This window comes from Elephas maximus, chromosome 4 (genome assembly GCF_024166365.1).
Source record: "Elephas maximus indicus isolate mEleMax1 chromosome 4, mEleMax1 primary haplotype, whole genome shotgun sequence".
Taxonomy (NCBI): domain Eukaryota; kingdom Metazoa; phylum Chordata; class Mammalia; order Proboscidea; family Elephantidae; genus Elephas; species Elephas maximus.
The window spans coordinates 129,602,454-129,890,811 of NC_064822.1; the positions used below are offsets into that span (position 1 = coordinate 129,602,454).

At 40.0% G+C, this 288,358-nt stretch overlaps 2 protein-coding genes across 27 annotated transcripts; one reads left to right on the top strand and one right to left on the bottom strand.

Annotated features, from left to right (window-relative positions):
* Positions 1–14,494: 14,494 nt before the first annotated feature.
* On the top strand, positions 14,495–140,956 carry MDM2 (MDM2 proto-oncogene). 23 transcript variants are annotated; one of them, XR_007517264.1, is made up of 21 exons: positions 14,506–14,595; positions 15,307–15,397; positions 18,809–18,883; positions 21,371–21,504; positions 23,524–23,573; positions 26,921–26,988; positions 27,126–27,222; positions 35,262–35,422; positions 39,697–39,852; positions 40,497–40,574; positions 71,084–71,176; positions 85,465–85,573; positions 86,224–86,353; positions 94,480–94,545; positions 102,787–102,856; positions 111,313–111,410; positions 113,355–113,398; positions 114,074–114,231; positions 120,466–120,557; positions 121,932–122,014; positions 140,610–140,956. XR_007517264.1 is itself a non-coding variant. In XM_049883838.1 (13 exons), exons 2-12 carry the CDS (start codon positions 15,311–15,313, stop codon positions 85,567–85,569), a joined length of 1,104 nt encoding a protein of 367 aa, XP_049739795.1. In that variant the 5' UTR covers positions 14,506–14,595; positions 15,307–15,310; the 3' UTR covers positions 85,570–85,573; positions 86,224–86,579. The 23 variants fall into 23 exon arrangements, 12 of the variants coding, with proteins under 12 accessions (XP_049739790.1, XP_049739795.1, XP_049739796.1 ...); XR_007517265.1 differs by lacking the exon at positions 121,932–122,014 and having other exon boundaries at positions 140,610–140,955; XR_007517266.1 differs by lacking the exons at positions 121,932–122,014; positions 140,610–140,956 and adding an exon at positions 118,638–118,754 and having other exon boundaries at positions 120,466–121,505.
* On the bottom strand, positions 71,159–184,524 carry CPM (carboxypeptidase M). 4 transcript variants are annotated; one of them, XM_049883843.1, is made up of 10 exons: positions 184,486–184,524; positions 150,095–150,125; positions 148,360–148,522; positions 105,331–105,428; positions 94,371–94,543; positions 92,595–92,779; positions 91,028–91,198; positions 86,516–86,668; positions 76,022–76,170; positions 71,159–73,376 (listed from the first exon to the last, which is right to left on the bottom strand). In XM_049883843.1, exons 3-10 carry the CDS (start codon positions 148,517–148,519, stop codon positions 73,134–73,136), a joined length of 1,332 nt encoding a protein of 443 aa, XP_049739800.1. In that variant the 5' UTR covers positions 148,520–148,522; positions 150,095–150,125; positions 184,486–184,524; the 3' UTR covers positions 71,159–73,133. The 4 variants fall into 4 exon arrangements, with proteins under 4 accessions (XP_049739800.1, XP_049739803.1, XP_049739802.1 ...); XM_049883846.1 differs by lacking the exons at positions 150,095–150,125; positions 184,486–184,524 and adding an exon at positions 149,014–149,057; XM_049883845.1 differs by lacking the exons at positions 150,095–150,125; positions 184,486–184,524 and adding an exon at positions 148,820–148,843.
* Between the last annotated feature and the right edge of the window lie 103,834 nt (positions 184,525–288,358).

A 288,358-nucleotide genomic window follows, 5' to 3' on the forward strand; every position in this document is an offset into this window, starting at 1 on the left:
GGACAAGGAATAAGGAAGACTGAAGAACCGATGCACTTGAATTACAGTGTTGGCGAAGAACATACCATGGACTGCTAGAAGAAGGAACAAATCTGTCTTGGAAGAAGTACAGACAGAACGCTCCTTAGAAGCGAGGATGGTGAGACTTTGGACATGAAATCAGGAGGATACAGTTCCTGGAGAAGAACATCACACCTGGTAAAATAGAGGGCCAGTGAAAAAGAAGACCCTTAACAAGATGGATTGACACAGTGGCTGCAACAATGGGCTCCAACATAGCAGCGATTGTGAGGATGGCGCAGGAGCCGGCAGTGTTTCATTTTGTTGTACATAGGGTTGCTGTGAGTCAGAACTAACTCAAAGGCACCTAGCAACAGATGGAAAACTCTAAAAAGGGAGGAACTATGTATGTTTTGATCAGGCAACATGTCAAATGTCTTGCATTGTGCCAATAAGTATTTGTTAAATATATAAACTAGTGGTCAGAGTCAAATTCCTGCTTAAAATCTTTTGATACCTGGCCTACAAGACTGTAGTCATGATTGATGAATCTGATTGATGGTATCCTCCCCAGCATGTCTGGTCACACAGGATTTACCTTTCCTCGCTGAATTAAATGATTCTTTTCACCTACGCTGGACAAATCTCTGGTCTAGACTCTAGTTTACTTTTAAAAAATAGACAATGACTTACTTTTAAAAATTACTTTATTAATATTTATGTTTTTATGTGATGGACTTGGATTTATACCTTTAAGTAACTTAAAAGGATGAGAACACTTTTAAGTAAGGTGATGAGAGATATCAAACATCTTGCCTTATGGAGATTTTTAAAGCAGATGACAGCCTCTAAGTTTGAAAACAAAACCACTGTTAGACTGCGTCAGTTTCTGGTCGTTAGGTGGAGCCATTGCTGCTGGAGGTTTTTTAAATCTAGATCTATTTCTAGAGAAACTTCCTTTTCAGTCAGCTTAAAATCAAAGCCTCTTAGAAGTATTAACATTAAATTTTAACTCAGTGACTCCCCTTAAATAGGAAAGGTCCTGAGAGGAAAAAGATAAAATACTTAGCCAATTCATACACATTTTAACCATTAGAAATGCTGCTTATTACAATATGCATTCATTTTCAGAATCTTTAAATAGGCTTGAAGGGCCCTGCTGTGTTTATTAACAACATGCGTATGAGTTAAAAAAAAAAAAAAAAAAAAAAAAACTAGGCAGGCAACTGTTCAAAAGGAAGGAATGACTAATGTCTGAAGGTCAGAACATTAAAATCCTGATGTCCTTGCAAGTTGCGACACATGGGTTTTTCCTTTAAAAAACAAAACAAAAAGAAGACAGTGCTGATTTCTCATTTTGGCCCCAGTAATTACTCCTCAGTTTATAATTGTACTTACTCTTTCATTTCCTCCTCTAATGAGAAAGGAAGCTGCAGTTGCTAAATATTTGAACCCAAAACATCAGACAGGGCAGTTAACCAAGGAAATGAGCAAGAACAGGCAGAGCAGGAGGAGTCTGGGCCCTCTCTGGCCTCCATCATTCTCCTTTCTCCCTCATTTCCTTTTCTTCTTCATGTTTTTTTTTTTTTCTTATCCCTTTCCACTTTTCTTTTTTCCTCCTATCACCTCTATCTGAAGCCCACCAGTTAAAGCATTGGTGACCAATTCTACTTTGACTCAGGAGTATCAATACAAACAAACCAAACCCTGGTGGCCATACCAATATAATGGAAAATGAATTCACTTTTCTATAAACTTAATATATAATAGGTCTGAAATGAAAAATTAAATGGAATTTCTAAACACATGATATTGGCACACATTTTATTTTAATTTTCAATAGAAAAAAAAATTATCTTTCCAAATGTAATATAGCCAAGGATGCAGGAAAGCAAATACTCTCCTACATTGATTGTGGGATTATAAACTGGCATAGCCATTCTGGACAGCATTTTTGCAAAAGCAGCAAAAATGCTCATGAGAATCTACTTGGCCCAGAGAATCTACTTGCAGGAGTTTATCCTCAGGAAGTAAAGATGTACACAAGGATTTTTGCACAGAAATTTTATCACAGCATTATTGATAACAGTAAAAATTTGGAAAACACCTAAATGTCCAACAGTTCTTAGTCCACTGATCTTTGGGGTTCCCCAGTTCCCTGGAAAGACCTGGGGTTTTTACCTTGCACTTGTCACCTGAACCTCAGCTGGATGAGTAGGACCCTGGGTGTCCATGGACCTCCCCAGTTGATAACTTCCAGTCTTTTCTGACTTCTGAGTACAAACAGCCTGGTTTTCTCACTGTGTTTTCAACCCATTGCTGAGAACTTCCAACAACTTTCAATCGCAACCCTTTCTACCTTCAACTTGGGTTAACTATAAGAACTGTCTCTCTCTCTCTCCCTTCCTTCCTTTCTTTTTTAAGTGATTGTATTCCCTGTAGCTTAGCATCATGGAGCCCTGCTGGAGCAACATGGTTAAGTGCTCGGCTGCTAACCAAAAGGCTGGCAGTTCAAACCCATCCAGTGGCTCCATGGGAGAAAGGCCTGGCAATCTGCTCCCTTAAAGATTACAGTCTTAAAAACCCTATAGGGCAGGTCTACTGTATCACATGGAGTCACTATGAGTTGGAATCAACTTGATGACACCCAACAAAAATAACACTACAGGGAAAAAAAATCACTATGATTTATAGCATTTGAAATTTTAACCTAGCAAAAAACAATGTTGTCTTGGCCACTCATTCTTTCAACAAATTGTACTGAGTACCTTCTATGTACCAAGTACTGTGCAAACAAGTCCTGGAGATTGAACCGCAGAATTAGAAATTAAGAAAATGTGTAAGGCTCGAGATGCTTAAACTAAAATATTAAAAGTCCAGCGATTTACACACTGGAATATTAGTTTCTTGATTCAGAAAGGTGGATATGCCTAGAATGCTCATTTCCCCTCTGTTGGGTATCTCTTTTTGTATCCAGGTATCTGTAAAACCGGATAGGTTAGCATAGTTTTTAAGTGGGTATATAATCAGAGGTAAGGGAGTAGACTAATGTAGAATGCTATTTTTCTCAAGCCATGGAAAGGCCTGGAAATTTTTATATGTGTCCGTAGTGAATTGATTACTCTCATCTGCCCATACTAGAGAAAGATGTGGCAAATATGCTTCCCTAAAGACCACAGCCTTGAAAACCCTATGGGGCAATTCTAATCTGCCTTACTGGGTCACTATGAGTCAAAATTCACTCAACAGCAATGGGTTTCATTTGGTTTACCCATGCTAGACAATCATGATCAAATTTTACTATTTAATTTTCCTTTTCATATATTTCCTGTATATAAACACAACACTCCTGTTACTATATATTATTTCAGACAGGGTCTAAAATAATTAAGCTACAATTTTCATCTTAAGGACACATCATAGAGTAGTTGCCTAATTGTAGTAGCATATTTGTAAGCCTTTCTTTAAAGTGGGTTTTTCCTGCAGATGGTTAAGTTTACCCACTTTAGGTTGCTATGTACAATAAAGATGGCATTTTTGTCTTTGGGGAAGTACAATGATTCAGTAAACGGCACTGAAACAATTGCTCATTTGTTTTGATAAAGTAAAGTTAGATGTGCTATTTCACACCATTCTGAAAAATAAATTCCAGGGAGAATTAAAAACCCAAACATAAAAAGAAAACTATAAATACATCAGAAAAAAATGTAAGAGAATATGTTTATGACTTTGAGAAACCAGAAATCATTCTGAGCCAGACTCCAAATGCAAAAGACTTAAAGGAAGAGACTGATAAATTTGACTTCATCAAGATTGATAAATTTGGACAGTAGGTAAGAGTTCTGCACAACAAAACATATCCTAAGCAAGGTTAAAAGACAAGTATCAGATTGGGAGAAAATATTTGCCACAGATATAACACACAAAGGATTAGCATTTAGATTTATAAAGCACTCAGAACACAAAACAAACAAAAAGCCCTCAAACAAACCAATAGGAACATGGACAAATAATAGTATAGGTAATATAGAAAAGGAAATACAATTGGCCAACGAACATAAAAACAGAAGCTGAACCCCACCAATTATCAGAAAAAACTGATTATATTTAGAACATTGAGATAATTTTCAATCATCATACTGTCAAAAATTAAACAATTTAATGTGTTGATAAAGGTATGGGAAAACAGGTGCATGTATACACTGCAAATGGGAGTATAAAACTGATAAACAGCTGTTTTGAAGGGCAATTTAGCAATATTGACCAAAACAAAAACATGTGTGCTATGACTCAGCAATTCTAGATCTTGGTGTCTTCCTTTGAGGAGCCCTAGCACTTACACACAAGAAAACATGTTTGAGCATGTTCGTTGCAGAGTTCCTTATGGGGAAAAACTAGAAACATCGAAAAAGTCCTAAGCTAGACGAATGATTAATAAAATGTTGTAGACTCATACTATGTATACAGTGCTATGAGGCAGTTAAAAGAATGGGGTAGGTCTGTGCTAGCCTAGAGGGGTCCCCACAGCATCCTGTTGGGTAAAAAAACAGGTTACAGATATAGCACTATGATATTTTCTATGTAAAAAAAATTTTTTTAATTACGTAGAGTGAAATGACATATTTTCTAAGGGACATATGAAAATGTATGAAAACAGGCCTGAGGGAGCAAGCCTAATTGATAATGCATGTTGTCTTTGGGATGATGAGGGACAGGGATTTTGGTAGGGTTTAAAGGGGGCTTTGGCCTTCTCTATAACGTTCCCCCTTTTTTTTAACATGGAAAATTTGTGTATTACTTGTTTACTTCAATTGTATTTGTAAAAATTGAGTCAGTTTTCTTGTTAATAACTGATGTAGGAGAAATATGCATATTCCCCTTTACATATAGAAATGCTGCAGAAAATATCAAATAAAAAATCTACTATATTTGGTAAAGTAGAGGGCTAATGAAAAAGGAAACCCTCAATGAGATGGCTTGACACAGTGTCCACAACAATGGATTCAAACGTACCAACGATCATGAAGATGGCACAGGACCACACATATCTCATCCTCTTATACAAAAGCTTGCCGTGAGTCTGAGCCCAATCCACAGCAGCTGACAACAACATAGCCTAACTTGAAATCAAGAAAGCTATATTTTCCTTTTTTTTTTTTTTTTTTACCAAGAATGAAAAACCGGTTCTGGCTCCCATTGAGTTGATTCCAACTCATAACGAACCTACAGGGCAGAGTAGAAGTGCCCCATAGGGTTTCCAAGGCTGTAATCTTTACTGAAGCAGACTTCCACATCTTTCTTCCGAGAAATGAAAGGGGAGCCCCAAAATCTAAGCAGTGAGCAGGTGCTAAGGCCCAGGCGCTCACAGAGCAATTGGAAACAGATCAGTGTTCATTAGCTGGGGATGGGCTTGAAGCTCCATGTGGCAGCATTAGAGGCTAATGGAGTGTGGAGGGAGCAAGGGGACAGGGATGTCAGGCTGGAAGTCAGTGGACATGAGAAGAATTGACAGCACAGCACAAGGCCAGGTGCATCCCCCTTTTCCTCCCCCATACTAGGATTCCTACCTAGGGAAAAAGCAGGGGGTGAGGGAAACCTAAGAGAAAGACTAAGCATTTCTATTTAAGAAAGACTGGACATTGCCTAAATAGGTGTTTAAATTATCAGATCCAGCCAGGATTTAAAGATCAGACATTTAATTAGTTTTCATATTAAACCATAGGTGCAGAATCAGGAATAATTGCAGGCAAAGTAAAAGTGTTATTTTTTATCTGCATGTCTGAGCGGTAGCGAGTTATATGTACAACCGCACTGCTTATATAATAATCCATTACAAAATTTTGTTTATAAAGAGAGTTTTCTCAAGGATTCAGTGCCACTTATGGCTAAAGCCAATTAGAGCTGGTAAGGCAGCTATATTGTTTGCGCCAGCCAATGAGAGTAAGTGTACTATGCTACCAAGACTCTCAGCCAATGCGTGCTCTCCTGAGCGCCCCTGAGTTAATCTTGTACTGCAAGGTGGGCTGTTTATGCTTTTTCAGCGTATCTGTGTTTATTTTGGCTTCTGGGGAACAGTTTGACCCATGGCTGGCGTAAGTTATGAAAGTGATAGTATTGACTGCAATAAAGAAACAAAGACTATCATGACATTTTTTAAAAAGCAAACGTTATGGTGACCTGAATTGGGTGACTGCTAAACAGAGCGCCGGCTGTCCTTTCTAGGCCTAGTCACATTAGAGAAAACCGAAGAGTCATTTGTCTATGACCCAGCTCCTCATCACTGAGAAGGCACGGTGTCTTTTTAACCACTTTGAAGAACCATGTGATGGATCAACAGCGGAAATATCTTTGGCTGGTTGCAGCGCTTAGTTCCAAACGTCACAACAACCAGCACAGTATAAAACTGGTCAGGCAGAGACAGCTGACCTCCAGGGCGTGGGTTCTCTGACTCACTCAGGGCACCCACTGAGCATGGCAACAACCACGGCAGTTTGCCTTTGCGTGTCCTTCCTCCAAAGGCAAGTGGGATTATTGCTGGCTTGAAGATGGTGGGGGCTGTATGCCAAGGAATATGAGTAGCATTTAGGAGCTTAGAGTAGACCCTGATAGCCATTAAGGAAACAACCATAAGTATAAAGAACTGAATTTGGCCAACAATCTGAATGAGCTAGAAAGAGGATTCTTTCCTAGAGCCTCTAGGTAAGAGCCCAAGCTGGCCAACACATTGATTTCAGTTTTGTGAGACCCGGAGCAGAGGAACCAGTCAAGCCCACCTAGACTTCTGACATGCAGAACTCTGAGAAAATCAGTTTATGTTGCTTTAAGTCACTACATTTGTGGTAATTTGTTATGCAGCAACAGAAAAGGAATATATTACTCCTCTGGCATGGGGTGGGAAGGAGGCAGGAGGAAAAAATGACATTTCCTTACATGACTGACCCTGAAGAGTTTGTCGTTCTCTTATTAGTTGGTCATGGCAATAATAAAAAAAAAAAATTAGTTTCCTTATATTAACTACCCCAGCGAGAAGATGGAGACATTTTTGTCCCCTTTTTGTTGGTTATCCGGGTTTCTCTGCTTAATACCAATTGGCTGTCTGTTATGGATTGAATTGTCCCCCAAAAGTATATGTTGTAAATCCTAGCCTCTATGCCTGTGGTTATAATTCTATTTGGGAATGGGTTGTCTTTGTTTTATTAATGAGGCAGGATTGGTGTAGGGTGTATCTTGACTCAATCTCTTTTGAGATATAAAAAAGATTAAACAAGCGAGAGAAGTAGAGATGGGGAGAGATGCCACGCACATGAAGATTACCCAGAAGCAGAAGCTCAGAAGAGATAAGGACCTTCCTCCAGAGCTGACAGAGAGAAAGCCTTCCCCTAGAGTCAGTGTTCTGAATTTGAACTTCTAGCCTCCTAAACTATGAGAAAATAAATTTGTTTGTTAAAGCCATCCACTTGTGGTATTTCTTTTATAGCAGCACTAGATGACTAAGGCACCATCAGTTCCCTCCAGGTGGCTGGTGACCAAATGATAGTTCTCCAAAGGGTCCTATGGCATGGTCTTGGTGGGAAGTTGGGCAGGGGAAATCTAAATGAAGCTCAACTTCCTTCTCCCCAACTCAGCACATTCTACCAGTAGACATCCTATAGTCTCTTGCTGTCAGGGTTCTATTACCCAGATAATGGTCATCTTAGGAGCTACCAGCAAAACTGCTTTACACCTCTGCCATCTTCTTCAGGGACCACTTAACCTGTGGGAAACTCCAACAACCTTTCCCCATTAAGGAGTGGAGATGCTGTTCAACCTCAGCATGCCTCTTCTGCCAGTTCAGTGGCTAAGCAACTTTCAGAGAAGATATGATCACAAGTCTCAGATTTAGTTGGGGAGGGTGGAAGGTTATACACTTTTCAGTCCTCCAAAATGTGGCCTCTTTTTTTGCTAGTCCTGGCTTAAGACTCTTAATGGTAAAAGCCATCAAGCCAGTTCAGGCTCTATTGCCCCTGTGGGAACCAGAGTCTCAGGCCAAGACTTGGGCCTTATTTGAACTTACCTTGGCAAATTGAGTAACTTTGTTCTCAAAATGGCAATGTCTTCACTGAAATCCCTGAAATACTTGGTAAGGGCAGGAGAAAATGTCAGTTATGCCCCATATCATCCTGTTACACTATTCCTGTTATAAATTCAATTCATCGGTGTCTTAAAAAAAAACAAAACAAAAAGGACTCAAACAAGTAAAGTTTATCTTTGTTGTGCTTGAGGCTTTCCTGGGAGCAACCTTATGTTTAATTTCTGGTTCACTACTAGAAAACTTATCATCTTAATCTCACTACATTAACAGATTAAAGGAGAAAACCCCATGCCATCTTTAGATGCATAAAAAAGCACTAGATAAAACTGAACACTCATTCATGTTAAAAACCAAAACCAAAAAACAGGAATAGAAGGAAACTTTTATAATGTGATAAAGGGAACCTTCCTAAAGCTTACAGCAAACATCAAACTTTAAAAGCAGTTTTAGTAAAATCAGGAATAAGGTAAGGATGCCCACTATCATTACTACTATTTCATAAAGTAATAATTGGTCAAATGGCTATACGGCAAGAAAATGAAATAAGAGGTGTAAGAAAGGAAGTGACAGACTGATCAGTTTTGCAAACGATATTAGTATCTACATAGAAAATTCAAGAGAATCTACTACTGAAAAACTGATATTTATAACAGAAAATGCAGCAGTATTGCTGGCTATAAGATCAAAATACTAAAATCAGTAATTATTCCGTACGTCAGTGTCTTAGTTATCTAGTGCTGCTGTAATAGAAATACCACAAATGGATGGCTTTAACAAACAGAAATTTATTTTCTCACAGCATAAGAGGCTAGAAGTCCAAATTCAGGGCACTGCTGGCCCTAGGGGAAGAAAGGCTTTCTCTCTCTGTTGTCTCTGGAGGAAGGTCCTTGTCTCTTTTAGCTTCTGCTCCTGGGTGGTCTTCATGTGGCTTGGCATCTCTCTTCCCCCCTTTCTACTTGCTAGCTTGCATTTATTTTAAATTAAAAAAGAGACTGATTCAAGATACACCCTACACAAATCCTGCCTCATTCATAGAACAAAGACAACCCATTCCCAAAGGGGATTATAACCACAGGCATCAAACAAAAAACCAAACCTGTTGCTGTTGGGTCCATTCTGACTCACAGCAACCCTATATGACACCAATCACTGCACCACGAGGGCTCCAACCCCAGGCGTGAAGGTTAGGATTTACAACATATGTTTTTGGGGACAGGGTTTAATCCATAATATTTCAATAACCAAATAGAAAATTAAGTAGAAAAAAAGATATAAAATAGCAATACTGTCAAAACTTTGACTCATTTACTTTAGATGCATCATCAGGAGAGACGGCTCATTGGAGAAAGCCATCATGTTTGGTAAAGTAGAGGGCCGTAGCAGGTGAGGGTAACCCTCAGTGACACGATGGCCGTAACAATGGACTCAAACACATCAACAATTATAAAGATGGGGCAGGATTGAGCAAAGTTTTGTTCTGTTATGCATGGGGTTGCGATGAGTTGGAGCCAACTCAATGCAACTAACAACATTCACCTGCAGATGTTTGGAAAGATATATGGAATGGGAACTAATAGTACAATCTCATATGGTCTTATAAATACTGTGAAACTTCCAGCATTCTAAAAACATTCTAAACATCATGTTTGAGATAAATCTTGTTTCTCTTCCACCATTCTTTAAAGACTGCTCAGTTGTCATTAATAAATACAAGTATGAAGTCACCCTTGGATGAGAATAAAAGTCCACTGTGGACATGTTTGCAGACTTTAGGTCCCAAAGAATATAATGGTTCTCAAGGTATTTCTTGGAACAAAGGAGAGTGCCAAGAACAATGCTACTAGAAATTAAGCATCAGCTTGCTCCCAGAAAAGCTTCAAGTGCGCACAACAAAGGGCGAAGTGAAATAGGTTAACTGTGGAATGCAGGGAAACAACCGCAGCTGGTCTGCATTTTTTTTTTTTAAGTGATAAGGTCACAAACAATAGGAACTGCTTTTAGAGTGAACAGATCCAGCTGCCTTTCTCCTTCCTCATCTTCTTTGATGTCTGCAGTTCTCAATATCACTGAGCCCTCTGGTTTTTCAGACACCATTATACGGTCTTGTGTTGGTTGGCCTTCTAATCACTTCTCTCATTTCTTTGCTGTTTCTACCTCTGCTGACATATCCCAGTTCAGCCTCTTCCCTCCCTTGAGGAACTAATCAATTCTTAAGTGTTGGGCCAACCATCAAAGCTGTTTTCAGCCCTGAGCTTCGGTTTTTCATTACTGAACTTTCCATTATGTGGTGCATCACCCCAAACTCAATAACAACCCAACTTTTTATCCCCTCCAGACTTTATTTCTCGTCAGAGTATCATCATTCTCTTTGGCTAGAAATTGCGAATCATCCTGTCTAATGTGGTAGTGTTGGAAGGCCTCTAACTTCAGAGGAGAGATGAAAATCAAGACCAGCACAAAGCTGATTCCTATGAGTTGGAGGTCAGACATACTGCCACTCTCCAACCTTTTTACCAATTCTGACACCAGCCATTCTCCCCACAGCACTCTGTACCTCTCTCGTGGGTTCAATAATTTGTTGCAATGGCCACATAGAACTCATAGGCCATACTCATGATTATGGGGTTTACTAGGGAGCAATAGGTTACTAGTAACCCTAGTAATAGGATGAGGATCAACTTGGAAGTAACGGGAACAACTCAGGAGACAGGATACAGTTCATCAATCGGGATGGCTTACAATCAAAAATGCTTTCAGCTCCTGCTGCTGCTGGGCTTCCTTGGGCCCACTGCCCTGCTCAGGCAAGTGTTACAACACTTTAACTCCATAGATAAGTGCCTGGAGCCACCCTACTCTGCCAGGAAGCCTCCTGCCCGTAGGCGCTCAGCTCTCTCACTCCATGGGTCAACAAGTCCACTACAGCTGCCTCTCTCATGGGCCAGGAAGCCTACTGCAGCTATCGTGTGCCAGTCTCCTGGCTCTTGTACTGTCTTGCACCATCTCATGATGCCTCATACCATCCCCAGTGTTACAGCTGTCTCCTGGGTCTAGGAGGTTCTCAGCACAGGAACCCTGGGTCTAAAGGATGTGCTGCACTCCTGGCTCTTCTTGTTTGTGGTATTGAGGTTCCCCCCTCCCCAATTAGCCTCTGTCTGTTGACACTTTTAAGCCTAGCAGGATGGTAAAACTGACCAATCTCCTTGGTAGGGCACACCATAGTGATTAACCAATCCCTGCAGGGGTTTTACGTACCTGATTTGCACAGTAGACTAATCAATCTCTTTGCAAGATTGTAGTCTAGCAAATCATCAGAACTACAAACCCAGAGCCAGAAAGGCCATATATAGAGAAACTCATTGCCCTGAACCCATCTAGTTTCCATGATGACAGGGAGTATATGTTGTTCACCATGTGGGGCTAGGGTAGTCCTTGGTACACACAGTAAGTGTTCAACAATCCCTTCAAAGATTGAATCTTTGCTTCATCTCTCTCCCCCTGGGGGAAAAAAAATAATAAAACCCCAAATTCCATCACTTCTTTCTTCATTTCTGCCCTTCCTTTTCAGGTTCCACTAGAAAAAGACTAATCCTATTAGTTCTGCCCTTTGTTTCTGCTCCAATAATTCCCAGAGCCAACGGGAAGGGTTCTGAACAATAAGAGTTATCACAGAAGGGGCTGGCTCAACTATTCAGAGCTTGAGTTGGCTTTTGGTGGTCCTGGTAAGATACAGTTTAAAGCAAATCACCTGTTTACATGCTTCTGGTGTCTGTGCCTTGCCTACTCTAAGGCCCAGATTTCCTTTTTTTTTTTTCCCTGACTTTCATGCAAGTCAAAATGATTTATTTGTTTTTCAAACAGCCCTCATATTTTCACTTCTGCACTTTTTAAAAAACGTATTTTTCTTGCACATGAAATTGTTGTTGCGTGCCACTAAGTCGATTTCGACTCATAACGACCCCATATGACATAGACCTATCCCATAGGATTTTCTTGGCAGATCACCAGGTCTTTCTCCTGTCCAGCAGCTGGGTGTATCCGAATGCTTTAGTCTTTTGTTTTTAAATCTTACCATCCTTAAAGGCACAAAAGGTGTAATACGCTCTCTGAGGCCTTTGTGCACTGTCCCAATATTCACTGATCAATCCTGTCTTTACACTCTTAGTGCACACAGGTGTTCATTCATTTGGCATTTAACAAATGCCAACCTGTATCATTTCTTTTTATGCTCAGATTTTTTCCATCTCTGGAGTTACCTTCATTCAGTTTCAAATATCAGGTTTCACAACCAGAAATCTCATATATTTGATCTGATAAAGATGAGACTTTTAAAAAGCCACACCAAATTCCTCAAATTAATATTAACAGTTAAATTAATTGAATGAACACCAAAGGGGAGTTCCTTTCTAGTAGGTTAGGGAGGGAGAGAAGAGGATACAATTTTATAAAAAAGGTGGTTTTTGCTCACAAGGAACTAATCACTTACTGCCCAGAGAAGCAGCTCTTTGTAGTGACTGTACTTTTTGAGTCAACTCTTGTGTTCTTGTTCATTTTTGAGATAACATCAAAAACATGTGCCATGGATGTGTGCCAAAAGTGAAAATTAGATCTTTCAGTATATCCGAGATGTGAGCACCTAATATAAACCAACTAACCAACCAACCAAGAAGTCCTGGTGGCGCAGTGGTTAAGCGCTTGGCTGCTAACCAAAGGGTTGGTGGTTTGAACCTATCACCTGTTCCACGGGAGAAAGATGTGGCTTCCCTAAAGATTACAGCCTTAGAAACCCATACGGGCGGTGGCATCACTAGGGTTGGTATCACCCAGTGAGGTAACTCATGGTGTCTCCCCCCATGCTAATTACAATATTGCAGCTAAAACACCAAAAATTTGACAAAATCAGTGACTACAAAAACACCAGCCGAAATGAAAACAGTGTGCGCTCATAGCGCCAGCAGACGAACTCATGTGACTCGAAACGTCATTGTAATTAGGTGATAATGACAGCTCTGACAGGTGCGCGTTAGAAGGTTCAAGAAGTAAATCAGGACAGAGTTTTAGCCTTATAGGTATATTGATACAGGTAAGCTGGGCTTTTGAAAAATATTTTTATTACAACTACAGGGATTTAAAAAAAAAAATTTCTGCTGGGAACACTGCACAAAAATTTTATAAACAGTCATTCCGGTGTCATCCCCTCTGAGAGTGTTAGCCTGTATGGCTCACATCCCCCACATCCTCCTAGTGATGCCACTGCCTATGGGTACTTTTACTCTCTCCTAATTTTTTTTTTATACTGGTGGGTAGCAGTTAAGAGCTAGGCTGCTAACCAAAAGGCAGGCAGTTCAAATCCACCAGGCGCTCTTTGGAAACCCTATGGGGCAGTTCTACCCTGTCCTATAGGATCGCTATGAGTCGGAATCCACTCTGATGCCAAGAAGGCAAGGGGTAACCAACCAACAAATACAAACATTCTAAAAATAAAGCGAAGAGTAACTATCTTCCTTACCCCCCCCCCCATTCTCCAACGGTATCCAATATTGTCTTTACTTCCCAACCACATTTCTGCGCACCAGTGCCCAGAAAACCCAGTGCCATCGAATCAATTCCGCACCTGTATACAAGCGTATATTGTGTGCTATTTTAAATCTTAAAAAAAAAAGCTTGAAATAATTCCGATTTGTATAAAACTCCAGAAGTCTTCGGTGTGGGCTTAAAATACCAGAGCTGTTAATTTTGGTTTCTCTTTCGGCAGCTGCGGGACTTCGGTTTGTATTTGCCTGCAGTTTCCACCGCAGTCGGGAGGCGTCAACACACGAAATACAAAAACAGCACAACGATTAAAGAAGTCCCAAGCGTTGCCCGGCAAGCGAGGCGGGCAGCGGGCGGGGCCCGCCGAGCACCTCAGAGTGAAACTGCGGCCGAAACCCGGGCAGCAAGTCGCGCGCGCCGAGCACCGCCTCTCCCCACCTGCAGAGGCCGCTGGGCCCCCGCCACGCGCGCCAACACCCCTCCCCCAATTGGCGGAGGCGAGGGGCCTAGGGGCGCGGTGTGGAACCCCCGAACCTCCATTCGCGCAGGCGGCAGTAGCCTGCACACGCGACGCTGAGACCCCTTCCCCAATTGGCGGAGGCGGCGGGCCTTGGGCGCGCGCGCGCAAACGTCCGGATGGGCCGCAGCTTCCGGCGCGCTCCCCTCCGGCGGTAGGAGGCGCGCATGGGGGGGAACCTCAGCGAGCTCGGTTCCTTTCGGGGCCTGTACCGCCCTGTGTGACTGGAAGGAGAATGGCGCAAGAAGCTGAGCCTGAGGGGCAGCCCTGACCCCTCTGAGCGAGGTCCCGCCGCCTTCGCTGTCGGGAGCCTCCTTCGGACCTACCGCGTGCGAGCGCCCCAGCGGCGTGGGCCTGCGAGTGAAATGGTCGCCGAGGCCCAGGACGTCGGGCCTCCGCGCGCTCCGTGAAGGGTAGTGGGGAGCCTCGAGGGATCCCCCAGCTCCTGGCGCAGAATACCACGTACGGTGAGAAGCAGGTATTGGCCCGGAAGCGCACGGTCAGTCCTGTTTCTGATCTGTGATTTAGGTGCTCTAGCTCGCTCTGGTCTCGCCGCTTCTCCGCACGCTCCGCGGCGCAGTCTTTGTCATTTGTGGTAGGGGTCGCAGGGCACGTGGGTTGAGGTTTTGTTGGAAGGAGGGGAGGTTGTCACAGCCCGAGAGGAGGGCGGGGTTTCGGGCCCGCGCTCCCGGTAGGGCGAGGGCGGGGTGGGGGTCTTCCTGGAGGCGGGGGTAAAGGTCACGTGGGCGGGGGGCTGCGGGTCGCCGTCGCCTCCTGGCAGGGGGTCGAATGATGACAGGTGCCTGTTCGGTAGCCTGCCTGAACAGGGCTCCCTCCCTGGGCGAGATTGGGCTAGTTCAGTGGACAGGTTGACTCAGCTTTTCCTCTTGGGCTGGTCAAGTTCGGACAAGTTCTGAGTCTGCAGTAAGAGGAGCTAAGCCCGGACTTGTCTCCAGCTGAGGCTATTTAAAAACCATGCCTTTCCCCAGCTGTGTTCATTGGCGCTCACTGACGCACAGCACCTTTTTGTATACTGCTCCAGGTAAGGACCGACTTGCTAATGGCTTTAGTTTTAATAAAAGCATCTTTTACCTCCTTTATGTATGATTTTGTCGTTTTCTCAGATGTTTCCCTATTTCAAGTTTTCCTCATATGTGTGTGTGTGTGTGTTTTTTCCCCACACTTGTAGGCAGATGTGCAACACCAACATGTCTGTGTCTACAACCGATGGTGCTGCTGCAAGCACCTCACAGATTCCTGCTTCAGAACAAGAGACCCTGGTTGGTATTTTTGTCTCAAGTGTAACATCGCTCTTTAAATGAAATTTTAGGTACATTGCTTGAATTCTGACATCTGCCTCAGGCATGAACGGCTTGGAATAAAAGTTTACTTGAGGAGTCAGTCGATATATTTTGTTAGCCCTTTACCCCAAGAGGCTTTAAAAATGAATTTCTTTATATTCTGGAGCGCAGATGCTGAAGTTAAGTGTATTATGTGACTGGTTTTTTTCTTTCCCTCTTTTTTGAACTGTCAAATGGTTTTTAAAAATACGGAAGTAATTCGTACTTGTAAAGATTTTAGGCATTACAGAAATGTATAAAGTAAAAACTGAAAATTCCAGTCTTCTCTGCCCCATGTATCCTTTTAAATCTTCTGTGTGTATACCCATGTATATAGTCCCAAGTGTGTTTAAATCGGTTATAGCCCTCTTTTGTTTTACTGAAATAGGATTAAATGAGAGGATCTGCAATTTGCATTTTTCACTTACTGTGTTATGTGGACCTCCACCCACGTCAACAAATAAAACCTGCTGTGTTCTTTTTAACAGCTGCGTAGTATTTGGTAACAGGAGTATACCCCCAAAAAAGGTCTTTGCCCTAGAGTGGATTCTGACTCACAGGAACCCTATAGGACAGAGTAGAACTGCCCCATAGGGTTTCCCAGGAGCGGCTGGTGGAGTTGAACTGCTGATCTTTTTTGGTTAGCAGCCAAGCTCTTAACCATTGTGCCACCATTTTTTATTATTTATGCTTTTACTGATAGATTTTTAAATTGTCTAGTTTTTGAGTATTACCAGCTGTGGCCTTGTACATGTCCCCCTTTTTTTTTTTTTTTTTTTTAAGTGTTATATGTATATTTCTGTAAGAAAGATTGACTCCTAGGTCCTTTGGGTACTGGCAGATTGCTCACCAAAAGTGTTGTAAGTTTTCACTCCTTAACAATCTCATTATGATTGACTATTATCAATCTTTTTTTGGCCATTTGTTTTGGAGAGAAGGTACTGTTTAAATTTGTATTTCCCTAATTTCTGGTGGGGCTGGGCATCTTTACATTTAAGTCACTTGTGCTTCTTCTGGGATTTGCCTGGTTGTCTGTTTTTCTTTAGGCTTATCGTATTTTTCGGAACAATTTGTAGTAGTTTTCCGTAAATGAAGTGCATTTAACTTTTGTCTTACAAATGTTTTATTTAACTTCGTTGCCTTTTCACCATTGAGAAGTTATGAATTTTCCTGAAGTCAAAATTTGTTGGTCTTTTCCTTTTTGAATTTCATATGCTTCGAAGACCTCTCCACTTCTAAGATTATGCAAATGAAGTCCCATATTTCTAGTATTTTTGGTTTTTGTCTGTATCTTCAAGTGGAATTTGTCTTTTTTTCCTTAAATGTAAAATTAAGAGTGATGTCTTTTATCATACTTTTTTAATTAATGCATGTGTCTTGTGTGCGTGTGTTGTGTGATGCTGAGTCACTTCTGACTCATAGCAACCCTATATGACAGAGTACAACTGGCCCGTTGGGTTTCCTAGGCAGTAATCTTCACAGAAGCAGATCCCCAGGTCTTTTCTCCCTCAGAGCAGCTGGTAGGTTCAAACCACCAACCTTTTGGTTGGTTAGCAGCCGAGCATTTAAACATGGTGCCACCAGGGCTCCTTGCATGTGTTTTAAGTCTTAATAAAAGACTGATGGCTTTTTGTTGCAGATTTTTACTTTGGAATTATTTCACATAACTTGGTGTTAGCATAGCATATATAAAAAGTTAGGAGAAAAAAAGTAATTTTTATCTTTTATGTGGAGTTCATTCTTACATAGCCTGAAAAGTAAAATGACATGCGAGTACATAATAAGAAATTTGTGTGATCAAATAATGAATGATTCAATCCTATATTTAGTGTGTATTTTAAGTGTCTCAGTGATTAAATAATGTTTTTCTGTTGATTAGCTGAAAATAGGCAGTATTCTTAAGTCTGGTTTTGGGAGTTAGATCCCAAACTGAAATGCTGTCAGATCTCAAGGTTAAACAAAGGATAGGGGCATATTGAAGAGAGGTGTGAGGCAGTCTGTGGGACTGGCAAGCTGTGAAGATACTTGGGTTTTGCAGATTTTAACGTAGCAACATGTAGGGAGAGAACGTAAGCACATTATATCCCTTTCCCCTTGCCATTTATTTTCTCAATACCACTTGAAAGGCCTCTTGATCAGGATCAGGCAGACTAGTAGCCTGTTAGCCAGATTTGGCCCACTGCCTGTTCTTGTAAATAAAGTTTTATTGGAATTCAGCCATGCCCATTAGTCTACATGTTTATAGAAAACTCATTGCCGTAGAGTTGATTCTGACTCATAGCGACCCTATAGGACAGAATAGAACTGCCCCATGGGATTTCTAGGGAGCAGATGGTGGATTCAAATCGATGACCTTTTGGTTAGCAGCCATAGCTCTTAAACTTTGCTGCTATAATGGCAGACTTGAGTAGTTGTGACATACCATCTGTCACATAGAGCTTGAAATATTTGCCATCTGGCCCTTTACAGAAAAAGTTTCCTGACCCTGATCTGGTTGGTAGGCTTGAGTGCAGGTTATTTGTCTTTTGGCAATACTTGACATTGTCCGGTGCATACTGAAGCTCCATAAATGTTTGTCAAGTAGGTATTTAAATTGTAGAACAGTTGAGAGGCAGCATTATATAGTAAGAAAGAAATTTGGGTTGTAGTTGAGGTATGTGACATGTGTCAGCTTGGGTTAGTTATTTAAGCTCTTTAGCCTTTAGGAACCTTATCTGCAGAAAGTTAAGTTTGGTGAAATAACCGACCGAACTCTAAAACATTATTCTTTCTTGGATTCTGTAACAGTTTAAACTCATTTGAGTATTCTGTTTATAGTTGAGTTTATAAAGCAGCAACAGGTGATAGCAGTAGTCAAGGAAGAGAATAATGTTGCCTTGAGATGGGTACTGTTTTCGATAGTAACTAATGATACTTCAGGAGCCCTGGTGGCGAAGTGGCTAAGAGCTCAGGCTGCTAACCAAAAGGTTGGCTGTTCGAATCTATCAGCCGCTCCTTGGAAACCCCATGGGGCAGTTCTGCTCTGTCCTACAAGGGTCATTATGAGTTGGAATTGACTTGATGGCACACAGCAACAATGATACTTTAGTCCCCCATGATATTTGCAAAGTACTAAATCCTCCCCAGCTTTTTTTCCAAATCCCCGTGACAGTCTATGGTATATAGTTTATATAGGCTAACTAGTATAGTTTTTAAAAAATACTATGACTACTTTTTTGAGGTCTGACCCTATGAGACTGTTAAACGTAGTGTCTGCTCCCTTAATTGAATTTCTATCACATGTGTTTGCTGAGAGGCTTATAGCTCTGGACTAATTTTGGAAGTATAATAGCAATTCCTTGTTTTTTATAGGTTAGACCAAAGCCATTGCTTTTGAAGTTGTTGAAGTCTGTTGGTGCCCAAAAAGACACTTACACTATGAAAGAGGTAAGCTGAACTTAGAAATAATTAATGTCTTGCTATTATATGTAACCATACTTAATGGTGCCTAAGACCATGGGGATAATTGGCTAGATAAAGGAATTTTCAATAAGCAGCAATATTATGTAGTACATGAGTCGAAATCAACTTGACAGCGTGGGTTTGGTTTTTTGGGTTTATGGTAATTTGGTCTATACTTTGAAGCCGAAGACTATTGTATTTAGTTTCATTTCTCAGCTGGGAACTCAGAGACCAGTGGAAGCAGGGATTCTTAACATTTTTGCGCTATGGATCCATCTGGCAAACTGGTAAAGCTTATGAATCCATTCTCAAAATTATGTTTTTAAATTTGTGGAATAAAATACATAGCATCACAAAGGAAACATTGTGTTAAAATACAGTTATCAAAATAGTAAATAATACGGTTTCCGATGCGTGCTTTTTTATTAACACATTAAATACGATTTAGCAGCAGATCTAATAAATGTAATCTTGGAGTAGTGAGGAGCATAAGTGATATTTTGAGGTGTTTGTGATAAGCATAGCATGAAATGAAACACAGATGTGGCTAATACCATTGTGGTTTGCTGCCTACATTCATAATTGAAGAAAAGCTAAATTTCAGTTAATGAAAGTAAGGATAGAAACATTTTTTTTCCTCATCCAAATTAATGGACCCCCCGAATTCTATCCATGCCCCTCTTGGGAGTCCCTGGCCCCCAGGTTAACAAGCTCTGCACTAGAGATACATGAATACAGTATACCATTCTTTCTAGGGTAGAGGTGAGCTGATTCGTGCACATGTTCTATTTACATGAATGCAATATTTCAATGTGTTTAATACTGAATGTTAAATTCTTGCACAGAACGTGACTTAACAGTGAGAGTGTGGGCTATCCTAGGCAGAATTTCAACATGAATGAACTGTATCTGTTCACATTTCTCCTATGTAGTTTATGGGGACCAGGTTGCTTAAAACGCTGAAGTATCCTACTTCTGTCAGAATACTGGGGCAGGAAGAAGTTCCAGGTCCTTTCCTTTTCAGCCACATTTTTATAGGCTTCTTTAATGGGTGAGTGGTAGCAGGAGTCTAGGTTCTTTTCCTTCTTCCTTTTTGCTGCTGGGCAACCATCTCTTCAGTCCATAGTCATGTAGGAATATTCCTTTTAGTCTGAAGTCTGCTTAATTAAACAGTTAAATCTGTAGTACTTGTAGGGAAATGTTGGGTTAAATGATGTTTTTAGGGCTGTTAACTTGGATTTTTGGAGCCCTGGTGGCACAGTGGGTAAGAGCTATGGCTCAGCAGTTCGAGTCCACCACCTGCTCCTTGAAAACCCTATGGGGAAGTTCTACTCTGTCCTTTAGGGTCACTATGAGTCGGAATCAACTCGATGGGCAACAGGTTTGGCTTTTTTTAAAACTTGAATTCGACTTTTTATCGATATATAATCAGTTAAGGAAACAAAGTATGGATTTGGTAGTAGATAGAAATGAGGTGATCAAGACCATCCTGAAGACTTAGAAGGCTTATACTATAAATTATGTAACAATAATATGTATGCTGTATGATGCAGTTTTAGGTTCCAGGATCTTTGTTCTGGGACATAAGGGAGAGTGATGAAAGCTAGTATGGGGTAATAGAGCATTGGACTAGGAGTCAGAAGACTTGAGGTCAAGTCTTAACTCATACTGGTTAGTTCTCTGTCCTCAGCGAACTATTTAACCTTTCTTAGCTTTTATTTTCTCATTTCTAATATGGTGATGATAATTCTGTGAAGTATCAGAATGATGTTGAGCTAATATTAGTACGTTGCAAACTGTAAAATGCCATTCAAATTTAGGTGGTTGTTATTAGGTTTGCATATGGATGCCTTAAAATGTATTGCTTACTTCTTTGTATTAGTGGAGCTCATGGAATGGAATGTAACTTTATAGTAACAATTCAGGGTCATTATTTTGATTATTGTAGTATAGATTGGGATGATATCTGAGGGCTCATTTAATTCACCGAATTCTCCCAAACTGTCACACAGTTGTAATTGATCATTTTCCTGTCTTCCTCTGTGATAGCACAGACCATTGAGGTGTATAGTGTTCATGATTATTTTCTAAATAACACCAGTCACTGCCACATTTTAGTTGGTGTATTTTGAAATTTATTTGGTGCTGCAACTTTATTGCTATCAGTGGTTTTGTATTTTGCTGCCTATCCGCTTCTTCCTAACATGGTTGGGCAGAGCTAAAGTCTGCAAGGAAAAAAAACCCACACGTTTTAAGGTTTAGTTAAGTAAATCAGAGAAGCGGTAGCTACTTGCATTATATTAAAATGAAAAGGTTTTAAAAGCAGTTGTATTTATAGAATGGTTGTTACTCTACATGGTTATGTGGTTGCTGGTTGCTTAACTCTCTCCAGGTAAGTAGGATATTATTGAATGTATTAGAAACTAACATTTAGTTTTCTTTAATGCTTAGAAATTGTATTTCTTATTTCAGGTTATATTTTATCTTGGCCAATATATTATGGCTAAACGATTATATGATGAGAAACAACAACATATGGTATATTGTTCAAATGATCTTCTAGGGGATTTGTTTGGTGAGCCAAGCTTCTCTGTGAAAGACCACAGGTAAATTCTTCAGCTTAGTTCATTGTAAAAATACAGCTGGGAAACATTTCAGTTCATATCTATTCCCACTCCCTTTTGTCAGAGAAAAGTTGTTACTACATATGTAAAAGATGTGGAAATGTAGTTTCTTAGCGATATGGCACACTGCTTGAAAATTTGGGTTTGAGATCTAGCTTAGTCATGCGCTAGCAGTGTGACAGGTAAATCGACTTAACCTCTAAACCTTAGTTTCTGCCTTTGTAGATAAGCATAATATAAATAAATGCCTCACTGGGAGGTTATGAAGGGACAGTGTGTAGAAAGCATAGCGTTTAGCAAACAAAGTATTCAAGTATTAGATAGAGTTATATATTATAAATTATTGCATTAATTTCCAAAGACAATATTTATACCACAGGCTTAAATTTGGTCTTTAGTTACTTTGGAGATCTTTTTTTTTGGTAATAAGCTATTATGATACTTATTCAGCTGAGTTTGACCCAGGTGACATTTCCACAGTTATTCCACTGGGAACTGAAGACTGAGTATTTTAGTCATTCTTACCTTAAATCTGAAATGCCTTGTCTCATTTGATTTAGCATGGTGTTAAACGTAAGATGTATATTTTAATAAATAGGATTGATACTTTTCCTTGGAGTAGTTAACTGGATTCTAAATGGTATATAATGCTCAAAAACAAGTAAAAAGAAGGTAAAGATATTTTACAACTTTATTACTATAAATGTACTATATATTCATTATTTAACATTAGGAAAAGACAGTGCTAAAGAGAAAATGATCTGTAGCTTATCACCAAAAAAGTATTTTTGTCAGTCATTTTTTATATAATGGCATGTTTTAACCTAAATTGTGAACATACTATATTTAATTTTATATTCTTCTTAATATTACATAAGCATCTTTCCATTGACAAAGCACTTCTGGTTAATATTCATTTACGTTACCATTTTCTACTTGGCCTTGAGATTTTTTCATGTAAGCTTTAATTTTATAAATTGAAGAAATAGTTATATAGGTGATTTTGTACCATTTGAATATTACATTTTAATGATATCGTTTGAATGTTTCTGATATTGAAAGCATGATCTTAAACCTGTCTTTGACTTAAATTCTAATATGTTGAGAGATTGAACACTGGGGAAATTACAGACTTGAAAAGGGATATGAACAGGAATATTGTTTTTCTGAACTTAAGGAATTCTGTCACCAATCCCAAGGGTGAAGGGAGATAGTTGGGAGTTGGCAGTTTCCTCTCACCCTTGAGAATTAATGAGAATTAGAAATGATACCTGTGACTAACAAACAGTCTCTAAAAATCATTAGTTTAAAAAAGAAAGAAAAATATACCAGGCGTATAATGGATATTAGAATAAGAAAATTGTCTTGCTAGGACATAAGCTCCAGGAGGCAGAGATTTTTTTCTGCTATTACTTGTTTTCCCCAATGTCCAGATCAGTGCCTGGGACAGGGTGGGTGCTTAGTCTGTATTTTACTGAATGAATACTGCTTGTTTTTTTTTTTGTTTTTAAAATATAAGACCAAGAAAAAAATGAGATGATTGGTCCAAGGTTGATAAAAGTCAAGATTATAATGAAATTCTTGTAATAGAGGGTTTTGCATAACCCACTACTTTTTTTAGACAGTCTGTGTTTAAGCACAGTGCTAGACAATTTGTTTGAAAGTGAGCATGCTAATTTGTCTTCAGTGTGCACACACACCCCCAGAGATTTTTGGTAAAGTCCAAATGAAGCACATTTCAGGAAATGGAGATGTGAAATCTTTGCGCTAGAGAGACCTTAGTGATTACGTTAGAAGTAGCTGTGTGTAGTTATTGTGCTACTAATTACTTTGGTAGGGCCTAGGATCTTCCAGTGATACAATTTGAATGCAATAATTTAAAATGTGGTTTTGAGTGTGTGTAGTAGTTCATAGTAATGGGCATTTAAATGTCTGGTTGAATCCAGTTTAATAAATTTTTATTTTAAAATACACATTTTTTGATCTTTTTCTTCCAACAAGGAAAATATATACAATGATCTACAGAAACTTGGTGGTAGTTAATCAGCAGGGTAAGTAATTTTGAATATCATAAACACATTTCAAAGAAATTTTTTGTACATACAGTCATTTTATAATGGTGCTTTGAAAAGTTGCTTTAGCTATTTATTTAATAATAATAGTAATAAAAAAGCCAAACTCGTTGCCTTTGAGCTGATTCCGACTCATAGTGACCCCATAGGACATAGGAGAACTGCCCCATAGGGTTTCCAAGGCTGTAAATTTTTATGGAAGCAGATTGCCACGTCTTTGTCCTGTGGAGTAGCTGGTGGGTTCAAGCTGCTGACCTTTTGGTTAGCAGCTGAGCTGCTTAACCACTGCTCAACCAGAGCACCAGAGAAGGGGAATAGAAGGGCAGAAAGAAGGGAAGTTCATGGTTATGTAAAACCCATTAAAAAAACCGTTGCCGTTGAGTTGATTCCGACTCACAGAGTAGAACTTGCCCCGTAGGGTTTCCAAAGAGCGGCTTTAGGTTAGCAGCCGAGCTCTTAACCACTGTGCCACCAGGGCTCCAATAATAATAAATTAATTTAACAGGAAGAAACACATGTGAACTAAAATAGCATACTGAGGTTCTAATGCAGATTTATGATATTTAAATATCCTGTTATATTAATGGGGTATGTTTAAGAAGGTAAATATTTGAAAAGTTGCTGCTTAGTAGAGGTGTGATCAAACCTTGAAAATATATTGAAAAGCTTTGGTGGAAAGTATAGATACCAGGTGGGACCATTTGAAAGATGTTTTTTTTTAATTTTTTGATAGTAGACAAAATGTTGTGTACCAATTTATGTAAGTAAGTGGCGTTTAGCTCCCCTACCTTTAGATTTGTAGTTCTAAGCTGGTTATTTTTAGGTCACATATCCCTTTGATAATCTGATAATCTGGTTACTCTTCCCAGAAAGAAGTACCTGTGTATGCTGTTCTAGTTCATACATATACACACACCACCCACCCACACACACGGTAAATGTTTTACAGCTCTCCGGGGGAAAAGCCCCAGTTTGTAGCGGTTGCTGATTTTCATGGGTAAGTACGACACCATGGCCAATTTCAGGCTACGAACATGGAGTTCAGAAAAGATGCACTCCGTTTGCAAGTGCCTATGGAAACGGGCTCCACCACACCACAGCCTTCTTAAAGCCTTTCCTTAAGAAAAATTCAGAACTGCTCTCAAAGGCTTATTTAGTTCCAAGAATAAATTTAATTGACTACTCCTCTGTGCCCCCGGTATTCCATATTCAGATTTTATTGTTATAATTCTTTTTTACGGTTGTTTATATTTTCTGTGTCCTATTCTGGTTTGCATTCTGCATCACACAGTGTAGTGTCTTACTAATATGATATTTAGTTAATTGGATTGACTACTCACTCTTCCAAGGTTAAGATTTAAGACCCAGGAAAGGAGATCACCATCTTATTCCAGAATAAAAGTAACTATTGGGCTGGTTACTTAACATGTTATTGTTTTAATGCTCTTTATTTATGAAATCAGATAACAGCAAATGAAGTAGAAAACTGTAGTATCTGTAGTACTATGTTGAGTTTTTTCATGTATGTATAGAAGTTTATTTGTTTAAATAAACATGGTAATTTGCTAGGAAAATTACATTAATGAGATGGTAACCTGTAGATTACTTAGCTGCTTTTATTCAGTTTATGTTTCAGATTGGTAGAATTAACTTCAAAATTCTTATGTTAGTGTTTTCAACCTTGTCACATCTTAGTGGTTCCTTTTTATTACATGTATTTTGTGACATCTCTGTTATACTAAAATGGGATTTCTGGATAATATAGTTTATTTGTATGTACAAGAAAATCAATATAATACCTTAACCATAATATGAAGAAAAAATAAACTAACTTATGATAATATAGATTTCAAAATGTTAGTGCTCATACATGATTTCATTATTAAGATGAAAATGTTCCCAAGGGGGTAGTATTGCCCTTTGAGAACCATTGCTCTATATGTAGAAGAAAACAGGAAATCAGTTTATTATTAGTTGAAGAAATATTAATACCTTATATTGGAAACCCCGGTGGCCTAGTGGTTAAGTGCTACGGCTGCTAACCAAAGGGACGGCAGTTCAAATCCACCAGGCGCTCCTTGGAAACTCTATGGGGCATATCGGGTCTCTATGAGTTGGAATCGACTCGACAACACTGGGTTTGGTTTTGGTTTATATTGTAAAGGTTTGCAGCCACATTTGATTATGCTCTCGGGTAATTGCATGTATTTTATATGTAAAGCTTTGACTTTTGAGCTGAGTTCATATATCCATCTACAAACTAAACCTGTTTGACTGAATGACTGTCAGCTACCTTAGTTCATTATCTTTCCATCCAAATCTGTTCACCTTCCTGAAGTTTCTCTCTTGGTGAATGGTACCACCCATTTATTCCACTCAAAGTAGAATCTTGGACTCCTTCTTGACTCCTTTCTCCCTTACCTTGTATATCATATTCCAGGTCTTACTGATTTTCACCTTTTTAATTTTTCTGGACTTGATCTTTTTTTCCATGCCATAGTTTAGACTTTAATACTTTTTTACTTGTATTATTGCAGTTACTAATACTGGTTACCCTGCCTCTGCTCTCTCTATTTCGTGAGAGTCAGTTGTCACTTCTTAAAATTACTATTTAAGGGTTCTGTATTGCTCTTTAGATAAAATGTTTGCTAAGAGCTAGCAAATAAGATTTATCTCCTGACCAAACGTTTTGTATGATAAGTGGCTGCAACAGTGTTAGGGAGGATTCTGTAGTATCAGCAGGGAAGATCGCAGTGATGTGGGAATAACAGCATGAATGACATCATGAGCACTGCTTGTTGACATTCTTGTGCTGTTTAGCAAGACACACAGAATCCTTTATGATTTGACTTTGCTTATATTCCAGCAATAATGAACTACTTGTAGTTCCTGCAACAGGCCACTGTTAGGTCCCTTCTGGTTGCTTTTTCACCTGCATTTCTTCCATCTGGAATGGCTTTCCCAGCCCTGCCTCCCATGTATTTCCTATGAAACTTTTCTTGATTCTTATTCCTCATACCCTGCCCTCTCTCTACCAATAATCATTGCTCTCTCATCTCCACTACTTACAAATTTCATAATACTTCTTTTAAGGTGTTTACTACACTTTTTTAATTACTCTTTTATGTATTTTTCTTCTCTATTAAGATTGAATTACACATTCATATCTCAATATCTGGCACGGGGACTGGCACCCGGGGGACACATATTTAATGGTTGTTGGAAGGTTAAATTATGTAAGGGGTTTGTCTTGTGTCCTGGGCTGGTGTCTGTTAACTACTGCTTTCTTTCCTAGTTTGTGATTCTGTGCTTTGCTTTTCTATCAGAACCATTGGATTCTGGCACATCTGTGAGTGAAAATAGGCGTCAACTTGAGGATGGGAAAGGTCAAAAGGTAATCTTTAAACTTTCTCATTCTAGCATAATGTTTCTTGAAAGTTGGAAAGGTTTACTTAAAACAAAATTTTTAGCTTCCTGGTGGTATAGGTTTAGTTTTTCTATGGTCTTTTTTTTCTCCCCTTGAATGCTTAGGATTCTGTGCAAGAGTTACAGGAAGAGAAACCTTCATCTTCAAATTTGATTTCTAGACCAACTACCTCATCTAGAAGGAGAGCAATCAGTGAGACAGGTATGTGTGTATTGAATTGGCACATTCAGACAGCCTTCTGGTGTTCTCTTCTAATGAAGTTGTTCGTGTTTTTAGGTGTAATGAAATTGTTTAGATGAATGCATTTCTGATTTTTTTCTTTCTTGTTTTTATATGATTTTGTTTGATTTCAAATTGCTCTTTAGCAACCTTTTTTTTTCTGGTAGACTATAGCAGGCATAGTTAGTTTACTGTGCCCTACTGGAGTTTATAATAAGCCAGTTCACAATTATTCTGTATAATGGGGACAAGAATATGAACTCTACTGTAGCCACTATTCTTAGATACCTTAGCACTTAAAAATTTGAATTGTTTCTATTAAAAGATAAAACATACCCATCAGTATAAACAGAGAAAATAGCATCTTAGAAATGAAGAAATGGTAAAGAAAGTAGTTTAAAACATTTTTACAAAGAATATAAAAGTGGTAGGAGGCTGTTGCCTGATCAGAAGCTACAATAAATTATAACTAAGACTGTATGATTCAGGAAAAAGAAAAGTTCAGCAGATCAGCAAAACAGAATAGGTAAACCCAGAATAGAATCTTACAGGTAAGGGCAGAGGGCGTTTAGGGCAGACTGGAATAAATGGTTAGTTATTTGGAGGGAAAAAAATCAATCATATCTGTACCTTGTGCCAAAATTAATTCTAAATAAATTTAAAAGATAAAAGACTACAACATATTTAAGAGACACTTTAAATTTGAAAATCGGTAAGAAAACATTAAAATCCAAATAACAAAAAGATCCAAAAAAAAAAAAGTGACGTTCTCACAGTAAGTACAAATGACTTATAAATATGGGGGAAGAGGTGGATTTTAGCTTTATAGGTATTAAAAAATGCAAAAAAGGTGTCTTGGTGTATCAGGTTAGCAAAGATGAATTTTTGACTTATTTTTCTTAACTTACGTTGTTGTTGTGTCCAGTCAAGTCAATTCTGACTCAGTAATCCTGTAAGGACTGAGTAGAACTGCGCCATAGAATTTCCTAGTCGTAATCTTTATGGGAGCAGATTGCCAGCTCTTTTCTTTCACAGAGTGGCTGGTGAGTTAGCACCCAAGTGCTTAACCATTGCACCACCAGGGCTCCTTACTGTTACATTATTGGTATATGTTGTTGTTTTTGTTCGGTGCCATGTAGTCGGTTCCGACTCATAGTGACCCTGTGTACAACCGGACAAAACACTGCCCAGTTCTGTACCGTCCTCACAATCGTTATACTTGAGCCCATTGTTGCAGCCACTGTGTCAGTCCATTTTGGTGAGGATTTTCCTCTTTTTTGCTGTCCCTCTGCTTTACCAAGCATGATGTCCTTCTCCAGGGACTAATCGCTGTTGATAACATGTCCAGTATGTGAGACGTAGTCTCGCCATCTTTGCTTCTAAGGAGCATTCTGGTTGTACTTCTTCTGAGACAGATTTATTCGTTCTTTTGGCAGTCCATGGTATATTCAGTATTCTTCACCAGCACCACAATTCAAAGTCATCAGTTCTTCTTGGGGCTTCCTTATTCATCTTCTGAGACAGATTTATTCGTTCTTTTGGCAGTCCATGGTTTATTCAGTATTCTTTGCCAGCACCACAATTCAAAGGCATCGGTTCTTCTTGGGGGTTCCTTATCCATCGTCCAGATTTTGTGTGCATATGAGGTGATTGAAAACACCATGGCTTGGTTTAAGCGCACCATAGTCTTCACGGTGATATCTTTGCTTTTCAACACTTTAAAGAGGTCGTTTGCAACAGATTTGCCCAATGCAGTGTATCTTTTGATATCTTTACTGCTGCTTCCATGGGTGTTGATTGTGAATCCAAGTAAAATGAAATCCTTGACAACTTCATTCTTTTCTCCGTTTATCATGATGTTGCTTATCGGTCCAGTTGTGAGGACTTCTGTTTTCTTTATGTTGAGGTATAATCCATACTGAAGGCTGTAGTCTTTGATCTTCATCAGTAAGTGCTTCAAGTCTTCTTCACTTTGAGCACCCCTTCACTTGGATATCACAGGTTATTAATGAGCCTTCCTATAGTCCGGATGCCCTGTTCTTCTTCATATAGTCCAGCTTCTTGGATTATTTGTTCAGGATACAGATTGAGTAAGCATGGTGAAAGGATACAACCCTGACACACACCTCTCCTGACTTTAAACCATACAGTATTCCCTTGTTCTGTTTGAATGACTGCCTCTTGATCTGTGTACAGGTTCCTCATGAGCACAATTAAGTGTTCTGGAATTCCCATTGCTCACAATGTTATCCGTAATTTGTTACAATTCACACAGTTGAATATCTTTGCATAGTCAATAAAACAGAGGTGAACATTTTTCTGGTATTCTCTGCTTTCAGCCAGGATCCATCTGACATCAGCAGTGATATCCCTGGTTCCAGGTCCTCTTCTGAATCTGGCTTGAATTTCTGGCATCTCCCTGTCAATATACTGCTGCAGCTACTTTTGAATGATCTTCAGCAAAATTTTAGTTGCATGGGATATTAATGATATTGTTTGATAATTTCTGCACTCGGTTGGATCACCTTTCTTGGGAATAGACATAAATATGGATCTCTTCCAGTCAGTTGGCCAGGTAGCTGTCTTCCATATTTCTTAGCATAGATGAGTGAGCACTTCCAGTGCTGCATCTGTTTGTTGAAACATCTCAATTGGTATTCTGTATTCTGTCAATTCCTGGAGCCTTGTTTTTTGCCAGTGCCTTCAGTGCTGCTTGGACTTCTTCCTTTAGTACCATCGGTTCCTGATAATATGCTACCTCCTGAAATGGTTGAGTGTCGACCAATTCTTTTTGATATAGTGACTTTGTGTATTCCTTCTGTCTTCTCTGATGCTTCATGTGTCATTTAATATTTTCCCCCTAGAATCCTTCAATACTGAAACTCGAGGCTTGAATTTTTCCTTCAGTTCTTTCAGCTTGATAAATGTCAAGGGTGTTCCTGCCTTTTGGTTTTCTACCTCTAGGTCTTTGTGCATGTCATTATAATACTTTATCTTCTCGAGCCACCCTTGGAAATCTGCTCTTCACCTCTTTTACTTCATCATTTCTTCCTTTCACTTCAGTTACTTGTTGTTCAAGAGCAAGTTTCAGAGTCCCTTCTGACATCCCTTTTGCTCTTTTCTTTCTTTCCTCTTTTTTTAGTGACCTCTTGCTTTCTTCATGTGTGATATCCTTGATATCATTCCATAAGTCATCTGGTCTTTGGTCATTAGTGTTCAACATGTCAAATCTGTTCTTGAGATGGTCTCTAAATTCAGGTGGGATATGCTGAAGGTAGTACTTTGGCTCTTGTGGACCTGTTTTAATTTTCTTTAGTTTCAACTTGAACTTGCGTAGGAGCAGTTGATGGTCTGTTCCACAGTTGGCCCCTGGCCTTGTTCTGACTGTCCATAGTGTCTTTGCACGGAAATGTAGTCAATTTGATTCCTGTGTATTCCATCTGGTGAGGTCCACGTGTGTAGTCACTGTTTATGTTGGTGAAAAAAGGTATTTGCAATGAAAAAGTCGTTGGCCTTGCAAACTTGTATCATGTGAACTCCAGCATAGTTTCTATCACCAAGGCCCTATTTTCCAACTACCCATCTTTCTTTGTCTCCAACTTTTGCTTTCCAATCACCAGTAATTATCAGTGCTTCCTGATTGCATGTTTGATCAATTTCAGACTCAGAAGTTGTAAAAATCTTTAATTTCATCTTTGACCTTAGTGGTTGGTACATTAATTTGAATAATAGTCATATTAACTGGTCTTCCTTGTGGGTGTATGGATATTATCGCATCACTGACAATCTTGTACTTCAGAATAGATCTTGAAGGACATGTCCTTTTTGATGATGAATTCAATGCCATTCCTCTTCAAGTTGTCATTCCCGGCATAGTAGACCATATGATTGTCTGATTCAGGATGACCAACATCAGTCCATTTCAGCTTGCTAATGTCTAGGATATCAATGCTTATGCATTCCAGTTCATTTCTGATGATTTCCAATTTTCCTAGAACCATACTTCATACATTCCAGGTTCCGATTATTAATGGATGTTTGCAGCTGTTTCTTCTCATTTTGAGTTGTGGCACATCAGCAAATGAAGGTCTCAAAAGCTTAATTCCATCCATGTCATTAAGGTTGACTCTACTTTGAGATGGTAGCTCTTCCGCAATTGTATTTTGAGTGCCTTCCAACCTGGGGGGCTCATCTTCCAGCACAGTGTTCCTCTGCTATTTATAAGGTTTTCACTGGCTAATTCTTTTCAGAAGTAGACAACTGGGTCATTCTTCCTAGCCTGTCTTAGTCTCGAAGCTCAGCTGAAACCTGTCCGCCAATGGTGATCCTGCTGGTATCTGAATACCAGTGGCATAGGTTCCAGCATCACAACAACACGCAAGCCCCCAGAGTATGACAGACTGACAGACACATGGGGGATTGGTGTATAAATTGCTTAAATCTTTATGAATTATAAAAAAAGGCTTAGAGTTCTTGCCATTAATCCAGAATCTCCACTTCTAGGAATCTATCCTAGTTACACAGTCAGAAATTCAAAGATTTATATGTAGAGATATTTGTTGTACCATCATTTGTAATAAAGAACATGCCATATATGATAGTCGAGAATGCTGTCTGTGACTCTAGTCCAGGTCTTTATCTTCTCTTGCCCTGACCACTGTAACAGGCTTCTGATTTTCTCTTTGTTTCTACGCCTGCTCTTTTTCTCTACACAGTACCAGACGGGATCCTAGAAGGTAAATTGGATTGTGTCATTCCTCCACTTAGCTGTTTTGGTGACTTACCATTGGCTTTCAAATACAATCCGTATTGACCCACAATTGACCCACAAGGCTCTGGTCTATCTTTAACCTGGCTTCTTGCCTATTTCCCTTCCTTTAATTGTTTTTCACCCTCACTGATTGTTTGGTTCTTCAGCCAAGTCAAGCTTTTTCCTGCTTTAAGGCCTTTATGTGCAGTTTTTTTCCTGCCTGGAGCTCTTCTGCCTCCACCTTGCAAGGCTAGTTCCTCACTTTTCTGTTTTTGCTTAAATGTGACCTCAGAGAGGCTGTTCCTAGCTACCCAGAAAAATAGGTCCCTCTTGTTTTTCTTTACCTTTGTGCTTTGTTTCCTTCATAGCACTCATTTCAGCTTGTGAATAATTATTTCCGTTGCCTAGATGTTTAAAGATAAACTCCCTCAGGAGATAGAGGAGGCAGGGATGGCTGACTTCTCATCTCTGTTGTGTATCTACTACCTCGAACTGTCAGAAAGGAGCAGGTGCTGAAATGTGTGTGTTAAGTATTTTGGTTATGCTAAACAGTATATAAATATTTGATGGACACTATGTTCTGCAGCCATTAAAAATAATGTAAAAGAATATTTAATGGCATGGGAAAAGACTCATGATTTTAAGTGAGAAAAACAACTCCATAGTTGTATGTATCAAAAAAAACCCCTGTCACCATGAAGTTGATTCTGACTCATGATGACACTGTGTGTTACAGGGTAGAACTGCTCCATGGGGTTCTCTTGGCTGTAATTTTTTTTTTTTTTAATAATTTTTATTGTGCTTTAAGTGAAAGTTTACAAATCAAGTCAGTCTCTCACATATAAACTACTCCCACTTACCCTCCCTGTAATGTGTCAGCCTGCTCTCTCCTTTCGTGACCATTTTGCCAGTTTCTAACCCCCTCTACCCTCCCATCTCCCCTTTAGACAGGAGATGCCAACACAGTCTCAACTGTCCACCTGATAGAAGTAGCTCAATCCTCATCAGCATCTCTCTCCAACCCATTGTCCAGTCCATGTCAGATGAGTTGTCTTTGGGAATGGTTCCTGCCCTGGGCCAACAGAAGGTTTGGGGACCATGACTGCTGGGATTCTTCTAGTCTTAGTCAGACCGTTAAGTCTGGTCTTTCTATGAGAATTTGGGGTCTGCATCCCACTGTTGTCCTGCTCCCTCAGGGGTTCTCTCTTGGCTGTAACTGTTATAGAAACATCACCAGGCATTTCTTCTGTGACACCGCTGGGTGGGTTTGAACCACCAACCTTTAAGTCTGTAGTCGAGCACAAACTGTTTGCACCACCTGGGGACCTAGTTGTACGTACCTTCTTTTCAGGTGCTGTCAAGTCATTTTCGACTCATAATGACCCCGTGTGATAGAGTAGTAGACCTGTTCCCTCCGGAGCAGATCGCCAGATCTTTGTCCTGCAGAGCCACTGGGGGGTTCAAACTGTCAGTCTTTCAGTTTAGCAGCTAGATTAACGTTGTGCCACTAGTGCTCCTTAGTTGTACATATAGTACTAAAAAAAAAAAAAAAATTTTAAAGGAAAGTAAATAGTCCAAAAATTAAAATTGAGAAGTTATTGTACTGAAATGTTCATAGTGGTTATCTCAATGGTAGCATTACAGGGGATTTACATTTAGTTCTTTTTATCTTTTTTTCTATTTTATTTAGATTTTCATAATGAGTAATATTTAATAATCAGGGAAAAAAGCCCCACATCATTATCATTTTTTACCTTGACTACCAAATTATTCATCAGTAACATGATTTAGACCTCCAGCCCGTATCATTCAACCAGGATCACCTTTTCTAATACGGAGTGATTAAGAACTTATATCCAGAACTTGTGATCTAGTTGCAGAGATGAACACAAAAATACAGTATAAGGTATAAGTGTTTTGGGAATTCAGAGGAAAAAAAGAGATGACTTTTGACTAGGTCGAGAGGGAAATGGAGTGAGCAAAGGTATGAGAGCTGTATAACAATCCAGGCATATGGATTATATTTCATTTACTCTCATAACCCTATTAGACTCATATAAGGCTGCAGTGAACATCCTTGTACCTATATTCTTCAATAATTATGCAGATATTTCTCTAGGATAGAGAAAGAACCCTTAAAATGTTGAATTATTGTTGACTCCTACTACCAGTATATAAAAACGTCCGTTCTCTCAAGTTCTCATGGATGCTGGATGATAATCACATTTTAATTTTTGTTATTCTCGTGGGTGAAAAATGCTATCTCATTTGTTTGCATTTCCTTGATCATTAGGAGGTTGGGGATCTTTTTATATGTTAGTAATTTATTTTTCTTCTGTGAGTTGGCTTATCTTTGACCTTACTTTAAAAGTAAAGTTTATTTTTCTCTTGATTTTTATAGAAGGACTTAGAATAATACGAATATTCAGCATTTTCTATTATATATATTGCAAAGAGTTTGGTCTGACCTTTGTCTAGTCATGTCATTTTGCCATGTAAATCTTAACAGTCTAATGTTGATAGTCTCTTGAAGGCTTTGTGGTGGTATGCCCTCCTTCACATCTCTACCCCCGTATTATAAGAGTATTCTCTTACGCGTACTTGAATGGCTCTGTTCTTTGTTTAGTCCACTTGGAATTTCTTTTTATCTCTATGTACTAGTTTTTAAGGTAGAGCTCTATATTATGTTCCTAACAGATTTTGGTAACATTCTGACTTCTTTTTGCCTTTTTATTTTTTTAATTATGGTTTAAAAAAATATATATAGCAAAATATTTGCCGGTTCAACAATTTTTACATGTACAGTTCAGTGACATTAACATCGTAACTTTTACAGTCATATGTAGTTATTTAAAATGGGCGATTTGAACTGGTTTTAATTCCTGTTGAAAATAATAAGGTACTGAAGAAATTGAAGCATTTGGAATATTGTCTAAATAAACATTTTTGATTCTTTTCAGAAAAGTAAAAGTTTGGTCTTGATAGAAAAATTATAAATTGGTTAAAAACTCTAGATTTAATTATTGTGACTTACAGAGGTAAAGTTCTGAAAGATTAAAATGCTTTTTACAGTGTTCTGCTATAGCGCGCTCAGTTGGACAAATCCAATAAAAGTTAAGTTTTGGAATATTAGTAGTAATTCACTATTTTTTTCTTTAATTTTACAGAAATTAAATTTCAGTTCAAATAGTAGGTACACAAGACAGCTAAAATTTCTAAATAAATTAGAGTACAGCAAATTGAGTAGCTTTTTTCTTTTCTTTCTCTGCAGAAGAAAATTCAGATGAACTAGCCAGTGAAGGACAAAGAAAGCGCCACAGATCTGATAGTGTTTCCCTTTCCTTTGATGAGAGCGTTGCACTGTGTGTAATAAGGGAGATCTGTTGTGAAAGAAGCAGTAGCAGTGACTCAACAGAAACCCCATCAAATCCGGTAATCTTCTTATTTTATGTAAAACAATCTAGTTCTGGTGATATTAGTAAGCGTACAGATGGAACACACATGTATGGTGTGAGATTGCTGCTAAACATAATGATAAATTTTCCTCCCTTCCAGATTTGGGGAGGATGGTGGAAGGTAGCCAAGCTGCACTGGGATGTGTTGGTAAAATTGGTACCAATATTAAATTATTAATATCAACCTATATGGTAGAGAATCTTTGTGGGTCACTGCACCAATAGTAAAGTAACTTGGAGTATAAAATTGTCAGAATTTGGAAGTTGACTTCTTAAAAATTAAGAGAACAAAAATAAAAATTTGGTTTAACTAGACATCTTTGGATTCTAAGGCAAATATGTTTTAAATCTTTAGACTAAAAATATCTTTTTTATTACAGCCATCAGCAGATAAGTCTGAGCTTAACATTTACATACATTGGGCTAGACATCAGGGAAAGTCTATTTACTAAGACTGAAATATGGGTGTGGCTGTTGCTTGGATGATGGGAGATTATTCATACTTTCTGATTACTAACAGAATTCTAAACTGTTAGGAGTAAAATTTCTAATAGATATTATTGAAAGAAGTTTGGTAAAGAAGTTTTTGCTAACAACAGTGCTTGACAGCAGAATGTTTTCTTATCATTAAACATTTGTCTTTAAAATGTTATTAAATTTGGAATCTTTCTTTGTGGCTAGGCAGTGTCTTATAGTCATTATTCTGGATATTAGTGATCATTTTATTGTTCTCTAGAAGATACAAGAGACTGAACCAATTGCATTAGTGGCTCCATTCCTACTACATTTGCATTCTTGTTACTTGGAGCATTATCAGTGAATGAACGAGTACAGACATGCCCTCTAGAGTTAGCATTTAATAGAGCTGTTACTTATGTACGCCACTAGATGGCATGGTGAACTCCCCAGCCTGAGAGCAAGTTCTTCGGTAAATATTTGTCTTTTCTATGCCTGGCTTCGTATTTGGCACACAAGGTACAGTGGTGATCAGGGGAGACATGATCCCTGCCCTCATGGGGAGAAAGACTATAAACAATTAAACATAATTAAAATATTTAATAAATGATATGAAAAAAATCAGGTTATTCAGAGTGAATAATGGTAGGGTTAGGGAGTGAAGGGGCAGATGCTAGAGTGACCAACATCAGACAGGGTGGTCATGGAAGGCTTTTCTGAGGAGCAAACTTGTAAAATGAGAGAGAAATGTCTGAAGGATGAAAAGGAGGTATCATATAAAGAGTGGAGGGCAAGTTTTTTAGATAGAACAAATAGCATATGCAAAGACTCTTAGGTGGGAAAAGCTTAGTTGGGTAATTAGATGACATTTGTCCATTATCCAAACTTGTGCGTTTAGTGTTAGCACTATTCGCTCATTGTTTCATCTCCCTAACCTTAGGCTTCTGACCAGAAGCTGGGCACATGAAAGAATAAAATATTCTTTTTCAGACTAGTTTATACTATGGTCAGCAAAACATAGAGCTTATGAGTATGTGTGATCCTGAAAATTGAATCCAATTAAGGAAAACTTGACATGTATACATACGTACTTCATGTTTGGTTAATTTTATTCCTTATAAATGAATTAAAAAATAGAACTACTATGCCCCATTGAGCTTACTGTCTTTGTTAAAGTTGTATCAGAATTCTAGTTAAAAGGTATTTAGAGGCTTCTTTTCTTGCTTTGTAACTGGGACAATGCCTTATCAAAACAATGTAGAAGGTATTTCTTTTTTTGCATATTGTTAGTCTTATTCTACTCTCATAAAAATCCTGCCTATTAAAATTCTGCTGTTTTTAAGGCTAAGTTCTTGGTTGTGAAAGCTTTTGGCAGGGCCAGTTTTTTTTCCCCATTTTAGTTTACATCATGAGCATATTAAAGTCGTCATTTGGTATCATCATCCACTGATTTGTGAAGGGAGAACATCCTCTTGGTGTTTTAGTACAGTTAAAAGAAGTGTATTCCTGTCTGATCTTTTCTTTTAGGTTTAATACATTGGGGAATTAAGGCTGTATTCTAAGCTATATGCTGGGCACTGTACGTCATGATATCTTCTTAATTGTCTCAGTAGCCTCAGACTCCATTTTATACATTAGACAACTGAGACTTGGGAATTTTTAGTAACTCATCTAAGGTTCCCACAATTCATAATGGTCACAAATGGAATTCAGATACAAGCTAAGGATTTCTGACTACAAAGTCCAAATCTTTCCAAATTAGACATGCCTGATGCTTTTTAAAAGTACACTATTTAAAAGTTTTTAGGTCATTCTTTTTTGAACATCAGTCACAACTTTTATAAACAACTTAATATTGCTTTCTTCGTGGTACCTAGAAACTTGCTGTAAAGGGCCATGGAGTAAATATTTTGGACTTTGTGGCTCATATGGTTGTGGCTGCAGCAACTAAACTTTACTGTTGTAACATGAGAGTAGCCATAAACTGTAGATATATGAATGGGCATGGCTGTGTGCAAATAAAAGTTTATTTGCAAAAATAGACTGCTGCTAGGCCACAGCTTGCTGACCCCTGCCATAGAAGATGCTTCTTGAGACTTAATTTTTCTTGTGCTTTACTTCCTTAATCTAAAATTAGTATACTAAAGAACCCCCCCCCCCAAAAAAAAAAACCAAACCCATTGCCATCAAGTTGATTCTGACTCATAGTGACCCTGTAGGACAGAGGGAACTGCCCCATAGGCTTTCCAAGGAGCAGCTGGTGAATTCATACTGCTGATCTTTTGGTTAGCAGCTGAGCTCTTAACCAGTGTGCCACCAGGGATCCAGTACACTAAAGACTTTAATTAATTCCAGTATCTAGCTAGTTAGGTTATCTTACTAGAGATCTTATTGTATTCTAGCTTGACTTGTGATTCTAACCTGATTGTTAATTAGAGCCCTCCTCAGAACTGCAACCTTGTGAATGGTGCTTTTAGTATTTACTTTCTTAACATACTCTAAAAACCAGTCTTTTGAGTGTCAAGGGCTCTCAGTGGTTGTAAAATAATATGTATTTTATTTTTATAGATGATTGAGATGTTAGAGATCATTTAACCTAAACTCATAGAAGAAATAGCTGTGGTCTTTCAAGGTTAAATGATATGTCCAGTTTAAATAGCTACTTGCTGGCAAATCTAGAATAAGATTGTCTGTATCCTTACTTCTAGACCGATGTACTTTCTCCAGTTCTAGCTGTTTTAGGCTCCTCTTGCTTTGAATGGAAACCCTGGTGATGTAGTAGTTAAGTGCTGCGGCTGCTAACCAAGAGGTCGGCAGTTTGAATCCACCAGGCACTTCTTGGAAACTCTGTGGGGCAGTTCTGCTCTGTCCTATAGGGTTGCTATGAGTCAGAATTGACTCGACAGCAGTGGGTTTTGGTTTTTTTGGTTCTGCTTTGAATATCACCCTAACCTTAGCCAGTGATAGCAAAGATTATGGGACTGAAGGTCTTCCTAAGTTCTTGTACTATTAACAAAAGCCCTAAGATTAGGAATCAGATGAAAAGATAGAGAATTTTAAAAATAAAATATAAAAAATTAAGTCTGAAAGCTCTTCAAAAGAAATTATTCTCAAAATTCACTTAAAAAAAATGAATCCCATAATAATTGTGTGTCTTGTGGTTAGCATTCTGCTAATCTGTACGAAGTAAAGATGATTAGGACATGGTGTTAGCATTCACAGTGTCTATAATTCAGGTGGGAAACATGCGTGCAAAATTGTATTTTGTACAATTTATGCATAAGAATATATAATAATTATGTAATATCTCAATTATAAAGATAATTAAAGAATGAAGAGCTCTTTCAGTTATGGTATTCACAGAGGCTTTGCCAAAAAGGATGAGTTGGATTTGGAAACTGTCAAGTTATTCTAGTTAGGGAAGAAAGTGTGATGGTTAAAGTACCAAGATTGGTTTAGGAAACCATTTAGATCTAGCTGGATTGTCCATATTTAGTAGAGGGTGTGTGTCTAGTTGGAGATAACATGAAAATGTTAATACAGTCAAATCGTATGTACCTTGAATGCCAAGGGACTTAGGCCTTTTTCCTTTATGTAATGGGGTTTGAATGGAGAAATAATATTAATACATAATATTATTAATATATAATAATAATATTAATGCAGTAATAACCCAGAATCTTAATCTAGTGCGAGTTGGATTTGAGGAGGAAGTAGAGGCAAGTGGATGAGTTAGGAACCGTTAGAGTTCAAGAGGTAATGTGTATTAAGTTACTTATTTCTCTTTTTTTCTAGGATCTTGATGCTGGTGTAAGTGAACATTCTGGTGATTGGTTGGACCAGGATTCAGTTTCAGATCAATTTAGTGTAGAATTTGAAGTTGAATCTCTTGATTCCGAAGATTATAACCTTAGTGAAGAAGGACAAGAACTCTCAGATGAAGATGATGAGGTAGATTTTTCATCTAATTATATTAGAAAGTTGTTAATTAACTTTCCATGTTCATTAAATTTGATAAAATGGAAATACTAGTATATTCAGGTTCCACGTGAAATCCTTGTCATTTAGTTTGTTCAAACTAGAGTATTGGTTGTGTACTTGAGTATTTGCAGTTCCTTATTGTCTGATACATAGTCTCTTCATTAATGCCAAGAAGTCAGTAGGCCCTGATGAGCATTCTTATATAATGGCCTATTCAGTTTTTTAAATACTTACTTGAATTCCCCACTTTTAAAATAATTTGCTTTTTATGGAAGTAAAACATGCACACAGATCTGTTTTCTGGAGGTGACTACCTTCAACATTTCCCACTGTTTCACTGACACTTAATACTTCCATATGTATAAAATAAAAATGCTTGTACTGAATTGTTTGCTTTATTCATTTAAAATAGTCTATTGACTTTTTACCATGGTAGGTGAGATTTCACTCTCCTTTAATTCTCCCTTTTTATACTTAACTCCGTTTTGACCCTTGTCTCAGGATTTCTCATATATAGTAGTAGGTGTTATTTGCTTAGGGCTTACCGCTAAGAAGCCTTTCTGGTTGAGGAGAAAACGGTGATGAATTGATGCTAATGAATTTTGTCTTATTAGGTATATCGAGTTACTGTCTATCAGGCAGAGGAGAGTGATACAGATTCATTTGAAGATGACCCTGAAATTTCCTTAGCTGTAAGTGTACATCTCGTTTTTTAAAGAATCAAAACATGACACTCAGGTCAAGATTAGAAAAATAATGTCTAGTCTAAGCTGAAATGAGGGAATTTTTATGAAGTTAAAATATTAGACTTATGGCATTATTGTTCCTTATTTGTTCTGTTAGACTCTGTTGCTGTATTTTTTAGTTTCATGTCCTGGAATTTGAACTTTTTAAAGAACTTTATTATAGAAAATTTCAAGTATGTACAGTGTACTATGCTGTATCTCCAGTGTACTCATAACACAGCTTTAACAGTTACCAACATTTTGCCAGTCTTACTGAATATCAACATTTTTTAATATTGACTTACATTAGAGAATGTGGTAGGATTTGCTGTTAAAGAAATTAGGACTTAAATGTTCACATCTCATGCTTCACTGGGTTCCCGAGGTATTGGAAATGCTTATTTATTTTTCTTTAAGCTGAGTATTATTGCTTTTGTTCTTAATATTGTCTTTGATTATATTTGAATAGGAAGTAAGTCTCATTTTTTTTTCTGAGTTGGAAACATACTAATTATCCAAATCCAAAAAAAGTGAAATTGCAAATCTCAAATTTTTGCTATATTGGAAAATAACAACTAGCTGGTTCAGTTGAAGGCAAGTTGAGTGAAATGTTTCAGACCCAGATCTTGTGACATAGGCTCTTTGAAGCACCTTTTTTCCTTATATTGCACAACGGTTGTCTTTGGTTTTATCAGCTAGTAGAAACCTACTTTTTGATAACTTTGAAGAACCAGTGTTGGAGAATGAAGTCTCCACCCTTATTGCTACTGTCTTGTCAGGAAGGACATCTTAATGGCAAACTTCACATGTGCGGTATCCTCAGGCAAGAACCATGCTTCAGTTAAGGCAAGGAGATGTGGATATGCTCAGTAAAGAGGCTGGTGATAATATGGGGAGTTTGTTTTCTAAATTTCATGGTTGAGAGGTTTGGGAGAGAAGTTGGGATAAAGAAGAAGCATGGAGTAGTTACAGAGATAAGAACACAGAAAAGACAAATACGAGAAAAACATTTTCGATAGTGGCCAGGGTTTTAGCTGGCAAACATGAATGTTTTAGCATTTCCCTGTGGATGGAGTTAGGGAACACCCATTTGAGCCCTAGCTTTAGAGCACAGTTCAGGCAATCCTATCTATGGAGGTTTTGGTCTTTCTGTAGGAGGCAAGTGTCCTCTAGATTGGTGGACTCTAGGTACAGAGTTGAGAGTTCAACCTCTCAGAGAGTGGGTACAGGCCCTATTACAGACAAAAAGATCCCATAGCACGTAGCTCAACAAACAACTCCATTATCTGTGTTCCTGAACAGATAACTTATCAGTTGTCGTGATTAATATTACAGTGAATATATTTTTAGTTTTAGGGTTCTCCGTCATGGTATGGCTGAAGAAAAAAAAATGTACTTAAAATACTGTATTTGAGGAGAGACCATTGCACATTGGATGTTTTATATAAAGCATAAATGCTGAAAATTGTGCTGCGTGATACGTCTTACCTTAGACGTACCAGAGCTGTTAGCATTGCTATGACTAGTTATTAAAGGGTTACAGAAGTTAACTCTCTTATTTCATTGAAGGACTATTGGAAGTGTACTTCATGCAATGAAATGAACCCTCCTCTTCCACCACATTGTAACAGATGTTGGACACTTCGTGAGAATTGGCTTCCTGAAGATAAAAGAAAAGATAAAGAGAAAATGCCTGAGAGTGCTAAACAAGAAAACACAACGCAGGTAGAAGAGGGCTTTGATGTTCCTGATTGTAAAAAAACAACAATGAATGACTGCAAAGAGTCATGTGTTGAGGAAAATGATGATAAAATAAAACAAGCCTCCCATTCTCAAGAAGGTGAGGACTATTCTCAGCCATCAACTTCCAGTAGCATCATTTATAGCAGCCAAGATGCTAGAGAGTCTGAGAGGGAAGAAACTCAAGGCAAAGATGAAAGTGTGGAATCTAGATATCGCCCCATTGCCACTGAACCATGTGTGATTTGCCAAGATCGACCTAAAAATGGTTGCATCGTCCACGGCAAAACAGGACATCTTATGGCATGCTTTACATGTGCAAAGAAGCTAAAAAAAAGAAATAAGCCCTGTCCAGTATGTAGACAACCAATTCAAATGATTGTGTTAACTTATTTCCTCTAGTTGACCTGTCTGTGAAAGTAGAATTATATATTTCTATCTATATAAACCTAAAAATTTAGACAGTTATTTTGGCAACATGAAATTTATTTTTTTAAATACATAAAGCGAGAAAGTGTCTTGGTCCATACCAATTTCTTCTCTTTAGTGTAATTTTCCTACTTTTGTGGGGGGGGAGGGTAAGTGAACATTCACTTTCTTTTAGGAAAATTTCACTTCTGTTTATATTGGGGTTTTAATACAATTTGAATTGGATTTATAGCTCATACTTTACCCCTCCCCCTCATGTTTTAAGTCATTTCCATTTTATCTTAAAGGAGAAGTATAAGTTTTTTTTCCTCATATAAGTAGAACATTTAGATGTAATTTATTTAGTGTCTTTCCTGTGAGGAGATAGTTTCTCTGAAGGATTTAATATTTAAATTTTAGATACTCTTAAACCTTCTAGTCCTTGGTTTCTCTGGTCTCCCAGAACCCCCTAAAGTATTCTTGTCAATAAAAAAGAAATTGTAGCAATATTTGGTGCTGAGTAAAAATGTACTACTTATTCTCCAGTTTGTTTCACATAGGAAAGGATATAGATGGTAATTAAGGGAGTGATGTTGTCAATTAAGAAGTCTTTGTACACCTGTATTCGTAGCAGCACTATTGACAACAGCAAAAAGGTAGAAACAATCTACGTGTTCGTCAACAAATGAATGGATAAACAAAATGGTGCATACATATGATGGAATACTATTCAGCTTTAAAAAAAAAAAAGTCCTGATGCATGCTACAACATGGATGAACCTCGAAGACATTATGCTGAACAAAGTAAAAAAGGACAAATACTGTGTGGCCTTACTGGTGCTTACCTCTGGTGGGAGGAAGGAGGGAGTGAGGGAATCATTCTCTAGGAAGTAGTTTATGTTTATGGTGATGGGAAAATTAGTAACAATTAGGGATAGTAGTTGCACAACTTGGCTAAAGTAACTGATACCACTAAGTTTTACACCAGAAGAAGGCAAAATGGCAAATGTTGTGTTAAAATTTATAACACACACACACAAAAAGGATGCAATTGCTGATACTACTTTGGTACAACCAAACACATGGGGTTAGCCTTCTTGGTTCAAAGGCTTAGGGTCATGGCTTTGTGGTACTGTCTAGCCAACTGGCTTTAACATTGTTTTAGAGTTTCCGATTTCCCCCCAGGTCTGTGACTAGTGCCTGGGGTCTTAAAAACTTGAGAGCTGCCATCCCAGATACAGCAACAGTTGGTCTCTATTTGCCTATAGCGGCAGAGGAAGGAGACGTAGGACTCTGAGAAGGAACTGGACTGCAGGTCTAGTTGCCTGTATGAACTATTGCCTCCTTTGCCATGAGACCAGAACTGGATGGTGCCTGGTAAACATTACTCAACTTTTTGATCAAGGACTCAGTAGATGAGCCCTGATCAAAAAGGGAAAAATATGGAACAGAATTTCTAATTTCTTACAGAATCTGAACTGTCGTTATAGAATCAAATTTCTTACAGCATTCACTGAAACTAGAGGAACCCCTGAATCTTCCATTGAGGAAATTTTTGAACCTTGAACCAAAACCATCCCTGAAGCCACCTTCAAACTAAACAACAGTGTAGCTGAATTAGTAAAGAATGTTCACCTCGAGCATTGCACTTTTCTAAAGAATTATCTGGATCGGAAACTCTAAAGCATAGATGAGTAAATTTATGGGGCAGTGAGTCTGTGTCGGTGGTGAAATATATGGGTAGAGATAGTGAGAATGGTGAGACAATGTGAAGAATGTAGCCATTGTCATTGAACTGTACGTGCAGAAATTGTTGAATGGGGGTATGATCTGTGTATATTTTCACAAAAAGTGAAGTCTTAGCTGTCATTTACCCACAACACAAAACGTTTTTAAGGCTACTTACTAGAATGTGGAGTTGTCCTGACGGAGGTGGGTTGAGGGGAAGGGTCCAACCTGGCATACCAGGGTCTTTCAACATCTCATTTCAGGATTTATTGGGAATTGGTTGTTTCCCTTATGTGAAAAACAGTAAGACCATTTGGAAGTACCTTCTTCGGCCTGGGCCCCTGATCCCCATATTTGCCTAGGTTTCAAATCTTTGACTAAGGCCAGTTTTAAAAACCAGTGAATTCATGAATATAGTAATACAGAAATGAGGTAAACAGAATTGTTCGTTGTCAAACTAGAAGGAAAGGTTATAGCTTTGTCTAAATTACCCATAAATTATGCATCACTTTCCTTCAAGAATGACAGGTCAGAATATAAGATTCTAAAATATTGCTCAATTGTGTAGGTTAACTTCTTGATTTATATATAAATGTGAGTCTTCAAAATGGTGTGAATAACCAAAGCTTTATGCAAGTGATAACTGTCGCTATGAGCTGGAATGAATGGCAGTGGGTTTGGTTTGGGTATGCAAGTGAAGTTGGGTTTTGATTTAAAAGTCCAGTATTTTTCTCCTGTGTATGACTCGATGGCACTGGGTATGACAAGTTGTCCATCCTCAAGATGAGGATGGTAAAATTTTAAGTGTGGAATAGAACTGAAGGGTAATCTGTACACAGCCATTTTGTATGCAAGTTACTAGCAGTAGATTGTTACAGCTCAACCCCCCTCCACATGACTTACCCATATATGTGTTAGTAGGAAACAAATGGCTGAGGGCATCGGTACTTTAGCCAAAGAACTGTTTTTCAAATACAGTATAGCTGTATTAATTTTGGATTTTATACTTCAACTAGAACTAAACAATTAATTCTTATCAGGGTGAGCTGGTGGTAGCATAAATGAAATGTACAGAGTATATCTTCGTATGGAGCGATAATTCTGTGTACAAAACATTCAAGTCTTTGTGCAGATAGGGACTTATTCTGCATATGTATGAATTACTAACGAGTGTCTAAATTTTTAGGTCTAAGTATGCATCCATTATTTATTAATTCACAAATACTTTATTAAATGTTTGATTTAAAATGTTTCAGGATGTGATTATTGGATCTTATGAATCGACTCGATGGCACTGGGTTTGGGTATACCTGATATTTTCATATTAATGAACATTTTGTTAAAATAAAAATTCTACTTGAGTATTATCTATTTGGGTAATTGGAATATGTTTGCCATACCCATCCTTGTCCACTCTGGAAGTATACATATCACTGGGCAGCTCATTTGCAGTTGGGAGCCTCCAAGACATTGAATAACTTGAGAGCATGCTGTAGCTAAGTAGGGCTAGGAAATGCCATTTTCTCTCAGTTCTGCTCACTTGTCCCACCACATGGCAGACTGGCTTAAGTGTGTTCTCAACAATTGACTGTGAACAGTCCAGAAGGGATGTAGCTGGGGGAGAGAGGGGAGCTGGGCTAGCCACCCTGCGATGACGTGAAAAGCCCTGAAGTAACTGCCTATCACATGTGAGACTAGATTCTGTGAGGCTAAGAACTTTGTTTGTCATGCACGTGTGCAGGTGCTCAGTAAGAATTTACTGAATGAATGGAAGCATTGGAACCTCTAAAGCTGGTTTTAAGGCAAGAATCTGTGGGCCCCAAAGCCAGCCCAGGATTAGCTGTTTGCATCATCTTCTGGGGGTTTTAAAGATACTAATTAGTGTGTAGGTCTGGAGACTCATGATTATAAATAATGAAAATTGTCATAGCATTGTATCATGAAGGGTTTGTAGTTGCACTTTCTGGTTTGTGTTCTGAGCTGAGTGTTAATATTTACAGAACATTTCTTCCACTTAGAATACCAGTAGTTTTGTGGCCATATCGCCTACCAATTATATATAAGGATTTTTTGACATTTACAAATGTTTTAAAAGATACTTGAACCCAGAAATGTTGAATATGTTAATGAACCATGAAATTGACTGCTAGCAGAGTAGAACTAATAAAACAGAAAATGGTCAAAAAAAGAGTAGTGAATGATAAGCTGTCACGTATTTTGGAATGTATTATAGGTAATGCATTTGAAATGATAAATTACTGTTAGAGTAATATTTTAGATAAAACCATTATTGTTTTTATGAGGGGGTGATATTAAAACATTATTGAAATTTTCCTGTCATCCATTTTTCAGTCTCAGATTTCTGCTTCCTGGAAAATAGGACTTTTTTTTTAACAAAGCCTTGCCAGCAGCTTAAAGATAACTTACCAAAATAAAATAGTCTTTCACATTTCTAATTTCAGAACTTAAGCTTTTTCTATTTACCAATTAATTTGAAGTTAGATGAATTTCATTTGTCTCTCAAGATTAGGTTTTAGTACTTTTGTATTTTGCTTCACACCTTCCTAGACCACCACCATTTATTAGACCTTTCTCCTAGATTAGAGTGACATCCTCCTAAACAAACTTACTGCCATTTATCTCCCCCATTTTTGGTTCATGTATAGATAATTTATAGATTTCTTCTTCTATTGTGCTTTAAGTGAAAGTTTACAATTCAAGTCAGTTTCTCATACAAAAACTTATACACATTTTGTTATGTGAACCTAGATGTTCTTCCTATAATGTGACAGCACACTTCTCTCCACCCTGTATTTCCTGTGTCCATTCATTATTCATTAGCTCCTGTCTTCTGCCTCCTCGCCTCTGGACAGGAGCTGCCCACGTACTCTCGTGTCTACTTGGACTAGGAAGCACACTCCTTACCAGTATCATTTTATATCTTATAGTCCAGTCTAATCTTTGAAGAGTTGGCTTCGGGAATGGTTTTAGTTTTGGGCTGACAAAGAGTCAGGGGGCCATGTCCTCTGCGATCCCTCCAGTCTCAGACCATTAAGTCTGGTCTTTTTACTAGAATTTGAGTTCTGCATCCACGCTTCTCCTGCTCCATGAGGGATTCTCCGTTGTGTTCCCTGTCAGGGCAGTCATTGGTAGTAGCCGGGCACCATCTAATTCTTCCGGTCTCAAGCTGATAAAGTCTGGTTTATGTGGCCCTTTCTGTCTCTTGGGCTAATATTTTCCTCGTGTCTTTGGTGTTCTTCATTCTCCTTTGATCCAGGTGGGTTGAGACCAATTGATGCATTTTATATGGCCTTGATAGCTTTTAAGACCACAGATGCCACTCACCAAACTGGAATGCAGAACGTTTTCTTTTTTAATTTTTATTGTGCTTTAAGTGAAAGTTTTCAAATCAAGTCAGTCTCTCATACAAAATTTATATACACCTTGGTGTAAACTCCTAGTTGCTGTCCCCCCAGTAAGACATCACGCTCCTTCTCTCCACTTTCTATTTTCGTGTCCATTCAGCCAGCCCCTGACGCCCGCCCCCCCCCCGCCCTCTCATCTCCCGTCCAGACAGGAGCTGCCCACATTGTCTCATGTGTCTACTTGATCCAAGAAGCTCACTCCTCACCAGTATCATTTTCTATCCTATAGTCAAGTCCAATCCCTGTCTGAAGAGATGGCTTTGGGAATGGTTCCTGTCTTGGGCTAACAGAAGGTCTGGGAACCATGACCTCCGGGGTCCTTCTAGTCTCAGTCAGACCGTTAAGTCTGGTCTTTTTACGAGAATTTGAGGTCTGCATCCCACTGCTCTCCTGCTCCCTCAGGGATTCTCTGTTGTGTCCCTTGTCAGGACAGTCATTAGTTATAGCCGGGCACCATCTAGTTCTGGTCTCAGGCTGATGTAGTCTCTGGTTTATGTGGCCCTTTCTGTCTCTTGGGCTAGTTACCTTATGTCTTTGGTGTTCTTCATTCTCCTTTGCTCCAGGTTGGTTGAGACCAATTGATGCATCTTAGACGGCTGCTTGCTAGCATTTAAGACCCCAGACACCACACTCCAAAGTGGGATGCAGAATGTTTTCTTAACAGAGTTTATTATGCCAATTGACTTGAGATGTCCCCTGAAACCATAGCCCCCAAACCCCCTCCCCTGCTACACTGGCCTTTGAAGCTTTCAGTTTATTCAGGAAACGTCTTTGCTTTTGGTTTAGTCCAGTTGTGCTGACCTCTCCTGTATTGTGTGTTGTCTTTCCCTTCACCTAAAATAGTTCTTGTCTTCTATCTAATTAGTGAATACTCCTCTCCCTTCTTCCCTCCCCCTCTTGTAACCATCAAAATATTTTCTTCTCTGTTTGAACTATTTCTTGAGTTCTTATAATAGCGGTCTCATACAATATTTGTCCTTTTGCAACTGACTAATTTCACTCAGCATAATGCCTTCCAGATTCCTCCATGTTATGAAATGTTTCACAGATTCATCACTGTTCTTTATCAATGCGTAATATTCCATTGTGTGAATATACCATAATTTATCCATTCATCCATTGATGGGCACCTTGATTGATTCCGTCTTTTTCCTATTGTAAACAGTGCTGCAGTGAAGATGGGTGTGCATGTATCTGTTCGTGTAAAGGCTCTTATTTCTCTAGGATATATTCCAAGGAGTGGGATTGCTGGATTGTATGGTAGTTCTATTTCTAGCTTTTTAAGGAAGCACCGAATCGATTTCCAAAGTGGTTGTACCATTTTACGTTGCCACCAGCAGTGTATAAGTGTTCCACTTCCCACAACCTCTCCAACATTTATTATTTTGTGTTTTTTGGATTAATGCCAGCCTTGTTGGAGTGAGATGGAATCTCATTGTTTTGATATGCATTTCTCTAATGGCTAATGATCGTAAGCATTTCCTCATGTATCTGTTAGCTACCTGAATGTCCTCTTTAGTGAAGTGCCTGTTCATATCCTTTGCCCATTTTTTTATTGGGTTATTTATCTTTTTGTAGTTGAGTTTTTGCGGAATCATGTAGATTTTAGACAGCAGACACTGTTCGGAAATGTCATAGCTAAAAACTTTTTCGCAGTCTGTAGGTAGTCTTTTTACTCTTGGTGAAGTCTTTGGGTGAGCGTAGGTGTTTTATTTTTAGGAGCTCCCAGTTATCTAGTTTCTCTTCTGCATTGTTAATAATGTTTTGTATACTGTTTATGCCATGTATTAGGACTCCTAACATCCCTATTTTTTCTTCAGTGATCTTTATCATTTTAGAGTTTATATTCAAGTCTTTGCTGCATTTTGAGTTCATTTTTGTGCATGTTGTAAGGTATGGGCCTTGTTTCATTTTTTTGCGATGGATATCTAGTTATGCCAGCACCATTTGCTAAAGAGATTGTCTTTTCTCCATTTAACTGACTTTGGGCCTTTGTCAAGTATCAGCTGCTCATATGTGGATGGATTTATGTCTGAATTTTCAATTCTGTTTCATTAGTCTATGTATCTGTTGTTGTACCAGTACCAGGCTGTTTTGACTACTATGGCAGTGTAATAGGTTCTAAAATCAGGTAGAGTGGGGCCTCCCACTTTGTTCTTCTTTTTCAGTAATGCTTTACTTATCTGCGGCCTCTTTCTCTTCCATATGAAGTTGGTGATTTGCTTCTCCATCTCATTAAAAAATGTCATTGGCATTTGGATCGGGATTGCATTGTATCTATAGATGGCTTTTGGTAGATTAGACATTTTTACAATGTTAAGTCTTCCTGTCCATCAGGAAGGTATGTTTTTCCACTTACGTAAGTCTCTTTTGGTTTCTTGCAGTGGTGTCTTGTAGTTCCTTTGTATAGGTCTTTTATGTCTCTGGTAAGATTTATTCCTAAGTATTTTATCTTCCTGGGGGCTACTGTGAATGGTATTGATTTGGTGATTTCCTTTTTGTTCGTATAGAGGAATCCAACTGATTTTTGTATGTTTATCTTGTCTCCTGATTCTCTGCTGAACTGTTAGTAGTCTTCTTGAAGATTCTTTAGGGTTTTCTGTGTATAAGATCATGTCATCTTTAAACAGAGATACTTTTACTTCTTCCTTACCAATCTGGATGCCCTTTATTTCCTTATCTAGGCTAATTGCTCTGGCTGGCTAAGACCTCCAGCATAATGTTAAATAAGAGTGGTGATAAAGGGCATCCTTGTCTGGTTCCTGATGTCAAGGGGAATGCTTTCAGACTCTCTCCATTTAGGATGATACTGGCTGTTGGGTTTGTATAAATGCCCTTCATTATGTTGAGGAATTTTCCTTCTATTCCTATTTTGCTGAGAGTTTTTTATCATGAATGGGTGTTGAACTTTGTCAAATGCCCTTTCTTCATCAGTTGATAAGATCATGTGGTTCTTGTCTTTTGTTTTATTTATATGATGGATTACATTAATTGTTTTTCTAATGTTGAACGATCCCTGCATACCTGGTATGAATCCCACTTGGTCATGGTGAATTATTTTTTGATATGTTGTTGAATTCCATTGGCTACAGTTTAGTTGAGGGTTTTTGTGTCTAAGTTTACGAGGGATATAGGTCTGTAATTTTCTTTTTTTGTGGTGTCTGGTTTCGGTATCAGGGATATGCTGGCTTCATAGAATGAGTTTGGGAGTATTCCGTCCTTTTCTATGACTGAAATACCTTTAGTAGTAGTGGTGTTAACTCTTCTCTGAAAGTTTGGTAGAACTCTACAGTGAAGCCGTCCGAGCCAGGGCTTTTTTTTTGTTGGGAATTTTTAAATTACCTTTTCTATCTCTTCTTTTGTTATGGGTTTATTTAGTTGTTCTACCTCTGTTTTTGTTAGTTTAGGTAGTTAGTGTGTTTCTAGAAATTCATCCATTTCTTCTAGGTTTTCAAATGTGTTAGAGCCCAATTTTTATAGTATCTGATATGATTCTTTTAATTTCAGTTGGGTCTGTTGTAGTATCATCCATCTCATTTCTTGTTTTGGTTATTTGCTTCCTCTCCTGTATTTCTTTTGTCAGTTTGGCCAATGGTTTATCAATTTTGTTAATTTTTTCAAAGAACCATCTTTTGGTCTTGTTAACTTGTTTGTTTTTCTGTTTTCTATTTTATATCATTAATATCACACGCAAGCAAAATTTTGCTGAAGATCATTCAAAAACAGCTGCAGCAGTATATCAACAGGGAACACCCAGAAATTCAGGGCAGTTTCAGAAGAGGACGTGGAACCAGGGATATCATTGCTGCAGTCAGGTGGATCCTGGCTGAAAGCAGAGAATACCAGAAGGATGTTTACCTGTGTTTTATTGACTATGCAAAGGCATTTGACTGTGTGGATCACAACAAACTATGGATAACACTGGAAAGAATGAGAATTCCGGAACACTTAATTGTGCTCATGAGGAAACTTTACATAGATCAAGAGGCAGTTGTTCAGGGAGAACAAGGGGTTACTGATTGGTTTAAAGTCAGGAAAGGTGTGCGTCAGGGTTGTATTCTTTCACCATACCTATTTCATCTGTATGCTGAACAAATAATCTGAGAAGCTGGACTATATGAAGAAGAACGGGGCATCGGGATTGGAGGAAGACTCATTAACAACCTGCGGTATGCAGATGACACAACCTTCCTTGCTGAAAGTGAAGAGGACTTGAAGCACTTACTAATGAAGATCAGAGACCACAGCCTTCAGTATGGATTGCACCTCAACATAAAGAAAACAAAAATCCTCACAACTGGACCAATGAGCAACATCATGATAAACGGAGAAAAGATTGAAGTTGTCAAGGATTTCATTTTACTTGGATCCACAATCAACAGCCATGGAAGCAGCAGTCAAGAAATCAAAAGATGCATTGCATTGGGCAAATCTGCTTCAAAGGACCTCTTCAAAGTGTTGAAGAGCAAAGATGTCACCCTGAAGACTAAGGTGCGCCTGACCCAAGCCATGGTATTTTCAGTAGCATCATATCCATGTGAAAGCTGGAAAATGAATAAGGAAGACCGGAGAAGAGTTGATGCCTTTGAATTGTGTTGGTGGAGAATATTGACTATACCATGGACTGCCAAAAGAACGAACAAATCTGTCTTGGAAGAAGTGCAGCCAGAATGCTCCTTAGAGGCAAGGATGGCGAGACTGCATCTTATATACTTTGGATGTGTTGTCAGGAGGGATCAGTCCCTGGAGAAGGACATCATTCTTGGTAGAGTACAGGGTCAGCTGAGAAGAGGAAGACCCTCAACGAGGTGGATTGACACAGTGGCTGCAACAATGAGCTCAAGCATAACAACAATTATAAGGATGGCACAGGACCGGGCCGTGTTTCGTTCTGTTGTGCATAGGGTCACTATGAGTCGGAACCGACTCGATGGCACCTAAAAACAATTTCATTTAATTCTGCGCTAATTTTTATTATTTGCTTTCTTCTGGTGCCTGAGGGTTTCTTTTGTTGCTCTCTTTCTGTTCTTTGATTTTGCCCCTTCTTTTTGTATGTGTGCATTTATTGATATAAATTGAACTCTTGAGCACTGCTTTAGATGTTTCCCAAAGGCTCTGTTAGGAAGTGTATTCATTCTCATTGGATTCCATGAATTTCTTTGTTCCATCCTTAATGTCCTCTATAACCCAGTTGTTTTTGAGCAGGGTATTGTTTAGTTTCCAAGTATTTGATTTCTTTTCCCTGCTTTTTCTTTTACTGATTTCTAGTTTTATGTCCCTATGGTCAGAGAAGATGCTTTGTAATATTTTGATGTATTGAATTCTACTAAGGCTTGATTTATGACTTAATATGTTGTCTATTCTAGAGAATTTTCCATGTGTGCTAGAAAGGAAAGTATACTTGGCTGCTGTTGAGTGGAGTGCTCTGTATATATCTATGAGGTCAAGTTGGTTGATTGTGGTATTTAGATATTCTTTGTCTTTATTGAGCTTCTTTCTGGATGTCCTGTCCTTCACTGAAAGTGGTGTGTTGAAGACTTCTGCTACTATTGTGGAGCTGTGTGTCTCACTTTTCAATGCTGTTAGAGTTTATATATCTTGCAGCCCTGTCATTGGGTGCATAGATATTTAATATGATTATATCCTCCTGGTATATTGTCCCTTTAATCATTATATAGTGTCCTTCCTTATCCTTTGTGGTGGACTTAACTATAAAGTCTATTTTGTCAGAAATTAATATTGCCACTCCTGATGTTTTTGACTGTTGTTTGCTTGATATATTTTTTTCCATCCTTTGAGTTTTAGTTTGTGTCTCTAAGTCTACAGAGTGTCTCTTGTAGGCAGCATATATATGGAATGAGTTTTTTAAATCCATTCTGCCACTCTCTGTCTCTTTATTGGTGCATTTAGTCCATTTACTTCAGCATAATTATGGATAGGTATGAGTTTAGTGCTGTCACTTTGATGTCTTTTTTTGCGTGTTGTTAAGTTTCTTTTTCCCACTTAATTTTTTGTGATGAGTAGTTTATATATTGTCTTTTCCTCTTATTGTTGTTGATTTTGTTTCTGCTGAGTCTCTATTTTTGCCTTGTATTTTGCTTTGATGATTAGGGTAGTCAGTCTCCTCTGTGGTTACCTTAATATTTACCCCTATTTTTCTAAGTTTAAATCTAACTTTTATTTCTTTATATTGCCTTCTCTTCCTCTCCATATGAAAGACCTATGACTACAATTCTTAGTCCCTCTTTAGTGTTTTAATGTTGTCTCTTACATAATGACATTGCTGTTTCCCTGTTTTGAGCATTTTTTTATCTTGATTTATTTTTGCGATTTCCCTATCTGGGTTCACATCTGGTTGCTCTGTCCTGTGTTCTAGTCTTGGGTTGATATCTGATATTACTGATTTTCTAACCACAGAATTTTCTTTAGTATTTCTTGTAGTTTTGGTTTGGTTATTACAGATGCCCCAAACTTCTATCGGAAAATGTTCTAATTTCGCCTTCAAATTTGAGAGACTGTTTTGCTGGATCTGTGATTCTTTGCTGGCAATCTTTTTCCTTCAGTGCTTTATATAAGTCATCCCTTTGCCTTCCTGCCTGCATGGTTTCTGCTGAGTAGTCTGAGCTTATTCTTATTGTCTCTACTTTGTAGGTGACTTTTCGTTTATCCCTAGCTGCTCTTAAAATTGTCTCTTTATCTTTGGTTTTGGCAAGTTTGATTATAAAATGTCTTGGTGACTTTCTTTTAAGGTCTACCTTTTGTGGAGTTGGATGAATATCTTCGATAGATATCTTCTCATCTTTCCTGATATCAGGAAAGTTTTCTGCCAACAGATCTTGAACAGTTCTCTCTGTATTTTCTGTTATCCCTCCCTGTTCTGGTACTCCAATCACTCGTAGGTTATTTCTCTTGATAGAGTCCCACATAATTCTTAGGGTTTCTTCATTTAAAAAAAAATTCTTTTATCTCATTTTTCTTCATAAGTATTGGTGCCAAGTGTTTTATCTTCGATCTCACAAATTCTGCTTTCCACTTCCACAATTTTGCTCCTCTGACTTTCTATCGAGTTGTCCAATTCTGTAATTTTATTGTTAATGATCTGAAATTCTTATTGCTGTCTTTTTGTGGATTCTTGGAGCTTATTAAACTTTTCATTATGTTCTTGAATAACCTTTTTAATTTGTTCCACTACTTTATCTGTGTGTTCCTTGGCTTGTTCTGTGTATTGCCTGATCTCCTTCCTGATGTCTTGAAGAGTTCTGTGTATTAATCTTTTGTATTCTGCATCTGGTAATTCCAGGAAGGCACCTTCATCCAGAAGATTCCTAGATTCTTTGTTTGAGAGCTCGTTGAAGCGATCATGATCTGGTTCTTTATATGATTTGATATTGACTGTTATCTCCGAGCCATCTATAAGTTATTGTATTAATTTATTTTCTGTTTGCTTACTGCATCCTAGCTTCTTGCTTTGTTTTGTTTTGATATGCCCAAATAGGCTGCTTGAGTGAGGTAGCTTGATTATTTTTGCCTTTGAAGCTCTAACGTCCTGTCACCAGATGGCTACAGCTGTTATCAGGTATATGAGCTTATGAGTCCATTGACTTTTCTTGTGTGAATTCAGCTCAGGTATCCAGGTAGTTGGTCATCGAGTGTGTGGTGTAGGCTCTGTCCTACAGTCTTAGAGGGGCAGGGGTGATTGGCGTAGGTACAGGTATCTGGTTACAGCAGGGGGGTCATGCTCTGAACAAGGCAGGGGACTGACAACCATCCCCCCACTGAGGGTCTGTGAGGAAAGTGCATCCCTGTTCCCTAGAGCGCACAGGTGGGTGGGTTCTGCAGACAGACCATGGGCACTCCATGGTTTTGGTTTTAAGGACTGGGAAGTACCAGTTATCCTTGGACCCCTGTTGCAGGTGGCTGGGTGATGTGGGTGGAGCCACCAGTCCTTAGGCCTCTGATGTGGGTAGGTAAGGACCCTGTTTAATGGGTAAAGCAGTGTCAGACACCAAACACCCGCCTCTTCACCACACAGCTGAAACAGTTGCAGTCTTCCAACAAGGGCCTATTCTCCCGAAATAGGCCCACACATGTCCATGCAGGGGGGAAAGTTATTCAAAGTCCATGGACCATTTATGCCTGGACAGGAGCTGCTCTGTCCTGAGCTCCTCAGGTTAGTGGAGCTGGCAGATTATCCTTTCCTCCAATTGTGAATTTATTCATTCTCCAAGGTTCAGGGTGCTCAGCAGGGCCTATCTGAGGCCCAGGGAAATCGACAGCCACTGAAGCTGGCTTGAGGGCTGGGTGCATGGTAATATATTCTCAAGTACTTAGCTTTTGCTGAGAGCGCCATTCTTTTCTGGTTCCAGAGGTGGGAGTAGGCTGTGTGGCTGGCTGTTTCTCCCTGAGGAAACTGTGTCTGAAGCCCCACTGCAGTCAATCCTGGGAATGGTGCCTGAGGGTTCCCAGCGATTCGGGTCTGGCAACTCCTCTCTGCTTCTGAATCTTCTCTCCCTCCCCCTGATGCTCAATCTGTTTTCTGACTTTGTGTTCGATGCTCAGGGCTCCTAAAAAACGGGCTCCTAGCTTGTCATAAATATAATCGTTTCACTTGTCTTTTCAGGTCTTTGTTGTAAGAGGGATCACCGGAAGCATCTGACTACTCCCCCATCTTGGCCCTGCCTCCCAGATAGTTTTCTTAATAGACTTTGTTGGGGCAGTTGACCTAGATGTCCCCGAAACTGTGGTACCCATACCCCCAGCTGTGCTACTCTGTCACTCGAAGTGTTTGATTGTATTCAGGAAACTTCTTAGCTTTTGGTTTAGTCCATTTGTCCTGACTTCCCCTGTCTTGTGTGTTGTCCTTCCCTTCACCTAAAATAATTCTGTCTACTATCTACTTAGTGAATACCCCCCTCTCTCTCTCTCCCCGCCCTTGTAACCATCAAAGAAAGTTTTCTTCTGTATTTACATCTTTTCTTGTGTTCTTATAATAGTGGTCTCATACAATATTTGTCCTTTTGTGACTGACAAATTTCACGCAGCGTAACGCCTTCCAGATTCCACCATGTTATGAGACATTTCACAGATTCATCTTTGTTCTTTATTGTTGCGTAGTATTCTGTTGTGTCAATATACCATTATTTGTTTATCCATTTATCCTTTGATGGGCACCTTGGTCATTTCAATCTTTTTGCTATGGTAAACAGTGCTGCAGTGAACGTGAGTGTGCATATATCTGTGTGAGGGCTCTTATTTCTCTAGAATATATTCCAAGAAGTTGGATTGCTAGGTCATATGGTAGTTCTATTCCTAGCTTTTTAAGGGAGCACCAAATTGATTTCCAAAGTGGTTGTATCATTTTACATTCCCACCGGCAGTGTTAAGTGTTTAAGTCTCTCCACACCCTCTCCAGCGTTTATTATTTGTGTTTTTTGGATTAAAACTACCCTTGCTGGGGTGAGATGGTATGTCATTGTAGTTTTGATTTGCATTTCTCTAATGGCTAATGATCCTGAGCATTCTTCATGTGTCTGTTAGCTGTCCGAATGTCTTCTTTGGTGAAGTGCCTGTTCATATCCTTTGCCCATTTTTTAATTGGATCATTTGTCTTTTTGTTGTTGAGGTTTTGCAGTACCTTGTAGATTTTAGAGATTAGATGCTGATTGGATTTGTTGTAGCCAAAATTTTTTTCCCAGTCTGCAGGTTGTCTTTTTACTCTTTTGGTTAAGTCTTTTGATGAGCATAAGTGTTTGGATTTTAGGAGCTCCCAGTTATCTAATTTCTCTTCTGGTGTTTGTGCATTGTTAGTAATGTTTTGTGTACTGTTTATGCCAGATATTAGGGCTCCTGGTGTTATCCCTATTTTTTTTTCCATGATCTTTATCATTTTAGATTTTATATTTAGGTCCTTGATCCATTTTGAGTTCGTTTTTGTGCATGGTGTGAGGTATGGGTCTTGTTTCATTTTTTGCAGATGGGTATCCAGTTATGCCAGCACCATTTGTTAAAGAGACTGTCTTTTCCCCAGTTCACGGCCTTTGTCAAATACCATCTGCTCCTAAGTCGATTAATTTATGTCTGGATTCTCAATTCTGTTCTATTGGTCTATGTATCTGTTGTTGTACCAGTACCAGGCTGTTTTGATTACCTTGGTGGTATAATAAGTTCTAAAATCAGGTAGCGTGAGGCCTCCTGCTTTGTTCTTGTTTTTCAGTAATGCTTTACTTATCTGGGGCCTCTTCCCTTTCCATATGAAGTTGGTGATTTGTTTCTCCACCTCATTAAAAAATGCCATTGGAATTTGGATCAGGATTGCATCGTATCTATAGATCACTTTTGGTAGGATAGACATTTTCACAATGTTGAGTCTTCCTATCCATGAGCAAAGTATGTTTTTCCATTTATGTAGGTCTCTTAGTTTCTTGCAGTAGTGTATTGTAGTTTTCTTTGTATAGGTTTTTTACATCTGTGGTTAGATTTATTCCGAAGTATTTTATCTTCTTGGGGGCAATTGTGAGTGGTATTGATTTGGTGATTTCTTCTTTGACATTCTTTGTTGGTGTGGAGGATTCCACCTGATTTTTGTATATTTATCTTGTGTCCTGATGCTTTGCTGAAATCTTGTATTAGTTCCAGTAGTTTTCTTGAGGATTCTTTAGGGTTTCTGCATATAAGATCATATCATCTGCAAGAAGAGATACTTTTACTTCTTCCTTACCAATCAGGATGCCCTTTATTTCTTTTTCTAACCTAGTTGCTCTGGCTAGGACCTCCAGCACAATGCTGAATAAGAGTGGTGATAAAGGGCATCCTTGTCTGGTTCCCGATCTCAAGGGTAATGTTTTCAGACTCTCTCCATTTTAGGATGATGTTGGCTATTGGCTTTGTATAAATGGCCTTTATTATGTTGACAAGTTTTCCTTCTATTCCTTATTTTGGTGAGAGTTTTTATCATGAATGGGTGTTGGACTTTGTCAAATGCTTTTTCTGATAAGATCATGTGGTTCTTATCTTTTGTTTTATTTATGTGTTGGATTACATTGATTTTTTTTCTCAAGTTAAACCATCCTTGCATACCTGGTATGAATCCCACTTGCTCATGGTGAATTATATTTTTGATATGTTGTTGAATTCTATTGGCTATGATTTTGTTGAGGATTTTTGCATCTAAATTCATGAAGGATATAGGTCTGTAATTTTCTTTTTTTGTGGTGTCTTTACCTAGTTTTTATATGAGGGTTATGCTGGCTTCATAGAGTGAGCATGGGAGTATTCTATCCTTTTTATGCTCTGAAACACCTTTAGTAGTAGTGGTGTTAACTCTTCTTGAAATGTTGGTAGAATTCTCCAATGAAGCCATCAGGGCCAGGGCTTTTTTTTATTGTTGTTGGTAGTTTTTAAATTACTTTTTCAATCACTTCTTTTGTTACAGATTTAGTTGTTCTACCTCTGTTTGTGTTAATTTAGTTAGTTAGTGTGTGTCTAGAAATTCGTCCATTTCCTCTAGGTTTTCAAATTTGTTAGAGTACAGTTTTTCGTAGTATTCTGTTATGATTCTTTTCATTTCAGTTGTGTCTGTTGTGATATTGCCCATCTCATTTCTTATTCAGTTTACTTGCTTTGTCTCCTATTTTCCTTTTTGCAATCTGGCCAGTGGTTTATCAATTTTGTTGATCTTTTCAAAGAACCAGCTTTTGGTGTTGTTAACTCTTTCAGTTGCTTTTCTGTTCTCTATTTCATTTTATTCTGTTCTTATTTTTATTATTTGCTTTCTTCTGGTGCCTGAGGGCTTCTTTTGCTGCTGTCTTTCTATTTGTTCAAGTTGTAGGGTTAATGCTTTGATTTTGGCCCTTCTTTTTAGATGTGTGCATTTATTGCTATAAATTGACCTCTGTGCACTGCTTTTGCTGTGTTCCAGAGGTTCTGGTAGGAAGTGTTTTCATTCTTATTTGATTCTATGAATTCCTCTATTTGTCCTTAATTTTTCTATAACCGAGTAGTTTTTGAGCAAGGTGTTCAGTTTCCATGTGTTTGATTTTTTTCCTTGCTTTTTCCGTTACTGATTTCTACTTTTGTGTCTTTATGGTCAGAAAAGATACTTTGTAATATTTTGATGTTTTAGATTTTGTTAAGCCTTGCTTTATGGCCTAATAATGTGGTCTATTCTGGATAATGTTCCATGTGTGTTGGAAAAGAAAGTATACTTGGCTGCTGTTGGGTGGAGTGTTCTGTATATGTCTTTGAGGTCAAGTTGGCCAGTTGTGGCATTTAGATATTCCGTGTCTGTTGAGCTTCTTTCTGGATGTTCTGTCCTTCACCGAAAGTGGTATGTTGAAGTCTCCTACTATTATTGTAGAGCTATTTCTCTTTTCAATGGTGTTAGAATTTGTTTTATGTATTTTGGAGCTCTGTTGTTGGGTGCATAAATATTTAATATGGTTATATCCTCTGGTTTATTGACCCTTTAATCATTATGTAGTGTCCTTCCTTATTCTTTGTGGTGGATTTAACTTTAAAGTCTGTTTTGTCAAAAATTAATATTGCCACTGCCGTTTTTTTTTTTGATTGTTGTTTGATATATTTTTTTCCATCCTTTGAGTTTTTTTTTTGAGTTTTAGTTTGTGTCTTTAAGTCTAGGGTGTGCCTCTTACAGGCAGCATATAGGCGGATCATGTTTTTTAATCCATTCTGCCACTCTCTGTCTCTTTATTGGTGCATTTAGTCCATTTACATTCAGCATAATTATTGATAAGTGTGAGTTTAGTGCTGTCATTTTGATGTCTTTTTTATTGTGTTGTTGCCAGTTTCTTTTTTCCATTTAATTTTCTGTGCTGAGTTTTTTTTCTTCATATATTTTCTTGTTGTTGCTTTTGTATTTGCTGAGTCTTTATGTTTTTCTTGTTTTTTATTTTGATGTGTAGGATTGTTAGTTTCCTTTGTGGTTACCTCAATATTTACCTCTGTTTTCTAAGTTGAAAGCAATCTTTTATTTCTTTATATCGCCTTGACTTCCTCTCTGTTTGAAAGATCTATGACTACATTTTTTATTCCCTGTTTTTTGTTTTAGTGTTAACTTATTTTACATAATGACATCTCTGTTTCTCTGTTTTTAGCATTTTAGCTTTTATTTATTTTTGCAATTTCCCTATCTGGGTTGATATCTAGTTGCTCTGTCCTGTGTTCTAGTCTTGGGTTGTTATCTGATGCTATTGATTTTCTAACTGGAGGACTCCCTTTAGTATTTCTTGCAATTTTGGTTTGGTTTTTGCAAATTCCCTAAACTTATGTTTATCTGGAAATGTCCTAATTTTCCTTCATATTTGAGAGACAGTTTTGCTGGATATATAATTCTTGGCTGGCAGTTTTTTTCCTTCAAGGCTTTATAAATGTCATCTCATTGCTTTCTTGCCTGAATGATTTCTGCTGAGTAGTCCGAGCTTAGTCTTATTGACTCTCCTTTGTAGGTGACTTTGTTTTTATCCCTAGCCGCTCTTAAAATTCTCTATCTTTGGTTTTGGCAAGTTGGATTATAATCTGTCTTGATGACTTTCTTTTGGGATCTACCTTTTTTGGGGTTCTATGAGCATCTTGGATAGATATCTTCTCATCTTTCACAATATCAGGGATGTTTTCTGACAACAAATCTTCAACAATTCTATTTTCTTTTATCCCCGTTCTGGTACTCCAGTCACTCGTCGGTTATCCCTCTTGATATAATCCCACATAATTCTTAGGGTTTCTTCATGTTTAAAAATTCTTTTATCTGATTTTTCCTCAAATATATTGGTGTCAAGTGCTTTATCTTCAATCTCACTAATTCTTACTTCTGTTTCCTTAATTCTGTTCCTGTGACTTTCTATTGAGATGTCTAATTCTGAAATTTTATTATTAATCTTCTGGATTTTTGTTTGCGACTCTCTGTGAATTCTTGCAGCCTATTAAATATGTCGTTATGCTCTTCTCTAATCTTCTTAAGTGCCTGTGTTGTTTGGTCTGTGCATTCCTTGGCTTGTTCTGCATTTCGCATGATCTACTTCTTGATCTCTTGAAGAGTTCTGTGTGTTAATCTTTTTATTCTACCTCTGATAATTCCAGGAAGTTATCTTCATCTGCATGATTTCTTGATTCTTTGTTTTGGGAGCTTGCTGAAGCCATCATGGTCTGCCTTTTTATGTGATTCGATATTGTTTTCTCTGAGCCATCAATAAGTTATTGTATTTATTTATGTTTGCTTACTGTGTCCCAGCTTCTTGTTCTGTTTTGATATGCCCAAATAGGCTGCTCGAGTGAGCTAGTTTGAGTATTGGCACCTTTGAAGCTCTAACATCCTGTCATCAGGTGGTTAGAGCTGTTACTAGGTATGTGAGCCTAGAGTCCATTTACTCTTCTTGTATGGATTCAGTTCAGGCGTCCAGGTAGTTGGTCACCAAGTGTGTGGTGAAGGCGCTCACCTACAGTCTTAGACGAGCAGGGGTGACTGGTGTAGGCACAGGTATTTGGCTGCAGAAGGGGCTCACATGCTGAGCAAGGCAGGGGGCTGACAACTGCCCCTGAGTGTCTGTGAGGAAAGCGTTTTGCTGCTCCCTAGAGTGCATAGGTGGGTGGGTTTTGCAGCTGGACTACAGGCACCTAATGCCATTGGCTGTAAGGACTGGGAGGGACCACTTATCCTTGGACCACTGTGGTGGGTGGCTAGGTGGCATGGGTGGAGCCACCAGTCCTCAGGCCCCTGATGTGGGTAGGTGAGATCACTGTTTAACAGGCAAATAAGTGTCAAATGTCATGAAACTGCCTCTCTACCATGTAGCTGAAACAGCTGAAGTTAGACTTCAGGTATATACACTGTTGTACTGTGCTAATGAGGACCTATGCTGTTGAAATGGGCCCACACAGATCTATGCAGGGGTGAAAGGCATGCAAAGTCCGTGGGCCCCTTATGCCTGGGCCTAGGAAAAGGAGCTGTTTCTGCCCTGAGTTCCCAGTTTACGGGAGCAGAAGATTATTATTTGTTAATTTGTTTCCTCTGCCAGGCTGGGAGAATTACTCAGAGTGCACAACAGGTGCTACTACCAGCCTAGGAAAAGTGGCTATCACTGAAGCCAGCTTGGGACCCAGTGCAGAGTGGGGAGGGGTCAGGTAAATGGGAGAGGGTTTTTTCCTAAAGGAGTGTTTTTGATCCGCTCGGCAGATTAGATGCATGTACTTACCTTTTGCCAATTGAGCACTGCTTTTCGCTGATTCTGGAGGCGTGAGTGGACTCTTTGCTGCTTGGTTTCTCCGAATGTGGAAAATACATGCCGAATGCCCTGCTTTCCTCACCATGTTCGCGCTAGCGGATCTGGCCTGTAAGGTGTAGGTTCCTGCTGGGTCAGGTCTGGCAACTCCTCATTGCTTCTGAACTGTCTTTCCCTCCCCCTGCTCTTCAGTCTGAAAACTCATCTTTGCCTTTGATGTTCAGGGGGCCTAGGTTGTCACTTGTTTTTTCAGGTCTTTGTTGTAAGAGGGACCACCGGATGCATTTGACTACTCCGCCATCTTCTATAGATCTCTTTGTGTCACTTCTCTGATTTAAATATTGAAAAAAAAAAACCTTTAATGATTCTATTGCTTGTTGGATAATATGTCAGATGTTCTGCCTGTTTAGACCTGGAGCTCTTTTAGAAATGGTTGCCATTCTCTTCACAAACACTTTTCGCTGCACCAATATTATCAGCTCCTGACTCTCAGATGGCTTGATTTTATTTTCATTCTATGATAGTGAGAAGAGATAAATTCAAATCATAAATCTGGTACCTACTTGGTTAGTGACCTCAGAATTAGACATGAAAGTATAGAGCCTTGGATGGGATCTGGCAGGTATTAAGCACTTTTATAAGGAGGCTTTGTAGCACAGCGGTTAAGTGCTCAGGTGCTAAACAAAAGATTGGCAGTTTGAGCCCACCAGCCAGTCCATGGTAGAGAGTTGTGGCAGTCTGCTTCCCTAAAGATTAGAGGTTTAGAAACCCTATGGGACAATTCTACTCCATCCTATAGGATTGCTATGAGTAAGAATTGACTCGATGGCACACATCAAGCAGCACTTTTATTAAATGGCTATTGTTTAATAGTTTTCTTACATCCGTTTATAACCATAACCTCTTCCAAAACTTAGTTTAGGTAGCCTTTCTTAAATTAACCCTGTCTTTTCTACTACATTGTCTCAACACCAAGGTACTCTGTTCATGTTTATATTCCCCAACTTGTTGCTTTGTATCTTCTCTTCACAAGCAGATTGTAATCTCCTTCTTCCCCCCCGTGCCTGATATATTGCATTGTGTACACAGTAGGCATTCAGTAAAGGATATTAATTGATAATTAAAGTAGTTATGCAGTTTCTTCTAGAAAAGGAAAGAACAATTCTTTTCCACTTTTTTTTATTGTGGTAAAATATATGTACAAAAACATTTGCCAATTCAATGTATCAAATGTCATCAATGTAATAAAATTCATTGATTACATTCTTCATATTGTACAACCATTATCACTATCCTTTTCTGAGTTATTCCACCACCAGAACATAAACTCCATGCCTCCTAAGGAAAAATCCACACTTTCCCCCTCCCTCCTCCACCCTTGGTAGCCACTCACAATCTTTGGTTTTTATCCATACATCTCTTGATGGGCATTTTGGTTGTTTCCACCTTTTGGCTATTGTGAAAAGTACTGCTCTGAACATTGGTGTACAGTTTCTGTTTGTGTTCCTGCTTTCAATTCCATTGGGTATATACCATCCAGTTCTTCTGGTCGCATGGAAAAGGAGGCAGTTGTTCATGGAGGCAATTAGCCACACATTGCATATCCTCCACTTATTTCTGACTCTTCTTCTTCCTCTGTTGCTCCAGGTGAATAAAGACCAATCGTTATGTCTTGCAAGCTTTTAGGACCCCAGGCACTATGCAACAAACTAGGAGGTAGAACAGAAACACTAAACACAATACTAGGCCAGTTAACGGGAATGTTCCATGAAATCATTGCCCTAAACCTCCAAACCAAGGAACCAAGTCCCATGAGGTGTTTGGTTGTACGTAAGCAGCTTCAGCAGGTACTCTTTTTTTTTTTTTTTTGTCATTGTTTTAATGACAATATGTCTATCACACAACTTTTAAATATATCTGTCACACAACATTTGCCGACTCAAATTTTTACAGGTGTACAACTTATTGACTGCAATTACAGTAACCAGATGTGCAACCCCACTGACCTCCTTACCACCCCTGGTAACCACTAAGAAACTGGTCTCTATACATTTCCCGTTTCTTGTCTTTTTATATAAGTGATGCCATCCAATATCTGTCCTTTTGTGATTGGCTTAGTTCGTTCAGCATAATGTCTTCAAGCTCTATCCATACTGTAGCATGTACCAAGACTTCATTTCTCCTACTGGCTGAGTAGTTAGTATTCCATTGTATGTATGTACCACATTTTGTTTATCCATTCATTTGTTGATGGGAATTTAGGTTGTTTCTACTTCTTGGCTATTGTCAATAGTGCTGGAATGAACATTGGTGTATAAATCTCTGCTTTCAAGTGTTTTGGGTATATACCTAGTAGTGGAATGGCTGGGTCATATGGTAGTTCTAGTTTTAGTTTTTTGAGGGACCACTACATTGTTTTTCACAACGGCTGTACCATTTTGCATCCCCACCAGCAATGGGTAAGGGCTCCGATTTCCCCACATCCTCACCAACATTTGTTATTTATTTTGTCTTAGCCATCCTGGTGGGATTGAAATGGTATCTCATTGTGGTTTTGATTTACTTCTGTCTGATGGCTAATGTCACTGAGCATCTTTTTGTGTGTTTGGTGGCCATTTGAATGTCATCTTTAGTGAAATGTTTATTCAAGTTTTTTGCCCATTGTATGATTGGGTTATTTGTCCCTTTGTTGCTAAGTTGTCAGAGTTTTACATACATTGTGGTAATTAGATCCTTGTTGGATATATGGTTTCTAAAGATATTCTTCCAGTCAGTAACTTGTCTTTTCCCTTTTTTGGTAAAGTCTTTTGATGAACAAATTTTTAATTTTTATGAGGTCCCATTTAATTTTGTCTTTTGCTGTTTGTGCTTTTGTTATAGTAAATAATCCATTGTTGAAAGCTAGGCCTGACAGTGTTGCCCTTGCTTATTCTTCTAAGAATTTTATGGTGTTAGTTTGCACATTTAGGTCCTTAATCCAGTTTAAATTTGTTTTGTGTATAATGTGAGGCATGGATCCTGTTTCATTTTTCTCCATGTGGAAATCCAGTTTTCCCAGCATCATGTATTGAAGAGACTCTTCTTTCCCCATCAAATGGACTTAGCACCCTTGTTAAAAATCAGTTGATCATAGATGTGTGAGTTTATTTCTGGACTCTTAATTCTATTCCATTGGTCTTTGTGTCTGTTGTTATACCAGTACCATGCTGTTTTGATTACTGTAGCTATATAGTATGTTTTAAAATCAGGAAGTGTGAGTCCTCCTACTTTGTTCTCCTTCAAAATTGCTTTAGCTATTTGGGGCCTCTTGCCATTCCATATAAAGTTGAGGATTGGTTTTTCTGTAAAGAAGGCCGTTGGAATTTTGTTTGGGATGGCATTGAATCAAAGATCGCTTTGGGTAGTAGTGACATCTTAACAATATTAAGTCTTCCAATCCATGAACATGGAACATCTTTCCATTTATTTAAGTCTTCTTTAATCTCTGCATCAGTGTTTTACAGTTTTCATTGTATAAGTCCTTCACATCCCTGGTTAGATTTATACCTAGGTATTTATTCTCTTTGATGCTGTTGTAAATGGAATTGTTTCCTGAATTTTCCTTTATGATTTCTCATTGCTGGTGTATAGAAGCCCAACTGATTTTTGTTTGTTGACCTTGTACCCTGCAACTTTGCTAAATTCCTCTATTAGCTCTAGAAGTATTCTGTGGGCTTTTTGAGATTTTGTATATACAGGATCATATCATCCATAAATAGATATAATTTTACTTCTTTTCCAATCTGGATACCTTTTATTTCTTTTTCTTGTCTTATTGCCCTGGCTAGAACTTCTAATACAATATTGAAGAGAAGTGGTGAGAGGGGCCACCCTTGTCTTGCTCCCAGTTTCAAGGGGAAAGCTCTGTCCTTCTCCATTAAGTATAATGTTGGCTGTTGGCTTTTCATATATGCCCTGAATTATATGGAAAAATTTATCTTCTATTCCAATCTTCTTTAGGGTTTTCCTCAAGAAAGTGTGTTGGACTTTGTCAAATTCTTTTTCTGCATCCAGAGATGATCATATGGTTCTTTTCCTTTATTCTATTAATTGGTGTATTGTGTTGATTTTCTAATGTTGAACCATCCCTGCATTCCTGGAATAAATCCCACTTGGTCATGGTGTATGACTCGTAATATGCTGTTGGATTCTGTTCACTAGTATTTTGGTGAGGATTTTTGCATCTATATTCAAAGGAGATATTGGCCTGTTATTTTCTTTTCTTGTGGTGTCTTTGTCTGGTTTGGCTATTAGGGTTGTGTTCTCAGAGCCTTAACATTAACTATGAATTTTCCAAAATCCTTTTGACCAGTAAGTACACTTTTCATCCAGCATCTTGTCCATGGAGCACACTGCCTCATGGTACAAATTAATTTGGAATATATCATATAAAGTGTTCTGAAAGGCATATCTGGGTTTTGAAGAGCTGTTGCAATAGTATTGCCTCATACACCAAAAAAGCAAACAAACTCATTGCCATCAAGTCAGTTCTGACTCATATTGACCATTTAGGACAGAGTAGAACTGCCCCAAAGGGTTTCCAAGCTGTAAATCTTTACAGAAGCAGATTTCCACATTTTTCTCCTGTGGAGTGGCTGGTGGGTTGAAATCATCAACCTATCAGTTAGCAGTTGAGTGCCTAACCACTATGCCACCAGGGCTCCTCATAATGACCTCATAAACCATCATCAATTTGGCATTCCTCAGGTTTTATTTGATGGTAATCAGTTCTAACATATGCACTTTGTTACACATAAGTGTTTTTTCAAGATAATGGAATTGAAAGAGACAGCATTCATCATTTACATGAATATTAATTCTTTATTGATAATAAGAAATATTATAGATTTACTAAACTCAGAGGTAGTTAAGTCCCCTACCCAATATGCTTTACAGTCTTTGACAAATTGTGCATTTTAATATGTTCTTAATTATAGTACAAACGAAAGTCACTGAGAAAACTTGAAAAATCAGGTATAAAACATCTGTAAGGCTGGAGTAGTTCATATGCAACAGTGGGATATAATGGTTTGTGAGCAATACAGTGCAGTATTTGCTTACTAGCGATAAAATCTAAGTTTCTGTAATGAAATTGGATTCTTTCCCCAAACTTCTTTTTTAGGCATTTTGAATTTTCAGCGCTCTTTAAGCAACCTGGTTGTCATTTCTCCCCTCTTCCCCACTGAAAGTCATGAGAAAAATAAGAGGGATCTGCCACACAAAATAAATATCAATTGTATTATCAGTATACAGTAGAAGAACCAAACTTCTCAATAAGCACATTTTCCTGTAGCAGTAAGACAGTATGCTATGTTCATTTTTCTGGATCCCCTAGGAAAGAAAAGATACTTCCAACCCAGCATCAGATCTTTTCACTTTTTAAAGGTAGAGTTCACTTCTTATACCATTTTTAGAAACAAATGGATTACAAATGCAAATTTGCTTCTGGAACAAAATGCAACGTTGATTTCTTAGAAAGACTTCAGAAATGTTAAGAGGATTTTAACATTTCTGATATATCCAACAGCTCAAGTCTGAATGTGATAAATTAAGCACCAAAATCAACACTGCAGAGACTTAACATTTCTTAAGATACTCACCATTTAGATTCATTCACGAGAGGATATCCAACTATTGAGCTACTGAAGTCAAATTTACACGCGGGTGATTTTATTACTGAGTAACAAACTTGGCTTATTGGCAGGTAATATTTGTTAACATCATTATTTGAGGAGGTACATGAGAAAAAGCTATGTTATCTCATGAAAATTTCTTCAAATATTGTTAAATGATCATTTTAACTAATGTTTCAGGCCAATTCTGTTTATATCTGAGGCAAAGAATTTGGGCTTTACTAAGGTATAATACACTGCCTTCAAAATATTTAAGCCACCTGAGTGTTAATTATGCTCCTCCACCTGGGCAAGCACCAGAAATGGCACCAAACTGTGGCATCTTACACCACTGCTTCTAAGAGTCGCAGAATCGCAGTCAAACGGGGACCTTCACTTTATAGATAAGGAAACTGAACGTGTGGAGCGCCTGACCCCAGGGCTCCTGACTTCTAATTACCATTTTATTCCATCATTGCTATCTCCGTTTCTCCCATCTTAAAAACTTTTATCATGTTGGTTTCTCTATAAAAGTATTTATGCCTGAACTTAAGAGTCTGAGGAACACAAAGCACCAGTTTGAGAGGGTGAGACATAGTAGGAAGGTGTTCTGCAGGGAGGTCTGGGGACCTGATCTGACTACAGTCAGAATTCCGGGGTTCTTACTGCTCTTGGACACCTCACTTGGTTAGTGGAGCGCGTAACCGGGATTCCCCCATACTAAACCCTCACGGTGAACTGCAAATCCGAGCACAGAGCACAGCATTAGTATGTACCCATACCTACTCCAAATGAAATGCAAGTTCAGCTTAGATTTGGCTTGAAGATTTTTTTAATTGCTTTTTCTTTAAATGATTTTAAGTCTGATTTTGATACAAATTTCTGATTTTTAAAACACAATTTCAGTAAAAAAAATTTGCAGTAAGGCTCATGAACCAATTCAGATTTTGATTCATGTCCTTTCAAGATTACTATCTTAGAAAAGGAAAAGTTAGAGCAGTTGAAAAATCTGTTTAGGGCTTAATGGTAAATCTAGTATGATACACTTTCATATGTAATACATCAAAATCATTTTCTGCAATATATTAATACATACTTTCAAGTACATAATAAATTACTGCTTATTTAAATAAAAAAAGATCAAAATACTCATGTCGTTACCAGATTTTATAAGAAGTGGCTAAAAAAAGACTACAAATTTCGTTTATAGAAAAATGTCTGATTTTGGCGATGTAGAAGAAGCTTGGCACAGGAGTGGCTCCTCAGTGCCCATTTATCCCTCGACTCCTTGGTGCTTCTCCAGCATTCACCATGTACCAAGCCCAGTATGGTGTGGTCTCCAGATCCTACAGAACTTTCAATTTAAAACAAGAACTGAGATGACTCATTTTCCATGAGTGATGCTCTGCATTTGGAAATCTGCTTACAAAAGTCACTATCGCTTTTTTCTGTTTGATGCTTTTCCTCCTTAATTCTTATATATAATTTTTTCTAATGTATACTGCTTTAAGATAGGTTAACTCTTATTATAGTGGATAACCGTTGCTTCAAGCTGAGTACTAACAGTAAAATTTAGTTTTCCAATAAAAAAAGTATAGCCTGTAGTGCTATTAACAGGTGATAATAATACCTTTACGGTGAACCTTAGGCTACATACAAAGTCCCATAAAAGGACTGTATTGGCTTATCTCTTGATACATATATGAAAACACACTTCAGGGTTACTAGTGAGCTGGAGATTGACAATGCATAATACCTCGTGTCATAAAATGACTCAAAGCCCTACACGGTTTCTGGGAGGGACTGAGAATAGCAGGTTGCTGAACCATTTGTTAATCCACTCACTCATTCATTCAGTACTATGTGCTAGACTCTGAGGATATAAAAATGAAATTTTCAAACAAATTAAATAGACCCTGGTCTTCTATGAGTCAGAATCGACTCAATGAAACAGTTTTTTTTTTTAAACGGGTCTCAAAAAGCTCAAACTGTACTAGAGAAGGCACACCTGCAAGTAGCTGATCATCATTCAGTGTCATAAACTCAATAATAATATTTGGGGAAGCAGAGAGGAAGAGCCCTAACCCCAGATTGACTGGGAGGGGTTGGGGTGTAATGGAATGGCAGTCAGCAAAGTTTTCCTGGAGGAGGTGATGCCTGGACTGAGTTTTAAAGGAGGGGGAAAGAAAATGTAGCGGTCAGCATGGCATTTCAGAGGGGGCACAAACAGCATGTTATGTGTGGAGGAACTGCACACAGCTGATTGTTGATTTTTGTTTTGTTTTAAGTAGACCCCCTTTCCTCAGTGCTGCATGGAGGATGGGCTTGAAGAAGACAAAAGTGGGAGCAAGAGACCAACCAGTAAGGTTGTTGCAGTGGTACAGGTAAGACATGATGGCCTAAACCTGGCAGTGTTAATAGCCATGGAGAAGAAAGGCTAGAATCAACCAATATAATTAACATCAGCCTTTAATGACTGACTACATATATGGAGTGAAGGAGGGAGTATCAAGGATGGTTCCCAGGTGCCATGGATTGAATTGTGTCCCCCCAAAATATGTGTCAACTTGGCTAGGTCATGGTTCCCAGTATTGAATAACTGTCCTCCATTTTATGATTTAATGTAACTGCCCTCCATTTTGTGGTATTGTGTAATTGTCTTCCATTTTATGTGTTGTAAATCCTAAACCTCTATGTTAATGAGGCAGGATTAGGGTAGGGTGTATCTTGAGTCTCACCCTTACTAAATGGTGTGACTTGAGTCACAGCCGTTAAGTCACATCCTTACTCAAGTCATACCCTTGCTCGAGTCACATCTTTTATCTTACAATAGATAAAAGGAGAGAGAAATGAGCAGAGAGGGGAGGGACCACACTACCTTCAAGGAGGAAGAGCCAGGAGCGGAGTGCGTCCTTTGGACCCGTGGTCCCTGTCCTCAGAACCTCCTTGACCCAGGGGAATATTGATGCCAACACACATGGTGATCTCCAAGGAATGCTGGTCCCACAGATGTTGAAAGGAGACAAGGACTTTCCCCTAGAGCCAACAGAGAGAGCTGGTGGCCTGAATTCGGACTTCTAGACCCCTAATGTGTGAGGGAATAAATTTCTTTTTGTTAAAACCATCCACTTATATTTCTGTTATAGCAGCACTAGATAACTAAGCCACCAGGTTTTTAGCTGGGTGACAACACTAATTGAGATAGAGAATACAGGAGGAAGAGCAGCTCTAGGGAGAAAAGTATGTTCCATTTTTGACATGATGCATTTGAGATGCCTATGAATGCAGTGTTGGTTCAGTGGTAGAATTCTCCCCTTCCATGTAGAAGATCTGGATTTGGTTCCTGGCCAATGCACCTCACCGGCAGTCACCACCCATCTGTCAGTGGAAGCTTGCATGTTGCTATGATGTGGAACAGATTTCAGCGGAACTTCCAGACTCAGACAGACTCAGAAGAAAGGCCTGGCGATCTCCTGAAAATGAGCCAATGAGAACTCTGTGGATCACAACTGTCAGATCTCATTGCACATGGGGTTGCCATGAGTCAGGGGCCAACTCGACGGCCGCTAACAACAACAACAAAATGGATCACATCCAGGTGGATATGTCCAGTGGTCAGTCAGATATGAGGCTGAAGTTCAGGCAAGAGGCTAGAGTTACACATTTGGAAGTCATCAGTCCAACAGATGACTATGGCATCCAGGTGCAGAAAGGCACGACAACTGCCTCTGGAGGGAGGCTTACTTAATTGGCTGATTGATTTGCAGCTCTGTAGATATGACCTTGTCATCCCACCAGGCCCATATTTTCTCGTACCACTAAGACATGATTGCCATTTTCTCTCACATTTCCTTAGATCATTTGCAAAACTAAATATTCCCAGCCCTATAATTTCTTACTGCTCTGAGAACTAATTATATATGGTACTTCCTCTTCATATAACTAGCACACAGCAAGGTCTTGTATATATCGTAGGTGATAGATAAATGTTCACCTTTATTGCTTATGTTCATCTGGCACTCTGGTTCTTTTCTTTTTCTTGTAGGAACTTCTTTTTGCTTCTTAAGATTAACTTCTGACAATCTTCATGATTAATGTAAATGTAAGTGGGCAGTACTTGATAGACAGGTTATCTTTCATTCATCATCAAGGCTGAATCATTCCTTTCATTATCACCATACATTGCTTGTTGCAGGATTTGGAAACAGCCATTTCTCATCTTAGGGAAGCCCGTGGAATTTATCCAGTAGAGGTCCCACAGAGGAAATTAGAGATGCAGTAACCTGGCTTGAGTAATCCCCGATTTCAGGTGGTGACAAGGGTCGAGTTTCACGTTTTGCTTTATTTGAAAAATATGTGCAAAACAGTCACTAAAAGTAAGAACAAACTAGGCTTTGTTGCAGCTGAGTGGCTTGGCAAATTTCTGTAGAGAGGACTCATAGGGCATGAAGGATCTGATACCGGGATAGAATCCAATTGCCCTTGGAATGGAAGTAGAATATCCTTTTTAAGAGCACTGAAGTTCTGGGATTTCTCTGGAATAACCACCGTTGTGAGGTGTGGCTCGTGTCCAGGGACTGTAACCTGAGACGAAACAAGAAACAATTACCTGAGTGATTTCAGATGTCTTGTGGTGCCAACACTGAAAACACTGATACCCACCACAAAATGCGCCTTTGTGAAATGTATGTAACAGTTGGCCAGGCCTCTTGGGCTAGTAACAGATTTGGTTTTCCTTGCTAAATGAGCAATCCAATGCCTGTTCATGTGGACCATAGTTGTTAATGCTGTTGCCAGGAATTACGGAATGAAAGAAAGACAAGTCCCTTATCTGGTGATGTAAGTCAGAAGAAGGAAGCAGTAGACTGACCCTGCCACCACCATTTCCTTGCTAACTCACCTGGAGCTGAAGTAAAGAGTGATTATTTCACTTTGTCCTACGTGTGTGCTTAGGATCCTCAGTGGGTATTATGACTATGTGTAAGTAGAATTCTTTCCCTAATTTATTCCATTTTCCCTGGAACTGATCTAACTGTACAAATCTATTGCTTCCTTAAAAAGCTTTGCTTTTCCTGGTTTTGTTTGTATGAGTCTGGGTTGCCATCTAGATTTTTTTTTTTTTTCTTTTTGGTAGAGGAAATAATCAGGAAAAATAAGACAAATACTGAATTAACTATAGGCCAGGTCTACTGAGAAATACTTTTATTATATATGGTGCAGAGGGAGAAGACTCGGGAGTAACATTTACATAACCACTAATCAGTCATTTTAGCCATTCATTTCAACTTTCAGAGTCTTGCCTTCCATTCTTGTCCTAGAGCTAATAAACCAAACCAAACCCATTGCCATCGAGTCGATTCCGACTCATAGCAACACTATAGGACAGAGTAGAACTGCCCCATAGGGCTTCCAAGGCTGTAGTCTTTACGGAAGCAGACTGCCACATGTTTCTCCCACAGAGCAGCTGGTGGGTTTGAAATGCCGACCTTTTGGTTAGCAGCCAAACACTTAACTACTGCATCATCAGGTCTCCTTCCCAGAGCTGATAGCTATAGCTAATGTGTACTGTGTTAGCCTAGGTAAAGGGGAATGAATGATTCATAACTTCATTCTATAAGGGATTATTTATGGGATTGCATAAAAAATAATTTAGACTCACTCACTACAAAGAAAAGCACATATTCTAGTAGATCTAATATTTTTAGGCACTGGAAAACGAAAGGTCTGGCTATCTTGTTCCAAAGGGAAAAAAGGAACAAAGAAAAATACTAGGGTCTGGAAAGGGAAAAAAAAAAAAAAATCCCCCCACAAGCCATGAAGCTTAATATATTTATTAAAATTGGTAAACCATGCTGTATCCCCTTGGGTGTCAACATGCGTTTGTCCCTCAGAGGAAGTTTACAGTTAGGTGGTGTAGTGGTTAAGTGCTACGGTTGCTAACCAAAGGGTCAGCAGTTCAAATCTGCCAGGCGCTCCTTGGAAACTCAATGGTGCGGTTTTACTCCGTCCTGTAGGGTCGCTATGAGTCGGAATTGACTCGACGGCACTGGGTTGGGTTTTTTACAGCCCATAATAGTACAGCCGTTCCCGTCGTCATTAAACGTATTCACATGTTCCAAATACACTCTGAGTTCCCATCCAAAGGACAAAGGGTATCAAAATCAGGTGTGGAGAGAAGGAAACGTTAGAGTATGCAATCAGGAAAACAAAGGGCCTTTTTAGGTGAGGATTCACAGTGAGTTGAAGTTGTCCAGCTCTGTCGCTTTGTGCAGCAGGAGGAGGGTCCCCAAAAAGAGGATTAGCCATGGATGAGCCCCGCTGTAAGCACTGCTGGGATGTCATGTGCAGTGGGGCGGCTCTGAATCCTGCAGGGCTTTATAGCCTAAAAGCCATGCCTCCCTTTCAGTATGTCTAAAAAATGGAATTAAAAAGCCAGTTTTTACTGCAGAAGAGGTGACTTCCTTCTCCCAGGAGTACTTCTGCACAGCCAAATGACTGCTAGGCCTGGCATCAGACCCACCCAGCAAAGTAGAAGAAGAATCTTGAATTTTCTTTACAGAAGTCCTCTAAGAAGAAAGAAGCACAATCTGCCCAGCTAAATGCGCTACTTTACTCATTTCGTTCATTCACATAAACTTACTCAGGCTCAAACTCTTCTGTGCCTCCTCCTTCTAGAAAGAAACGACTTCAAACACATCTTAGAATTAAAAAATCAGAATTTTACTTGCATCAATTGGAAAGCTCTCTACTATCTGCTTATGAAAGGGCTGCAAAATATGTTTATCACTTGCTTAATATAGTGGTAGAATTTGTGGATCAAGTTTCACTTATAATGAATTCTAAGAAACTTGTCCCAATCCATTTTTTTTAATAGTATAAATTGCGTTCATGGAATGGTTTAAAAATGGTATTCAATGAAGCTTGGAAGTACTCTTGCTATATTGTTTAACTAATCTTATTATTAGTAAAGTTAATTGCATTTTTTTTATCATAAAAAGTATCACAAGAAATAGGATTTGGCCTCTATTGAAAAAAATTAATTGCCAGCTGGGAAAAAAACATGAATTTTTCTGGTTTCCTCTTCTCTCTCCCATTTTCCATCATCCTTTTCTTTGGCCCTGAAGTATCTCCCCTTGGGCTTTCCAGACTTATTTTAGATTCCTTCTGGGTAAGTAAGTGTTGTGAATTCTATAATATTTAAATAACAATAACCAGGATTGTATACTTACATTTATCACATAAGACCCAGGCAAGAGAAGGAGATAATACTCTCCAAATCTGTTGGTTCTATAGGGGCAGATATGTGATCTGTCTTGGACTTCCACAATCACATTGGGTAATGGAATTCTGTTGTGATCAAAAACTTGACCTTTTACACCTACAAGGCAAAAAGAAAGTTAAATGTAAACACCAAATTTTATGCCATATGAAAACATTTCTTGTAGTTATTTTATTAGCTGTTTTGAGTTAATGAAGTGTTACAGAAGGAAAAGAATCTTCTTTTTGATGTAACTTAAAATACAGTCAAGCTACCAATCTTTATTTATAGCTTAAATGTTGTTGCTGTTGAATATTCCACTTACAGCCCATATTATCAACATAAGAGAACACATTTCCCAGTTGTTTGCTCCATCAACAAACTGTACTATAACGTTGTCTAGGTGGATTCCATAAAACCATAAACAAAACAAAACCCCCAGTGTCACTGTGTTAATTTACAGTAAGATGCTTACCTATCTAAGGGAATAAACAGTTTTGTCTTATGGTCAGACTAACTATATGGAAAACAAAATTATAATCACAATGTTGCTTGGGAGCATGGAATCCATTGATGGGGTCTTACTATTAATAGGAGCCCTGGTGGCACAGTGGTTAAAGCACTTGGCTGCTAACCAAAAAAAGGTCAGCAGCTCGAATCTACCAGCTGCTCTATGGGAGAAAGATATGGCAGTCTGCTTGCATAAAGATTACAGCCTCGGAAAACCTGTAAGGCAATTCTACTCTGTCCTATAGGGTTGCTGGAGTCAGAATCAACTCAATGGCAATGGGTTTTTGGGTTTATTATTTTTAATAATAGCAGTTAACATTTATTGCTCACATAATACACTGCAGGAGTCACTGGGTGGCAAATGGTTAAGCACTTGGCTGCTAACTGAAAGATTGGCAGTTCATATCCACCCGAAGGCACCTCAGAAGAAAGGCCTGTGATCTACTTCCAAAAGATCACAGCCATTGAAAACTCTAGGGAGCACAGTTCTACTCTCACATACATAGGGTTGCTATGAGTCCCAATCGACTTGATGGCCACTGGTTTATTATATCCCAGGCCCTATTCTAAGTGCTAACTGTGAATTTTCTCATTAAATCTTCACATCAACTCTGAGGTAAGTATATTATTATCATGATTTTACAGATGAGGAAATTGAGGCTTTGTGCAGTTGATGTCAGGTGCCACTAAGTTGGTTCTGACTCATATGTACAACAGAACAAAACACTGTCCAGCCCTGTGCCATGCTCACAGTCATTGTTATGCTTGAGCACATTGTTGCAGCCACTGTGTCAGTCCATCTCATTGAGGGTCTTCCTCTTTTTCACTGTCCCTCTTCTTTACGAAGCATGATGTCCTTCTCCAGGGACTGATCCCTCCTGATAGCATGTCCAAAGTAGGTAAGCTGTAGTCTCGCCATCCTTGCTTCTAAGGAGCATTCTAGTTGTAATTCTTCCAAGACAGATTTGTTCATTCTTTTGGCAGTCCATGGTACATAAAATATTCTCCTCCAACACCACAATTCAAAGGCTTCAATTCTTCTTCGGTCTTCCTTATTCATTCTCCAGCTTTCACAAGCATATGAGGTGACTGAAAACACCATGGCTTGGGTCAGGCACACCTTAGTCTTCAAGGAGACATCTTTGCTTTTTAACATTTTAAAGAGGTCCTTTGCAGCAGATCATCCAATGCAATGTGTCTTTTGATTTCTTGACTGCTGTTTCTATGGGTGTTGATTGTGGATCCAAGTAAAATGAAATCCTTGACAACTTCAATCTTTTCACTGTTTATCAGGATGTTGCTTATTGGTCCAGTTGTGAGGATTTTTGTTTTCTTTATGTTGAGGTGTAATCCATACTGAAGACTATGGTCTTTGATCTTCTGCATTAAGTGCTTCAAGTTCTCTTCATTTTCAGCAAGCAAGGTTGTGTCACCTGCATATTGCAGGGTGTTAATAAGTCTTCCATCCATCTGGCGAGGTCCATGTGTATAGTCGCCGTTTATGTTGGTGACAGAAGGTATTTGCAATGAAGAAGTCGTTGGTCTTGCAAAATTCTATCATTCGATCTCCGGCATTGTTTCTATCACCAAGGCCATAATTTCCAACTACTGATCCTTCTTCTTTGTTTCCAACTTTCACATTCCAATCGCCAGTAATTATCAATGACTGGAAGAGATCCATATTTATGCCTATTCCCAAGAAAGGTGATCCAACTGAATGTGGAAATTATAGAACAGTATCATTAATATCACACGCAAGCAAAATTTTGCTGAAGATCATTCAAAAACGGCTGCAGCAGTATATCAAAAGGGAACTGCCAGAAATTCAGGCCAGTTTCAGAAGAGGACGTGGAACCAGGCATATCATTGCTGATGTCAGATGGATCCTGGCTGAAAGCAGAGAATACCAGAAGGATGTTTACCTGTGTTTTATTGATTATGCAAATGCATTCAACTGTGTGGATCATAACAAACTATGGATAACACTGTGAAGAACGGGAATTCCAGAACACTTAATTGTGCTCATGAGGAATCTTTGCATAGATAAAGAGGCAGTTGTTTGCACAGAACAAGGGGTTACTGATTGGTTTAAAGTCAGGAAAGGTGTGCGTCAGGGTTGTATTCTTTCACCATACCTATTTCATCTGTATGCTGAACAAATAATCTGAGAAGCTGGACTATATGAAGAAGAACGGGGCATCAGGATTGGAGGAAGACTCATTAACAACCTGTGTTATGCAGATGACACAACCTTGCTTGCTGAAAGTGAAGAGGACTTGAAACACTTACTAATGAAGATCAAAGACCACAGCCTTCAGTATGGATTGCACCTCAACATAAAGAAAACAAAAATCCTCACAACTGGACCAATAAGCAACATCATGATAAACGAAGAAAAGACAGACATTGTCAAGGATTTCCTTTTACTTGGATCCACAATCAACAGCCACGAAAGCAGCAGTCAAGAAATCAAAAGACACATTGCATTGGGCAAATCTGCTGCAAAGGACCTCTTCAAAGTGTTGAAGAGCAAAGATGTCACCCTGAAGACTAAGGTGTGCCTGACCCAGGCCATGGTATTTTCAATCACATCATATGCATGTGAAAGCTGGGCAATGAATAAAGAAGACCAAAGAAGAGTTGACGCCTTTGAATTGTGCTGTTGGCAAAGAATATTGAATATACTATGGAATGCCAAAAAAACGAACAAATTTGTCTTGAAAGAAGTGCGGCCAGAATGCTCCTTAGAGGCAAGGACGGCGAGACTGCGTCTTACATACTTTGGACTTGTTGTCAGGAGGGACCAGTCCCTGAAGAAGGACATGATCCTTGGCAGGGTACAGGGTCAGCGGAAAAGAGGAAGACCCTCAACGAGGTGGATTGACACAGTGGCTGCAACAATGAGCTCAAGCATAACAACGATTGTAAGGATGGCTCAGGACCGGGCAGTGTTTCGTTCTGTTGTGCATAGGGTCGCTATGAGTCAGAACCGACTCGACGGCACGTAACAACAACAAGTCTTCCTCCAATCCTGATGCCCCATTCTTCTTTATATAGTCCAGCTTCTTGGATTATTTTTTCAGCATACAGATTGAATAGACATGGTGAAACGATACAATCTGACACACGCCTTTCCTGACTTTTAAACACACAATATCCCCTTGTTCTGTTCAAACGACTGCCTCTTGGTCTATTTACAGGTTCGGTGTGAGCACAATTAAGTGTTCTGGAATTCCCATTCTTCCCAATGTTATCCAAAATTTGTTATGATCCACACAGATTTGGGTTACTCAAATAACTTTCTCAAGCTCATGCAGCCAACTAACTGGCACAGCCTAGCTGTAGTAAACCCAGGCTAGGCCTCCAGAACCCGCAGTGAACCCATAGCTCCATAGCCCACCCCTTGACATTTCAGAAGTACAGTTAATAATAAAAGGTTGTTTATAGTTGAAGGAACCCTGGTGGCACAGTGGTTAAGCACTCGGCTGTTAATCCAAAGGTCAGCAGTTCAAACCCACCAGCTGTTCCGTGGGAGAAAGATGTGGCAGTCTGCTTCTGTAAAGATTACAGCCATGGAAACCCTATGAGGCAGTTCTACTCTGTTCTACAGGGTCGCTATGAGTCAGAATCAACTCAATGGCAATGGGTTTGTTTACATTTGAAGACTCTTTTCATTTTAAATCCTAAATTTCACACTCCATTTTGTTCACCCCAATGACAAATCATGCTTAGGCATCATCTTCAGGTGAAGCCACTTAAGCCCAAGACATAAATGAGACAGAAGAGACCACAATGATATGACCTCAAGCTATCCCAAAACATTTACACTCAATAATTATTTACCAAGGCAGAAAAAGAAGCAGCACACTTTAAATGGTTTCCTCTAGAAAAGGTTAAAATGAAAAATGAAAAAAATTGACATTTAGCAACAAAATCTTTATCTCAAGCACTAAGAAAACTTCATATAGCTGGACATAGGAAGAAGAACAGGGCATCAAGATTGGGGTAAGACTCAATTAACAACCTGTGCTATGCAGATGACACAACCTTGCCTGCTGAAAATGAAGACGACTTGAAACACTTACTGATGAAGATCAAAGACCACAGCCTTCAGTATGGATTACACCTCAACATAAAGAAAACAAAAATTCTCATAAGTGGACCAACAAGCCACATCATGATAAATGGAGAAAAGATTGAAGTTGTTAAGGATTTCATTTTACTTGGATCCACAATCAACACCCATGGAAGCAGCAGTCAAGAAATCAAAAGATGCATTGCACTGGGCAAATCTGCTGCAAAGGACCTCTTTAAAAGTGTTGAAAAGCAAAAGTTGTCACCTTAAAGACTAAGGCACGCCCGATCCAAGCCATGGTATTTTCAATAACATCATATTCATGTGAAACACGGGCAATGAATAAAGAAGACCAAAGAAGAACTGACACCTTTGAATTATGGTGTTGGCAAAGAATATTGAATATATCATGGACTGCCAGAAGAATAAACAAATCTGTCTCGGAAGAAGTACAACCAAAATGCTTCTTAGAAGCAAGGATGGCAAGACTGCATCTTACCTACTTTGGACATGTTGTCAGGAGGGATCAGTCTCTGGAGAAGGACATCATGCTTAGTAAAGTACAGGGTCAGCGAAAAAGAGGAAGACCCTCAACAAGACAGATTGACACAGTGGCTGCAACAATGGGCTCAAGCACAATGATTGTAGGGATGGTGCAGGACCGAGCAGTGTTTTGTTCTGTTGTACATAGGGTAGCTATGAATTGGAACCAACTTGAGGGCACCTAACAACAACAACAAGAAGCAAAGTTCTGTCTGACCCAAGTTGCCTTTTACTTTCTTTCTAATCTAATTCCCAACTCTGTTCTTTCTCTTTCTCCCGAAACCAAAAAACTGAACTGCTTGCCATTGCAGTCAATTCTGACTCACCGTTAGCTCATGTGTTTCAGAGTAGAACTATGCTCCATAGGGTTTTCAATGGCTGTGATCTTTCAGAAGCAGACAGCCAGATCTTTCTTCTGAGGTGCCTCCAGGTGGATTCCAACTGCCCATTTTTTGGTTATAGCCAAGAGCTTAACCATTTGTACAAGGGACAACTCTCTTCCTCCAGAGAAGGGATTATGAAATGCCATATTTCCTTCTCACCTTTTTAATACAAGCCAACTATATAAAACCTCTATTTTCATGTAATTTATTCCTTTATAATCTCTCTTTAAAAAGTTTCATTTACATTTATTTCTATTACTTGGTATGTATCATTTTGCACTTTTGGTAGTATCCAATCACAAACACTGGTAATAATTTGGAAACTTGATTATGCATTTATTCATTAGATTTCAGTGGCCGTATTCTTTGAAGAGGCATTTATGTACATTGTGTCCTTATTAAGGAGGGCCTTTGATATCTTAGATGACATAACACATATCAATCATCGCAGCTTTCTGGGTGTGACAGAAAAACCTTGTCAGATAGGTATCATCTTGAATCCCAGTTCTCAAGTCACTAAACATTCAAGCCTCAATTTTGTCATCTATGAAATGCGTATAATATGTAGTCCCCCCAAACTCCCAAAATGGTTGTGACAATTAAATGCAAGTAACACAGAACAGGAGGCCAAACAAATATTAATCCCTGTCTTTTATTTGGATAAGAAAAACTATGCAAAGAAATAGAAGGACTGTGGCTAAGTAGGTTTGAAATTGAGACAGAAATACCAGACAAGTTTCTAGAATCTCAATTCCAAACTTGCTTCACAAGGGCAGGAAAGTGGGAAGGAAGAAGCTATACATATCTTCCTTCTCCAGGGCTCTGAGTTAGCATACAGTCTTCCCATCACTTAGAAAATTCATGAATTTGTGCAAGATAGCTTGTGGTGGTAGTGGTGGTGTGTCCGTTAGCTTCTTTTGTATTTTTCATTGACTTCCCCCAAACCAAATCAGACAAAAAAAAAACCCAAACTCATAAAAAAGAAAACAAAACTGTCTTTGAAACTGACTTTATACCGTCCCTTACCATCTAAGATAATGGATTCAGGACGCTAGTAAAGAGTAGTTGGCTAAAAACATCAAGACAAAAAGTCCTGGTGCCTGAAAATAAGCGTAACAAATTCCTTCTTGGCTAGAATTGGTTACACTTTAATTGAACAGACTTATTTGTGTCAGTTGCACAAAAAGTGTTTATAACACTCATATATTAGTATGTATCACAAACGAAGATTCAATTAACCCATAATCTGTCTACTCTCAAATATAGAAAAAAGAGGGATAATCTGGATTCGGGGGGATGTCTAAAAGTCTTCCTATTATGGTTTGACTCTCATTCATCATCCTCTCAAAATCCATAGGCTCATTTCCATATGACTCTCACCTAAGCCTCAAGATGGTATTTCAAGACTATGGAGCCCTGGAACATCTGAATGTCACTCTTCTACTGAGCAAACACAGACCATGCTTGAATATGAAATTCCTATTCAAAGAAAACCCCCATACCACCAGCCAAATGAAAGCTTTCTTCAGATTGTATGTGTCTTTATTCTGTCAAGGCATCACCAGGACTTTCACTTAGAGGGAAGTAATTGTTTTACCAGAAGATATGGTTTATTTCTATATTCTGACTTGAAAAATTGAAAAAAGACAAGATACAGATACTAAAGAGAGCCAGCACTATTATATCAGGGGAACGAAAAATAAGATTTTGAAAAAGCTCAGATAGTAAACAAAGGAGAAGGCCTAAAATCTAAGGCTCAGATTCTGTGGCCACATCTGGAGACGAGGAAAAGAAAGGCAAAGCTCTACCTCTCTTGGAAATGTGTAAACTTTGTGAATGAGAATGTATTCACTTCTGGGCAAGAAGTGAAATTCTGCATCCAGGGGCCACAGTTCAGTCAGAGCTGGGACGGTACTTGGGCCTGTTCATGCCCATGTTCCCACACAGTGATCACAGTGGCCACCTACTTTATATCTGATGGTAGATCCCTATTAGTGTTCCACAGGTTTGTGGAACTCAGCATATGCCAGATTCTCTCAGGCCCAGGTGGCTTAGGTTTCTGGGTACTGGAAGTCAGCCCCCAAACCCCTGGGTTCAGATCTGCCTTGAGGAGTTCAGGGGAGAAGCAGAGGCAGCAGCAAGTAACATCGGGTCTTGTTCATCTTTGCTTCTCCCAGGGAGGAGGACAAGCAAGACATCCCAGGCTCCTAAAAACCAGACTTGCCCTCCTTTGCTACCTAGGCCTCAGTATCTGAGGACACTGGATCCCTACCAAACCCAGGGCTGTCCAAAGTAAATTCTTGAAGCATGACTACAAAAACAAACAAACAAAAAACAAACCAAACCTGTTGCCATCAAGTCGATTCCAACTCATAGTGACCCTATAGGACAGAATAGAACTACCCCCATGGGTTTCCAAGGAGCAGCTGGTAGATTCAAACTCCCGACTTTTTGGTTAGCAGCCAAGTTCTTTAACCACTGTGCCACCAAGGCTCCCTAAGCACGACTACACAAAACCAAAGAGCCTGGGTTTAGACTGAGGTCTGCCATGAGTTTTAATGGAAACACTAACCCCGTTTGAGCCTTGTGTGAGGCAGGGCAGATGCTATTATTACTCCTAACTTTCAGTTGACTAAAGCTGAGATTCAGCTGAATGGCTTGCTCAAGGTTTCACACAAGGCCAAATAACAAAGCAGCCTGGGCTCTGGGCAGGCTCCTGGCCCCTAGTCAGGCTCCTGGCCCCTTGGTCAGGTCCTTCCATTAGAGCGGAAGGCCTCTGCTTCCCTGACAGAGGCAAACCAGATGGGTGAGAATCTCGGAGACTCAGAGTTGTCTGAGCAAGTGGTGAAACTGAACCAGTGAATGCAACAGAAATGGACAAATTTTAATAGTTTCCTTAAAGCAGAGCAATACCAATAAAGAGGTGTTTACTTCTATCATGCACGAATGAAAATAGTCTTGGGCTCCTTATTGGGTACCAACATGGTGAGAACCTTTCTAGCAAGTAATAATAACCACATCAGTGTTTTGAAATATGGTTTCATTATTAAACTAGAAAAATGCCTCTGTCTTAAACCACAAGGGGTCAGGATTGATGTGCTATATGTTTTTTAAGTCAATTGTTCACATCAGATTACAAGGACGGGCAGATACAGTAACGTCCATTATAAAACCAAGTATAAACGGACTTGTTAGCCCTCCAAATTAGTGACGATAGTTATGTTGCAATTTTTGGATATTTAACAGTTTACAAAGCTCCTTCACTGGCAATATTATCTTAGCATGATACTTTGAAGACAACTTTAATTCACTGTTGGGCAAATGACCTTTACAGCTAAATTGAAACAGTAGTGCAGTTACATGGAGCATATTTCATGTTCAGTTGTACTCCTATGTTGGTGCTTATGGAGGATGAATTTTGGAATTTTAGCACACTAAAGCATCAATACAGACAGAATACAGTAATAACCAAAACCAAACCCACTGCTGACAAGCCAATTCTGACTCATGGTGACCCTTCATGAGGGAAGTGTAGTGGAGAAAGAAATACAGAATACTAAAAAAGAGAGGACACAAAGAAAGTTTGAGGACATAATGAGGAGGGAGAAAGACCTAATATTAACCTTAGTAAACTTTATGAAGGTGTTGGTGAAAGAGAAAAATGGCATTTTGTAACAACTCCTATCAAAGGGAATCAACGGACCTCATGAATGATTTTGGACACAGCCCTGTGAGTTCACCAATAATCTTTGTGTACTTCTGTTTGGGGAGGGGGTGGGATGGGGTAGGGGCATCCATGTTTGGGCTGTGAGGCTGAGGAAGGTCCTAATTACTTTGTGCTCAGCCCTCTGTCCCTGTGCTTCTGGTTTGGGCCCCCCTCATTCTTTTTCCTCTCCTTTTTAGCAGATGGACAGCTTTGGTGTGGAGCATGCAGAAAGTTGTGCAATTGTGCAGCAGGCCTGGGATGCAAACCTTCAACAGACACAGACACATTCCACTTTGGCTTGACATGGTAGCGTAACTATTGTGCCACTTCATGATGCGTTTCTTCCCCCCAAGCCATTCTGAATGGAGAAAGATAACTTTAACTCTGACAGTGCAGAAGAGCCATCCACACTCTGCCCAAAGAGACACGGGTTACGCCAATGAGACAGGTTGAATAAACTTGAACTCTACTCTAACCATCATCATCGCAAGCAGTGTGTTTCTCTGGTGCAGTGGTTCTCAGAGTGTGGTCCCTGAGCCAGCAGCATCAGCATAACCTGGGAACTTGTTAAAAATTCAAGACCCACTAAGTCAGAAACTGGGAATGGGGCCTGGCAGTTCATGTTTCCACAAACCCTGCGGCTGAGCCTCTGCGCGCTGAGAACCACCACTCTGTTTCCACATTTAGTGTGATCACCTGTGATAAGGCACAGTTTTCAGAAAGCGGGCTGGGGAGCTTCCCACTGCCAGGTCATTTGGCAGAGGTAGGGAGCTGAAACAGATGCTGCTAGGTCACCACCCCACTTCTGGAAAAACTGTAAAAGAGGAATGTTCAAATGTTTTCTGGGTCTGTGATACTGTGTGGCAAGTGGTCAGCAAATTTGGATTTTTCCTAAATAGGAGATGATTATCAGAGTAATAGCCTGTTTTCCCAGTTTTTTTTTTTTTTTTTGCCAGATCTTCAGGTCATTCAACATGTAAAACTGGAGGTACACTGGATATTTAAATCCCAATGTCAAAGCAACATGCCCCATGCCTTCTCTCATATGAACGGATGGGCACTGAACCTCGCACACACTGCAGATAGGTAAGCAGAGACAATTCTTAACCTCTAGTTCCATCTGGTCCCCCAAATGAGGCTGTACCTAGAAAACATAGATGGGGGCTTATGTTTTCTCAGCCCAAAGGTTTTGTTTGCCAGATGCTATGTTTTGTGTTAACAAGGATTTAGTAAGAAAATCTTACAAACCTAGGTGCACCTGTTTTATATATTCAATCAATGAGGCTTTGTTATCATTCCAGAAGAGTGGAAGCTTCTCCTCACGAGGGTATTTACAGCATGACAGCTCCAACGTAATTTCAAAACACTGGGCCCAGATGTAGTTGTAATCTTGCATTCCACCTAAACGCAAGCATATTTCATTACTATTTAAGGTCTGGAATTGGAGTGGAGCCAAGTATCTCGTACCTCAGGGGTGAGTGAATTGGGCAGTTGTAGGGAAAGTACATGTAAACAGGAAAAGATGAACTTGATATATTAGCATATAAACTCGGGACTTGACATTTTATTACTCCAGCATGACCAGGCAATATTAACTATTCCCACATGGGTAACTGGACCAGAGCTGATTGACGTTCAACTGTGCATCAATAAATTAAGTGCAGGGTGCAGGGCGTCCCCTTTCTTATACTGGAAAAAGGATTCTTCAAATTATATTTCTTCCCTAAGTCACACTTAAACAGATACAGACTAGAATAAGATTTCTTTAAAAATATTTGTACAACCCATTTATAAATGTTTATTATGCCAAGCAAAGTATACTCATTTTGGGGGGATGAGAATGCTCACTATTTACTTAGTGCCCACTACTGCTACGTACTGTCTGCAGTGCTTTGAATCAACTCTTTTAATGCTTACAGCAGTTATTATCACTGGTTTACATATGAGGAAACATATTCATAAAGTAACATGCCCAGGGATTCCAGCTAAGAAATGTCAGAGACTGGTACACAGGCCATCTTGCTCTCCATCCATTAAAAAACCAAAACAACAAAAAAGCCAAAACAATCCAGTTGCGGTTGAGTCGACTGACTCATGGCAACCCCACGTGTGTCAGAGTAGAGCTGCACTCCATGATGTTTTCAATGGCTGATTTTCCAGAAGCAGATTGTGAAACCTTTCTTTTGAGGTACCTGTGGGTGGACATGAACCTCCAACCTTTTGGTTAGCAGCGAAGCAGCTTTTGCACTACCCAGGGCCTCCTTCTTCACCCATGATCCTACTCATTATACTAAATCGCTTCTGGGGATAAAAGAGATGTTACCCTGCTGACTCCTAGGAGGTAAAAGACACAGGTCCCTGTGGCTTCAGCAGTTTTCATTGCTCATACTCAATTCCCTTTTCTTACCTCTAACCAAAAACAAACAAAAAACGGAAACCTGTTGCTGTTGAGTCAATTTTGACCCGTAGTGACCCTAGAGGACAGAGTAGAACTGCCCCACAGGGTTTCCAAGGAGCACTGTTGGACTTGAACTGCTGACCTTTTGGTTAGCAGCCGTATCACTTAACCGTTGTGCCACCAGGGCTCCTTTTTTAGAATCCCTGCTTTCAAAGTGTTATAAAATACTTCATATTTCCAAGATATACTTTTTTTTTTTATCTTTTAATATCTTCAAGTTGGAATGTGGCTTATATTTGAAGGATGAATAAATCATTGTGCTATTAGTTTAACTGAAAGCCTTTTTTTTTTTTTACTTTTTTGATGGCACATTGTGTACCATCAGTGACATCTCAAATTTGATCAAATACAGTAACTTTAAAGAAAGCAGTCCCTGCCAGATTTTAAATTTTTATACTTGATTTCAGGCCAAGGAAATATTCATTCTCAATTCCATCGGCGTATTTGGGAAGTATTGAGGTAGAAAGAAAAAATTCATGCTAAGAAAATGGTCAAAATATTATTTAAATGTCAAATAATATATATGTAGACCCAGATTAACAGCCAGGAAGAATTTCTCTCTCCTTTCCTTCCTTTACTTTCCTTACAGGTTTGGTACTTCTTATCTCATTTTTAACAAGAGCTGCTTGTTGTTGTTGTTAGGTGCCTGCGGAGTCAGTTCCGACTCATAGTGACCCTGTGTACCATAGAACGAAACACTGCCTGGTCCTGCACCACGCTTACAATTGTTATGCTTCAGCCCACTGTTGCAGCCACTGTGTCATTTTTTTTTTCTTTTCTGTTTTGCTCTCTCTTTTTAAAATTTTTTTCCCCTTCTAGCTCTTGTTGCTATGTTGTTGCTATGAATAGCAACAAGAGCTAGAAGGGGGAAAAAAAGGATTAGCAAAACAGAAAAGAAAAACACAAAAGACAAAAAACAAACTCTTGGCTGGATGGCTGTGTCTCAGGGGAAAGAATTGAAATGGCCAAACAGTGTAGGTGTGCACTATGTAGAGCAGGCAGGATTGAGAACGCTGAGTATTCTGCTTAGCGTGTCCAGGCTGAGCAGAAGGCTTGGTTCTAAGCTTGCTTGTTCTCTGAGAAGAATACACAGCTCACACACAGGCACATGTGGGAATAATTCCTGACACCAACTGTAGGTTCCTAGCTAATTCCCCATACATCTGGATTTGTCTTGAACATTATAGATGGAGACAGTGAACACAAAGGACAGCTCTGCCACTGGGCAAGGGGTGCGCCTTTCCTAGGTGTTAAAAAAGCAGGGACTATGCAGGAGGCCCACGTGGCAGGGCTGGATCTCATACAACAGAGAGGTGATTGGGAAGCGCTGCCTGTTGATTGTTGTCATCAGCTGCCGTCGAGTTTGATCCTAACTCATGGCGTTCCCAAGCACTGTCGAACCAAACACTGCCCAGTCCTTCACCATCTCCATGATTGGTTGTGGATTGGACTTCAGGATCAGACAGACCACTGTGATCCATAGGGTTTTCACTGGCTGATTTTCTGAAGTAGATCACCAGGTTTTCTTTCTAGATCATCTTAGTCTAGAAGCTCCACTGAAACCTGTCCATCATGGGCAACCCCGCTGATATTTGAAATACCGGTGGCATGGCTCCCAGCATCATAGCAACATGCAAGCCTTTACTGACAGACAGGTGGTGGCTCTGCATGAGACGCATTGGCTGGGTATTGAACCTGGGTTTCACGCACGGAAAGTGAGAATTCTACCACTGACCCACCACTGCCCTCATCCTATCGGTTGTTGGTTATTTACATTGCCTTGAAAGCTGGCACACAGCTGCCCAGGCACAAAAGTTCTAGTTTGTGCAAGACTGTTTGAGAGCTTATGCAGCCAAAGTGACATCTGGGGAAGGTGCCTTTGGAAGTAGCCTGCATGCAAAACTGTAGCTGGTGTTGGTAGTGTCAAGCTAACTAGTCCAAAGTGGGTGATTTCCAATGAGGCAACAGAAACCCACTTCCAACCCACTGTCACCTCTCTTGCCCTTCCACTCTTGTTATTGTTGTTAGGTGCCATCGAGTCAGTTCTGACTCATAGTATCCCTATGCATAACAGAATGAAACACTGCCCGGTCCTGTGCCATCCTCATAATTGTTGCAATGCTTGAGCCCATTGTTGCAGCCACTGGGTCAATCCATCTTGTTAGGAGTCTTCCTCTTTTTCAGTCCCACCTATTGCCTTTCAGTTTCCAAACTAGGATGAGTTCTCTCCTGCCCCTAGGCTTCTGTTTATGTTATTCTGTCTCTTAAGAATATCCTCCCTTCCGTGTTCCCCATGTGGCAATCTCCTTGCCCCCTGCCTGGCCATCCTATACTGTGGGTGGAAAACTAGAGGCCCCCTCCTGCTGTACTCAGCCTGAAGAGCTCTTTTGTTTAACCAGCAAAGTGGCTTTAAAATCATGATACTTCATCTATGAACCCAGCTCCTTTTGTAAACTGGAAGATCTGGCAATATTGGGACCCCTCGGCTGCATGGCAATAATTAGCTGAATCTGAGTAGCAGCTACCCCTGTTAGCTGACACATTAGCGTTTAATTTTCCAATGTCTTCACCACTCACTCCCTGTGGTATTTGGCTTTACCCCCTGCCATACACTGCACCTTTTCTAAATCTACTTTTATTCTAATTATACTGCTACTCACCTAAGAGTGAATTCCAAGAGTATCCATTTGTAATTCCACTGGGAAAGTTCATGTTATTTTTACATTTATCTCCTTCCTTCATGTTGGGATTTCTAGAAGCATAGGTATGTGCCAGATCTTGAAAAACATTTCTGTTAGCAGCCTGGTCGCCCCACGGCTGTTAACAGAAAGGTTGGTGGTCTGAACCCACCCAGCGGCCACGTGGAAGGAAAGACCTGGCTAAGAAACCCTATTGGACATTTGTACTCTGTCACATGGGATCGTTATGAGCCAAAATTGACTTAAAGGCACCTAACAACACTGCTATCACAATTATTTGTTAGCATACCTCTCTCCCACATTAAACTTGAGGGTGTGGTCTGTGTCCTGTTCACCTCCTCTGGCACAGTTCCTGGCTCACAGTAGGCAGACGCTGAACAAGTGTTTGAATAAATGAAGAAGGCCCTTGGTAGTGAGGAAGGTGTCTGAGAATCTCCCAATCAGTCTCCTCCACTGCTCTTGTGATGTCAGCTGATGGAGACATGACTGAAGAGACTGCTCTGTGCCTAAAGATCTTTTGACTACTGCTGAGGTCAACATAAACCAGCTGGCCCCCTTGGATGAAGACAATAGAGAGAGTGGTAGAAATGAAGAGAAACTCACCTAAGAGTGGATACCAAGAGTATCCATTTGTAACTCCATTGGGAAAGTTCACGTTATTTTTACATTGATCTCCTTTCTTCATGTTGGGATTTCTTGAAGCATAGATATGTGCCAGATATTGAAAAACATCATCATCAGGGGTTAAGCTTCGGGAGTGTAAGGTTCCAGTTGCTGGATTGGAAAGAGAAACCAAGACCTTTCAATCGACTTTACAGGAAAAACATGCACCATCATACTATCAAATACCACAACCACATCACAGATAAATGCTCTAATTTTCCCATGGAAAAATCCTCTACCCACTTCCCTGAATGTTTCCTCTACTCTTCTTTCTAGATTTAATGAGTATACACAAGGCAGTATCCACAAAATAAGCCATATTCATATTCAAATTCCCCCTGAATCAGCTTAACAATTAAATTTCCTTAGCCACCTTGCTGATTTCGGTAGTCAATAAACTTTCCTTGAGTACTGTAGGGGTTAAATGAAGCCACTGTGATACTTTAAGTCAGTGGTACATACCTCATCTGACAGTTTTTATTTTTTTAAATACTGACTTAATTTTAGAGCAGTTTAGGTTTAAAGAAAATTGAGTAGACAGTACAGAAAGTTCCTATACATCTCCTCTCTCTCTTTCAGTTTCCCCTATTATTGATCTCTTGCATTAGTGAGGTGCATTTGTTACAACTGATGAACCAATATATTGATACATTATTATTAGCTAAAATCTACAGTTCACATTAGGGTTCACGTTTTGTGTTGTGTCCAAAAAAAAAAAAAAAAAACCAAATCCATTGCTGTGGAGTCAAATCCAATTCATATAGCTCTATGAATTTTGATAAGTGCATGATGTTATGTAAACCAAAACCAAACCCATTGCCCTCAAGTTGAGTCCGACTTGAGGGCAATGGGTTTGGTTTTGGTTTACATAACGACCCTATAAGACAGGGTAGAACTGCCCCATACAGTTTCCAAGGAGCGCCTGGTAGATTCGAACTGCCGGCCTTGTGGTTAGCAGCCATAGCTCTTAACCACTATGCTACCAGTTTTCCTAATGTTATGTAGCCACCATTATAGTATCACACAGGACAGTTTCACTGCCCTAAATATGCTTCACCTATTCATTCCTCCTTTCCTTCCCTTGTCATGACTCCTGGCAACCACTGATCTTTTTACCGTCTCAATAAAGTTTGACATTTTCCAGCATGTCATATAGACTCATGCAGTATGTAGCCCTTGCAGACCGGCTTCTTTTACTTATCGGTACGCATTTAAGGTTCCTCCACTCACAGAGTTTTTTTTTTTAAAGAGGAGTCAGCAATTATTGTTCACTTGATTAGCAGAGAAAGGTAAGTTGTTTTCGTTGTACTCTTTCAGCCTTGTTGCCTCTTTCAAAGTAATCCAAATCCTGATTTTAGCATTTCACTAATGAATGTCAAGTAATCCTGTTGCAGGCTGTTAGTGCAGCCGCACTGCCCATCTATTGTTTATAGATTCCGGGGAGGATAGCTCAGGGTGAGGTCAGTGAGGCTCTTGCTATCCCTGCTGGGCCACATGTTCTGCTTACCTGGAACACCATTATCAAACGGGTAACTGGCCACCAGGGCACCGCCATGGAGGTTTGCAGAGAGGACAAATGTCTCCTTTTTCAGCCACTTCATGACTGCCTCAGTTTCCGGCTGCCTTGATACGTTATTGAATTCAAAAGCATCAGGGAAATTTCTATTCAGGTCATACTGGTTATAATTTTCCCTTTAAAAGAAAGAATTTTTTAGGGTTTATTGATGGTATGTGAGAAGGCTAATTTGTGCAATGTGTACACCTTTCGTGTGGGCTCTAGATTTTCCTCCAAATGTGAATACAGGTGTGGCAGGCAGTTACCTTGGGGGCCTCCAGGCATTCACACCCTATATGGTCCCTCCCACACTGACTGGGCTAGCCTGGGACTTGCTCTGATCAATAGGACATTAGCTAGTGTGATGTAAGCAGAAGTTTAGAAGTACTTGAGTTTTGAGGCTTTTCTTCTTGGAGCACTTCCTTTAGGGACTCCCAACACCCCAATGCTAGCCACATCGAGAGTCCACATGGAGAAACCGGCTGACTGCCAGAACTGAGACTCAAAACCTATGGCCCCAGGCTAACTGTCCCAGCCAGACTCCAGCCAAGGCCCCAGGCATCGTAGAACAGACATCAGCCATCCTGGCAGTGCCCAGCCTAAATTCCTGACTTACGGAATTGAGAGTAAACAAAAACATTGTTTTCTTAAGTCACTAAATTTTGGAGCTGTTTATTATGGAGCCACCAATGACTGAAACAACAGGAATGTACTGCTCTATGCAAATGTGTCCCTGAAAAGTGAAATCACCATGTTTACATATGCTAGAAAAACTGAAAATTACGGGAAACAGGCGGTAAGGTGCAATGCAAACGAAATTTTAAATTACACAAATATAGACGGGTACTAGAAATGTGAGAAATTCCAAACCTCCTAAGGCAGCTTGACAGAAAATAAACTCTGTTTAAATCAGAAATACTACGAAAAATACTTCTTTGTGGTTAGTTCTTGGTTTACCGGCTTAATAAGTCAACCAATAATACCTAAACTAGGTATTGGAGATTTAACAATGATACATACATGGATGGGATTCCTGTTCTCAGTAACCTTAGAGTTGGTGCAGAGAGACAGTAAACAAAAACAGACATTAAAAAATTGGCTATGAAGGTAAAGTACTAGAATATACGAGAGTGTAACAGGGAATTTAATACATGATAGAGTAGGGAAAGAGTCTTGGAGAAATGCTATTTAAGCAGTGGGTGGGGAGTTTAAAAAAAACAAAACAAAACTGTTGCCATCATGTCAATTCTGACTCATAGAGAACTGCCCCACAGAGTTTCCAAGGAGCGCCTGGTGGATTAGGCATTTTGGTTAGCAGCAGTAGCACTTAACCATTACGCCACCAGGGTTTCCGGGTGGGGAATAAGGAGTGGGAAATGACATATGCAAAACTCCTGGGATGAGGAAAAACCTGGTAGTTCAAGGAAACGACGTAGGGCTGGAGTGGCAGAAGCCGGGGTGAGAGTGGGCGCAAGGGGGAGCAGTGAATGGAGTTGGAGCAGTAAGGCTGCACAGGACTAAAGCAACCAGTTCAGAATTTTACATTTGATCGTAAAAGTAATGGGCAGACCTCAAGAGTTTTCAGCAAGGGAATGACATGCCACAGGCTGTGATACAATTCACTGTAATCTAACTCCTCTTGCCTGGGCCAACAGGTACTATCTAATGAGGCCTTCTGGTTGTTTTTGTTTTTTTTTTTTTAATAAAGACAGACCAACCTATCCTTACCTTCCATTACTGTAAAAACAGTCAGGCTTTCTGACAGCTTCAAATCCATCTGGGTTCATTGAAGGCATGATGTGTATCCGGGTACTATTGATTAGATTTGTGATTTCAGGGTCTTTTCCATCGTTTGTTACAAGATATTCAATCAAATGGAGCAGTAGTTCCCGGCCAACAGTCTGTAAGTATAAAAGAGAAAAGGGGATATAACTGATCAGAGGCAATATGGGAAACTGTCCCCAAAGCACAGATTCCCCAAAAGAAGTCTCTACAACATGATATTTTAGATCAAAACTAGTTTGTGAGACCACTGCTTCTCAAACATACTGGATACTCTGGCAAATGACAATTATAAGGTGTGCTGTGTTAGTCATCTAGTGCTGCTATACCAGAAATACCACAAATGGATGGCTTTAACAAAGAGAAATTTATCTCCTCACAGTAAAGTAGGCTAAAAGTCCAAATTCAGGGTATCAGCTCCAGGGGAAGGCTTTCTCTCTCTCTGTCGGCCTTCTCATCAACCTTCCCCCAGACTAGGAGATTCTCTGCCCAGGGACCCCTCGTCCAAAGGATGTGCTCTGCTCCTGTTGCTGCTTTCTTGGTGGTATGAGGTTCCCCCTCTCTGCTTGCTTCACTTTCCTTTTATCTCTTGTAAGATAAAAGGTGGCAAAGGCCACACCCCAGGGAAACTCCCTTTACATCGGATCAGGGATGTGACGTGAGCAAGGGTGTTATGTTCCACCCTAATCCTCTTAAACCACAGGCAGAGATTATGATTTATAACACAGGAAAATCACAAAATGGAGGACAACCACACAATAGTGGGAATCATGGCCTAACCAAGTTGACACATATTTTTCAGGGACACAATTCAATCCATGACGTGCTAAAAATCATTTCTTAGTAAAAGTACCTATTTGTAAATAATTTACTCTTTTAAAATTGAATTAAACCAAAAATATCCCTGAAGTTTTCTTAAAACCAAACAATAGTTTAGCTTAAGTAGTAAAAAATGTCTGCCTTGAGAATTATGCTGTTCTGAGAACTACCTACGTGGGATCAAACTGATAACACCAACTTGAAAGATTAGATAGGAACCTTAGTGGGCAGTGAGCTTATGTCAGTGGGGGAGCTAACAACTCAGAAAAGGAGAGTGAGAACAGGTTGCAGAACTCAAAGCATGTAATCAATGTCACTAAACGGTACATGTAGAAACTGTTGAATTGGTGTATGTTTTGCTGTGTATATTCTCAACAACCACAACAAAATAAATTAAAAAAGCGAATTAGAGTGGAGTAAAGGGTATTCCTATTGTAATATTTCTCACTGGCTTGCCTTTCAAAATACTTTCTGGAGTGGTAGAGAAAGAGGTGGAGTTACAGAGAAGGCACAGAAATTGTGTGTCTCCATGAGCATGCACAGTGTATATGAAAGCCATTATGTATATCTCGGTGGATAATAAATTGAAAGCCACTGCATTAGATACAGGTAGATTTCACTAAAGAAAAACTGAAGTTTGTAATATGCATAATTTAAACAGGTTTTTGATTTTCATACTCCACTATTTCTAAAACATTAGTCTTTTGCACATCTGTGCAATTTTTGTCATATCTGTGTATTTCAGATTTCCCTACTTTGCATACTCTCATGTTTCTGAAACTTTGTTCATTTCCCCATCATTTTCACAACTTTTTTTTGCCATATCTGCAAATTATTTTTTTATATTGGCTCATTTTTACTTACATTAAAAATGAAACTTTTGTGTCATTGTCATTTTGCTAGATATACATTTGTAAGACATATTAAACTAAAAGCATTACTATTAAAATAAAAAAAAAATTGTTGCATCCACCTAAATTACCTTCTGTACCTCCAATGGCTGGGAAACTGAAGGCCTGTGAGAGAACTCGCTCTGTTATCCTCAATGAAGAAATTTACTATTTCTCTTATTATTAGTTTTTTTAGAAAACTAATTCATATTTCAGCCGTAATACAGAAGATTTTATTAGACTATGCCAATTTCTCCGTATAATTCTAGGCTCAAGCAACTTGCTTCTGAGTAAGCTATGTGTACCTCTTAACATAAGACCAGATGCTTTTGAAGGACTAGTAAATGGGAAGTCAGGGGAGGCAGCTGATGAAATAAGGACAGGGCCGCAGAGGTACTAAAGTAAACACAGGCCAGGTTAAGATTTAAAGGAATTTCCAATTACAACTCCACTGCAGGAATTTATCATTATGACAAAGGACAGGTAATCCTGGATTTCTAAATTTCTCAGTTTATCCCCATCACTTGCAAGTAAAGAGACCACATTTACAAATTTGTTATACTAATAAACATAGAATAATTGACATTGGGACTAAGAATATTTGGGATATTTCGATTATGTGTTCATAGGTAGCCATAAAATTTAGAGTGAAAATATATTCAAATCTGACTTCAATTTTTTCCCTCTCATTTCTATCTTCATCTTTCTATTACCTTGATTTTTGTTTTTACAGTCAAAATTGTCACTTGAAAAAACTAATAACCACAAACTAATAACCAACACAGTCAAGCAAGGAAAGCACATACAGGCTTTCCAATTCTAAGACGTGACATGTTTTGGAAGTTCAAACCACTTTTGGGAGCAACCTCAATGAGCTGCTTATTGGCTGCCAGAAGCCACGGGTGGGTAGCTTCCACCAGGTGACTTTAAACATGAAAATGGTAGTGTTTTAAATAGCTTTTCTCACAGGGGAGTGGAGAAGAGAAAAAGGGAAAGAAAAAGGGGAAGTGGACTAGGAGTCACTTGTAGCTCACTAAATGCTGGTTAAAGACTATAAAAAAGACTATAAAAAAGGACAGTTTAATTTGGGGAAAACCAAAACCATTACCATTGAGTTGATTCTGACTCATGGTGACCCTGTAGGGCAGAGTAGAACTGTCCCATAGGGTTTCCAAGGAGCACCTGGTGGATTCAATCTGCTGACCTTTTGGTTAGCAGCCGTAGATCTTAACCATTACTCTCCATCAGGGTTTCCAATTAGAGGAAGTATTGAGGAAAACCTGAAGCAGACCTGAGTTTCCAAGTCAAGTACAGAGGAGGAGTCCCAGGTAAAGTCCTAATGCATTTCTAAATGTGCACCTCTCTCTTAAATACCTTGACCATACATTCTCAGGCATGCAAGAACTCAAGACATGAGTTGTCAATGAACTTCATTCAACCAAAAGCGAATGAAAGAAGGGTAGAGAAACCATGCTGAAGAGGCTGGGGTTGATTTGGAATTTAGTTGGACAGAGAACTAGGTTAAGCAGCTGTGGTAGCATAGGTACAGAATGGAATGTAAACGCTAAAATTTATAATTAACAAAATGGGAGAAGGGAGACAAAGGTGAGGAGGGAAGAATTTTCATGGTGCTATTTCTTCACTTTTCACATCAAGATGCCACAAGACAATATCAAAAGGTAAAATATATTGTTAAATGACTAATTTTAAAGTTTTTCATAATTTTTCTTAACTTCAGAAGAATCTTCTGATAATTAATTTCATAATTTTGAGAAAATATTTACCAGGTTCAACAATTCTTTGGTTTCACTTCAGCTTTATTCTTTGTTAAAGTAAAACCAAGTTTCGTACTACTTATTTAAAGATAACGTATATAATATGACACACATTTTATTTCATATTAATTTAATTCCTCTCATGGTGTTACTACAGAAATACATAAGTGATCTCTAGGATAATGCCTGGCAAATATTAATGATAGTTATGTCTAGGTGATGGCATTCTGAATAATTTTCATTTACTCTTATTTTTCTAGTATCACTTTTTAAATTAAAGAAAACGTTGTTTTCTCAAAAACAATAAAATCATGGTTCTCTCAAGGAAACAAGTATGTAACCATGGCATTTTCTGTTTGGCTCAATCTTCTACAACAAATTCCAAGTTCTTAACTGCAGAAGGTAAATAAAAATCTTGGAAATATGATAAAGAACCAATTAAGAGTCAGATAATTTAAAAATTGCTGAGGTAAACAGATGACAATTTCAAAGGAAGTTAAACAATCCACTTTTTTGTTGAGTTATATTTTGCTGCCTCTGTAACAGCATAGTTATGCCAAATTATATTCAAATTAATTCTTCTCAACCTCAATATAAATATCTCAAACACTCATGTTTTATGTATAAACCTCCTTTCATATAAAATTAAGCCTTTGCTATGAAACCATGGAGAATCTAAATTTTAAAAAAGAATGTGGTCAAAACTTAGGATCCATTACCTTAACCAGCTGTTCATTTAGCATCTCTAACACATTTCCTCTATTAAAAAGTATTGTCAGAGTGAAGACTTAATGAGAGAATTCGTAATTAAGAGACCGAAAGTCTTGATGAACTTTCAAGGCTTCTGGAGCTTTTCACTGATAATTCATCTGGTAGTTAAAATGGCAACATACCAGAAAGCAGAAAATAAATTCTCTCCATCAGTTTTAATTCAATTCAATCAAGCTGGAATTTTCCAGATAGATAAAAACAAGTGTTGTAGCCCTTCAAAGAATGTATATAAACAGTGGAAAATTTTTTAAAGAAACCCACAACACAGGTAGTGTGTGTGTGAGAGAGAGCAAGAGAGAGAAAAAAAGAAAGAGAAAGGAGAGAGAGAGAGAACACAAATAGTTGAGCTATCTTAACAATGGAATTTGTTTTTGAAAAGCAACTTCTGGGAGAAAGATAAATCTGTCAGTCGTGGGGCTCCACAATGATGTGTTACAGATTAAATTTATTTGTCTGATTGCCTAAGTTAAATCCTCCTTTAAATACAGTGAAACCTGTGAGAGCCAGAACCTGATGGGACAGAGTTGTTTTTCCAGGTCTCACAAGTTTTCTACCTTCAGCAAGGTGCAGTCTTACCACTTTATCGCTTGTTTCAGTGAAAAATATTTGAGTTTCCCTTCTCTGACAGATTCCTGCCTTACACACGTTCTGGCTTTTGCAGGTTTTACTGTATCAGCCTGGATAGTTCATTATCTAGTGTCCTGGTCTCCCAAGTCTGGGTTTGATGACCTACTTATGTGGTACCATAATACCCCACACCTGTGCTATCCTAATACTGATCACACTATATCATAATTGCCTGCGTGACCTTGACTGACCAGTCCCACTTCACCATCCAAGCCTTGAGGGTAGGGGCCCTAACCATAATCCTCTGCATCAATATATATACATATCCCTAGTATCTTGCCCCCAAACCAAACCAAACCAAACCAAACCAAACCAAACCCAACCAAACCCACTGCCATTGAGTTGATTCCGACTCAAAGTGATCCTATAGAGTTTCCGAGGCTGTAAGTCTTCACAGAAGCAGGCTGCCACATCCTTCTCCTGCAGGTTGGCTAGTGGGTTCGAACCTCCGACCTTTTGGTTAGCAGCCAACTGTTTTAACCACTGTGCCACCAAGGCTCCTCGGTATCTTGTCCTGGTCCTGGCATATCATGTACTCAATAAACAAAATTATGTACTCAAAAGAACAACAATTTCTGTTGTTGAATAAATTACTGCTTAGTGAGGGGAAATGTACAAATGCTCAAGTTACTATCAAGAAAAGGATTTCAATGAGATGCTGAACACATTTCACAGGGGTGGGGGTGGGCCAACAATTTCACTCATCCCAGGGATTCAGGATATCTGGCTATCCTGGCCTGGCCTCCCCAAAAAGGGAAATAGTGAAAAAAGAATTATTTGAGAAATTTAATCCATGTTCAAAACAAATTAGGCACTCCATCTGGAATAAAGATTGTTGTTGTTAGGTGCGGTCAAGTCGTTTTCAACTCATAGTGACCCCATGTGACAGAGTAGAACTGCTCCACAGGGGCAATAGTTAAGCACTTGATTGCTAACCCAAAGGTCAGCAGATCGAACCCACCAGTGGCTCTGCTGGAGAAAAGACCCAGTGATCGGCTCCCATAAAGATTACAGCCTAGGAAACCCTATGAGCAGTTCTACTCTGTCATATAGGGTTGCTATGAGTTGAAATCAACTTGCTGGCATGCAACTACGACAATAATCTTTATGGGATTAGATCACCAGGTTGTTCTCCCACAGAGCCGCTGGATGGGTTTGAATCATCAACCTTTTGGTTAGTAGCCAAATGCTTAACCATTTGTGCTACCAGGGTGCCTTAGAATAAAAATTAGCTCTGTCTAAATCCCCCCAAAAAATTAATTATCCAAAGGAAGGACAACGATCCCACCTCCAAGAAATCTGATTATTTGTGAAGTAAGGGGATGGTAGAGAACCCCATTCGGTATGTGCTATCATCATTTCTTCCAATTAAAAACATATTAAACTTCAGGTGTTTCACATGCTGCATTTTGGGAGCATTCATAAATTAAATACAGGAACCTTCTAGAATTCAACATGCCAGTGTGTATGCAAACAAGGGCCTGATGAACCAGAAAAACACCTGCAGGTCTTAAGAGAAAGGTAAAACCTCAGAAATGTTTGCCCAGCTTTCTGAAAACAACATGACAATCTGGTGACAAGCCCTCATCATGGGGTGTCTGTTTGTTAGCAACTCAGTGTGGTTCCACAGAAATCAAGGAGAAGCAGGAAGAAGGGAGAGGAAAGGGACAGAGGTAAGGTGAAGGGAGCAGCTTATTTCAGTGCTACTTTCTCCAAGAGCTTGTTACACTTTTAGATGATGAATAAGCCCAAGTCTTTTTATCAAATGGTGCTGTAACAACTGGGTATCCATCTGTTATGGGTTGAATTGTGTCCCCCCAAAAGTATGTTGAAGTCCCAACCCCCGCTACCTGTGAATGTGACCTTATTTGGAAATAGGGTTTTTGCAGATGAAATGAAGTTAACATAAGGTCATACTGGAGTAGGGTGGGCCTTAATGCAGTATGACTGGTGTCTTTATTAAAAGAGGAGGGACACACAGGGCGGAGGCAGAGATTGGAGTTATGTTGCCACAAGCCAAGGAACACCTGAGGCTACCAGAAGCTAGACGAGGCAAGGAAGGATCTTCCCCTAGAGCCTTGAGTGGGAGCATGGCCATGCCAACACCTTGACTTTGGATTTCTAGCCTCTAGAACTGTAAGAAAATTAATTTCTGTTGTTTTAAGCCACAGAGTTTGTGATAATTTGTTACCATAGTCCTAAAAAAGTGTTCTTAGTACACTATCCTAAAAAAAAAAAACCCAAACCCATTGCCATTAAGTAAATTTCAACTCATAGCAACCCTATAGGAGCCCTGGTGGTCCAGTGGTTTTTGAAGCCTGATGGCGCAGTGGCTAAGAGCTCAGCTGTTAACCAAAAGGTCAGTAGTTCAAATCCACCAGCCGCTCCTTGGAAAGCTTATGCGGAAGTTCTACTCTGTCCTATAGGGTCACTATGAGTCAGAATCGACTCGACGGCAGTGGATGATGATGACGATCTTAAAAAAAATTATTTTGAGATGTAACATAGATGTACACATAAAAACCAAAACAAACAAACAAACAAAAGAACAATTCAAAGACAGTGCCTTGGTTATCTAGTGCTGCTATAGCTACAAGTGGATGGCTTTAACAAAGAGAAATTTATTCTCTCACAGTCTAGTAGGCTAGAAGTCCAACTATAGGGCGCCAGCTTCAGAGAAAGGCTCTCTCTCTGTTAGCTCTGGAGGAAGGTCCTTGTCGTCAATCTTCCCTTGGTCTAGGAGCTTCTCTGTGCAGGAACCCCACATCTAAAGGATGTGCTCTACTCCTGGTGCTACTTTCTCGGTGGTATGAAGTCTTCCTATCTCTCTTCTGGCTTCTCTTTTATATCTCAAAAGAGATTGACTTAAAACAAAACCCAATCTTGCAGATTGAGTCCTGCCTCATTAACAGAAGTGCCTCTAATCCTGCATCATTAATGTTATAGAGGCAGAATTTACAATGCTTGGGAAAATCATATCAGATGACAAAATGGTAGACAATCACATAATGCTGAGAATCACGGTCTAGCCAAGGTGATACACATTTTTGGGGGACACAGTTCAATCCATAACAGATAACAAGGAGAGAAAAGGAGGCAGAATCCATAGTTGGTTAAGGTTTGGTGCTCAGGCTCTGGATTCAGACAGTTTATGACCAAACCCAGATTCATTTCTCTGTAAAATGGGACTCACTGTCACCTAGCTGTAGTATTAAGTGTGGGACACGGACACACACACACACACACACACACACACACACTGAGGGGGAGTCCAGGAAAGAAAGGGAACATTTTTTAAATAGTGTGGTCAATTCTGCTCACTGTGTTACTCAACGCAAACATATCCCTTGCAGGCTCACTTTCCAAGGGTTTCTCCTACAAGTGTACCTCACCTTCCTGAATACGTCTAAAGAAAAATTTTGTTTTGTTTTGGTTTGGTTTTTCTATGTGGCCTCTAATTCTAAACCTCTTTATTTGCAGTTTAGCTGAAGAAACCGTGCTCTGTTCCAGAGCTGGAGGACAATCTAGCTAACTGGGCTTACTGAAAAAGGTAATCGTCCAACGTCTAAACATGGCAGCTGAAGCTCCAACATGAGAGCTTCCTAACTGACTTTGCTTTTGGAATATAACTCTATATAAAATGCAAATCTACATCTATTTACTGTCTAAATCTTGACTTTCTGTGACTACAGAAAAGTTGCAACTTCTCTGGGCTTCAGTTTTATTTATTTGTAAAATGCGGGATGGATTTAAGGGGTTCTCTCAGCTCTAAAATTCTGAATTCTCTAAAATTGAAAGTCCATGAAGAGATCACCAACTTCCCTACTGCCCCAAAGGATTCTTCACATGAGGTCCATAAACTTCTAGAAGATCCATAGACCCAGAGGTCAGAGTTAAAAGCTTATACCAGAATAGCTGGGAATGCACCAGAACAAAGTTAAGAACCACGGCCCTAGAACGCTAGCTATGTTGCTTTTTAACAGGGAGTTCTTGAAAATCCTCTGGCAATTCCAAAAGATCTGAGGGAGGAAGAAGGGTGAGGAAGGTGGTTAGACCCTCTACTCAGAGTGACTCCTTTGCTCCTGGGTTAGGCCATCATCGCTTTCTCCGGCTCCTAGTGGTATAAGGAGGGCAGAATATACAAGAGCTGAAATTCAGAATAATAAATTTTTCAGTGATCCCATAGAGTCCCCAGACACTGCTACCAGCTAAGACACACAAGTGGCTACAGTGTTTCAGATTCCCACCCCAAAACACATTGGGACTGTTTTTCCCCTGCCTCATCTTAGTCCTCAGCATTCCTCAAAAAATCACGGATTTCCCTGGCTTGCTGGGATATGCCAGCTACCTAGAGATCAAGATGCCAGAAATTTGGGAAAGTACAGGGAAGGAACAAACCAGTGAGGGAAAGGACTCTTGTTTATCTCTGGAAGTTTTAGTTCAGAGGATTAATTTCTGAGTAGCAGCCTTCAACCTCTGAAATGTCAGGAATTTAATACATAAACGAAGGAAGCCAATGAGTGCCATATGTCTCTTATTAAAAATGAATTCCAAGGGGCCTTGATCAATAGACTAGATAGAAAAAGGGAAAGAAAGTCTGGGCTGCTGTCTGTAACGAACAGTTGTTTTATTAAAACCAACTTTGGTCAGACTCCTAGCAATGTTAAATCTTTTAAAGGAACAGCCTGTAAAGCTAAAAAAGTCACAGGGGGATTGAACTTGCACCCACCCACACTTAGGGGCAAACGTTTGCATCTTTACTCCAGCTGCAGGAAGTATCCTCTCTCAGCAGAACAGGTTGGGTAGCACCTGGAAAGGGCAGGCTGTGTATGTCATGAGGGGTGGATCCTGATCCTGTAGAACCTGGGTTTGGGGGAGCCTTAAGCCAGGACAGGAAGCTCAGCATTTGATTAGAGCATGCCACCCACACTATTGCAAATTCAGAAGTCAGTAAGTTACACTTATTGGAATATGCATCTACTTTGACGTTACTTTAGTTAAACTTGTTTTAGAAGTTGTTAAACATTTTCCTATGTACATTCTCTTTGCTGTGACGAGTAGGAACTATCTTTCCCTCCCACTTGTTGTTCAGTTGTACAAAGTTTTGGTAAACAGAAAGCCCTGTGGTTGTCATATTCTTAAAATGAGGAAGTAAGGGGAGAAATAGAAGGGAACATCAACTGCCCAACAAGAATGGCTAGGCAGATATGAGAGGGTAGAGGGGGTTGGAAGCTGGCAGAAAGGACAGAAAAAGAGTGGAGGGAGGAAGCGGGCTGTCTGTCTTATTAGGGGGAGAGCAATTGGGAGTATGTAGCAAGGTGTATATAAGTTTCTGTGTGAGAGACTGACTTGATTTGTAAATTTTCACTTAAAGCACAATAAAAAAAAAAAAGAATGGCTGGGCAGGTGACAGTGGTAAAAAAGTATTTTGTAAAACATAGTTAAATTAAAAAAACAAGTAAAAAAGAGTTTATCCCTGCTAAACTGGAAAAGAGGCAAGACGTTATTGTTGAATGGTGGCTATGACAGAACCCTACGTTTGGCTGTATTAATTTGAATATCGACAACACTGAGTATTAGATTAAAAGAAAGTGACAAAAGCATCCAAAAAGCCAGATATTAGGAGTTTGGATAGCTATTGGGATCTTATGATTGTCTTTAGTTTGAATATAATATGGCTCCTTTGCTGGGTCACCTTGATTCAAGGTGGGAAAATCAAAGGAAGGAGTTCAGGAGCTTGGTTGACAGTTCAGAGATCTTCTAGCACCCCCCCACCCCCCCAAAAAAGCTTAAGTTACCCTCATGGGGCAGTAAGTAAACCAAATGCCTGCAATAGTTGTTGGAACTTGGTTCCTTAAATCCTCGCAGAAGGCCCTACAGAACACCTTTCAAGGCCTGGCAGCTTTGCTACAATTTATGCTGGACACTTCTCCATGCTTCCTCTTTAGCATTTTACACAGATCTCAAGAGACCTGAGGGAAAGTTCCTCTGGTGACACTTCAGAAATTCAAGTCACATACATACCTCATCTCCATGCATATTTGCCACGTATTTGAACTCCGGAACCCCAATTCTGTGTTCCTTTGGAAACCGCCCCACAACAAGAACCCACAGGTTTCTACCTTTACAGGGAAGAAAAAGAGAAAAGTAAGTTGTCTCTTAAAATGACAAATGAACTCCGGGGAGAATGAGACTAAGAAACAAAGGATGCTATTTCTTCCACCTGATTACTTTAATGTCATCTCATGGTGGCTTAAGTTCATAGAGAGTAACACTTCTGTGCTTACAGTGGCTCTTAGTTTACTGCCAGCTAAAATCTTTTCAATTTAATGTAAATATTCTAACTTATTATTTTTTTAATTGAAGACTTATCAGGCTACATCTTATTTTTCCAAAATGTTTATATACTTTGCGATTAGATTCTAGGATCTTATAGAAATGATCTTGCTAATTCACACAATTACACAAAGTTACTGTTGATGATTGACTGAGAGCGTGTCATGGCTTACAATGCAAGGAAATTGGAGGAAAAAAAAGCAACAACAATAAAACATGTAGCTCAGAAGGGAGGTTGTTTTAAAAGAAGAAATCTTGAAGCTTGTATTCAAATACTTATGTGACACTATCCCTTAGCACCCACTTTGATGTCCTTGAGTCCTAGCAAGTAAACTGGAAACCCTAAGCACCCTAATCATGCCCTAAGGAAAACTTCAAAGTCCGAGCTCTGCCACAGACTGTGTTGATTTGGGGAAGAAAGGGCAGAGATAAAGATCATTGAGGCTTTGCTACGTGCAGGCATTGCTCCTGATACTGCAGTTCATGTGACCTCAGGTAACCCCTTGTCATGACCCACTAAGATTATCACCCAAATTTACAAGTTATTAACAAGTTTTACAAAAGAGAAAACTGATCTTTGAAAATATTAAGTCAACTGCTTATGATCACAAGGCCAATGAGAGGCTGTGATTTGAGCCCCAGAGTCAAGAATTGAACTCCAGTCCATTTGAGGTTTAATTCCATTTCAATTCTAGTGTTCCTTCCACTAATGAAAACTGTGCGTCTCTCAAGAGGTTTGGCTTTCTAATTAGTAAAATTAAGAAGTCCCTTTTCAGTTCTAAAATTGGCTTTTTTGATACTAATAGTTTAAAATCAGGGTTTGGGGTATGTTTGATATCTATCGTGTATATACAAAGTTAAAATATCTGTGATATCTAAGACTTAGGTGGAATTTAAGAACCCAGGAAAGGAATTTAATAGCAACCAAAAGGGTCACTATGAGTCGGAACTGATTCCAGGCACACAACAACAATGGACTAATGTTGAGTAGGTTTCTGGAGAATTTCAGATCTAGTTTTTTAAATCAGAGAGGACTAAGGTGCCATGAGGGATCTAGGGAGAAGCAGATACTGGACTTGCCTTTATCAACATTTATTCATAACTTATTATAACAATATTTTAGGGAAATTTGTCATGACAGGATTATGCTTGAAATTCAGTAATGACAGGAATCCCAGAAAACATCGATAAAATGCAGTTTTTCTGATGCCATCTCTTCAGCGCAGAATTCTAATTCATTCATTCATATATCCATTTATTATATTTTGTCATTTCAATTTTTATTGTGGTGAAATATATACAACAAAACATTTGCCATTTCAACCATTTGTACAATTCAGTAACAATTATATTCACCATGTTATGCAACCATCACCAATATATTTATTGGTGATGGTTGCACGCTCTCTCTCCATACACACACACACACACACTTGGATTAAAGCTCTATCCAAGCACTGAACTAGGTGATGAAACTGTGCAGATAAGTCATACTCTCTATGTCCAATGAGCTGCTGATCCAGTGAAGACTAGCAGCACATAAACATATAATTACACTAGAGTGTGATATATATACATACAATAATAAAGGTGTGTGTAAGGTACTTTTGTGGATGCAGTCTAAAAGAAGAAATGGTTAACTTTTTCTAAGGAGTGGGATCATGAAAAGCTTTACAGATGATACATCTGAGAAGGGTTCTGAAGGATGATTTAAGTTTGCCATGTGGACAAATATAGTCCATCTACTGATGCCCCACTAGAACCATTTGATTAAGCAGAACACTCCATTCCCTTATGGTATCAATTCTCAGGTCATCTGGAGCTTCAATTCTACATAGTGATCATTTTCATAGGAAGCAAGTAAGAGCTTTTTCTGAATGGGCTGTTGAACCTGACTCTAGGTATGCTTCTGGGGGAATTCTTCTCTGTAGTTATAAATCCTTTTAAAGCTAGAATATTCACAGATTACTACAGAACATGGTATAGTCCCCTCATGGGCAAGATAAAAATTCAATATCTTCATCATAACACTTATCAATGTTTATTTATAACCCTGCATCAGCAACAGCTGGCCTATTACATAAGGGATAGCATAAGACAACAGAAAACCTGATGTGACTTGGATATCCAATATTATTTGGTTGAAGGAATGAGGGAATTCAAACAGATAAAACCTAAGTGAAGAGGTACTTTGACGGGTAATCCAATCCCAGTTTTAGCACAAATGGCCCTTAAGTGAACTGCAAGATGAGAAACTTACCTTGCTCGACCTCAATGGCACAAAGTCTGAGAATGAAAATGAACCAATAGATGCGGGAGGTACATGTAATCCTTTTGGAATGACAGGCCTCTTGAAGGGTTTTAACCACTCTCCCCAACTGATACTGGCTATCTCTGGCCCAGACCAGAATAAACGCACAAAGGACAAACTATTTACTTTACCGAGCATGATGTCTTCCTCCAGGGACTGGCCCCTCCTGATAACATGCCCAAAGTACGTGACATGAAGTCTCGCCATCCTCGCTTCTACGGTGCATTCTGGCTGTACTTCTTCCGAGACAGAATTGTTTGTTCGTCTGGCAGTCTATTGTATGTTCAATGTTCTTTGCCAACACCATAATTCAAAGGCACTAATTCTTCTTTGTTGTTGTTAGGTGCCATCTAGGTGGTTCTGACTCACAGGGGCCCCATGCACAACAGAACGAACACTGCCTGGTCCTGAGCCATCCTTACAATCGTTGTTATGCTTGAGCCCATTGTTTCAGCCACTGTGTCAATCCACCTCGTTGAGGGTCTTCCTCTTTTCTACTGACCCTGTACTTTGCCAAGCATGATGTCCTTCTCCAGGGACTGAGCCCTCCTGACAAAATGCCCGAAGTATGTAACAGGCAGTCTCGCCATCCTTGCTTCTAAGAAGCATTCTGGTTGTACTTCTTCCGAGACAGTTTGTTCGTTCTTTTGGAAGTCCAGGATATATTCAATATTCTTTGCCAACACCACAATTCAAAGGTGTCAATTCTTCTTCAGTCTTCCTCATTCATTGTCCAGCTTTCACATGCATATGATGCGATTGAAAATACCATGGCTTGGGCCAGGCACACCTTAGTCTTCAAGGTGACATCTTTGCTTCTCAACACTTTAAAGAGGTCCTTTGCAGCAGATTTGCCCAATCCAATATGTCTTTTGATTTCTTGACTGCTACTTCCATGGCTATTGATTGTGGATCCAAGTAAAATGAAATCCTTGACAACTTCGATCTTTTCTCCATTCATCATGATGTTGCTTATTGGTCCAGTTGTGAGAATTTGTTTTCTTTATGCTGAGGTGCAATCCATACTGAAGGTTGTGGTTTCTGATCTTCATCAGTAAGTACTTCAAGTCCTCTTCACCTTCAGCAGGCAAGGTTGTGTCATTTGTACAACGCAGGTTGTTAATGAGTCTTCCTCCAATCCTGATGCCCCGTTTTTCTTCATGTAGTCCAGCTTCTCGGATTATTTGCTCAGCATACAGATGGAATAGATACAGTGAAAGAATACAACCCTGACGCACACCTTTCCTGACTTTAAACCAATCAGTATCCCCTTGTTCTATCCGAACAACTGACTCTTGATCTATGTACAGGTTCCTCATGAGCACAATTAAGTGTTTTGGAATTCGCATTCTTAACAATGTTATCCACAGTTTGTTATGATCCACACAGCCGAATGCCTTTGCATAGTCAATAAAACACAGGTAAACATCCTTCTGGTATTCTCTGCTTTCAGCCAGGATCCAACTGACATCAGCAATGATATCCCTGGCTCCACGTCCTCTTCTGAAACCAGGCTGAATTTCTGGCAATTCCCTGTTAATATACTGCTGTAGCCGGTTTTGAATGATCTTCAGCAAAATTTTGCTTGCGTGTGATATTAATGATATTGTTCTATAATTTCCACATTCGGTTGGATCACCTTTCTTGGGAATAGGCATAAATATGGATCTCTTCCAGTCAGTTGGCCAGGAAGCTGTCTTCCATATTTCTTGGCATAGATGAGTGAGCACTTCCAGCGCTGCATCTGTTTGTTGAAACATCTCAATTGATATTCCATCAATTCCTGGAGCCTTGTTTTTCGCCAATGCCTTCAGAGCAGCTTGGACTTCTTCCTTCAGTACCATCGGTTCCTGATCTCATGCCAGCTCTTGGAATGGCTGAACGACTAATTCTTTTTGGTATAATGACTCTGTGTATTCCTTCCATCTTCTTTTGATGCTTCCTGCGTTGTTTAATATTTTCCCAGTAGAATTCTTCACTATTGCAACTCAAGGCTTGAATTTTTTTTCAGTTCTTTCAGCTTGAGAAACGCCGAGCGTGTTCTTCCCTTTTGGTTTTTTATCTCCAAATCTTTGCACGTCATTATAATACTTTACTTTTCCTTCTCGAGCTGCCCTTTGAAATCTTCTTTTCAGTTCTTTTACTTCATTTCTTCCTTTTGCTTTAGCTGCTTGATGTTCGAGAGCAAGTTTCACAGTCTCCTCTGATACCCATCTTGGTCTTTTCTTTCTTTCCTGTCTTTTCAGTGACCTCTTGCTTTCTTCATGTATGACGTCCTCGATGTCATTCAACAATTCATCTCATCTTTAGTAATTAATGTTCAGTGTGTCAAATCTATTCTTGAGATGGTCTCTTAATTCAGGTGGGATATACTCAAGGTTGTATTTTGGCTCTTGTGGCCTTTTTCTGATTTTCTTCAGTTTCAGCTTTAACTTGCCTATGGGTAATTGATGGTCTGTTCCACAGTCAGCTCCTGGCCTTGTTCTGACTGATGATATAGAACTTTTCCATTGTCTCTTTCCACAGATGTAGTCGATTTGATTTCTGTGTGTTCCATCTGGTGAGGTCCATGTGTATAGTCGCCATTTATGTTGATGAAAAAGGTATTTGCAATGAAGCAGTAGTTGGTCTTGCAAAATTCTATCATTCAATTTCCAGCATTGTTTCTATCGCCAAGACCATATTTTCTAATTACTGATCCTTCTTCATTTCCAACTTTCGGATTCCAAAAACCCACTGCCGTCGAGTCGATTCCGACTCAACAAATGAAGGTACCGAAAGCTTTACTCCATCCACGTCATTAAGGTTGACTCTACTTTGAGGAGGCAGCTCTTCCCCCAGTCATCTTTTGAGTGCCTTCCAACCTGGGGGGCTCATCTTCCGGCACAATATGAGGCAATGTTCTGCTGCTATCCCTAAGGTTTTCACTAGCTAATTCCTTTCAGAAGTAGACTGCTTCTTCCTAGTCTGTCTTAGTCTGGAAGCTCAGCTGAAACCTGTCCTCCATGGGTGACCCTGCTGGTATTTGAATAATGGTGGCATAGCTTCCAGCATCACAGCAACATGCAAGCCCCCACAGTAGGACAAACTGACAGACATGTGGGGGAATTCTTCTTTAGTCCTCCTTATTCATTATCCAGCTTTCACATGCTTATGAAGTAACTTAAAATACCATGGTTTGGGTCAGGTGCACCTTAGTTCTCAAGGTGATATCCAATATTCAGTGCCGTGTTAAACTTAGGTGTGGTCATGTGACTTGCTCTGGCCAATGGAATGTGGGTAGAAATGACATCTGTAACTCTGGACAGAAGCTTCAAGAGCCAAAGCATGGTTCACCAATTCTTTTCCCTCTGTCACAGACAGGCAAGGTTTTGATCGAGGCTGCTCTGTCAGCTTGTGTCATGGAAGGAAGATATTAAGGAACAGAGTCACAGCTAACCAACAATGGACATACAATGTGAGTGAGACATAAGCCTTTATTTTATGGTTATAATACGCTGAGATTTTGGAGGTCTTCTACTTCTGCAGCATAATCAAGCCTACCCAGTCTGATACACTTTTTCCTTCAAATTTTATTTATTTTGTTGTTGTTATTGAGAATATATATAGCAAAACCTATACCAATTCAACAGTTTCTACAAGTACCATTTAGTGACACTGATTACATTCTTCAAGTTGCACAACTATTCGCACCCTCCTTTTCTGAGTTGTTCCTCCTTCCTTAATGTAAAATCACTGCCCCCTAAGGTTCACATCCAATCTTTCCAGTTGCTGTTATCAATTTGATCCCATACACATAGTTCTTAAAAAAGCATAATGCTCAAGGCAGAGATTTTTTTACTAGTTAAGCTAAACTATTGTTCAGTTTTAAGAAGACCTCAGAGGATATTTTTTGGTTCAGGGCAATAGTTTCAGGGGTTCATCCACCCTCCATGGCTCCAGAAAGTCTAGAGTCCATGAAAATTTCAAATTCTGTCCTACATCTTCCCCCTTTTGATCAGGATTCTTCCACGGAATCTCTGGTCAAAATGTTCAGTAATGGGAGTTGGGCACCATCCAGTTCTTCTGGTCTCATGGCAAAGGAGACAGCTGTTCATGGAGGCAATTAGCTGCACCTTCCATATCCTCCTCTTTCTGACTCTCCTTCTTCCTCTGTTGTTCCAGGTGAATAGAGACCAATTGTGCCTTGGATGGCCGCTTGCAAGCTTTTAAAACCCCAGGCACTATACAATGAAGTAAGAGGTAGAACAGAAGCACTAAATACATTATTTGGCCAGTTTAACTGGGATGTCCCATGAAACCATGACCCTAATCTCCAAACCATGGAACCAAATCCCAGGAGGTGTCTGGTGGTACATAAGCAGCCTCAGCAGCTAGTCTTTTTTTTTTTTTTTTTTGGTTGTTGTTGTAAATATATCTATCACAAAACTTTTGCCAATTCACCTTTTTACAGGTGTACAACTTATTGACAGCGATTGCAACAATTGGCTGTGCAACCCTCACTTAATGCGATTTTTCCATCACTGTTAATCCCCCTTTCCCCCCCTCCTTTCCACCCCTGGTAACCACAAATAAACTTTGGTCTCTGTACATTTGCCGTTTCTTGTCTTTTTATATAAGTGAGGTCATATACTATTTTTCCTTTTGTGATTGGCTTATTTCACTCAGCATAATGCCTTTAAGCTCCATGCATATTGTAGCACGTATCAAGACTTCATTTCTCCCACTGGCTGAGTAGTATTCCATTGTATGTATGTACCACATTTTGTTTATCTATTTATCTGTTGATAGGCATTGTTTTAGTTACCTAGTGCTGCTATAACAGAAATACAACACGTGGGTGGCTTTAACAAAGAGAAGTTTATTTTCTCACAGTAAAGTAGCTTAAAGTCCAAATTTAGGATGTCAGCTCTAGAGGAGGACTTTCTCTCTCTGTCGGCTTTTTCATCAATCTTTCCCGGGACTAGGAGCATCTTCACGCAGGGAGCCGGGTCCAAAGGATGCACTCAGCTCCTGGCACTGCTTTCTTGGTGGTATGAGGTCCCCCTGTCTCTCTGCTGGCTTCTTTCTTTTATACCTCAAGAGATTGCCTCAAGACACGATCCAATCCTGTAGGCTGAGTTCAGCCTCACTAACACAACTGCTACCCATCTTCCCACATTAACATCAAAGAGGCAGGATTTATAACATATAGGAAGATCACAGGATACCAGGAATCATGACCCAGACAAATTGATACACACATTTTTTGGCTGACAAAATTCAATCCACGACAGGCATTTGGGTTGTTTCCACCTTTTGGCCATTCTGATACACTTTTGGTAACTAATCCAATTCAAAATTATCTTTCCCCTCACTGAATGTTCATTATAATTACTGCTAATTCCAGTGTTTTTTTCAGACAGGGGTTCCCAGGATCCTAATATTTTGTGGAGGTGACCCGAGGTAAGGAAAGTTTAGAAACTTTGCTTTTAAAACTACTCATCTGGCACAAGTTATACACAAGCTTTTGTAAATAATATTCTTACGTGTACTTCTTAAGTCTCAGTCCAAGTCATCAACTTCTGAATATGTTGCACACTTTTGTTTTTATAGCACTAGCAGGTGTCACACATATAAACACTATCTGTTTGATAGTGGACTCCCAATAAATCCATAATAAAACACATTGAAGTAATTGCATTAAGAAGGAATACCAGAGTAAGACATCACTGACAAAGTCTATCTCCCAGAATTTTTTCCCGGCAATCTCATATCTGCCTGCACCATCAAACAGTATTTGTATGTGGACAGACAAAATTTCACAGCTGAAGTGATGCTCTGAAGTCTAGTAGTGCAAAGTTTGGCATGCATAGAGGAAAAAGGATCATAAAAAGACTTAAATAATTGCCGTGTGGTAAGCTACCTGTTGCCGCAGAGTCAGCTCCAACTCACAGCGACCCTAAAGGATAGAGCAGAAACGCCCACAGACAGGCTTCCCAAGGCTGTAATCTTTACAGAAGTTGACTGCCGCATCTTTTTCCTGCAGAGCGTTGGTGGGTTCAAACTGCCAACCTTTCAGTTAGCAGCCGAGCACTTAACCACTGCACTAACAGAGCTCCTTTGTGGTCAACTCCTTAGTTGCGGTAATCTCAACCAGAGTGAGAGAGGGAGCTCTTCAAGGACGCCTTCAAACCCAGCTGCAGACAAGTGGTAGTCCAGTAACTTGCCGGAACACACAAGCCTGCCTGGAGCTGGGAATCAGGAACTAGACAGCAGAGGCTTCAGCTAACCCACAGGTATGAGACCAAGCGGAAGGCAGCAGCAGCGCTGTGGCCTGCAGCCTTGATAGATTACGTGCAGCTTCCCAAGGTGACCAGACTCCTTTGTACATCCTGCTACGAACTTAGGTACCTCTTCGTTGTACAAAGGCTTAACCTTTCATTTTCTCATTTATTCATTCAACAAATATTTATGGCCATTTTAGCAGTTAAAACAAATGTAAACCACTAACTGTTATACTGTCCTGAAAAACACTAATTTTCTATTTCCGACATCACTGTCATCATTTGAAAAAATGAAGTCCAAATGGGAGTATGAAAATAGCAAACTTTCCTTTATTGGGGAGGGGTGGGAATTAATCAAATATGAATCAGATAACATCACTCCACTGCTTATCCTTCAATGGCCCCCATGGCTTTAAGATAAAACCTAAGCCCTTCAGCGTGGCACACCAAGCCTCTCATGATCTGGCCCTTTCCTGCCCCCAAGCCTCCACCACAATTCCATACAGCAGACTCTAGCTATTCTTACAGGAGTTCCCAAAAGAGCCAACCATCAGCCACCACACCTTTAATGCCACTCTTTCTTCTGCATGGATAGTCCATAGCCCACCTGATCCAAGTGGCCAGCTTCTACTTGCCTTTTCCAGGCTCAACCGAAAAGGCCCCTCCCACCCCAAAACTTACGCTTACGCTTCTCCTCAGCACTATCCCTTCCTAGCCTCGGTTAGACTCTCCTTTCCCTCTCATAGTACCTCTGCAATTCCTCTCATAACACTTATTGAAACCACAGGTTTTCCTGTAGGCAAGGGATTGTATTTCTCTGTGCTTGCAGGATCTAGTATAGTCCGTGGCCCATACATAGTAAAGGATCAATGAAGGGTTGCTCAGTGAGGGGATGACTGGATAAATTAACAAATAAACCTGAGGAAGTCCAGTTGAAGCCAGGGTCACCCCAGTCCAAAGATCAGATGGAGCTGTTTTCCAGTCTGTAACTAGTCTACAGGGTGCCATCCTGGGTGGGCCCTGAATGGGACCCAATTTTCTAGATCAATTCCAGAGTAGATTAACCTTCTTGGAGAATCTCCATCACCAAGATTCAAACCAAGTATGAGGAGATGGAGTTTCATTTGCTTACGCATTTGTTCCTCACGCAACTAATGTGCCCAAATGATACCAGAGGAATGTAGATTTTAGGTTCCATTTCACTACTTCTGAACAAGTCAACAGAGACAGGTTTGGGATTTCAATTTATGAATCAGGAATTTTTCTGATGGCCTAGAAATATTTCCTTTATTAATTGAAAAAAAAAGGAAAGGAAAAACCTGAAGATGCATTGGGTAGGAGTAAATTTTCTTTTCTGATTTCAAGATGGTCAAGATTCCCAGAAAAGCAGAGTAGCTTGTCTCATTAATTACCAACCATAAACCAAAACAGGAAGATGGTAGGAAATTCTTCCACCTTCCTGCTCCCAAAGCCCTGCCTTCTCTATTCCTCCCACTCCATTCCCAGGTCAGAGGTTGATGAATTTGTTCCTCTTCCTCTAAAAATTTTAATTTTCAACTATAAATAATCAAATTATAAGAAGTTTTAAAAAATTGAGTTTTTAAAACTAGCCATTGTAATTTTTCTCTGCTCTCTTCTAGTCTTTTTTAAATATAGAGATGAGAAATTTGTTTTTAAATCCCCAAAGTGAAAACCTCTAGAGGCCTCATACTATAAAAAGCCGAGAGCTTCCCTTTTTGGTCCCTTGGGAGACAGGCTAAACACAATCAGATAGCTCATCTTTTCAAAGAGCAGCAATAATAATAGGTCAAGTTGAGTACTATTACACATAAGTACTTAAAGAGATTTTTTAAATGTTATTTTAAAAGATGCAATAATTACAGCTAGAACTATACATTGATTGCCCACCTGAAGTTTCTTCTTTATGGTAATCAGGGCATTCCGGTTCAGTGTTGACGTTTGGGTTCTTTGCACCCCATTGGTTTTTTTATTTCTTATGAGGTAGGTGTCATACAGCTATAACTTATGATGAGGTAAATCAAGATCCAAAAATGGATCAAATTGGAGTTGTTTTCCAGTATTGATGGAGAAGTCTGTGACTAGTCTACAAGGTGCCATTTTAGGTGAGCTCTGAAAAGGACCAAATTTTCTAAACACCATTTGTTGGAGATCTGCTTATCCTTATTCCCTATTTATTGCTAGCACAAGAACTCATCTTTTAGTGGCAAGGGATAATGGCAATTAATTTACAAGTTTCCCCATAAGCTACAGTGGGGAACAAAGACTTTCCTGTAAGTAATCCTACTCCTTGAGTTTGTATCTTAAAAGGCTTTCATTCTAAAGTGGCGCAAACCATAGTTCACACAGAAGGATGCTGAGCTCTTGATAGGAGGAGAAGCCCCGAAGTTGCCAAAACGAGGTCACTACAAGGACCAAGCTTGACCTAAAACTAGGACATTAGGTGAATTTGCGGGATTAACAATGATAGGCTTCTCACTACCACCGTTCTGAGATTTAAATCTCACATATGGGTCAATAGTTTAGTTATTGTTGTTGTTGTTAGGTGCCTTCAAGTTGATTTTCAACTCATAGTGACCCCATGTGAGAGAGGAGAGCTGCCCCATAGGCTGGGATCTTTATGGAAGGAGCCCTGGTGGCACAGTGATTATGCGCTTGGCTGCTAACCTGAAGGTTCTGGTTGAAACCTATCAACCGCTCTGCAGGAGAAAGATGTGGCAGTCTTCTTGAGTAAAGATTACAGCTTTGGAAACCCTATGGGACTGTTCTACTCTGTCCTATAGGGTTGCTATGAGTTGGAATTGATTCAAGGGCAATGGGTTTTGGTTTAACCTTTACAGGAGCAGATTGCCAGGTCTTTCTCCTGAGGAGCTGCTGAGTGGGTTTGAACTGCCAACTGGTTAGCAGATGTATTCTTTTTTTTTCTTTCTTTCTTATTAAATTTTTATTCTGCTTTAAGTGAAAGTTTACAAACCAAGTCAGTCTCTCATACAAAAACTTATATACACCTTTCTTATATACTCCTAGTTGCTCTCCCTCTAAGGAGACAGCACAATCCTTCCCTCCACTCTCTATTTTCATGTTCATTCAGCTAGCTTCTGACCCCCTCTGCCCTCTCATCTCTTCTCCAGACAGGAGCTGCCCACATAGTCTCATGTTTCTACTTGATCCAAGAGCCCACTCTTCACCAGTATCATTTTCTATCCCACAGTCCAGTCCAATACCTGTCTAAAGAGTTGGCTTTGGGAATGGTTCCTGTCTTGGGCTAACAGAAGGTCTGGGGACCATGACCTCTGGGGTCCTTCTAGTCTCAGTCAGACCATTAAGTCTGGTCTTTTTACAGTAATTTGGGATCTACATCCCACTGCTCTCCTGCTCCCTCAGGGGTTCTCTGTTGTGTTCCCTGTCAGGGCAGTCATCGGTTGTAGCCGGGCACCATCTAGTTCTTCTGGTCTCAGGCTGACGGCGTCTCTGGTTTATGTGGCCCTTTCTGAGCAGACGTGTTTTTAACCATTGTGCCACCAGGGCTCCTTGATAGTTTATTAAGGATATCAAAATCAATATTTCAGTGGCACACCACCTGCCTCAAAACAGCATTTTGAGATTTCTTAGATGATAGGCAGTATCTCTTTAGTGGCCCTGTATATAATGATGAAGTACGCAGGGACTAGAATGAAACTGCCAGGGTTTAAAGCCTAGCTCTGCCACTTATTACCCACGAGCCATGTGGACTAAGCAATATGCTTAATCTCTCTGATGAGTTAGTTTTCTCATCTTTGTTATGGGATAAATGGTACCTGCACCTCATGGGGTTCTTGTGGTATCTCATTTAATCCTGACAAGCTTTAAAAATAGTGCCTGGCAGATAATAAGCACATGTTTGTTTGAGAGCCTCAAGTGCACAGAATTAGCTGATGACAAATTATGTGTCCTAGCAGATGACATAGCATCAGGATGATTAAAGGAAAATTTCTAACATAAACAGTACCCATAACGTATGGACAGATAACCTTATGCCGACTGTCAACAGAAATGACGTTCTAGATCTACAGGTTCATTCAGGTAGATCAATACCCGCTGAAGTTTTAAAAGCTTTGGTGTGGATTCAGAAAGTGGAAGGGGCTATCTTGTGAGAGCATGTCCTTCAAAACCTATTAGAACAAAACCATCACAAACTTGCATACCACCTGTATCAGGTGAACTTTAATTTCTAAGTCCAAGGACTGGATCTCATTCAGAAATCCATACAAAATGCTTGAGGGCAGTACTGAACCTGGAAGCAGCACACACACGTAGCCATGAGGGCAGGGCAGGAAGCAAGTCACTTCTGCCAGTTGTATTGAATTACTAATCATAAACACATCTTTCACAATATTTTGTTACATGGTCTGTTGCCAAAGTAATTGAGGCCATCGCATAGATTTTAACTATCTCAAGGATGATGATGCTGGAAGCCATGTGAAGAATTTCCAGTCTGGCTCTGTCATGGGGAAACTTCAGCTCATCATTGTAAGAGGGTAAGCCAAGAACTCGTGGATAAGGAATTGGTTCATTAGGAATTTGTCAGTGACATAAAATGGGTTCAATATGAATCAGTTAATGTCAAGAAAAGGCAGCAGGACTGTAACAGATTAAGAGTCTAAAGAGGCATAACACTGAATGTAATATGTGAGCCTCAATTGGATTCTGGGAGAAAAAAAGCTATAAAAGACATTCTTGGGACTATTAAAAACAAAAGACATTCTTGGGACTATTAGAGAACTTTAAAAATGGAGTACACTGATATTATGGAGTTATTATTTTTCTTAGATAATGATGTATATGCTTAGGTAGGAGAAAGTCATTCTTAGCACGTCATGCTGAAGTGGTATTTAAGGATGACATGGCATGCTATTTATCATTTCTAATGGTTCGGCAAAATCTGTAGATAGAGTTCATGAGAGAGATGAAGCAAATGTGACAACATATTAACAATTGGTGGATCTAATGAAAAACACATGGGTATTTATTATTTTCCCAACTTTTTTATAGGTTTGAATTTTTTTCTCAAAATAAAAAGCCGAGGCAGGGAGAGGCTTAAAAAGGTAAAGGTAAAAGTCATGCCCTGAAAAGTGACACTCAATGTAGGTGTAGTGAGCACAGTAAATGTCACCAAGAAGTGCTCATGAGGAAAGGATGCCTATAGTAAAGAATTTGACATATATAAGATGGCAACCACTCCAACAAAGACCAAAAAGTCACTCTAGAATTACATATGGATGGATTTAGGCATATATGTATATGGGTAGGTACAAGGGTACACATATGTGAGAAGAGACAGAAGTACCTATGTGTGTGTATAAATATAGTACATGTGTGCAGACACATATATTCACTGAAGATACAACTATAGATACTTCCTCAGCCATTACCAAACATGTTCCGAAATTGGTTTTCTAGGTTTGAAAGCTTAGGACCATAGTTGCATGGGACAACTCAGTCAATTGGCATAATATAGTTCATAAAGTTCGTGTTCTTTATTCTAGTGAAGTGAGTAGCATCTGGAGTCTTAAAACCTTGGGAGCAGCCAACTAAGATATAATTATGGCCTCTACTCATCACGAGCTAAAGCGTAAGACAGTAACCAAAATCTCAGAAAAGAAACAAGTCTACAAGGCTGACATCCTACACCAGCCATGACCTCAACTACCCTGAGATAAGAACTAGATGGTGCCCAGTGACCGCCACTGACCGTTAGGCCGGGGTCACAATAGATGATATTGGATAGAATGTGAGAAAAAGTAGAACAAAACCCAAATTCTTAAAAAAGGCCAGACTAAGTGGACCAGAGGACTTCCCGAGGCTATTGCCCTGAGATGCTCTTTAAACCTCAAAGTCTCTCCTGAGATTACCTTTTAGCAGAAAAGCAGAGTGACACACAAAATAAAGGATATGACCTGTTAAATCGGTATTCTACTAAAAAAAAAAAAAAAAATCTATGAGTCCAAAAGGTCAACATTTAATCCAAAGCAAAGATGAGAAGATAAGGGGGCAGGGAAACTTCAGTACTGGAAATGGAACAACCAGAACACAAAGAGAATGTTGACACATTGTGAAAAATATAACTAAATGTGATTGACCAATTTGGGTGGATATTGTCAAATGGGAACCTAACTTGCTGTGTAAACTTTCACCCAAAACACAATCAATTATTAAAAAAAAAAAAAAGTCATGCCCTGTTTTCTGCAGCTCGTAACGATGGGAAGCAGGATCAAGAGAAATCAGAGTTGTTCACCTGAAAGGTGAACCCATGAAGAGGAGAATGGAATGGAGGCTCCCAGGTAAGAATTCATAAGTTGTCTCTTTCTGCTGTAAATACAGGCCTATACTAGGAAAGGGTTAAAAAGTTACTATGTAAACCATCCAAAACCTGATCCAGTGGATGAGCTTTATTAAATCTCCAGATACACATGGAGAAAAATGACCTTGATGCAAATGTGAATGTTAACTAAAGGACATTTTCTATGTTTATTGCAACCAGAAAAAAAATTAAAAATATTCTTAAATCACACAATTTTTATGATTATTGAACCTTCCAGTCACTAAGTCATTAATCTAACAAAGGCCAAGTGCTTAACATAAGATAAGAATAATGCATCAGTAAAGTTTGGGTGTTGGACAATTTTAATTATGTCCTCCATTTCTTCCTCAAGATTGGACTTTAAATTAGGGAAAAAAAGGAATGTTAATGGTTGGAGTTGTTCTCCCTGCCCCGATTCGATCACCACTTCCCTCAGGGTTTGGACAGAACAGAGTAGCAAGACTATTACAGGAAAGACGGGCGAGAGGAGAAGGACGGCACGGGGAGAGGAGGCAGGGACAGGGAAGGAGAGTACAGTAAAACCTGTGAAAGCCAAACCTGTGTAAGGTGGAAACCTATCCATCCGAGAAGGAAAACTCAAATATTTTTCACTAAAATGATCAATAGAAGAGTGGTAAGACTGCGCCGTGTCAAAGGCAGAAAACTTGGGAGATACAGGAAAAACAAGGCAGTCCTACTGAGTTCTGGTTCTCATGGGTTTCACTGCATGAAAAAAGAAGGGCCTGATTGTCACCCAGCCTGCAAACAGGGATTCAGGAGAAGTCCTACTTTATCCAATGGGGACATCAATGCAGGACTATATATTTGTGGCCTTCGAGGGTCTTTTCAATTTATCCTTTAACAAATTCATAGCAAAAAAAAAAAAAAAATTTGTTATCAATAAAAGTAAGATGCTGCATAATAATCATTCTACCTCTTTTGAATATGAGATCAATTTATATTTGTTTCTGTTTATTTTTAATATAAAAAAAAATTAAGACTACTAAAAAAAAACCAAACTCATTGCTGTTGAGTTGATTCTGACTTATAGCAACCCTACAGGGCAGAGCAGAACTGCCCCATAGGGTTTCCAAGGAGAGATTGGTGGATTTGAACTGCCAGCCTTTTGGTTAGCACCTGAGTTCTTAACCACTGCGCCACCAGGACTCCAATTAACACTGTAATTCTATATAATTTAAACAATGAGCTGGTGCTAATTAGTTTCTGTAACAAAGCAGCATCTAACCTGTAAAATCAATAAAAAATATAAAAATTTACTTAAAAAAAAAAAGTGAGCCAGTGGCCAAGCATCCACCCCACTGCAACACTAATCGCCTTAAGAAATCATCAACAGGTTCTGAAGCTCACCAAAGCAATTGACAATGAAGCTTTCAGCAGAACCATTAGCAGTTGCTACCCACTGAGGGCCATCACCAGGTGAGCCACTTTAGTAGGAATTTCTGTTGATTTTGGACTTTTCCAGTGTTTTACAGAGATTTTGATTATCAGAATTACAGATGGGATAGCATATTTAAACTCCATCATAATCTTGGAATCAGAGAAAGAAGTCAGAGATTTTAGGAAATCACGTGTGCTTAAACTACTGATATTTTATATCATTTTCAATGCGTTTCACTCAGGTTATCTTATAACTTAACCCTCAACAGAAATCCCATGAGATAGATGAGGTGGGTACTAGCCTTAGTTCACAGACGAGGAACTAGATTTAGACGGTCTGAGCTCTGAACTGGTTTTTAATTTGTTTGCTTTACTGAGGTTAATGCTTGAGCCACATTGGTTCTCCACAGCAAAAACAGAATTTCTTTCCTCTGTTATCACCTTACATGCAATAAAAAAAACTTGCTTTTCTTAGGACAAAGTCTTTGAAATCCATGAGGTATCTAATTTCCAAAACACAGGAGGAGTTTCATCTCCCATGTCTCTCTCCCTGCCCTACAAATCAAACCAAAACGCCAGTTGCCATTGAGCTGACTTCAATTCACAGTGACCTCATGTGTGTCAGAGTAGAACCGTGTTCCACAGGGTTTTCAGTGACCGATTTTTTAGAAGTTGCTCACCAGGACTTTCTTCCAAGGTGCCTCTGGGTAGACTGGAATCTCCAAGTTTTTGGTTAGCTAAGCATGTTAGCCGTCTGTACCACTCAGGGAGTCCCACCCTACAAAAGCAACTATTGGTAAGTAACTGCACTTGTTGTTGTGTGCCACGGAGTTGATTCTGACTCATAGTGACCTTACAGGACAGAGGATAACTGTCCCATAGGGTTTCCTAGGCTGTAATCTTTATGGGAGCAGATCGCCAGGTCTTTTCTCCTGCAGAGCCGCTAACAGGTTTGAACTGCTAACAGTTACACCTCGCTACCTCTCCAGTAACAGCATTAGGCTCACCAAGGAGAAGATGGTTTCTGGAAAGTCACGTGTTTATTTTCTTTTATGTCTCTAAGAGCTTAGAGACACCAAGTGCTTACAACTCAAAATCAACATTACCTGTAAAGTAGGCCTATGCACAACACAAACAAAGAAACCTGCATTTATTATAGAAGATGTAAAGGTTTCCAACTGGTTCTCTGGCTGTGCATTTACAATTGGCTGATCGTAAGTCTTTTTGGATGACTTCCTTAAATTTAAGACTGTAGCTTTAATAATGCCCATAACTGTAGCAGCTGTTCACGTGTAAAAGGACAAAGTTGAACGTTCAGGCTCTGAGCTGTCAGAGCAGGCTCGTGATGACATGGGCCAACTCCACTGAATGTTTTAAAGTAAGAAAATTTCCCAGGCCCAAATCATCAGCTTCATCAAACTGATGAAGCTGATGATTTGGTTGCACCTGATGAAGGTTGCATCTCAGATCGGCTCCTACCTTAAAATGTGGGTTGAGAAATGCCCATTTCAGAAGGAGCATGACGAAATGCAGCTGTTACTAAGCCACTTGAGTTACTACCCATTAAAACACCTCTTATCTTGATCTTTGTTAGTTTGTATGTATTTAATGAACAATTTGGGCCCTGCCAATTTCACAAAGGACTGAGGCAGCTTGGTCATAAAGCACATTGCTCACTGGTGAGCTATTCTCAAGGAGAAAAAAATAGGCCAGTGCCATGCTCAAGGCTGCGTGTAAGTGCATGCTACAAGCCAGGTCTCTTGAAAGGCACCTACTTGTCCATAGGCTATGACACAGAAGCCTTAGTGGGAAGCCCAAATAGTTAAGAATCCATTCCAGAGGACACTTTCTGACTGTATTAGACAGTTTCTCACAATGAGTTGACAGACGCAGCACTGGTTCACCTCAAATCTCACCTCTGCACCCATCACTTGCAGTACATGGTGGCCAGCCTTTGGCCTCAATTGAGTTTAAGAAATTTATGGACAAGGACCATATTCTAGCTGTCGCCTACTCCACTTCACCACCTTTAATCAAATGCCTGAGCTAAAAGGATGAGGCTAATTATTACGAGAGAGTGAGCAGGAAGATCTGTCAGTGTTTTCACATTGCTCAAGTCAACCACACTCAGCAACAGAGTTACTAACAGGGTAACAATTCCTTGAGACATGCCCAACCATCACTCAGAATTAGATGATGAGCTCTTAACGACCCATGGATTTCTCGAGCAGCCCCCTCCATTTAACACTCATATAAGTGGCCATGAAATGGTGTGACAAAGACCCAGAGAGAGAGCTGAGAAGCGGTTTTAACCACAGCTTCTGTATTCTGGGTGGAAAAGGAAGTAAAAGGGATGAAAGATCAGGATGGTGATACAGTCGTATGTGGACGGCTTCTATCTAATGAAGATAAACTCTGTAGAATAGAGCCCAGCCTGGAATTTATCTTCTTTATATTAAAGTGCAGGAAGGTTTTAAAACATCTCTCATGATAGGCATGCAAGGGATTCAGGGACATTTTGTTGTGTGTCTACATTTTTGTGGATTTAGTCTATTTTTATCATGATGACACATATAAGACATATTCTAGAGTGTGAGTTCAGTCATTCTCAAAGAATCCTTTTGCTCTGTTGATGCCCAGATTTAGGCAGATCAGCAGCAGACCAGGTTGGTAGCAACACTGTGTTTCTTACAAATATAGTCTCTGGGCTACCTACAGCAGAATTAGCAGGGTATTTGTTCAAATTGCAAGCCCTTGGACCCTGCCCAAACAGGAATCTCTAGGAGTGAGTTCAGGAGGTTGTATGTTTCCTAAATACCTCAGCTGACTCTCACACACAACATTAAAAACAAACAACCCCTTCCCACCATGAAACTCTTCAGCAAAATACAACATACCCATAGAAAACTACACATTGTACAGCTCACTGTAGATTTTCATGAACTGCGCACAGACTTGTGTAGCCAGCACCCTAGGAGCCCCCTTTGCTCTATCCCGTGTTGTGGATTCATTCATACTGTGATTTGTAAATGTAGATCATCCATTTTCAGTGTTGCACAGTATGCCATCATGTGACACACAGCAAATTTAGAGCCACTGCCTTCGATAATCGGACATAAACAGTGCCCGTCCCTGCATGGATATGCCACATCAGACATCTGAAGTCATTCTTCTCGACTTTTTACCACAGGGTAAAAGTGTGACAGGAACTACAAAACTCACAGAGCCCTGGTGGCACAGTGGTTAAGGGCTTTGCTGCTAGCCAAAAGGTCGGCAGTTGGAATCCATCAGCCGTTCCTTGGAAATGCCATGGGGCAGTTCTACTCTGTCCTATGGGGTTGCTATGAGTCAGAATTGAGAACTCACATTGTAACTGAAGTCAGAGGCAGGTCTAGAGTGCAGGTGGGCCAGAGGGGCAGCTGGTTTTCAACTTCAAAGAGGCACCTTCCAGGGTGGTCTGATAGCCATAGAAGCATTGTAACTATCTTTCCCTGACACAGTTTTTCAGTTCTGCCTCATGATGGATCATCAGGGATAATTCTTTCCTGACCACTGCATTTGCTGAAACAGCCACTGTAGAGGCAGTGTTAGCACAGTGGTTAAAGACCTACAATCTGGAGCCAGACTTCCTTAACTTTGTGCCTCAGTTTCTCATGTATAAAACATGGCTTATAACAGTACCTCACAGGGTTGTTATAGGGAGAAAATGAGCTAACATTCAAAAAGCACTTAGAACAGGGCCTATGTCATGGATTCAATTACATCCCCCACCCCCAAAAGTGTATGTTAACTTGGTTAGGCTATGTGTGGTTGTCCTCCATTTTGTGATTTTCCTGTGTTATAAGTCATAATCTCTGCCTGTGATTAAGAGGATTAGGGTGGGATGCAATGCTCTTGCTCAGGTCGCCTCCCTGATCCAGTGTAAAGGGAGTCTCCCTGGGGTGTGGCCTGCACCACCTTTTCTCTCTCAAGAGATAAAAAGAAAGGGAAGCAAGTGGGGAGTGGGGACCTCATACTACCAAGAAAGCAGCACCAGGAGCAGAGAGTGCCCTTTGGACCTGGGGTCCCTGAACCGGAGAAGCTCCTCAGCCAGGGGAAATTGATGACTAGGAGTCTTTCTTCAGAGCTGACAGAGGCAGAAAACCTTCCCCTGGAGCTGACACCCTGAATTTGGATTTGTAGCCTACTCAACCGTGAGAGAATAAACTTCTCTTTGTTAAAGCTATCCACTTGTGGTATTTGTTATAGCTGTACTAGATGACTAAGACAGCCTGGCACATAGTAAGCACTACATATGTGTTTGATAGCTAAACTGGTATTTCTAAACTCATCAGTGTAACAGACGCTAAAGGATCATATGGGTCTAATGACAAAGAAAAGTCTGATTTCCTGTCGATGGAAGCTGTGGTAATTTTGAGCGGGTTAGTCCAGAGTGGTTCCCCACTCCATTCCCCTTTAAAGAATTATCTTTTGAAGGTTTGCTCATCTGTTACCCGTATTTCTGCCACCAACTCTATGTTCTCTTTCTTCAATCCACAGAGTGTTAATTAACATGCCTACATATTTCAGCAATCCACTATTACTAAACTCTGGTAGCCATAGGGTCGCTATGAGCCGTAATCAACTTGACGGCAGCGGGTTTGGTTTTGGTAGCCAGAGTTAATGGGAATAAGGCCAAGCGTTAATCCAGGCTTGTATGATTTTCAAATAGGGTATTATCACAAATGTACTTCTGTCCCAGATGATGGACTAACAATCCTATTACATTACAACAAGAAATACTAAAGAATCCAGTCTCTGATTCATTCTGGTTCGTGAGGCTTCATGCATTGGAGATGCTTCATGTATTTCCTGAGCTACCTGTAGCTCCCAGGACACAAGCCTGTTGGGGGCCCAGCTTTCAGCCTCTGTCCCTGTCTAGGTCCATTATGACCTGAATCTACTCCACAGACCACAGCCACCTTCCCATCCTTTCCCTTTTTCTCCTCTGGCCATCTGCTCTCTGAGCATCTTTTCAAAATCGTCCTGGTTCTTTCTGCTTGCAAAAGTCATATGTACTTTTTAAAACTTTGAACATTTGAAAACATATCCTGTAGAAAGTGAACTCTATCCACACACCACTCCATTCAAAAAAATAAATTCCAGATGGGTGTAGGTGTTACATGTAAAAATGAAAACTATAAAAATATTGAAAAAACTGCAAAATCATATTTATGACCTTGGAATAAAGACAGTCTTTTTAAGCAAGACATAAAACACGAAGAAAAAGATAAATGAATATGATCTCACAGAAATTAAAAACTTCTGTAAGACAAAAGATATCATCAACGTTTAAAAGATAAGCCGAAAAATAGGTAAATATAGTTGCTACATATATAACCACAAAAAAAAAAAAAAAAAAAATCCAGACTATATAAGAAGGCCTATAAATAAGTAGAAAACTAGGCAAGAAAAAATGACCAAGGAAATATAAGTAGCTAGTAAACTTTGAATGTAAGTTCCACGAGGGCAGGGATTTTTATTTGTTCACTGCTATTTACAGCAAAAAAAAAAAAAAAAATTTTTTTTTTTTTTAGAACAGTAACTCAGTGTCAAATAAACATGAAAACATTCTTGTTCTGATTCGTAATCAGGAAAATGCAAATTAAAATGGAGATTTTTTTTTTGGAAACCCACTGTATTGGCAAAAATTTTAAATGTTGGTTAGGATATGCGAAAATGTGCATAGTTACGCCGTGTTGGGAGTGTAAATACGCATCTTATTAAAGGGTAATCTGTCACTAACTACCAAGTATATAAAGACTTGCACCTTTTGACTTGGCGATTCTTACTTTGGGAAATTACTGAGCCAAGTACTTGCTCAGGAGCATTTACCACAGCATTTTTTGAAATGTCACAAAGTTATCAATGGCTTAAATGCCCATCAATATGGGACTGATTAAATAAACTATAATGAAATCATACCACGGAATAGTCTGAAGCAGTTAAAAACAATGAGGTATATCTATATATGGGAGCTCTGGTGGCACAACCAGTTAAGTGCTCGGCTGCTAACCGAAAGGTTGGAGGTTAGAACCCACCCAGTGGCTCCAAAGGAGAAAGACCTGTCCATCTGCTAACTTAAAAATCACAGCCAAGAAAAACTCTACAGGGCAGTTCTGCTCTGTCACGTGGGTCACTATGAGTTGAAAAGGACTCCACAGTACCTTACAACAACAATGTATTTATATATATACTGACCTCCAGCACACCCAAGTGAAAAAGGCAAGTTGCATCACAAAGCTTACAGAATGATACCCATAAAACAAAACTGCAGACATGTACATACATGTAAGTGCATAGAAAAAGTTTGGATCTATACTCAACCATGAACAGGAGTTTACTTGACAAGGGATCTGGGAAGAGGTAGTCAGGGTTTCTTCTGCTTTATATTGTTTTAATTGCAAATACCCAAAAAACCCAGCGCTGTGCAAATAAGGACAATGTATTCAAGAACCGCTTGTAATAATAAATACTCAAGTATTGGTTGTATTAATAAAAATAATCCAGAAGAAAGTTTCTGTGTCCACCCTTGTTCCCAAAAAACAGCTTTGTATATAGTTTGGGTATCTCTCTCTCTGTTTTTTCTACACACACCACTCTATTCCTACTATTTAGTATCTTACTTTTTTTTTACCTCACAATATATTTTCAACATCTTTCCAAGTTAAAACATACAAATCTAACCTCGTTCTTTTATACCAGTGTTACAATATTCCACTAAATGGATATGGCGTAACCTATTCCCTATTGATGAATGCTCCATTTTCATTTTTAACTATCAGAAATAATGCTATAAATCTAGGCCTTGCACATATTTTTGCTCATTTTGTTTCTAAAGGAGAGAAAGTTCTCATCTGCTTAGGACTGTTCAGAAGACAGCCAGTGATAACAAGAAAAAAGATGGAGATTACTACACTATTGTTAAACAAGAACTGTAAACCACTTAAAAGGATAGAAGATTTTCCAAAGCAAATGCAAAAGTGGAAAAACAAACCAAAAAAAAAAAAAAAAAAAAGAATCCCCTTATTTTCCTATGTCCATTCCCATTGCCAAGCATATAAATATAAGCCAATTGAAGCAAAGGTTGATTTGTTACCCAGTATCTGAACATACGGAGCCCTGGTAGAGCAGTGATTAAGAGTTTGGCTGTTAACCAAAAGCTGCTCCTTGGAAACTCTATAGGGCAGTTCTACTCTGTCCTATAGGGTTGCTATGAGTCAGAAATCTTTCTGACTCCACAGCAATGGGTTTTTTTTTTTTTTTTGTATCTGAGTGTACATATACTAGATCCCATTTGAATCAGTTATCTGGCAACTGTTATGGATTGAACTGTGTCCCCCCAAAACATGTGTTGTAAATCTTAACCCCTATACCTGTGGTTATAATCCCGTTTGGGAATAGGTTTTCTTTGTTATGTCAATGTAGCAGTATTAGTGTAGGGTGTATTTTAACTCAATCTTCTTTTGAGATTAAAAAAAAAAAAGAGGAGATTAAGGAAGCAGAGTTGGGAGAAGATAGATGCCAGGCCACATGAAGATGGCCAAGGAACTGAGGAACAAAAGCTGAAAAGAAACAAGGACCTCCCCCAGGACCAGCAGAAAAGAAAAACTTCCCCTAGAGCTGGTACCCTGAATTCAGACTTTTAGCCTCCTAAACTGTGAGAAAATAAATTTCTGTTTGTTAAAGTCACTCACTTGTGGTATTTCTGTTACAGCAGCATTAGATAACTAAGACAGTAACTGCCACTTATCCTGAGTCTTTTTTGTCATAGAGCCAAAAAGTTTGGCCCTATATAGAGAGATGTCGTGGAATAGTAGAAAACACAGGCTTAATGTTAGATCTGGCTTCTTAATCTGGACTTCACAGCCTAATTAGAGGGTGATCTCTGGCAAGTCACTGAATTCTATGGCCTCAATTTCCTCTTCTGTAAAATGGAGGGTTGGCCTGAATATTATAAGTTGTATGGCCCAGGTCACAACAAGGTATACTGGCACTCGAGGCCAGGAACGAGGCCAGCCTAAACCTGCAGCTGCAGCAGGAGCCAAGCCAAATGAACTTGGCACTCCTGGGCCTGGGTCTGTCTGCCCGGAACTTGCTTTGTGGCCTTGGTCAAGTTACTTAATCATTGGCAAGTCAATCTTGAAAGCTGTGAATCGGTATTTCCCTCACAGGGTATTGTGGTAAAACACAGATATGGCCCAGCCCTGTGCCCGACATCCAAGATGTTAAACACCAAAGTATGTCAGCGCCACACTTGAAAGTTGCCAAATATCACAATTTATATAATAGCAATAATAATAGCAAAGACTTCTACAGCACTTAGTATGTGCCAGGTACTTTCTGAGCACTTAGCATTTCTGAGCGCTTAGCACCAAGCTATAAGGTACCTGTTGCCACTGAGTTGATTCCAACTCATAGTGACCTTATAAACCAGCTACCATCGAGTCGACTGTGACTTATAGCAACCCTAAAGGACAGAGTAGAACTGCTCCATACGGTTTCTAAGGAGGGCCTGGTGGATTTGAACTGCCAACTTTTTGGTTAGCAGCTGTAGCTATTAACTACTATGCTACCAGGGTTTCCTAGTGACCTTATAGGACAGTAAAACTGACACAGAGGGCTCCCAAGGCTGTAATCTTTTATAAGCAGATTGCAGCATCTTTTTCCCATGGCATAGCTGGTGGGTTCAAACCACCAACCTTTTGGTTAGCAGCTGAGTGCTTAACCACCGTGCCACTACGGGTCCCTTACTTTTTTTTGCAAGTAGAGAGGGATTTAATACAGAGAATTATGGTAAAAATTGTTTGGAGGGACAAAAGTGTGTGTCAAGGTGTGACCCAGAGTTGAGGAAGTGCAGGAAGCTGCTCCACCCTGCAGGGGGCTCCCAGTCCCTTACCTTGTGCTGCTCCTACAGGGACTGGCCCTCACCCACGTTGACCCCTGCTACCCCAGCCAGAACATAAACTTCGGCCTCCTTCCTCTTTTAATCTCAGGCAGGTGCCTCCCATTGTAGCACCTGGTTCTGAACGCTGCCGGCAAGGGCCTCTGTTAGGTGCTGTCAAGTCTGTCCTGACTCATAGCGACAGAACAAACACTGTCCAGTCTTTCGTCATTCTCTCAATTGTTGTTGTGCTTGAGCCCATTGTTGCAGCCACTGCATCGATCCATCTCTTTGAGGATCTTCCTTTTTTTCACTGACTTTACCAAGCATGATCCTTCTCCAGGGACTGCTCCCTCCTGATAATATGTCCAAAGTATGTGGGACAAAGTCTTGCCATCCTTGCTTCTAATGAGCATTCTGGCTGTACTTCTTCCAAGACTTATTTGTTCATTCTTCTGGCAGTCCATGGGATATTCAATATTCTTCACCAAGACCATAATTCAAAGGCATCAATTCTTCTTTGAGTCTTCCTTATTCACTGTCCAGCTTTTACAAGCATATGAGGCGATTAAAAGGGTCCTTTACTTTTGAGGTAGATACTATGATTTTCATTTTACAAAAGAGGAAACAAGCACAGAGAAGGTAAGAAACTTGCCCAAAACCACAGTTACCGAATAGCAGAACAAGGATTTGGACCCAGGCAATCCATGCTCTTTGGGATCTCTGCTCTTAACGCTACTAAGCTGTCTTGTTATCGTTTACAAACATCTGTGTATGTGGATATAAATGTGGTATTTTCTTCCTGTTCTGACAGTTTCCCTACTTCAATACCTGATACCAAGATCTCTTTCTTACCTAGTTTTTTTAAAGTGAAGATTTTTGCCAAACACTCAATTTTTATCCAGCCCCCCTAATTAAAAAATCTATTTATATAAAATGACTGCCACATGATAACTTGTTGCGAAGACCATATAAACAGAGGGGCTGTAAGAAGAGGCATTATTAAACTTCTCCGTGATTCCTATGAGCCTAATATGTTTTGGAATCCAAAAGCTCATAGAGTTACCTTCGTACACTGGGCAGCGCTCTGCTCCATTAACTTACACTATTTCCCTAGAGCTTTTCACCCCAGAATTGAATGGTTTCTCACTAGATCATATATACCTTCACACCAGCTCATAATATGTCCCTCACAGGAAACACAGTTTCCATTGCTGTTGGAGCAAGCCTCAGTGTTTTGGGAGCCTTGAATTCTGTTAATTTACCCAGTGTAAAAAGGTTATTTTGTTTTCCTTTCTTAGCTCGTTTCTATCTCCATCTCCAGCACACAGAGAAAAGCTTTCCCCCTCACTCAGTGGCGAGACTAGGACTTGGAACGACATAGTTACTTGTATGGTGTGGCCATCTCATTCCCAGGGTGCACGGGAAGAGCTGAGGATGGTCTCGCAGGCCCAAGTGCTCCCTATATGGTACCGTTATCTTCCCCCCTCAGATACTCAGGATGCTAAGTGGACACTGTCTTACCCATCAGACTTCCTGTCTGATGTGCAGTCCTTCCTCAGGGGTCCTGCTGTCCTTCCTGACAGCGAGGGTTTGCCCCCTATGCTCCCTACCCTCTCATGCCACCTTGTCCATCAATGAAGTCTATGTATGTCTGCATCTCAGTTGTAGGGAGGGAGGCTTCTGAGCCCAGGCAAATCAGTAAAGGTGGCCAAGTGTTTCTGAGCATTCTGAGATATTCAGAGAGACTCCTTGTTAATTTTTTTTTTATTGTGCTTTAAGTGAAAGTTCAAGTCAGTTTCTCATAAAAATTTATACACACATTGTTATGTGACCCTAGTTGCTTTCCTTACAATGTGACAGCACATTCCTTCTCTCTACTCTGTATTTCCAGTGTCCATTCAACCAGCTCCTGCCCCCCTCTGCCTGCTCATCTCCCCTCCAGACAGGAGCTGCCGACACAGTCTTATGTGTCTACTTGAGCTAAGAAGCACAATCCTCACCAGTATCATTTTATGTTTTATAGTCCAGTCTAATCTTTGCAGAGAGGCTCTTTGCACAAAGTACATTCAGGATGTGAAGAGTAGAGAGGGTCAAGAGCGGGGTCTTTTTGCCTAAACTGATATACAGCTGACCAGCCGAGATGCCCTGTTATTAATACAAGCTTCTAGCATTTGGTTTGGCATACAGAATGTATCCAATGTTTTCTGAGAAATATAAGCTTATTTTGATCAGTTTTAGAGGGCTCTGAACCTTTGTAAGGTTATCACTTGTACATGTCTGATCTCTCAACTAGAACACTGCACTCCCAAGCACAGGGAGTTCTCCCAGAGAGTATTGCACTTTGCTTTGCTTATGGCATATCCTCAGACTTTGCTTGTAAAGGCACCATGGTCAGTACAGTCAATTTCATGCTACCCAGCTCTGATAACTTGCTGTGATCAAGTGGATTCTGACTACAGAGCAGAACTGCTCCAGAGTTTTCTTGGCTGCAAACTTTATGGAAGCAGCTTGCCAGGCCTTTCTTCCATGGAGCTGCTGGGTGGACTATAACTGCCAACCTCTAGGTTAGCAGCTGATTTCAAACCATGTATGCCACCCGGGGGCCTTACCCCTCTCTGATAGTAGAATCTTTATTCCAATAAAATTTTATGTAAAACAAAAAAAAACAACTGATCAACAGGCAGGGGTCACCTTAGTACAATGAGCTCAGTTTTAAGATAGGAGCCAGGGACCACGCATTTTCTGATTTCTGCACAGTTCTCACAGGTTACCAAAGCACTTGGGGTGCATCCAATCAACATCAACTGCTGGCATAAGACTGCTGGGGACACACAGGCACCTCGAACCATGTGGTAGGTGCCAAGGCTAGACCTCACAAAGAGCTCAAGAGCCAGCGGGGCCCAGGTTACCAATGCTTGCCATGGCCCAGCCTTATCCACAGGTTGTTTAGCCCTCATTTTGACTAGCCAACTATTTTATAATCACTTACTAACAGAACTTTTCCATCAGCAGTAGCATTACCTGATATGTGGAAATGGAATATTTAGATAGGGAATGAGCCAATTTTATGTAGGTATGCAGGGTTCATATGCAAATAGGGGTGCAACCATAGAGACCAAACTTGCTTTGCTCTTGGGCAATCATGTTTCAACTTAGGTAAGCATAAAGGTATGTGTTAAACCATATTAGTACTGAGGCTGCCAGGCAGCCCACTGCATCTGACAAAAACGTTAAGGATCCACTATCCAAAGGGCCGACATAAGAGCGACAAGCACTGATTCCCATGCATCTTATCCCAAATCTCCTTAGAGTTATATGCTCGTAGTGATAAGGGAGGACAGTGGGGATCCATAGTAGCGGGTCCCCAAGAAGGCCAGGTGATATAACCACTGAGCAAGCTGACACAATGACTGCATTTTACCTTTTTCATGGTCCTTCGAATGTGGAATTGTACAGATTTTTACATTCTATTTTCTAAAATAAACACGCATTATATTTAAAATGAAAAAAAAAAATCGTATGTGAAAATCTAATGTAAAGTCGTTACAGCTGAGCTGCTCTGGTTTAAGGAATGGGATTCCCAGCTGCCTCGTCTCCTCACCTACTAAAGTTGCCCAAATCACTGCCACAGAGCCCTCTGGGTTCTAAGGACCCATTTGAAAACGGGAAGAATTGGGATTTTGAATCCTGAAAGACCTGGGTTTGAATTCCCAGCTCTGCCACTTACTAGCTAACTTGTCTTAGGGAAATATTTTTTTCCCTGAGCTTCAGTTTCCCATCTATAAAATAAAAACCAAAAAAAAAAAAAAACCACTTGCCTTTGAGTCATTTCTGACTCATGGAGAATCCTATGTGCGTCAGAGTAGAGTAGTACTACCTAATTCACAGAATTGATGTGAGGATTAAAAAGAATACATGTAAGTACCTAGTACACAGCAAGCATTCAATAATCAGGACAACTTTTATTACTATCCCCAAATACCCCTATTTATTCTTTTTTTAAAATGTAGTTTCCCAAGGACAGAGAACAGAATGTCCTATGGAAACACAGTTCCCATGGGGCTACAAATATTGCCAATTTTAGTGAAGTTACGTGAGTCAAAATATTTATTTCTATTTATCACTGTTCTTTGAACAATCTGTCTCCAAAAACAAAACAAAACAAACAAAACCCACAATGACAAAAGTCTAAAACTTTGGGTTTTCCAGTGAGCACAGACTAAGAACTTTATGGCCAAGCTATTTGAGAGTTTGCCACCAAATCTTCATTCTTGATCACGTATACTAGGAAAGTCCGCCTTCTTAGCATACAGTCTCTAGCTGCTTCTTGCAGCACAATCCCACCACACCCCCTAGGCTCTTGCTACATAAGCAAGTCAGTCATGTGCTTTCAATCTTGGTGTCTTGGCATAAGGTGCACTTTACCTGGAATTCCTATTCCTTCACCTGCCTGCTTGATAACATTCGAAGCTTTTTTCAAGTGCCAGGTCCTCGGATAAGCTTTTCTCAACTTTACCAAGGGCACTTCACACCCAGTTCTATTATAGCACTTTTCCCGTTACAGTGATTGGGTGTGAAGCCCTAGCCCAGTTCCTAAAGGGGAAGGTCCAGGTCTTGTTCTTCTTTGCATCTCTGCACATAGGTTCTGGTATGCAGTAGGTGCTCAACACATATTTGTTGAATGAACACATAAATGAATTACTAAAAGGCAGATTTGGGTTAATGCCTCAACCCTATCAGTTATCAAGATATAATTTTGGGTCATCAATTTCTTCATCTCTAAAATCTGTGGCTCTTATCTGTAAAATGGGAGTGTAGAAATAACTTTTCTCAGAGTTTGCACAAAGCATAAAGTGAGAACATTTGTCAAGGGCCCAGCACAGTGCCTGGCACATACTAGGTGCTCAGTGCACAGTGTTGCGTGTCTTTCCTTTTCCCATCCTCTCTGCTACTCTCGAATAGCTTATCCAGAAAATGAGACGAGATTAAGTTCCTTCTCAGTGCTGCTACGTGCTGCCTCAAAATACAAATGGTTATAATTCCTAATAACCACAATTCTCCAAAATTATTTTAAATCTACAGTACCTGTTCCTAGTTACTCTGGCATTTCTTTTGGAATTCTGGATAATTAATGTTTATCAGTTTCTGTATAAGCGTGGTACTGACGGAATTTGCCAAAATTGCTGATAAAAAAATCATTCCTTTTGGTATGATCTGTGCTCTGTGAGGGCAAAAGAAAAAACAGATTATGTATAATACACTAATGAATGTTTTTAATAAATTCCATATGTAAAAAATAAATTATCTTCGATGTTTAAGTGAACAGTGGATCCAATTAAGGTATTTCAATAAAGGTTCCTCACACTGAAAGCCCTTAAAAAAAAGCCCTTAGGAACTGTTAATTTCTTCACACACTTAATATCACACTTTGTTGGTGCTCTGGTTAACTTATTCTAGTATATTTGCACTTTCTCCCTGTTTTTTATTCCAAAAATGGCTGTTCTGCCATATTTCTTAAAGGAAATCTCTACTGTAAATCAGAATGAATTGTAAAATGACCCGAACATTTCCAATTGAAATAACAGTTCTTCTCCAACACCTGCTCAAGCATGAAGCCTTAGGGTGACTGTTCCCTTGGGTGAAGCAAGAAGTCTTTAACATGGTATTCAAGGTCCTTCATGATCTGACCCAGCCCACCTTGCCTCCTCATTTCTTCCTCTCATTCTTTTCTCTCCAGCTACACTCAACTTCTTTGTTACTAAGGTCAAAATGTTCGTTCATGTCCAAACTTTGACCTCGCTATTTATTATCTTGTCTTCCATCTTTCATCTGGCTGACTTCTGTTAAACCTTTAGGACTCAGCTATGGTGAATCCCTCTGCCATATATACCCCCACAGAGATAATCACATCTGTATTTATAGGCTATTTCTTCCCTTCTACCCCCTCCCCAACATTGTCGACTCCATAAGGGCAGGAACCATGTTTGACTTCTTTACCTTTATATTCCTAGTGCTAGCAGCACACAACACAAACTCTATTAGACATTTGATAAATGTTTCCTGAATAAATTGAATGAATCTGTCTGGAGAGAAGTAGAATTTCACTAACTATACTTTGAGACATATCACTTAACTTCATGGCTCTTGGTATGGACTTACAGCAGCATTCTACATGGTTAACTACAACCTCTGTGACAAAAGAGTTAACACAGCTGGCTTGTTTGACTCATTTCTTGCTTATCTTTGGGAACACCTGGAGTAGTGGCAATGGCCCTTTACCAAACTCTAAGCACTAAACTCCTAAAATGTTCATTAATTAGTGATGTTATTGGGTGGGTCAGGATGGGTGGATCAGGATACACCAAGCCGTCAGCATTGTTTAAGCTAAACGTGAGGACTCATGATATGTACATGATACCTAGTCTGGGGTTTGCACCATGGCTGGTCACATATCTACCTGACCAGCTTCCTTTAGGAACTCTGGATACCCAAGACTTGAGTGGGCTTCCCTGGTAGAGACTGTGCACATGTCTCTGCAGTTCACAGCTGGAGAGATACACATGTCCATGCTACTCCTGCAGAGGAAGGCCAAGAAAACCTAAGTTGACCATTCTAGTCTTTGCCTACATATATCTCTGATGTTCTAACCTGTACTGTATCCTTTGCTGCAATAAACCTTAGCTGTGAGTATAAGTTTATGCTTAGCTGTACAAGTCCTTCCAGTGAATCACTAGTGGGTGGTTGTGGGACCCCTGAAACAGTTTCCTTCTGGAACCATTCCTCTTCTGTGGCTTCTGTGACACCACTCTTAGTCTTCTTCCTCCCTCATTGCCAATTTTCTCTCCATCTCCTTTTTTGGCTGCTATAGTCTACCAGACTCTTAAGTATTAGAGTCCCATAGCTCTATTCTGGCCACCTTTTCTTAATCTCCACTCTCTCATTAGATTATTTTATTAGTCCTTTGGATTTCTATACCATCTACACATTGATGACGCCCAAGTCTATTTCTATAGCCAGACTTCTCCCTTGAGCTCCACTTACATGCCCAACTGCCCACTTGACATCCTCACTAGATGTCTACCAAGTATTTTACACTTAAAAACAGAAAACATAAGCGAAACAAAAATATCTATATCAGAGCTCTTGATTTTACCCCAAACCTGTCCTCTTCCAGTTTTCCTCATCGGGGTAAATAGTATGCCATACACTCAGTTTCTCAAGCATAAAACCTAAAGGTCATCCTTGATGTTTCTTTTTTACTCCAATACCCCTCCCCCACCATCTAATCCCTTATCAAATCCTGCTGGTTCAAGTTCCAAAACAAATCTCTAATCCCTCTGCTTCTCTCCATTTCTAATATGAATCTTAATCATGACCATCAACATTTGCCTGGATTACTATAATTGGATTATTTTCCCTGCTTCTATTCTTGCTCCTTTTAATTAATTCTTTATTCACCAGTCAAATGGTCTCTTTCCAAACCTTCATCAGATTAAGGGCAGTGGTGGTTCAGTGGTAGAATTCTCACCTCCCATGCGGGTGACCTGGCTTTGATTCCTGGCCAATACACCTTAAGCACAGTCTTTCCATGGAGGTTTGCCTGTTGTTATGAGGCTGAACAGGTTTCAGTGGACCTTCTAGACTAAGATGGCCTAGGAACAAAAGCTTGGCATTCTACTTCTGAAAATCAGCCAATGAAAACCCTATGGATCACAACAGTCTCTTGTGCTTGGGGTGACCATGAGTCAGGGGCTGACCTGATGGCAGCTAACAACAACATCAGATTACATCACTCCTCTGCTTAAAACCCCTTATTGGTTCTCTCAGAAACCCCATTATTCTCAGAACGGAATTCAAACTCCTCATGTCTGAACTGGTTTATAAGGCCCTCTATAATCTGTCCTCTGAACATTTCTCCAGCTTCCTTAAATATCACTCTTCCCTTGATTACTATGCTTTAGCTACACTGGTCTCATTTTGATTCTTAGAATACAGCAAACCCTCTCCACCTCAAGGCCTTTCTACTTGCTGCCCCCTCTGCACACTGACTTAGCCTGGAAGAGCCTGCTTCTCATGGATTGAACTGCGTGCCCCAAAATATCTGTCAACTTGGCTAGGTCAGGAATCCCAGTATTGTGTGACTGTCCACCATTTTGTCATCTGATGCAATCTTCCTATGTGTTGTTAATCCTACTTCTATGTTAATGTGAGCAGCAGTTATGTAGACTCAATCTACAAGATTAATCCACAATTTAAACCAATCTCTTTTGAGATATAAAAGAGAGAAGGGAGCAGAGAGACATGGGAACCTCATACCACCAAAAAACAAGTGCCAGGAGAACTGTGCATCCTTTGGACCTGTGGTCCCTGCACTAAGAAGCTCCTCAGCTGGGAAAGACTGATGACAAGGACTTTCTCCCAGAGCCAACAGAGAAAGAAAGCCTTCCCCTGAATCTGGTACCCTGAATTCAGACTTCCAGCCTTCTAGACTGTGAGAGAATAAATTCCTGTTTTCAAAGCCATCCACTTTTGGTATTTCTGTTATAGCAGCATTAGATAACTAAGACATAGCTCCTTCTCACGTTTCAGATCTCAGTTCAAATCTACCATCTCCTCCAGAAGGGCTTCTCTGTCCACACTTTTTAAACCAGCCTCCCATTGTTCCTTCAACAGCACTTTCTTTCTATACAACATTCTTTCAAACTGCTATGATCTAGGCACCGAGAATGCATTGATTAACAAAACAAATTTCCCACCCTCATGCCATCAGGTAGGATTGCTGGGGTAACTTACACGCCGTTACACTGAACTGTTTACTTGCTTCATAAAAAAACCAAACCAGTTGCCATCAAGTTGATTCTGACTCATGGTGACCCCATGTGTGTTGCAGAGTAGAACTGCACTCCATAGGATTCTCAAGCTTGTGACCCTTCAGAAGCAAATGGATTCACATATCTGTGAATTTTGCAGGAAAGGAGTCTTAGTTATATATTTGGATAGCTGTCAGTCCATGTTACTTCAACTGTGATCTTGAAATGTGGCTCTAATTTCCTCAGAGAGGCTCCTACCAGAGAAATAAAAAAAGTGGATAAGGAATGAATTGAAAGCTCTTTATTTAAACAAACAGAAGGATTACTTAATCGGTTTCTTCTACCAAAAGCTGTGATAGGGTAAACCTTTTGAATGCAGAAGCACTATCATGAGTGCCTTTGCACTCTCACCACGAAGGCCTTTATCTTCAGCTTTGAGACAGTTCACGGTAAGTATGTGGAGCTCGTGTGAAGGCAACTTATTTGAAGTTGCAGCAGCATCTTTTCAATGTCATTGAGACTAAACCCTCCAGTTGAGCTTGACGAAGGTATGTTATGTGAAGGGTCACAAAGCAGAAATTTTTACTTTTAAAACATCTGACGTGAAACAGTTCTCAAAATAAAGACAAAAAAAAAAATTTTTTTTTTTAATGTGCTACTTGTGTCTGTTTTATTTTAACATAAACTCAAATTAGAACTTATTCACCTCTCAGCAAACTACTACTGCATTGCATTTAATTGCCAGGGAACTGGGAGGAATGTCAATTGTTTTAAATCACTAGACAGGAAGGTTTATCTCCTCCCCCTAACCCAAAAGCAGGTTGGTATTTGATATAATCTTTTTCTTTTTTTAAATTTCACTTTAAGATTTTTTATATCTTACTTTCTTACTTTGTAGTACTCTTAGAGAATGGGGCATTCTAAACACACAAACGTGAAATGAAGAAACAGGGCTGATGACAACTATCATCTCTCAACTCTGGACACTGCTATCACCGTGGTGTTATCTTCAGACACTCCAGACACACATGTTCACTGATTAAGAACAGAAACTAAGCCCTTCTGGATACTGGCTACATAAGCAGGTCCTTTTTCGCTCTCTATATCTATGATTTTAGACCAATAGTTCTCAGCTGTATTAGACAATGTCTCTCTTTTCATATCCAATATTGAACAACACCTCCTGTACTATGCTGGCCTAAAATAAATAGAAAATAAAACACACTTGCATATGTCATTTCAAAAAGATCGATACAATGTTCAAACTGGATATCAAGGAGAAATAAAAGGAACTAATTTATAATAAAATACAGCTTTACCATGTAAAAACTGTTTGGTTTTGGGCTCAGACATAATTGTAAGCTGGTCTTTCACCTATGGTCAACATTAGAAAATTGTGGGGGACAATTATTCATTATGTGTGACTATTCCATGCATTGCTGACAGGTAACAACCCTGACTCAAGCCTACTAAATGTCCCTCCTAGAATGATTTATAAGTTATGACCTAAACCTCCCCCGATTCCTAAAACTCTCCCTTGGGGGAGGTACTGCTATTGAGAACCACTGTTCCAAATCTCACAGAAGATGGCAGTTTGGTGGGTGTTTCATAAATGTGCAAACCAGAATCCCAGCCTTCTCCTTTTGCCTCATAATCAAAGAGTTTTGACATACAGAAAAAAAAAAAATGTCAAACTCTACAACAAAAGATTGAATTCAAGCTGCTTTGGATGAAACTGTGAAGCCTGGAAAATGATCAAGGAATTCCACGGGTAATCACAGAGCACATGAAACATATTTAATACAGGCCTTTACTTGGATGATATAGGTTGCTTGTCAACTCTTCCTAAATCAAGGGGGAGAGTTGTGGATGGGGGTGTAAAGGATAAGATAAAGGTATTTGGAAAAGCTTTTCCTTATAGCAAGGAGGTTTAAGAGTTCAGGCTTTGATATCAGACAGACTGTGGTTCCAGGGACCCCTCTGTCACTTACTAGCTGTGGACAGTTCACTGAATCGCAATTGTTCACAGTGAATTGGGGACAACTGTCTCTTTATACCATTGTTAGAATGATGACTTGAGTCTTGAGAAACATCTAGCCCATTGGCATAACATAGTTTATAAAGAAAATGTTCTACATTCTACTTTGATGATGCTACATTCTAGAGTCTGGGGTCTTAAAAGCTTTTGAGCGGCCATCTAAGATACTCCACTGGTTTCACCCCATTTGGAGCAGGAGAACAAAGAAAACTAAAGACACAAGGGAAAGATTAGTCCAAAGGACTAATGGACCACAGCTACCATGGCCTCCACCAGACTGAGTCCAGTACAACTAGATGGTGCCTGGCTACCACCACTGACTGCTCTGACAGGGATCACAATAGACGGTCCCAGACAGAGCTAGAGAAAAATGTAGAACAAAATTCCAACTCACAAAAAAAGACCAGGCTTACTGGCATAAGAGAGACTGGAGAAACCCTGAGAGTATGGCCCCCAGACACCCTTTTAGGTCAGTAATGAAGTCACTCCTGAGGTTCACCCCGTAGTCACAGATTAGACAGGCCCATAAAACAAAACGAGACGAAAGGGGCAATCCAGCCCTGGGGCAAGGACTAGAAGGCAGGAGGGGAAAGGAAACCTGGTAATATGGAACCCAAGGTCAAGAAGGGAGAGTGTTAACATGTCGTGGAGTTGGCAACCAATAGCACAAAACAATATGTATACTAATTGTTTAAAGAGAAGTTACTTTGTTCTGTAAACCTTCATCTAATCTAAGGTACCATTAAAAAAAAAAAAAAAAATGAAGTCGTGAGACACGTGTAAAGTGCCAGGCAGATAGTGAGACTCACTTAATGTTGAGTGCCATCATTATTTTAGAAAAATTTTCAAACGCCACTTACTCCTAAACTATTGCTGTTTAGATATATTTGAGACTTGGAATAATAGAAGTTACCACATATAAGAAGCAGAGTCAAATTCTGTGCTAAGTTTTGCATAGTCTGTCTCAATTTCCTCTTTTAAAATTTCACAACGACAAATATAGGGGAAATCTAAATTGTTTCCTTACAAGAAAAAAGGCAGTGTCTTTAAGAAACTCTGAATGGTCATAAAACAAGGCTGCTATCAGTCACGTGTCTCGGAAAGGGACTTTGCATTTGAAGCTGGAGTAGGGGAAAGGCTTGTTAATCCAATATGACTTTAAATCACAAGCATACGTACGATGCCTGAAATTCCTAGATTTTAGTGGTTTTCTTGATGTTTAATCTTTAGTATGTCAATACTTGCATTACAATAAGCATTTTATACAGGATTTCAAGCAAACTTGGGAAATGAGCAGAGTGTGAGAGAAAACCAAGGCAACATTTTATATACAATGTTCCTTTCCAAAGGCAAATGACAGGCTAAAATCCATCCCGCCAAGGGCAGTAGACAAGGAAAGATCTGTACACATGATCACAGTACCTGCCTCTTAAAATCTGAGGGGCATAATAAAACCTAAGCCCAGTCTAGGGAGAGTTCTGAAGGCTCCTGGCAGAGGGTTCAATAAACATCTGTTGAATGAATACATGAAAGTGAGAGTTCTTAGAGAAAAAAGCACGAGAAAGAAACTGTCCTTTATACTTTAAGCATAACAATGAGAAACAGTTACTACAGTAACCTTTCAAGCCACTAATTCCAATATTGATTTATGACTAGTATTTGTTTTAGTAGAAGAGTTTATTTTTAACATTTATTTCTTATGAGATGATAAATCAGTATAATAATCCTTTTGAAGGCAATTTGGTCATATGTATCAAATACTTAAAACTGCTTTAGACCCAATACTTCCCTTTTTGGAAATGCATCTCTAATAATTATAGTAATAGTAATAGTAGCACTTACTATGTGCTAGGATCATTCTAATGACCAGGGCCACACAGCTACAAAATAACCTAAAATTCGAACATGGCAACTCCTCGCTCTTTAACCTACCACAAAACTACACACAAGTTAAACACTGTGGTTCCAAAGCTTGTGCTCTGACAACTTGGTTGTATTAGCTGCAAGGATGTTCACCACAGCATTGTTTATAACATGAAAATTTTAGAAACAAACTATCCATCAGTGAGATATAGGTTAAACAAAAACACCTGATAGGACACAAAGCAGGGATTAAAGATTAAGCTTTAGAAACATGTTTGCACAGGTAAACAAACAAGATATTTGGCTCAGTGGGGGCAAAGGCACAAAACAGTGCGTTCGTGTGATTCTAATCTACCAAATGTTTCCTCTGGCCGGTGAAATTTTCTTCTTGGTCCTTTGTTGTATCTTCCAAATTTTTAAAATGTACTTGAAATCCTTTTGTAATTAGAAAAAAAATTACAAAAAATATATTGCTTTCAAGATTAGTACAGCCTAATAAAAATATAATGGAACTCATACATGTAAGTGGTTTCCTGGGTGGCGTGAATGGTTAAGCTCTCAATACTAGCTGAAAGGCTGGTGGAACCCACCCAGAGGCGCCTCGGAAGACAGGCCTGGTGATCTGCTTCTGAAAGGTCACAGCCTTGAAAACCGTATGAGCAGTTCTACTCTGCACACATAGGGTCGCCATGACTCGGAATAGACTCGACGGCAACTAAAAACAACAGTAGCCACATTAATAAAAGTTAAAAAAAAAAAAAAAAAAGGTGAAATTAATTTTTAAAGTATTTTATTTAACCTAACATATCCAAAATGTTATCATTTCAATGTCAATGTGTAATGAATATAAAATCACTATTAATGAAATTTACTTTTTTAAAATTATTATTACAGCTTCACGTCACTCTTAGCACATCTCAGTTTGGTCTAGTCACATTTCAAGTGCTCAACAGTCACATGTGGCCAGTGACTACTGTATTGGACAGCACAGCTCTAGATTCTTGGCAGAAACATATGCTTTCAGGTCAAATGTGCCTAAACCATGACTAAAACCTTCCATTCAGTACCTTGTTGTTGTTGTTATTAGTTGCTGTTGATTCTGACTCATAGCAACCCTATGGGACAGAGCAGAACTGCCCCATAGGGTTTCCAAGGAGTGGCTAGTGGATTCAAACTGCCGACCTTTTGATTAGCAGTCGTGCTCTTAACCCCTGCACCACCAGGGCTCCTACTCAGTACCCCAGTCTTCATGTAATCATCCCTATCTGTTTCAAACTGTTTCTTAAAGAAAATTCTGCTTGGGAACTGGGTAGACCTGAGTCTGAATCTTCCCTCTCACACTTATTCCCTACATGATCTTTGGCAAATAATTTATCCTCTCCATGACAAATTTGACCTGTTCAGTAAATGAGGATAATGCCTACTTTGAATTGTTGAGCTTCAGGTATAATGTATTACAGCACCCAGTTCATGGAAAACACTTCATAATAGATAGATATTATTATTTTTTACCCCTTTCCCTTTGCAACCTTCCTTATTTCGATAAAAATAAAGGTTAGACTTAGCAGGAAATGAGAGAAGATTCCTAAAACAGAGGTGGTAGGCAATTTAATTCAAAATGGTCTTAGAACTCATTTTGGGTGGGTGGGAGTACAGAAACTTGCCTGAGAAATCCACAATAAATACATTTGTATTTGGAAGGTGACTACTCTGAAGACAGAGGGCGAATGGCACATATCTTTGTCCCACATGACTTTCACTTAGCAAATATTCAATCCATTCAACAAACAGATATGGATTATTGGCTATGTGCCAAATTCCCCTAGACAAAGGAGTCAGGATCAAAAAAAAGAGGTGCTCCCTTCACTGGATGAAAGAACAAATGAACGAATCAATGAACATTGTTATCTTTTCTGATTTTTCAACTCAGTTGTCTTTTTTTTTTTTTTAAGTTGCTTCTCTCGCTTCATCTAAGATTGTCTTTACTAAGTCACTAAGTAGTGGCATTTTCCTCAAAAGTCTCAATTTTTTCAAGCTCCTGGGTAGTACAAATGGCTGCTAACCAAAAGGTTGGAGGTTTGAGTCTGCTACCCAAGTGCCTTGGAAGAAAGGCCTGGCAACCTACTTCCAAAAAATCAGCGATTGAAAACATTATGGGAGCATAGCTCTGCTCTGACACACATGGGGTTGCCATGAGTTGTAGTCAACTCGGCAGCAACTGGTACTGGTTTAGGTAAAGGTTATATGTATGTTCAACTTTTACGTGGGTTTCAAAATTTTCAAAATAAAAAAGGTGAAAAATGTAATTCACCAATTATAATGGAAGTTAACTTCAGGACATGTATCAGTGGTTTTATAGCATCGCTGTTTATAAGAGAGATAGTCAGAAACCAGATGCCCCAAAGGGTTAAATGACTGGGGAAATTCATATAATCAAGAGGATAAAGTACCAACATATTGGTAGACTTGGTCAATTCATGGAAATACGTAATGGAATAATGTTAAATGGGGGGAGGGGGATGCAGTATATAATCCCTGATTACAACAATAGAAATGGATGTGATATGCATTTACAAAAACTAAGAATGTATTTGGCCAAATAGGAATGTTACTTTCTTTTCTGGGTAAAGTTGCCCACGTTCATAATAGAAAAAGAAATAACACCCATGGTAAATTCTGAGTTGCCAAGCAAACTTATCCTATACCAGAGAGCAAGATGGCTGAGGAAAACTGCCCACCGAATGAAAATGAGCATCCACAAAGGAGCACTATTTCTTGATTATCAACCTAACATGCAATGACACTTTGGCAACTGGCTCCTGGTTAAGAGGGTACAGTTTAATCTATCAGTTGGAATCTAATGGCAGATCTGGGATTTTTCTTAATTTCACTAGATATTTAGAATAATATATTCAACACAAACATTTAACCACTAATGTCAGATTTTATTTTTACGTGACAAGCCCTCAATCCTTTAACCAACCACAACAGTGCACGCAAGTTAAAAAATTAAGCCTGTTGGCTTTCACTCTTAATGTGGTTTGATAGACTGGATAGATCAGAATAGCTGGTTCCCATTAGGAAGGAGAGTCCCCAACTTTCTTTCACAAGCACTTTATGCTTGAAAACACCAAAACTTACCAAGTCATTCAGTACTTAAAATTAACACCCTCATCATCTTGTGGTTTGAATGATGACTGAACAATAACTCAAGCTAGTTGTGTTCCGTATTTCCTTTATTAATATAATTAGTATTCTTACCTCTTTTTTAATTGCTCTACTCTAGCCCTAAAGGAAAATTATTTCAAAAGGTTGAATATATATCCTGATTCAGGATACAATTTCTCACACACCCAACCTCTGTAATTTTGGATTACAGAGCAAAACAGAGAAATTCTGGCACCAACTCTTAGATAATGTTATTTAAAAACAAAGGTACCATTACACACGCAGCCCAGGGTTTTTATTTTGCATTGCACATAAGTATATTTAGGTAATACTTCTTTTTTAATATAAAAACTATGACCTTAATTTTCAAAAAATGATTTAAAATATGGTAATAAAGAGATTCCCAATTGGCTCAAAAACTCAGAGCTAAAATCCAGGTAGTATTTGAACACATTTTACAAAAAGTTGAGACCCAAATCACATAAACTATCAATCTTTTGATTTAAGCATTACATTTTCTGGTAGCTTCTTTGGAGTATTAATGTAATAAAAGAGGATTAAGAAATAATAAAATCAGATAAAATTATTTGCCTTGTCCCCCAAACATCTTAGCTTAGAAGTAAAGTGATCTGAGTTCCAAACCTCGTTATAAAACTCACCATCTGGGTGATCTTGGGCAAAATATTAAGTTCTCTGTAATTCAAATTCCCTGTCTATAAAAATGAGAATTACTTAGTATATACCAAAACCCGTTGCCATCCAGTCAATTCGGACTCACAGTGACCCTACAGGACGGAGTAGAACTGTCCCATAGGGTTTCCAAGGAGCGACTGGTGGATTCCAACTGCTAACCTTTTGGTTAGCAGCCTGAGCTCTTAACCACTGTGCCACCTCCACTTAGTATATATAATTTCTAAATTAAAACATGTACAAGAATTAAATGATAATCGTGAAAATGCGAGGACACTACCAATCACTGAGTCTAAGGTATATTTCTTATTATCCAGCAATTGCCTTGCCAAATAAATAAACTAAAAACAAACAAACAACAAAAAAAATAGCCTTTATTCAGTATCAGAGTCACTGCCCTCTCGCACCCCCAACTTTAAACCGTAGGGCTAATTATACGACACAAATCTTACCAACAGAACTGTACTATTTTAGTCTAAAAGAAACTTGAAGAAAGGATACTAATTGTCTGAGTCATATTTAAAGAAGCCAACAAAAAGGGAAACCTGAGATGGATACACGGACTTTCTCAGGAGTTTATCTTGAAAAGGAACTAAAATATAGATCCCAGGTAACCAATGTCTCCAAGATCCAAAAAGGCAGAATTCCAATAATGCAAAGGACTCACTGACAGGGAACTACAATGGAGAAGTTAAAATTCAAAACTTCTTACTACTCCCCTGACAAAACAAAACAACAAACAAAAGGAGAAAAAACAAAAAGGCACTGGTTTATCCGCCTAGAGCCCCCCAGAGTAGCTTCATGGAGAGGGGACAAGAAGTTAAGGCATATTTCATCAATGGAAGGGAGGACTGGGGATTTGGGGAAGTGCGCACGAGACGGACCCTACCTTTCACAGATTTCCCAATACTGTGTAAGTGAGTGATAGAACTGTAGTTTTGGGCAACACTCTTCAAAAACTCTTCCATCGCTTCCTGGTGGTGGTAGTTGAAATCCAGAGCAGCTACCAAAGGAAGCAGCAGCCCTAACCAGAGGCGCGCGAAGTCCATGCTCTAGAGATGAATAAAAATATAATCAAGCTGAGAACAGATGAAGGGGGCGTTACAGCTCGGGCTCAGGACTCAAGTCTCAGGGTTCCCTGATACTGACGCTCCCTGCTTCCTCAGGCAGTAAAAGTTGGAAGAGACACCTTGGGGATTTAGCAATGCGACCGGTGACCAAGAGCACCGCAGCCTCCGGAGTCCTCCGTCCCGCCCGCTCCCTCCCTCTCCTCCGCCCGCCCTCTCCCGGCCCGCCGCCGCCCGGCAGCTGCAGCAGCTGCGCCCAGCCCCGTGCGCCCTCAACCTCACCCCGGCCCCGGCGCGCAACTCCACCCGCCGGCGGCCGCCTAGCGGGGCCAGACATTATAGCCCGGCCAGGGGGCGGGCGCGCCCAGGCCCCGCCCCTGGCGCCTGACGGATGTCACGTCGGCCCACTCAGGCGCCGGGGGGCCGCTCTGGGCGGGGCCGACTCGCGCGGCCGGCCGGCTCCGCCGCCTTCGCACCTGGGCGAGCGCTCGCCTGCGCCGCGCCGGGCTAGGTGCGCGACGGCCTGGGGAGGTGTTGCTGGAGATCCGAGCTGGCCCTCGCGGTCTCAGCCTCTCTCAGCACCCCGGCCTGGAAGCGCGTCGTCCACTCGGCCGCGGCTCCGGCCCCCGAGGGAGGTGCAGGGCCCTCGGCTGAGGGGGCGCTGGCGTTGGGTGGCTCTCTGGCCGCAGCGAGAGTCCAGGCGCCCCGAGCCCGCGAGGGCTCCTCCCGGGTCTCCCGGCGCCGGCACGATCGGCACAGCAGCGAGCGCAGCCGCGTCGGGTAGGCTCTCCGGCATTGCGCTGCAGTCGTTTAGAATTTTTAAGTGCTGTCAAGTGTGAATTCAAGAAAAATTTCCAGCAAATTTATACGTAGATAGAACTTGAGCAGAGTTAAATTTAAATCAGGAAATGTCCTGGAGAAAGCAGAGCCACTATTGAAAATCCGACGCTCCCCTCCAGTACTTGCTAAGGCAATTTCAGTTCTCTTTTCCTAATATGCTTCCTTCTGGAAGGAAGCATGGGGTGCGCTGTGTCTGCACTGCGGAGAATAAGGACTTCACCACACACACACAAACACATACCCACCCACACCCACACCCCCCCACACCCACACCCACACACCCAGCAATCAATCTGAGAAGCCCTGGCGGGGCAGTGTGGGACCAGTGAATACAGAAAGTTTGAAAACCATTGATTTGGGAACACATTCTTCATTAACAGATTAAAAATACTGATGTCTGAGTACCACCCCAGACGAATTAAAAAGAATTTCTCTGGGTAAAGCCCAGCAAAGAGTGTGTTTAAAAAGCAAGAGTTGAGAAAGGCTAAAGTGATTGCTGCCCCTTTACTGCAATTAACGGACACTGTTCCTAGAATTGAGCCCTGAGGAAGCCCTGAGGCCTCCTGTGATTCTCAGGCCTCAGAGCATAGTGGTTATGAGCTCAGACTCTGGTGCCAGGGGGTCTGAGTCCCTATTCTTTGCCCTGAAAGGGTCTGTGCCACCTCCCTGTGCCTTAGTTTCTTTGGTCTGTAAAATGGAAATAATAATTGTACTCACTTAAGTAAGGTTTGCAGGCACATAGTAAGAGCTGTAAAAAAAAAAAAAAAAAAAAAAGCTGTAGGAGATGTTAAATAAATAAATCCAGTTTAACTCATATGCCTTTATACAGAACTTTCTAAGAACTGGAAAAACTTAATATGACATTGTTGGGTTTTTCAGTAGATTTTTTTTTTAAAGCTATGCAGCAGTTACTATGCTAAATGTGACGTCTAGTAGATAATACGGAGAGGTTCTCCTTTCATTGTTGTTTATTGGGAAAGAAGTCTGTGAGGATGGGGGATGGGGCTTGAGGAGATCAGTTAAATTTAGGCAAAGTTACCCTAAGGAATGGGAAACTGAGTAGCAACAAATTGAAGGATTGCTGGTCTGACTAGGAATCATAGATTTGTTATAGAGTCAATAGCAGTTAGATGATTTTCTTTAGTGGTGTTGTGGCTGGAGATGGGAGAAGATAGGTGGCTTTGTCGATACTGGGGTGGAGATTGCCAGTGTTGTCATTACAGAAAAGCAAAGGGAAGAGTACTTGAGAGATACAGTTGGAAAAGCGGCTCTTGGAGTTCATGCTACGTAGGAAAGGAAGTAAACTCAGGAAAGAGCCAATCAGAGAATGAAGGTGTGAAGTACCTGATTTAAAATGTGGACCAGGGACAGCATCAACATCATACGAGAGTGTGTTGGAAATGCAGAGTCTCAGGTGCCACTCCAAGCCTACTGAATCAGAATCTGCATTTTAATAGGATTTCCAGGTGATTTGTGTGCACATTCCAGTTTGAGATGCCCTGGTATAGAGGTGAAAAAGAAATAGTGAATGTGAGAGTGTGAAAAGATGAAAAGGTTGGCCTAATAGAGTAAAACATTTAAAGTTTAAGATTTTCGAGGTAATCTTTCTAAACATGATTCATCAGCAGCTGCCCCATAGAGCCCCACGTTATAACCCAGCCAGGGCTATAAACAAAGGTAAAATTATAATAAAAAGACAGATGTTTTGACAACACAAAAAATGTAGACCTTCTATACAGACAAACCCAGCAGCATAAAGATTACCAGAAGAGTGACAAGCGGGAAAAAAGAATAGCTCTTACAAAATCAAGACTAGGCAAAGGACATTAATAGGCAAAACCAGAAATACAAATGACCAGTAAACAAAAGTTACCAACCTAGTTAGCAATCGAAAAACTTCAAATTAAAATGGCGAGGTAACATTTTATCATATTGAGAAAGATTAAAAAGACTCATACAATACCTGTAATTGGACAGGACGTAGGGTAATGACATTCCTGCTGTGTTAATGGTACAGTAAATTGATACAAACTTTCAAGAGGGTAACCTGGGGATAGACATTGTTATAGATTGAATTGTGTCACCCCAAAATGTGTATCCACTTGGCTAGGCCATGATTCCCAGAATTGTGTGATTGTCCACCATTTTGCAATCCGATGTGATTATCTTATGTGTTGTAAATCCTAATCTCTGCCTGTGTCTAATGAGGCAAGATTAGGTTATATTAAAGAGGATTAGGGTGGGAGGCAACACCCTTCTTCAGGCCATAGCCCTGATCCAATTTAAGGGGAGTTTCTCTGGGGTGTGGCCTGCATCAGCTTTTATCTTACAGGAGATAAAAGGAGAGAGAAGCATGCAGAGAGAGGGACCTCATGCTACTGAGAAAGAAGTGCTGGGAGCAAAGCATGTCCTTTGGTCCCTGTGCTGAGAAGCTTCTTGACCAAGGGAAGATTGATGACAAAAACATTCCCCTAGCACCGACAGAGAGAGAAAGCCTTCCCCTAGAGCTGGCACCCTAAATTTGGACTTCTAGCCTCATAGACTGTGAGAGAATAAGTTTCTATTTGTTAAAATCATCCAATTGTGGTATTTCTGTTATAGCAGCACTAGATAACTAAGACAGAATTTGGTAATGGGAGAATGGGATGTGGCCCTAACAGATATCTAAAATTTGGAAGTGGTTTTGAAACTGTGAATGGATATAGGCTGGAACAGTTTTAAAGTGCCTGATTGTAAAAGCCTAGATTGCCTGGAAGAGACCATTGGTGTAATTACGGACATCAAAGGCAATGCTGGTGAGCACTCAGAAGCAAGTGAGGAGAGCTGTAACACTGGAAATGGCACAGACACAAGAAGAGCAGCAGAGAAATGGCAGCAGCGGAACCAGGACACTGGTGTGAGCTAGCAAGGGAGCCAATCTATGGAGCAAGGGAGCTGAGTACCTTCGGGCTGAGGTTTACTGGTGGAGTGGGGTGCCTCCAGGCACTTAAGAGCTCTGGAACACTTACCCAAGCAGGGCTGATGTCAGGTTGGCCCAACAAGACTCAAGTAGCTGAGAAGCCAAGAAACCAGGAAGCAGAAGCTGAAGAGATAAGGAGCACAGGAAGCAGAACTGCCTCAGTCTCAAAGGGTGGGGCCATGGCCTTCTAAGTTTCAAAGAGTCAGATCTTCACCACCTCAGTTCCGGACCGTGAGGCCACCATTCATGAGTGCCAGGAGGATGGGGCTGGATCCACTGCCCAAACCTGAGGGGATGGGGCTGCCATGTCCAAGGGGCAGAAGAACTGGGCCTGCTGGGCCTTGGCGGGGGGGGGGGGGTGGTCACCACTTAGACAGACTAGAAGAATTAAAAAAAAAACAAACCCAGTGCCATCAAGTAGATTCCAACTCAGCTACCCTATAGGACAGAGTAGAACTGCCCCATAGAGTTGCCAAGGAGCGCCTGGCAGATTTGAACTGCTGACCCTTTGGTTAGCAGCTGTAGCACTTAACCACTACACCACCACGGTTTCCAGACTAGGAAAATGGGGTCATCCAAATCTGAAGGAGCAGAGTTGCCATTCCAGTTGGTCTGGAAGGTGGAGCAGAAGCCCGGGGCCAAGGGGCCTCCATTCAGAATCCGGAGAGTGTGACCAACACCCAGAGTCTGGAGGGCAGGGCCATTGCCTAAGTGGTCTTAGAGAACAGAGGATTATTTTCAAGTCTTGAAAGCGTATATAACATGTTCTGCTAACTTGCTTGGCACCCACTATCCCTTCTTTCCCTCCAATTTCTTCCATTTGTAATGGAAATGCCTAGTTTGTGGCTGTTCTACCATTTTACTTTGGAAGCAGATAACTTATATTCTAGATTTCACAGATGAAAAGGAATTTTGCAGAAGATGAGATTTTAGACTTGGAGTTGACTTAAGACTTTTGAGATGATATAATAGGGTGAATATGTTTAACATTTGGCAAGGACATAAATTTTTGGGGGGCCAATTTTTGGTGGAATGTTATGGATTGAATTGTGTCCCTGGAAAATGTGTATCAACTTGGGTAGGCCATGATTCCCAGTATTGTGTGGTTGTCCCCATTTCGTGACTGGATGTGATTATCCTGTGTGTTATAAACCCTAATCTCTGTCTGTGGAGGATTAGGGTGGGATGCAACACCCTTTTTCAGGACAGCTGTGACCCAATGTAAGGGGAGTTTCCCTGGGGTGTGGCCTGCATCATCATTTATCTTACAAGAGATAAAAGGAGGGAGAAGTGACCAGAGAGAGGGAACTTACATCACCAAGCAAGAAGCACTGGGAGCAGAAAGTATCATTTGGACCAGGGGTCCCTGTGCTGAGAAGCTCCTAGACCAGGGGAAGATTGATAACAAGGACCTTCCCCCAGAACCAAAGAAAAGAGATAGCCTTCCCCTAGAGCTGGCACCCTGAATTTGGACTTCTAGCCTCCTAGACTGTGAAAGAATAAATTTCTGCTTGTTAAAGCCATCCAATTATGGTCTTTCTGTTATAGCAGCACTACATAACTAAGACAGACATCAAAATTTTAAACGAGGTATTCCATTTTAGCAACATATACTATAGAAGTAATTTGAAGAGTGGTGAGTTTATATATGTTAGGCACTACAATTTTTCATTGTGATGAAGTAGATAAAATGCAAATGTCCAACAATAGCAGATTGGTTAGATCAGTGGCTCTCAACTGGGGACAATATTGCCCTGAAGGAGACATTTGGCAAAATCTGGAGATACTTTTGATTGTCACAAATGGAGGTAGGGTATTACTAGCATCTAGTGGGTAAAGGCCATGCATGCAGCTATACATCCTACAATGAGCAACACAGCCTCCCTCAACAAAGAATTATCCAGCCCATAACATCAACAGTTGACACAAAAGTTGAGACACCCTGGTTTAGATAAAGACTGTTATACCCATATGATAAATTATTTTGCAACCTTTAAAAATGATGGTATAGAGCTATATTTATTAACTTGGAGAGATAAATTGTTTAGTGAAAAAGCATATTATAAAAATGAAATGAATAGTAGGATCCCATGTGGGAAAGCAAACAAAACACTACATATTCATACCAAGAAGCTTTGAAGGTTGCTCAAAAATGCTAAGTGGTAATCTCTGGGTTGCAATGTTTTAATTTTATTTTTTTAGGCTTTATGCATTCCCTGAAAAAAAAATTCCACTAAACCTGCATTACTTATTTTAATTAGTAAAACAATGAAAGGCATTTTTATCTAAAAAAAAAAAAGACCGAAAGAGGAACAGTTCTGCATGAAGACAGGATCTAAAGATATCTTTGGAGTGAATTACAGAAGTGAAATAGAGGCGAAGGCCACTGGGCATGGAATATTAAGGAAGTGAAAAGCTGGGATGTTGGATCAGCCCTGCTCAAGGACTCTGAATTTCACTGAGATAGGGCAGGAATTGGAGCATCTATTCCTTCTGCTACTACTATCCACAGCAATTGTTTTTAGCTGTGGTTCAGTTGACCCCCAACTCACAGTGACCCCATACACAATGGAACAAAACACTGCCTGCACCATCTCCACGATAGGTTGTAGGTCAGACCATTGTGATCCATGGGGTTTTCACTGGCTGATTTTCAGAAATAGATTGCTAGTCCTTTCTTCCTAGTCTGTCTTAGTCTGGAAGCTCCACTGAAACCTGTTCAGCATCACAGCAACACACGAGCCTCCACTGACAGACACGTCGTGGCTGCACATGAGGTGCGTTGGTCAGGAATTGAGCCCGGGTCTCCCACATGGAAGGTGAGAATTCTACCATTGAACTACCACTGCTGCCTTCGATAACAATAGCTTACATTTATTACTCACTTTTTGTGCCAGATATTACTAGTTTCTTTAAAAGTCTCAGTTTCTACAATTTTGGTATAGATTACCTCATTTAATTTTCATAACATCCTTATGAGTTAGGAGTTATTATTACCCCTGTTTTACAGATGAAAAATATTGGGAGAAGGAATCTGCCGTGGACTGCAAATACCAGCATATTCTTGCTGAGTATGCCAAAAATGTAAGACTCTGACTGCTTTTTACCTGAGCCGTTGCCAGGGTTGTCTGCAGTGAGCAGCCTTGAGATGGGGTCACATATTCATCTAGGACAAAGACTAGGCTAGCTTCTGCTTACTATAAAAAAACCAAATGTCAAACATTCAGAGACGAGCTTATGCCAGTACTACTCAAACTATTTCAGAACATAGAAAAGGAAGCAATACTCCCAAATTCATTCTATGAAGCCAGCATAACCCCAATACCAAAACCAGGCAGGCACCAAAAAACAGAAAATTATAGACTGATATCTCTCATGAATATAGATGTAAAAATTCTCAACAAAATTCTAGCCAATAGAATTCTGCATCATGTCAAAAAAATAATACACCACGACCAAGTAGGATTCATATCTAATATGAATAAATATCAGGTATGCAAGGATGGTTCAACATTTGAAAATCAGTCAAAATAATCCACCACATAAATAAAAGAGAAGAAAAAAACCCACATGATCACCTCAATCAATGCAGAAAAGGGATTCAACAAAGCCAAACATCCATTCCTGATAAAAAAAAACTCTCAATAACATAGGTATAGGAGGGAAATTTTTCAACATAATAAAGGGCATCTATGCAAAATCAACAGCCGACATCATTCTTAATGGAGAGAGGCTGAAAACATTTCCCTTGAGAATAGGAACAAGACAAGGATGCCCTTTATCACCACGCCTATTTAACACTGTTTTGGAAGCCCTAGCTAGGGCAATAAGGCAAGAAACAGAAATAAAGGGCATCCATCTTGGTAATGAAGAAGTTAAACTCTCCCTATTTGCAGATGATATGATACTATACACAGAAAACCCAAAGATTCCACCAGAAAACTACTGAAACTAATGGATTCAGCAGATAGCAGGATATAAGATAAACATACAAAAATCAGTTGGATTCCTATACACCAATAAAGAGAATGACAGAAAGGAAATCAGGAAAACAATACCATTTATAATAGCCCCTAAAAAAATAAAATACTTGGGAATAAATCTAACCAGGGATGTAAAAAACCTATATAAAAAAAAAACTACAAAACACTACTGCAAGAAACCAAAAGTGATCTACGTAAATGGAAAAACATACCATGCACATGGATAGTAGACTCAACATTACGAAAATGACGATTCTACCCAAAGTGATTTACAAATACAAAGCAATACCGATCCAAATACCAACAACATTCTGTAAAGAGATGGAAAAACTTATCATTAACTTTATATGGAAAGGGAAGAAGCTCTGGATAAGTAAAGCATTACCAAAGAAGAATAAAGTAGGGGAACTCACACTACCTGACCTCAGAACCTACTATACAGCTGCAGTAGTCAAAGCAGCCTTGTACTGGTACAACAACAGATACATTGACCAATGGAACACAATTGAGAACCCAGATGTAAATCCATCCACCTATGATCACCTGATCTTTGACAAGGGCCCAAAGCCCATCAAATGGCGAAAAGACAGTCTTTTTAACAAATGGTGCTGGCAAAACTGGATGTCCATCTGCAAAAAAATCAAACAGCACCCATACCTCACATCATATACAAAAACTAACTCAAAGTGGATCAAAGACCTAAATATAAAGCCAAAAACCATGAAGTTCATAGAAGAAAAATAGGATCAATAGTACAGGCCCTAATACACAGCATTAACAGGATAGAAATCACAACCAACAACATACAAGCTCCAGAGGATAAGCTAGATAACTGGGATCTTCTAAAAGTTAAACACTTAATGCTCATTAAAAGACTTCACCAAAAGAGTAAAAAGAGAACCTACAGACTGGAAAAAAAATTTGACTCTTACAAATCAGACAAAGGTCTAATCTCTAAAATCTACAAGAAAAACTAACATCTCTACAACAAAAAGACAAACAATCCAATTAAAAAATGGGCAAAGGAAATGAACAGACACTTCACCAAAGAAGACACTCAAGCGGCCAACAGACACATGAGGAAATGCTCACAATCTCTAGAGAAATGCAAATCAAAACCACAATGAGATACCATCTCGCCCAGGCATTACTGGCGTGGGTCAATAAAACAGAAAATAACAAATGTTGGAGAGGATGCAGGGAGATCAGAACTCTTATGCTCTGCCGATGGGAATACAAAATGAAACTATCTTTTTGGAAAATGCTATGGCACTTCCTTAGAAAGCTAGAAATAGAAATACCATTTGATCCAGCAATTCCACTCCTAGGAATATATTCTAGAGAAATAAGAGTCGTCACATGTGATGGTTATGAGGGAGGGGAGGGGTGGGGATGGAAAAGCACTTAATAGACAATAGACAAGTGGTAACTTTGGCGAAAGGTAAGACAGTACACAACACTGGGGAAGCCAGCACAACCTGTACAAGGCAAGCCCGTGGTAGCTCCATAGACACATCCAAACTCCCTGAGGGAGCGAATTTCTGGGCTGAGAGCTGTGGGGACCATGTAGCTCAACTGGTATAACAGAGTTTATAAAGAATATGTTCTACACTCTACTTTGGTGAGTAGTATCTGGAGTCTTAAAAGCCTGTGAGCAGCCATCTAGGATACTCCACTGGTCTCACTCTTTTGGGATCAAGGAAGAAGGAAGAAAACTAAAGACATAGGGGAAAGATTAGTCCAAAGGACTAATGGACCACATCTACCATGGCCTCCACCAGACAGTCCAGTACAACTAGGTGGTGCCTGGCTACCATCACTGACTGCTCTGACAGGGATCACAATAGACGGTCCCAGACAGAGCTGGAGAAAAATATAGAACAAAATTCTAACTCAAAAAGAAAGGCCAGACTTGCTAGCCTGACAGAGACTGGAGAAACCCTGAGAGTATGACCCCGGACACCCTTTCAGCTCAGTGATGACACCAGTCCTGAGGTTTACCCTTCAGCCAAAGATTGAACAGCCTCATGGAACAAAGCAAGACTAAAGAGGTGCACCAGCCCTGGGGCAGGGACTGGAAGGTAGGTGGGAACAGGACAGCTGGTAATAGGAAACCCAGGGTTGAGAAGGGAGAGTGTTGACATGTCGTGGCGTTGTTAACCAATGTCATACAACAATGTGTGTACTGTTTAATGAGAAACTAGTTTGTTCTGTAAACCTTCACCTAAACTTCAATTTTAAAAAATTAAATTAAAAAAAAAAAGAGACCTCCCCCTCCAAAAAACAAACGCATTGCTGTTGTGTCAATTCTGAGTAATAGTGGCCCTGTAGGACAGAGTAGAACTGCCCCATTAGGGTTTCTGCTCACTATAAAAGTGGTGAATTCTCAAGCTCAGTGTTTCTCAGTCACAATACAAATCCACTGCATTTGCAGCACCCACCTGGTCCCGCCCACGTTACCCCCATGCGATGTCGGAGCAAGAAGAACCCAGGTGAACACAAAGCTCATCCTACTTGTTGTAAGCTGCGTAATGAAGGCCTTTGGAATCCCTGGGTGGTGCAAATGGTTAATGCACTGAGCTGCTATCTGAAAGACTGGAGGTTGGAGTCCACCCAGAGGCACCTCAGAAGAAAGGCCTGGTGATCTACTTCTGAAAAATCAGCCATTAAAAACTCTATGGAGCACAGTTCTATTCTGACACATATGGGGTCACCATGAGTTGGAATCAACTCAAGGGCAATTGGTTTTTGGTCTCTGACCCAGTAGTCTCATGTCTTCTGCCAGCATCTATGGAACAGCAATAGGCCAATTTATTAGCTTGCAAAAACAAAAACCAAACCCGCTGCTGTCCAGTCAATTCCGACCCATAGCAACCCTAGAGGACAGAGTAGAACTGCACCATAGGGTTTCCAAGGGCGGTTGGTGGGATCAAACTGCTGACCTTTTGGTTAGCAGCCATATCACCTAACCACTGCATCATCAGGGATCCACTAGCTTGTAAGCAGGGTAAAAACCCAAACTTTGACAAAGTAGCGCAATTACTTGCCAGGACTCCACACTAGACTCCAAGCTCTGTAAGATTAGGGATTTTTCTGTCTTTTTCCTCTTGTGCTGAGGGCAGAGCAGAGTGCCTGATGTACAGCAGGCACTTAAATATTTGCTGAAAAAATATGCCAGATGCTGAATTAAGTGATATGGTAAGTGATTTACATTATGTATCTCATGTAACCCCTATAATAACCCTTGAAGGTGTTGTGTTGTTGTTAGGTTCTGTCAAGTTGGTTACTGTCCGGTCCTATGCCATCCACACAATCGTTGTTATACTTGAGCCCATTTTTGCAGCCACTGTATCAACTCGTCTCATTGAGGGTCTTCCTCTTTTTCACTGACCCTCTACTCTACCAAGCATGATGTCCTTCTCCAGGGACTCATCCCTCCTGAAAGCATGTCCAAAGTATATGGTCTTGTCATCCTTGCTTCTAAGGAGCATTCTGATTGTACCTCTTCCAAGACAGATTTGTTTGTTCTTTTGGCAGTCCATAGTATATTCAATATTTTTCTCCAACACCACAATTCAAAAGCGTCAATTCTTCTTTGGTCTTCCTTATTTCTTGTCCAGATTTCACATGCATATGAGACGATCATAAAAACCATGGCCTGGGTCAGGTGCACTTTAGTCTTCAAGGTGACATCTTTGCTTTTGAACACTTTAAAGAGGTCTTTTGCAGCAGATTTGCCCAATGCAACGTGTTGTTTGATGTCTTGACTGCTGCTTCCATGCATGTTAATTGTGGATCCAAGTAAAATGAAATCCTTTACTACTTCAATCTTTTCTCCTTTTATCATGATGCTACTTATTTTTTTTTTTACTTATTGGTCCAGTTGTGAGGGTTTTTTTTCTTTACCTTACCTTGAAGGTAAAGGACTATTATTTCCTTTTTACAGATGAGGAAGGTGAGGCTCAGAAAGATTAAATAACTTGCTCATGGCCACACAGCTAGAAAATGGTACAACCAAGACTGAAACCTGGCTTGTCAAACTTTAAGGCCTACTGCTGAGCTACGTGTCAGGCTACCCGCCCCCCCCACCCCCGCGCCGGTTTGTTTTATTCTTAGTTTAAGCATAACTCACTCAACAGGGGAAGAATCTCTCTCTCTCTTTTTTTTAAGTTCTTTTTTCTTTCTTTTTAAGAGAAGTTCTCATGAAATTTCATATGTAGAATACAGTGCCTTGTACTAACACCACTCAATAATTCTCTCCATCCTGTGCTGCTTCCCATACATCTCAGAGGAGCTGGGTATGTGATCGTAACCCTGACTCTCCTGGGACCTCCCTCAGCACTGTACTTCGGGTTGCTACCTCCTTTAAACTAACTCTCCCAAATTAGATCTATACTTCCACCAAAGCTGATTTATTAATTCTTGATGAAGATAAAAGAAGAAAGGGACCTCACAATATTGTAGAAAGGAAAGATTGTTATTTTTAGTCAAGGATATGGAAGTTGTTAGTGAAAAGCTAGATGCTTTTCATTAAAGTCCATGATTCTGTCCTTCCCCTAGACTACCAAACAGTGATATCTAATCAGTGGGATCCAGAAGTGTAAAAACACAGCTCAACTGAAGCACTCTGTTTGAAACAAGAACTCTGTAGTCAGTGCTGTTCTCTTTTTTGTTGTTTCTTTTTTTATTAATAGATTTTATTTTTTATTAGAATGGTACATCTTTTTAATAAGCATTTCTGTAGGAATTGTGATTTCTATTTATGCAAGCTATATCAAAGCCCAAGCACAGTAGTTCTTTTATCTCAGATATGCTGACTGTAAATATGTTAGCATTCCTTTGGGGAATTCATAATGGATTTATGTACACATTTGTGTTTGTGATAAACTTCTGAATCCTAAAGTTTTTGATGGTACACATAAATAAATAAAGGGATTAAAAAATGCTATTCAAGTCATCGAACAGCTCAACATAGTTTCTGGAACAGTATAATACTATACTGTAGGGACTGTAAATGCATCATTTTTCCATGGTTCTTCAGCACTGTGTCACCAAGGGAATAAGCCTATTTGCTGCCCTGGCCCAGGCTCTCATTTCTTTCCTTCCTCCCTCCCTCCTACCCTTTTCCCCTCTCCTTTAACCCTTCCCTCTCTCTTTATCAATTATTTATTGCTTACTTTATGCCAGAATACAGCCGTGAACATGACAAGCCATATCTCTGCCTTCATGTAGCTTACAGCTTACTAAAAATATCCGTTGCTGGTGGAGTGGATTCCAACTGACAGCAACCCTACAGGGCAGAGTAGAACTGCCCCACAGGGTTTCAAAGGAGCTGCTGGTGAATTTGAACTGGCAAACTTTTGGTTAGCAGCCTAGCATTTAACCACTGCTCCACCAGGGCTTACATCCTAGAAGAGTCACAATTCTCCACTAGAGAATCTCCTGTGTTCTAAGAAACTTGTGATCTTCCTTGGGGGCTGGCTCCATATTACTTTCTGCTCCGTATGTTTTACCCTCAGTGGTTTGCATCACATTCTATACTGAATAACATGAACTTCTTAGCTCAACGTTCCATTTACTGACCAAACCAAAACACTCTGTTGCCATTGAGTCGATTCTGACTCACAGCAGCCCTGTAGGACAGAGTAGAACTGCCCCATAGAGTTTCCAAGGAGCGGCTGGTGGGTTTGAACTGCTGACCTTTTGGTTAGCAGCTGAGCTCTTAACCACTGCACCACCAGGGCTCCTATTTACTGACAGTGAAGCAAAATTAAAGCTTTATCAGATCAAAGTTTGATCAAATACTCCAATCTGCCAAACACACCAGTTGAGAACCACTGACAGAAAAAATCTAAACAAACGTGAATGCAGTTTAGTTCAGGAAGATTCCCCAACTCCAGTCCATGAAGCATCACATGTTATATATTTTCTGTTTCCCCCATGGCATCTGGGTCACTGCTTAGTGCATGCTTGCCAATTTATAAATATTGTTAGAGAAGGCTATCAATATATCATACATAATAAGTGAATGAATTTCTAAAAGCAAAGTCTGTGGGGACAGATTGCCTGAATTTAAACCCCGTCTCTGCCACTTACTGTGTGGCTTTGGGCAAGTTACTTAACTCCTCTGTGCCTTCATGTCCTTATTTGGAAAATGGAGACAACCATGCTATTGACCTTGTAGGATTGTAGGGATCTTATAGACTTGCATATATTAAATGAGTTAATATGTACAGAGTTTAGAACAAACAAACAACCAAACCCATTGCCGTCGAGTCAATTCCAACTCATAGCGACCCTACAGGACAGAGTAGAACTGCCCCATAGGGTTTCCAAGGAGTACCTGGTGGATTTGAACTTCTGACCTTTTGGTTAGCAGCCATAGCACTTAAACACTACACCACCAGAGTTTCCTAGAGCAAATAGTGTCTGGCGTATAGCAAATGCTTTATAAGCCCCAAACTAAAGCTATTGCTTTTTGTTGCTGTTGTTATTACTATTATCATCTAATGAAAATGAGACAGACAGAAAAGGACACAACATGTAGTATACGTTTCTCTCTTTTATTTCTGTATCCCCGTTCCTTCCAACATACTCCCAATAATGGAATAGACCTTCATCAATTGTGATAATTTGTAAGGGAACAATTGTTAGAACAATGACTTTTTCTCTTAAAAGCATGCAAAAATAACTTTGAAAGCAGAAATAATTCTCACTTTTCCTGCTGTACTTTATATGATAGATTTGAGAGAAAGCTTCCCGGGCCTAATGAGGCAAATCTCCAAAGCCAAGACAATCTCATTCAGGGTTTAATTGGGTCACTAGATTATGTGGGTATCAAACCATCTGACACAAGAGCAGATGAATAATGCACTCTTGTCTCTTCAGGAAATATAATCATGGCTCTTCATTTTCTTCTCTAGCTTTGTTTTAAATATTGAGAAAGAACTATCCTTTTGGCTAATTAAAAAAAAAAATCTGTATATTTGAGAAAGGGTCTACCACATTTGTTAATACCTCATACCGTCAGTGAAAAGGAAAGGGGGGGGGTGGTAGAAAGAAAAAGATACATGTATAGCAAGAATGACAAAGAGGGTCTATTTGAATATAGTTAACACTTATAAGTTCATCTAATCATTTACTTTTAAATGACCCTTTGAAACCAAACTAGATCATTTCCATTCAACAATGACCTCCACAAAATCAAATTATAAATATACTCAGACAACACCCAAAGCAAAACCTCAGGTCTCCTCATGATTGATTAATTGATTGATTCATTCATTCTATCAGTAATTATTTATGGAGCATCTAATAATACGCTGAAGAAAAGCATTGAAATACCATGGTGAAAAGGAGAGACACAGTCTTCCTTTTCATAGAATTCATATTCTGTTGGGGCAGACACAAAGATAAACAGTTGCTGCATTACCATTTTGATGTGTATTACAAAAAGGGACTGACGGGACACTATGAGACAGACTACCAGAAAGTGCAAATCAGGTTAGGGGTGCCTATGAGTAGAGTCCAAGAAGGTTTCCAGAAGATGTGTCTGTTTAAGCTAAGACATGAAGATGGAGAAATGAAGGGTCCAGGCAGAGTAGAATATGTTTTATCTGATACGTTCATGTAATCTTACGTAATCTTTACTACAGTTCTTCACACACATTAGAAACAATGTTGAGGTAATAAGTGGTTTCATTTTTATATATTTATACTCCCATATTTTCTATCCATTTCCAGTATCCCCACTTTCCAAATAGTCCTAACAGCTGTTCCCCTAACCCAAAGCAAACTCTGAAGGTCCAAAATGGAAATGAACAAACAAATGAGACCAAAACCTTTAAGGGCTCTCAGCTAAGCCTTTATTTAATTCCTGTTGGAAATGGTCTTTAGACTATAGATGAGTTCCTTCTGTGTCACCATTCCAGAATCAACAGAAACATGAAACTTAGCTTTACAATTGTCCCTATCATCTAGATCAATACATTTACGTCAGTACAACCAGAATGCTCCTTAGAAGCAAGGATGGTGAGACTACACCTCACATACTTTGGACATGTTATCAGGAGGAATCAGTCCGTGGAGAAGAACATCATGCTTGGTGAAGCAGAGGGTCAATGAAAAAGAGGAAGGCCCTCAACTAGATGAATTTACACAGTGGCTACAACAATGGGGTCAAGCATAACAACGATTGTGAGGATGGCGCAGGACCAGGCAGTGTTTTGTTCTCTGGTATGAGTCAGAACCAACTTGACAGCACCTAACAACAACAACAACATCATCATCTATGCTCCAAAAACCCTGAATTTTATTATCTATGACAGTTGGAGTATAGGGATTATATAAATATTTATTTTCTGAAGTTTTCACCAAAAGCGTGAAACCATTCATTTTGTGATCTTAAATTATCATTAACTGGTGAAGATGGCAGAGGGGCAGTGAGTGTCAGATGGATTAATTTAGAGGGCCTTTAAGGAAATGAGAATTTTTCAAGTGAAAGGTTGACACAAAAAAGGAACCCGGTGTTCAGGATGTAAAGAATGTTCAGGATATAAAGCCCATGGGTAATTGACCAAGCCCACCAGATTACACATTATTTAGTTTCTAATGGTTATCCCTTTAGGGCAAATAGGGAGTTGGGAAGGCTTTGTGGTTTTTGAGGAGGAGGTCCCTGTACCCCGTTCACTCTCTCCCTTGGGCTCCAGAACTGGGTGTTGAAATCTGAGGAAATTCAATACCCAACCTGAACGAAGCCTAGTGCCCCGGGTGCTCAGCTGCAGAGTTGGGAGCCAATAGCCTCAGTAAGGCTCCAGTCATCTCAGCAATATGTGGATTTGCTACGAAGGGTAACGCAGTAGGACTGGGAAGGCTGAATTGCTCTAGAAGTAAAAAGGTCGTGCTAGAATCCAGCATCCTTTGGTTCAGGAGCCATTTATTGCTGCCAAAACAACTCAGTAAGTCTTCTGCGTCAGTATGTATTTTGGCTAAACATGATGCTCTGACTTTGGAACCATTGGTCAGTAGCCAGCATCACACTGGAGGTGGTGGTAAAAATACCTTTTACTTGCTGCCCACAGTTGTTTGTGGGCATATGTATTTCCTTCAATAAATGATAGCCTCTCTGTGGACAGGAAATACATTTTATTAATTTCTGTATCCTCCTTAGTGCCTAACACAGTATTTTGTACATAGTAGGAGCCACCGTGTTACTTTGAGGATGAGGGTGCGCCTTGAGTCAAGCCATGGTGTTTTCAATCATCTGATACGCATGTGAAAGCTAGATCATGAATAAGGAAGGCCTAGGAAGAATTGATGCCTTTGAATTATGGTGTTGGCAAAGAATATTAAATATACCATGGACTGCCAGAAGAATGAACAAATCTGTCTTGGAAGAAGTACAGCCGGAATGCTCCTTAGAAGCAAGGATGGCAAGACTTCGTCTCACATACTTTGGACATGTTATCAGGAGGGACCAGTCCCTGGAGAAGGACATCATGCTTGGTACAGTAGAGAGTCAGCAAAAAATAGGAAGACCCTCAACGAGATGGATTGACACAGTGACTATACCAATGGGCTCAAGTATAACAACAATTGGGAGGATGGTGCAAGACCAGCGGTGTTTCATTCTGTGTACATAGGGTCATTATGAGTTGGAACTGACTAGAGGCTCCTAACAGCAACAGCAACATTCAGAGTCCCTGAGTGAAACAAACAATTAGGCACTCAACTACTAACCATTGGCAGTTCTAATTCACTTAGAGGTGCCTTGGAAGAAAGGTCTGATGAAAAGTCGACTTTTGAAAACTCTACAGAGCGAGTTCTACTCTGAAACACATGGGGACACCATGGGTCAGAACCGACTTGCCAGCAACTGGTTTGGTGTTTTTTAGGAGCCATTTGAGTGGTTACGACTATCAGCTCTGAAGTCAAATAGATGAGGGTTTAGATCTTTAGAGCTGAACACAGTAGCTATAGGTTTGGTGCTTAGAGCTGCAAGCAGGTGTTCACCTATATGACCTTAGTCCTCTACCTATCCTTAACACTTCTAAGCTTCAGTTTCCTCCCATAGAAAAGGGAATTATTGATAGCATCTACCTCACAAGGATGTTGTGAGGATTACAAAAGATTGTCCATGTAAAGCACTGAACAAAGTACTTGGTATTCAATAAATGCTGCTGTTATTGGTGAAGGTTGTGCACTAGGCACTCAAGAAAAGTTTAATAAATTGTTGAGTTAGTGAATGCATTACTGGTGCACAAGACACAGGTGGGGCACGGCAACTGAAAAGTCCAGGGAAAAGTGACTTCAGGAAGGACATGCCCAGGGGTTCAAATGATGGTACCAAGACCTGGTTTCTTTCTTTCCATGTGCTGGCTTTGCCATCACTGTGTTAGCTCCATTCTCAGGTAGACTCCCTTCTCCAGGTTCCAGATCTACAGAGTCTGCTTCCCTCATGTGTCCAGTGAAAGTTCCAGAGCTGGGTCTTGTCAGCTTGGATAGGCCTGATGAGGATCAAGAACCTGTCCTTGAACAAATTGCTGTGTCCAGGGGATAGAATGCACTCATTCACTGGCTAAGACCTTGTTCATGTGCTCATTCCTGGAGTGAGGTCCCTCCTAAACCAGATGGAATAAGGGTGAAGACAGGGGTGGTTCCTCAGAGGGAAACTGAGGTACAGATACTAGAAGAAGGTGAATAATTAGTACACAGAAAAAGACAGCGCCCATTACAACTCTCTAGATTTTCACAGTTCCATATTTCTGATTGCTACACTGAGGACATGTTCCTCCTTGATTAAATCAAGAACGAAAGCCTGATCCTTAAATCAAATGCCTTACTACGTATCGCTACTTGTGCTTCTGCTTCTTGCTTCTCTAATCTAAGAAAAACACGTACGCTTTAAAGTCTAACAGGACTGGCTGTGCCACTTCCATCTGCATGACCTTGGGAAATCTACTCAATCTCTCTGCATCTTACTTTTCTCTTCCGTAAAATGGGAACACTGATCCTGTCCTAGAATCATTGTGGATAATAAATGAAAATCACTTAGCACAGTGCCCAGTCTTCAACAACATTCAACAAATATATTTTGGGCTGTCAGTTTGGGGGAATACAGTGGAGAACAAGGCAAGCCAGACTCTATTTGATTGTACTTAGAGTCTATGGGGGATGCGACAAGTTAAAAGAATGTGGTAAGTACAGAGTGGTAAATATTCCTATAGGGAAAAGAGGGTAGGATGGGAGCACTGGCTTAGTCTTAGTGGTGAGCATGGGGTGGGTTGGGGCAGGTCAAGAAAGGATTCCAAGAGAAAGGGGCATCCAAACGGAGACCTGAGGACAGGTAGGAGTCATCCAGCATTTCAGAAGAGGGCACTGTGCTTGCAAAGTCTGAGAAGTAAGAAAGAGCCTGATGGTTCTTATCATTGTGAGAGTTCATATCACAGATACCAAATGCTGGCTGTGTCAGCCCTCACCACCAGTGTATCGTGTCCAGAACCGGTGGAGGGCTGCAGACAGGGAGGTGGACAGAGCCTGGGAGAGCAGGGTGCAGCCAGGAGTCAGGGGGCTTAAGAAAAAGTTGTGAGAGTACCCCAAGATGGAAAGTGGAAATATAAAGCTAATTTAGGGCTGTAGTCTAGCTTAAGAGTGACTTTCTTTAAAAGAAGAGGACAAGGAAGATGGGAGGAGAAAAGGACACTAGATGCCATCAGTTATGAAATGTGCCAGTGAAGACTCCTTGTGGGGTGGATGGGCACATAGGAGAGAGAAGAAGCTGGAACCCCATGAGCGGGTATTTGCCAAAGTGGAGTTTCACCTTCCTCTCCTGGACTGGCATGTTTCTAAGGCAAGGTTGTGTGAGGGGCCAGAAATCCTCTATATCCAAGCAATAAAGAGGGCATGTCTTCTAGAACTGTCTATCTTACTAAAGATTGGTTTTGGAAGGAAAAGCCTACCTAACTTTTAAAATTTGTCCAATAGATATAGGAACAGAATGCAAATAAACATGTTTTTTTTTGAGGCGGGGGATAAAATAGGAGCCTTCAAATAAATGTTGCAGTTGTGGAGAGCTGTTTCCTGCTCTTCCCTCAGACCCGGGGGGGTTGGTTCAGGATCTTTCTGTTCTGACATTGACAGTACCTCGGAGGAGGAGTTCAAGAAACACTGGCTTACATGACAGGTGAGAGTCAGGTGAGAGTGAGGCCTGAGTTGGCTTTTTCCTGAAGGGCGGTTCTTGTTGGCTCCTATCACCAGGACTGGCTGCATAATTTGTGGGGCCCAGAGCAAAATGAGGATGTGGGACCCCTTGTTAAAAATTATTAAGAATTTCAATACAGGAACAAAAGAGCGTTAAACCAAGCTCAGGGCCCTCAGCAACTGTGTACCATGATCAAGAAGCTGTACCTTTCTCCCTTTTTCCCAACACACGACTACTACGATGTTTCTGAGGCAGAGCACCAGCTGAAGAGAGCGAAGAGGGAGAGTTCTCCCGCTTCATTCTGTTTATAACCCTTTCATGCCTCCCACAGGGTCTCAGCCTTCTCCGAAGTGTTGGGAAGAGGGTGGACAAGGTGAGATTCCACCGAGGCTTCATCTTGTCAATCGGCCCTGCAGGTGTTCCCATGAAAGTGAGCCCGGAGGGTGTTGTGGATTGAATTGTGTCACCTAGAAATATGTGTTGGAATCCTAATCCGTATACCTGTGGATGAAATCTATTTGGATTACTCTGTCCTATAGGGTCGTTATGAGTCAGAATTAACTTGATGGCAATGAGTTTTTTGAAAGGAACTTTGGTGTTGCAGTGGTTAAAGCACTCGGCTGTTAAATGAAAGGTCAGTAGTTCGAACCAACCTGCTGCTCTGTGGGAGAAAGATGTGGCAGTCTGCTTCTGTAAAGATTACAACCTTGGAAACCCTTTGGGGCAGTTCTACTCTGTCCTATAGGGTTGATATGAGTCAGAATTGACTAAATGGCAATGGGTTCGGTTTTTTGGTTTGGTTTTTGCTACTTTAATTAGACCATAGTCAAATAGGGTGGGTTCTAAATCTGATCACTTCTGAGTTATGAAAAGAGCAGAATGAGCACAGACACACACAGGGAAAGACAGGTGAGTTTTGCCAAGGAACTGAGAGATACTCAGGGCTACTGAAAAGGAAGGCATCAACATGGCTAAGACTCTGATTTGGACTTTTAGCCTTAACGGCTGTGAGAAAATAAATTTTCATTCTTTAAAGCCACTTGCTTGTGGTATTTTTGTTACAGTAGCACTAGGTAAATAAGACAGGGAACCGTTTGTGGCTAAACGTGTATGCCTCCTCCGTGCATATAGGCGGATTGGAAGAACCATGAAGCATGATTTCTGCTACTGGTGTTATACCACGGTCTGTTTGTACTCTTCTGGCTGAGGCTAGATGGCTGATTTTCTTCATCCAATAGTTACAGGTGACCTAACCAAAACACTATTTCCCAGGCAGGTAATGCTAGGCAAGGGAGGTAGGTACTATCTCAAAGAAAACCTCCTTCTCTGCAAGTTATTGTTGGGCCCAGCCTAGGATATTCATACTCAATGTCCCTACAGAATATTTTGGCTCATATTAGATAATGAAGTCAAAATGAAGTCAAGGCAGTACAATTCACATGACTGCTAATGAATAACCTCCTTCATTCTTTTCTCTTTGAGCAGGAATGGGAGAAGAAGAGCCCAAGGGTCTCCAAATGTCTAAAAATCTTACAGAAACAGTTTCTTGTCTCCATGCCTGAAATATTTTTCTTTCTAACCTTACTTGTTAGAATTCTATCTAGCCTTCAAGGCACATTTCAGAAGGCATAAGTTTTTTTTGTTTTTGTTCTTGTCATTGTTGTGTTTTGTCCTTTTGTTCTAATAGACTTTATTTTTTAGAGTAGTCTGAAGTTTACAGAAAAACTGTACAGAAAGTACAGAGAATTCTCTTATACCACCCTCTCCTCTGTAGATTGTTTCTCATATTATTGACATTTTGCTTTCCTGTGGTATATTTGTTACAACTGATGAACCAGTATTTATTATTAAAGTCCACAGTTTACGTTAAAGTTCATCCTTTGTATTTTATAGTCCTATGGGTTTTGACAAACGAGTAATGTCATATGTCTATTATTATATATGATACTATATAAACTATAGTATAGTTTCATTGCCATTAAAATGCCCCGTGCTCCAGTCGTAATCTTTTCAAGGATCATTTCTGACTGTCCTCATCCCATATTCCTTCGCTTATATTTCTCCTACTTATTTTGTAACATATCCTTGGGTGCTTATTCAATAAATATTTAATGAATACCAGGTATGCACCAGATGTACTTGTCTTCCTCTGTTTTAAATTCATTCATTTATTCACAAATACTGACCGAATGCCTTCTATTTCCAGGTGCAGTGATAGAGCAGTAATCCAGAGAGATTCAGTCCCTGCCCCTCCTATGGCAGTAGCCTGGTGATAGAGAGAGTTCTTACCAGCTTTTTGAAGGCAGGGTCTGCTTATGATTCATCTTTGTGAATCCTTCAGCTACGAGGACATCCCCTTCCACTTACTATAACCCAATAAAAGGCTCAATAAAAAATATTTGTTGAGTTAAATGGGATATGATAAAATTTCAGTAGCACTCAGTGACAAGTGACATAAGAGTCCCTCATAATTCTACGCAAATATTTTGCTAGTTGTGGGGTTTGTTATAATGTGAATGTCTTGACCACAGAAGTCAATACCATGTGTTTATAGTAGCTTTGTTATGATTACAACATAGACATTCGTCACGCATGAGATCGTCCTAGCCAGGTTTTCTATTTTTGTTAGGCTTTTTACAATTGCTTTTGTTAGTTATTCCTTCATGATGTCTTGGAGAGCTACCTCATAAAATTATTAATGCTGATTAGTTAGGAGCCTTTCATGGCATTTCAAAATTTATGAGCTATATAGGTGACAGTGAAAACTTCAGAGCATTTTTGTTGTGTATTTTCTGTGTGCCATATAGTTTAGAAAAAGAAAGAAAAGCTTTAAGAGCATCATATGTTCCTAGTTCAGCACAGCTTTGGTGATATAGCCCAACCTGGAAGAGTTTGGCAAATAGTCCCTCAATCCTCTCCCTATTCCCATCACTATTCTGAAACTGCCCTTTCGAGATTGTCAAAAAAGACCTCCAATAGTCATGTAGCTGCATCTTACATAGGCTGTCATCCACATCTAGTACAGTTTATGCTCCCCCTTCTTGGAGCATTTCCCTCTTGGCTTTTGAGAAACACACTGTCCGAATTTTCCTCCTTCACAATGGCTCTACCTTCTTAGGCTCCTCTGCTGACTTCTCTGCTCATCTTCTAAATGATGACATTCTAGACTTATCTTCTCCATGTACCATCCTTCTTTAGATAATCTCATCCAGCCCCATGGCTTTAACTTTCATCTACCTACTGCTGCTGTAACAAAAATACTGCAAGTAGGTTTCTTTAAAGAAGAGGAATTTTTCTCACAGTTTTGGAGGCTAGATGCCCAAATCAGGACATTGGATCTAGGGGAGGGTCCTTCCTTATCGATAGTCTCAGGTGTTCCTTGGCTGGTAGATGGTTCCTCACATGTCTTTTCCCACTGTGTATGTATGTGTCTGCTTATTCTACTCATTTTATAAGAACCTACTCAAAAGGGATTAGGTTTAGGACCCACCCTACTCTGGTATGGCCCGATTAACATAACAAAAGAAAATTCTTATTTCCAAACAGGGTCATATTTATATTACAGGAGTTAGGACTTTAGCATAACTTTTTTGGGACCCCAATTCAATTCACAACAATGTCAATGACTCTCAAATTTATATTTTTATCCCTGACTTCTCCTCTGCTTCTCAGCTTACATATTTCAATGTTCACTTGACATTTCTACTTGAATGTCTAATTGGCAACCCAAAGATAACATCCTTTAAAATGTGTCATGGATTGAATTGTGTTCCGCAAAAATATGTGTCAACTTGGTTAGGCCATGATTCCCATTACTGTGTGGTTGTCCTCCATTTTGTGATTGTAATTTTATGTTAAAGAAGAGGATTGTAACACCCTTACTAAGGTCATATCCCTGACCCAATGTAAAGGGAGTTTCCCTGGGGTGTGACCTGTACCACCTTTTATCTTACAAGAGATAAAAGCAAAGGGAAACGAGCACAGAGTGGGGTAACTTATACCACCAAGGAAGAAGTACCCGGAGCAGAGCACATCCTTTGGACCCAGGGTTCCTGCATGGAGAAGTTCCTAGTCAAGGGGAAGATTGATGAGAGGGACCTTCCTCCAGAGCCGACAGAGAAAGAAAGCCTTCTCCTGGAGCTAACATCATGAATTTGGACTTCTAGCCTACTAGACCGTGAGAAAGTAAATTTCTCTTTGTTAAAGCCACCCACTTGTGGTATTTCTGTTATAACAGCACTAGATGACTAAGAGAATTTAACTGTAAAGTCTGTTCCTTCGCCTGGATTTTCAATCTCAGGAAATGGAACCACCATACATCCGGTTACTCAAACAAAAACACAGGAGTCATTCTTGACGCCTTCCTGTTGCTCGCACACGACCACAACAGTAAGCTCCATTGACTTTATCTCCAGGACGTATCCTCATTCTGTCTACTGCTGATACCTCTACTGCAGCCACCTTGGCCCAAGTTACCATCACCTTTGTCCTGACTGCTTTCCCTGCTTCCTTTCTGGCTTCTAGAGTCTAGTTACCACTCAGATGTCCAAGTATTATTCTGAACATAAGCAGATCATATCAGCCCTCTGCTTAAAACATTCCAATGGTTTCTGGCCACACTTAGAATCAAACTCAATATTTCCTCCTGGCCTCTGAGACCCCACATGAACTGGCTATCTCTCCAGCCTCATCTCCCTTGGTAATGCTATATTCTAGCCACAATACCCTTGAACACATGGAGCTTCCTCTTTCCTTAGGGCCTTTGCACTAGCTGTTTCCTATGCCAGATACACTTTTCCAGATCTTCCCATGTCGGGCTCCTCCTTATCACTCAGGTCTTAACTTCAATATCACCGCCTCAGAGATGCCCTCTTTGACCACTCAGCTGTAGTCCCACACTTCTTTTCACATTGCCATGTCATATTTTCATCATGGCAGTTATTATTATGAAATATTTTATGTATTTGTTTATATATGCATCCCCTTCTCCCTGCTTAAAATGTAAATGCTATAAGAATAGGGACCTGGTCATCTTGTTCAGTGTTGTATCCTCAGCATCTACAGTAGTCCTTGTCATAGGGTATGTCCTCAGTACATGTTTGGTGATTGAATAAATGAGTGACTGAGTATTCTTTAGGAAGAGATAGTCCTGTCTATAGGCTGCCACCTATATAATGAGACTCAGAGGCATTTCAAAATCCCAGTTACCTAGCCAAAAATTTCAACCATTGAGTCACTCCATTGGCTACTGCCATGAAATATTATTGTTGAAAAAAAAAATCACCTAAAAGAGAATAGAGATCTCATGCATTAACTCATCAAAACATGAGCCTGCATTAGTAATTCAGTTATCTTCATCTTGGAAATTAGAGGAAGATGAACCCAGGACAAGTACGGTTTAACGGAAATGTGAAATAGAGAACATAAGAAGTTGGTTACATGGGGGTACTGACCAGTCAGGACAGATAATGGGTGAAATATCAGGAGGTGGTGGGAAGTTGTTTCCTGATGAAGAAAAACTGAAGAGATGATGAAGAGAGGGTGTGCTGAGTACTTTTCATGTGCTAGCATTGTGTTGAGTATGTTGGTATTGCAAATGGTTAACATTTGTAGTGGCTAACTGAAGGGTTGGTAGTTTGGGTCCACTCAGAGATGCCTTGGAAGAAAGGCCCGGCAAACTATTTCCAAAAAAACCAACCATTGAAAACTCTTTGGAACACAGTTCCAGTTTGACACACCTGGAGTTGTCATGAGTTGAAACCTACGATGGCAACTGAGTTTTTTTTTCCCCCTAGCATTGTGCTAGGTGCTTTAGGGATAAGGAAGAAGTGAAACACAGACTCTGGACCTTAGTGCCTCATAAAGCTGACTCTAGAGTGATTTCTGGTGGGAAAAGATGAGCATGCTTAATAAACAAATCACAAACGTTTCAGCTCTGCCATATCCTCAGTCTTCTCTCCAAACTCAGTTTATATCTCTACTTTACAAGCAAAATCAGTTGGCTCTACGGTTTATAAAATTCACTAAAACATACAAATGCAAAAGCAAATGCTACTCTGCTGATCTGGGATATATTCTGGCAAGAATTCTTAGATAAAGATACGAACACATGCTTTGTTCATTTCTATCAACAGCCTTTTTAATGGTTTTTGAGACCTAGTCTAAATCAGTAAAAGTAAGAATTAGTGTTTCTGATAGGTGTTGGCCTTGTAAAACTGGAAAAAAGGAATCACATTTTCTATAACATATGAATGCACAAGTGATTCACTCTTTGGCCCAGGATGGAAACATTTATTTCTGGCATTCTTGGCTCTTCTTTATGCATTAGTTTCACAGATTTTTCTCAATGAGATGTAGACACTGGATGGGCTTCATTCATGAGAAAACACCAAGATAAATGGAGTGACTAATGTCCAACAATTTGAAACTAATAAATATTTATGAGAAACTTATATCTGTCTTTGTGAGCGTTTCTCTCTAAAACATGGATATAACTATGATATGTCCCAGCTTCTCTTTAAATGATGGATCCTAGTGTTAGTACCATAAAGCTATGTGGCAAAATCAGTATGAAAATTTTGTATAAAATATTCACATTGAATCTTGAATAAAAGGGACAATTCTTCTTTATACATATGACCCTGCCCCCTGCTGAGTCCAGAGCACCACATTTTGGAATCAGTGACCTAAGTTTACATGATTTGTGGGACCCAGTGTAAAAGGAAAATGTGGAGCTCTTGTTTAAGAAAAAAAAAATTATTAAGAATTTCAAGATGGCAACCACCAGTTGCCATTGAGTTGAGTCGATTTTTACGGTGATCCTATGTGCATCAGAGAAGAACTGCACTCCATAGGATATTCAATGACTGATTTTTTTTGAAAGCAAACTGCCAGGCCTTTCTTCTGAGGAGCCTCTGGGTGGACTCACACTGCCAACATTTGAGTTAGCAGCCAAGTGCGTTAACTCTTTGCACCATCCAGGGACTCCCAATATGGCAACACTAGAGCATTAAGCCAAGCAGGGGGCCCAGTGTGACCGCACAAATCTCAAGCCCAGGAAGCTGGCCCTACATAAGTCATTATTTTAGACCCTCTTAAACCCGTTAGCTATTGCCGTCTAGTCGATTCTGACTCATAGCAACCCTATAGGACAGAGTAGAAGTGCCCCATAGGGTTTCCAAGGAGTGCTTGGTGGACTCAAACTGCCAAACTTTTGGTTAGCTGCCAAACTCTTAACCATTATGCCACCAGGGTTTCCTAGACCCTCTTAGGAGGATGTATTTAGGTGACCTAACCATTTTAAATTTACTGTTTTCTATCTGCAGAACAGTTAATACATTTTCAAATATCAGCATGCCAATTATCTACAACAACTAAAGGAGGAAATCAAGTTACTTATATAATTGTGTTATTCAAATAAGATAAAATAAAATTTAAAACAATTTTCTAGTGGAAGGGTTTCTGCTGACGAAAGTCTTCTAATTTAAACTTGAAATTCTTTTGGTATGAGTTTTAGAATTCCTTCAAAATATTAGTCCCAAATATTTCCAAATATTTACTAGCCTGCGCAAATATTTTAAATGCTTCCTCTCTAGTATAGTGGTTCTCACGCCCAGCTGATGGTCATAAACATAACTGGTGAAGCCTAGTGCACAATAAGGAGTCCTGGTGGTGCAGTGGTTATGCGATTGGCTGCTAACCAAAAGGTCGTTGGTTTGAGCCCACCAGCTACTCTGCAAGAGAAAGATATGGCAGTCTGCTTCTGTAAAGATTAAAACAAATGAACAAAAACCCAAACCTATTACTGTCCAGTTGATTCCGACTCGTAGTGTCCCCATAGGGTTTCCAAGACTGTAACCTTTACAGAAGCAGACTGCCACATTTTTCTCTAGCAGAGCACCTGGTGGGTTCGAACTACCAACCTGACAGCTTAACCACTGTGGTTTCCTTTGCGTAAAGATTTCGGCCTCGGAAACCCTTTGGGGAAGTTTTTTTTGAGTCAGTGGAGGCATATGTGTTGCTGTATGCTGAATAGGTTTCGGTGGCACTTCCAGACAGAGTGGGAAGAAAGGCTTGGTGGTCAACTTCTGAAAAATCAGCCATTGAAAACCTTATGGATCACACCAATCTGACCTCCTTGTGCATGGGGTTGCCATGCTGGGGGCTGACTTGAAAGCAGCTGATAACAACAAGTACAAAATGAAAAGGTGGGGCTCCTTGTTAAAAAATTTTTAAGCTGTAAAAAATACTGTTCGTTGACCCACTGCAGAGCTGTGGAATCAGAATCTCCTGGGTCTAGGTTCTCAATAAGAAAGTATATAAAAATAAAGTGGTTTTTTTTTTTTTTTGCCTATTTATCTTGACATTTTACTCTGCCTAATTGGGCAGGTGAAAGGCTATTTGAGAGGATCTGCAACTCAATATGAGGAGCTGTCATCCCTAGTAAAAAGAGGAATGTTTGTTAACATCAATTTACTGGATTGATTCAGCCATTCCATGGTACAAAAATTCCAGAAGAAGAGAAAGAATCATAAAAAAAAAAATGAAAATACAAATGATCTTTTGTTTTAAATCCCCAAAGGATTTATCAAGACATTCCTCTGAAACAAGTAGAGCACTCTCCCCAAAAGGAATTCTTCTGAATAAAATTTCTTCATTGTTATCAACACTTAATTTGTGCTTTTACTGCCAGGTTAACAAAAGTGAGTGAAGCCAAGCAGCACCCTCTTTATTTCTTCTTCTCACTACCACAGTCTCCTGTAAACTTTAGATGAAGGACAAGTTTAAGTAAATGATATGCTATTGTTTGAGAAAGGTGTCATCATCTATCTGGGAGTTCCAGGTTCTCCATCTATAAATCCTGACTAAATAATGATCTTGACCTGTCTTTGCAACTCATTTGCAGCAATGTAGCTTGGAACTAAGAGAATTAATGGAAGGTTTGGCAAAGAAAGGCTTGATCTGAAGACCATTTTCATTCCTAACATAAAGAAACTCTCCAGCTTGTCTTACTTCAAGTCCATGTTAAAGTTAAGGAAATCCATGAATTTTCCATAAACTTCCTGAATATGCTTCATTATGGAGCTCTCAGTTATCCAACTGGTTCTCTTGCTTCCCTTTCTCTCCACGTCATCCTCTTTGATCAGAAATACATGCAACTTCAGTCATTGTGTGAGGCTTCTACTTCCCTTGTGCAAGGGAAGGAAATAAGACCAGTCCTTAAGAAGAAAAGGTGTGGCTCATATGGGCTAGAAGGATGTGGAAGGATGAGAGGAGAGGGCTCAGATCAGGCTTTCACTAGCCGCATGTTATAGACTTATGTTTGAGTTGATGAGTGGGGACCAGACAGAGATCAGCCAGATAGCATGTCTAAGAGAACTAGCAGAAGTAGGAAGCATAGAATGGGAAGACAGGACAAATAATCAGCTTTCTGCGGAGCTAGCTTGGACATAGATTTGCTTCCATGAGTCTGTAATCCAATGTGGAATATTTGATCAGAAATACATTGAACGCTAATGAGTAGTATCTGAGCTCTGCTGCTTCCCTGGGTGTATAAGGGATGGTACGGTGAGGACAGGATCATGTGGACTTCCGGCGGGATCAGGAAATGCAGCAACATTGAGATCTACCCGTTTTTAAGAACTTCTCTGAAAGACATTGGATCCTTTTCTCCAGCTGAAACTATGAATACATTCACCTAATAGTAAGTGTCCTTAGCCAAGATCCTATGATTTGAAGTAATGAGAAAATCTGGCTAAGTAACCCATAAACTTCTAGTTTAAATGGGACCTCTTCAAATAAAACCTTAGGATCTGGGACCAAGAAAAGGTTAAGACTATGCAGAAAGATCCCCAGGCAAATCACCAAGCTAGGGTTTCTTTTTGAATTCCTGTTTCCTCTCTGGAGAAGATTTGGAAACTTGAGTTTTCAGGAGTGATGTACTACTTTCCTCAAATTTACAAATATTTCCCTAGACAGACAATGCAATTTTTTTATAAAGCCATAAAATGTATAATTACTGTAATTATCAAAGTACTACAAGAATGCTGTACAAAGGTAAGATGCCAAACATTTAAACCAAAACTCCTCTTCTCTCATTATGAACATGGGTTCAGGATTTAGCTAAATATGTAGCTTAGTGCTTAGTGTCTTGCCACAGGCCTCTTACTTAGTATATCTTAAAAAGCACATCAAAAAGAGACAAATGTTTATGAAGGCAGCTGAAGTTGTTCTTTCTTAATAGGTCTTAACGCAGTTGGCTTCCCTGGGTTTCATTTATTGACTTAGCTAATGTGGCAGGGTGTATATTATTAATTTAAAATAGAAATGCACTTGGAATTGGTTTCCTGTTGGATCAGATTCACCAATGAAAGGAGAAACAGGTTATTTTCCACTCCACCCTCTCAGGAAGGCAGGAAGGCTTTTGTGTTCTGGAATTTTCAGCTCTCTTACCTTCATGTGTCTCTGAACATCCCTTCCTCCACTCCAGACCAACGCATTGCTGCTGCTGTAACCCCCTAAAGACTGGAGTTTTATTTTCTGGAGAGGGAAAAGAGAGGACCTCTGGACTTGGAAATGCCAGCCAGAGGTGAAGGAAGGATACCCCTGCTCAGGTGGTATGGTGACGGTATACTGAATGCTGATGATGCAGAAACTCCCAGATCTCCATCTCTCTCTACTCAGCTCCTGGCAGTTAGCTAGACCTTACCTTCCAAGCAGGAGATTATAAGACTCTTCTCTGGAAAATTTCTGACCAGCCCACTGGAAATACTTAAAAATGCTAACATGGGGCGAGGGGAAGTATGTGGCCAACAAATGGGCCACCCATATCACCCTGGCCCAAGAGTGAAGATAAAGGTTAATAAGCTTCACCCTTATACTTTCAATCGCTTTTTAGTCTTCCACTCTTAATCTGAGACACTAGTGAACAAAATAGTCAAAAGTACTGAACTCAAGGAGCTTTACATTCTATTGGGGGGCAGGGAGGTGAGTGACTGAAAATAAAACAAATAGGTAAAATATAAATGCTTTGGATAAAAATTGGGGGGTAGTAATTATGAGAATGCCAGTTGGGAAGGGTATTGCAATTACGTTCAGATGGGGTAGCAAAATTACATGCATCTATTCAATCTGCCAATCATGTTCTTCACTTTTGATTTTCACATCTCATGATAATACCTTACCTTCTCTTTTTGAGTTTCCCTTGGAAATCTTCTGTTCAACTCTTTTACTTCATTATTTCTTCCATTCACTTTAGCTACTCTGCACTGAAGAGCAAGCTTCAGAATCTTTTTTGACATTTATTTTGCTCTTTTCCTTCTTTCCTGTCCTTTGAAAGCTCTTTCACTTTCTTCATGTATGATAACCTTGATGTCTTTCCACAATGCTTCTGGTTTTCTGTCATTAGTATTTAGTGCATCAAACCTATTCTTGAGATGGGCTCTAAATTCAGGAGGAATATATTCAAGTTTTAAAAGGCAAAGATGTCACTTTGATGACTAAGATGCATTCAACCCAAGCCCTGGTCTTTTCAATCACTTCACATGCATACTATAGTGAAAAAGGAAGATAGAAAAAGAATCAATGTATTTGAACCATGGTGCTGGCGAAGAATACTGACTATACTGTGAACTACCAAAAGAACGAACAAATCAGTCTTAGAAGAAATACAACCAAGAATGCTCCTTAGAAGCAAAGATGGCGAGACTTCAGCTCACTTACTTTGGACTTGTCATCAGGAAAGACAAATCACTAGAAACGGACATCATGTTTGGTAAAGTAGAGGGTCAGCGAAAATGAGGAAAGCCTCAACTAGATGGATAGACACAGTAGCCACAACATTGGACTCAAATATACCAATGATCCGGAAGATGACATAGGACTGGGCAATATTTGCTCTGTTGTACGTAAGGTCGCCATGAGTCAGAGCTGGCTGGACAGCAACTGACAACAATTCAATCTGCCATGTTCACTCACAACTTTCCCACACTGAAGTACTTGCAGTTCCTCGAATGAACCCACCTGTCCTGGCCTCCAGGCCCTTGGTATATTCAATTCCCTTGATCCAGAACCTTAGACAATTCCGCTCGATCTTGCATGCAAACTTCTGTAGAAGAATGAGATTTGGGCTTGTTTTTAAAGTCAATTGGTTTAGCCTTACCTATTTATTTTTATTTCACAAACTGTGCAAGGAGGAAAAGCTTCAGATATTTTGCTTACAGCGAGAAAATCCACAGTCTTTTATACTGGCCGAGTTCATTATAACAGCACCAGTGAGGTTTTACTGGTTAATTATCACAAGGTTGGTGAGCAAGTTTAACTTCATGCGACAAACACAGTTTACAACCTCAAGTGAACGAGTGCAACTCTCTGTAACAACATTCTAACAAATGCAGTTCCATAGTACAAACAGTCATAGTCTCCAGGTTATAAATCAACAGCCCTTGAAACTAGGAAAACATACCTCTCAATATTACAGAAACGCCCTTGGCCCTTCTTAGTAAACAGAGAGAAACCTAACTTTATGATTACAAGATAGAGAGTGATTATAGGTTTAACCTAAATTTTATGGTAACAGGTGTGTAAACATTCTCTAACCTTCTTCCATATTTTTTTTTTTAACAGAGGGTAATGACTAACCCGTGCTTCCTGAACTTAAAAGCACTTCTGTCACAACTCAGGATTTCTTATTAAGTGCCATTGAAATGGCCTACAGTCTCAACTACAATTGAAAACAAAGATGAGTTAAAAACTTTGAAGTTTAACAATAATTTAATTTCACCTTCTTTAGCTCAGCTTAGGAGCCCTGGTCGTGAAGTGGTTAAGCACTAGGCTGCTAATCAAAAGGTCAGCGGTTTGAACCCACTAGCCACTCCTTGGGAGAAAGATGTGCCAGTCTGCTTCTGAAAAGATTTACAGCCTTAGAAAATCCTATTGGGCAGTTCTACTTTGTTCTGTAGAGCCACTATGAGTCAGAATTGACTCTACAGCACTACAGGGCTTGGTTTTTTGTTTTTGTTTTTAATAGCTCAGTTTCGTCACATTCTTCCAGGAAACTTCCCTGATCCCCCAAGAAGGAAACTGTGACCTATTTTCCCCGTCATAAACTTAGCCCATTGCCTATTTCCTTTTTTCATGCGCCCCAGTAGACTGGGCACTTCTTGAGAACAGGAACTAAGTTTTTCTTGCTCTCAGATCAATCCCCAGGACCCAGCAGAGTGGCTGGCATTTGGTAGGCACAAAATAAACATTTGTTGAGTAAATGACTGAATACATAAATGAACAAAAGAGTAAGTGTCACGATAGAGAATTAAGTAATTTATATACTTTTAATTTCCTCAGTGATAAAAAAAAACTTATTAAAATTTAAACAAACATTTAAAATGTTAGTTTAAAAAATATTGACCTTCTTCAAACATGACCGTCTCAGTGATGCCTTCTCTGACCATCCTATGTAAGATGCACCCTGAGAACCATCTGCCCTCCCTTTAGCCTTCTTCCTTTCATGATGCTTACAGAAACACTTGATACTCTACAACATACAGGTCATCTGTCTTCCCATGCTAGAATGGAAACTTGATGACAGCAGGGATCTCAGTGTTGATTCAGTGATAAAATACTTGCCTTCCGTGTGGGAGACCTCGGTTCGATTCCTGGCTAATGCACTTCAAGTGGAACTACCACCCATCTTTCAGTGGAGGCTTATGTGTTGTGGCAATGACGCTGAACAGGGTTCAGCAGAGCTTCCAGACTAAGACAGACGAGGACAGATCTACTCCTTGAAAATCAGCCCATGAAAACCCCATGGATCACAACAGTTCGGTCTTGTCGTGCGTGTGGTTGCTATAAGTTGGGGGCTGACTTGATGGCAGTTAACAACAACCCCAGTGCCTCCAACAATGCCTAGCTCGTGGTAGCAACAAATGGATACCCCTCTTTAAAATAAATTTAAGTTATTTAAGGCTAATACTTACAGAGAATAATTATTGGGGTGAGGATAGGGTTTATCTAGGATTTTTTTTTTTAAAGATGAGAACACTGGCTGCTATCTAAAGTCCAGTGGTTTTTAAGCCTGTTTGACCACAGCCCATAGCAGGGATGCGTTTTACGTAGTGACCTGGTACATCCATCGAAAGTAATATTTACCTTTATTACATGTGATACTCTTTCCTCATTTTTTCCTTTCTTTTCCCTTCCATTCTATTTCATTAAAAAAAAAAAAGAGCCAGTCTGACCCACTTAACTGATTCCATAATCCACTGATAGGTTATGACCATAAGCAGTGTTTGAAAAACACTGATTTAAAGAGCTTAAACTTACTAAAATAGCTAACTCATGAAAATAAAATAATGACTGCTTTAGCTATGGCACTACAAGAGTTAGTTCCAGCTCAGTTAACTTATTATTATTATTATGTCTGTTGGATGCAACTGACATGATATAAGCCAATTTTTTTCTAAACAGTTTTGTTTATTCAATGTTGTTCATAAAGGAATTTTATGCTGTGTTAGTAAAATTTCTTAAAGTAATGACAGAATGTGTTGGTTAAAATTACTTTTTTGGCACATTTAGCAAAAAAAAAAAAGGAAATTTAAAAGTCTATATATTTGAAGTATCAAACATAGATAAAAAAATCTTTGACAATAAATGATTATAATAAATTTGTAGGGCATTGTTTCTTAGATATCTTAAAACTTTTCTTCATTTTATGAGAAAGTAGGTTCTCATAAAAAGCAGATTTGATGAGAGATGATTCTAGACCCCAAGTTTTGATAGATTATGTAATAATATGTTCCCTAGGAGTGAAAAAAAATTGTCATAGTAATCATCATGATAGTTGGTGTTCATTATTCCTCAGAAGGAAATGGCACAGACAAAAAGCTTGTGCAACACAAAAGAGGAAATACAAATGGCTAACAAGCATATGGAAAAGTGTTCAGTCCCAATGGAAATTAAAAAATTAAAACAATAGTGAAACTCTTTTAAACCTATCAAAATAGTAAACATTAAAAAAAATGAATTGATTTATTTTTTAAAATGAGATGGCTAATGTGAGTGAGGGTATAGAGGAAAGTGGCCATTCACACATTGCTGTTAGAAATAAAAATTAATGAAGCTGCTAACTTAAAGGGTTGGCAGTTCAAATCCATCAGGCACTCCTTGGAAACTCTATGGGGCAGTTCTACTCTGTCCTATAGGGCCGCTATGAGTCGGAATCGACTCGACGGCACTGGGTTTGGTTTTCTGGTTTACAATCCTTTTAGAAAATAATTTTGCAGTGTAGCCTTAAGAACATTTATTCTCTTTAACTAGTAATTCCACTTCTGGAAATCTATCCTAAGGACATCATCTAATTTTTTTTTTTTACAAAGTTAGTAATCATAATATTATTTGTAATAGCAAAAATTAAAAATAATCATGCAATCACATCTTGGAATATTATCATTCAGATGAGGTTTATAAGAGTTTTTAATACTATGAGAAAATGTATATTGTTACAATGCTAAGTGAAGAAACAGGATACAAAGTATCTGAAGAGAAATGGTCCATTTTATTTACTGTCTCAGATGCTAGTTATAATGTGCTGGAGAATGTTATATCTCAGTACCTGCACTTAAAATCTTCATATCTAGTTCTTTCAACTTGTAGATATATAAAATTTGTTTTCTAGCTGAATTCTGAAAACACTGAGATTGTAATATTTCTCTATGTAGAGGTCTAGAAAAAGAGGCATGAACTAGGAAACTCATTCAAGAGTCAATTTTTACCCTTGGAAATGTCATCATTTTTAGAAAGCATAAAATTGGTCTCATATTCACCAATCAACTCTTCTAGAATATGTTGAGTTTAGGCAAATGCTTTGGGGATTGGAAGACAGGTTGCTATCCTGAACACTAAATTCTGGAAAGTAGACAAATGAGCAGTAAGTCAGGGAGATATATGTCGGACTCTGCAAGTATCATCTTACCTCACCAGTGTCTCTTCTCCTTCCAAGGATCACACACAACTCCAGGTTTTATGCTGTCTGTGACTTCTCCCCTTAAAGGTTACCCTTGGTCTATTTGTACTGGTGTACAAACGTCCTTGTGAGTGGCTGTCTTATTCAGCAGCCTCTGGCACAAACAGGCCTTGAGTTCTGTAACTACAGTCAGTGCCAGCTCTCAGCTTGGACCGCTCAGCTGGGCAGGTTAGTAGCATAAAAGAGGTAAAAGTTGTTGAGCAACTAGACTCAAATATGCATACATAGCGACAGCTTCATTACAAAAATTTCCCCTTTAAAGGCAGAGGTTGTGAAGCCACTGTTTATTCTTAGACAAGCTCTGTGGCAGGACTTGGAAGAAATGTTTCCTATTTTGCAACTGAAAATATAATTCTTTGGTTGAGAATTGCCTACTGTGCCAACCGTAAACGTTAAAGAAAATCCGGAATCACAAAAAAGTATTTAATTTTATCATATTCTTTGTTAAAAGTATAGCTTTAACAGAGGGTCATGTGATGAATTCTTTCTTTTTTTTCTTTTCTTTACACCAATTCTTAATAACAACAACAACGTATGTTAAGGACCAAGTCTGTATTTTTTCTAAAAATTAGACTAAAAGTAAGAATGAAAGGGACTTATGTGCTATGGCTAAAATGTTTAAAATTTGTATTATTTTAATTATATAATACATGCTCATTGTTTAAAATTTGCATTATTTTAATTACATAATACATGTCCATTGTAGATAGGTAAAGAGTAGCTTTCACTTATCCATAAATCCAGCTGCAAGAGGCAAATGGGCGAAAACTATTGCTAATATATTGGGACTAATGTGTTCATACTGTTTTCTTGGCATGTATAAGCATATATGATGTTTTATTCTTCCAGGATGGGATGATTTTAGTAAGTTTTTAAAGATACCAATATATTGTTAATTTCTTTCTATGCCAATAACCATAGTTCAATATCACGATTTGTAATAGTTGCATATACTGTATTTTGCCTTATAATTGTAATATATTTAACCAAACTACTCAATTTTGGATATTTAAAAACCAGTATTTTTCAGATTGCAGGTCATGACCCTGAGTAGGCTGTGAAATATTCTAGAGGGTCAAGATTAGCATTCTTATTTATTATATTTTCAGTAGTGTAGCTTTATATTTTGTTGAATAATTCATAGGACAAGTTCTTTAGCCATAGGATTCTAATTTTTCTAAATTTTATTGGATATTTTTTTTTTAAACTTTTTATCGTGCTTTAAGTGAAAGTTTACAGAATTAGTTTCCCGCAATGTGTCAGCACTCCCCCCATTTCTGCCCTGGGTTCCCCGCTACTTTTCATCTGGATTTTCTACCACTTCCTACCTTCTTATTTTTGCATTGGGCAAATGTTGTCCTTTTGATCTGCTATAATTGATTGTTCTAAGGACTAGGCTCCTCTCTGGTATTGTTGTTTATTTTATGGGACTGTCTATTGTTTGGCTGAAAGGTGATCTCCGGGAATGGCTTCAGTTCCAGGTTCAAAGGGTGTCATAGGGCCATAGTCTTTGGGGTTCCTCCAGTCTCTGTCTGACCAAGATGTCTGGTCTTTTTTTCTGAATTTGATTTTTTGTTCTATATTTTTCTCCCACTTTGTCCAGGACCCTCTGTTGCAATCCACTCAGAGCAGTTGGTAGTGGTAGCTGGACACCATCTAGTTCTTCTGGTCTTGGGTTGTGCAAGCTGTGGTTCATGTGGTCCATTGGTCCTTTGGACTAATTGCTCCCTTGAGTCTTTGGTTTTCTTCACTCTCCTTTGTTCTAGACGGGAAGAAACCAATGGCTGTATCTTTGATGGCCACTTGCAAGCTTTGAAGACCCCTGATGCTACTCACCAAAGTAGGACGCAGAACATTTGTCTTTATGAACTATGTTGTGCCAATTGATGCAAATGTCCCCTGAGGTTACAATCCTTCACCTTTAAGCCTAGAAGCTTCGTCACCTGAGGTGCCTGGATATGTCTAAGAAGTTTCCTTGACTGTGCCCATGTGTGCTTTATTGTCTATATTACCAAAATTGCAGTACCTACGATTATGTATGTAGAAATAGACACAACTAGGAAACCCTGGTGGCATAGTGGTTAAGTGCTACAGCTGCTAACCAAAGGGTCGGCAGTTCAATTCTGCCAGGCACTCCTTGGAAACTCTATGGGGCAGTTCTACTCTGTCCTATAGGGTTGCCATGAGTCGGAATCAACTCGATGGCACTGGGTTGGGCTGGGTGAACCTATATCTGCAGGTGGGTGTGCTCCCTTACACCCTCCCACACCTTTTTGGCTTACCTAGCTACCTATGTATCCATTTGTAAATTATCGTTTGCTAACACTATTGTTGGAGGATTGTCTGTTATAGTAATTGCCATGGTTGCCCTTTATTCTTGTGTTCCTCTCAGTGTCTTCCTTTGCCTTGTTCATTTTGTGCTGAGTTCCCCCATATTGAGTTTTGCCTTTCCCATCACCAATATTAACAAGTGTCTTCTGTCTTTTTTTTTTTTTCTGTCTAGTTGGAGTCCTGGTGGTGCAGTGGTTAAGAGTTAACTTTCTTTGTGGTTACCTCGAAATTTAACTTTACCTTCCTAAATTTACATAGTCTTTTATTTCTTTATATCGCCTTGCCTTCCTCTGCATATGAAAGTTCTACAACTACACCATTTATTCTCCTTTGGTTTTGAAGTTGTCATCATTTACAGGTTGACATCTCTGATTCCTTGTTTTCAGTCTTTCAGCTTTGTTTTATTTTTGAGAATTCTTTATCTGGGTTGGTATCAGGCTGATGCTGTCTGAAGTCCTAATCTCAGGTTGTTGTCTGATGTTCTTGGTTCTATGTCCAAAGAACTTCCTTTAATATTTCTTGTAAGGTTGGTCTGGTTTCTACAAATTCTCCTAGTTTCTGTTTATCTGGAAATGTCCTATTTTCCCCATTGTATTTGAGAGACAGTTTTGCTGGATATATAATTCTTTGCTGGTAATTTTTTTCTTTCAAGGTTTGATGTATATCACCCCACTGTCTTCTTGCCTGTGTGGTTTCTGTTGCATAATCAGAATTTAGTCTTATTGGTTCCACTTTGTGGGCGACTTTCCATTTTTCTCAAGCTGCTCTCAGGAATCTTTCTTTGTCTTTGATTTTAGCAAGTTTGTTTATGATATGTCTTACGACTTTCTTTTGGGAGGTCTATCCAAAATGGGGGTTTGTTGAGCTTCTTGAATGCATATCTTCTTGTCTTTCATGATATCAGGGAAGTTCTCTGCTAGCAAATCTTCAACAATTATCTCTATCTGTTTTTTTGCCTCCTCCTATTCTGGAATTCTGACTACATGTAGATTTTTCCACTTGATAGTGTCCCACAAAATTCTTATGCTTTCTTTATTTTTCTTCATTCTTTTTTTCTGATTTTTTCTCAAACAAATTGGGGTTAAATGATTTGTCCTCTATTTTGCTGATTCTGTCTTCCAATTCTACTCTATGTCCTTCTATTGAGTTGTCTATTTCTGACGTTCTCTTGTTAATCTTTTGGATTTCTAGTTGCTGTTTTTGCATGGTTTCTAATTGTCTATTTTGTCATTTTGTTCTTGCATTGTTTTTTCTGAATTCTTCTATTGCTTTGTCTGTGTTATCCTTGATCTCTTGGAGAATTCTATGTATTAGTCTTTTGAATTCCTTACCAAATCCATTTCTTCCTCTGAAAGTTTTCTGGTTCTTTATTTTGGCCACCTTCTGGAGTCATCTTGTCCTATTTCTTTATGTGATTTGATATTGTCTGTTGTCTCTGAGGCATAAAGGTGCAATTATATTTATATATTGCATGTTTGTTTGCTGCATCCTGATTTTTTTTTTTTTTTGACATATCCGAGCAGGTGGGGTATGCATGCTTCTCTGACTGCTAGTCTGGCTGCTGGTCTGGCTGCACTAGAGCTCTCACCACCTGTCTCCTGGTGGATGGGGCAGCAGCTGGGTGAGTGAGCATGGGTCTCTGTTTGTTGGTCTAAAGAGGGTAGCTGAGGATGTGGCTGGCATTGCTGGTAAGGTGATGTATCTATCCAGCCAGTCACCTGGGCATGGGTGCAGGGAGCATTCTCATTGGCCACTTGGTTGGGCATTGCTTGTTGCCAGGTGGCCGGGGTGAGGGTGCCCAGGTCATTGGTCATGGGGTGCATGGTATGGAAACTTTCACTGATGGTTCTGGTTGGGCAGGGCTGTGCCAGAGTGGTTGGAGCGGGCACAAGCCTCTGGTTGCAGGGGAGGTGGTACCAGGGGCAAGGAGAGGGGATACCACCAGCCCATGGGTGCCCGCTAGGAGGGTGTGCCCCTGTCCACTACAGCGTGATGCAGGGGAGGGTGTGCTGCCAGTCCTTGGGCCTCCAGCACAGGTGACTGGAGGGAGTAGTAGGTGCCACTGGTCTGTGGGCCCCTGGTGTAGGCTGCTGGGCATAGGAGCTGACACCTCTAGTTTGTGGACTCCCAGTTCCAGTAGTGGGGTGAAGCAGAGGGTGTCACTGGTCTGTGGGCCACTGGTGCAGGTAGCCTGGCATAGGAGTCGGTGCTGCTGGTCTTCAGGCCTCTGGTGCCAGAGACCAGGTGGAGAAGTTGATGCTGCTGGTGCACAGGCCCTGGCTTGGGTGACTAGGTTTAGGAGCAGGCATTGCTGGTCTGCAAGCTCCTGGCATGTGTGGGTGGGTGGAAGAGGGGACGTTGCTAGTCCATAGGTCCCCAGCACGGGTGGCTAGGGGGAGAAGCAGGTGCTGCCATTCTGTCAGCCCTTGGTACAAGTGACCAGAGATGTGGGTGCCACCGTTTCATGTGTCCCCAGCCCATGTGGCTGAGTGAAGGGATGCATACTGCCAGTCTGTGGGTCCCTGGCTTAGGGGATGGGATGGTAGCAGGTGCCACTGGACTGTGATCACATGTGGGGAGGGAATAGATGAGGGGGGTGGGGGGCACTGCAGCTCCTTGGACTTCCGGCATAGGGGGACGGGGGACACGGTGGGTGAGGTGAATGCACTTAATTTTTGCAGGGCAAAGATCATTCCTGCCTGGCTCTTGACCTGGGTGCAGAGTCGCTCCTGCTTGGTTGCATCAGGTGATGGGGGCTTTGGCTGGGAACGCTGCTCACTTTGTCTCAATATGACCGTGCTGTGCAGGTTCAGCCAGCAGGGTACCATGCATCTGTAATTCTCTGTGTTTGCTGCTTTTGTACAGTCTCTCCTTCCACTTGGCACTCTGTCTGATTCTTCAGCCTTGTCTTTGATGCTCAGGGTTCCAAAGTTGTCATCTACATCTGATTCACTTGTTTTCTTGGGTCTTTAAGGGGGCGTTATGAGGCATGTGATGCCACTGCACCTTGGACCACCTCCTATGTTTGTTATTTTATAAGCTTAATCTTCCAGATAATGTTTAAAATTATTTTGAATATGTCCAAGGAAAACGCTGTGAAAATTTTGAAATTAAAATTTAAGATTAATTTGGGGATTCATGCCTTTAAAATGACTCCACCAGAAATGAAGTGTGTATCTTTATTTATTTTCTTCTATGTCTCTGAGTAAAGTTCTAGAGGATTTTTCATGTAAGTCTTCATATTTCTTGTTTATTCATTGGTGTTTAATATTTAATTTTCTATTGCAAAAAGTTTCCATTATTTTCTTCCAACCGATCACTGCCAAACACCAATATACTAGAAAGATACCAGTGATTATACATGTATATTATAACTGAGCATACTGATTCCTAAAAATATTTTCCTACCCAAGTTGTTACTCGAATGAGAATGAGAACTATGGAATGTAACTGGAAAGTTTTGCTTCTATCCTTCTTCCTTCCTCAATCACATTTGATTTGAGTCATTTTCATTTCATTCTAATATAAATGGCTGGCCTGAGAACACAAAAATCAAAGCGTAACCAAAAGATATTTGCACGACCATATCTTCTGGAAAGAGTGGAGTGAATTTCCAATCAAACAACACACAACCGGACCCACCTGCAATTGCTTCATCCTTTTGTCAGCAGCTGCACATCCTGGCACCAAGTTCTTCCTAAACAGGAAGAATATAAAGGACCTCTTGGACAGGTAAATCCTGTGTCTGCCTTCTGACTCAGATTGCTACCTGTGTATATAGAATATTGAGTGTTATTATTATTCTTGTTTTACAGACAAGAAAACTTGGCCCAGACAGGTTGAATACTTAATTCATTCAGTTACTCATTCACTCATTCACCCATTCAGTAAATAAGTATTAAGCACCTACCATGTGAACTAAATTGAAATAAATTAAAGCCCCTGTCTCCATGAAAGTTACATTTTAATGGGACAGACATGTATAAACAAAAAATTTACATTGCCACGGTCATACAGCTGAGATTGTAATCAAGGACCAGACCACAGCTTGGCTGCAGAGCCCTTGGGCTTGACCATAGTGAGGCAGAAGCTAAGAAGGTTTTCTGCTGTCTCCTGGAAAGCCCTGAGGGTGGCATGACTTGGGTGAATATAGCATGGTCCAGGACGAGACCTCATCCTGCAGGTTCCATTCAGGGAGAAGACCTTTGTCTACCAGAGGCAGTTGCTTTTACCATGCTTAGAATCCAATTTTAAGTGTTGAATTTTCCTGACCCCCCGCAGCCCACATACCTACTCTGTGTGCCTTCCTTCACATTCTAAAAAAACCCAGTGCCTTTGAGTCCTTCACATCCCAGCTAGCTCAAATGCTAATTCAAACTAATGTGTTAATGATTGAAAGAAGCTAACATATTTACATTTTAACAGGGCTCAATAAAGGGGCTGATGCTGGGATTTTCACATACACAATTGACCAGCAGCAAGAATAAACTTAGAAATAGGGTGATTTGTTATAGGGCTATCACCTGAAGCCATATAGATTAAACCTTAGTTAATAAAATTCCCTTTACTAGCCCCTACTATTCTTTGGAACTCTGGTTGCACAGTGGTTAACAGCTCAGCAGCTAACCAAAAGGCCGGCAGTGCTAATCTATCAGCTGCTCTTTGGAAACTCTATGGGGCAGTTCTACTCTGTCCTATAGGGTTGCTATGAACTGGATTCAACTCAACGGCAATGGGTTTGGTTTGGTGCTATTCTTTCTGGAATCCCTGAGTGGTAGAAACAGTTAAGGAGCTTGGCTGCTAACCACTAGGTTGGAAGTTCGAGTCTACCCAGAGGGACCTCAGAAGCAAGTTTTGGTAATCTGCTTCTGAAAAATCAGCCACTGAAAACCCTATGGAGCACAGTCCTACTACACCTGCGGTTGCCATGAGTTGGAATCAACTGGATGACAACTTGTTGGTTTTATTATTCCTTCATAAATAAAACCAAGGCTCTTCTTCCCTTACAAAATGGAAACTTGACAGTCACATATTTTCCCAAATATCCAGAGTTAATCTCCATTTACAAGTTTCAGGATTTGTTTAGACTTTAATTGTTAAAGAAAAATTTATATTGTTTACTCCTTTGCAATCTTCGGAGATAGGTAGGCTTAGTCTTAGTCCAGTGCTTATTCAAGAATCCTAGAAGCTTTAAAAAGCATTTAAATTGCTAGGGCTAAACACTGTTGGTAGTTTAAACACAGGAAAAAAAAGACTTTCTCTGCCATCAGTACAGCTCTAGCATCAAATATCGTTAGTCCCTTGGAAATCCTCTTCAAATTTTCAGCTCTAATTAAAAAATAATTTGTTTCTTTGGATCTGTGAAAGCTGGAGAGGAAAGAGGAAACCCAAAGGAAAAACCACCCTGACACCCTGTAGCCTTTCTATTATCACTGCACAGAGCTGTGGTTTCTCCCTCTGAATGCTGTGTAATTAAGAGGTTCCAGCAAATTTGGTGAGCACACTTGCTATGGAAAACTTTACATGCCTTTTTTTTTTTAGTGCATCATGTGAAATCCTTGCAAACACAAGGACCTTTTATTTATTGACAAAGAGAACAGTAATTCCAGACAAGCAGCTCTCTTGTCCTTCTCAAATATAAGAAAGAGAATCTGTTCCATATTTCAGCGCAGAGTAACTGAGATGAAAACTGCATATTGTCCATTATTTCTCCTTTATTTTGTGAATACTTTCTATCAAACCACGAAAATTATTTACGTAAACTAGCTCTTGCTGTCTGCTAATTACCAGGAAACAGGATTATTCTTCAGTTGTTCAGGGTCAAGCATTGCATTACTGACCAAATTGTATGGGGTATTAACTTACCTGTCCTTGGGATTTGGAGATTAAATAAAGACACTGGTGGAATGATTTTCTTCCTTTCGTGCATTCCTGGATGGGCAATTAACTATTCATCTCACAGGCATGAATTGAGTACCTTCTGTTTGCTGGGCTGAGTGTTAGGCACCGAGGATGCAAACAAATCAGACAGAGCCCCTGGCCTGGCATAGCTCATTTTGTGAGGGAGACAGGCAGGTAAACAAATAGTGACAATGCCAGGAGACTAGTGCTGTAATCAAGAACACCTGGCAGACACAAGGGCCTCCCTCCCCCAGAGACCCAGAACCAGCAAAGAAAGACAGGAGGCAAATCATAGCCAGACAACGTGCTGATGTTAAATCTTTATTGATTCCACCCAACACTGCACACTCAGACAGTCACCATGAATTGCCTGCGTGCATGGGTGGCCGAAGACCATAAATGGGGTGATTTATGGCAGGTCTCTCAAAAGAGATCTTCCTGGCAAAGTGCTATCTTCCCTAGTCCTTGTTATCAGTTGGTCTGAGTCTCAGAACGGAGGCAGTGATCTCTGCCTTCAAAGACCATAGAGGATTCACTGTGGGTCTCTAATAATAACAATTTATCGAATGCCAGCTAAGCGCTTTCAGCTTATATGTCACCTCCTTAGAGAGTCCCTCTTTGGCAAAAGTGGATTTATGGTGAAGCTAATGATACTCACATTTCAGAGTTCCTGGCTTCTAAGTCCTGAGAGGGATCCTAGTGATATATTCACGTGCTCTTATGGTTTTGCAAATATTGCAAAAGTAAAATATTTTAACCACAGTTAAAATATTTAAAACTTAAGGCTATTCTCTCTTTTTACTTCAATTTCCGCACACCCATGAAGTCAGGTGGCATTGGAGTTATTGTTAGTCGCTGTTGAGCAGTCCCTGACCCGTGGCAACCCCCGGTGTTACACAGTAGAACTGCCCCATAGGGTTTTCGTGACTGTAAAGCTTTGTTGAAGCGCATGGCCAGGCCTCTGGATGCCTTAAACCGCCAACTCTTTTGGTTAGCAGCAGATCAAAAACTGCTTGCGCAGCCCAGGCTCCTTTGGAACCTGGCTAAGGGGAAGTTGATCTAGGGATTCATTTGGTTTGAGTTTAGGGGAAGTATCTAAGTGGTTTGTAGTCACTTTCTTGTCTGGTTAAGTTGTTGTTAGACGTCCTGGTGCAGAAACAATTTCCTGGAATACTCTTATCACTCAGTGCTGATCACCTCAATATAAAGTTGTCCTACAACACCCAGCTCCAAGATGTGGATAGTATGGGAGGGGAGTGGGTTTGAAAAGTGTGGAGGCAGAAACTAGTCTGTGGAGCATTTTCTCAAAGCTCATAGCCCATATGTAAGAGAAACTTCATAGAGGCTTAACCAAACATGACACGTATCCTAAAATTTCCCTGATTTTACCAAACAGCATGTAGTGAAACTGAAAGAAACTTAAAATATATATACATAAATAATAATTTTTTTTTTTGGTTTACCATTTTAGAGGAAAGATGGGATTATCTTTCTATTCTTTTAATAGAAAAACGTATTATTACTAAACAAACAAACAAAAAATAAACTTGTTGCCGTTGAGTCGACTCTGACTCATAGCGACCCTATAGGACAGAGTAGAACTGCCCCATAGGGTTTACAACGAGTGGCTGATCGGTTCAAACTGCCGACCTTTTGGTTAGCAGCTGTAGCTCGCCTTAGCTCTTAACCACTGTGCCACCAGGGCTCCAGTTACTAAACCATTGTCATATGAGGAGATAATTTTTTGTTATATATATTTTACCACAATAATTTTTTTAATTAAAAAAAATGGGGGAGGGACATGAGTCCCTCACAAAATCTGTATCCAGGCCTGTTCCTTGACCACCCAATCTGAAGTAATTGCACAGTCTCTCTTGCATGTTGCTGTTTCATTCTCTCCCTAACACCACTGTCTGATTTGCTTTCCCTTATGAATAAATGCAGCGGATAATGTTGATGTTCCATCCAAACTCCCTTTACCAGCCCATGAGCCCTATCTGCCTCCTGTGAATGTGGCAGCTAACACCTTACCTCTGTGACCTTTTCTGCACTCTTCCCCTTGACTGAGGAGCCGCTTCCGCATTCTGGAATTCCCATTCTTTGCAATGTTATCCATAAGTTGTTATGATCCACACAGCCGAATGCCTTTAACATAAAATAAAACACAGCTAACATCTTTCTGGTATTCTTTGCTTTTAGCTAGGATCCAAAATCTATGTTATTCAGTCTCAAATAACGCTCTGTACCCCAACAACTAACCTATGAGTAGCTACCTAAAGCTCTATTGTTTTTCAGTTTCTCCTTAGACAGTTTTTCACGAAATTCAGTAGTGTGTTCTCATCCATGACCACCATTTTACAGAAGAGTACACCTAGTCACATGCCAGAAGATTTTATAGTCTGGTTGTGGGGATGAGATTAATTTATATGAGATTAATCCATACTAACCCATTAAAATAAGAAATTAAATTCTGCACAGAAGACTGTAATACCTCTGTCTGACTCACCCAAAGGAGAGGGTGAGATCAGTTGTTGCTGGCTGGAGTTGTTGGGAAATGACAGAAGTGATGCATTTCCTCTTGGCACCACTGCACTTGGTACACTTGGGCAGGTCTCGTCACCTGAGGTGACAGTGATGAGCTCAGGGTGCTGGCTCTCCACCAACTGTTGTAGAGAACCTGACTGATGAAGTAACTCTCCCAGCTTCCTATTGCTGCTCCCTTACCCCTCTTTCAACAGCTCATTCTCTTTCCTGCCTTCCATCTCTGTCTCCTTCTCTTTCTATTTATCTGACCTCCTTTTTTCTTTAGAATTTAAGATTTGGTCAGTTTGAGGCATGTATTCTACTTTTGAGGCACTGTGATTTATAGGAGAGACAGGATCCTGAGCCACACAGACGTGGGTGGAATGCAAACTCAGGCCTGTTTTGGGCAAATCATATAACCTCTCAAAGCTCTGTTTCCTCCTCTTTAGACATGGGAACACCAATCTCTCTCATTAGGTTATTTGGAAGATCAAATAAGATGTTATATGTAAAGTGCCTAGCACATAGATAGCTCTCAATAGATGTTTGCTTATTCCCTACTTCCTTATTTGTTTTGGCTGTACTATGCATGCTATAGTTATTTAACAGATGTTTATTGAATTAAAAAAAAATCTTTTTTTTTTTTTTTTTTATTGAATAAGTATTTGGAGTTAAGTTTAGTAGACCCTCATGCCCCTGGAACGATTGAGGTTGGGAGTAATTTAATAATAACATTATAACCCATTTATTATTTTGTGCCACCAATAAATAAATAAATAAATACCCATTGCTGTTCTGAGCGGCTGGTGGATTTGAACTACCCACCTTTTGGTTAACAGCCAAGTGCTTAACCACTGTGCCACCAGGGCTCCTATTTTGTGCCAGACACTGGGATTAAGGAAGTCCTTTTTGTATAATATCTGACATGACCCTTCCTAAATGCGTAAAACACAGTTTTTATTTCTCAGGGTCCAAACATTATATTACAGATGAAGAAACTGAGGTTTAGAGGGAATGAATAATTTACATGAGATTACAGAGTGGAATCTTGACATCAGAACCCAAACCCTGAAGTGCTAGGTTAGACTGCCCCGTTGTTATTTATAACTCCCAGCAGCCCCATGAGGAGGGTTGTCCTTAGGCGCTGTCGAGTGATTTTCGACTGTTGACCCCGCGTGACAGAGTAGAACTGCCCCATATGGTTCTCTAGGCTGTAATCTTTACAAGAGCACATAGAGTCACTGGGTGTGTTCGAACCTCCAACCTTTTGGTTAGCAGCCAAGTACTTAAACCTTACACCATCAGGGCTCTTTCATGAAGAGGGTAGTGCCCAGCAACTGCAGGACCATGTTTCCTGAATGCAAAGTGCAATCATCCTTCTTAAAGGTAGTATTGAGTAATGTGCAGTAAAATAAAATTGAAAGGTTTGGAACAAAGACACTTTCTCATGTTGCTGTTATTGTTGTTAGGTGCCATCAAGTCGGTTCTGACTCATAGTGACCCTATGTGCAACAGAACAAAATGCTGCCCAGTCCAGCACCATCCTCACAATCGTGGCTGTGTTTGAACTCACTGTTGCAGCTACTGTGTCAATCCATCTCATTTTGAGAGTCTTCCTCTTTTTCGCTGACCTTCTAGTTTACCAAGCATGATGTCCTTATCCAGCTATTGTTCCCTCCTGATAATATGTCCAAAGTACGTGAGACAATGTCTCACCAACCTCACTTCCAAGGAGCACTCTGGCTGTATTTCTTCCAAGACAGACTTGTTTGTTCTTCTGGTAGTCCATATAGTTAGTATTCTTTGCCAACACCATAATTCAAAGGCATCAATTCTTCTTTGGTCTTCCTTATTCATTGTTCAGCTTTCACTTGCATATGAGGTGATTGAAAATATCATGGCTTGGGTCAGGTGCACCTTAGTCCTCAGAGTGACATCTTTGCTTTTTAACACTTTGCTCAATGCTTCTTCCACAGGCATTGATTATAAATCCAAGTAAAATGAAATCCTTGAGAACTTCGATCTTTTCTTCACTTATCATGATTTTGCCACTTGGTCCAATTGTGAGGATTTTTGTTTTCTTTACGTTGAGGTGCAATCCATACTGAAGGCTGTGGTCTTTGATCTTCATCAGTAAGTGCTTCAAGTCCTCTCCACTTTCAGCAAGCAAGGTTGTGTCATCTGCATAACACAGGTCATTAATGAGACTTCCTCCAATCCTGATGCCACATTCTTCCTTCTATTTGTCCATTGTTCTCATAAAAAAAAAAGTATTTTAGATAGGAAAGGACAAATATAAGGAAGATTGGAAGAGTTAGGAGTATGGGAGCAAAATGTATTGAGAAAGACTCTTTAGGGCAGCCCAGAGCTGGTAGATACCAGAAATGTCTAAAGGGGAAATTGTATTAGTTTGCTTGTAATTTAAGATGCAACACAAATCTTCTTCCACAAAATCCCTGGTAAGGTCTACATTGTTCTCTGAAGCTTTGTGAGCCTTTGCTTGGTGCAGATGTGATGTTCACTGAGCCCTGTTTTCAAAGCTGGAGAAGAGACACACAAGGAGCCGTGACACCTGGGATATACAGATAAGTGAAAATCAGACCATTTTTTTCTTCTTTTTCCCTCCACCGTTTTCCTTCTCTTCTGCATCTACAGCTTTGTCTTCCAGGCTTATGCCCTTGTTAATCCACTATCTGCTATAAAATACTTTAATTGATCCTAGAGGGGTTATAGATGTGAGTATGGCAAGGTTACTCGGGAGTTCACTGGAACCTCATATATGGTTTGGATGAAGCAAAGGGCCAGACAGATATGTGTGGGTTCTATTTGTAATATAACCATTAAGAACATTGACATTTTGGTAATTGCAACACCACCAAATTTGTGTTGGACTGTAACTGCATGTGCCTCGAATCAGTTCCTAATTGAATTGTTTTCTAACAAACAGGTCACAAGCGCAACCTTTGAAAAATAAGCTGGCAAAATCCTAGTTATGTACTCTCATCTTACACAGAAACTGCCAATAAGTCAGATGGCATATTGCTGTCAGCAAAGTGAAATGGGGGTTAGGGCAATAATCTGCTCTGCTTTGGACCATGCTTAAAATGCTAGTAATTCCTGCAAAACAGAGACCAGGCAATAAAGAGGCTGGATATCCCAAACTGTCTGTGAGGGGTGAGACACATCACCCTGGAAAGTTTAGTTCTGGCTTCTTAAATTTTAATGTGCCTGCGAATAACCTGGAGATCCTGTTAAAATGCTGATTCTCATTCAGCAGATGTGGGGTGCTGCCTAAATTTCAGCTTTTTTAACAAGATCCCAGGTGATACCAGTGCTGCTGGCTCATGGGTCATACTTTGATAGCAAGGGTTTAGCGTATGGTCACTGTTTCCTCTGTGGCATTTTCTGCTTGATGCCATTAAAACTTTTGGCTTTTTCCAAACTCTTGTATGTGTAAACCAACCTATGGCTGCAATCCAACCATGATTTGACCAGTGAAATTGCATCCCATTCGGCTAACTCTTTTCCCAGTAAATGTCATTAAATCTGATACGTCATCTACTATTAAGCTATTTCTTATCCTCTTACAAATTATATTCATTAAAATGAAACCCCTTTCACCTTCAGCACTACCATTTGCAAAAGTGCTAGCTGCCCCCCGGTGTTTATACCCTGTGTGTTTGCCTCCCCTTGAATGTGGATGGGACCTGTGATTTGCTTCTAACAAATAGAATATAGCAAAAGCAAAGGGATTTTTCAGATGTAATTAAGGTCCCAAATCAGTTGATTTTGAGTTAATCAAGAGGGAGTTTATCCTGAACAAGCCTGACTTAAAAATAGAAGTCTTTAAAAGAGGGATCGGGACTTCCTTGAGGTCAGAGACTCTCTGTTGCTGGCTTTGAAGAACTATGGTACCGTGTTGTGAAAGGTCCTACGGAGAAGGTCACATGCCAAGGACCTGAGAGCTGCGAGCATCCTCTAGCCACAGCCAGCAAGAAAATTAGGACTTCAGTTTTACAACCACAAGGAGATAAATTCTGCCGGCAACCTGAGAGGGCTTGTTGTTTGGTGCCATTGAGTCGGTTCCGACTATAGCGACCCTATAGGAGAGAGTAGAACTGCCCCATAGGGTTTCCAAGAAGTGGCTGGTAGATTTGAACTGCAGACCTTTTGGTTAGCAGCCAAGCTCTTAGCCGCTATGCTATCAGGGCTCCAAGGGGGACCTTTGCTTCTGGAGGGAGCTTGGAAGCAGATATTTCCCATGTAGAGCCTCCACACTAAAACATAGCCTGGCTGACACCTTGATTTCAGCTTTGTGAGACCTTAAGCAGAGGATCCAGCTAAGCTGTGCCCAGACTCCTGGCATGTGGAAACTGTGAGATAATAAATGTGTGCTGTTTTAAGCCACTGAGGTTGTGATAATTTGCTATGCAAGAATGCAAAACTAACACACATGCCTTATATTGCATTATTAAATCTTACTCTTGGTTGTGTTCCTCAACTGTGTGTCTATTTATCTATTCAAAATGCAAGTGAAATCTCACCTAGACTTAATTTTATCTGAACTTGAGAACAAGATGGACCATAACAAGGCCATTAAGGTAGCAGAGTTCCTACCCCAACAGAGGAAAGACCTCACTTACCCACATTCCTCCACACCCTCACATTTTTGAATGATGTTACAGTCTAGATGAGGGTTGGTGGTGAAATCAGTACCAACCACAGAACAATCCTTATGCTTTGCCATGATTCTTCAGCTTTTTCCAAGACCCACCACAGCACAAAGCCACTTAATGTTATGCATTCTGGGCAGTCGTACTCGAAAGTCCTATTGGAATAGTCAATTAAATTTCACTCAGTGTTTTGGTAATTAAAACTAAATTTCAAGTTTTCTTTAGGGAGACTTTCCAGTACCATGTAGGCCTAGGGGATCCATCCATCTATTCAATCATCAAGGGTTGACTATGGGCTAGGTGCGGTGCTGGGCAGTGAAGATAGGAGGGTGATTAAGACAGGGTACTTGCCCTAAAGTTGCTAGAGGAGGAAACAGGCAAGTAAACTGGTAATTATAATGTAAGATGAATGGAAAAACTCTGGTGAAAATCAGGATTCTGCAAAGAAAAAGTAGCCCAAATATCACTATGCTGAAATTTCTTTGCATATTTTTCCTAAGAGATGGTGAAGGCAGCTGCTTCTTCCTGCTACTACTATTCTTTCTATTCCAGATATATACGTTGGCATTCAATCTTGTATTTTATTGAAACTAAGACACTGTTAGTTGTAGATCCTATCATTATTTTATGTCCCACCAAAAAGAAAAAAATGTTGACAGTTAAATTATGACATGCTGGAGATCATAAATTACAACTTCAGAGTTGTTAAAGTATGGGAAAATGCTCACCTTAGAATTGATTTAAAGTATTCAATGAATTGTTTTGTTGAATCTCTAGAGCGGTTATGGGAATAACAGAGTAGGGACTTCAGCATGGACCCCAAAGACAAAATGTATGCTCATGCCGTGTTATCTGTGCACTTGTCGACTCAAATCACGTCGTCAGAAGAATGACCTCCTGAGCTCCAACCTCAAGACAGACAGTCATGTGAACTATCTAAGAATTGTAAGGTCTTAAAGTTATAAAAGAATGGAAGATCCCATAATGTTTAAAGATTTTTTAATTACTAGATAGAAAATACACTTACCTATTTTAGGATCCCATCTAGTTCCAAGGTGTTTAGAGTTAGAACAACAACAACAAAAAATGCATCTATGTATATTCAGGGCTAAAGAAAGGCCACATCCTATCACATGAACAGCCTGGGTGGGCGGCACAGACTTCTGTGAGTAGGCAGAATTAGGACATATGAGTCAGGAGACCAAAACCCTTTCATCTTTTTAAAACCCATGACACAATGTCTATAAAAAGACAGTCTGACAGTAAGAAGAATTACTCTGGATGTCTGCAGCTTCAGGTCTCATGTCTGCCCCAAATCTCTGATCATTAGAAACCTTAAGTAATTCTGGTGGACAACTTCATGTGTGTCAGCGTAGAACTGTCCTCCATGGCTGATTTTTTGAAAGTAGATGTCATCCTTAGTAGCTGGGCAATCTCAGCTGACCAGGATGATAGCACTCCTCCCAGGCTTCCTACCCTAGGAAGACCAAGGATTAGGTATAGAAGGATTTCAGAGAATCAAAACCAAGATACTTTGCATTAAGGATCTATAAACATTTAATTTATGTTTTTGTAAAATATATGACAATTTGACCTATAAGAGTAATTGATTTAGCCTTTGATTATAAATTGAAATCTTATAAACTCTGTGTCTGAGAACTTAAAGTTCACTGTATTCACAAGTTTAATTTGGATTTTTTAAAAGAATTATTTAGAATTTTAGAAGATTTTAAGCCAAAAATTGAAGTATTTAAAATGGAAATTGAAAATATTAAGCTTATAAATGTTGACCTATTAGATAGATGTACTGCATAGGAACTGTATTTAATAAGTTTATAAATTGATCTAAGCATTATCATAATTTATAACAATAGGTAAATGAGATGTTCAGGTGAATTTATAAATAAGGCTGTAAGCTGAATTTAAAGCTTAAGAAATAATCAGGGTTTTGATTTTGTGACTTTAATAAATTAAACACATCAAAACAAAACAAAAAACCCAATAACAAAAAGCTCCATAATAATCTTTTCTGTGTGCAAAAATCTTCCTCAGGGCCTCTAAAAGTTGCCTCAACCCTGGTGAGCTCTCCATCCAGGCTGCACATCAGTAATATAGAGAGCTTTTAAGATACAGATTCCAAGTCCCCTTACCTGAGGACTGATTATTGGTGTAGGGTGAGACCAGGGCATATGTATTTTCTGAGTACCATAAGGGACATAATTTACAGAGTTGAGAACCATGTAATAAGCCCACTCCTGCTCACATCAGTGAACTTAAAGTGGTACCCAAATCCTCAAAAAGAAACCTGCCCACACTTACTACTGATTATCAGTTTGGACACCAGTTCTTTAATTCATGGATCAAAGGCTTTTGTTGGCAGGCTTTAGGACATGAGACGTACAGCAGAACCTTCTATCTTTGGATTTTAAGAATCTTGAACCACTTCTTAGTCTTTTTTTCATAATCCATTTTCTATCCCACAATTGTGAGGAAAATTCCTAACATTCTATAGAATATTAAACCTGCAAAGAAAATTGTAAAGTGTGTTTTTACAAATGAGGGTACAAGGTAAAGAGGAATGAATGGTTTGCCCAAAGTCACATCACAGGCCAGACCTCACAGGCTTTACCTCTTGATTCCTGCTATCTTTGAGGGTCACTAACTTGTCTGTTTCCTCATTTCTAAAATGAAGATAATAGTAACAACACCCACCTCATGGAGCTGTTGTGAGGATGAGCTGAAATAATGCATAGGAAAGAGCACATAGCTCAGTGTCACACTCACACATGTTTTGTTCGTTCAACATTTATTCACTGAATTTCGGCTGAGTGCCAGATGCCTTTCTTCCTCTCATAGAATTTACCTTCATCCAAATCGGTGGTGGTGATGGTGTGGAGGGGGCAGGGGAGCAGAGCTTGTGCTGACCCATGAGAGCTGGCTATTCCATTTCCAAGAATTTTGAAAGCTAGTAGATAAGTATACCCCTTGCCATCAAGTCAATTCCGATTCAGAGCAACCCTATAGGAGAGAGTAGAACTGCCCCATAGGGTTTCCAAGGAGCAACTGGTAGATTCGAACTGCCAACTTCTTGGTTTGCAGCCACAACTCTTAGCCACTATGCCACCTAAATATAGCCATTCTTAAATAATGTTCCAACCCTTGAAACCATACAAAAATCTAAAGGGAGAGCTAGCGCTTTTGCAAATGGTAGTGCTGAAGGTGAAACGGGTTTCATTTTAATGAGTATAATTTGTGAGAGGATAAGAAATAGCTTAATAGTAGATGACATATCAGATTTAATGACATTTACTGGGAAAAGAGTTAGCCGATTGGGATGCAATTTCATTGGTCAAATCATGGTTGGATTGCAGCCATAGGTTGGTTTACACATACAAGAGTTTGGAAAAAGCCAAAGGCATTCTGTAAGAATCAATTGACACTACGGAATTTACAGTAAAGAGTACTGTATATTTCATTAGTATTTGTAAGTCAAGTATTATATATTTGATTTTATTCCCTCTCCCCTACAGTCAGTTGTTACACATTTATCACCACTGAGTGACAGATTATTATTAACAAATACGCGGACAATAAATGAGAAATTCAGATGGTAGTAAGAGCTGCGAAGGAATTGAAGCAGAAAAAAAAAAATTTTTTTTTTTTTTTTTTTAATATGCTAGAGTGACCAGTTGTTAGGCAAAGCTCACTGAAAGTTGAATGATGAGGAGGAGGTTGGGGAAATATTTGCAGGTGCAAAGGTTATGAAGGAGAAAAGAATCTGTGTATTGCTATCATTGCTATGGAGCCCTGGTGGTACAGTGGTTAAGAGCTCAGGTTGCTAACCAAAAGTTCAGCAGTTCTAATCCACCAACCACTCCTTGGAAACTGGGGCAGTTCTACTCTGCCTTATAGGGTCTCCATGAGTTGGAATCGACTCGATGGCAATGCATTTCGTTTTTTTTGTTTTTGATTTTTGCTATTCAACTCCCTGGGTGGTGCAAATAGGTAAGCACTGGGCTACTAGCCGAAAGTTGGTAGTTTGAACCCACCCAGTGGCACCTTGGAAAACAGGCCTTGCTTTCTGCTTCTGAAAGGTCACAACCTCAACTCTTTCATAGGTGAATTATTTTTTGGTCGTAAGTGCAGAAAAGATTGAAGTTGTCAAGGATTTCATTTTACTTGGATCCACAATCAATACCCATGGAAGCAGCAGTCAGAAAATCAAAAGGCGCATTGCATTGGGTAAATCTGCTGCAAAGGACCTTTTTCAAGTGTTGAAAAGCAAAGATATCACCTTGAGGACTAAGGTGTGCCTGACCCAAGCCTTGGTATGTTCAATCACATCGTACGCATATGAAAGCTGGACAATGAATAAGTAAGACCGAATTGACACTTTTGAATTGTGGTGTTGGCGAAGAATATTGAATATACCACGGACTGCCAAAAGAACGAACAAATCTGTCTTAGAAGAAGTACAACCAGAATGCTCCTTAGAAGCAAGGATGGCAAGGCTGCATCTTACATACTTTGGACATGTTGTCGGGAGGGATCAGTTCCCTGGAGAAGGACATCATGCTTGGTTGAGTACAGGGTCAGCAGAAAAGAGGAAGACCCTCAACGAGATGGATTGACACAGTGGCTGCAACAATGGGCTCAAGCATAACGATGATTGTGAGGATGGCACAGAACTGGGCAGTTTTGTTCTGTTGTACATAGGGACACTATGAGTTAGAACCAACTGATGGCACCCCAACAACAACAGGTTTATTTGGTAGTAACCATTAAAGGATTAAAAACCCTGTAGAGTGAGAAACAGAGTTTTAATTCTCCTGGAATCCAGATTTCTGGGTTCCATGGTGGTGGGGGTGACTCACACAGGCCATTGGCCTGAGGTGATCTTTTGAACCATTATGAAAACATTGTTCTGGCCCTGTTTCCATGGCAATGGATAAGATGGGGTATAAAAATCTTTGAACGTTCTCTCATCTTTGGAACACTTTGACTCTCTGGTCAGAAGTGTTATCCAATTTGCAAATTGTGTATTAAATAAATTTCAGTTTATATTAATTAGCTTGGTATGATTTTTGTTTTAACAGAAGCACAGTTCTACTCTGCACACATGAGGTCGCCGTAAGTTGGAATCCACTCCATAGCTGCTAACAACAACAACAACGATTATTGAAAAAATTCTGTATCTGCCCCTGAGGTCCCAAATCGGAGGCTCCCATTCACTCTATTTTTGCTCATCTGTGTTTGGTGAATTGCTCAGGGTCACTGTCCATCAGCTTGGATGGAAGCACCTGTGGTTCCGTCAGTTTCCTCTACAAACTATCAGAAACGGTTCCGCACTGTTTAGATAATAATTGTACTACATACTTCTTTCTTGTTTCTGTTCTTTGGTGGAATTCAAAGCCATGGAACCGGTATTTTTTTTTAGCTTTCTCCTGTTCCTAAACTAATTTTTTCTTTCACAAGCCTCAACCAGTCTCTATTTGATGCTTCAAGTCCGCCATCCCTCTAAGTGCTTCATTGCTGGACTTGTGTAACGATGTTGTTAAGGGTGAGCAATTCCTCTTCCCTGCCTTTTAAAGAGGTTTCTTCTCCATTTTGGCTTTGGAAATAGGGTCGCTATGAGTCGGAATTGACTTTACAGCACTGGGTTTGGTTTTTGGGAAGTCAGAATTTACTCAACGGCAACAGGTTTTTAAAGTAAAAGAAAGGCGCCCTGGGTGCGCTGTGGTTAAAGTGATCAAGGGCTAATTGAAAAGTCAGCAATTCAAAGCCACCAGCAGCTCCTCAGGAGAAAGAAGTGGCAGTCTGCTTCCGTAGAGATTTATAGCCTTGGAATCCCTATGGGGTCACTATGAGTCGGAATCGACTAGACAGCAGTGGGTTTTGTTTGGGGTAAAGTAAAAGAGAAGCCCTGGTGGCACAGTGGTTAAGAGCTCAGCTGCTAACCAAAAGGTCAGCAGTTCAAATCCACCAGCCACTCCTTGGAAACCCTATGGGCCAGTTCTGCTCTGTCCTATAGGGTCACTATGAGTTGAAATTGATCAACTTGCTGGCAACAGGTTTGGTTTGGGTTTTTGAAGTAAAAGAAGATGGTTTTGTGCAGGTGTTTTGATTTCCACACCTTTAGTAATCCCACTTACCTAATCATTTCTGGTTCCTGAAATCCAGAGTCCTGCCTGGGCTCTGGGGAAAAGCTCAAAGGGTGCTTCTTTATCACGTAACAACACTATATTCAACTTTATTTAAAAAAAAAAAAAATTTATTGTGGTAAATGTGCATGCGTGTGTATATAAATATAGATATATACACATATACATACATATATATATATATATATATATATATATATATATATATATACACACCTTTGCCATCATATAAAACCCAAACCATCATATAGGGACCCACATCTACACTATATATATATATATATATATACCGGTGGCCGTCTGGTCAATTCCAACTCATAACGACCCTATAGGACAGAGTAGAACAGCCCCATAGGGTTTCCAAGGAGCACCTGGTGGATTTGAACTGCCGACCTTTTGGTTAGCAGCCATAGCTCTTAATCACTACGCCAACAAAACTTACCATTTTAACCATGTTAAGTGCACAATTCAGTGGTATTAATTATATTCACAATATTGTGCAACAATCACCACCATCTATTTCCAAAACTTTTTCATCACCCCAAACAGAAACTCTGTACCCATGAAACAATAACTTCCCCTTCTCCCCTCACAATCAGTGTTTATATGCCAGGGCTCTAATTTGTTTGTTAATGATAGTGAAATGGGTTGAATCCTTCACATTGTAGACCTTTAACTTTCCAAGCATCATTAAATGAAACCATTACCTGGACACGTTCAGCCTAACAGATAAGAACTTTGGCTGCAGCATGAAATAGCTCATTAGTGATCTAAAATACGATGCCTTTCTTTCTTTCCTTGTGCATAGTTTATAAGAAGGAAAACGTTCTCTTCCATGTGCTGAGGAGCTGGTTCTTTTCACTGCCTGTTTGTCTTCAGGAGTGCTTCCATCATTGCAAGTGCTTACGAGCAAGCCTGGAGTGTTTAACTTAGCTCGTGAAATTATCTTCATTAAAAGTCAATACTGACATTAGAGCCAGCTGCTTGAAGTGTTAGCACAGCTGCTTTGTGAGGGAGAGAACAAGATCTTACCATTGCTCCTTGTTCCATGGCTAAGCAACAAGAAAACGTCCATGAGTGAACCAAGAGCTCACAGCACATTCATTTTTGCGTCTTTCACCACTAGCTCAGATTTCAATATGATGAAATTTAAGTTTAAGAATCTGAAAGCAAATGCAAAAGTGCACCCCTGCTTCTGAAACTGCTCTATTTTTTGGAAGCTTCCAGGATCTGCTTTATTCTTTTTTAATTACATGATTCACGGAGTTGTTAACGAACTACCCAAGAGTGCCCCATTCGCTTGGTTAATTAAGGTTCCTCTTGGTCTAAAGGAGCAGATCTACAGTCCCTACTTTCTGAATGACTGCAGAGTTAATAGCTCCATACAACCTGAGCAACTCCATCCTCCTGCAAGGCTTTGCTTCACCTTATTCTGGTCCTGATGAACCCAGAGACTAGGATACAAAATGCTTAAAGCAGAACAAAGAAAGTACCTGAGCAGCCCCGGACAACACCACCTAAGGATGGGGCAGAATTAGGCAGAGGGAAGGCAATCAACTCAATGCAAGCCCAGAGACTCTTTAATCCTTTTCAGCCTGGGCTCTGACCAGTCCATTGTTTCTTTGACATACTCCATTAAAGTATTTTTTGGAAACATAACTACCTCTAAAACCCAAACCAAACCCATTGCCATCGAGTCGATTCTGACTCATAGTGACCCTATAGGACAGGGCAGAACTGCCCCATAGGGTTTCCAAGGCTGTAATCTTTATGGAAGCAGACTGCCATATCTTTCTCCCACAGAGCTGCTGGTGGGTTCAAACTGCTGACCTTTCTGTTAGCAGCCAAGTGCTTTAATCACTGAGCCACCAGGGCTCCTTTGACTGCCTTTAGGCAAAAGGATATAGATATTTGCCATATGTATAATTACAAAAAAAAAAAAAATGCTGTGAATGTGACGGGGGCAATGATCTCTTTTTCTCCTCTTGGTCCCCTCTATTTCCTTTCTTCCTTGGTCCTCAAAGATTAAACAAAACAAAAAACAAAATTAAAAACTAAAGTCTTGTCCTGGGAGAGTAGTTTCAACAACTCCCTGCTATTCTAGTCTATTCCAGCTGTCAATCAAAGCAAAACAATAGAAATTGACCACAATTAAAAAAAAAAAAAGATACATATATATATCTTTTATCACAGAATTTGATACAATATTAAGTCACCCAACATGTGTCAAACTGTGTGTTAAAAAATATATTTAAACTTCCTAACGAATGGAACCGTTACAGATTTTTTGGCATAGGGACACTAAAAAAATTACCAAGACACTAAGTAATTGTGCCAAGTTATCTAATAAATAAATATTAATAGAAACACAAGAAAAATAGGAGAATATAAAATAAAACTTGTACTGGAGATGAATATGCAAGGCATTAAAATCAAGGGGCATGTGGTAGTTGTTGTTGTTAGGTGCTGTCAAGTTGGTTCTGGCTCATAGCAGCCCTATATGCACAACAGAACGCAACACTGCCCGGTCCTGCGACATCCTTACAATCATTGTTATACTTGAGCTCATTTTTGCAGCTACTGTGTCAATCCACCTCATTGGGGGTCTTCCTCTTTTCCGCTGACCCTGTACTTTGCCAAGCATGATGTCCTTCTCCAGGGACTGATCCCTCCTGACAACATGTCCAAAGTATGTAAGACGCAGTCTCATCATCCTTGCTTCTAAGGAGCATTCTGGTTGTACTTCTAAGACAGATTTGTTCGTTCTTTTGGCAGTCCGTGGTATATTCAATATTCTTCGCCAACAGCACAATTCAAAGGCGTCAATTCTTCTTCGGTCTTTCTTATTCATTGTCCAGCTTTCACATGCATATGATGCGATTGAAAATACCATGGCTTGGGTCAGGTGCACCTTAGTCTTCAAGGTGACATCTTTGCTCTTTAACACTTGAAAGAGGTCCTTTGCAGCAGATTTGCCCAATGCAATGCATCTTTTGATTTCTTGACTGCTGCTTCCATGGCTGTTGATTGTGAATCCAAGTAAAATGAAATCCTTGACAACTTCAATCTTTTCTCCGTTTATCGTGATGTTGCTCATTGGTCCAGTTGTGAGGATTTTTGTTTTCTTTATGTTGAGGTGCAATCCATACTGAAGGCTGTGGTCTCTGATCTTCATTAGTAAGTGCTTCAAGTCCCTTTCACTTTCAACAAGCAAGGTTGTGTCATCTGCATAATACAGGTTGTTAATGAGTCTTCTTCCAATCCTGATGCCCCGTTCTTCTTCATATAGTCCAGCTTCTCGTATTATTTGTTCAGCATACAGATTGAATAGGTATGGTGAAAGGATATAACCCTGACGCACACCTTTCCTGACTTTGAACCAATCAGTATCCCCTTGTTCTGTCCAAACAGCTGCCTCTTGATCCATGTACAGGTTCCTCATGAGCACAATGAAGTGTTCTAAACTTCCCGTTCTTCACAATGTTATCCATAATTTGTTATGATCCACACAGTTGAATGAGTTTGCATAGTCAATAAAACGTGGGTAAACATCCACCGGGTATTCTCTGCTTTCAGCCAGGATTCATCTGACATCAGCAATGATATCCCTGGTTCCATGTCCTTTTCTGAAACTGGCCTGAATTTCTGGCACTTCCCTGTCGATATACTGCTGCAACCATTTTTTAATGATCTTCAGCAAAATTTTGCTTGTGTGTGATATTAATGATATTGTTCTATAATTTCCATGCAAGTCACCACAGTACGACAAACTAACAGACACGGCCGGGGGCATGTGGTAGTAGAGTTTAGAAATGCCAACTCATCGTCCAGGTGGGACTGCTCAATGGCAGTGTCTTGACAGGGATAGCAATATATGGCACTGAGGTAACTAACCCCTTACTCCTGCCCCACAATACTGGCAGATGTCACTGATCCATCTGGACATTCTTTTCTGTTTAAACTCAACCTCAGAATCTTTCTTAACTCAGTACTTCAAGCAGCCACTGATCGGAGTTGACTTATGAGATAAAACCTACTTGCTCTTCCTGTTTTAAGTATAATCCTTAGCCTTACAGGCTCGAAACTCAGATTTCCACATTCTGTCAGATGTAGTCTAGCACCCATGATTAAATCTCTCCTGCACACACAAACCCACTGCCATTGAATTGATTGCAATTCATAGCAACCCTATAAACAGAGTAGAACTGCCCTACAGGGGTTTCAAGGTTGTAAATCTTTACGGAAGCAGACTGCCACATCTTTCTCCAGCTAAGCAGCTGGTGGGTTCCAACTGCCAAACTTTTGGTTAGCAGCTGAGCTCTTTAACCACTATGCCACCAGGGCTCCTACACGTACAAAGGCATACTGAAATAATAGGATGGGACGTTTATAGAAGCTACATTCCATCTCCTGAATTTTTACAGGACCACTTCCTGCTTCCTGCCTGCCTTGATAGATACTCTTTGCCCCTTTTTTTTTTTTCCTCTAGTTCCTTGAAAACTCCTTAATTGAAAGTTAATGTTTCAGCTTCTCCTCTCCAATCAACTGTGGACTCTCTTCGCCAGTTTTGGTCTCAGCAGCCCTCTAGGAAATGGCTCTTGGCACTTTTACCCCAGCTTCTCTGGAACCTTGGGCAGAAGCCCCAATCCCCTCAATTCACCTCAGGCCCAATCCCTCCCCCGGATTCTCCTTTGGGGTAAATAGTTTGGATTAGACCTTGAGATGCTCAAGCTTAGGGGAATTCACTGAAACTAATCAAACTCATTGTAAGGGGCTAGTGTCCTATGCTAAGTGGATTAATTTTATTCAGTAGACAATTAAATGTGGTTCAGGTCTGTATTTGAGGGAGATAATTTGATAATAAGCCCTGGTGGCATAGTGGTTAAGTGCTATGGCTGCTAACCAAAAATGTCGGCAGTTCAAATTCACCTAGGCGCTCCTCGGAAACTCTTTGGGGCAGTTTACTCTGTCCTATAGGGTCTCTATGAGTTGGAATCGCCTTGATGGCAACAAATGGAATGGAAGGAACTTGGTAATAAGGTGATGGATAGATTGGAAGGATAATAAATTGTTGTGAAAAAACTCCTGATGTTTTAGCTGACTGCAATCTTAATTATGAGCCAGCCATATAATGGTCAGTGGTAGAATTTTCACCTTCCACGTGGGAGTCCAGGGTTTGGTTCCTGGCCAATGCACATCATGTGCGGCTATCACTCATCTGTCAGCAGAGGCTTGTGTGTGCCTGTGATGCTGAACAGGTTTCAGTGGAACTTACAGACCTGGAGATCTACTTCTGAAAATCATCAAATGAAAACCCTGTGAATCACAGTGGTCCAATCCACAACTGATCATGGAGATGGCATAGGACTGCCAGCAATTTCTTTGGTAGTGCTTGGGGTCTCCGTGAGTTTGGGGCCAACTCGACTGCAGCTAACAACAACAACATATAATGGTGTTCTGTGGCTGCATGACAATCTAACTCCAGCCTTAGTTGTGCATTAGGGAAATACAGTATCCACATCAACAAGGGACATAACCCCTTGTCTTAGTCATCTGGTGCTGCTATAATGGAAATACTGCAAGTGGTTGGCTTTAACAAATGGAAATTTATTCTCTCACAGTCTAGGAGGCTACAAGTCCAAATTCAGGGTGCCAGCTTTAGGAGAAGGCTTTCTGTCTCTGTTGGCTCTGGGGAAGGTCCTTGTCATCAATCTTCCCCTGGTCTAGGAGCGTCTCAGCAAAGGGACCCCAGGTCCAAAGGACACACTCCATTCGAAGCTCTTCTTTCTGGGTGGTATGAGTTCCCTCCCCTCTCTGCTCATTCTTTTATATCTCTTATATCTCAGGAGAGATTGACTAAAGGTACAACCTAATCCTACATATTGAGTTCTGACTCATTAACATAACTGCTTCTAATCCTGCCTCATTAACATCTCAGAGGTTAGGATTTACAACATACACAATAATAACATCGGATCACACAGTACTGGGAATCATCGTCTAGCCAAGTTGATACGAGTTTTGGGGGGACACAATTCAATCCATAACACCCCTTTATACCCTGCGTTGATCAGATTATGTCTGTGCTATACTGTTGAGTTCTAAGTGCTTCAATTTTAAAAAAGGAACATTGACATGCTATAGAGTATTCTGAGAAGGTGGCCAGGAAGTGAGAGGTCTTGAAATCACATTACTTGAGGTCTAGTTAAAGGATTTAGAGATTCTTAACCTTAAAACCAAGGAAACCTGGTTGCACAGTGGTTAAAGCACTCAGGTGCTAGCCAAAAGGTCAGTGGTTCAAATCCACCAGCTGCTCCATGTAGAAAGATGTAGAATCAGCTTCTATACAGATCTACAGCCTTGGAAACTCTATGGAGTAGTTTTACTCTGTCCTATAAGGTTGCTGTGAGTCGGAATCGATGGTGACGGGCTTGGTTTTTTTTATTTTAACCTTAAAACCAGTTCTGGGGCTTTGAATTACTATTTTCAAATGTTGCATGAGATTGTTTCAATGTTAGTTTTTTAGAGATAAATCTTGAAAACACTAATTCCATAACAATGTATTTTTAATTATTCCAATTTAATTTTATTTCTCTCAGACTGTTTAGTCATTTATTAAAAAAAAAAGTGAAAATGTAAGGAAAAATGGGTGTGATGGTTAAGATTGTGTGTCAACTTGGCAGGGCCGTGACTCAGAGTTTTGGCAGTTGTGTGATGTTGTGGTCACTTCTCTGTTGAGATTTGATATGCGATCACCCCCATGATGGGATCTGCTGTGAGTAGCCAATCAGTAGAGGGGGAGTTCCCTTGAGAGTGTGGCCTACATTGACTGTGGCAGATGTTCTGGCAGGGCTTGGGGGCTTTTGCTCTTTCTGGATCCTGCAGCTGGCTCCTGTTCATCTGACCTCTGGTTCTTGGGATTGGAACCAGCAGCTTACCTGCGGTTGTGACTGCTGATCTTGGGATTCATTGATCTTCACAGCCTGTGAGCAACAGCCCTGCTCTCTGACCTGCTGATCTTGGGTTCATCAGCCCCTGCTGCTGCATAAATCAGGAGAAACTTCTTACCTGATCCATGGACTTGGGACGTTACCACCTCTACAACCACATGAGCCATTTCCTTGATATAAATCTCTCTCTCTCTCTCTCTATATTTATACGATTTACTGGTTTTACTTCTCTAGAGAACCCAGCCTAAGACAGTAGGTGAATCCCACAGGGTTCCAATTAAATAAGCAGTCAATTTAATACATCAAAGATGAAATAAAAAATCTAGCATAGATTATTCCCTGCCTGTATTTTAGTGACATGTGCAGCAGGAGGAAACCCTGGTGACGTAGTGGTTAAGTGCTATGGCTGCTAACCAAAAGGTCAGCAGTTCGAATCTACCAGGCACTCCTTGGAAACCCTGTGGGGCAATTCTACTGTGTCCTGTAGGGTCACTATGAGTCAGAATTGACTTGATGGCAATGGGTTTGGGTTTTTTTTTTTTTTTTTTTTTTTGGTGCAGCAGGAGTGGCAGCTTGAGAGGCTAAATTATATTTACTTCAGGAGTCAGACACTTCAGGACATATATGGAGGTCTTATAGGGGAGTCCCTTCATGAGGGGAACAGTAGGAAGGGCTAGAGAGACTTCTGGGGGGAAAGACATCAGATGGAAGGAAGGAAGAGAACAGTGGCCCCCAAACTTGGGGCAAGGATTGTACTGCTCACCAGGTTCGTTGGTCCCATTTCTTCTTCAGGGACTGTTCATAGGGTCCTGGGGAGAGGAGATGGTAAAAACAAAAACAATTTTATTTTCATCTCTATAAGCCATTAAAAAAGAGTGGCCATTCCACTTTTTTTTCTCTCTAAGGGTGCAGAAAGGGAACGTACTCATTTTCTTTATTCCAGTGAGGTATTAATTTGGAAACTGAGGATTCCCAGAGCCCTTCTTTTACCACACAGATGAAATGGAGACCACCAGGCATCAGGAGATCTGTTTTTGCCAGCATCAGAGTGGAACTTCATGCTGTGGCTGAGGAGAACTGTTGGCCAGGAAGGGTGGAACAGAGCTTGGGAGGAATTTGAGAGGAGTTGAAATTCTTATAGTTGGCCAGGAGAGGCGGAATCTAAGAGAGCTCTGGGACTGGAACTTCAGCTATTTTGATCCTTAAGCTGGCATGGCCAAGGAAAACATGATTACCTTTATAAAGATGTGGGTAGTGAGTTCTAAGAGCACAAAAGCAGATCTGCACATATCTTCTTACATGTGCACGTTCCTCCCTAGTGCAGTGTCTTGTACATAATAGGGGCTCACTAAATGTTTGTTGATTTATAATAGACTTCAGAAAACATATCTGTCAGTTTTTTGAACTGCGGTGACTTGCATTTTGCTGATTCTGGAAGCTATGCCACCACTATTTCAAATACCAGCAGGGTCACTCATGGTGGGCAGGTTTTAGCAGAACTTCCAGACTAAGACAAACCAGGAAAAAAAGGCCTGGTGATGTACTTCCGAAAATTAGTCAATGAAAACCTTATGGATCACAACAGAACATAGCCTGACTCACTTGCTTTGGACGCATCATCAGGAAAGATCAATCACTAGAGGGGAATATCATGTTTGGTGAAGTAGAGGACCAACAAAGGTATAGGAAACTCTTAGTGAGATGGATCAGTGAGAATGGATTGGCACAATAGGCGCAATGAGGACTCAGACATGGTGGAGATGGTAAAGATGATGCAGGGCCAAGCAGTGTTTTGTTCCCCATGATCAGTTGTGGCTTGGATCATTGTGATCCATAGGGCTTTCAGTGGCTGATTTTCAGAAGTAGATATCGGGTCTCCATGAGCGGGAGTTGACTCAGCAGCAGCTATATCTATCTCTCTTTCTGGAGCCCTGGTGGTACAGTTGTTAAGAGCTTGGCTGCTAAGCAAAAGGTCAGCAGTTTGAATCCACCAGCTACTCCTTGGAAATCCTATGGGGCAGTTCTACTCTGTTCTATGGGGTCTTATGAGTTAAAATTGACTTGATGGCAACAGGCATCTATCTTAAGTATCTATCTATCTATCTGTTTATCTGTCTCTCTATCTATCTACCTTCAACAGTAATAATAATAACAGCTAATGTTTTCCAAGTATCTAGGCACTTTATATGAACTATTTCATTTAATGCTCCGGGCAAAACTTACAGGTGAGTCATACCTCCACTAGACAGAGGAGAAAGCAGAGGCATTGAGAACCACATGCGAGGGTGGTACCCTTAATAAGGGTAATGACTTAAGTCTTGTTCTCTTCCATGCTCCTCATGCTTTTGTAGTTAGTAGATACTCCATCAAAAGCAGAATTGAACTGAAATATGGAAGCTGAGATTTTAAGATTTATCTAATCATAAAGAACTTGCAGTTTCCATTACTGCTTTCACTAATGAGTCATTTCTGAACTTTCTCTGGTGTGCCATGTCCTGCATGGTAGAGGAGAGAGGGAAAGAGGTTTCTTTCTCTAGAGGCCCACCAAATTGGGCGATTAAGAGAGCAAAATCCACACTCCATGTAACAGAGGATAGCATTTGAACAATAGAGGTTGCTCAGAGTGCTTGGTTCATTTACTGAGTACAGGCTGTGTGTCAGGAGTCCCTGGGTGGTGCAAATGGTTGATACGCTCAGCTGCTAACTGAAAGGTTGGAGACCCACAGATGCCTTGGAAGAAAGGCCTGATGATCTAAAAATTCAGCTACTGGAAACCCTAGGGAGCACAGTTCTACTCTGACACAACGGGGTTGCCATGAGTAGAAATTGGTACAGTGGCAACTGGTCTGTGTGTCAGGTGCTATTTGAGGTACTGGGAATCCAGCTGTGCAGCCTAGCTTTGGGTCCAGATTCTTAGACTCTTTAGGCCTTCATTTTTGCAGTTGTAATATGTGGTGCCACAATTGTTAAGAACTTGGCTGCTAACCGAATGGTTGGTGGTTTGAACCCAGCCAGCGGCTCAGTGGGAGAAAGACCTGCTCCTGTAAAGATTACAGCCTAGAAAATTCTGTGGGGCAGTTCTACTCTGTCATACGGGGTTGCTATGAATCAAAAATCGACTTGATGGCACCCGACAAAGACAATATATGTTCTTAGGATAACTGATGTGTTTCTAGACCCCAGACAGGTCAATCTGACTTGAATGCCTCTCTTCCTTACAATTTGGTGGATCATTGAGATACCATGAAATATAGGGACTATGAGGAATTTTTGCATAATACACCTGAGTTTTGTTTATTAATTTATTTTTGTAAAAAATTTAAAAATGATGAAAAGGCAAAGGAACAATTAAACTTGCCTGTAAGTCCATGAATGGCAATGTCCGCCAGGCCAGAGTTTTCTTTATACACACTTATAAAAAATGTAAAAATACGGTCATTGTCTCATTACTTGTTTCAGCTTTTTTGAATAAAAATCCCCTCCCCCCTCCGTTATAAACAAAATCTACGCATGTTGTGTGGAAACCAGAAAGCACAGAAAGGTATAAAGAAGAAAGTGTTCCTGTTTTGTCTGGGAGGCTAAAAGAACAAAGTTTTGAAGGCTGCTGCTCCTGTTTTGTGGGTTTGAAGGAGGGGAGAAGGGCACTGTTGGGAGAGCAATCAGCAAGTCTTTCTGGACGTTTGCAGAGTTGGAAAGGGTTCAGGAAGAATTTCATTCTGCTCAGGGTGTGTGCATCATATCTGCTCTGCAAAAGAGTTGAGACCGTCCTCAGACCAGAAACAGGAGCCTGGTGGGCAGCCCAGTGACTGCTTATAGATAAGAAAATGGAAAAGTCTGCCAGAAGGAGAAGCAGATGAAAGGCTGGCAGGCTTCAGATGATGATTTCTGACCAGAGGCCCCACGATTATTAGCCCAGGACACTGGCTCAGGACTGCGTCATAAAGTGGAATGAGACTCCCACCCTCTAGTGAAGATGCTGTAGACCTGTGGTTCTTAAACTTGAGTATGCATCAGAATCACATGTAGGGTTTGTTCAAACACAGGTTGCTGGGTTCCAAACCCAGAGTTTCTGATTCAGTAGGTTGGGGATGGGCCCAAGAATCTGCATTTCTAAAAAATTTCTAAGTAAGCCCAAGGAGGTAACTTTCAGGATGGCTTGAAACCCTCAGAGTGTGTTTAGGGGCGGCCTGAGAAATAAAAACCTTCTTATCTTGGTGTGCCGTATACCTGGAGGTGATCCTGGGAAGAAAAAGCATTCTGCCAGACCTAGGTCAGTTCCACCCTGTACTCCCTTGGTTAAGAGTCTGAGTGTCTCAGCCTAGTCTCTCATCCAGATACACTAGGTGGGATGGATTGGCAGGACAAGAACTGGGAAACCTAAGAGGGTGTGGAATGGACCAGAAATAGTAGGAATGAGCATGACATAGACTTGAACTTCTAATACGTCTCCAATTTTGCCATTTTATCATTGCCCCTGTAGTGGTAAAATAATAATAACCTCAAAGAAAGGTTATTTTCTATCACAAATGAAGGCTAAACTCATTAAGTTGGGCCTGACTGTTTACATAGGTGCCGTAAGAATGTTAATTCACCATAAAGGGAATCTTAGTTTTGATTTGCTGAAAAATTTCATAAGAAATCTGATTGGACTTTTAAAAGCCTACATTATTTCCTATCTTGAAAGTAGAGAATTCTCTCCACCAGATTTCACCTGCAGTATTTATATATATATATATATATATATATATATATCCTCTTTTCTCAACGTCCCCAAAATATCCTAATGTTCCTATTGAGCTTCCTTATTCACTTGTACCAGGTACCCTTGGAGGGCTTTGTAAGTATTGCCATAGACCCAATCTCATTTTCTTACCTGACCATACCTGGCTAAATGATAATTATTCTCAAAAATGGCATTCCAGGCCTTGTTGCATAGCTGATTTTTCCAATTATTTCCTGATAAAAAACCAAACCCTTTGCCGCCGGGTGGATTCCGACTCACAGTGACCTAAAGGTGAGGGTAGAACAACCCCATAGGGTTTTCAAGGAGCAGCTGGTGGACTCAAATTGTCGACCTTTTGGTCAGCAGCCGAGCTCTTAACCACTGTGGCTCCGGGGCTCCATCCCGGTAAGAGGAGAGCATATTCTCAAGCCTGTATTAGTTCCCTATTGCTGCTGTTACAAATTACCACAGACTTAGTGGTTTAAAACAATACAAATTTATTATCTTACCCTGGACACCCTTATAGCTCAGTAATGAAGTCACTCCTGAGGTTCACCCTTCGGCCAAAGATTAGACAGGCCTATAAAACAAAACGAGACTAATGGGCAAACCAGTGCAGGGGCAAGGACAAGAACTTAGGAGGGGACAGGAAAGCTGGTAATGGGGAACCCAAGGTTGAGAAGGGGAATATGTTGATATATTGTGGGGTTGGCAGCCAATGTCACAAAACGATATGTGTATTAATTGTTTAATGGAAACTAGTTTGCTCTGTAAACCTTCACCTAAAGTAAAACAAACAAACAAAAAGTTCATTTTTTTATAGTTCGGAAAATTAGAAATTTGAAATGGGTCATATAAACTAATATCAAACTGTTGACAGAGCTTTGTATCTTCTGGAAGTTCTAGGGAAAAGTCTATTTCCTTGTCTTTTCCATCTTCCAGAGGCTGCCTGCATTCCTTGGCTTGTGGTGCCTCCTATCATCACATCTCCTCCTCTGACTCTAACCCCCCTGTCTTCCTTTTATAAGGACATTTGTGGTTATATTAAACAAACAAACAAATGACAACAACAAAAACAGAAAACAAGGTTCCATGGTTATATTGGTCTCACTCAAATAATCTAGGATAATCTACCTGTCTCAAAATTCTTAATTTAATCACACCTGCAAAGTTCCTTTTGCCACGTAAGGGAACATAGTCACAGGTTCTGGGGATTAGGACTTGGGGAACTTTTGTGGGGCCATTATTCAGGCTACCGCAAAACCTATGCAGTAACTATATTACTATGAAGAGTGAGAAGACTCAATGAGAGTTTCTGGATTGACGGAAGAGGGGGCATGGGAGGGGGCAGTGAGAATCAAATATCATTTAAAAGTGTTTCATTTCAGTTTACAAACCAGAGTCAGTTAAATTGTTGTGGGTTACAGAAGCTTAAGAAGAAAGGGAAGGCGCTTCCTTATTTCTTTATATCCAAAAAATAAGACATTAAAACAACAGTATAAGAAAATACAATAAGATTTTCCACATCAGTTCATTTAGTCCTTTTTCACAGTGAAAACTGTGGGGTGGATAACTGAGAATTCTGTCATACACAAGGTATTTTAGCAGACCCGCTGATCTCATAAATACACATGACAACTTTCTGTAGCCACAAATATCTGTTACACAGCTTCTCAAAGTGGGAGCAATGACACATGGTCCACAGATATAGCCTCTCTGTAGCATATAAAAATAAGAAGCAAAAGCCTGTAAATTTAAAATTATGCTTAGTAATCAATGTTTCAGTATTCTATCTTATGTAAAAATGATCTGGGTATTCAATGATTATCCATTTCTCAACTCAATCTAATATCACTCCAAGGTTTTATGTTATTATTTTCTTAAATATTACTTAAGTAATTATTTCCAAGCTGACGTACCACAAAATACAATTTCTGTTTTAGTTTATCAGAATAATGATTCATTTTAGATGAATAGACGTTTACATTTTTCATAACCTTTCAACAAGTGGGAGTTATGTTAGTATATTTGGTTGGTAAACCTGAATAAGATTAGGAAAAATAAACCTGAATAGAATAAAAATGTGTCTTTACATTATATTTAACACTGATAAATCAAAGACAGAGCTGTTTTTATTAAGCTAAAATTATTAAATTATTCTCATGTACCAAAGACTTAATTATGCGAACTTAAATTCTTAAAATGTTTCTGAATTAGTTTCTGCAAGAATAATTAAAAAAAAAAAATTCTAAGACATTTACAGTATTAAAAGTTTAATTTTCTTGGAATTTTAGGAATATTCAACTTTACCTGAGCACTTATTTATCTCTATAAGGCAATCAGAAAGTGCTTCTTTAATTTAAAAGACTTTATTACAGTCTTTATTAATACTCTCTGGAGATAGGAGAACATTACATACTCATAGAACAAGCCCTTTCTGAATTGTGGGGAAAATTATCTGAAGTAATTTATGAAAGCAGTGATCACAGTACCTGGTATATAATCAACCCCCAATAAGGCTCCTTGACTAATCAGAGTCCTACCTGCTTATACAGGTGCTGGGAGATAAATGCTCTCTTTCCTTTGGGGTCACTAAGCTAGGATAATAAAACGTAGAATTATCTGTAGTCATGTCTCTCTGCCTTTTCCATAATAATGACAACACTAATACATTTCCTCCACCTATCTCTCAGTTTGTCATACTGTGGTGTCTTGGATGTTGCTGTGATGTTGGAAGCTATGCCATCAGTATTTCATATACCGTTAGAGCCACCTGTGGTGGACAGGTTTCAGTGGAGCTTCCAGGCTAAGATGGACTAGGAAGACGGGCCTGGTGATCTACTTCCGAAAATTAGCCAATGAAAACCTTATGGTCACAACAGAATATTGTTCAATATATTGCTGGAAGATCAGCCCCCTAGGTTGGAAGGCACAGTGCAATAGCTGCAACAATGAACTCAAGCATATCGACAAGCATGAAGATGGTGCAGGACCGGGCAATGTTTCATTCTTTTAATTTTAAGGTCATCAGGAGTCAGAGCTGACTTGATAGCAACTAATATAAACAACAACTTACATTTCTTGAGCACCTTCTGTAAGTCAGGTGTGATTGTGAGTTGTGTATGTGTATTATCTCATTTAATTTTTACAGCAACCCTATAAGGTAGGTATAATTATTATTGTTCCCATTTCTCAGATGAGGAAACTGAGACTCAAAGCAGTTAAGCAACTTATTCTTTAGGTAAGTGGTAAAGCTGGACTCAAATCAAGACAGTCTGGCTAATGAGCCACTAGCTTACACCACCTCCTGCGTGGAGGACACCCACCTACAATAGAGAGAATAAGACCAGTTCACCAAAGAAGTTAGACTCAAGAGATGGAGAAAAGAAAGAATCCTGCTAAGAGCTCTACCTCTGCTAGCCAGTCAGCTCTACCCCATTTTGTCTTATTTTATTTGATTTAAGCTAATTCAACTTGGTTTGATGCTATTGAAGACAGAATTATACTGAGGAAAATAAAAGATAAAAATGATATGGGAATAAAAAAAAATGATACGGGCATTTTCCTCCAATAGCCCACAAGATAGTAGGAAAGATAGACAAAGAAACAAACACAAAACCATGAAGTGCTAAAGGCTAAAGTGAAGGCACGTTTTAAACGCTGCGGAAGCACAAATTTCGGAAAGACACATGGGCCTTCCATGCATCAGGCACTGTGTTGGGTATCTTTCAGTCGATTTCTGTATATTCTAAGCAGGATGCCATAACTTTCATTCTTCGGCTTCTGGGTCTTTTACTTGTGCCTTTTCTGTGTTGACCGTAGATACCTGTGAGGTCTAGCTAGGATTAATGGTTGGCTCACCTGTGATGTGTCATTTCTTACTTATAGTTTAATTATGATTGTACTATGCCAATGGTGCTGCAATAAGGTCCACAAATGGGCTAGGGAAAGAACTTGTCAAAACATAAAAACATAATTAAAAAGAAATAATGGGTGTCTTTCCCCTAATCAAATTATGTCCTTGTTTTCATTTGAAGCACCAACTTATTAAAAGCGGCCCCCAATTACATCTTCCTTTCACAATGCAAGTAGTTCTTCAGCCACAATTATTTGTTGTTGTAAAACTGCACACACAAATAATTGCACCCACAATTGCCTAATTGTAGGCTGAAAATGAAGGGCAAGCAGTTAATTTTTTCTCAGATGTCTGATGTTGCCTGTCATTAGCTGGCTGCGACACAAGCGAATGCATTGGCTTCTCTTCACCTATGAAAGGTGAAGCCTCAAAGACACAGACCACTGGATATGTACTCCGAGAGTAAAACCCCCTTGGTACTTCTGCAAGAGTGTGTGTTTCTCTGAGGACCCTTTTATTTTCCCTGTCAACCCTTCACATAGTTCTAGTTTACCTACTTTCTATGTCTTGCTTCTTCATCTGTTCTGATTCCTTTGAGAAACATTCTGTCAGCTTTTAGGATATGTATGTGTTTTTCTTCTTTACCAACACCGCAGTTCAAACACATCAATTCTTCTTCTGTTTTCCTTTTTCATTATCCAACTTTCACATACATACGAGGCAATTGAAAAGACCATGACTTGGGTCAGATGCACCTTAGTCATTAAAGTGACTTCTTTGCTGTCTAAAGTCAAAAGAATGAACAAACCAGTCTTAGAACAACCAGAATGTTTCTTAGAAGCAAGGATTGTGTGACTTCGACTAGCTTACTTTGGATGCATCTTCAAGAAAGACCAATCTCTAGAAAAGGACATCATGTTTGGTAGAGGGGTCATGAAAATGAGGAAAACCCTCAATGAGATGAACTGACACAATAGACCCAACAATGGCCTCAAACATACCAACGATCATGAAGATGGAGCAGGACTGGGCAGTGTTGCATTCTGTAATACATGAAGTTGCACTAGTTGGAGTCCATCCATAGCAACAACAACAACAACATGTGCTTTTTACTTTATTCTGTCTTAAATTGCTTTCTTCATTTCTCTCTCTCTTCTTTCCGTCATGTAGTAAGATTAGAAAGTTTTTCTTTCTATAGGAGAGGTAAACCTAGGAAAGAAATAGTGCTCTCTAGATAAGACCAGTGTGTTCAAAGGAACATAGGAAGAAAAAAGTGGAAATCTTTAATAATAGGGAGATAAATCGAGTATGAAAAAGTAAGGGTCTGAAAAAGATGTGCATTGCTATAGTAGAGTTCACTTCAGGAGTTTTCTTTTTGTGGTGATATCACTATTACTCATCCACATAGCTGTGTGGGAAAATAGAGAGCATGTGTAAATAACAACAAAGCAAGCTTTCTAATTTGAGCACTTTGTTTTCTTAAGGGCGTAATCATTGGCTAGAAGGAATAGGAGCAGCTCTGCAGCTCTGAGTGAAGTAACTGATTCAGCATGTCCAAACCAAAAACCCACTGCTGACGAGTCAATTCCAACCCATAGCAACCCTATAGGACAGAGTAGAACCGCCCCATAGAGTTTCCAAGGAGCGCCTAGCGGATTTGAACTGCCAACCTCTGGTTAGCAGCTGTAGCACTCAAACACTACAGCACCAGGGTTTCCCTCAGTTTCCCTCAGCATAGGAGTGGAATAATTGAGACTAGGATTCTGAATTGTTACTTCAGGGTCTAGAACATTACCTCTTTTCCCACCCTCTCATCTTCATCACCTCCAAGGTGCCTTAGCTCCCCACTTCCATGATGAACAATCTTCCTTCTTTTGAGATTCTGTTAGGATTTCTCTTTTAGAAAGACTCTGCCTAGAATTTAATTTTCTTTGCTGTCTTCTCAGAAATGTGTTCTTTTTTTGGTATTTAAATTGCAAATAAAATTGTTTAAGTAGTAAAATTCCTACAAATAAATGTTCTATTTTTTTTTATGGTTTCTCACTCAGAGTCATTGTAACGGTTACTTTTTTATGCCTAAATTCAACACAATGTATATTTATATTTTGATAATTTCCTTTATGTCTTCTTTGTGATATGTAAGTCCTAGTGAAACAGGCTGCTCAGCCATATTGAAAACCCCAATAAACACCCCTTCCCCCCTCTCTTTATCTTGCTAACCACAAGCTCCTTTTGAGCAGGAAATCCCAGCAGGTGGTGGCTCCGGCCACTGACTAGCCCTAGTTACACCTTGTTTCACAGACTGAAATCACATCCTTCAACTGACCACCCCCGCCCTGCCCACTTCCAAATATAGGCATGGGAGGGCTAAAGGCAGAAAATTCCAGGTACCAAACCCAACCCCCTGACACCATTGGAAACAAAAAGCTCCCCAGCCCCCTTAGTCAGCGAGCACGTGGCCTTAAGGTCACTAGACCCCACACGCTCCTTGTATGAGCAGACAATAAACTTGCCACTTTCTGTTTCCGTTGCAGTCAGTGTCCGTCTTATTTCAATTGGCTAATAAGACAGAACAAGAACCCGAGTGGCGTTCGGTGACACTAGTAAACCAGTTTTACAGATATTGAAAGGTTAAATACTTTGATTAGAGCAATAAAATTTGGTAGAAAAATCATAATTAGAATTAAGAGTTTTTTCCCAGAACTACCTTTTGAGAAAATATTACAGAATGTAACTGAATGTGTTAGTCAGGGTTCTTGGTTGCAGACAACAGAGGTCACTCTAGCTGTTGAAGTAGGAAGAGAATAATTAAAGGAACATTAGATCGCTCACAAGGGCAGTGGTGGTTCAGTGGTAGAAGTCTTGCGTTCAGTGTGGTAGACCTAGATTCCACTCTTGGTCAACGCACCTCTAGCTCATTCACTGCTTATTTGTTAGTGGCGGCTTGCGTGTTGCTATGGTGCCAAACAGGTTTCAGTGGAGCTTTCAGACTAAGACAGACTGGGAAGAAAGGCCTGGCAATCTACTTCTGATAATCAACCAATGAAAACTATGGACTGCAATGGTCTGATCTCATTGTGCACGGGGTCACCATGAGTCAGAACCAACTCAGCTAACAACACAACAGATAGTTCACACATTTTCCACGATGGTCAGTGAACTAGGCTTCAATGTACACATCCAGGAGCAGTAAGGCCAGGAAAAATGCAGTCAGAAAAATGGTCCAGAGCACGAAAGGACCATTGTAGTCATCTTCATCCACTCAGCATTTATAGTGCTAAGAATCAAATGCCAGAGGCCTCCAACAACTTCACAGGAAGAACTAGATGTCCCAACACTTTACCTATAGAAAAGCTGACCTCCCTGTATGCGGCTGCCTCGTGTGTTTCATTTCTACATCCAAATGTGGGGGGATAAATCTGGTTTGTGGAAACTGGCTCCCTTGCTAAATCCTAGGGGCGAAAGGGTCTGAGAAATGCATTTTATAACATTTCATTCTCTACCTATAGCAGGGATTGGCAAGTGTTTTCTGCAAGGGGCCATGTCAGGGATGGAATTGTGTCCCCCCAAAAATGTGTGTTTCAGTTGGGCTGGGCCATGATTCCCAGTATTGTGTGATTTTCCTATATGTTGTAAATCCTGCCTCTATGATGTTAATGAGGGAGGATGGGCAGCAGTTGTGTTAGTGAGGCAGGATTCAATCTACAAGATTAGATTGTGTCTTGAGGCAGTCTCTTGAGGTATAAAGGAAAAGGAAGCAAGCAGAAAGTTGGGGACCTCATACCACCAAGAAAGCAGGACCAGGAGCAGAGTGTGTCCTTTGGGCCCAGGGTCTCTGACCCTGAGAAGCTCCTCCAACATGGGAAGTTTGAGAACAAGGACCTTCCTGCAGAACCGACAGAGACAGAAAGCCTTCCCTTGGAGCCGACGCCTTGAACTTGGACTTTTAAAACCTATTAGACTGTGAGAAAATAAAGCCATCCACTTGTGGTATTTCTGTTATGGCAGCACTAGATGACTAAGACAGGCCAGATAGTAAATATTTTAGTATTTGTGGTGATTTAGGAAATAATATTGGAGTCTTTATTCCCTGTCCTTGAGCATAGAGAATGTGATCCAGCTGGAGCTGGGCTTGCAAGGGCCCACAAAGACTCACAAGGACACATTAACTGGGCCCTGAGATAAAGACAATAGATAAAATAATCTTGGAAAATATCTTTTAGGGAAACTTTCACATAAACCAGAACACAAAAGACTTTACACTAGTATCATTTTCTATCAGCATTTAAAAAAAAAGTGAATAGAAATTTGTCGGACCAGTGAAGATACTGCTGACTGTCCTTGCTGAAACCCGTACCAATGATTGTTAAGAGGGACAATTAAAAATGTAAGATAACAGTTTCTAGCCAATATGTGAAAAGGTGAAGCTTTCAGTGGTTTTGCCCATTTGTAATGTTAATATATACTGATGACTCTGTAACCTTCCTTGGACTTGGGCAGACATGCTGTGGCAGCATGCTTGTCCGCTTTCCCACTTTTGTCTATTCTGTACTATTCTCTGGACTCGGACAGACATGAATGTGGCAGCACGCCTGTCCGTTTTCCCATTCTTGCTTTTTCTGTAATATTCTCTGGACTTGGACAGACATGTCTGTGGCAGCATGCTTGTCCGTTTTCCCATTCTCTCTTACTCTGTAATATTTCCTTGGATTCGGGCAGACATTTGCTCTGGCAGGCAGCATGCTTGTCGGCTTCCCACTTTTGTCTTTTTGAATATATGCCAAATAAAACTTTCTTTTTGCTTTACTAAACTTTGTGATTTTTTTTCCACTTTTTTTTTTTTTTTTACAAAAGTGGAATACGGTCTCTATTGCAACTACTCTGCTGCAGTTGTACAAAAACAGCCATAGATAATACATAAACAAATGAGCATGACTATGTTCCAATAAAATATTTTTTGTGGATACTGAAATCTGAATTTTGTAACATCTTCATGTATCATGAAATATTATTAATTTTTACTTTTAGTTTTTGAACTGCTTAAAAATGTGAAAATCGCCCTTAATTCCTGAACCATACAAAAACAGGCAGTGGACCAAATTTGACCACAGTTTGCCAACCACTACGCTTATAGAATTCCAGAACACTTAATTGTGCTCATGAGGAATCTTTACATAGATCAAGAGGCAGTTGTTTGGACAGAACAAGGGGATACTGATTGGTTTAAAGTCAGGAAAGGTATGCGCCAGGGTTGTGTTCTTTCACCATACCTATTTAATCTGTATGCTGAACAAATAATTCGAGAAGCTGGACTATATGAAGAAGAACAGGGCATCAGGATGGGAGGAAGACTCATTAACAACCTACGTTATGCAGATGACACAACCTTGCTTGCTGAAAATGAAGAGGACGTGAAGCATTTACTAATGAAGATCAAAGACCACAGCCTTCAGTATGTATTGCACCTCAACATAAAGAAAACAAAAATCCTCACAACTGGACCAATGAGCAACATCATGATAAACGGAGAAAAGATTGAAGTTGTCAAGGATTTCATTTTACTTGGATCCACAATCAACACACATGGAAGCAGCAGTCAAGAAATCAAAAGACGCATTGCATCGGGTAAATCTGCTGCAAAGGACCTCTTTCAAGTGTTGAAGAGCAAAGGTGTCACCTTGAAGACTAAAGTGCTCCTGACCCAAGCCATGGTATTTTCAATCGCATCATATGCATGTGAAAGCTGGACAATGAAAAAGGAAGAGTGAAGAAGAATTGACGCCTTTGAATTGTGGTGTTGGCGAAAAATATTGAATATACCATGGACTGCCAAAAGAATGAACAAATCTGTCTTAGAAGAAGTACAACCAGAATGCTCCTTAGGAGCAAGGATGGTGAGCCTGCATCTTACATATTTTGGACGTGTTGTCAGGAGGGATCAATCTCTGGAGAAGGGCATCATGCTTGGCAGAGTACAGGGTCAGCAGAAAAGAGGAAGACCCTCAACGAGGTGGATTGACACGGTGGCTGCAACAATGGGCTCAAGCATAACAATAATTGTAAGGAAGGCACAGGACCGGGCAATGTTCCGTTCTGTTGTGCATAGGGTCGCTGTGAGTCGGAACCATCTCGAAGGCACCTAACAATAACAACAACAACAACAAGGCTTATAGTATATGAAGACAAGCTAGGCAGGGCTAGCACGAGCGTGGAGTGAGCCGACTTATATAGTATATTGCCACAGTGGTAAAGTAATATGCTCTCTGTTGTCGTCGTTGTTGTTAGGTACCATTGAGTCAATTTTTGACTCATAGGAACCCCATGTGACAGAGTATAACTGCCCATAGGGTTTTCTAGGCTGTAATCTTTATGGAATAGCCAGGTCTTTCTCCAATAGAGCTGTTGGGTGGGTTTGAACTGCCAACCTTTTGGTTAGCAGCCAAGCTCTTAACTGTTGCATCACCAAGCCTCCTTACATTCTCCCTACTGGTCAGCTATGTTTATTTGCTCATCTACAAATCCAAGTTAACCTGCGTGAACTTCAAGAACTTCTTCAATTTATCACCACTGAAAATTTCTCTGTTTCCTTATTCATTATTCTCTTTCCTTTCACCTCAGGGGAAGAAGTGTTGTTTCGTAAGGCTGATCCCTATCTATTTTTCTCTTGATCTCATCTCCTCCTATTCTTCTCCTGGATTGTTGCTCCATTAATCATCCCTTCCTCTTCCCTGGTTTCTTTCTCTTAGCAACAAGTCTGCCCATGTTTCCTCTAACATAAAAGAATTTTCTTTCAAACTTGCACCTCCCTCAAGCTACTACTTTATCTCTCTCATTACCTACACTGTGAAATTTCTCTAGAGAGTAATTTCCACTGGCATTACTAAGGTAAACTAACAAGGGTAGTCTCTACCTACTTATTCTTTAATTTACTGCAATCTGACTTCCTGCCAGATTGAAACTTCCTTTAAAAGATATTTCCTGGCTACAAATCCAAGAGCCTCTTGAAAGTACTCTGCCTATTTGACCTTTCTGATGCATTGGATGTGTTAAGTGCTTTTTTTCAGCCTCCTTTCCAGAACCTCTTTCAATCCATCTGCATTTGTGAGTCCTTACTACCTCCCAGGCATCACACGAGGTGCTCGGGACACTCTTTTTACCATCTCTGCACCTCTAGACTCTTTTTCCAAGGTTCCCCTTGGCCTCTTCTGTTCTTGCTCTATATTTCTCTAGGCAATTTATCCATTCCCTTGGTCAACAACAATGTAGTGGTTAAGTGCTACGGCTGCTAACCAAGAGTTCGAATCCACCAGGTGCTCCTTGGAAATTCTATAGGGTAGTTCTACTCTGTTGTATAGGGTTACTATGAGTCAGAACTGACTCAATGGCAATGGGTTTGGTTTTGGTTTGGCCAACAACAGAGGTTTATCAAGAATTTACTCTATGCCAAGCCTGTTTTAAGTGCTTTACATGGACTAACTCATTTGATCTTTGCAACAATCCCATGAAGTAGGTGCTATTTACATCTCTACTTTAGATGAGGAAATTGAGGAATAGAGAGATAGCCCAAAGATTGATAGCTAGTACGTAGCTGATCTAGGATTTGAACCGGGAGTCTGACTGTAGGACTTTCCCTCTTTGCCTTCTATTGCCTCTCCCTCCCTTCAAATATCATCTCCATGCTGACTGCCTAATCTATGCCTCCAGTTTGGACTAAACTCCTGGACAGATCCTCCCCTAACATTTGTGGGGCCTGGGCCAAAGAACAAAATGGAGGTCTACATTCCAATTGTTTAAAATCTTCAAAGTTATAAATGAAACTAACAAATGTTGAATAAAATACATCATATTGTCTTGCCTTGACAAATATATCTGCTCAACAATCTGAAAGACCTGGTTGAAGTTTAGAATTCTTAGACTCTATGGAGTTCACGCTAGAACATGGAGGCATGGAACGAATGGTTCTTAGTCCTCACCTGCCGCCTGCTCTTCCACCTCTAGATCCACCTAATACTGTGAGAGGCCTTGTGGACCTGAGCTGTACTGGTGGCACCGCTCACCTTTGGCAGTATTGTCCCAGGCAAGAAGTTTGCATGGACCCTGGAAGCAGACTCAGGGCCTTGTGGGCTAGGATTCTTTGTATACCAGGACAGTGGGCTCTGGGTTAGCATGTCCCCTTCAACTCACAGACCTCCTGTAGCACACTGGGCCCTCTAAAGCAGCACTTCTCAAACTGTGGTGAAGGACCTTTTACTCTTTTTTTCATTTCCAATCTGTTACACACCATTACTTCTTTTAAATCAATAAAAATGAATGACTAGAAAAAATGAGAGAAAAAAAGACATACATAATACAAGTCCACATTTTTCATTATTAGATCCAACAGATATAAAATTACATTTTGATAATAAATATAATTGGAATAAACATGAAAGAAGGAAAAGGAAATAATTACAAAAATTCAACATGTAGCTTTTGAAAGTATGTATACAGGTAATTAGTACAGAGTCACTACCAAGTCATAACTTTTGGTTGTTTCATGCTTATAACTATACAAAAATTTATGAATGAAATAGAATTTCTCATATTAGATGCCTATACACACCCTTGAACGCCATTCGTATCAACATTTAAAGTTTTTAACATGACAATAAATTTGCTTATTAACTTTCCAATCTTAGTTAGATTGATAACCTACCACTCACAGGAAGTAAGGCATATCTAAACTGTTTCCATGCTTTGTTTTAGTAATACTCATAGTGGAGAAGCCTGTCTCACAGAGGTATGTTGACAGAATGGAAAAAGATATTTCAGAGCAATTCCAGCAAGCTCAAAATATTCATTTTTAATTTTTGATCCAAATGGAGCAAAATTCATCTTTAATCCTCCACCAGTAGTCAGTTTCAACAATTTTTCATCTAAATTTATACGAAACTTAAATTATCTTTCAATGACAGCTATGTACTGATTTTTTTTTTTTAAGGGAAATAAAATCCAAACAAACAACAAAACAAAACCTGCTGCCTTTGAGTCGATTCCAACTCATACTGACCCTATAGGACAGAGTAGAATCGTCCCATAGGATTTTCAATGAGTGGGTGGTAGATTTCGAACTTCTGACCTTTTCGTTAGCAGCCAAGCTCTTAACCACTGTGCCACCAGGACTCCAAGTTTTTGCAGGTGGACAATATGATACTACTCCAATAATTGTAAAATTATGGAACATTTCATCGTGAGATTTCTGTAGAGCCTATTTGTTCAAACTTCTAATTTTCATTTTTTGCTTTCAGTTTTCTCTGCCATTGAAAAATACATTGCATCCCTTCCTTGCATGGAACTTTTAAGATCATTGAACATACTGAAACTAACAGACAATAAGAAAGTTTGATTATCCCATTTTCATCTTTAAAGAATTGGAACGAACTGGTTTCTTATCTTGCACAAGAACTAAGAGTTTGTCCACAGTTCAAATATTCTCAGCAGAAACAGTTCCCTTGGTAGCCATTGTTCCTCAGTGGCCATTAACCATCATTTGTAATCAGCATCCACTTATCACATATGAAGAATAACCTTTTTGCAGCCTTTATGTATTCCACACATTGTACTACGTCTCTAAGCACTCAGTTTAGTTCAGCTGACCTCTGTTTTGTAGCAAGACTTTCAAGACGGAGGAAGTGGTGTGTTGATCTACATTCTGGCCCAAATTCCTTAAACTGGGCAACTAATCCAGAATGCTTTCCAATCATTGCAGCTGTGCCATCGGAACATAACCCTACACAAAATCCTGAATTCCCGACACGTCTATAAACTATAATCCTATAAAATTTTATACAGTTCACAACTAGTTGTGTTTCTTGGCTATGAAGCTGAAAAAAAGAATTATTTCTTCCTTTCATGATTCTGTTCAAATCATCCATGTACTAAAAGAGCGACCATGTTAATGATATCTGTGCATTCCATCTAATGGTAATGAAAAATACTAATTTCATTTTTTACCTAAGTTGGTCTTCCATGTCATTCGGCGGTTCCCAAATACACTGAGCTACAATTTCACTGTAAAATGGCATTTGAGCTACCTCCTTTGCCACAGTGTCACCCAACATTTCTAAGCCAACATCTTTGTTGCGGTCTCACATTAATGTCTTGGCAATTGTATACACTCCTTGGTTTTAGCAACCCCAAATACTACTTTATAAGGAATCTACAAAGCTACTTCTACGTGAAAACACTGAACAGCTGTTTCAGTCAGGTTTTCAACTCAGTACCCTGTTTTTCAAAGGATTCTTTTGATTTTGCACCTATTTCTTTGTAACTGATATGCAAATGCTATTTAAGTTTTGCTGGTTCCATTATTTCACTAACTCTACATTTCTACAGATGACACAGTACGGTTTTAGCACTATACCAACAATTATGGCTATAAAACTGAACTCAATACATGATGGATTATACTTCTGAGTAAACCTAGTATGAACTTGTTGGGTCTTCATGTTAGAGTGGCTTTCCTTGTCATCATTTGGTTTATTACTACTACCAAGTTTTGAAATACATGTCTTTTTTTGAAAAAGAAGTCCAACGAAGCTTGCTTTACCATCAGCAAATTAGGATTAAAAAATAAGGTAAAGCTTACTTCCCTACATTAGCTAATAGGGTTAAACTATATATACATACACAGGCTGATAGTAAGTTATATCAATATGTGTTTTCACTTATTTATATTTTATTCACTTTTGGGTTAAATAGTTGATTCACATTAAAATGGAGTCCCTGGGTGGTACAAATGGTTAATGTCCTCAGGCTGCTAACAGAAAGGTTGGAGGTTTGAGTCAATCCAAAGGAACCTAAGAAGAGAGGGCTGGTGACCTACCTCCAAAAATATCAGCCATTAAAAACTCTATGGAGCACTGTTCTGTTCTGACACACATGGGGTTGCCATAAGTAGGGATTGACTCCACAGCAACTAGTTTCACATTAAAATATCACATGTTGAAAGGCTGGTAAGGCTAGAAATCTCCATCTCACGCATTGTCATATTCTGGCATTATGGTACATTCCCAACACAAAGTAGTTTGAATGACGGTTTAGTAAGAATTTACTATTATTATTATCATTATTCTACTGCTCATGACTACCATGCAACATATGACACGTGTGAGTCACCACTCTGACTGCTCTATGCCCTGTTTAAGGAAATGATGCAACAATGCCTAATGGTACAAAAATTTCTATACTTACTTTCAATTTCTGTAGTTATCTTGTGGCCCAACAGCAGTTTGTGAGCTGACTTGTCCCTAGACCACATCATGACTTTAGTGTTATTTTTGGGTGCCGCTGAATTGATTTCAAGTCATAGCAACCTCATGTGGCAGAGCAAAACTTCCCTGGGCGCTTTTCTTGGCTGTAATCATTTGGAAGCAGATCGGCAGGTCTTTCTCCCACAGAGCCACTGGGTGGGTTTGACTGCCAACGTTTAGGTTTGGTTAAGTGTTAGCACAAAACAGTTATACTACCAGGGTTCCCTGACATGATGACTACCACTGCTCTAAAACCCAGGCCCAGGGCAGGGTACTTGTTGCCTGGGACTAATGGCAACCAGTCCTAAATTTTAGGCTCCAATATTTAGCCACCTGCTGGACGTATTTATATGAACAATGATAATAATTGTAAACTATGATTGTGAGGATGGCACAGGACCGTGCAGTATTTTGTTCTGTTGTACGTTGGGTCACTGTGAGTCGGAACCAACCTGACAGCACCTAACAACAACAACACTAAACTCTCATTCAAACTACCTTGTATTGGGAATGCACCATAATGCCAGGATATGAGAGTGAGTAAGATAGAGATTTCTACTCTCACCAAACTTAAAACCTGGTGGGAGAAATAATATTTAACTCTCACATCTCTCTGACATAGAAATTATCATCCCTGTTTTACAGGTAAGGAAACTGAATCTTATACAGGTTAATGAGTGTGTCCCAGGTCTCAGAGCTATAAAGCGGTGCATCAGGGATTCAAGACCAGGTCTTATTGGCCACAAACTCATGCTTTTCACAGATCTATGTTCAGGTGACTCTTCAAAATCAACATGTTTCAAACCAAACCCTATTTCTTCAACCTAGTTTTTCTTCAGCGCTCCTGGTTTTAAGTAATGGTGACATGGCCCTCAGAGCCTTATATCAGAAACTTCAAAACGGCTTCTTTACTACCTCAGCATGTCTCTACCAACCTTTCCTACCCTTCCTGTGCCCAAGCTCTGGCCTGATTCAGGCCTGCAGTGTCTCTTGCATGGAAACTGCAGTAGATTCCATGTCTTCGCTCTCTTACTTCCCCGTTCTTCACATGGTTACCAGAGTTTTCTTCCTAATGGTTAAGAGCTTGGCTGCTAACCAAAAGGCGAGCAGTTTGAATCCACCAGCCGCTCCTTGGAAACCCATGGGAGCAGTTCTACTCTGTCCTATAGGGTCGCTATGAGTTGGAATCAACTCAATGGCAACAGGTTTTTTTGGTTAGTAAACCCATACTTCATAAAGTGGAGCATTCTATAAAGATGAGCACTTATCAAGTAGTCACTGTGATCTGGTAAAATTTTCCATTTGGAAATTGGATAAAAACTGATTTCTTTAAGAAAAATCAAAAAGTTCATTTTGTCCTTAGTTGCCGTCAACTCATGGTGACCCCACACACAAAAAAATCAGACCATTGTGATCCATAGGGTTTTCATTGGTTGGTTTTCAGAAGTAGAGTAGCAAGCCTTTCTTCCTACTCTGTCTTAGTCTGAAAGCTCCACTGAAACCTGTTCAGCATCAGAGCAACATGCAAGCCTCCGACGTCAAACAGGTGGTGGCTGTGCATGAGGTACTTTGGATGAGAATGAACTCAGGTCTCCTACATGGAAGGTGAGAATTTTGCCACTGAGCCATCACTGCCCTCCAGTTTACTTTAGCAAGTATTTATTTCAGTATTGTGAAAATGTGGTGCATCAGAAGTTAAGTGATATAGGAGTAATTTACATCTTACTTTCCTTGCTGTGTCATGACCCTCACACATAATAAAATTATACCAGCATTTCTTCAGCCACATCAAATTTGCATTTTAATTATAAATTTTTTTGATTTATTATTACTGAACAGAATGCTAGATATTAAGCTATTGCTGTTGTTAGGTGCTGTTGAGTTGGTTCCGACTCAGAGCAACCCTATGTACAACTGAATGAAACACTGCCCAGTCATGCACCATCCTCATAATCCTTGCTAGGTGTGAGTCCATTGTTGCAACCATTATGTCAACCCATCTTGTTGAGGGTCTCCTCTTTTTCCCTAACCCTCTTCTAGACTATGTTCTGCTGCTATCCATAAGGTTTTCACTGGTCAGTATTTTCAGAAGTAGATTGCTAGGTCCTTCTTCCCAGTCTGTCTTAGTCTGGAGGCTCCATGAAACCTGTCCATCATAGGTGATCCTGCCGGTATTTGAAATACTGGTGGAATAGCTTCCAGCAACACAGCAACACCCAAGCCACCACACTTCCACGAATTGACAGATGAGTGGTGGTTCCAAGAGTAGAGGGAATAATTAAGTAATGGTATGATTTAAAATCAAGGAAAGGGCCTTTGAAACCCATTCTTTTGAAAATTATGGAACCCTGTTATGACCACTATTAATTGGGCTCAGGCACCGTGTATCCCATCAGGTTTAAGTAAGAGGATTAAGCCCTGCAATATCAACAAAGGCTCTGTCTATATTATAGGACATCTCAGTGCGCTGGGAAAACCATCAACTATGGGTTTGTTGTTGTTGTTAGGTGCCATCGAGTCAGTCGTGACTCATAGCAACCCTATGTACAACAGAACAAAACACTGCCCAGTCCTGTGACATCCTCACAATCATTGTTATGCTTGAGCCCATTGTTCCAGCCATTGTGTCAACCCATCTTGTTGAGGGTCTTCCTCTTTCTTGCTGACCCTCTACTTTACCAAGCATGATGTCCCTCTCCAGGGATAACATGTCCTAAGCATGTGAGATAAAGTTTCGCCATCCTTGCGTCTAATGAGAATTTTCTGGCTGTACTTCTTCCAAGATTGATTTGTTCATTCTTTTGGCAGTGATGGTATGTTCGATATTCTTCACCAAAACCATAATTCAAAGGCATCAATTTTTCTTCTGCCTTCCTTATTCACTGGCCAGCTTTCACATGCATAAGAGGCAATTGAAAACACGATAGCCTGGGTCAGGTGCACCTTAGTCCTCAAAATGACATCTCTGCTTTTTAACACTTCAAAAAGATCTTTTGCAGCAGGTTTGCCCAATGCAATGTGTTGTTTGATTTTTTGACTGGTGCTTCCATGGGCATTGATCCTGGATCCAAGTAAAATGAAACCCTTGACAACTTCAATCTTTTCTCTGCTTATTATGATGTTGCTTATTGGTCCAGTTGTGAGGATTTTTGTTTTCTTTATGCCGTGGTATAATTCATACTGAAGGCTGTGGTCTTTGATCTTCATCAGTAAGTGCTTCAAGTCCTCTTCACTTCAGCAAGCAAGGATGTGTCGTCTGCATAATGCAGGTTATTAATGAGTCTTCCTCCAATTCTGATGCCCCTTTCTTCTTCATATAGTCCAGCTTCCTGGATTATTTGCTCAGCATACAGATTGAGTACATATTGGTGAAAGGATACAACCCTGATGCACACCTTTCCGGACTTTGAACTATGCAATATCCACTTGTTCTGTTTGAACAACTGCCTCTTGGTCTAAGTACAGGTTCCTCATGAGCACAATTAAGTGTTCTGAAATTCCCATTCTTTGCAATGTTATCCATAATTTGTTATGATCCACACAGTAGAATGCCTTTGCATAGTCAATAAAACACAGGCAAAAGTTTTTCTGTTATTCTCTGCTTTCAGCCATGATCTATCTGACATAAGCAATGATATCCCTTGTTCTACATCCTCTTCTGAATCTGTAACCACTTTTGAATGATCTTCAGCAAAATTTTACTTGTGTGTGATATTAAGGATATTGTTCATGAATTTCCACATCCTACTGAATCTCCCTTCTTTAGAAAGGGTATAAATATAGATCTCTTTCAGTCTGTTGGCCAGGTAGCTCTCTTCCAAATTTCTTGGCATAGACCAGTGAATGCTTCCAGCTCTACATCTTTTTGTTGAAACATCTCAACTGGTATTCCATCAATTCCTGGATCCTTGTTTTTCATCAATGCCTTCAGTGCAGCTTGGGCCTCTTCCTTCAGTACCATAGGCTCTTGGTCATATGTTACCTCTTGAAATGTTTGAAAGTCGACCAATTCTTTTTGGTACAGTGACCCTGTGTATTCCTTTCATCTTCTTTTGATGCTTCCTGAGTTGTTTAATATTTTCCTTGCAGAATCCTTCAATACTGCAACTTGAGACTTGAATTTTTTCTTCAGTTCTTTCGGTTTGAGAAATGCTGAGTGTGTTCTTCCCTTTTGGTTTTCTAACTCCAGGTCTTTACACATTTCATTATAATGCTTCATTTTGTCTTCTCGAGCTTCCTTTTAAAATCTTCTGTTCAGCTCTTTTACTTCCTCATTTCTTCCTTTTGCTTTAGCTACTTTACATTCAAAAGCAACTTTCAAAGTCTTTTCTGACATCCATTTTGGTCTTTTCTTTCCTTATTTACTTTTTAATGACCTCTTGCTTTCTTCATGTATGATGTCCTTAATGTCATTTCACAACTCATCTGGTCTTTGGCTGTTAGTGTTCAATGGGTCAAATCTATTCTTCAGATGGTCTCTAAATTCAGGTGGGATACACTCAAGGTCATGCTTTGGCTCTTGTGGACTTGTTCTAATTTGCTTCTGTTTCAACTTGAACTTGCATAGAAGCAATTGATGGTTTGTTCCATAGTCAGCCCGTGGCCTTGTTCTGGCTGATGATATTGAGCTTTTCCATCGTCTCTTTCTACAAATATAGTTGATTTGATTCCTGTGTATTCCATCTGGTGAGGTCCATGTGTGTAGTCGCCATTTATGTTGTTGAAACATGTATCTGCAACGAAGAAGTCATTGGTCTTGCAAAATTCTATCATGTGATCTCTGGTGTCATTTCTACCACTAAGGCCACATTTTCCAGCTACCAATCCTTCTTCGTTTCCAACTTTCGCATTTCAATTACCATTGCTTGTCAATGCATCTTGATTTCATGTTTGATCAATTTCAGACTGCGAAAGTTGAGGAAAATCTTCAATTGCTTCATCTTTGGCATTAGCGGTTGGTGCTTGAATTTAAATAGCAGTCACATTAACGGGTCATCCTTCTAGGTGTATGGATATTATTCTATTACTGACAGCGTTGTACTTCAGGATAGATCTTGAAATGTTCTTTTTGACCATGACTGTGATGCCATTCCTCTTCAATTTGTCATTCCTGGCATGGTAGACCATAATTGCCTGATTTGAAATGAACAATACCAGTCCATTTCAGCTCAGTAATGCCTAACATATTGATGTTTATGCATTCCATTTCATTTTTGACAACTTCCAACTTTCCTAGATTCATACTTCATACATTCTAGGTTCCGATTATTAATGGATGATTGCAGCTGTTTCTTCTCATTTTAAGTCATGCCGCATCAGCAAATAAAGGTCCCGAAAGCTTGACTCCATCCATGCCATTAAGGTTGACTGTACTTTGAGGAGGCAGCTCTTCCCCAGTAGTATTTTGAGTGCATTCCAACCTGAGAGGCTCGTCTTCTGGCACTATATCATACAATTCTCTACTGCTATTCATAAGGACTTTTCTAGCCAGTTTTTTCAGCATTAGTCTGCCAAGTCCTTCTTCCTAGTCTGTGTTAGGCTAGAAGCTCTACTGAAACCTGTCCATTATGGGTGACCCTGCTGGCATTTGAAATACCAGTGGTAAGCCATCACAGTATGATAAACTGACAGACTTGTGGTGGCCCCACATACAGGTTGGGATGACATAATTGTTTTCTCAGTGGAAAGATTTATAATTAAATATAAAAATGATGAAGTAAACAAACCCCAAAGTTTTATACTTTCATGTTAAATTTAGAATAATCTGTGTATATTTGATATTTTAAGTACTTGCAGTGTTTAAGAATTTGACATATTAAGGCATTTGGCCATCATTAGGAAAGATGCTAGAAAAGGACATCATATTTGGTAAAGTAGAGGGACAGCAAAAATGAGGAAACTCTCAACGAGATGGATTGACATAATAGCCACTACAATGGACTCAAACATATCAATGCTCATGAAGATGGTGCAGGAATGGGCAAAACTTCATTCTGTTACACATAAGGTTACCATGAGTTGGAGCCAATATAACACTACAATATAACAACAAGGTATCTGGCAAGGAGTGATTCCAATTCAGAAAAAGTAATTGAGTGACTTGATTTAGATCTCAGAGGAGTAAGATAACTTTATATGGATTGTAAGCAATAACGGGCTAATTAAAAGAATTAAAGTTTCACCATTTTTGTAAATTTAATTAATTAGATGTAAAAGAATTACATAAGTGTATGACAAAGTTTGATAATCAGATGAAGCAGTATAAAATTAAATATATTAAAACTGTAAGCATAACTTTTAATGATTAAAATATTTAATTAAGTTGTGAAAATGCTTTTAATTGTGATCAGTGAAGTCTTCTAGATCTGGAAATGAAATAACAAGATTTATAAGTTGAAAACTTAAGGAAGAACTAAACTTTTAAGTTGTAATTTAAAATGTAAAGAAAAACAGAAAAGCCCTTGAATGATCATTTTAGGGCATGAAAGTCACCCCCAAGTACACAAAAAACCTTTTTACTCTCTCTCTCTTTTTATCTATTGGCTGGTAGCTTCCTTTAACACTAATATCTTCTTTTTTCTTCTCCTAGCCCAAAACACGATGTATTTTTAAATGAAATGCCAAAACTGATACACTTTAAGTAATAATTCATAAAATGTTCTGTAAATTGAAAATGAGATACTTGCTTTTTTTCTAAATCTTTTGTGTGGTACTTAATGGATATATAGACATTTGTCTGGACACATACAGAAGCCTTCTCATGCCCTAAAAGTAAAGGCAGTAGTAATAATCTATTAAAATAACGCCACTCCTGCATAGAATTCCCTCGACACGAGTGCGGCACAAGAATAACAAACACGTGGATGAATGATTCCTTTTAATCTTAGAATCCTTGAGTTTGTTTGGTGCTTGAGATAATGGCTTCCAATATTAGAAATTTTTTTGCAGGCGACAGATGATAACCTTCCCTAATCCAAGCAGCATCCTTGACACTGAAATGTCCAATGTGAGGTTCCAAATTGAGTCCATCTACAGTAGTAAAGCTTAAGTTGTGCTCTGCAAGCCCTCAAGCTTCCTTAAACTTCAAGCGGACAGGCTGGGCCCTCTTCCCTTGTTCAACTTGAGCAGCTTTACTCCTATCTGTTTTATATACTGGGTGTCTTGGTTATCTAGTGCTATTATAATAGAAATACCACAAGTGGATGGCTTCAACAAACAAAAGTTTATTCTCTCACAGTCTAGGAGACTAGAAGTCCAAATTCAGGGCATCAACTCCAGGGGTAGGCTTTCTCTCTGTTGGCTCTGGGGGCAGGTCCTTGTCATCGATCTTCACCTGGACTAAGAGTTTCTCCTCACAGGAACCCCGGGCCCAAAGGACGCACTCTGCTCCAGGTGCTTCTTTCTTGGTGGTATGAGGTCCCCCTGTCTCTCTTTTCACTTCTCTCTTTAAATCTCAAAAGAGCTTGGTTTAAGACACAATCTAATCTTGTAGATCTCATCAACATAACTGCCGCTAACCCATCTCATTACATCACAGTGACATAATTTACAATGCATAGGAAAATCATATCAAATGACAAAATGGTGGACAGTCACACAATACTGGGAATCATGGACTATCCAATTGACACGCATATTTTTGGGGGACACAAGTCAATCCATGACACTGGGTTTCTGGTAAGATTTCATTTGGAGAGAGGCTTCCACAGCTTTGCAGGTTTTGAAGACCACTGTGCCAGAGTATGCTTTTTCCAGAAGAAGTAGCAGCACTATGGGAGCACTCATTATCTTAAAGACGGCAAGGCACAATGGGGAGAATATAAATTGCACAATGAAAGGATATAAATTTGAGTGACCATTGGCGCATTTTTTCCAAATAATGTAAAGAACCTCACAAACACTAACTTGGGGAGTTTGCTAGCTTTTAACTAAACTATGAGGAAACCACCCTGCTTCTAACTTATTTCATTTGGAAATGGGGTAGTTCCTGTTTGCTTGAGTGCTTTAAGACTCTCTTTTTATGCTTATATTCAGAAACCTTTCTCACTTTATTTGGCAATAAGCATGCAGTCTGCCAGTGTGAACCAATGTGGGTTATTCAAGGTTGTTAATGTGGTAGAACAAGCCTTTTTATGCTTCCTTTGCCATCTTTCCTAGAGCTCAGCAACTATGGAGGCTAAAGTAATAAAACGGAGTTTTAAAAATTTAACTCAGGAGTGGGAAGGAGATAGAAACTTTTAGCATAGAAACAAAAAATAAGCAATTGCCACTGAGTCAGCTCCTACTCTTGGAGACGTCATATGTGTTAGAGTAGAGCCGTGCTCCAGAGGGTTGTCAGTGGCTGGTGTTTTGGAAGTAGATCTCCAGGACTTTCTTCTAAGGAGCCTCTGGGTAGACTTGAACCTTCAACCTTTTGGTTAGCAGGTGAGCCTGTTATGTCTTTGCACCATCCAGGGACTAGCATAATAAGATACTGGCAAAAAGCTAGCAGGAGGTCTTGTTTTTTGCAGTGTAAAAGTTTTTATTGTTTTTTAAATGTTTTATCCTACAGCTCTTTGATATGACTGTTGTGGGGATCTCTGATATTACCCTGTTTCACCTCGAAGATATTAAGTACTTTCCCAGCTTACTTCACCTTATCCCCTATCCACTAGTGGAGCCTGAAATGGTGGAGACTAGATATAAAAGGAGGTGAGACAGGGAGTGGAATGGAAGGGTTACAGATGACTAAGCGAATGTGTTGGGGGTGAAGAAGGCATTAGGGAGGAGGTCACAGGGTGACACTGTGGTGATTTGAGTTGAGTGATGTAACATAGGCATCTCAGTCTATGGCCCTGCTCTCATGGATGGAGAAGGCACTTCAGAATCTCCCACACCCTTGTTGGAATGTAAGGAACAGAGTGAGCAATCTTCAGGGTTCTATGTGTTGCTCAGCTGACTGCTTAGCAGTTAAACAGTATTTTTGGGAGATTTGAACGTTTAGCTTAAGATCTGGCAAAATGCAGACATGATTCTCCTCTCTGGGATAGATCACACTTTGCTGCTTTTAACCCCCACAACACACAAGTTTGAGGATACTAAGAACCCAGCTGAAAGAATTTGATGGTTTCTTATTTTCTCCAGGAGATTCAGAACTGAGCAATATTCAGATCTTATGCTCATGGCTTGTAGCCCTGGCCTGAAGGTGGGATTTTCACTTGCCTGAATGGGTCCGGGCCTGGAGCTGGCACTGCTCTCTAGATCGGCACAGTTCAATTGACCTTGCTGTTATGATGAGAATATTCCATATTTACACCGTTCAGTGTTCTTCACTAGCACATGTGGCTATTGAGCACTTGAAATGCAGCTAATGGAACTGAGAAGCAGAATTTTTTATTTTGTTTAATTAATTTAAATAAAAAAAAATTTCTCATGTACTTTGGTGAAGGGTAAGACAGCACACAATACTGGGGAAGCCAGCCCAACCTGTACGAGGCAAGGTCATGGAAGCTCCATATACACATCTAAACTCCCTGAGGGACCAAATTGCTGGGCTGAGGGCTGTGGGAACCATGGTCTCAGGGAACATCTAGCTCAATTGGCAGAACAGAGTTTATAAAGAAAATGTTCTACGTTCTACTTTGGTGAATAGCATCTAGGGTCTTAAAAGCTTGTCAGCAGCCATCTAAGATACTCCACTGGTCTCACCCCATTGGGAGAAGGGGAGAATGAAGAAAACCAAAGGCACAAGTAAAAGATTAGTCCAAAGGAATAATGGACCACAACTACCACAGCCTCCACTAGACTGAGTCCAACACAACTAGATGGTGCCTGGCTACCACCACTGACTGCCCTGGCAGGGATCAAAATAGAGGGTCCCAGACAGAGCTAGAGAAAAATGTTGAACAAAATTCTAACTCATAAAAAAAGATCAGACTTATTGGTCTGACAGAGACTGGAGAAACCGTGAGAGTATGGCCCCTAGCCTAGCCACCCTTTGAGCTCAGTAATGAGGTCACTCCTGAGGTTCACCCTTCAGCTAAGGATTAGACAGGCCCATAAAACAAACCAAGACTAAAGGGGCACACCGTCTCAGGGGCAATGACTAGAAGGCGAGGGGACAGGAAAGCTGGTAATAGGGAACCCAAGGTCCAGAAGGAAGAGTGTTGACGTGTCCTGGGGTTGGTAACCAATGTCAGAAAACAATATGTGTACTAATTTTCTAACGAAATCTAGTTTGTTCTGTAAACCTTCATCTAAAGTACAAAAAAAGTCTCTTGTGGCTAGTAGCTAATGTGTAGATTATTGGAGGTCGAAAAGAAAGGAAGCACGCATGCTGTGCAGATGAGCCCACTGGCCCTGCCAGGTTACATCCCTAAGGGGGAGGTATTCTGACTCATTTTATTACTTTCTTTCAAGGGATAAATTGCAGGGCCTTGGTGACAGTCGCTTTTAATTTTACTATCTCCCTTGGGACACTGAAGGGCAAATTCCAACCTATTTCTAATGGAAATGTAAAACAGCAAGCAGACCAAATCTCTAACCAAGATAAGGCTGGACAACTAGAACTTGTCTCTGGGAAGGGATGCCCAGAGAACTTGGTGTGCTTTGCTTCAGAACCCAAACCAATAGTCCCTATTTCTTAATTCTACCCTGGTGCTTGCTATGAGAAGGAAAAATTGTTACCTAGTGATGTCAAAGGTCCCAGAACCTGTGCAGAGGAATTTCCCGAGGTCCTCTATCAAAATCGTCCCTCCCTGAAATAGTAAGGGACCTGGTGCTGGAGAAAATGATAGCTACCTCTGAGCAGGTGAGCACTCCTTTAGAATCCAGATATTAGTCCAGTATTACTGTGATGTTGAACACTTATTTATTGGGCACTTTTTATGCGCCACATACGTGGACTATCCCCTGTAATCCTTAGCAACAATGAAGTAAATACCATTGTTTTCCTATTATAATTGAGGAAACTGAGGTTTAGAAAGGTTAAATAAGTTGCCCAAGGTCAAGGTGCGTGGTGGAGCAGTGAGGTAAACCCATGTATATCTGAGGCCACCACCCCTGCTCTAATTACTGAGCAATAATTGATCTCCCTGGTATGTATGTAGCTGGAAAGTCCATTCTGCTACACTTATTTCTTGCCACTAATCCGTTCAGCAAACTATTTTCTTCCCTCTTCCCTCAGTGTCATGGGAAATGGAACGTAAAGCAAAGAGCAAGGACAAGTCAACATTCAGGATTGAATTCCAGCATGTCTGCCCAGACCCAGGCTCCCCCAGTTGGCCGTGCTTGTGTAGCCTACACATACATCATCTAGTGCCCCTGATCCTGAGGAAAGCTTCCATTCACTTTATAAGCGCCTGTACTGAGTCAACAGTGAAACCATGGGCGGCTGCTGTCGGCACTGAAATTCGTTGCTCAATATTCCCCTTGGCATTCCAAACGGCTCCTCACTTCTGTCAAAGCCCACGCAGTCTTACCATATGTCTGGATGTCTTGACAGTAAACATATTTTTGAAAACAAATGTGAGCATCATTTTGTTTTCTTTCATTAGCGATCTTATGTTACAGTCATAGCAGGTTGCATAATGCGCAAAAACAATGCTATTGTCTTTTCTCTTTGAAGCTATTATCTATTTACCTTAATTGTGACTTGCTAAGGAGAGCTAACAGGGTGTCTTAGAAAACAAAGACCTTTTGTATCAGAAGACTTGGCTCTGAATTCCAGCTTTACCCTTCATTCATTTAGAAATAGTTATTGAGGATCTACTATGTACCAGGAATTGTTTCAACTGCTGGGATAAAACAGTGCATAAAAGAGGCAAATAAATATCCCTGCCCTCACAGAAATACATTCAAGTGGAGTGAAATAGATGTTAAATAAGACTAAAAAAATATGTAGTATGTTAAGGGAAAAAAAAAAAAAAAAAACACCAAAGCTGTTGCCATTGAGTCAATTCTGACTCATAGCAACCCTACTGGACAGAGTAGAACTGCCCCATAGGGTTTCCAAGGAGCAGCTGGTGGATTCAAACTGCTAAACTTTTGGTTAGCAGCCATAGGTCTTAACCATTGTGCTACCAGGTATGAAGTTAGAAATTATTTTAAAACAGTGGCTTTTTGGTCTCACATTGGACAGAGAAAGATAGGCCTTGATAAAACTTGGTTTGAATTAGACTTGATTATGACTGGATGGGAGTCAGTGGTGCAAACTGTTAATGAGCTCAGCTGCAAACTGAAATGTTGGAGGTTCCAGTCCATCCAGAAGCACCTCAGAAGAAAGGCTTGGCAATCTACCTCTGAAAATCCTGCCATTGAAAGCCCTGTGGAGTACAGTTCTACTCTGACACACGTGGGATAGCCATGAGTCAGAACTGACTTAAAGGCAACTTCCATTTTTTTTTTTTTTTAATGATTGAATGTGGTGAGAACATTGATGTGCAGGCACCATCTCCCGTTGCTGCGTTGTTGTTATTAGATGCCATCGAGTTGGTTCCGATCCCTAGCGACCCCATGCACAACAGAAGGAAACACTGCCCAGTCCTGCACCATCCTCACAATCGTTGTGCTGGAGCCCATTGTAGCAGCCACTGTGTCATTCCATCTCCTTGAGGGTCTTCCTTTTTTTCTCTGACCCTCTACTTCACCAAGCATGATGTCCTTCTCCAGGGACTGATCCCTCCTGATAACATGTCCAAAGTATGTAAGATGCAGTCTTGCTTTCCTTGCTTTTAAGGATCATTCTGGTTGTACCTCTTCTAAGACAGATTTGTTCATTCTTTTGGCAGTCCACAGTATATCCAATATTCTTCATCAACATCATAATTCAAAGGCATCAATTCTTTAGTGTTCCTTATTCATTGCCCAGCTTTCACATGCATATGAAGTGATTGAAAACACCATTGTTTGGGTCAGGTGCACCTTAGCTCTCAAGGTGACATCTTTGCTTTTCAACACTGTAGAGGTCTTTTGCAGCAGATTTGCCCAATGCAACATGTCTTTTGATTTCTTGACTGCTGCTTCCATGGACTTTGATTGTGGATCCAAGTAAAACGAAATCCTTCACAACCTCAATCTTTTCTCTGATTACATGATGTTGCTCATTGGTCCAGTCTTGAGGATTTTTGTTTTATGTTGAGGTGCAATGCATACTGAAGGCTGTGGTCTTTGATCTTCATTAGTAAGTGCTTCAGTACTTCTTCACTTTCAGCAAGCAAGGTTGTGTCATCTGCATAACACAGGTTGTTAATGAGTGTTCCTCCAATCCTGATGCCCCATTCTTCTTCATATAGTTCAGCTTCTCGGATTATTTGCTCAGCATACAAATTGAATAAGTATGGTGAAAGGGTACAATCTTTACACACACCTTTCCTGACTTTAAACTATACAGTATCCCCTTGTTCTGTTTGAACGACTGCCCCTTGCTGAGAGTTTGTTGAATTCACACCCATCCTCGATTCCTTCTCTCTAGTTCAGGCGCTGAGGTCTCCACACTGAGGTCTCCCTCCCTGTGATAGCCCCAGCCCCTTGCCATTGCTCCCTGCCTCCTCCAGGACCTTGCTTTGTCAACCCCTCTTGCTCCTATGTCTTCCCTCTCCTTCTCCAGTGAGCTCCTGTCTCTCAGCCCATCTTTTTAAATGAAATTTAAACTAAGACATTAAGCAAAAAAGAGCTAGTTATGAAACCATGCAAACAATAGTCTTAACTATGTAAAAATTATGTATATGCATAGAAATAAAACTAAAAACAAAGATCCAAAGTGTTTATACTGATTACTTATGGATTACATTGATTTTTTTCTGAACACTTGCCTATATTTATCCAAGTTTCATCAATGAGTATGTATACCTTTTATAATAAAAAACAAACCAATAAAAGTTATTTTTTCAAATAAAGGGGCCAGGGTTTTCTATAATTCCCATCTCTATTTAAAAACAATGGTAATATTTATAACTTTCATTAGTGGAAAACATTATTCCAAATCTTTTTTTTTTTTAATCTCACTAAATGGGATTATTTGCTGTTTCTAAAGAAAATGATTTTATGGATAATTCCTTAAAAGAGAATGTTAAGTGTCTTAGTTATCTGGTGCTGCTATAACAGAATTACCACAAGTGGATGGCTTTTACAAAGAGAAATTTATTCTCTCACAGTTAGTAGGCTAGAAGTCCTAATTCAGGGGAAGGCTTTCTCTCTCTGTTTGCTCTGGAGGAAGCTCCTCGTTACCTATTTTCCCTGGTCGAGGAGCTTCTCAGGTGCAGGGACCCCAGGTCCAAAAGTGCCAGTGCCACTTTCTTGGTGGTAGGAGGTCACCCCTGCCTCTCTGCTCACTTCTTTCTTTTATATCTCAAAAGAGATTGGCTTAAGACACAATCTAATCTTGTAGATCTCATCAACATAACTGCCACTAGTCCATTTCATTAACATCATAGAAGTAGGATTTACAACACATAGGAAAATCACATCAGATGACAAAATGGTGGATAGTCACACAATACTGGGAATCATGGCCTAGCCAAATTGTACACATATTTTTGGGGGACACAATTCAATCCACGACACTAAGCAATTTAAAGGATGTGTCTTCAACAGTGGTTTAATTTTTTATTTACGCTTATATATAAAGGACTAAAAGTATGATCTGAGAGCTTTAGTCAGTGGATATCAAATCCATTCTCCCTTGTTACTAAAATTTGTAGACTGAAATTATCTTTCCTTTATAATGCAAAACATCAAATATGACCTAATTAGTTAATAATCATTCTTGTATGTTGGACTGGAGTCCTTAGAAGTTGGAGATACAGAGAAGAACAAGACAAAGTCCCTGCTCTTACAGAGACATAACAATGAAGACAGATGTGTAGGGAGATGATTTCAGTCCAGTGCGATAACTGCAAATAAAGCTAACTGCAGGGGGCTATGAAAGCACACACAAGGGGCTTACAGGAAAAGCAACTCAAGTGAAAAAAAAACATCTACTTGCTGCTGAGCTTGCTGGCTCTCCAGTGACTGAAACTGTTTTTGGAAAATTATTGGGCTGGTCAGGATGGAGGTGGTGAGAAACATCTGGACAGGCCTCATCTTGTTCAGCTGCCCCACATTCCCCATCTTTCTCCCAAAGTTGGGGACCACCGTGTCCATCAGTAGATGGGAGCAGTGACTCACCCAAGGAGGCCAGCTGCCTCCTTGGAGACATTGCTCATATGGAGCCGTGCTCTGCTTGCTTAGGGGCTCTCCTTCTTTGCAAGTGGGGAAGAGTTGCAAGTTGTCTTTGGTAGTAGAATGGAGAAGGTAGACAGCGAAGAATAAAACAATCCTAAAGAGTTTTTTTTTTTTTTTTTTTTTTTAAGAGTTTTGGATCTCATTCTTGGAAAATATGGAATGCTTTGAATGGTGAACTGTTTTGTTGCAGGTTGAGAAGCTACTGCAAGTGATGAAAAAAGAGCTGTTGTATGGAGTGGAGGTAGAGCTGGTATTCAGATGGAATGCACTGGTTCAGCATAATGGTAGATCATGGAGGGGGGTGCTTGGTATGCTGACTTGGTTAGTGCTTGTGCTATGTTTTTGTGCTATGTTGTTGTTAGTTGCTGTTGAGTCAATTCCAACTCTTGGCTGTCTCATGTATGCAGAGTAGAACTGCTCCATAGAGGTTTGAAGGCTGTGACCCTTTCAGAAGCAGATCACTACCAGGCCTGTCTCCCAAAGCACCTCTGGGTGAGTTTGAACTGCCAGCCTTTCAGCTATTAGTCAAGAACTTAACCGTTTGGAACACCCAGGGACTCCACTTGTACCATACCTGTTATTAAATATGTTGACCATTTTCCCTGTGTGTATGTGCATCTTACGTAGCTGTGTCAGGGGACAGATACCTTTTACACTGTTCTCTTAAGCCTGCTTATATTTAGGCACAGAGGTGTGAATTCTTACCATGATGAAATATGATAATGCCATATTTTTTAGTTCAGATGTGCCTTGATTTGGGGCTTAAATATGACTTAATTTAGATTTGGTATATTTGATTATATTAGAATAATTCTTCATGTAGACCTTCTCTTTTCAAATAGCCTCCTGGAGAATTTTGGTGGATTTTATCTGGAACTTATAATCAGATCTTAACCTTTCCAACACGTTTAATCATTCTCTTTAGTCTTATGAATTATTTAAAAACATTAATCTGTTATATGAAGCTTTTCTTCTTTAAGAGATCTTTCATTATTGCTTGTAATTAGAGTCCCCTAAGTATTTTTAAAAGTATTTTTAAAAACTTCTTTTGTCTAGTAAGATGGAAAATCAAGATTCAAAATCTATTAAAATGCTGCCACACTGTCTAGCTGTCCTGGCCACTCTTTTAGACCAAATCCTAAAAGCTGTCTGAGATCTGGAGCAGATTTGAAACAACTGGGACACAAAGTGCCATGGAAATGGGTGGATTGGTCACGCTTTAGTTTCAATCTGTCGCAGTTACTCTAAACTGTCGATTCAGCCCAAGGCTGACAGACACAAGCCACAGTAATGATTTTTTCTGCCAATTCTCCACTCTAATTTAATAAATGAGAAAGCGGTTTAGGGCCCTTGGGGTAATGTTCTCTATTTTGGAGTGAAAATGATTTTTTATATGCCACCCCTGCCTTGCCTTTTTTTCTTTCTTCATTCCTCTCTGTTTGGAACAAAGATTTAGACCACCAGGATTGGTGGACATGTCAACTTGCTAACGATAAGGAACTTAATTAGCAAAAGGAAAAATGTAATATCAAAGATGAATGCAACACGTGCCAAGCTTAGGAGACACTTATGTAATAAAACCCAAATAGCAGCCAATATTTGTAAAACCTTCTACAGTTTACTCAGCATTATTTAATCCTTGCACCAATCCTAGAAGGTCATTTCTACTGTCTTCTACAGGTGAGGAAACTAAAACTGAGTAGTTAAATGCTTGGAGCATGGCAGTCATTGCCCTCTCAGACAAACTTTCTTGGTCTTAGACACTTTACATGGATCCACAGATGTCTATGGACAACGGACACCAGTCCTGAGCAGGCAGACCCAACTGCTGCCAAAGGAAGAAATGCTGATCGTAGAGATGGGACGTGGGATCTCAAAGTATGGTGCTGGGCAAGAGCCAGTAGAACATGCAGGCTGAAGATTTCTGGAAACTGGCAATCACACTGAGGTCTGTGTCCTAGGAAAAAATAAATCACACCCTCATTAAACAGCACTCTTACAAAGGTTAAGGGAATTTACAAAGGGTGGTATGTACTCTGTCATTAACATCACTAGGAAGCCAGTAAGACCCTGAAGAGGGAAGAGAGGAAGAGTTATCAGAACCCAGCAAGAGCCATGGCTGTTGGGTTGGGCTACCTGGAGGGTGTTCTGTCTTGGTTGCTGCCATTGTTGTTAGTTGCTGTCAAGTCAGCTCCAACTCATGGCAGCCCCATGTACAACAGAATGAAATGTGGCCCAGTCCTGCACCACCTTCACAATTGTTGGTATGCTTGAGTCATTGTTGGGGCCACTGTTCATTTTAAGTGACTTAATGGCCTACAGAGCTCATCTCCCACCATTATATCAGACAATATTCTGTTGTGATCCATAGGGTTTTCACTGGCTAATTTTTTGAAGTAGATTGCCTGGCCTTTCTTCCTAGTTTGTCTTAGTCTGGAAGATCCTCTGAAACCTGTCCACCATTAGGTAGAGGAAAGTAGCTACAGCCAAACTATAACCTGGCACAGAGAGAACTGGGGAAATAAATAAACTGACCTCTCTTTCCTCACCATCTTGCTGGTGACTCCCACTGGCTAAACCCAAGCAGAAGCCAGAGGGCACAGGATCCCAGGTGAAGTGTCCATAGGGGTCAGTCTCCTGGCACCCCGAGCAGAAGGAAGAAGGATGGAGAATAGATCTGGGAGGAGAGAGGGTAAATGGAAAATATCTTGAACACAGTCAGCTTTTAGACTAAGATCATGCCATCCTGCTCTTGAGGACTCCATGTTTTGGCAGGGACTTGCAAAAGGAATGCAGGACTTCAGAATTCTTCCCTCCTTTTTCTTCCTACTAGCCCCACCCCCTCATCTTCTTTATCTCAAACAATTGAATACCTGGGAATTGCTAGGTGATTTGGGGGATGGATGGGATATAGAGGTGGACCCAAACAGCTTACAGTGGAGTAGAAGGGAAAAACAAAAACATTGTGGTAATTTGATAGACTGGCACTCGATATCCACTCCACTTTCTTTCTAGCATGTCTCCTTGTACTACAGAGGCTGGAAATCTAAGAATAAAGCTGTTTCCAAGATTCTCTTGCAACTAGCTTCTGGATGTGATTTAGGCTCAACCAATCATGTGCACCACCATGTGTCTGTTGGATTCAGAAGAGGATGTGGAACAAAGGATATCATTGCTGATGTCAGATGGACCTTGGCTGAAAGCAGAGAATACCAGAAAGATGTCTACCTATTTTTTTTTAATAATTTTTATTGTGCTTTAACTGAGGGTTTACAAATCAAGTCAGTCTCTCACACAAAACCCATATACACCTTGCTACACACTCCCAATTATTCTCCCCCTAATGAGACAGCCCACTCTCTCCCTCTACTCTCTCTTTTCGTGCCCATTTCGCCAGCTTCTAACCCCCTCCACCCTCTCATCTCCCCTCCAGGCAGGCGATGTCAACATAGTCTCAAGTGTCCACCTGATCCAAGAAGCTCGCTCCTCACCAGCATCCCTCTCCAACCCATTGTCCAGTTCAATCCATGTCTGAGAAGTTGGCTTTGGAAATGGTTCCTGTCCTGGGCCAACGGAAGGTATGGGGGCCATGACCACCGGGGTCCTTCTAGTCTCAGTCAGACCATTAAGTCTGGTCTTATGAGAATTTGGGGTCTGCATCCCATGTCTACCTATGTTTAATTGACTATGCAAAGGCATTCTACTGCACAGATCATAACAAATTATGGATAACATTGCAAAGAATGGGAATTTCAGAACACTTAATTGTGCTCATGAGGAACCTGTACACAGACCAAGAGGCAGTTGTTCAAATAGAACAAGGGATACCAAGTGGTATAAAGTTAAAGAACGTGTATGTCAGGGTTGTATCCTTTCACCATACTTATTCAATCTGTATGCTGAGCAAATAACCTGAGAAGTTGGACTATGTGAAGAAGAATGTGGCATCAGGATTGGAGGAAGACTCATTAACAACCCAAGTTATGCAGATGACACAACCTTGTTTGCTGAAAATGAAGATGACTTGAAGCACTTACTGATGAAGATCAAAGACTATAGCCTTCAGTATGGATTACACCTCAACATAAAGAAAACAGAAGTCCATATAACTGGACCAATAAGCAACATCATGATAAATGGAGAAAAGATTGAAGTTGTCAAGGATTTCATTCTACTTGGATCAACAATCAGCACCCATAGAAACAGCAGTCAAGAAATCAAAAGACTCATTGCATTGGGCAAATCTGCTGCAAAAGACCTCTCCATAGTGTTAAAAAGCAAAGATGTCACTTTAAGGGATAAGGTGCACCTGACTCAAGCCATGGTGTTCAATCATCTCATATGCACGTGAAAGCTGGATGATGAATAAGGAAGACTGAATAAGAATTGATGCCTTTGCATTATGGTGTTGGTGAAGAATATTGAACTGTCAGAAGAACAAACAAACCTGTCCTGGAAGAAGTATAACCAGAATGCTCCTTAGAGCAAGGATGGTGAGACTTTGCCTCATACTTTGGACATGTTATCAGGAGGGACCAGTCCCTGGAGAAGGACATCATGCTTGGTAAAGTAGAGGGTCAGTGAAAAAGAGGAAGACCTTCAATGAGATGGACTGACACAGTGGCTACAACAATGGGCTCAAGCATAACAATGATTGTAAGGATGACACAGGCCTAGGCAGCCTTTCACTCTGTTGAACATGGGGTCACTATGAGTTGGAACTGACTCAATGACACATATCAACAACAACAACAATCATAGAACCCTGTGGGAAATTAAGAAAGCAGAAGGAGTCAGAGGCCATAACATCTCCTCCTTCTGCTATTTCAGCACCCTAGTATGGTCATTGAACTGTTACTTGTGGGTGTTCAGAGATGGGGCCCAGGGCATTCATTCGACTGTGTAGTTGTAGCCAAGATGGTATGATTCTGGGGCAGAGGTGGTCACCAGGTCATGGTGGTTTCCTGAATGTGGTAGTTACCCAAATGTAGTAGTAGGGATATGATTAAGGAACCAGGGGTTTTTTGATCATGAAAGAAGCAGTATCTCTCTTGGTGGCTTTGTTTGCTGTATGAATTAACCTAGATTCTGTGTCTTCAGTCCTCCTAACAGTTTGATAAGAAGTCCTGGAGGTACAGTGGTTAAGTGCTTGGCTGCTAACCAAAAGTTTGAACCAACAAGTTGATCTGTGGGAGAAAGATTTAGTAGTCTGCGTCTGTAAAGATTTACAGCCTTGTGTTTACAATAGACCCCAAGAATATAAAATACTTGGGAATAAATCTAACCAGAAATATAAAATACATATACAAAGAAAACTACAAAACACTACTGCAAGGAACCAGAAGAGATCACATAAAAAGAAAAATATACCATGTTCGTGGATATGAAGACCCAATATTGTGAAAATGTCAATAGTACCCAAAGTGATCTACAGATACAATGCAATCCTGATCCAAATTCCAAAAGCATTCTTTAACAAGATGAGAAAACTAATCACCAACTTTATATGGGAAGGGAAGATGCCCCAGATAAGTAAAGCATTATTGAAGAAGAAGAACAAGGTGGGAAGCCTCACACTACCTGATCTTAGAACCTATTATACAGTCATGGTAGTCAAAACAGCCTGGTACTAGTACAACAACAGACATATAGACCAATGAAACAGAATTGTGAACCCAGACTTAAATCCATCCATTTATGAGTAGCTGATATTTGACAAAGGCATGAAGTCTGTAAAACGGGGAAAAGATAGCCTCTTTAACAAATGGCGTTGGCATAACTGGATGCCTATCTGTAAAAAAAATGAAACAGAATTCATACCTCACACCATATACAAAAACTAATTCAAAATGGACCAAAGACCTAAATATAAAACCTAAAATGATAAAGATCATGGAAGAAAAAGTAGGGACAACACTAGGGGCCCTAATCCATGGTGAAAATGGAATACACACAATAGCTAACAATACACAAACACCAGAGGAGAAACTAGATAAATGGGAGCTCCTAAAAATTAGACAATTATGCTCATCAAAAGACTTCACCAAAATAATAATAAGAGAACCTACAGATTGCAAAAAAAATTTGGCTATGACATATCCAATAACAGCCTGGTCTCTAAAATCTACAAAAATACTTCAACACCTCAATAAAAAAAAAAAAAGACAAATAATCCAATTAAAAAATGGGCATAGGATATGAACAGACATTTCACCAAAGAAGACATTCAGGTGGCTAACAGACACATGAGGAAATGCTTGCATTCATTAGCCATTAGAGAAATGCAAATCAAAACTACAATGAGAAGCCATCTCACCCAGACAATACTAGAACTAAAAAAAAAAAAAAAAAAGGCAGTAATTAATAAATGTTGGAGAGGTTGTGAGGAGATTGAAACACTTATGTACTGCTGGTGGGAATGTATGGTACAACCACTGTGGAAAACAATATGGCTCCTCCTTAAAAAGCGAGAAATAGAAATACCATACAAGCCAGCAATCTCGCTGCTAGAAATATATCCTAGTGAATTAAGAGCCATCACATGAATAGACATATGGACACTGATGTTCACTGCAGCACAATTTAATTCACAGTAGCAAAAAGATGGAAACAACCTAAGTGCCCATCAGCAGATGATTGAATAAACAAATTATGGTACAAACACACAATGGAATACTATGGAACGATACAGAACAACGATGAATCTGCAAAACATCTCACAAAATGAATGAATCTGGAGAGCATTATGCTGAGTGAAATAAGTCAATCGTAAAAGGACAAATATTGTATGAGACCACTAAAGGAAAGGTTTACACACAGGAAAAAACAATCTTTGATAGGGAGGGAATAACACTAACTAGACAGTAGGCAAGTGTCAACTTTGTTGAAGGGAAAGACAGCACACAATGTAGGGGAAGTCAGCACAACTTGACCAAGGCAAAGTCATAGAAGTTTCCTAGACATCCAAACACCTGGAGGGACTGAGTTGCCAGGGCTGAGGGCTGGGGACCGTAGTCTCAAGGGATATCTAGGTCAACTGGCATACATAGTTTATAAAAAAAATGTTCTACATCCTACTTTAGTGAGTAGCGTCTGGGGCCTTAAAAGCTTGCAAGTGGCCATCTAAGATACATCTATTGGTCCTATCCTATCCTGAGCAAAGGAGAGTGAAGAAAATCAAAAACACAAGGAAAATATTAGCCCAAAGAACTAAGGACCACATGAACCACCCTTTCCACCAGCCTGAGCCCAGAAGAACTAGATGGTGCCCGGATGCCACCCCTGACCACTTTGACAGAGATCACAATAGAGGTCCTACGCAGAGTGGGAGAAAAATATAGAACAAAATTCAAATTCACAAAAAAAAGACCAGACTTACTGGTCTGACAGAGACTGGAGAAACCCCGGAGACTATGGCCCCCGGACACTCTGAGAACTCAGAACTGAAACCACCCCCGAACCCCACTTTTCAGACAAAGGTTAGACAGGACTATAAAATGTGCAACAACACACATGAGGAACGTGCTTCTTAGTTCAATCAAATGAAAGAGACCAAATTGGCAACATCTGCCCAAAAGCAAAGACGAGAAGGCAGGAAGCAAGAGGAAACCTAGATGAATTGACACAGGGAATCTGGGGTGGAAAGAGGGGAGAGCACTGTCACGTTGTGGGGATTGCAACCAATGTTACAAAACAATATGTGTATAAATTTTTGAATGAGAAACTAATTTTAGCTGTAAACTCTAATTAAAAAAAAAACAAAACAGATTGGCAGCTGTGGAAACCCTATGGGGCAGTTCTACTCTATCCTATAGGGGCTCTGTGAGTTGAAATCAACTTTATGGCAATGGGGTTAAATCATTTAATATCCTGCAAATAAATTTCTTCCTGCTTAAACTGAATTAGGTCTTTGCAATAAAACCTTGACTAATGTAGAAATAGATTTAAATATCGAAAATACAAAGTAGAAAGAGATAAGCACTACCAGAGATACAGATTAGATGCAATGCAAGTCTTGGAGGAACTATTAAGGGCTCATATTAGGGGGGATGTACAGGAAACTTCCCCTTCATGGAGTGTGAGATCTCCTGACACTGCCATGTAATGGTTTTTCATTTCTGGGAAAGCAGAAAGGACTAGCAGACACTGCAACTATTGTCTGTCGTATTTAATTAAGCACACACACCTGTGTGCCCATCCCCAGAGATGTGCTGCAAGTCTGCAATGAGAAAGAAAGCATAAACTACATCTGCAAATCTCCTGGCAACAATCCCTGTTAATTTAGAAATCATACTGGTTGTTTTTTTTAATTTCATTTTTAATCGTACTTCAGGTAAAGGTTTACAGAACAAACTAGCTTTTCATTAAAGAGTTAGTACACATATTGTTTTATGACATTGGTTAACAACACCATGACATGTCAACACTCTTCCTTCTCGACCTTGGGTTCCCTATTACCAGCTTTCCTATCCCTTCCTACCTTCTAGTCCTTGGCCCTGGGCTCCTGTGCCCCTTTAGTCCTGTTTTGTCTTATGGGTCTGTCTAATCTTTGGCTAATGGTGAACCTCAGGAGTGACTTCATTACTGAGCTAAAAGCATGTCCGGAGGCCATACTCTTGGGGTTTCTTCAGTCCCTGTAAGGCCAGTAAGTCTGGTCTTTTTGTGTGTGTGGGTGTGTGTTAGAATTTTTTCTACATTTTTCTCCACCTCTATCCAGGACCCTCTATTGTGATCCCTGTCAGAGCAGTCAGTGGTGGTAGCCGGGCACCATTTAGTGGTACTGGACTCAGACTAGTGGAGCCTGTGGTAGTTGTGGCCCATTAGTCCTTTGGACTAATCTTTCCCTTGTGTTTTTAGTTTTCTTCATTCTTCCTTGCTCCTGAAGGGGTGAGACCAGTGGAGTATACTAAATGGCTGCTCACAGGCTTTCAAGACCTCAATCAGTACTCATCAAAGTAGTATGTCGAACATTTTCTTTATAAACTATGTTTCACCAAGTGAGCTAGATGTTCCCCGTGACCACGGTCCTGACAGCCCCCACCCTAGCAATTCAATCCCTCAGGGAGTTTTGATTTGTCTGTGGGGCTTTCGTGACCTTGTCTCGTACAAGTTGTGCTGGCTTCCCCAGTATTGTGTACTCTCTTACACTTCACCAAAATTACCACTTATCTATTGTCTATTTACCCTTATCTTCCTAAGTTTGAACCAGTCTATTATTATTAGGTATTGCCTTGCCTTCCTCTCCATTAGAAAGTTCTATACGTATACTGTTTATTCTCTTTTATTGTTCTGACTTTGTTGTCATTTACAGATTAACCTCTCTGGTTCTGTGCTGTAAATCTTTTGGGTTTGAATAGTCCTTGAGAGTTCACTTCCTAGGTTGGTATTTGGCTGATGCGATCTTTGGTCTGGTTTTTACATTTGCTTGCCTTTTAAGAGGCTATAAAAAAATTAGAGAAAATGTGTTTATCATTATCCAAAATAATGCTGTACAAATTCAATGTCTGCCCTGAGAAAAACAATCAAAGAAATGAGGGTATTTCAGTGTTCAACCCTGTTCTTGTTATCTCTTGTTGCATGACTCCAAAACTCAGTGGCTTAAAACAAAAATCATTTTATTGCATATCATGATTATATGGATTATATATTTGGACAAGACTCGGCAAAGTGATTTTTCGGATCCAAATGGCATTGATGGAGGTCATTAGCTGATATACAGCTGGAGGATAGATTGGTCTAGAGGGTTCAAAATTGTACCTTGGCAGGGATGGCTGAAAGAGTGGGCCATTAAACTGGATTACTTCCACATGACCTCTGTAACACAGTGGACTCAGGGTAGTCATACTACTTACATGGTTGTTCCAGTCTCCAAGAGCAGTCTTCCAGTGAACAGGGTAGACGCTGCATGGCCTTTTATGATCTAGCCTTTGAAGTCACATGGCATCACTTCTCCCATACTCTCCAGGTGAAAGCAATCACATGTCCCCTGAATTCAAGGAGAGGGGACTTAGATCCCACTTCTTGCTGATGTCAGGTAGGTCTTGGCCGAAAGCAGAGAATACCGGAAAGATGTTTACCTATGTTTTATTGACTATGCAAAGGCATTAGATTGTGTGGATCATAGCAAATTGTGGATAACATTGCAAAGAATGGGAATTCCAGAACACTTAATTGTGCTCATGAGAAGCCTGTACAATAGACCAAGAGGTAGCTGTTGGAACAGAACAAGGGGATACTGCGTGGTTTGAAGTCAGGAAAGGTATGCGTCAGTGTTGTATCCTCTCACTTCTAGATGGTGGGAGTGTCAAAAAATGTTCAGAATTGATTTAGAACCCTCACTCCCTCTTACTTTGCTCCTAGCAAAGCCTCTGTGGCCAGCCGTCAGTGTTGTTATTGTCCAGAATGGTTCAGTCACTTGAAGAATCTCACCTTTGGGTCAAGAGCCAGAAGCAATGCAGGTATGGATACTCTTAGCATTGTGCTTGTTAGGGAAGGTCTTAGTTATCTAGTGCTGCTGTTATAGAAACACCACAGTGGGTGACTTTAACAAACAGAAACTTATTTTCTCACAGTTAGGAGGCTAGAAGCTTGAATTCAGGGTGCCAGCTCATGGGAAGGCTTTCTTTCTGTGTCAACTCTGGAGGAAGGTCCTTGTTCCTTGGTTCCTTGGTGATCTTCATGTGGCTTGGCATCTATCTTTCCCCATCTCTGCTTGCCTTATCTGCTCCTTTTATATCTCAAAAGAGATTGACTCAAGACACGTCCTACACTAATACTGCCTCATTAACATAACATAGAAAACCCATTTGCAAAGGGGATTATGAACACAGGTATAAGGATTAGGATCGACAACATATATTTTTTGGGGGGACACAATGTAATCCATAACAGGGAATTAAGGGTAAAACTCTTTGACTAGCTTCTTGCATTGCAATAAAAGTTTCAAAGTATTGTTTTACCCAGAGAGGAGAGGAACCTCACTTTTGGCAGACCTTGGAACAGCAGGATATCAAAACAGAAACTTGGACACACAAAAGTAAAATGTGGACCTATGAGTTGAGGATATGGCTCAGGGGTGGATTAACCAGTAAATAAGATACAGAGGCTTAATTGTATTTATTTACTAATCTGTAGGGCACAATTTCACATGGGTTTCACCACATCTTTAATATGGTGCACTATAAGTTAGTAAGTACGAGTAAGCCCCTGCCTACTCTGCTTATTGGGTAACCCGTCCCTGATATGGTTTCAGGGTCAAGGCCAAGGTCCAGGTTCTACAACTGGAGCATAAACTCAGAGCAGATTGAGCATCAAGGTCCATTTGGTTCTGTGTCACTTGAGTAGGACTACCTTCATATTCTCTTGGGTAACCATGTGGCTGATCTCAGAACACATGGGGGCTAAGTCTGCTGCTGGGTGCTTTGCTTATGGGGTAGAAAAGGGCAGGTGGTCCAGCAAGTTGTTGATCTTCAACAACCAACACTGATGAACATACATTTGTTGAGTCCATGTTATGTGCCAGGCGTTGTTAGGCCCTGGACCGAAGTAGAGAATGAGCTATTTCTCTGTCCTAAAGGAGCTCAAGTCTAACAAAGGAGACAGATGAGTAAACAAATTATCACAGTACAATGGGATGAAACACTGTGAGTGAATTAAGTGCTAAGCATTATATAGGAGTACAGAAGTGGGAGTGACCAGTTGTTTTGCTTTGTTTTTGGACTGACCATTTTTAAAGGCTTTCTGAAGAGGAGCCCTCTGAGCTGAGTTTTGACAACTTGTTTTTCATCAGGTAGGAAAAGCATCCTAGATATAGGGGAAAAAGCCCATAAATACTATGGAGGTAGGGAAGAGTACGTTGTGTACAGAGAATTGTGGGTGGTGTTGACGTTCTTAGCTGCTGTGAAGTCCGTTGGGCTCACAGCGACCTCATGTGTGCACAGTAGAACTGTTTCACAGGGTTTTCAAAGCTGTGACCTTTTGGAAGCAGATTGCCAGGCCTGTCTTCTGAGGTACCTCCGAGTGGGTTTGAACTGCCAATCTTTTGGCTTATAGTTGAACACTTAACTGTTTGCTCTATCCAAGGATTCCTCTATCAAATTGGAGTATAGATTTTAGGGAGGACAGGGTGGTGGATAGAGCTGGAAAGTGGGTTTGAGCCAGATTGCCAAGGCCTTTGTATTTCAGGCAAGGGAGGTTGGAGTTTTATCCATAAACAACAGTGAAGAATGCAAAAGGTAGAAAATTTGACAAGACAACAGTGTTACATCAAAACCAAAACCAAACCCAATGCTGTCGAGTCGATTCCGACTCATAACGACCCTATAGGACAGAATAGAACTGCCCCATAGAGTTTCCAAGGAGCACCTGGTGGATTCAAACTGCTGACCCTTTGGTTAGCAGCCGTAGCACTTAACCACTACACCACCAGGGTTTCCAGTGCTATATTAGCTGTTTTTAATCAGAGAAGGCAGGAACATCCTGCATCTCAGACCTTTGTCGCCTTTGATATTTTGCAGACCTCTGTTGGAGCCAGACTCCAACTGGAAATTTCAGACTTTCTCCCATGTTTCTGACCTTGTGTTTTTTGAAAAGTTTAAAATCGCACATTGGTGCCATGTTCCATCCAGTTAAGACAAGATTGCCTGCCAACAATAATTTGAAAGGCAAACAGCATAGTTTAGCCAGTTTTCTCTGTCATGTCCTTCATTACCTATTAAAGAACAGATCAACAAACAGACAAAATCCTTTTTGTTCCCAGGGCAGAAGAATTAAATGGTCAATTTTATGTGTGTTGATGGATTTTTTTTTTTCTACAGGTGGTACAAACCATCCCCCAGAGCCAAATTATTTAAATAGCCTTCTGAAGCGACATGTACATATTTGTAGAGCCAGCGGTGGGAGGTGTGGGTGGCAGGGATTCCAGGGGACTCATTCCATCTGGCATCGGGGTCAGGAATTTCTCTCAACTGTGGCAGAGGAGCTACGGCCATAATAGGTGCTACATATGAACTGCCACCAAGTGATTGCACGTGATGCGTGCTGTGTGAGCCAACTAAAGAGCTGTTCTGAGGCTGTTCAGTCCTTAGGATGATGCTTCACCCTTCACTGTTTCCAGTTCATTCAAACACTGAAGGCCTTGAGACTTGTTCTCCTGCTAGCTTCTTAGATGTCTAGCTCCCTGATTTACCGTAGCAAGTCTATCTTGGAGTTTAGATCTTGGCAATATTGGCAGGAATCACTGCACATTTTGAAAGTTTTAAGTGGCTCATTGACACGTGCAGCAAGATACCAACTTTGGAGAACTTTAGTTTTCCTCCCCCTCACCCCAATCCTCTTGAGTAAAACTGGCATGCGAAAGTAGACGCTCAACTTTATTTTAATTCATATTGCTTCTCTTTCTAGCTGTGAAGATATCCAGAAAAGCCTGGGGCTTTTGGCTCATAAGGGGAAAAACTCTGCAAGGAAATAAATCATTTTTGTAATAGGTGGGGCTTGGAGTTATTAATTTGAATAGTAAAAGAGTGCATTCTTATTTTGTACTCCAGTGGTAATCCAAGAAACATTGGTTGCAATATAAAATATACTAAAAACAAACCGTGAGAAACATTTTGGGGTTCCAATGAAATGAAATTAGATCACTTAGTACAAAGACTGTGAATACATGTTATTGAGGGGTGACATGAGCAGGGGATAAGAACGGATTCTTTTCTAAAATGCTTAACAGTTCAAATTCAGGCAATCGTACTTAAAGTTCTGTTCTCTAAGGGTTATATCTCTTTACCTATCATTCTTCACTTCTTTGCCTAATTAGGAATTTTCCCCACTGGTGGGCCAAGAGTGGTGAGACAACTTTCAATGGTAATTAGTCAACCTCATGGAGATCAAAGGCGCTAAATAGATCTCAAATATTTATAAAAATATTAAACCCAACTGAGTAGCTTGAATTACTTCTTTTCCTTCAGGTAGGTGAAAGGATATTTAGTAACAACAGCAAAAGCACTTAGCCCATGTGCCAAGAACTGTGCTAAGGATTTTCCATTGGCTATCTCATGTAGTCCTCATAACTCTGTTAGACTCTATTATTATCTCCATTTTGTAAAATTAAAAAGCGAGCCTCCTATTGGACAGATTGTTGCCAAGCTTTTCTTTTAGAAAGTTAAGCAATAACAGTGAACCCACAAGTTTCTTAAGTTACGGGAATGTCTTTACATATGCAACCCAGGGTGTTAAAATGTTTCAGATTCCTTTTTGGCTGAGCCAATAATAGGTACAAAGTATTCCTCTGTTTCAAAGTGAGACTCCAGACCATTGATGTAGAATTCGTAAAGGAGAAGCCCTAGAATAATTGCATCTGAAAAGGTTGAAATGGCCAGAAAGCTGTAGATGTAGAATTGTCTCAGAGAGAGTTGTAGGCTTGAGTCCCACAGCTTCCCCACCTGTCACTTCCTGCCAAGTTCCCATGGGGGAGCTGTTGGGAGTATTTTTCCTCAAGGCTAGAGAGAGGGGTGTCAATGCGAGAGGGGTACATGTCTCTTCCAGTTTAGGGTGCATAATGGGCCAGAGTCTGGCTCATGTCTGATGACTCTAAAGGGAAACAGGCTCACCCAAGAAGCCCCTGGAAGTAGAATAGGAGCTGGGGAAACGACTGTAGTCCCGTGGGCAGAGGGTCTATAATGCAGGGTCCTGGTGGACCTAGAGGAGGGCCAGGGAGCTGTTATCTTAGATTTTGCCTGAGTGCACCACTTGGAGTGCTGAGGAGACCTTAGCAGAAAGATATTGAAGGCATACGGCTTCATGCCATGAAGGCTGAGGAAGGAGTCATACATGGCCAGCTGCAAGTCTATTGCCCATACCCAGGAATCACATGTGAGAGATCCCTGCTGACTGGGGATGCAGGTGTGTCTCTGAAAGCACCCACAGGAGAGTCAGCTTTACGTATCTTCCAAAGGTAGAAAAAACTAGCATCATATGGGTGCCAGTCAAGTCAGACCTTTCCCGTCACCCCTCTGGAGGGGTGAGAAGCTATAGCTGGCTGATGGGCAGGGTAGAGTTTGAGAATAAAGAGAGAAGACACTGACTTGCCTCCTTTTCCACTTTGCCAAGCTTTTCTTTTAGAAAGTTAAGCAATGACAGTGAATCCACAAGTTTCTTAAGTTATGGGAATGTCTTTACATATCCGACCCAGGATGTTAAAATGTTTCAGATTCCTTTTTGGCTGAGCCAATAATAGGTACAAAGTATTCCTCCATTTCAAAGTGAGACTCCAGACCATTTATGTAGAATTTGCAAAGGAGAAGCCCTAGAATAATTGGATATGAAAGTGTTGAAATGGCCAGAAAGCCGTAGATTAGAAGCATTCGGTTCTTCCTGCCTCTCACAGCCTCTAGCTGGAGGAGAGGAGAGACTTCCACTTCAAATGAAGTCTGGAGGATTTATTTGTTTGTTTTAACCACTAGCAATATTAAATCACCAAATAGAGACTGTTTTTGATGGAAGTGATGGAAGACTTCTATTACATAAGAATGACAAGAAAAGTTATTAGTCCTGTTCTAGATTTTATCCAAGGGGTAGGGAAGAATTAACCCACAGAGCAGGTTTGCAGAGACAGTAATAGCAATTTAAAAAGTTGATTTATTAGAGTGGACTAGTCCCCCTGTCTCAGTTATCTAGTGCTGCTCTTACAGAAATACCACAAGTGGGTGTCTTTAACGAACAGAAATTAATTTTCTCAGAGTTTAGGAGACTAGAAGAAATCTGAATTCAGGGCGCTGGCTCTAGGGAGAAGACCCTCTTTCCAACATCTCTGGGGGAAGATCCTTGTCTCGCTTCTCTAGCCTGGCATCCCTGGGCGATATCCACGTGACATGTATCTTTCCGCATTTGTGCTTGCTTCCTTCTCTGCCTAATATGCTCTTTTTACATATCAAAAGTGGTTTGGTTTAAGACAACCCTACACTGGTATGGCCTCACTACCATAACAAAGAAAACTCTGTTCTCAAAAATATCCACAGGTGCAGGGGTTAGGATTTATAACACATATTTTGCGGGGACAGAATTCAATCCATAACTCCCCCCCTTTTAACCTAACAGTTACATATATAATGTTGTTGTTAGGTGGTGTTGAGTCGTTTTCGCCTCAGAGCAACTCCATGTGACGGGGTACAGCTGTCCCATAGGGTTTTCTAGGCTGTAATCTTGATGGGAGCAGATCGCTAGGTCTTTTCTCTCGTGGAGCTGTGGGTGAGTTCGAACCCCTGGCCTTTTGGTCAGCGGCCGAGTGCTTAACCATTGTACCACCAGGGCTCCTTTACACATATAATACATAGCTACAATTCAACTCACTAATGATTTGTCTCTTTCAGGTTGCAAGGAAGAAAGCTGCAGAGATATCCTAAGGTGATATGGATTTATTGTAAGAATACGCTTGGAATACAGGAAACCTGTGAGCAACCACACAGTCCCTTAGAACTCAAACATTTAAACATCCAGCAGGCTCAAGGGAGCCTGAAACACTGGCTCATCATTGCTCAGGGTACAACCGTAGCTCTAGTTGCCCTACACGTCTTATCTTCACCTTAGGATGGCCCATCCATTACTCCCATTTTCTTCTCCATGGACATCTTGCATCTGATAGGCTCAGTCTGTCACCATTCAATACGGAGCACTGCCCTGGGCATAGTTACACACCACACCGTTTCCTAGGCACCTAACCTAAACTCCCTTTGCTGCTTACTCAAGAACTGATCCCCAATCCAATAATTTAGGACTAGAATAGAGAATTCTGTGGCACAAGTCATGGCAAATATATGCAGAAATAACTGCTTGTACTCATTTTTTATGCAACAGGGGCTCTGGGCATGGGATGTTTCATAGATTCTGGTGGAGTTTTCCACCAAACACCTTCTCCACCTCACCACATCCCCACAAACAACAACTGGATTGCAAATCAGTTCTTCTTTTGGCCAATTTCCCTCTTGTTTTTTATGCTATTGTGTGTGTCAGCATTTATGTGCACCAACTCTAGTCAGTAAATTTTTACTAACCATCAAAAATGTACAATTATTGGTACCTTAGAATCTTTTACTTTGAGAGTCTCTGTTCTTCTTCCTCTTTCCCTTTTTATAAGGTTCTCTAAGCAGGTCTCTGAATGTTGCAAACAGTTTGCCTTTGACTACTAACTGAAAGGTTGGTGGTTCAAACCCACCCAGTAGCACTGCAAAAGAAAGACCTGGCAATTTGCTTCCATAAAGATTATAGCCAAGAAAACCCTACGAAACTCTGTTCCTGTGTATAACACACGGGGTTGCCATGAGTCAGAAACAACTTGATGACAACATGTACATACGTATGTATAAGCAGAATTTTAACAGCAGATATCTTCAATTTTGCTGGCCACATAATTCCAAAAGTCGTTTTCTCAGATGCATTCAGGGACTGAATGTGTCTTTCTCTCTTTCCCACAATGTTATCTGGTTCTTTTCTGCTCCAGAACTCTTCATGAGCCTTCATCTCTGACTTGCTGTATAAAGTTCTATATAGTAGAGCTATAAAAAAAAAAAAAAAATTTTTGTCTAATTCTCATTAGCCCCCTTAGGATTCATTCTTATGTTTTATTGCTTGACAGTTGAATTCTTTTTTGAATTACCAAAATATTTCTTTCAAATATTCATCTTTCATTTACTCTGAGATTCAGAGAACAGTTTCTGTGTTTGCTTATTGAAAAGATCCTTCAAATACTTTAGTATAGTAATTTTTTTAAATAATTTTTATTGTGCTTTAAGTGAAAGTTTACAAATGAAGTCAGTCTCTCACATAAAAACTTATGTACACCTTGCTACATACTCCCAATTATTCTCCCCCTAATGAGACAGCCTGCTCTCTCCCTCTACTCTCTCTTTTCGTGTCCATTTCGCCAGCTTCTAACCCCCTCCACCCTCTCATCTCACCTCCAGGCAGGAGATGCCAGCACAGTCTCAAGTGTCCTCCTGATCCAAGAAGTTCACTCCTCACCAGCAACCTTCTCCAACCCACTGTCCAGTCCAATCCATGTCTGAAGAGTTGGCTTCGGGAATGGTTCCTGTCCTGGGCCAAGAGAAGGTCTGGGGCCATGACCACCAGGGTCGTTCCAGTCTCAGTCAGACCATTAAGTCTGGTCTTTTTATGAGAATTTGGGGTCTGCATCCCACTGTTCTCTTGCTCCCTCAGGGGTTCTCTGTTGTGTTCCCTGTCAGGGCAGTCATCAGTTGTAGCTGGGCACCATCTAGTTCTTCTGGTCTCAGGATGATGTAGTCCCTGGTTCGTGTGGCCCTTTCTGTCTCTTGGGCTTGTAATTACCTTGTGTCCTTGGTGTTCTTCATTCTCCTTTGATCCAGGTGGGTTGGGACTAATTGATGCATCTTACATGGCTGCTTGCTAGCGTTTAAGACCCCAGACACCACTCTTCAAAGTGGAATGCAGAATGTTTTCTTAATAGATTTTATTATGCCAATTGACTTAGATGTCCCCTGAAATCATGGTCCCCAAACCCCTGCCCCTGCTACGCTGACCTTTGAAGCATTCAGTTTATTCAGGAAACTTCTTTGCTTTTGGTTTAGTGTAGTTGTGCTGACCTCCCCTGTATTGTGTGTTATCTTTCCCTTCACCTAAAGTAGTTTTTATCTACCAACTAATTAGTGAATACCCCTCTCTCACCCTCCCTCCCCCCCTGCTCTCCTAACCAAGTTCTTATAACAGTGGTCTTATACAATATTTGTCCTTTTGCAACTGACTAATTTCACTCAGCATAATGCCTTCCAGGTTCCTCCATGTTATGAAACGTTTCATAGATTCCTCACTGTTCTTTATCGATGCATAGTATTCCATTATGTGAATATACCATAATTTATTTATCCATTCATCTGTTGATGGACACCTTGGTTGCTTCCATCTTTTTGCTATTGTAAACAATGCTGCAATGAACATGGACGTGCATGTATCTGTTCATGTAAAGGCTCTTATTTCTTTAGGATATATTCCAAGGAGTGGAATTACTGGATCATATGGTAGTTCTATTTTTAAGGAAGGGCCAAATTGATTTCCAAAGTGGTTGTACCATTTTACATTCCCACCAGCAGTGTATGAGTGTTCCAGTCTCTCTACAACCTCTCCAACATTTATTATTTTGTGTTTCTTGGATTAATGGTAGCCTTGTTGGGGTGAGATGAAATCTCATTGCAGTATTGATCTGCATTTCTCTAATGGCTAATGATCGTGAACATTTCCTCATATGTCTCTGAGCTACCTGAATGTCTTCTTCAGTGAAGTGTCTATTCATATCTTTTGACCATTTTTTAATAGGGTTATTTGTCTTTTTGTTGTTGAGGTTTTCCAGTATCATGTAGATTTTAGAGATCAGGTGCTGATTGGAAACGTCATAGCTAAAAACTTTTTCCCAGTCTGTAGGTAGTCTTTTTACTCTTCTGGTGAAGTCTTTGGATGAGCATAGGTGTTTGATTTTTAGGAGCTCCCAGTTATCTAGTTTTTCTTCTGCATTCTTAATGATGTTTCGTATACTGTTTATGCCACGTATTAGGGCTCCTAACGTTGTCCCTATTTTTTCTTCCATGATCTTTATCTTTTTAGATTTTATATTTAGGTCTCTGATCTATTTTGAGCTCGTTTTTGTGCATGGAGTGAGGTATGGGTCTTGTTTCATTTTTTTGCAGATGGATATCCAGTTATTCCAGCACCATTTGTTAAAAAGACTATCTTTTCCCCATTTAACGATTTTGGGGACTTTGTCAAATATCAACTGCTCATATGTGGATGGATTTATGTCTGGATTCTCAATTCTGTTCCATTGGTCTATGTATCTGTTGTTGTACCAGTACCAGGCTGTTTTGACTACTGCGGCGGTATAATAATTTCTAAAATCAGGTAAAGTAAGGCCTCCCACTTTGTTCTTCTTTTTCAGTAATGCCTTATTTATCTGGGGCCTCTTTCCCTTCCATATGAAGTTGGTGATTTGTTTCTCCATCTCATTAAAGAATGTCATTGGGGTTTGGATCAGAATTGCATTAAATGTATAGATCGCTTTTGGTAGAATAGACATTTTTACTATGTTAAGTCTTCCTATCCATGAGCAAGGTACGTTTTTCCACGTATGTAAGTCTCTTTTGCTTTTTTGTAGAAGTGTACTGTAGTTTTCTTTGTATAAGTCTTTTACATCTCTGGCAAGATTTATTCCTAAGTATTTTATCTTCTTGGGTGCTACTGTAAATGGCATCGATTTGGTGATTTCCTCTTCGATGGTCTTTTTGTTAGTGTAGAGGAATCCAACTGATTTTTGTATGTTTATCTTGTATCCCGATACTCTGCTGAACTCTTCTATTAATTTCAGTAGTTTTCTGGAGGATTCCTTAGGGTTTTCTGTGTATAAGATCATGTCATCTGCAAATAGAGATACTTTTACTTCTTCCTTGCCGATCTGGATGCCCTTTATTTCTTTATCTAGCCTAATTGCTCTGTCTAGGACCTCCAACACAATGTTGAATAAAAGCGGTGATAAAGGGCATCCTTGTCTGGTTCCCAATCTCAGTGGTAATGCTTTCAGGCTCTCTCCATTTAGGGTGATGTTGGCTGTTGGCTTTGTATAAATGCCCTTTATTACGTTGAGGAATTTTCCTTCTGTTGCTATTTTTCTGAGAGTTTTTGTCATGAATGAGTGTTGAACTTTGTCAAATGCCTTTTCTGCATCTATTGATAAAATCATGTGATTCTTGTCTTTTGTTTTATTTATGTGGTGGATTACATTAATTGTTTTTCTAATGTTGAACCATACCTGCATACCTGGTATGAATCCTGCTTGGTCATGGTGAATTATTTTTTTGATATGTTGTTGAATTCTGTTGGCTAGAATTTTGTTGAGGATTTTTGCATCTATGTTCATGAGGGATATAGGTATATACTTTTCTTTTCATGTGGTATCTTTACCTGGTTTTGGTATCAGGGATATGGTGGCTTCATAGAATGAGTTTGGTAGTATTCCATCCTTTTCTATGGTCTGAAATACCTTTAGTAGTAGTGGTGTTTACTCTTCTCTGAAAGTTTGGCAGAACTCTGCAGTGAAGCCATTTGGACCAGGGCTTTTTTTTGTTGGGAGTTTTTTGATTACCTTTTTAATCTCTTCTTTTGTTATGGGTCTATTTCGTTGTTCTACCTCTGTTTGTGTTGGTTTAGGTAGGTAGTGTGTTTCCAAGAATTCATCCATTTCTTCTAGGTTTTCAAATTTGTTTGAGTATAGTTTTTCATAGTAATCTGATATAATCCTTTTAATTTCAGTTGGGTCTGTTGTAATGTCACCCATCTCATTGCTTATTCAGATTATTCACTTCTTCTCCTGTTTTTCTTTTCTCAGTTTGGCCAATAGTTTACCAATTTCGTTGATTTTTTCAAGGAACCAGCTTTTGGTCTTGTTAATTCTTTTAATTGTTTTTCTGTTTTCTATTTCCTTTAGTTCTGTTCTACTTTTTATTATTTGTTTTCTTCTGGTAGAGGGTTTCTTTTGTTGCTCTCTATTTGTTCAAGTTGTAGGGATAATTCTCTGATTTTAGCCCTTTCTTCTTTTTGGATGTGTGCATTTATTGATTTAAATTGGCCTCTAAGCACCGCTTTTGCTCTGTCCCAAAGGTTCTGATTGCAAGTGTTTCATTCTCATTGGATTCTATGAATTTCTTTATTCCATCCTTAATGTCTTCTATAATCCAGTCTTTTTTGAGCAGGGTATTGTTCAGTTTCCAAGTGTTTGATTTCTTTTCCCTGCTTTTTCTGTTATTGATTTTTACTACTATGGTGTTATGGTCAGAGAAGATGCTTTGTAATATTTCAATGTTTTGGATTCTGCTAAGGCTTCCTTTATGACCTAATACGTGGTCTATTCTAGAGAATGTTCCATGTGCACTAGACAAGAAAGTATGCTTGGTTGCTGTTGGGTGGAGTGTTCTGTATATGTCTATGAGGTCAAGTTGGTTGATTGTGGCATTTAGATCTTCCTTGTCTTTATTGAGCTTCTTTCTGGATGTCTTGTGCTTCACTGAAAGTGGTGTGTTTAAGTCTCCTACTGTCTATCTCACTTTTCAGTGCTGATAGAGTTTATGTATCCTGCAGCCCTGTCACTGGTTGCATAAATATTTAATATGGTTATATTTTCTTGGTGTATTGTCCCTTTAATCATTATATAGTGTGTTCCTTATCCTTTCTGACAGATTTAACTTTCAAGTCTATTTTGTCAGAAATTAATATTGCCACTCCTGTGCTTTTTGATTGTTGTTTGCTTGATATATTTTCTTCCATCCTTTGAGTTTTAGTTTGTTTGAGTCTCTAAGTCTAAGGTGTGTCTCTTGTAGGCAGCATACAGACGGATCTTGTTTTTTAGTCCATTCTCTCACTCTCTGTCTCTTTATTGGTGCATTTAGTCCATTTACATTCAGGGTAATTATGGATAGGTATGAATTTAGTGCTATCATTTTGATGTCTTTTTGTGTGTTGTTGACAGTTTCTTTTTCCCACTTAATTTTATGTGCTGAGTAGATTATCTTTATGTATTGTCCTTTCCTCATATTTGTTGTTGTTGATTTTGTTTCTGCTGAGTCTCTATTTTTTTCTTGTATTTTATTTTGATGAGTAGGATAGTTTGTCTCCTTTGTGGTTACCTTATCATTTACCCCTATTTTTCTAAATTTAAACCTAACCTTTGTTTCTTTGTATCACTGTATCTTCCTCTCCATATGGAAGGTGTATGATTACATTTCTTAGTCCCTCTTTATTATTTTAATGTTGTCTTCTTTTGTATAATAACTTCGCTGTTACCCTGTTTTGAGCTTTTTTTTTTTTTTTTAATATAATCTTGCTTTGTTTTTTTTTTTGATTTCCCTGTCTGGGTTGACTTCTGGTTGCTCTGCCCAGTGTTCTAGTCTTGGGTTGATACCTGATATTATTGGTTTTCTAACCAAAGAACTCCCTTTAGTATTTCTTATAGTTTTGGTTTGGTTTTTATGAATTCCCTCAACTTGTGTTTATCTGGAAATGTCTTAATTTCACCATCATATTAAGAGACAGTTTTGCTGGATATGATTCTTGGCAGGCAATTTTTTTCCTTCACTTTTTAAAGTATGTCATCCCATTGGCTTCTTGCCTGCACAGTTTCTGCTGAGTAGTCCGAGCTTACTCTTATTGGCTCTCCTTTGTAGGTGACTTTTCATTTATCCCTCGCTGCTCTTATAATTCGCTCTTTATCTTTGGTTTTGGCAAGTTTGATTATAATATGTCTTGGTGACTTTCTTTTAACATCTACCTTATGTGGAGTTCGATGAGCATCTTGGATAGATATCTTCTCATCTTTCATGATATCAGGGAAGTTTTCTGCCAACAGATCTTCAACAATTTTCTCTGTATTTTCTGTTATCCCTCCCTGTTCTGGTACTCCAGTCACTCGTCGGTTAGTTGCCTTGATAGAGTCCCACATGATTCTTAAGGTTTCTTCATTTTTTTTAATTCTTTTATCTGATTTTTCTTCAAATATATTAGTGCCAAGTGATTTATCTTCCAGTTCAGAAATTCTAGCTTCTACTTGCTCAGTTCTGCTCCTCTGACTTTCTACTGAGTTGTCTACTTCTGTAATTTTATTGTTAATCTTCTGAATTTCTGATTGCTGACTGTCTATGGATTTTTCCAGCTTATTAAACTTTTCATTGCGTTCCTGAGTAATCTTACTAATTTCTTCAGTTGCTTTATCTGTGTGTTCCCTGGCTTGTGCTGCCTATTGCCTCATTTCCTTCCTGATATCTTAAAGGGTTCTGTATATTAAACTTTTGTATTCTGCATCTGGTAATTCCAGGAATGCACTGTCGTCTAGAAGATCCCTGGATTCTTTGTTTTGAGTGCCTGTTGAGGTGGTCATGGTCTGTTTCTTTATGTGACTTGATATTGACTGTTATCTCCAAACCATCTATAAGGTATTGTATTAGTTTATGCTTGCTTACTGTGTTGTAGCTTCTTGCTTTGTTTTGTTTTGGTATACTCCTTTGGGTTGCTTGAGTGAGGTAGCTTGATTATTTTCAGTTTTGGAGCTCTGATGTCCTGTCCCCAGATGGCTAGAGCTGTCATCAGGTATATCAGTCTAGGCGTCCATTCAGTTTTCTTGTGTGAATTCAGCTCAGGTTTCTAGGTAGCTGGTCATCAAGTGTGTGGTACAGGCTCTGTCCTACAGTCTTAGAGAGGCAGGGGTGATTGGCGTATGTACCGGTATCTGATTGCAGCAGGGGGTCACACTCTGAACAAGGCAGGGGGCTGAGAACCAACCAAGAGTGTCTCTGAGGAAAGTGCATCCCTGTTCCCTAGAGCATGCAGGTGGGTGGGTTCTGCAGAGGGACCATGGACACCCAAAGTTTTTGGTTTTAAGGACTGGGAGGTACCAGTTATCTTTGGACTCCTGTCGCTGGTGGCTGTATGACCTAAGTGGAGCTACCAGTCCTTAGGTCCCTGATGTGGGTAGGTGAGGACCTTGTTTAATAGGCAAAGCAATGTCAAACATCAAACACCCACCTCTCCACTGCACGGCTGAAATTGTTGGAGTCTGCCAACAAGGGCCTATTCTCCCAAAATAGGTCCACATAGGTCCATGCAGAAGGGAAAGGTCCTCAATGTCCATGGACAGTTTATGCCTGGACAGGAGCTGCTTCTGTCCTGAGCTCCCCCGGTTAGTGGAGCTAGCAAATTATCTTTTCCCCCAAATGCAAATTTTTTCCTTCCCCAAGGCCAGGAGGATGGCTCTAGGTGCTCAAGAGTGCCTATCTCAGGCCCAGAGAATTCAGCCACTGAAGCCAGTTTGTGGGTGGGAGGGCACGTTAAAATATATGCAAGTACTTAGCTTTTGCCGAGAGTACTGTTCTCCTCAGGTTCCAGAGTTATGAGTGGACTGTGTGGCTGGCTGCTTCTCCCTGAGGAAACTGTGGCAAAATGCTAGTACCGCCACTGCTGCCACTCCAGGAATCGTGCCTGAGGGCTCCCCGCAATTCAGGTCCAGTAACTCCTTTCCACTTCTGAATGGTCTCTTCTTCCCCCGTCCCTCAGTTAGTTTTCTTAGCTTGCCTTTGACACTCAGGGCTCCCAACCTTTCACAAATATACTCATTTCACTTGTTTTTTCAGGTCTTTGTTGTAAAGAGGGCTCGCCGGGAGTATCTGTCTATTCCGCCATCTTGGCTCCGCCTCTCTAGTATAGTAATTTAAAAAATCAGAATATTCTTAGTCATTTTTACACACAAGGAAATGAGACATCCAATTCTAGTCAACAAACATTTATAGAGGGCCTTGCGTGTCATAGACACTCTATTACGTCCTGGAGTTAAGTGGCTATGGCCATCTTGTTTCCTTTCTCAAAAACTTTCAATGATGACCTGTATCTAAGAAATTAAATGTAAGCATCCCATTTGGGTATTCAAGGCCCCAAAAAACATAGCTGCAAACTTTTTTTCCAGGTTTATTTCTCATATGACCCCTACACGAATGCTATGTGCTGGCCAGGTTTGACAAGCTGTTGTGCTTCTTTCTCACCTTCTTGCCTTTACTCAGGAATGCTCCCTCCATCTCTACCTACCAACACCCTGCTCATCCTGTGAGAACCAGTTCATGTATACTTTTTTCCCAGCATCTTTCCTACAGATTTCCTTTCCTGGTTTACTTTTTTTTTTTTTTAATAATTTTATTTACTTTAGGTGAAAGTTTACAGCACAAGTTAGTTTCTCATTCAAAAATTCATACACAATTTTTTTTGTGACATTGATCACAATCCCTGCAATGTAGCAGCACTTTTCCCCTTTCCACCCTGGGTTTCCTGTGTCCATTCATCCAGTTTTCCTGTCCCTTCTTGCCTTCTCGTCTTGCTTGTGGGCAGGAGTTGCCCATTTGATCTCATATACTTGACCGAACTAAGAAGCATGTTCCTCATGCGTGCTATTGTTTGTTTTATACTCACTGCCATCGAGTTGGTTCTGACTCAGTGACCTCTTGGTTAGCACCCGTAGCTCTTAACCACTGCGCCACCAGGGTTTCCTGTTTGTTTTATAGGGCCTGTCTAATCTTTGGCTGAAAGGTGGGTTCAGGAGTGGCTTCAGTTCTGAGTTAACACAGTGTCTGGGGGAGAAGGAAGAAAACCAAAGACACAAGGAAGATATTAACCCAAAAGGCTAAAGGACCATATGAACCACAGCCTCCACCAGCCTGAGCCCAGAAGAACTAGATGGTGCCTGGCTACCACCACCAACCACTCTAAGGATCAAATAGACAGTCCCAGACAGAGTGAGAGAAAAATGTAGAACAAAATTCAAAAAGCCGAGACTTACTGGTCTGACAGAGATTGGAGGAACCTCTCCTAATTTACTTCTCCTTTGTGCATGTCTACAGCTTTTTCTTGTATTTTACGCTTGCATGCTGGTGCCTCATCCCTGTCAAGGCTGTAAAAGGAAGACATTATTTGGCTTTTTTATCTTACTATCTCCTGTGAGTTGTAGCACAGAGCCATAGGTGATCCATAAATATTTATTGAATTGCATTGAATGCATCATACTGTCGAAGGTCACACAGCTAGTTATTGATAGAAATAGAACTAGAAACTGAATTTCCTGACACCTAATCTGGTATGTTGTTGTTGCTAACTGCCATTGACTCAGTTCCTAACTCATGGTGATCCCATGCATATTGGAACAAAACCCTGCCCAGTCCTGTGCCATCTCCATGATTGTTGTGGATTGAATTGTTGTAATCCTTAGGGTTTTCACGGACTGACTTTTGGGAGCAGATCACCAGGCCTTTCTTCCTAGTCTATCTTATACTGGAAGCTCTACTGAAACTTGCTCAGCATCACAGCAACCCACAAGCCTTTTCTGACAGACTGGTGGTGGCTGCTAATGAGGTGGATTGGCTGGGAACCAAACCCAGGTCTCCTGAGGGGAAGGGGAGAATTCTACCACTGAACCACCACTGCCCTTTAATCTGGTATAGTGGTTCATTAAAATAAACTGCAATCCTTTTTTCCCCTAGAAATTATCACTAAAACGTATAACATGTATGGTATATACCTCTAAAACACGGTTTAATACATTTCTTTTCCCCTTTTCTGGTTGTAAGTAATCCTCGCAGTTGTAGATCAGAAGTAGTACTTACTGAGCAGAGAGGATGCATGGCACACTGGTACTTGGAGCAATACTGTCAGTGCTCAGCTCAGGCCCCCTTGGGTCCCATTCATGGGTTCTGTATCCCTCATTGGGCTTCTGTGTGGTTTTAATTCTAAATGGCCTGAACCTGTGACTTTCCTGGAGGCCTGCCCCTGGGTGCTGGAGCTGTTTTGCCCCCACACACAAATCTGACTAAATGTCTTAGAGTTTAGGTCTTTGCTGGGGCAGCCCTTAGCCAAGGACTGACTGGTATGGATGTATGAAAACCGTAGTACCTGCCCCCCCCACCCCCGTTGGGGCACATTCTGAGGCATAACTTACACTCCCCAGTTGCTCTGCTGCAGGATCAGGCAGAGGCTGGGACTTCGATTGAAACTGAACCTTTACTTAGACTCTCCCCTCTCTGTCCTGCTTCTCTTACTCTCTTACACGGCCTCCTCCTGGTGCCACTTTCTTAATGCATCACTTATACAAATCCTCATCTCAGGGTCTGCTTCTAGGCAATCCAGCCTAAGACTGTACTGTTTGAAATACAATAGAAAGCCAAGCAAGATTTAATTGTTTGAGAAGTCTAAACTCAAGTGGATAACCTCCTTTATGGATAGTTTACATTCCTAGGAGGCTCTTTTGGCTCACAATCAGAAGCATCCAGAGTTTCAAATGCATAGTCAAGATAACTGTGCATGTGAGGACCAAGGGCTTTGTAAGTCTAACACTTGGCCTTCTTTCCTGGCTTTTTGACTGCCTAAATCCTCGTAATTGAGAACATCTTGCATCACGGAGTGTGCTTGTCACTGGTGTATTGAATGATATTTGGCTCTATCTACTTTCTCAATGGAATTGGGAATTCCAGAAGACTTAGTTGTGCTCATGAGGAACTTGTACATAGACCAAGAGGCAGTTGTTCAAACAGAACAAGGGGATACTGAGTGGTTTAAAATCGGGAAAGGTGTGCGTCAGGGTTGTATACTTTCACCATACTTATTCAATCTGTATGCTGAAGAAATAATCCAAGAAACTGGACCATATGAAAAAGAATGTGGCATCAGGATTAGAGGAAGACTCATTAATTACCTGTGATATGCAGATGACACAACCTTACTTGCTGAAAGCGAAGAGGACTTGAAGCACTTACTGATGAAGATCAAAGACCACAGCCTGCAGTATGGATTATGCCTCAATATAAAGAAAAGAAAATTCCTGACAACTGGCTCAATAAGCAACAGCATGATAAATGAAGAAAAGATTCAAGTTGTCAAGGATTTCATTTTACTTGGATCCACAATCAATGCCCATGGAAGCAGCAGGCAAGAAATCAAACGATGTATTGCACTGGGCAAATCTGCAGCAAAAGACCTCTTTAAAGTGTTAAAAAAAACAGAGATGTTACTTCGAGGGCTAAAAGTGCACCTGATCCAAGCCATGGGAAAGTTGGGCAATGAATAAGGAAGGTTGAAGGAGAATTGAAGCCTTTGAATTATGGTGTTGGTGAAGAATATTGAATGTACCATGAACTGCTGGAAGTACAAAAAAATCTGTCTTGGAAGTAGTACAACCAGAATACTCCTTAGAAGTGAGGATAGAAAGATTTCTTTGACTCACATACTTTGAACATGTTATTAGGAAGGACCAGTCCCTGGAGAAGGACATCATGCTTGGTAACATAAAGGGTCAGTGAAAAAGAAGAAGACACTCAACAAGATTGATTGACCCAGTGGCTGCAACAATGGGTTCAAACATGGCAGCAAATTTGGGGATGTCACAGGACTGGGCAGTGTTTTGTTCTGTTGTACATAGGGTAGCTATGAGTCGGAACTGACTCACTGACACCTAGCAACAACAACTTTCTCAAAATGGAAAAGTCTGTTGCTGCAGCAAAAGAAGCATTTGAGGAGCAAAATATACGTGAAAAACATGGAAGAGGATTAATAATCACTTCCTGTTCGCCAGCTTCCTGAGCTCACAGACTGGGATACAAGTGCCACCTTATTACAAAGGCACCTTTGCAGAAAGAAACATGGAAATGGGGGTGAGGTGGGCCAATCAAGGGGCAGCTCTCTTTCTGATACTACCTCTTATGTGAGCCCATGGTGCTTAGCACTTTCACAAGAGTTGATGTAAGTATCTGCTTCCCTCCCTTGGACTGTGAAGTCTCTGACTGCAAAAATATGTCTAATTCGCTCATAGTTGTATTTCCACGGCCTTGCACAACATCTGACACTAAGTAGGTGCTCAGTAAATATGTCCTGGCTTTACAGGTCTGGTGAATGGCTGAATATGAGGCTACGTTCCTAGTATCTGATCAGGTTAGGTTTGCCTTATCAGGGCTAAATCTAGATTAAAGGATTCTGGAGTTTAGGCTGTTACTGCTATAGGCTGCAATGGTCACATACCAGTTGTCTGACTCATCTAGTGCTGCTATGACAGAAATACCACATGTGGATGGCTTTTACAAGAGAAATTTATTTTCTTACAGTCTAGTAGGCTAGAAGTCCAAATTCGGGCCCTCAGCTCCAGAGGAAGGCTTCCTCTCTCTGTTGGCTCTGGAGGAAGGTCCTTGTCATCCATCTTCTCTTGGTCTGGGAGCATCTCAGTGCAGGAACCTTAGGTCCAAAGGATGCGTTCTGCTCCCGGTGCTGCTTTCTTGGTGGTATGAGGTTCCCAATGTTCTGCTTGCTTCCCTTTCCTTTTATCTCTTCAGAGATAAAAGGTGGTGTAGGCCACGCCCCAGGGAAACAGTCTTTATATTTGATCAGGGATGTGACCCGGTAAGGGTGTTACAATGCAACCCTAGTTCTCACTAACATAAAATTACAATCACAAAATGTAGGACAATCGCAGAATACTGGGAATCATGGCCTAACCAAGTTGATATACACATGTTTAGGGGGACATAACTCAATCTGTGACACCAGTGAACCTGGCTGCTCCAGTTGCCTGTTTTCACCGGTTCCACCAGCTAAATTTTGGTTAGAAGCCTCATGGAGAAGCTGAGGAGGTACAATTTCCTCAACTAATAAGTCTTAGTAGAGGCTCATGAGACAACCTTAGAGTTTCCTAGTTTAAAAAAGAAACAAATTTGGCATAGCCTGAATTCACTTTTCTGAAAACTGTGAGACTTTGAGTGGCAGGCTAATTGATGATTTTGCTTTAATAGAAGCAAACCCCTGGTACTGGAGAACAGAGACCAGGCCCTGGAAGGAGAAGAGAGTTCTGGAAGGCTGTCTTTGCCTTTGATGCATCTTTGCAGTCCAACTGCCTATAATTCCATTGTATCAAATGTCACAAGTTAGAAGCCTCTGAGAGTGAGATTATCTTTTCTCTGTCCCCATGCCTGTGTCTGTAATTGCATAGCCTGGCCTGGGGGTAGACCAGTAGGACCTGTTTCTTTCTCCAGTACCCAAGGAGGAGTCACAGAATTTTGATGTTGTCAAAAAAAGAATTTTCCATCAGAGTGAAGTTTGTGGAAAATAATGCCAAGGGCAAAAGAAGAAAAATGGAGTTGTCCACTTTCATTTATTTTTAAGCTAAAGATCTTCTAGAGTTTTGTGAAAACTTTACTATTTTTAATATTCTCCATTGCTCCGTTACATACCTTGAAAGTTTGAGCAATTTCTGGCTGCCACAAGGTAATTAGAAGCAGTCTCTTTCCTCCCCTGCCCAGTTTCCCAGATGTTGGGAAAGTGGAATGTTGGCAGATGGGAAAATTGTACAATACTTTATATTATAATTTATTGCTAAAGAATTGATACAGTGTTTAATAGGCTCTATAAATGAATTCTATTCTCTGATTTAACTTCCAAATGCCTTGAATGTATGAGTTTAATGGTGCCACAAGATTGAAATCATTTTGTGTTTTTTAGAACTGCTGCCCACATCAAACTTCACGCTTTCCTTAGTATACTTATCATTTGCCCAATAACATATAGGCTAAGGCCTATATTCCCAAGTCAAGTTTTGGAGACAAGTCTCCTTTTTAGATTTATTTTTAGTTTGTTTACCAGTGGCACCAAAACCACAAAAAATTTACACGAGCCAATGCTCAAAACACTGCCATCAGCTTGTCACTAAAAGCTGCTTTTGGCCCTAAATTGCCAAGGGGAAAACTTTCCTATTGGAGTCCTTGAGCAATGTTAGCTTCTGCCAAATGCCCTTTTTTATTCATTTTTTAAAAAACCATCAACTACAAAATGTTTGGTGACGGGTGTTTTAAAACAAACATAAATATATGAGGTAAATGTTGTAGATGAGATTGTCAGTTTTCACAATTCATCAGTCATTCACCCCAAAAAATATTTATTGAGCACCTATTGTCTGCCAGGAACTACATGCTGATTTAAGATAAATTTAACTTTACTGTTGGACCCCTGGTGGCACAGTAGTTAAGAGCTTGACTGCTAACCAAGAGATTGGCAGTTCAAATTTACCCGCAGCTCCTTAGAAACACTATGGGGCAGTTCTGCTCCATCTTATAGGGTTGCTACAGGGTCTCTATGAGTTGGAATCGACGTGATGGCAACTGGTTTGGTTTTTGTTGTTGTTGTTGCCTTCCAAACAGTAAATGTGGTAGGAACAACAAATTCTAGGTTTCAAGATAAATTACCTTTTTTTACTTATATTTTTAATAATATTTTATTGGGTATTCGATGAAAGTTTACACAGCAAACTAGGTTCCTGTTTGACAATTTCTACACAAATTGTTCAGTGACATTAGTTACATTTTTCACAATGTGTCAACATTCTCTTTAATTGCATTCTGGTTGCTCTGTTTCCAGGACTCTAGTTTCCCTGCTGCCTTCTCTTCTCATTTTTGCTTTAGAGTAATTGTTGACTTTTTGGTCTCATAGAGATGGTTTTTTAATGGAGCACTGTATTCAGGGGCAATATCTTTTATTTTGTGTGCCAATCTGTTATTTCACTAAAAGGTGATCTCAGAATATTTTCAGTTCAAGGTTTAAAAGATATCTTATGGTGATAGTCTCCAGGAGTCCTCTAGTTTCAACTGGTCCAGTAAGTCTGGACTTTTAAAGAATTTGCGTTCTGTTCTGTGTTGCTCTCCCGTTCTGTCAGGGTCCATCTATTGTGGCTTTGATCAGAATGGTCACAGTAGTGGTAGCCAGGCACCATCTGGTTCTGCTAGTCCTCTACAATATTTTTATTCATTAGTTTCCAAGCTTTTTTATTTTGTTAAAAAATTTTTTTTTATAAAGAAGTATGCAAAGTCAAGTCTTGTATTTTGAATATCTATATCCTTAAAAAAAATCATTGAGGTGGACAAAAGATGAAAATATGAAAGTAAGAAGGTCTCTGCATTATACATGCATTCTACAGGAAATATTACCCAACATAACGCTTTCTGATAATAAAATAGCAAATGAAATCCCTGTGATGCACCAGTGTAAACGGGGGTGGTGGCCACCTAAGAACTATATCAGTAACAACCATTTTATATTGTGAAAGGATACACATCACACATCCAGGTATTTCAATTTTGGGCAGAGACTTAATGTCCACAAAAGTGCACATTGGTTCTTGATTCATCATCCTTTGTGTAGTAATTCAGAGTTTGTGGTGAAATAAATAAATGCTCTTTAAAAAAAAAGATCTCTATTAAACATCACCAATATGCATTATTATCATCTCACTAGGGAAGATTGAGTTAACCCAATCTTTTGTTTTCAGTTTGTGTTTGAGAAGTACTGTTTAACTCATTCAAAAACCAGACCAAACCCATTACCATCGAGTCAATTCCGACCCATAGCGACGCTAAAGGACAGAGTAGAACAGCCCCATGGGCTTCCGAGGAGCACCTGGTGAATTCAAACTACCAAACTTTTGGTTAGCAGCCATAGCTCTTAACCACTAAGCCACTAGGGTTTCCAACTCATTCAAAGTAGGTGCAAAGTAAGAATTCAAATTAAAACAGATAGGTCATTTGTTGGCTAAATATTGAGCAGATATATATTAAAACTTTGTGCTTGGTGCTTGGTTTAGTAAGATGACTACGATACTATTCTGCTTTCTAGAAGCTTGCAGTCTAGTGGGGCTGACAAAGTCAGACAAGTGCAAGTACAGTGTGCTAAGTAGGTTTGTGTAGGAGAGGGAGAATTGCCTCTGCCTGGGACGGGTGGAAGGAAGGGTGGGTCAGGGAAGTTGATACATAACAGGTGATTTCTGAGTTTGAGCTAATTCTGGGAAATTGAGTGTTAGTCAGAAGGATTAGGTGAGAGAAGGAGGAGTCAGAATTGACCAGATGACAATGTTTTTTTTTTTAATAATAGAAAATATAGACATATTTGTGTTTATATAAAATTAAAAACTTATATCATGAAAGTAATGGACAAAATTAATAGGCAAATACTGTATCGGGAAAGTATTTTCATGCAAATAATGGTAGAAAATTAAAATCAACTGTACTTTGTACAAAGATTGATTTTAAATCGGCTATATAAAGACTCTTTAGAAAGCAGTGAGGCAATATTCACTAAAAATGTCTGTACTCTTTGATTCACAATCCTGCTCCTGGGAACCCGGCCAACAGAAATAAGAATATGGATACTTATACATGCATAAGAATGTAAATACAAATATGTTTATTACAGCATTGTTCTTGGTAGCAAAAATCTGGAAACAATGTGAATGTTCATCAATAGAGGAATAGTTGAGTGAATTACGGTACAATTCACACCATGAAATATTATGAAACTATTAACAAAACTGATTAGAGCCGCAGGAGTTGACTTACAGGGATTTCCACAAGGAAACGTGGGATGAGGAAAGAAAGATGCGGAAAAGAACATACAACATGATCTTATCTGTGTAAAAAAAAAAAAAAAGTTATGTGCTCCTGTATAAAATGCGTGTGTATAAACATATTTGTGTATTATGTACTTATTTAAATAGAGCTATATGGTGCGGCTCAGTAGCTAACCTTTTAGCTGCCAACCAAAAGGTCAGCAGTTTGAATCCACCAGCTGCTCCTTGGAAACCCTCTGGGGCAGTTCTACTCTGTCCTATAGGGTCGCTATGAGTTGGAATCGACTCGACAGCAATGGATTTGGTTTGGTATACAAGCATTGATAAAACTATGGAAGGATACAGACATGGAAACAACATGGTTACCTTTGGAGGGAGGCTCACGTGTGAACAGGGAGAATGGAAGAAGGAGTGAGCCATGAAAAAAAAACACAGTAAAAAAGATACGATTATATTTATGCTTGTGTGAGTGTATATGTGCATATATATATGTATATGTACATATTATATATATTTATATAAGGTCACTATGAGTTGGAATCGACTCGAAGGCTCTGGGTTTGGTTTTCTGGTTTTTGGTATATAGTATGTGTATATACATGGAGAGATCTATATATACCTATCTCTTTATACCAAACCCGCTGCTGCTGAGTCAATTCCAACTCACGGTGGCCCCATGTGTTACAGAGTAGAACTGCTCCATAGGGTTTCCTTGGCTGTAATCTTTACAGAAACAGATCGTGTATACAGATAGCCAGTTAACAACAACAAAAAAAAAAAACAGTTGCTGTTCAGTCAATCCCGGCTCATGGTGACCCCATCCATGTGTGTAAGAGTAGAGCTGAGATTCTTACTTCTCAACGACTGATATTTTGGCGGAAACCCTGGTAGTGTAATGGTTAAGTGCTACGGCTGCTAATCAAAAGGTCAGCAGTTCAAATCCGCCAGGTCCTCCTTGGAAACCCGGTGTGCTTAATTATTTGTGCCACTCAGGATCTCTCTCTGTATATGCATGTGTATAATTTATCATCTATAGCCTTTATATAATTTATGATATATATATATGAAAAGATAAAATATTTTATAAGAAAAAGTTCAAACCGAGGGGTATTCAAGGGAGATTGAGCACCTCTTGTGAAAGTACCTGGCACATTTGGGGGATGCCAGAGAGTTGCAGAATAGGAAGTGGTCGAGACCCATCTTTACTTCTTTGAGACCTGATACACCTATCAGAGATCACTGATAAACACAGGTGGGGAAAATGACTTTTCAAACTGACTGATGTTTCTTAAAGGGATTTACAGCCCATACCTTGGCATTGTCATTGGCAAAAAGTATGACTTCCTTTCCATAAACAAACAAACAAAAAATCCATTGCCATCAAGTTGATTCTGACTCACAGCAACCCTAGAGGACAAAGTAGAACTGCCCCAATAGACTTTCCAAGCAGCGGCTGGTGGATTTGAACAGCCAACCTTTTGGTTAGCAGCCATAACTCATAATCACTGTGCCACCAGGGCTCCTTCCTTTCCAAAGGAAGATGTTAATCTTCAGGACTCGATTGTCTGGTTCATCATTACAACTTATGACATCTAAAGCAAAAGGACCGACTGCAAAGGCCTCTGGACTAGCAGCTGAACCAGTTGTTAGGAGCATTGGCACACACCTGGCCCTGCCTTTTTTTTGGCCCTGCCTTTTTTCAGATCAGATCTCTTAACCTTTCCAAGACTCCATAGTATCACTTGCAAAAGACAGCTCATACTGTGTGCCTTGGAGGAAGGGCACAGCAAACAAACAAGAAATTCTCATAATCTTGGTACAAGCAAGCCAGCTACACAATGCATTATTCTGTCCCCTGCTTTCCTTAAGCTTCCAAGTCAAAGTCTTTATTTTGTCAGCTTGAGTAATGGAAATACTTTTCATGGGTGTAGACATATATTTATTTTCTCCTGAATGTCACACCTGCCATTGTCACAGCCATAATTAAGTAGCTACAATTAAAATATAAAGCAACCACTGTCAACCTGAAAACTGGGCTGAGAAGCAGGGAGAAGGAGCCATACTGATAGCATAGGTTTCTAAACACAGATGAGAGAACCTGAAACCACATCCAGACAAGTGCAAAAGAGAAATGGTCTTAAACAGATAAAATCGGATGAACAAGAAAAGTGAATAGGGAATGGGAGGGAAAATTTTAGACAAAGGCATAAAGACAATCCAGGAGCTATCAAGATAGCTGAGGACAACCCTTTCCACTGAATACTCAAAATTTGTTGCCATCGAGTCAATTCTCAGTCATAGCTACCCTATAGGACACAGTAGAACTGCCCCATAGAGTTTCCAATGAGCGCCTGGTGAATTCGAACTGCCGACTTTTTGGATAGCAGCCGTATAGCTCTTAACCACTATACCACCAGTGTTTACTTTCCATTGAAGTCTGTCTATTTTGCTGTTAATGAAAAATAAAAGGCCTATTATGGGAAATTTGTCAGCATTGCAGAGAAAGGCAGGAACCTTTGCTGTAGTGCTTTCGTGTGTGATCTTTAGCATGTACTATTTATGCCATTAATTGTAATTTACAACTGATTCTTGTTATTCACGGTATTTATGTTCTATAAACAGGGGCAGTGGTAGAATTCTCACAGGAGATGAGGGTTCAATTCCCAGACCATTCACCTTAGGCACAGCCACCTCCCATCTGTCATCGGAGACTTGTGTGTTGCTACGATGCTGAGCAGATTTCAGTGGAGCTTCCAGACTAAGACAGATGAGGAAGAAAGGCCAAGTGATCTGCTTCCAAAAATTAGACAATGAAAACCCCATGGACTGCAACAGTCCTATCTGCAACAATTACACGGTTGATACGCCATTTCATTCCAATGTGCCGAGCTGCCATGAGTCAGGAGCCAACTTGATGGCAGCTAATAACAAAAACATGTTCTATAAACTTACTAGGAACACTGAATTAGTGGATACTGAACCATTTCTCCAGGAGCCCTGATGGTGCAGTGGCTAAAGCACTTGGTTATTATCAGAAACATTGATGGTTCAAACCCACCAGCTGCTCTGTGGGAGAAAGATACGGCAGTCTGCTTCTGTAAAGACTACAGTCTTGGAAACCCTGTGGGGCAGTTCTACTCTGTCCTGTAGGGTCACTATAAATTGGGAATCAACCTATTGATTTGAACTTTCTCTTAGGGGGAATACAGGGTTAGGTTCCTATGAATCTCTGGTCACATTTTCATCAACAGAACAATACATAGCATTGTTTTGTGTGTGCTTCTGTTTAAAGACACCCTATTTTAATATACATTGTTGATTCATTAACATTGAATTCGTGGCCAACAGCACTATAACTCATGCCTGAATGAAGCTTATCTAACACACAGATTTTCTCCGTCAGGCACATCACAGCCTTCTTGAGCTTAGAAACACTAGACGGCACTTTACCACTCTGCTTGGAGTCCATTTTCAACAACAAAATCACAAACGGAAAGCATCAAAATGTGAAAAATATGGCACTGTATAGGCCACAAAAAAAGGACACTCGTTTACAGTATGAGAGCTGAAATAAGAAGGCTAAGTGTCGCCTTGTTTGACCTCAGTTGGGACATGTGCATCAGTTGACTCAAAGTTTTCACAGCTCTGCGCGTGTCCACAAATAAGGGCAAAAGCCACAAGTATTGATTTTGGAGTTACAAATAAATTTTAGCAAGCAGGAGGATTCAGAAATACGGAGTCCACAAATGATGAGGCTTGACTATGCTTAATTCTCTGTGCCTCAATTTCTTCATCTGTCTAATAGAGATAATAACAGAAATGATAATAAGATCAATGCCAGCAGGTTGTTGCAAGGATAAAGTAAATAAACAGGTATAAAGTCTTTACTACACTGCGGGCACATAGTAGGTGCTTTGTAAGCGTTAGCCATTACCATTCCCTTTCTTTCAGAAGAGAGATTTAAGCAGGTTATACTAGAATCTGTGAATCCCTTTCCCTGAAAGCAAATAAAACATTTAAATATTTGGAACAAGGGGCGGGGGGTGTAATGTTTGCAAAATTCCTGTGCCAAGTCTCTTCTAGTCTAAAAGTTTGCTTGCTGTTTAATGTTTTTATTACAGAATAGAGTGTCTTGAATGAGGAAGGTGGCTATTGAAACCTACCTCGAAAGAAGAAAGGGGCTGTGATTGGATGTCCCCGTGGTCCACTGCTTTCGACCCAGAGGAGGAAATGAGAGGGCTCTTGGCTATGATTTGTGAACAAAACTGTCTTTGTCGATGCAAACTGTGTCAGCTCAGAAGTCTCAGCCTGCTCAGATGTTCAAGGTAACATCACCTTGGCAGAGAGGAAATGTCTAAATGTTGTTTAGCTCTGTTTTGAATAGGAAATATGTAAGGGGACAAGAAAAACCCTGGACTCTTGTCTCTTCCTAACTGAAACTTACATCTCCTTGTATCTGAAACGTATATCTCCCTGTGATGAAAGTAATCAAGGTAAGGAAGGGCTAGATCAGAGAAAGTGATTTTCAGAGAAGAGGTGAGTTCTAAATTTTGGTGACCCTAAAACAGAGCCTCACTCTCACAGGTAGAATTGATCATTAAAACAACCATTCTGGAGCTTAATTAAGCAATATGTATCAAATGCTTCTAAAATACCAGCAATTCTATTTTTAAGAATTTATCCTAAAAAAAAGGGTAGGAGATGTGGACAAATATTTAAGTACTAGTCAAGGAAGTGGTTTTTTATAGTAAAAAATTGGAAGCAACTTCCATGCCCCAAAATAGGAGATTAGTTAAATAAATCATGATTCATGCATTTCACAGACTGTTACAGAAAGACAAAAACGAAGCTATTGAAAAATGTATGTGGGAAAATATTTATGATCTATTGTGAAGTAAATTTTGCAGAAAGCCCCAGTGAATGCTGGAGGAATCAAAGACTAACTTATTAAACCCACCCCACGCCCCCCGACTTATGCATTTTAGCCTATAGAAAGGAATACTTTTAACACTGAAAAAGAAATAAGCTTAAGTATTAAGTGTACTGGAGTGGACAGAAAAGGGAAAGAAGAAAAGGCACCTATCACATAATCCTGTTCTCCAGCTCTAGTCTCTGAACTGGTTAACCTCACAATTCAGGCATTCTCCTACAGCATGGACATGGGTGGTGATGGACACGATGTGAGCTCTCTCTCACAGACTACACTGGGCTCCACATGCCAATGTTGTTGGGGGTGGGGGAGTTGAAAGGTGAGAATCATGCACCACAGTAGTCCTATCCTGGACCAGATCTCAACCATGTATAGTACTCCCCCAGCACACCCATTTGTCACCCCCATACTTCTGTCCATCTGAAAAAATAACCCAAAACCAGTTGCCATCAAGTCAATTTCAACTCATGGTAACCTCATATATGTCAGAGTAGAGCTGTGATTCATAGGGTTTTCAATGGCTGATTTTTTGAAAGTAGATCACCAGGCCTTTCTCTCTAGGTGTCTTAGGCAGACTTGAACTGCCAACCTTTTGGTTAGCAGCTGAATGAATTAATTGTTTGCACCATCCAGGACTCCCTGTCCATCTGAAGCAGCGGATAAAGGACCAGAAATATATACAACATATTAAAAGGAGCTCTGATGGTGCAGTGGTGAAGGTGCTCAGGCGCTAACCAAAAGGTCAACATTTTGAACCCGGCAGCCACTCCACGAGAGAAAGAATGGCAGTCTACTTCCTTAAAAATTTACAGTCTTGCCAAAGACACAAGGAAAAGATTAGTCCAAAGAACTAAGGGACCACAACTGCCACAGCCTCCACCAGACTGAGCCTAGAACCACTAGATAGTGCCTGGTTACCATCACCAACTGCTCTGGCAGGGATCACAACAGAGGTTCCCGGACAGAGCAGGAGAAAAATGTAGAACAAAATTCAAATTCATATACACACACAAAAAGACCAGGCTTGTTCGTCTCAGAGGCTGGAGAAACCCCGAGAGTATGGCCTCAGACACTCTTTTAACTCAGTACTGAAGCCACTCCTGAGGTTCACCCTTCAGCCAAAGATTAGAGAGGTCTATAGGGCCAACAATGACACACATGAGGATCGTGTTTCATAGTTCAATCATGTATATGAAACTAATGGGCACACCAGCCCAAAAGCAAAGACAAGAAAGCAGGAAGGGACAGGAAAACTGGACTAATGGAAATAGGGAAACTGAGGTGGAGAAGGGGAAACATGGCACAGTTGGCAACCGAT

What these genes read in the sequence shown, in the direction of transcription:
- CPM (XM_049883843.1), bottom strand. Translation starts at nt 148,519, where the DNA reads ATGGACTTCGCGCGCCTCTGGTTAGGGCTGCTGCTTCCTTTGGTAGCT. An exon ending in TGTTTTTACAGTAATGGAAG is followed by an intron (nt 92,780 to 94,370) that starts GTAAGGATAGGT and finishes TTTCTTTTAAAG; the next exon opens with GGAAAATTATAACCAGTATG. An exon ending in CTCTTGGTATCCACTCTTAG is followed by an intron (nt 86,669 to 91,027) that starts GTGAGTTTCTCT and finishes GCTTGCGTTTAG; the next exon opens with GTGGAATGCAAGATTACAAC.
- MDM2 (XM_049883833.1), top strand. Translation starts at nt 15,311, where the DNA reads ATGTGCAACACCAACATGTCTGTGTCTACAACCGATGGTGCTGCTGCA. An exon ending in AGGATGGGAAAGGTCAAAAG is followed by an intron (nt 26,989 to 27,125) that starts GTAATCTTTAAA and finishes TTGAATGCTTAG; the next exon opens with GATTCTGTGCAAGAGTTACA. An exon ending in CAGAAACCCCATCAAATCCG is followed by an intron (nt 35,423 to 39,696) that starts GTAATCTTCTTA and finishes CTTTTTTTCTAG; the next exon opens with GATCTTGATGCTGGTGTAAG.